At 40.0% G+C, this 288,358-nt stretch overlaps 1 protein-coding gene, 2 long non-coding RNA genes and 1 pseudogene across 11 annotated transcripts; all 4 read left to right on the top strand.

Moving 5' to 3' along the window:
* The first annotated feature begins 67,933 nt into the window (after positions 1-67,933).
* TTC39B (tetratricopeptide repeat domain 39B) lies at positions 67,934-198,950 on the top strand. 8 transcript variants are annotated; one of them, XR_007413993.1, is made up of 21 exons: positions 67,967-68,143; positions 106,057-106,091; positions 143,384-143,479; positions 147,778-147,888; positions 150,674-150,805; positions 151,917-151,993; positions 155,862-155,929; positions 158,865-158,929; positions 166,052-166,157; positions 167,497-167,562; positions 168,780-168,888; positions 169,529-169,596; positions 169,682-169,741; positions 171,400-171,561; positions 172,413-172,504; positions 176,276-176,402; positions 178,868-178,976; positions 186,764-186,881; positions 188,824-188,940; positions 192,041-195,238; positions 196,667-198,950. XR_007413993.1 is itself a non-coding variant. In XM_049116137.1 (20 exons), the coding sequence occupies exons 1-20, from the start codon at positions 68,102-68,104 to the stop codon at positions 192,129-192,131; spliced, it is 1,851 nt and encodes a 616-aa protein (XP_048972094.1). In that variant the 5' UTR covers positions 67,934-68,101; the 3' UTR covers positions 192,132-198,950. The 8 variants fall into 8 exon arrangements, 7 of the variants coding, with proteins under 7 accessions (XP_048972094.1, XP_025288050.1, XP_025288051.3 ...); XM_049116137.1 differs by having other exon boundaries at positions 67,934-68,143; positions 192,041-198,950; XM_025432265.3 differs by lacking the exon at positions 143,384-143,479 and having other exon boundaries at positions 192,041-198,950.
* Positions 139,613-143,364, top strand: LOC112649801 (small nuclear ribonucleoprotein-associated protein B'-like; annotated as a pseudogene).
* A 4,122-nt stretch (positions 198,951-203,072) lies between the features above and the next one.
* On the top strand, positions 203,073-225,964 carry LOC112650275 (uncharacterized). 2 transcript variants are annotated; one of them, XR_003130071.3, is made up of 4 exons: positions 203,073-205,689; positions 218,535-218,800; positions 219,453-219,510; positions 225,276-225,964. It is a non-coding gene; the product is annotated as an uncharacterized LOC112650275 (long non-coding RNA). The 2 variants fall into 2 exon arrangements; XR_003130070.3 differs by lacking the exon at positions 203,073-205,689 and adding an exon at positions 216,292-216,726 and having other exon boundaries at positions 225,276-225,963.
* Positions 225,965-226,886: 922 nt separating this feature from the next.
* LOC118350216 (uncharacterized) lies at positions 226,887-250,766 on the top strand. The gene is made up of 2 exons (XR_004803582.2): positions 226,887-227,065; positions 250,499-250,766. It is a non-coding gene; the product is annotated as an uncharacterized LOC118350216 (long non-coding RNA).
* The last annotated feature ends 37,592 nt before the right edge of the window (positions 250,767-288,358 follow it).

The raw sequence follows: 288,358 nt of genomic DNA, 5'->3' as shown, positions 1-288,358 counted from the left end.
TTGTTCACTTTCTTATCATTTTATGATGAGAGAGGTCTTTTCCTTCCCATTTCTTTGCCCAATATCTTTTATAAGTGCCACACTGACTTGCAGGTATATAAAATTTATACATTCATATGATACCACAGAACAAATCACCACAAGTTCATTGGTTTATTTTTGGTCTGTACTCTCTGGTTAGAAAGAAAGAGATGAGTGTTATTCCTGCTTGGGTGGCATGCAGAAATCAGTGATAGATTTGTGGAAGGGACATGGACCACAGAGCATCACCTCCAGGATTGATGTCACCCTAATCTAACTTCACCTGGTGCAGTATTTTGTTTCACTTTCCAGAGGACGATTAGTATTTTAGTCTCTGAAATTCAATTGTCAGGCATCCAGAGGTGTTTGAGTTGCAGAGTCTGACTCTCTTTGAGCAAATCCATATATATATAAACCTAACATGCCTGTTTGTTAATTAACCAATAGATCTATAATTTTCATGGGCAAATAGTTGTGTCGCTACCCAATACATTTTTGTCCTTTTTGCAAAATCTACATGGGAAGCCAGATTCCGGTAGGATTACTAGGGCGAGCATAGAATCAGCACAAGGAAGAGCAGTTGGATAACTTGAATGGCTGATGTCATGTAGGTATAATAATAAACAGCAGTGATCTGGCTGTGTCGGGTTGTCTTGGTCTACTGGGTAGGGACTAGGTCTTAGTACAACTTTCCCCTAAATTTTAGTCTTTTTCTTTTCTTTTTATTAAGTAAACCCTGTGCCTAATGTGGGGCTCAAACATATGACCCTGAAATCAAGAATCACACGCTCTATGGACTGAGCCAGCCAGGCACCCCTGAGTTTCAGGCTTCTGAGCAGAGACGTTTCTCTAAATTATTTCTGTCCTCTGCACCTCGTATCACAGGTTATTGTGGTGTTTTTCTTTCTCCCCCCAAAGGTTATTGTTTTCTAATGGCCACATCTTGGACCTACTTCCACCTCTAAAATCTAAAACTCTAACCCCATCCTTCTAGCTCTTGCTCCTTTACTTCTACAATCCCTAATCCTGTACCTCAGAGGGACTCTTAAGTACCTTAATCCCTCCACCTACCAGGCCTGGTCGCATCTCCTTTCTTTTCTAATCTATGACCTGATGGACTATCCCTTTAACGACTCTCTCACCAGGCAGCTCCAGGCTCCCGCCCTATTGTTCTTCTGCACCTGCCCTCAGCTCCCAAGGAGCCAAGCCAGCCCTGGCCTCTTTGCTTCCGCACCTGGGCAGCAGAAGGAAAAACGATCGGTAAGCCCATCAGAACCACTCTGCATTTACAATCATCAATTATAACTTTACCCATCTTTTAATGTATACATTTTTTTAACCTGGTGATGGTCGGCTCCCTTTCCATTTAGCAGTTAGAAAAGTTCATCATTCTCTGCAAAGGTGCGTAACTGACCCCTTTTATTAATACAAATTAATGACGAAACCTTTTTACAGCGGAGCCAGGAGCCAGCAGGGGGAGCTCTCTACCCCACCACGCTCGGTGAGTTGCACACCCCGCAGGAAGAGGGGTAGCTTGCAAATTGATGCTAACTTGCTACTGCCTTACTATCCCAGCTGGAGGAAGAAAGTTTTCCTCCTACCCCCACCCACAGCCCCCGCAAAGAGAGAGTATCACAACTCAGCTAAGAAGAAGCTGAGTGAACTTTGAACTTCCAGTTTACTCCCATGAACTTTTTGTTTATGACAGCCCTCCCAGCAACCTCCTCTCCTTTTTTTTTTTTTTTTTCCTCCTCTCCTTTATAAAAGAACAATTCATTGCTTTTGTTCTCCGGACTTGCCTATGGTTTTGCCGTAGCTTGCTTGTCCCAGATTGCAATTCTCTGCTATTCCAAACAAAACTATTATTAAAAAAAAAATTAAAGTAGGCTCGACACCCATGGAGTCCAACACAGGGCTTGAACTCACAACCCTGAGATCAGGAGTCCAGTGCTTAACTGGATGAGCCACCCAGGTGCCCCCCGATAGATCTATTTTTGCTGGTAAAATAACTAGCAGTTTTCTTTTTAAGGTTAACACTGAAAGCTCTGCCTCCTTCAGTTATTTATGCTTATCTACTTCATAGGTAAAATAAGAACCATCCAATAGGCATCACCAGCACTGCTCAACATAAACATTTATATACAGCTACATGGTTTTTTCCCCCCTCACTTTTTTTCTCCTCTCTCAGAGAAGCAGTTGTCTCTGCCTACGGCATTTTTAAAAAAAATGATTTTATTTATTTATGAGAGACACAGGCAGAAGGGAGGAGAAGCAGGCTCCATGCAGGAGCCCCATGTAGGACTTGAACCCAGAACTCTGGGCTCACCTCTGAGCTGAAGACAGACGCTCAACTGCTGAGCCACTTAGGCATCCCTGCCTATAGCATTTTGAAGTTAATCTTTCCACCTGGGCTCTGGCTTGGTTTTGGCTTTTTAAAATCAGCTGTTCACTTTCTAACCATGGCAACCTTTTTCTGCTAGTTCCTTCTCTTTAGCCTAAAATGTACTCGATTCTCTTTTATTTAAAAAAAGTAAAACCAAATCCCTTCATTAATTCTACTTGTTTTTCTACAGATGAATCCCTCTATCCTTTCATCCACAGTTAAGCTCCTTAGGAGTCAACACTGATTATGTTTTCATCTTACTACCATCTATCTCTTGTCCTCTAGTGATTCAGTGAAACTATTCTAGAAAATGTTATCAGTGGCTTTCTAGTTGGGGAATTTGAACTCAGTGCAGAAGTTACTACTGTTGGCCATACTTCATTAGTAAGCTTTGTTATCCTTTTGACTGACCATCACAGGACTCTCTTCTTCTGTGAATGATCTCTCTCATTTCTATGAGTCTTGGGGAGGCAGATACTACATCTCAGTTGGGGAGCTAAGAACAGTCATTATCAGCCTCCCTTGTAGGTAGAGCACTGCCTGTGACCCAGGCATGATCATTCTGATGCATCCCCAGACAATGAATCTGTAGCTGAATCCATTTCTTGGTACAAAGAATCTGAGAGAGTCAACTTCCCTTTGATAATGGAGAACATGGCCACAGCCTTCAGTTTCTTCTTGTTGGCAATACAAGCAGGGTAGTCCTCAGAGACTGCAATGTGGTGGCTTCACCCAGCCCATTCTGTCTTGTAATTTGTGGTTATGATTCTTTTTTCTTAAGATTTATTTTATTTTTATTTCTTTTTTTAAAATTTTTATTTATTTATGATAGTCACAGAGAGAGAGGCAGAGACATAGGCAGAGAGAGAAGCAGGCTCCATGCACCGGGAGCCCGACGTGGGATTCAATCCCGGGTCTCCAGGATCACGCCCTGGGCCAAAGGCAGGCGCTAAACCACTGTGCCACCCAGGGATCCCCTTTATTTTTATTTCAATTAAAAAAGAGGTTTTATTTATTTTAGAGAGAGCATGAGCAAGAGGGGCAAAAGGATAGGAAGAGAGAATCTCAAGCAGACTCCATGCCGATTGAGGAGCCTGATGTGGGTCCATTTGCATGATCCCAATGAGATCACAACCTGAGCCAAAACCAAGAGCTGGCTGCTCAACCAACTGAGCCACCCACGGACCCCAAGATTTATTTACTTATTTTAGAGACACAGAGACAGAGACTGAGAGCATGTGAGCAAGGGGAGGGGCAGAGGAAGAGGGAGATAATCTTAAGCAGACACCTAGCCAAGTGTGGAGCTCGATTCCACGAGCCTAAAATCATGACCTGAGCAGAAACCAAGTGTCATAGGTTCAGCCAACTGAGCTACCCAGATGCCCCTGTGGTTATGATTCTGAGTGCACAGATTCTGGAACCGGCAGGTGATTCAGTGAGCTGCCCAATAGCCTTACATACTTTCCCCCTTTATGTTTAAATTAACCAGAGTTGGTTTCTGCTGTTTGCAACTCAGAATTCTGACCAATACAACTTCATTTTTGAAATACTTCCTTTTTTCACTTTTGATGGGTAAATTCTCCACTCCCATTTGCTTCTTCCTCCAACCAGCAATGCTTCTTATTAACATGTATCTTTGTTTTAGTTTTAATTAATTAATTAACTTTTAAATTAATGGCCCCATGCCCATTGTGGGACTTGAACTCACAACCCCAAGATTAAGAGTTGCATGCTCTAATGATTAAGCCAGCCAGGTGCCCTTACCATGTACCTTTGAACTTGAATGTGGTCTCATATAACAAGTGGTATTTTTGTATGCATATTTTTAAATTCATGTAATTGGTATTTTGCTAGAAAACTTTCTTTTCTAACTTTAAAAAAATTCAGCCCTAAGTTTTAAAAATTTATGTTGTTGTATTTCTAGCATGTTGCCTTTAACTGATGCAGAGAGGTTGAGGTTGTTCCCACCTCAGATCCAGGGTTTATTTATTTATTTTTCTTTTTTTTTTTTTAAAGATTTTATTTATTTATTCATGAGAGACACAGAGTGAAAGAGAGGCAGAGAGACAGGCAGAGGGAGAAGTAGGCTCCATGCAGGGAGCCCGATGTGGGACTTGATCCCGGGTCTCCAGGATCATGCCCCAGGCCAAAGGCAGGCACTAAACCGCTGAGCCACCCAGGGATCCCAGATCCAGGGTTTAAAATTTGTCTCTATCACATAGACATTTCAATAAACATCTCTGTCTACATGGCCTCATGTCACCTTTGTGAGAATGTCTCTGCTATAGTTTACCAGGAGTGGGATTGCTGGGACGTAGGGAATGTATTTCTTAAATTTGATGGAGTACTATCATATTACCTCCCAGAATGATCACAGGAGTCACCAGTGTAGGGGAGGAAAAAGTTTTTCTTTACCCTCTCAGGATCCCCTGGCTGGGTCTGAAAAACAAATTGACAAATACAGATTAACAGGAGAAAAGCATACATATTTTATTGGATTTTTCATGTACATAGGAGTCTTCAAAGGAGAATTAAGAACCAAAGCAGTGATTAGAGCAGGAAGCTTTTATGCCTTTTTTTTTTTTAAGATTTTTAAAAAATTTATTTATTCATGAGACACACACACACACACACACACACACACAGGCAGAGACACAGGCAGAGGGAGAAGCAGGCTCCATGCAGGGACCCCGATGTAGGACTCGATCCTGGGACTCCAAGATTGCACCCTGGGCCGAAGGCAGGCACTAAACTGCTGAGCCATCCAGGGAATCCTGCTTTTATACGTTTTAAATAAATAAAAAAAAACAAGTTGTGAAGAATGGACAGGACAAAAAGGTTGGGGCTAGAAGGAGTAAGTCATGAAAAAGTAACTGGAAGATAAGGGTCAGTTGAACCAAGTTTGTTTGTACCTATTTCTCAGGCCCCAATTCCCTGTCTCTGGTGATGAGAATGTCCTCCTCCTGGTACAGAGAAGGCAGCTTTTACATGGGAATTTCATTGACCTGTTTCAAGGGAGAAGAGTGTGTGGTCACATTTGCCATTTTTTCCAATTCCTTATGCTTAAGATATTCAATATGCCAAGGTGCCGTGTTTTGGGGTAGCATGTCCTAAATCCCATCACTACCAACAGTATTCCCATTCCTCATCTTTGCCAATACTTATTAGCTATCATTCTAATTCTTAATGACCTGATGTATGGGATAATTTTGTTTTTAAGTGGATTCCATGCCCAGTGTGGGGCTTGAACTCACAAGCATGAGATCAAGACCTGAGCCTAGATCAAGAGTTGGATGCTTAACGGATGGAGCCACCCAGGTACCAGTGTGGGATAATTGTTTTTAAATGAAAAATACCATAGAAAACTATAGAATACTGCTACCGTAGAAAACTAACAAAAATAGTTTGTGTGTATATATATATAAATATAAAATTTTATACTTGTTTATAATTAAATATCTATTTTTGAACCCAAGTATACATTTGTGAAACCATCTGGAACATAGAGGTTGAAGGTGTTTCCCTGAGGAAGGTGGTGGGGAAGCAGTGAAAGTGGCCTGAGGCAGATTCCCTGATAGCAGAGGCTTCAACAGCAGATGTCTGAAGTGAGCCAGAGCAGAGCATGAGGGTAATAATTGATGCCAGCTTGTTTCCTGAAATAACTGGGAGACCGCAAGGACACAGTTGACATTGTGAATGTGACCTCCATTTGATTCAATTCTAGGGTGGGCTGGGCTGGGGAACCTGTCATTCCTTTCTACCTACCCCCAGGCTATATAGCCTAAGACCTATATCTTATACATGGCTGTATTTTTAGCTCTTAGAACATTTCCTGGCTAAGGGTAAGTACTCATTAAATGTTTGTTGCATGAAGAGCTACATTCTCTTGCCTTACTCTTCTTTTTTTTTTTTTAGAAATTTTATTTATTTATTTGACAGAGAGAGAGAGAGAACAAGCAGGGGGAACAGCAGAGGGAGAGGAAGAAGCTGAGCAGGGAGCCTGACACAGGGCACGATCCCAGGACCGTGAGATCATGACCTGAGCCGAAGGTAGATGCTCAACCAATCCAAACCACCCAGGCACCCTTGACTTATTCTTTTCTATCTTCAAAATGAAGAGTTTTGTCTTGTGCTGAAATATTTCTTTTGCTTTTTCCCTCAAAGTCTCAGCTAGGACTCAATTCTAAACTTCACCACCAACCTTGGCTAAAGAAATGTTCAACTCCTGATATCTCTGTTTCAATACAACCTCTACAACTTGGTCAGTCCCAATCTTCTGCATCCTTGTCTCACAGTACTTTGGAAAAGGTACCTGCAATATTTGGGCACAATATTGGAGTCACAGGCTCCTAGGCTTGGTGAGTGGTTCCTATAATGTCTTTCCGTGAATAACACCTTCCTCTATGCTGTACGCCCTGGGAATACCTTCTTGTCCTTTGAGCTCCAGGTGAGTTATCACCTCAACCAGCACAACTTCTTCAGTTACCCCTAGGCAGAGTAAGTCATCTCCTTTTTGATTTCCATAGCAAAGTATTCTCATTCTAATAGCCCTACCTTAAGATGTTTAATTTTTCTCTTAACATGTTTCTTCTGCATTGTTTCCTCAATAAGTTTATCTGGATCTTCATCAATTTAGCACAGTGCCTAGCGCACAGTAGGTGCTGGTGTTAAGTCAGGGTGCTCCGGAGAAACAGAATTAATAAGATAACTAAATAGCTGGCTAGATAGATACCTGATAGATTTATTTGAAGGGATGGACTCGGATGATCATGAGGGCTGGCAGGTCTGAAATTTGTAGGCTGGAAATTCAGGTAAGAGTGCTATTGCAGTCCTGACTCTGAAATCTGCAGGACAGGCCAGCCTGCTAGAAACTCAGGCGCTCTCCCTTGTTGCAGTCTTTTTTTTTTTTTTTTTTAAGATTTATTTATTTACTTATGATAGACAGAGAGAGAGAGAAAGGCAGAGACACAGGCAGAGGGAGAAGCAGGCTCCATACCGGGAGCCCGACGTGGGACTGGATCCTGGGACTCGATCTTGGGACTCCAGGATTGCGCCCTGGGCCAAAGGCAGGCACCAAACCGCTGAGCCACCCAGGGATCCCCCCTTGTTGCAGTCTTGAGACAGAAACCACTTCTTCAGGAAATTTCAGTCTTAGCTCTTAAGGCTCTCAAACTGATTGGATGAGGCTTTATCAAGCTAATCTGCTTTACAGAAAGCCAACTGATTATAAACGTTAATCATATCCGTAAATACCCTCACAGCAACATCTAGACAAGCCTCTGACCGTTGGGTGCAGAGGTTTGCCAAGCTGACGCATAAAGTTAACCATAAAGTTAACCACTGTGCTCAGTAAAGTTTGCAGAAATAAGGAAACGTCTAATAAGTACTCCAGAAGTTCAGAGAACAATGGGCTTCAGCATAGATTTCCAAACTTACAACTGTCTTAGCAAGAAGTAGAAAAATCACATTTTGTTCACTGAGCAGGTAACTGTAAGAACCCCAGAAAGAGAGAGGGAGAGAATTTGCGAATCAGACAAATCTAGATACATGAACACATGCAGTATATCCATCCAATTACTTTTATTGTGGGTGGGGACAGTATGGTGTTAGTAAACTTTGATCAAAATAATTTTTTTTTTAACCAATAATTGTTTTGGCACCAATGCAAACCCCTTAAGAGGAAAACAAGAAAGCTTTGAAGTAGTTCTTTGCTCAGGCTGAAGATGGTTTATTCAAGGGTGTTATTTTCAGGGTTTGGCGAAGCTGTGAGGCCAGCAGGGAGCAGGAAGGAGTGGGACCCTGGCGCGGTGGGTTGGGGTTAAAGTGGTGGGAACAAGCACTCCTGCACAGAGCCTCCCCAGGCTGGACAGTTTTCCTTCAAGTGGCATAAGAGTGGAGAGATTCAGGGCTTTTTCAGGGAAAAAGTTTCCTTATCCATAGAACAGCTGTACTAATAATGATAAACATTAGATTGAGCTATACATGAAATTATGACTCTTCAACCCCTTTGGGTTTGCAGAAATGGCATTTTCTTTCATATGATTCAGCCAAATCAGGTCAATATTAAGTTAGAAATGAACAGGATGTAAGTAGGTAGTTGCAGGTGATCAGTCGCTGCTGGCTATGATCTTTACCATCAGGTTGAGGCTTGGGCTGGAGGCTGATGCTATCCTGACCTGGAGGAGCCAAAGATAGCCCTTGGGCTTTTAACTCAGCAACCCCCTTCCACCCCCACATACCTCCCTGGCTCCCCAGACTCCCTGCACTGGTGGGCACAGAGGTCTGCTCCAACTCTGGGCTCCTGTTGGGAGTTACCTCTTTTTTTTTTCTCCCTCAGCCAATATCCTGGTTCATTATACTGAGTAAAAAAAATCTTAGAGACTTGAAAAAACTAAGAGAGCATCAATAAACGAAATGGGAGCTCATGGATAAAAAGTCCCTATTTGTTTAGTAGTCTTCCCTAATCTGCTGTTGCTGAAGTAGAAGCAAAATGGACTTTCCTACTATCATTCCACTGTCTACACACATAGATGGAGAAATGAAAGGGATAGAAGTTACCAGGTCTGACAGTAGGAGGAAAATGTGAGAAGCAAAAGGGGGGGGGGGGTACCCTATTTAATCAGCTCCTGGATTAACCACATTGAAATTAAATTACCACTAATTAAATACATGGTGAACATCTCGTTTCATTCTTCTATCACTTGGTGTGACCATTCCTGCTTTATAGAGGAGGAAGCTGAGGGGAGGAGAGCTAGATGTTTCTCTAAAATGATCCCAAATAAAGTCAAGCATGACGTCTCACCACTGCTGAAGAATGCCCTGCAGTGTGGAGATAGCTGGCTTTCAGCACATTTCTTCTTCTTCTTCTTCTTCTTTTTTTTTTTTTAATTTTAGTTTTTTATTCATGAGAGACACACAGAGAGAGGCAGAGACATAGGCAGAGGCTCCCCGTGGGGAACCTGATATGGAATTCAATCTCCAGGACCCAGGGATCACACCCTGAGCCAAAGGCAGACGCTTAATCACTGAGCCACCCAGGTGTCCCTTTCAGCACATTTCTTCTTTGGACTTAAAAAATTCTCTTGTGGTGCCTCCTGGTGGGCTCAGTCTGTGGAGCTTGAGACTCTTTATCTCAGGGTTGTAAGTTTGAGCCCCACATTGGGTGTAGAGATTACTTAAAAATAAAATCTTAAAGAGAAAAATCTCTTGTAATAAAAAATGCATGCATGGGCCATCTTACAAAAGCACAAATTTTTCCATGTTATCAAATGCTCAGTTTCTCCAGGATACCGTCTAAGAGCTACTTCTCAGACTGACTTTCATACTGTAGTTGTCAGCTGTTTCTTCCAGTCTGACTTTTTAATTGTCTGACTTAGATTATTTAGATTACATTCACATTGCCTAGAACATTCATTTTAACAAGGGTGCAAAATCGGGGAAAGCAATTCTTTGGCACTAAGGAGGTTAGAATCAAATGATCATGTTAGTGGTATTGATAAATGCTAGTGGCCGGCAAATCCATTTTGCCATCCAGGAAGGAAATAAGAGAAATGTTTAATAGTTTGAATTGGGTTGTTATAAGATACATCTGAAAGGAAGACAGATCTGCCTCTCTTTAAAAAACAAACAAACAAAAAAAAAAAAAAAATAAAAAAAAAAAAAAAAAAAAAAAAAAAAAAAAAAAAAAAAAAAAAACAAACAAACACATCTTTTTCTTTTTATAGCACACATGTAATTTCATCACGGAAACTCTGGGAAATTACAGGAAAGTATAAGGAAGAACTAACAATTCATAATGCTTCCTCCATGAGAGAGCCACTGTGAACCTTAGCATATGATCCCCTTTAGCCTGGAAAAGAGGTTTTCTTCAGGTATAAAAAAATCCAGCTGCAAAATAATTAGATCATGAAGTGATTGCCCAGAACTCAAGGGAGAAAGATAAACAGACAGGCTGGGAAATTTTTTTAATGTTTTCTACACTTGCTCTGATATAATCATTTCTTGGTAACAGAGGACAATGTGGACTTTGAGATTGCTCCAAAATGCTTTTGGGCTCTCACAGATATAACCTTTCCACTAGAGTTACTACATTAACTAGTAATACTGGGCCAATGTCAACTTTGTGTGATCTTTTTCACAATTGGGCATTCTCCTGAATTCTGTAGTTCAGGTCCTGGAATTTGGAATTTCAGAGAGTTTTGATTTAAGTGCAACTGATTTCTGTAAATGCTTCTCTTAGTGCAAACATTTTGGGATAGAAAAAAGGAAATAAAAGATGACTTTACTTTGTAATTGAAGAAGAGGTGTTTGGAGGTGTAGTGTGTGTGTGCGTGCCTGGCTCCTTGCAGTGAGTTAAGCCACTTGGAAGAGCTGATTTGTTAGAGACCCCAGGGTCTCGAGGTCCCTGGTGCTTTAGGGCCTGATGGCAGAGGATGGCACACGGTGGGGGTGGAGGCCACAGGGGTGGGGTGGTGGTGGTGATGGTGTTAGTTTTGGGATATAGTACATTCGGGGTTAGTTTTGGAGATCTTCCAAAGATGCCACTGGTGGTGGCAGTGGGGAAGGTCCTCTGGGTGATGTAACACTAGAGCTTGTGCGCAGGGGAAGACAGAAGAGAGGAAGAACCTGGAGGCAATACATTGCTGCATGTGAAACTTTCTTTTGAGGAATCCTAGAATATCAGGGAGGAGGTAGAAGGAGGATTTTGCAAGGATTAGAGATCTGGCTGAGAAAAAAGCACACAATCGGTAACCAGGTATAATCTTTAGGAATGACATTTGGCTGGTGATACAAAGACCTGCAACAAAGAACTGTAGGCAACAGTGTAGGTTCAACTGCTACATGATGTCCTCTGTGTCCTGGCTCGGTTCTCATTTCCTTTTCTACATCATGAACAGGGAGTGCGAGGGTTTTCACAGTTTTATGATGGGTCTTGCAGCTGATTCCACATGGACTTTGAGGTGGGAAGATGGAGGAAATGAGTATTTGTTTACTAGGGCTGCCCTAACAAAGCACCACAGACTTGGTGGCTTAAACAACAGAAGTTTTTTTTTTTTTTAATTTTCTAATTTTTAAGATTTATTTATTTTTTGAGGGGGGTGGCAAGGAGTAGAGGTGGAAAGAGAGAGGATCTTAAGCAGACTCCATGCTGAGCACAGAGTCTGACTCAGGGCGCAATCGCAGGACCCTGAGATCACCACCTGAGCTGAAACCAAGAATCAGATTCTTAACCAACTTTACCACCCAGGCTCCCCTCAGAAATTTATTTTATTACAGATCTGGAGGCCAGAAGTCACAGATCATGGTGTGGGCAGGGTTAATTTCTTCTGAAACTTCTTTCCTTGGCTTATAATTGACCGACTTCTCCGTCTTTCCTCACATGGTCTTCCCTCTTCATCCCTGTGTGTGTCCTAATCTCTTCTTTTTACAAAACACCAGTCATATTGGATTAGGGGCTGCCCTAATAACCCTCATTTAAACCTGAGTACCACTTTAAGATCCTATGCTCAAATATAGTCAATTTTAGGAATTAGGACTTTGACATATGAATGGGGAGGAGGGGCACAATGCAACCCATAGCAAAGGGGAGAAGGCAAAAGGGTTTGTCAGGTCTCAGCTGATCAGCCCTCTTTAATGGGCTTTCCCTGAAGCTCCAATCAACAACCACTCATACCTCATTGGTCATCCTTGGTGAAGAGGTGGGAAATGTAGTTTTCTATAGCTTGACACATGGCTGCACTTAGTAAACATGGGTGTGGTTGGTGAAGAAGAAGGGGATGTGAGCATATGAAGGATCTATCCAAAGAAGAATATTGAAGTAAATGTGTCTTTATTTGTAGTCACAGACTAGGATGGCTTATGTCTGTGAAGAAGGTACATCTTTTCACTATGGATATTTACTTACCAGGATTTTATATTGGGACCTGTGTTACAAGGCACGGACTCTGGTGGGTGGCCATCCACCAAAGCCTAGAGCATCTCTGTTGGGGTGAGAGGAGCATGTCTGCCTTTGTGAGGGCACTCAGGCTTAGGCTGGAGAGAAGAGCAGCAAAGGGAAAGCAAGAGGAAGAATAATGAAAGAATGCGTGGTAGCAGGGAATAGGATGAAGACAAGAGGAAATGATAGAACGTGAAAACAGAATGATGGGGAAAGATCAGGTCCCCTGTCCAGATACTACAGTGCCCACCCTCAGTGACGGGGCAAGTGAAGAGGGCAGCGGGGGGGGGGGGTGGTGGTGGCAGATATGCTGTGGAAGTGTTCCCCAGCAGGTGAGCAGAGAATGAAGGTGAGAAGAGAGAAATAGGTGGAATCTCAAGAGTTCTTGGACAAGCACTGAGGCAGTGTGGGGCCAGGCCCTGGGAGTGCCCCCTGGGAGTAGGCCTATAGAATGTATGTAATAAGTATTGAATAAACTGAAAGTTTTTAAAAATCACTCATATGATACTCATACATTGCTGGGAAGACAAAAAGGTACAGCCACTTTGGAAAATAGTTTGGTAGTGAAACATACACTTACTGTATGTGATGGTTAATTTCATATGTCTATTTGGCTAGGTTATGATGCCCAGTTGTTTGGTCAAATACTGGTCTAGATATTGTTGCAAATATATTTTTAAGATGTGATGAATATTTATAATCACTAGATTTTGAGTAAAGCATATTACTTTCCTTAATGTGATGGCCTTGTCTGATCATCTGTTCGGATGAAGTTCTTAAGAGCAAAGGCTAAGTTTCCTGAAACTAATTTTGCTTCAAGACTGAAACATGGAGACCCCCTGGAGTCTCTTGCCTCTTAGCATGACCCTGAAGATTTTGGACTGTAACATCGACCCTTCTATCTCTTTCTATAGAGTAAAAGAAGCCAGTTTCAAAAGTGGCTGAAAGTGAGTGAAAGAAGCCAGTTTCAAAAGTCTGTATGAATCTATTTAGTTGAAATTCTGGAAAAGGCAAATGAATGAATCTGTATGAATAGAAAACAGATCAGTGGTTGCTAGTGCCTGGAGCTGGGAGTGGGAGAGCCAATAAGGAAGCAAGAGTTAAGTTATTGGTCTGATGGAACTGCTCTATATCTTGATTGTGGTTACATGACTGTATGCATTTGTCAAAACTCATAAATCTGTATATACAATAGAGAATTTTCTGTACACAGATTATATCTTGATGAACCTGACTTAAAAAAGTCTTTTTATGGTCACTCTTGGACTCTTATCCTTTCTTTTGGTCAAGAAATTAATTCTAACATATCATTGCTTTTTCTAGGAAGACAGAAGTATTAGATAGACTACCACATAAAACAAAAATTTGAGTGGGGAGGACAAAGACTTTCTGTGAACTAGGAATTCTCAATTATTTAAGATTTGTTTATAAATTATTTTATTTTTATTTTTTATATATATATTTTTTAATTTTTTTTAATTTTTATTTATTTATGATAGTCACAGAGAGAGAGAGAGAGAGACAGAGACACAGGCAGAGGGAGAAGCAGGCTCCATGCACCGGGAGCCCGACGTGGGATTCGATCCCGGTCTCCAGGATCGCACCCTGGGCCAAAGGCAGGTGCCAAACCGCTGCGCCACCCAGGGATCCCTATAAATTATTTTAGAGTAGGAACATTTTATAACTATTGACTGTAGTGGAAAAATCAAATATAAATGTTAAGTTATTCAATTGAATTAATTGAAGTTACATTAATAAACAGTGATTTGCTTTTAAAATAGCTATTTCCTTTGACTTTGTGGTTTTCTATGTATTCTAAGAAAATAACTAGATTGGCCATTATCAAAAAGATAAAAAATAACAAGTGTTGGTGAAGATGTGGAGAAAAGGGAACACTCATACACTGTTGGTGTGAATGTAAATTTGGTACAGCTGCCATGGAAAAAAGTATGGAGGTTCCTCAAAAAATTAAACATAGAAATACCATAGGATCCAGCAATTTCACTTCTGGGTATTTATACAAAGAAAAGAAAAACACCAATTGGAAGAGATATATGCACACCTATGTTCATTGCAGCGTTATTTATAATACCCAAGATATGGAAGCAACCTAAATGCCATCAGTAGATGAATGGATAAAGAAGATGTGCAAAATATTACAATGAAATATTACTCAGTCATAAAAAAAGTAAAATCTTGCCATTTGCCACAACATGGATGAGCCTAGAGGGTACCAACCAAATGAAATGTCAGACAAAGAAAGACAAATACTGTATGATTTCCCTTATATGTGGAATCTAAAAAAATAAAACAAATGAATAAATAAACAAAAAGCCTGAAACAGACTCATAGTTAGAGGAAATGAACTGTTGATTACCAGAGGGAAGAGAGGGGTGGACAAAATAGTTGGGGGGTGGGAAACCCTGGGTGGCTCAGCAGTTCAGCACCTGCCTTTGGCCCAGGGCATGATTCTGTAGTCCCGGGATTGAGTCCCGCATCAGGTTCCCTACATGGAGCCTGCTTCTGCCTCTGCCTGTGTCTCTGCCTCTCTCTCTATGTGTATCATGAATAAATAAATAAAATCTTAAAAAAAAAGGTAGATGGAGGGGACTAAGAGGTACAAACTTCCAGCCATTACAGAAATAAGTCATGGGGTTGCAGTGTACAGCATAGGGAATATAGTCAATACTATTGTAATAACTCTGTATGTTGATAAATGGTGAATAGACTTTTGTCGGGGTCATTTTGCAATGTATAAAAACATTGATTCACTATGATATACACCTGAAACGAATAGGATATTGTATGTCAAATATACTTCAATGAAAACAGAACAATTAGACAAGAGCAAAAGGCATTCATGGAAATATTACTTGTAGTAGTGAAAAACAGGAGATCACCTAAATAATTGTCAATAGAAGATTGGTAATATAAATGATGTTGTATCCACTGAAAAGCTATAGGTCTATATTTATTAACACAGAAAGAGGGCCATGATAAATAGGCTACAAAACAGAATACATGTTATGACTTTATTTTTTAAAAATGCTGGGTGCCCGAGTGGCTTGTTAGTTTGGTGTCTACCTTCAGCTTGGGTCATGATCCCAGTCCGGAGTCAGGCTCCCAGCTCCTCAGGGAGTCTGCTTCTCCCCCTACCCTTCCTCCTGCTCATGTTCTCTCTCTCTCAAATAAATAAATAAAATCTTTAAAAACATAAAAATATGCATGCAAGAGTGTATACTTTGTGAGTATATTTATTTATTTTATTTTTTAAAATTTATTTACTCATAGAGACACAGGCAGAGGGAGAAGCAGGCACCATGCAGAGAGCCCAACGTGGGACTCAATCCCAGTTCTCCAGGACCATGCCCTAGGCTGCAGGCAGCGCTAAACCACTGCGCCACTGGGGCTGCCCTACTTTGTGAGTATATTTAGAAAAGAGCTTTAAAGCCTAGAACAACAAAATGTGAGCAGTATTAAATTATTCATGGTAGAATTATAAGAGGCAACTTTCCATATCGTCTGCATTTTAAAAATTAAAATATTTCACTTTATAATTAGAAAAAAAATTTATTTCCACTTTGTAAAAGAAAACAAAACTTGTCTACTATTCTCTACCCATCATCAAATCATTAAAAATCTGAAAATAATTATGTGGGCATCCTGTTCATGCAAAAAAAATAATAGGTTCATTCATGTTAACATAACTAATTCAGGTAGTTTAGCCTTTATAATTATGAAATGTGTGACAATGAAAGAAGAAATTGGAGAGGGGTGCAAGCTTTCATGGCGTGCAACAAAGATATGTGGAAAATAATGCAATAGTTCAGGGACAGCTCACCTTAGGAAATTCTAGCAAAAATAGACTTTCTGAAAGTAAGTACTGCAAATAGCTAGGCCAGGGAAACACAACTCATTCCATAATGAGTAACAAAAAGGGAGCTGGCATGACGCCAAAACCAAGATACTGAAATATAAAAGGTGAGAAATAGCTGCAAAACTAACTAGAGAAGATACAACAAAAAATAATGATGAAAATAGCCACCAAACATTTTGCTATCGATTTTTAAAAAATACAAGAAATCGCTTCTTTAAAAGAAGACCCAAAGCAGAAATATAAGAACTTATGAAGGAGATGGAGGAGAAAAAAGGGGGACGTGGCCAGAAAGCAGGAGAAAATGAAATATGGGCTAGAATTTATTCTAGAAATGTCAAAATTTATAATATTTTAATATATTATATTATGTTAGTTTGAGGAGAAAATGATATAATTATCTTCATAGATGCTGAAAATACATCTGACCAAATTAAAGAACTATGTTTGATAAAAATACTGAATAAAATGGATGTAAATAGATATTTCCTTAACATGGCAAAATGGATTGATCTCGACTCAAAACCCAACATCAGGGATCCCTGGGTGATGCAGCGGTTTGGCGCCTGCCTTTGGCCCAGGGCGTGATCCTGGAGACCCGGGATGGAATCCCACGTCGGGCTCCCGGCCTGCTTCTCCCTCTGCCTGTGTCTCTGCCTCTCTCTCTCTCTCTCTCTCTCTCTGTGACTATCATAAATAAATAAAAATTAAAAAAAAAACAAAAACCCAACATCATGGTTCATGGCGGAACTTAGAAACATTTCCATTAAAGTCAGGAACAAGATAAGAATGTTCATTATCACTACTATTATGTAACAGGGTGCCAGAGACTCTAGCTTAACGTAGTCAGACAAGAGAAAGACATTAGAGCTGTAAAAAGTGGAAAAGAGAAAGTAAAACCTATCACTGTTTGTGGATGTTATGATTGTAAACTTGGGAAACCCAGGATAATTGAACAGGAATCTACCCAATAAAATAAATTAGATACAAGCTAGGTAGTTTTACATATATATACCAATCATAGACAAAAGGAAGGAAAAGCACACTTAGAATAACAACAACAACAAAATTAAAATACCTCGGAATAGGGATCCCTGGGTGGCGCAGCGGTTTGGCGCCTGCCTTTGGCCCAGGGCGCGATCCTGGAGACCCGGGATCGAATCCCACGTCGGGCTCCCGGTGCATGGAGCCTGCTTCTCCCTCTGCCTGTGTCTCTGCCTCTCTCTCTCTCTCCCCTCTCTCTCTCTCTCTCTCCGTGTGACTATCATAAATAATAAATAAAATTAAAAAAAAATAAAATACCTAGGAATAAACTAAACAAACAATGTTCAAGATCCATATGAAGAGAACTTTAAAAAAGTCTTAAGGATGTAGGGATCCCTGGGTGGCTCAGCGGTTTGGCGCCTGCATTCTGCCCAGGGCGTGATCCTGATGTCCTGGGATCAAGTCCCACATCGGGCTCCCTGCATGAAGCCTGCTTCTCCCTCTGCCTGTGTCTCTGCCTCTCTCTCTCTCTGTGTCTCTCATGAATAAATAAAATCTTTAAAAAAAAATTCTTAAAGATGTAAAAGAAGACTTGGCACCATAAGTATCTTAATTCTCCCCAAGGTAATTTCTAAATTTAATTCAGGCCCAACAAACATTTCAGTAAGTTAATTTTGTTCAAAATATTTTAGTTTGGAAAATGATCCTAAATTGCATTTAAAAAATAACTGTATGGTTAATATACAGTTATAGTATTTGTTTCCATTGTACATACAGTGATTCGACACTTCCATACAACACCCATCACCCCCCTGCCCTCTCCTCTGGTAATCATCAGTTTTGAGCATTTTGAATATTAAAGGCATTTTGACAAAAAAAAAAAGACCTCAAAAAATACGAATGAAAAGATAAGTCACAAATAGGACAGAGATTTTCATGACTCACACACAACTGAGAAAGTGATAGTATCCAGAATATGAACTGAACTTCTACAAATCAATTTATAAAGGAAAAGAAATTCCCTCCTCCCCCAAAAAATAAAAAGGAAAAGGAAAAGAAACCCTATATAAAAATGGGCAAAGCATTATAAATAGGTGCTTCCTGAAAGAGGAAGTAAGAGGAGCAAATCAATGCATACAAAGAGGACCAGCCTCAGTTGTGAACAGAAAAGTGCAAATTAAAAAACAAAAACAAAAACAAAAACTGATACTGTTTCATAGGCAGCATTTTTAAAGAGGCAAAATTAGACAAAATTTTTAAAGGTTGGCAACTTGTGTTGGAATATCAAGTACTGTCAGTGCTTGTGCACATGTAAAGTTGTACGACCATTCTGGAGGATAATTTGACAATGTCTAGTGGAGTTGAAAATGTTCATATTCTGCAACACACACACACACACACACACACACACACACACACACACACACACAAATGTGTTTCTAGGTATGTATCACAGAATAAACTCTCCTTTCTGTGCCCAGGGAGACATGTACATAATCACATATAATCACAAAAACCTGGACACAATCTGTATGTATACTCATTAGCAGGAGAATGGATAAGTCACAATGCATTCATATAAGAGAATACAGAACAGTGATAAAACGAATGGCCTATAGCTACATGTATCAACATGGATAAATATTTTTTTTTGGATTTATTTATTCAAGAGAAAGTGTGTGCTTGCATGGACATCTAAATGGGAGGAGGGGCAGAGGCAGAGGGAGAGGGGGACATAGAATCTCCAGCAGACTTCCTGTTGTGCACTGGGCCCAACAAGGTGCTGGATCTCATAATCCTGAGATCATGACCTGAACCAAAATCAAGAGTCAGACACTTAACCCGCTGAGCCCCCCAGGAGGCCCAACATGGAGAAATCTCAAAACAGTGTTATGAAAAATATGTACATATGGCACATGGTATGTAAAGTTTAAAAGTTACAAAATAATACCAAATATTGTTTATGGGTAAATGTAAACAGTAAAAGAATGAGAACCTGCATCAGAAGTATAAACATCAAATTTATGATAACATTTACATTTTTAGTAGGAGTACCAAGGGGGCCTTAAAAATACCTGTAATGTATCATTTCTTAACAGTATTCGAAGCAAATATGGTATAAAGTAAATGTATGATAAATATGGGAGTTAGATTCACAGATATGTTACATTATTCCCCACACATTTTTTTTTTAAAGATTTTATTTATTATTTATTCATGAGAGACATAGAGAGAGGGAGAGGCAGAGACACAGGCAGAGGGAGCCCGACGTGGGATTCGATCCCCGGGTCTCCAGGATCGCGCCCTAGGCCAAAGGCAGGCGCCAAACCGCTGCACCACCCAGGGATCCCGATTCCCCACATTTTTTTCTGTGTTTGGAAACCTCATAAAAGGTAAGTACATAAAAAAAATTTTATTTATTTATTTATTTATTTATTTATTTATTTGAGAGAGAGAGCACACCTGAGCAGGGGGAGGGGTAGAGGGAGGGAGAGAAGCAGACTCCCTACTGAGCAGGAAGCCTCATGCAGGGCTCCATCCCAGGACCCTGGGATTCTACCGTTAATTTCTTTTTTTTTTTAAATTTTATTTATTTTATGATAGTCACAGAGAGAGAGAGAGAGGCAGAGACACAGGCAGAGGGAGAAGCAGGCTCCATGCACTGGGAGCCCGATGTGGGATTCGATCCTGGGTCTCCAGGATCGCGCCCTAGGCCAAAGGCAGGCGCCAAACCGCTGCGCCACCCAGGGATCCCGGACCCTGGGATTCTGACCTGAGGTGAAGGCAGATGCTTAACTGACTGAGCCACCCAGATGCCCAGTAAGTACATTTTTAAACTGTAAAATGTCTTCCTTCTAACCCACTGTCCGTACAAATAATCGTTCCTCCTTTTTTTCCCAACTGGGAGCCTCGGGAAAATAAGAGCTGCTTGAATAGCAGTTATTCCCGTTGATTAATGTATTATAAGTTGAAGTCTTTTTTGTACAAGGGGTTTCATACACTGTTCATTTTGAATGTATTAAATCACTTTAGTGACTCTACAGAGCATCCCATTTAGACCTGTTCCTCCCCCCCACCCCCCCATGCAGACCACTAGGGCCCGTTTATTTAAAACACTTGGAAAAACAAATATTACATTGATTGCCTTTGGTTTTGCAAAAACGACTGGTGGTTAAAATGACTTTATTTGGGGATCCCTGGGTGGCTCAGTGGTTTAGTGCCTGCCTTTGGCCCAGGGCCTGATCCTGGAGACCCGGGATCCAGTCCCACATCAGTCTCCCTGCAGGGAGCCTGCTTCTCTCTCTGCCTCTCTCTCTGTGTCTCTCATGAATAAATAAATAAATCTTAAAAAAAAATAAAATGACTTTATTCATTTATTTTTAATTTTTTATTTAAATTCTAGTTAGAAAAAAAAATAAATTCTAGTTAGTTAACATACAGGGCAATGTTGGTATCAGGAGTAGAATTCAGGGGTGCCTCGGTGGCTCAGTGGTTGAGCATCTGCCTTTGGCTCAGGTGGTGATCCTGGGCCCTGGGATGGAGTCCCATGTCAGGTTTGCTGCAGCGAGCCTGCTTCTCCCTCTGTCTAAGTCTCTGCTTCTCTCTCTGTGTCTTTCATGAATAAATAAATAAAATATTTTTTTTAAAAAAGGAGTAGAATTCAGTGATTCATCATTTACATACAACACCCAGTGCTCATCTTAACAAACGTCCTCGGGCAGCCCTGGTGGCGCAATGGTTTGGCGCCGCCTGCAGCCTGGGGTGTGATCCTGAAGACCCGGGATCGAGTCCCACATCGGGCTCCCCGCGTGGAGCCTGCTTCTCCCTCTGTCTGTGTCTCTGCCCATCTCTCTCTGTGTCTATGAATAAGTAAATAAAATCTTAAAAAAAAAAAAAGTCCTCAATACCCATTACCCACCTAGCCCCCCTCCCCCCCACCTCCTTCCATCAACCCTGAGTTGTTTTCTTTTTTTTTTTTTTCTGAGTTGTTTTCTATCTTTAGGAGTCTCTTATGTTTTGTTTGCCTCTCTCTTTCTCCCCCCTCCCATATGTTAATCTGCTGAATTCCACTTATGAGTGAAATCATATGGCATTTGTCTTTCTCTTTCTGACTTATTTCACTTAGCATAATACATTCTAGTTCCATCTATGTCATTGCAAATGACAAATAAAATGACTTTTATTTTATTTTTTATTTATTTATTTATTTTTAATTTTTTTTATTTATTTATGATAGTCACACAGAGAGAGAGAGAGGCAGAGACACAGGCAGAAGGAGAGGCAGAGACACAGGCAGAGGGAGAAGCAGGCTCCATGCACCGGGAGCCTGACGTGGGATTCGATCCCGGGTCTCCAGGATCGCGCCCTGGGCCAAAGGCAAGCGCTAAACCGCTGCGCCACCCAGGGATCCCATAAAATGACTTTTAAATGGTGGCACCACTGACCAATTTTTTTCCTTCCTAATTAAGTTAACAGCTATTCTGTTCTGTAAGTGAACTGTTTCAACTCTGGCTGCCTTTGGATAGTTACCAAAAAAAAGCCAAATCTAGTTCTAATCCAGACCAATTGAATCAGAATCTCTGAGATGGAGTCAGTTCGGGCCATTTTTCTGGGCTCGTAACAAACTCCCCTCTCTTCCTCTTCTCTTTTTCCTCATGGAGCTTAAAAAAATAAAAGTTAATAACTCACCTGAAGTTCATTATGTGGCTGTCCTATTCCTACAGAGGTAACCACTATTCTGATTTCTTTTTTTAACTTAGATTATTTTTATTTTTATTTTTTTGGTTTTATTTATTTATTCGTGTGTGTGTGTGTGTGTGTGTGTGAGAGAGAGAGAGAGAGAGAGAGAAAGAGAGAGAGGCAGAGACACAGGCAGAGGGAGAAGCAGACTCCATGCAGGGAGCCTGATGCGGGACTCGTCCCGGGACCCCAGGATCATGCCCTGAGCCAAAGGCAGAGGCCCATCTGCTGAGCCACCCAGGCGTGGTTAACTTCGATTTTTAAATAAACCTTTTGATTTACGAGACTTGTTCTTCATGTCATCCTCCAAGCACACTTATTAATGCTACCAAACAAAGAGCAGCTGCAAAGTTATTTCTTGTTTTTAACAATGTCTATGGACAAATGATCACTCTAATCAGGAGCTTTGCTTTACTACGATTCCCTTTAAAACTGATTTGCTAGATGCAAATTCAACCCAGGCTAGACTTGTAATTTTGTCCTTCACGGCTATTTTCATCCCATAACACTATGTAGTAGGAATGAAATTGAATGAAGATATTTTGAAAGTAAAAAAAGGGCTATTGAGAATTGTTTGCATAGTGTGAAATTTCCCAATTCAAGTTATATCTCTGAAGAAATAAGCTTCCAACGTGGTTTATACAAACCAAGAAGGTGTGGTCTCAGTGGGAGTAGGACACACCCTGGTTGCTCTGGGTTGTTCTAGGTCCTATGGTGAATGGACATGCATAATTGATATGAGTAATTGAGTTCCATGAGTAATTGATATTTGAATGGAGGAACATACAATTCTGTGGGAAATTAACTGCAAGACGACACTTTAGAAGTCAACTGAGAGGAAAAGCAAAGGTTTGTAGTCACGATAAATGGTTGAAAGAAAATAGGGAATTTATTTTCAAAAGCGTGATGGGAAAGATGTCTATGGCATTGTAGAAAGCTGTTTTATAAGGTTCAGTTGTTCAAATAGATGATTAATTATGAGAGTGAAAGGAATCAGAGTATGCCACCCCAAGAATGCCACCTTTGCATATTTATTTTGAGCTGAAGACAGTTGAGAACCAACAGATACTGAAAGAAGCCTTCTCAGAGCTTCCTTTTTTTTTTTTTAAGATTTTATTTATTTATTCATGAGAGACACATAGAGAGAGTGGCAGAGACACAGGCAGAGGAAGAAGCAGGCTACACGCAGGGAACCTGATGTGGGACTCGAGACTCGATCCCAGGACCCCAGGATCACGCCCTGAGCAGAAGGCAGACGCTCAACCACGAAGCCACCCAGGCATCCCTCAGAGCTTCCTTTAAGAGCATAAACTTCTGATAAATGAGGATTGCCATAAATCCCCTCTCCTGGGGATGTTTTATGGCTATTAGAAGATGGAAAGTGGGCATCAGGATGGATTTGCACACATAATTCTTATTAAAATAACCCTATCTTCCATTAGTTTCCCTGTGTATTTACCTTTCCACAATTTACTGCCCCTAGAAGCAATTAGTTTTTTTCCTTCTCTCTCTTTTTTAAAAAAATATTTTATTTATGTATTTGACAGAGAGAGAGAGAGAGAGAGAGAGCCAGAGAGAGCGCAAGCAGGGGGAGTGGCAGGCAGAGAGGAGAAGGAGAAGCAGATTCCCATGGAGCAGAGAGCCTGACACTGTCCTCCATCCCAGGACCCTGGGATCATGACCTGAGCTGAAGGCAGAAGCCTAACTGACTGAGCCACCCTATCCTTCTCTTTTTCAAAAATGTATTGATTGCCCTTTATTAAAATGGTATCCAAGTGTCCAGGGCTGGCCACCTTTTTGGAGTTTTCATGCCATTCTGCAAGACTCCTCCCCATATGTATACATAATAAATCGTTTTCTCCTGTTAATCTATTTTTTTTTTCCGTCTGATTTGCAGGGCCCCATTTACTGAACCTAAAATGTAGGAGAAAAGTTTTTTTTTTTTTTTTTTTTTGCTTCACTACAAGAGTGAACACTAAATAACTGTATTGTAAAATAAGCCATAAGAGCTAAATTTCAAGAAACTTTTTCTTTTTTGAAAAAAGAAACTTTGGGAAAATATTTCTGTGAAGATTTGGCCACTGAGTTGAGGGATACACAGAGTAACCAAGAATAGCCTTGTCTTATTTTATTTTATTTTATTTTATTTTATTTTATTTTATTTTATTTTATTTTTATTTTTTATTTTTTAGCCTTGTCTTATTTTAAAGGAAGTTGGAAAAAAGGGGACTTTTGTTCTTGCTTTTTATTTATTTTATTTTATTTATTTTATTTTATTTATTTTTTTTAAAGATTTTATTTATTTATTCATAGAGACAGAGAAAGAGAGGCAGAGACAGGCAGAGGGAGAAGTAGGCTCCATGCAGAGAGCTCGATGTGGGACTCAATCCAGGGTCTCCAGGATCACGTCCTGGGCTGAAGGCGGCACTAAACCGCTGCGCCACCAGGGCTACCCTGTTCTTGCTTTTTAAAAGAGGAAGCAGTAAGCTTGAATTTTCTGCCATGACCTGGAAAAAACACGATGAAGTCTGTGACACAACAGTGTTCCAAACTCCCAAGTGGTCAAAATCATAGGCAGAATGCATGTTGAAGAGCTTCTGTGACAATTGAGAATTCATCATGGTAACACAAATAATCAGACCAAACCATGTTGTGTAATCAACCCGCTTTTTTCATGTGTGAGTAATTCAATGTATCATTCCTTTTCCAGTAATGTTAAAAAAAAAACAAAAAACAAAAACCAAAAAACAACAGATAGGATAGTGGTGTCCTGGGTTCATACTGTGGCTTCTCTGAAACTTTTTGGGCCCTTCCAGGATCTTCTAAAATCAGCTATGAGTGACTTTTGGCTTTATCCAAACTGAATAATGCTGAGGCTATAACATAAAAGACAAAACTGAAGGAAGTTACCTGGAAGAGGAATTATTATCAAAAGTATATGTGGACCAGTGATAACATTATGAGAAATGGTTAATTGTCTCCTAAAACAAACCATTTGGCTAATATTCATTGATCATTTAAGGATGTCTACTGTATGTCACAAATTGCAAAGTTCTGGAAGAGACAGACACTCATTTGGATGTCTCTTAACCACTAGTATGTGGCAAAACTGGTCTTGGTACTAGTAGCTGCTCTGACAGGGAGCCAGGCCTAGATTCCTAGCACATTTCAGGTACACTCACTGCTGGATCTTTATCCCCAGTGCTTTTTTTTTTTTTTTTTTTTTTTTTTTTAATGATAGTCACAGAGAGAGAGAGAGAGAGAGGCAGAGACATAGGCAGAGGGAGAAGCAGGCTCCATGCACCAGGAGCCCGATGTGGGATTCGATCCCGGGTCTCCAGGATCGCGCCCTGGGCCAAAGGCAGGCGCCAAACCGCTGTGCCACCCAGGGATCCCTATCCCCAGTAGTTTTTTGACAAACATTTCTTGTCGATGCCAGTCAGCAGTCTCACCAATTGACGTATTAGTGAGAAGTCCAATTACCTCAAGGGTATTTTTCTTTTCTTCGTTTTATTTATCTGCACTTCCAGATTTTTCTGTCATGCAAGACACTGCTTTTGTAATAAGAAATAGAGTCATTTAAATTTTAAAAGCCTAATGAGAGAAGAGCAATGTTTGATTCACCAGACAGTGGTTTATAGGCTTAAAAACAACCTGGTGGCCAGTGAAGAAGCTGTGAAGGGAGACTCATTACCAAGCAGAGAACTGTGGTGTTTGTTATTTGGGTTTACTTGTTTCCATAGTAGCAGCCAGGAGCATCTGAGAACAGGTGGGTTGACTTTTCTGTTGAATATGCACCCAGTATCTTGTAAATTCAATTCTTGCACTGTTTGGCTGTATGGGACCAATGACAGAATTTGAACCAAATAAAGACTACCCAAGGAACAAAATAATCAAAGCAAAAAACATGGAAAAGTTTGTTTAAAAAAAATCTCTCTGTAAATAATTATATATCCTACACCCAAATTTGTCTAAGTGAGAAGGAGATACAAAATGTTATCACAGATATTTCCCAGAAGAGATTGTCCTATTGCATCTTGTTCTTCATGTGTTTGTGGAAGTAAAAAGTGATTTGCTAACATCTAGTGAGTTAGTTATCTTGTTAAAATTTAAAATGCTTCTCAACATTTTTAGTAAGTTAATAAAATACTGGTTCACGCTCAGCTTTTAGGGCTATTAATGAGAGAAGTAAGCATGTTGGTTAAAATAATTGGTTAAAGTAAATCTATTTAACTGGAACATGTTTATCTTTTGACTCTGCTTTTAGTATCCATATTCCTAGGGCAAGCTAAGTTTTTTTCTTCATTCACTCAGCAACTTTTAGCGGGGAGCTTCCTAAATGCAAGATTAGGTGCCTGTTGAGTACTAATAATGGAGTAAGCACCGTGTTCATTGTGCTTATAAATTTAAAGCAGGTCAGAAGGAATTTTATTCTGACTCAGTTTCCCAAACGTGTGACTAGCCAGTTTATGACTTTTCCTAGTAAAAGCGAATCAGGAACCCTTTACTTCATTTGTTAATGGTAATGAAACAGTGTCAGCTTCTAGAGAACAACTCTACAATTTACCTTTCCTTACTTCCTTTTATAGAAAATGTGTCCTTTTTTCTGCTTGTTCAAACCTGATCCCTGTACTTCTGGTCTCTCTCTCTCTCTCTTTTTTTTATTTTTAAAAAAGATTTTATTTATTTATTCATGAGAGACATAGAGAGGCAGAGACATAGGCAGAGGGAGAAGCAGGCTCCATGCAGGGAGCCCCATGCGGGACTGGATCCCGGGACCGCAGGATCACGCCCTGAGCCAAAGGCAGAAGCTAAGCACTGGGCCACCCAGGTGCCCCTACTCCTGGTCTCCAGTTCAATGGATTTTCACGTCTATGCATCACACTCCGTGTAATACACACTAAGGCCTTACATTCTCTGGTGGGCAGTAAGGTTCAAAGACCCAGGCAAACTCCACCCCCAGCAGCTCACACAGGTTTGGCAGGTGTGATGACAGACATAAACTGGAAGTCAATGGGGGGAATAGTCAATGGGGAAGAAGGGATGTCGGGGAAGGGTTCCTAGAGGAAGATCCAGCCGCTGTACATCAGGGTTTTGTACCTGATTTTTGTACAGATTTCAGGAGGGTGATAGGAAACGCTTCAAAATGAACACACCTAAAACTGTACCCATTAGCTTCCTCCCCAGATCTGGCCTCCTGTGTTTCCCCTCTGGGGACCCATCATCTCTCCCACCTCCACCCACTTAATGATCTGAGATGGGAGCCCCAGCACCACCCTGGGTTCCCTTTCTTCCTCCTCCCTGCCCTCCTTCGGGAGCTGGAGCCAGCCGGCTGGGATCACCACTGAGGGTGGCCCTGTGGGAGGGCAGCGGGTCTCTGCCTGTCCCCCCGGGACCGCAGGGCCAGGTGGAGAAAGAGATTCTGCCTAGAGAAGTCTGGTTTGCAGCGAGAAAACCAGGACTGAGCAGGGAGGCAGGAGCTCAAGGCAACCAAGACAACTGCAAACAAGGATCCTAGGATCAGGGTGGGTGGCCTGGGGTTGAAAACTCAGAGTCGAGGAGTGAACAGCAGGTGGAGAAAAGTGGATCAGAAGTGAGATGTTTTTTAAAAAAGGTTTTATTTACTTATTTATGAGACACAGAGAGAGAGAGAGAGGGAGAGAGAGAGAGAGAGAGGCAGAGACACGGGCATAGGGAGAAGCAGGCTCTATGCAGGGAGCCCGACTTGGGACTTGATCCAGAGTCTTCATGATCAGGCCCTGGGCTGAAGGTGGCGCTAAACCACTGAGCCACCCAGGAATCCCCAGAAGAGAGATTTTTTAATGAGGTTGGTGGCTCTTGGCTCTCCTCTTAAGTCAGGGTAAAGCACATTACTGATAGGTACAGCTGCATAAATGGAATCCCCACATCCTTAGCTGTGGTATTTAGAAGAAGCTCTGCACTGGTGATTGGTCTATGAACACAATGAGGTTGCCAGAATTGAGAATCATTTAAAAAAAAAAGGGGGTGGGGTGGGGGAGGATGCCTCGGGGGCTCAGCAGTAGAGCGTCTGTTTTTGGCTCAGGGCATGATCCTGGAGACCTGGGATCGAGTCCCGCCTGGGGCTCCCTGCATGGAGCCTGCTTTTTTCTCTGCCTGTGTCTCTGCCTCTCTCTGTGTCTTCCATGAATAAATAAATAAAATCTTAAAAAAAAAAAAAAAAGACAAGCACACTTTAAATATTTAAGTTAAAATGTTAATTTCTCAAACTTGTAATGTAGGTCCAAGGCCTTCCCTTTGGATTTGAGTCTGCCGTTGGAATTCCCATACACTCTCTTGCTGACTGGGGGGCACCTGGGTGGCTAAATCAGTTAATCTGTCTTCAGCTCAGGTCATGATCCCAGGGTCCTGTGATTAAGCTCCCCATCCGGCTCCCTGCTCAGTGAGGAGTAAACCTCTCCCTCTCCTTCTGCCCCTCCCCCTCTGCTCATGCTCTGTCTCTTGCTTTCTCTCAAATAAATGAATAAAATCTTAAAAACATAAAAAAGTGCTGGCTGACGTCCAAACTCCAAAATGCCACGCAAAGACCTGCAGCTGGTCAATGCTTACTGCAGGAGGACTCATACTAGTAGCACTGCTTACAGACCTGACCCACAGCAGCTGTTCATATGTCACTGTCACTGTCATATGTCATATGGTACATGCTAGTCCCTCAGTGGAAAGCCATTTCCATTGGAGAGGGCCTGGTGAATTCATCATACCCAATCCTTTAGGATCGAACACAGTTGACAGCTCTCCTTGTCTTTCTTGATTCTCCCTGGCATCAGATAGTTGTTCTGTCTTGTTCTCCTTGTTCCAAGACCACTGGGTTCTTGTTTTGCAGAAGCACTTTCCACATTCTCTCTTCTTTGATAGTCTATGTTCGTGAGGCCAGGAACCGCATACTACCCAACTTCATATTGCTAGTAGTAAACCCAACTCCTGGCACATGGTAAGTTCTTCATCAACTTTTTTTTTTTAATTTTATTTATTTATGATAGTCACAGAGAGAGCGAGAGAGAGAGAGAGAGAGGCGGAGACACAGGCAGAGGGAGAAGCAGGCTCCATGCACCGGGAGCCCGACGTGGGATTTGATCCCGGGTCTCCAGGATCACGCCCTGGGCCAAAGGCAGGCGCTAAACTGCTGCGCCACCCAGGGATCCCTTCATCAACTTTTATTGAGTAAATCCATCTTAGGATAGATTTTTAAGCATGTGTATACTTAGTGCAAGACTAAGCTTTATCTCATGTGACAATCAAGATGCTCTCTTGGTTTATTGAGTAAATACAGTGAGGGGCAGTCAGGTATTAGCTGGTCCCATTCTATATTATTATTATTATTTTTTAAAGATTTTATTTATTTATTCATGATAGTCACACAGAGAGAGACAGAGAGGCAGAGACACAGGCGGAGGGAGAAGCAGGCTCCATGCACCGGGAGCCCGACGTGGGATTCGATCCCGGGTCTCCAGGATCGCGCCCCGGGCCAAAGGCAGGCGCCAAACCGCTGCGCCACCCAGGGATCCCTATATTATTTTTTTTTCAACTTCCCTCTGTAGTTATTTCATGATGTTATATTTGGTTCTAGTCGAACTGAGATCACATGCAGGGAGACAGATTTCCCACTCTACATAATAATTTGCTAACATGGATCTCCCATTCATGTGTATAGGTAAATCAGTTATTTCAACCCTGGCTACACATTAGAGTCATCTGTAGAACTAAGCATTTTTAATGCCTGGGCTCCACATCAGACCAAATAATCAGAATCTCTGGAGTAGATTCAGCCATACACATATACACACACACTTATATTTATATATATTTTTCCAGGCATCAATCTTTATTTAAAGATTTATTAATTTATTTTGGAGAGAGATAGAGAAAGAGAGAGAGAGAGAGAGTGAGAGAGACAGAGAGGGCTGTGGGAAGGGGCAGAAGGAGAGTGCCACCAAGCATACTCCCAGTTGACAAGAGAGCCCAATGCAGGACTCGTGAAATCATCACCTGAGCTGAAACCAAGAGTCGGACACTTAACCAATTGAGCCATCCAAGCACCCCTTAGGCATCAATATTTTTAGAAAGCTTCCCAGGTGATTCTTTTTGTGACCAGGATGGCAAAGCACTGAGTTACATTCTGTTCACACCTTGTCATTATGCAGCTCAGATGTGAGTTTTTTCTTAGTTAATTGCATCCAGCACGTGATAGTGGAACATATCAACTAGCTCTTATTCCCAGCAAAGTCTAGCTGCTTCACTGGCTATTTTTTTTTTTTTTTGCATGAATAGCGGCAGTCAGAAAAAATGACAAAGTTTAGCATCTGTATGTTTAGTATCTTTGATGAAAGAAGAGTTAAGATCAAATCTGAGAAGAGTTTCAGTTTATCAAATTGACGACTGATAATCCATGTGCCTCCTACTTGCTCACCACTGCCTCAGATGCCAGGGAAATCAGACACGTAGAGATGTGGTCTTGGTGCTTTAGGGAGAGAGGTGAAAGAGGGTGGACAAAAGGTGAAAAAGGTACTCCTGTGTTCCAGGCATGATGCTAGGCACTTCCTACATGTCCTCTCATGTAAGCCTCATGAAGATCTGGCCAATTGGATGAGGCTGTCATCACTTTACATATATGAAAACCGATCCTCTTAATTCCCTCTTCTGCAACATGGGATTATTAATTGTTTTTACTTCTTTTCCTGAAGATTAAATGAGATAATACTGGAACATACTAAGCCCTCAAAAAAGTGAGCAATTATTGTTATTGCTTGAGTTCGCAAAACTAGCAAGTGGCAAGAAAGATACGATTAAATTCCAAAGCCATCTAATTCCAGAACTCATGTGTTTTTCTTTTTCTCTCTGCCTTTTAGCCTGAGTGGGGATTTAAGAATAATGCCATGATACTGCAATATGGAGTTGTAGTAGACGCAGCAGATAATGAAGTATCAAAGGCAGGTAGGGGAAAAGAGCACGAGATCTGTGCATTGGTGCTCAGCCAAGGTAGCCATTGAGTGTGGGACATGGGATGTAGGAATAAAAAGTCTGGGTGTTTGTGTGGTAGCTGCTGTTGGACTTCTGCTTTCAGTCTGTGGAGGGCAAGGCAGCTGGGACAGCACCCTGGCAGCCCATGAAGCAATGATGATGCTTATGTGCAGGCCATCCAGCATGTGGTGGTGGGAGGTGTAGGTAAGACTTGCCTTGATCAGTGACATGACCAATTGATTTTCTGCAGAATACACCCCCACTATCTTTGACTACTATTTTGCCAATGTTATGGTAGGTGGAAAATTGCCAAATCTGGGCTTGTGGATTCAGCTAAACAAGAAGATGACACATTATGCCCCCATCCTCTCCACAAACAGATGTATTCTTAATTTTCATTTTTTTTAAAAAAGATTTTATTTATTTGACAGAGTGAGAGAGAGAGAGAGGGAGTGCATAAGCAGGGTGAGCAGCAGGCAGAGGGAGAGGGAGAAGCAGGCTCCCCACGGAGTAGGGAGCCCCACTCAGAGCTTGATCCCAGGACTCTGGGATCATGACCTGAGCCGAAGGCAGATGCTTAGCCCAGTGAGCTACCCGGTTGCCCCTTAATTTGCTTTTCTTTGGTGAGTTCTGCATCTTTGGTAGACATCTGTGCAAAATGGTGTCCAAAAGTGGGACACCATTGTCTCAAGACTTTCATCATCCTAGTGGGAACTAAATGTGATCTCAGGGATGGTAAAGACATGATTGAGAAACTGAATATGAAGAGGTTGATTGCCTCTCATCCCTGAGGTTTAGCCAAGGCTGATGACATCTGTAATGTACCTGGAGTACTTGGCTCTCACACAGTGAACCTTGAGATGATGTTCGATAAAGCTCTTCCAGTGGTTCTCTCTCATCTTCTGTTAAGAGGAGGAAGAGAAATGTCTGCTGTTGTAAATGTCCAAGCCTCTCATTCCTTGTGCCATCCCCCGTGAAACCTTTGTACACTTTACTCAAAACCAGTGGAGTGGTACCTTCAATACACCATGCCAAGTTACAGATAATTTTTAAGCTTTGTTCTTTTAGAGTATGAGTTCAGACTTTCACAGTCTATTAAAGTTTAGCCCTAAAATGAAGAAAAAATCTGAATTAAAATCCTGTCTTCACCATGTGTTAGCAACCTAAAGGTTAGTTATATCAATTTCTACATTTGCATGAAGTGGTAATGCTAATAGTACCTATTTCATGTTTTTTTTTTTTTTTTTTTCAAAAATGAAATGAGATCATCTCTATGATAGGCTTCTAAGTTATTTTAGTTAGGTAGAGGAAAGAATTTGGGGCTCGGACTTAAGAAACACAGGTTCAAATGTTGGGTCTGCTATGACCTGTTGTGTCACTTTGAGCAAATTCCCTGACATCCTTGCTTTCAGTTTAACCATTCTTAAATAAGCTGGTAAGCAGGTAACAGTGTTGTGGGAGTTCAGTAAATGTTAGCACCATCTGTCTCCTTCCAGTTGCTCAGAAATGTCGTAATTGGAATGGGTTACTGCTTCACAACCGTGGCTGGGTTTCAGAATCATCTGTGGAGCTTGATAAAGAAGGAACTGATAAATCAGAACATGGGTTTTGAGAGCTATGAACTAGTTCATCTATGAGATTCCTTCATGGTTCCAATGATTGGTAATTTTTAACCTCATGAAGAAAATATGACTTGTGTTTAATTTTTTAAAAGATTTTATTTATTTTAAAGAGAGGGAGACACAGAGACAGAGAGTTCTCGAGAGAAAGAGTGAGCATGAGTGGTGGTGGGGAGGCAGCAGAGGGAGAGAGAGAAGCAGAATCCCCCCTGTGTGGGAGGCCCAACGTGGGGCTCGATCCCAGGACTCTGGGACTATGACCTGAGCCAAAGGCAGATGCTTAACCAACTGAGCGACTCAGGCACCTTGGCTAGTGTTTAATTTTAAATTATTATTTTTTTATTCTCCTTTTTTCTACAAATTATTTGAGTCTCTTAATAAGGACTGTGCTTATAATGCAGGGATGGAGTAAAATTCACGCAGTGTGTGATTGAGGTGAGGCTCAATGAACTACAGCTAAATGGATAAATGGATAAAGGGATGAATGGATCGACTGGAGCTCTCCCCAAACATCAGTTTCTAAAATGGATTTGGAGAAACATTGGACAGGTGACTGCTGTGTTCTTTAGAAAACAGGTATCTGTGTTGTTGATTGAGGGCAGCTGATGGGAGTGTGGAGTAGTGAGGGGGAAGGACTTCCCAAGAGAAGGGGACAATTTGAGCAGGAGTTCTCAGGTTGGACTTGGTGTGTCTGAGTAAGTGAGGAGCCTCATCTGAGAGATGGGGGTGTCAGGAAGTAAGGTCAGATCACAGAGGCCCTTGAAAGCAGAGTGGAGAAATGTAAATCTGGTGGTGGAGAGGGAAGTGTTGATGCTTCGGGAGCTGACTTCCAGGCTATGGACACCTCTCACATATTCATGAGAACATCTTGTACTTCCAAAGCAAATTTAAGGACATATGTGCAGGCCCAAGCTTGTTTTCCTCTGGGGAAAAGAGAGTAAAGTGGTCAGAACAGTGTTCACCTCTGACACAGTGTGTACCTCAAAAGAGCATGATGAAGATTGTCAGTTTGACGTTCCTTCTGTGAGTTCATGTTGTTGACAAGCTCTATGTCCTACTTTCAAGTGCCGCCAGGATCATGGGAGCTCATGATTCTCTACTGGATACCAGATACAGGTGCCTGCCCTCGGGCGAAAGCTATTGAGAGATTGTAGGTTATTTTAAGCCAACTATTGGGAATAATTTCAGTGTTCCATCAGGGAACCCATTGCAACTTGGGACAAACTTCCACATCGGTCTGATTGTCCTTACCTTTATTTTATTTTATTTATTTTTGGGGGAGAGGGAGAGAAACCTGAGGCAGGCTCTACTTCTAGCACGTGGGCTCAATCTCACAACTCTGAGATCATGATCTGAGTGAAATCAAGAGTTAGCCACTTAACTGACTGAGCCATCCAGGCACCCTTTTTCTACCTGTAAAATGACATCCTTTAGTTGTAGTTTGCATTGCTCCAACTACAGCTATTTCAGATTATTTATATAGTTTGTAGCCATACCAAGTGCACATTTAGGGGAGGGGCTCCTGGGCTTTTTGCCTCTCCCTTTTGCCTCTTGTATTTTCATTAGTGTTCAAGAGCCTTGAGGTCAGGGACTGAGCTTTTCTCTTCTTTCACCTGCCACTGCACTGCCACTGCACCTGCCATAACACTGGCTACCACACCTGGCCCTGACTGTGTATGTAAGGTGGATCATGGCTTCCCCTGGAAGTCTCACAGGGGGCCTGATTTTATTCAACAGAGACAAAACATACTACCTTGCCATTTTTAAAAAAGATTTTATTTATTTATCCATGAGAGACAGAGAGAGAGAGAGAGAGAGAGGCAGAGACACAGGAGGAGGGAGAAGCAGGCTCCATGCAGGGAGCCTGATGTGGGACTCGATCTGGGTCTCCAGGATCATGCCCTGGGTTGAAGGTGGCACTAAACTGCTGAGCCATCCAGGCTGCCCCTACCTTGCCATTTATAATAAGCCTGGAACTCTTTTTTTTTTAATCTTCAATTTTTTTTAAATTTTAAGTAATTTTAAGTGGATCTTGAACTCACAACCCTGAGACCAAGAGTGGCTCATTCTATTTATTGAGCCAGATAGCTCTGCCCCCTCCCCTACCACCCCAACTCTGTTTTTATTTTATTTTTTAAAAGATTTTATTTATTTATTTGAGACAGAGAGGCAGAGACACAGGCAGAGGGAGAAGCAGGCTCCATGCAGGGAGCCTGACGTGGGACTCGATCCAGGGGCCCCAGGATCACACCCCGGGCTGAAGGCAGTGCTAAACCCCTGAGCCACCTGGGCTGCCCCCAACTCTGTTTAGAGAGGGAGATTAAATTCGAGTTAGCAGCCAAATGCCTCATCCTGCAAGGTGATGGTTGTGCTTTTTCTACTTTATAAGAGATTGCTGAGAGCAATGCTCTTCCCCAACCATTCTGAATTCCACTCACAAAGCTGTATGAAAATCTATGGGCTGCAAAATGAATGAATGGGTGTTTAAGTATGTGTAAGTTGCATGGATATGTGTATAGCATTCCATGTTCCTTGGCCAAGCGTTTGTGTGTGGTATTTTGTGAGTGTGTAGGTCAGAAGGATGATCAAGACACTTAATTGAAAATACTCTTCTAGCCGTACCATGTTCGTTCTAAGCCTTAATTAGAGATATAAATTGAAGGGGCATTAAATAGTGTAAATAATATTCAGGGATTTTTTTTTCTAAAGCCTGGTCGATTTGTTTCTGATATCTTCAGGAAGAGTTCCTTTTGATAAGAAAACACAGTGTCCCTTATTATGTTACTCTTGGTCAGTTTTTGTTATTTCTAGTACAGGGAGTCTCTACTTTTGTAATAACATGCTCTTGGAAGTGTGTTTGTAGGTTGAATAGCTGAAAGTCAAGTAAGAAACTCCTATGCAATGAAGAGCATTCCATTCCCAGAGACCTAAAATGTGTCAGGTTTATGCAGGGACTTCTTTCCTTGCAAGCAGGAAACTGATCACAAGACAGAGGTTCTGGATTCACCTTGCATGGGGTGAGGATAAGGGCAGTGGGAAGGTGAAAGGGGGTGATGGGCTCAGTCGAGAAATGCTCAGATGGACTCCCCAGAGCATGGTGGGGTGGGGGGCAAGGGGAGGAGTAAGCTCCAGGGCTCTGGATGGCAGGCACTGTGAAGTCTGTCATCCTTTTAGGTAAGGTAGGGACAGCCGTGTGACCACGTTAAGACCTGGAGTAGGGGTGTCCATGCTAACCTGCATGGTGACAGCATGAGTGAAGGCAAACAACTTTCCCTGACACTTAGCCTAAGACTGATGCGCTACAGTAACAGTAGCTTACAGGTGATGTCATCATGTGAGAACTTGAAATCAAGACTACGTCTAGGCAGATGATATAGCAGTATAAGTATATTAAAGTTGAAGACAGGGATCCCTGGGTGGCGCAGCGGTTTGGCGCCTGCCTTTGGCCCAGGGCGCGATCCTGGAGACCCGGGATCGAGTCCCACGTCGGGCTCCCGGTGCATGGAGCCTGCTTCTCCCTCTGCCTGTGTCTCTGCCTCTCTCTCCCTCTCTCTGTGTGACTATCATAAATTAAAAAAAAAAAAAAGTTGAAGACAACTGAAGGCTTCCATCTTAGTCTCTTTGGACTGCTACAACAAAATACCACAGAGTGGTGGCTTATAAACAACAGAAATGTATTTCTCACAGTTCTGGGGGCTGGAAGTCTGATATCAGGGGGCCATCGTGGTTGGGTGAGGGCTATCTTCAGGTTGTTGACTTCTTGTTATATCCTCACCAGATGGAAGAGGCAAGGGAGCTCTGCAGGGTCTCTTTTATAAAAGCACAAAGCTCATTCATGAGGGCTCCACCTCTCAAAGGCAACCTCTTCATAATACCATCGCACTGGGTGCTAGGATTTCAACATATACATTTTTAGGAGATGCAAACATTCAGACTGTAGCAGCTGCCTATAGTAGAGTTGTCCGCATAATTAAACATCAGTCTTGCTACATGTAAGAAGTTTTGTTTTCCTTAAAGGTTTTACTTATTTATTCATGAGAGACAGAGAGAGAGAGAGAGAGAGAGAGAGAGGTAGAGACAGGGAGAGGGACAAGCAGGCTCCCTGCAGGGAACAGGATGTGGGACTTGATCCCAGGACCTCAGGCTCATGCCCTGAGCTGAAGGCAGATGCTCAACCACTGAGCCACCCAGGTGCCCAAAGAAAATTCTTATTTTTGTAATGGGGGTTGACTTAACTTCTTGGATCTGTGAATTTATAATTTTCACCAAATTTGGAAAAAATTTTGCCATTTCTTCAAGTATTTTTTCTATTCTCCCCTTCCTTTCCTCTCCTTTAGTGACTCCAATTATACATATTTTAAGGTGCTTGAAGTTGCCCCACAGCTCTCTAATCCTCTATGTATTATTAGCTTTTTTGATCTTTTTATTTTTGTGTTTATTCTGGATCACTTCTATTGCTGTATCTTCAAGTTTGTTAATATATTATGCAGTATCTAACCTGCTATTACTACCATTTAGAGTAGTTTTCATCTCAAACAGTGCATTTTGCATCTTTATATTTTTTAAACTTTTATTTATTTTAGAGAGAAAGAGAGTGAGAAAGCATTCGAGTGAGTACTAGTGGGGGAGAGACAATGGGAGAGGGAGACAATCCTCAAGCAGACTCTCTGCTGAGTGTGGAGCCTAGCTCTGAGATCATGACTTATGCCAAAATCAAGAGTTGGACACTTAACTGACTAAGTCATCCAAGCACCTTGCATTTTTCATCTTTAGAAGTTCAAGTTGAGTCTTTTGTTATATCTTTAATGTGTCTGTTTAATATGCTTGATCTTTCCTCTACTTTCTTGGATATATGGAATATCCTAATAACTATTTTAATATCCTTGCCTATTAATTCCATTATATATGTCATTTCTGGATCTGTTTCTATTGACTGATTTTTTTTTTCTCTTCATATGGGTCATTTTTCCTACTTTGCCTGGCCACTTTAGTCAAATGTCAAACAGTGTGACTTTAATCTTGCCGAGTGTTGTATATTTTAGTATTTTTATAAATACTATTGAGCTTTGTTCTGGGACACAGTTAAGTTACTTGGAGACATTAGTTTACTTCTGGGTCTTGCTTTTAATCTTAGTTAAAGAGGACCACAGCAGCATTTGGTCAAGGGCTAATTTTGGGCCACTTACTGAGGCAATTCCCTTCTGAATATTCCACTTGATGTCCCATGAATTATATTTTCTACTCTGTCTGGACTATTAACAATTATTGGCACAGTATGATCTCCAGGATTATTTCTAGTCACTGATGCGCTGATGATTAAGTAGCTGAGGACTGAAGGGGGATCTTCTGCAGATTTCCAGATTTCTCTCTCTCTCTGCCACTCTCCCCTCTTGAGTACTCTGCCTTGTGAACTCCTGCTACTTTGGCCTCACTGGACTTTCACTTGTTTCTTCCATTCAGGGAGACTATTGGGCTTCAGCTAATTTCTGCCACCCTAAGCTGCAGCCTGGAAACTCTTTCCAGGTAGTAAGTGTGGGCAGTGGTAGGGCTTTATTTGATTTGTTTCCTATCTCTCAGAGACTGCTATCCTGCACTGCCTAAAGTTCAATATCTGAAAAACATTGTTTCCACCCACAATTGTTGCACACATTTTTTACTCAGGCAGATGGATAAATCTGAGCCTTGTTACCCTATCTTGTTGAGAAGCAGAAGTCACTTTCTTTTTGAGGTTGGCATAGATAATGGAACTGCTCCGTTGGACCTGCAATGTGTGTGTATTTTTGTGTTTGTTGATGAATATGTGTGACAAAGGGAAGTGATGGGGTAGTTCATCGGGATCAAGGTCATTGGTTTCTTTTTTTTTTTTTTTTTTTTTTTTAATTTTGATGAGGTCCTACTTATTCATTTATTTTTCCTTTAGAGATCAAGGTTTGGTGTCATATCTAAGAACTCTTCACCAAGACCTAGGTCCCAAAGATTATTTGTTTCTTTTCCTTTATTATTATTATTTTTTTAATTTTTATTTATTTGTGATAGTCACAGAGAGAGAGAGAGAATGAGGCAGAGACACAGGCAGAGGGAGAAGCAGGCTCCATGCACCGGGAGCCCGACGTGGGATTCGATCCCGGGTCTCCAGGATCGCGCCCTGGGCCAAAGGCAGGCGCCAAACCGCTGTGCCACCCAGGGATCCCCATTGGTTTCTTTTTAAAAAATCTTCAAATGCATTTTTGAAAAGTGTTTTTTTAAGATAGAAAACTATTGTATGCCCAAGTAAATAATGTAAGTATAGCACAGACAACATAAAGTGCATGTTAAATTTCTTTCCTGACTCATAGTTCTATCATTCAGTTCCGTTGTAAACCTCAGAAAAAATCACAGCCAACAGTTTTTTGGTATATTCCTACAAAGTTGTTTCTTTGAAAATGGAAAGGGAATGTTATGTTTTTCTGAAATATAATTCAAGCATGGTATAGTATTTTTGATATAAATTATCATAAGAGATATAATTAAAATTTTTAATATTCTATCATTTCTTTAAGAACTAATATATTTATTTTTTTAATTTTTTTATTTTTTAAAAATTTTTATTTATTTATGATAGTCACACAGAGAGAGAGAGGCAGAGACACAGGCAGAGGGAGAAGCAGGCTCCATGCACCGGGAGCCCTACATGGGATTCGATCCTGGGTCTCCAGGATCGCGCCCTGGGCCAAAGGCAGGCGCCAAACCACTGTGCCACCCAGGGATCCCAAGAACTAATATATTTAAAATATAATTTTATCTTTTGCAATTTATTTTGATTACATATTTTAAGAAAAGGTGAATAAAGCTAGAGCATTTTCCAGGAATGCTCTATTGGTTAATACATTGATGAACTAAGATCTCTTTATTAATATATTAAAATATATTAAAATAGTAGCAGGTGCTCATTTTACAATTTTTAAAGATTTTATTTTTAAGTAATTTCCTTTTTAAATTTTTATTTATTTATTTTAATTTTTAATTAAAAAAATTTAAAGTAATTTTTACATCCAACATGACTCCAAGATCAAGAGTCACATATTCTACTGACTGAGCCAGCCAGGCACCCTTCATTTTACAATTTTTTAAAAATTTTATTTATTTTTTATTTATTTATGAGAGAGAGAGAGGCAGAGACACAGGCAGAGGGAGAAGCAGGCTCCATGCACCGGGAGCCCGATGTGGGACTCGATCCCGGTCCCCAGGATGGCTCCCCGGGCCAAAGGCAGGCGCCAAACTGCCGCGCCACCCAGGGATCCCCTCATTTTACAATTTTTGAAAAAGAACAAAAAACTATAAAGAAGAAAATAAAATGATTTTGAATCCTATCACGCAGAGATGACTCGATCACCCTATTTAATAATTCTTTTATTAATTAAATTAGCAGAAAACATCCTTAACCCCTGAAAATGACAAGACACAGCACACAGGGATTATTTTGGTTGTATGCAATATGTACCTAATAAGCATTTTCTCTGGTCTCTGTCTGTCTCTTTCTCTCCTCCTCGTTCTCTTAAATGAATTGCTGTTCTGATAAGGTACATTGGTAAACATATGTTGATAAATAAATTAAGTAGAACAGTTGATTTCATGTATTAATTCAAAAAATATATTTGTTGAACAAAACAATTATAGTCTCTGCCCTCATGCAACGTTTATAGTCTCAGGAGTGACTAACACTAATCGAGTGATTATATAAATAAATGTATACCTACAAACTGTGACAGATGCTCCAAAGGAAAAAGGGCATGAAAGAAGTATAACAGGGACTTGATTAAGCTAGAGAGGCCAAGAGGGTTTTTCTGGAAAAGTGATTTGTCAGTTTAAGACTCATAGTGACAAAAAATGGGGGAAGGAGTTTGTGGGCATGAGATATACAAAGGCCTGAAGGCAGATGACTCTAGGGGAATTAAGAAGGCTCAGAGAGTGGGTTGGAATAGGTTTTCAAATTAAATAGAGGCAGGAGTAGAGAGGCCACAATCAGGTTGTGGAGCTTTAACCTAAGGAGTGGTGTGAAGCGGGGCTCCTAGGTGGCTCAGTCAGTTAAGCCCCTGACTCTTGATTTCAGCTCAGGTCATGATCTCAAGTCATGAGTCTGATGTTGGGCTCTGTGCTTAGCTCAGAGTCTGCTTGGGACTCTCTCTCCCTCTTCCTCTGCTCCTACTCCCCCCTTCACTCTCTCTCTCTCTCTTTCTCCCTCTCTTTCAATTAAATAAATAAATAAATCTTAAAAAAAAAAGAACTTGTGTGAAGCCATTGAAGAACTTTCAGGAAAGAGGCATAAAAATTAGATTTATGTTATGAGTATATCCTTGGCTGCTTTGTAGAAAATGGTGGGAAGGAAGCAAAAATTAAAGCAGGGGTACCACTTAGGAGGCTGTTGAAGTAGAACAAGCAAGAGAGAACAGGGACTTTGAGCATCAGGGTAGTGGATTGAAATGGAGGTAAGGGGCACCTGGGTGGCTCAGTAAGTTAAGCATCTGCTTTCAGCTCAGGTCATGGTCTCTGGGTCATAGGATTGAGTCCTGCATCATGCTTTCTCCTCAGCAAGGAGACTGCTTCTTCCTCTCCCTCTTCTTCTGTGCTCTCTCTCTCTCTCTCCCTCTCTCTCAAATACATAAATAAAATCTTTAAAAAAAAAAAAGAAATGAAGATAAAAGGCATGGTAATGGGACAATATGTGAAAAGGAGAGGGAAGTGCTAAGGATGACACCTTGGCTTTTGGATTTCAAAAGTGTGTGGACCAATAAGGTATAATAAGAATTATACACCATAGCCAAATGAGATTTATTCCAGGCTTGTAAAGTTGGTTCTGGATTCAAAATCACTCAATGCAATCTACCATATCAACAAACTAAAGAGAAAAATCATATGATCATACCAGTTGGCATAGAAAAGCATTTGATAGCACTGAAAATCTATTCAGGGTGAGAAGTCTTAGCTAGCTAATCATGAAGGAGAATTACCTCAACTTGATAAAGAACATCTACAAAAAAGCCCGCAGCTAAGGTCATATTTCATGGTGAAAGGCTGAATACTTTCCCTGTAAGATTGGGAACAAAACAATGTATCAGCTCTCACCACTATTATTCCACATAGTACTGGAAGTTCTAGCACTGCTATTAAGCAAGAAAAACAAATGAAAGGCATACAAGATAGAAAAGAAGAAATAAGCCTGTTTCTACTTGCAGATGACATGATCATCTATATAGAAAATTCCAAGGATTCTACAAAAAAGCTCCTAGAATAGATGAGTTCAGCAAGGTCACAGGATACAAGATCAACACAGAACACTCAGAGCATTCCTGTATACTCATTTCTGTATACTCTATATTCTGTATAAGAATGAAAATGCAGAAACTGAAATTAAAAATGCAAAACCATTTACAGTTGCTCCAAGGAAAATTAAATACTCAAGTATATACTTATCAAAACATGTATAAGAGCTGTATGCTGAAAATTACAAAATATTGATTAAGAAAATCAAAGAACATTTAAAAAATGGAGAGACATACTGTGTTATAGGTTGGAAGTATCAACATGGTAAAGATGTCGATTCCTCTCAAATTGATCTATAGGGTTAATGGAATTCTATCAAAGTCCTACCAAGCTTTTTGGCAATAGAGATGAGGTTATCCCCAAATTTGTGGAAAGGTATAACTCCGCATATAGCTAAAACATTCTTGACAAAAAGATTATGGAGGATGAATCACTCTTCTTAAGGCTTACTGTGTATTTGCAGTAATCAACACAATGTGGTTTTGGTGTAGAGATAAACATACAAGTCAATGCAACAGAACACAGAACACAGATATAGACCCACACAAATGATTTGCAAAAGCAATTCAATGGAGCAAGGATAGCCTTTTTAACAAACAGGTTTGAAGCTATGGGACATCCAGAGTAAAAAAATGAAACTCTACCCAAACACAAGTTGATCTAATACAAAAATTAATTTAAAATGGGTCACGAACTTCAATGTAAAACCACAAAACTCTGGTAAAAAAATAGGAAAAAAATTCATGACCCAAGACGAGACAAGTTTTCTTAGATGATTCGTGAAACAAAAAACTGATCAATTTAAACTTATCAAAATGAAAAATTCTGTTCTGTGAACACTCATGTGAAGAGGGTGAAAAGACAGGTTATAAAATGGGAAAAACTATTTGCAAACTGCATATCGAACAAAAGTCAGCATCCAGGATACTCCTAGAACTCAAGAGTAAAGATACAAACAACCCAATTAGGAAATGGGCAAAGCCATGAACAAACATTTCACCAAATAAGGTATATAGAGGGCAAATAGAGCAATGAAAAGATGTTCAGCATCGCTAGCATTTGGAGAATGCAAGTAAACAGTACAGTGAGTTATGATTAGTGTTAAATAGCAAGAGTTCAACCAAATACATTTTAAGGATCTAATTAGCTATATTAATTGATCTATGAATCAGGCAATATCTCATCTCGCAAATAAAAGGAAGTTCCAAAAGGCTACAGAAAAGGACAGATTTTTAAATGTAGAGTTGGAGTGGAGAAAAGGAAATTATTAGCAAAGAATCCATTGTTTTAGGCAAGGTCACTTTTAAGGGTCTCTTAGTAAATTTCCTAGTGCTAACCAGGAAATTTCCATGTTGACTGGTTAAAGGTTACATTCCTAGGGTAGATGTTAAGTCTTGGTTTATTCACTTGGGTGGGGCCTTAATCTAAGTGACATTTCGGGCCTGTAGTTTTCTTTTTAATGGTACTTAACCTGTCAGAATGGCTGAAATAAAGCATGGTGACCACTCAAATACTGGTGAGGGTTTGAAAAAACTGGGTCACACGTACATTACCCATGGTAATGTAAAATGGTACACCTGCTGTCTCTTATAAAACTAAACATCCAATTACCATATGACCCAACAGTTGCACTTTTAGGGGCTGTAACCCAGAGAAATGATAACTTATTTTCATACAAAAACCTGTATATGAATGGTTATTGCCGCTTTATTTGTAATAGCCAAAACTAGATGTCCTTCAACAGAGGAATGATTGGGGTGCCTGGGTGGCTCAGTCAGTTAATTGTCTCCCTTCAGCTCAGGTCATGATCTCAGGGTGCTGAGACTGAGCCCCACTTATGCTCACTGCTCAGGGGGCAGTCTGCCTCTGCCTCTGCTCATGCTGTCTCTCAAATAAATAAATAAAATCTTAACAACAACAATAACAAAACCTCCCCAAACCCCTAGATGAATGGTTTAAAAAACTGTAGTTGACATATTCCTTGGAATACTACTTAGCAACAATAGAACAGTTGAGCCAATACACGCAGGAACGTGGATGTGTCATGAGAAAATTATGCTGAATGAAAAAGCCAACCCTCCAAAACTACTGTATAATCCTACTCATATAACATTTTTGAAGTGACACTATTTTAGAAATGGAAGACAGATTATTGGTTGTCCAGGGTTAGGGATGAAGGTTGGGGGTGATGGGGCATGGCAGGGACTGGGTGAAGGTACCAAAAGTATCTCTGTGGTGTTGGGACTGACTGCTCAGCCAACTGTGGTGGTGGACCTGCAAACCCACACACGTGACAACACTGTAGAGAACAAAATATACAGACACGCACAAGGACAAATGAAATTAGGAACATCTGAATAAGGTCAATGAATTCTACCAATGCCAATATCCTGGATGTGGTTCTGTACTCTAGTTGTGTAAAATGTTACCATTGGGGGAAACTGAGTAAAGTGCACATAGAATCTCTCTTAAGAGAAAAAAAATGACTGGATAGTAGGAGCATTACTGCAAAGAGCCATGGTCTGAGACTATAAGAATGGTCTGCATATATCAGAATAAATTCCAAAATTCATATGACAGCATTTTGCACTTTAGTATATGACCCCAATTTATATTTTTAGGTTGTCTGTCTTCCATAGCAAACTTAGGCAATCCTGATATCTCAGCCCCTCTGAACTCCTTGCCATTTCCCAAAATGCTTAGAGCATTCCAGCATACTATGTGAGGGTGTATGGCTCAGGCCATTGGTTGCCCAACCGGCTATGTGTCAGAGTCTTAGCCAGCACAGTGCAGGGATCATGATATTTGCTCGGGCCATGTAGTCATTCATCAGCTTCAAGTTCTCACCCTTAGTCTAGTAGCTTACCAAAGTATTTTTCCCAACACAGTTTTCTCCTATTCTGGTACTAGTGATTAAGATAAAAATGTCACCCTTTTGGGGCACCTGGGTGGCTCAGTAGGTTAAGCATTTGCCTTCAGCTTAGGTCATGATCCCAGGGTCCTAGGATCAAACCTTGCATTTGGCTCCCTGCTCAGCAGGGAGTCTGCTTCTCCCTCTCCCTTTGTCTGCTGCTCCCCCTGCTTGTGCTCTCTCCCTCCCTCCCTCTCTCTCTCTGTCACATAAATAAGTACAATCTTAAAAAAAAAAAAAAGAATATCACCTTTTTGTCTTTAAGTAGCTGTTCTCCTGTCTGGCATTTCCCGCCCCCAGCTCTGCTCCAGTCTCTTCTACTTCTCTTAAAGCTACTTCCTTATTAGATTCCTTGTCCATTTGGATGGATGGATTTGCTTCCTTCTTTGAAATCCCAGTGCCCTTTTGTTAGTAGGTTACACTCTCTGTGCTGTATTTTGGTTATTCATATACCAGTTTTATGCTTCTACTAGATTATGAACAATCTGGGGGCAGAGTTCATCATCCTTTAATCCTTCACACTGCTGGGTGCTGTTGAGTCAGTCAGACATCCATAAAATGTATTCCAAGTTCTGGAAGTACTCACAACCTGGTGAGGGAGATGGTTTTACCAATAAATCCCCTTATCTTCTTTCCTCAAGCTGTGGAGGAGCCAAAGATCAGTGTCTCATTTCAATTTCTCCTGAAGCCCCAGTCACAGTAAGAGGCAGGTTGAAGGGTTAATCCTCTCCACATACCACTTTATGTCTGTTACTGTTTCACTCAAGTTGCTGAAGCTGGAAACTCTCCAGAGGAGCAGCCCACCTGGGAGAAAACATGTGAAAAGTAAAATGGTTGATGTGGGAGTTTCATCCCATCTTCCAAGTTAGCAAGTCTCCAAGGCTTTTTTTTTTTTTTTTTTAAGTCTCCAAGGCTTTGATACATGAAGCAAAACAAACAAAAAATAAAATGTAAACATGCACAATTATCTGCACCTGAATGTGTACACACACAGGCTCACACATCTCAAGGACAAGAAAGGAAAGAAAACCATATACAGTGTTGCACTTCCTTTTTCCTTTTAGATTTTGCATTTACTAACATGAATAATGTAAAAGTAATCTAAAGTTGCAAAGTTTTGATTAAGAAGCCTACTGCACATGGGCCTGGTGAGTAATGGGAGTGGTATATAGCTTTTGGAATGTACTATTTTGAAACTCATAATGCACTCAGAAGAAAGTTGGTCCTTTCATGGTAAGGCATATAAGTTTCTTTTTTTTTTAATGATTTATTTATTTATTCTAGAGCAGGAAGAGGGGCAGAGGGAGAGGGAGAAAGAGAATCCTCAAGTAGACTCCTGGTTGAGTGTGGAGCTGGAAGCAGGGCTGGATCTCACAACCCTGAGAGCATGACCTCAAAATTATGACCTGAGCCAAAATCAAGAGACAGATACCAAACCAACTGAAGCACGTAGGTACCCTGGGCATATAGGTTTTTATCTCATCATCAGTATCATCTTCATAAAATTCCTTCATTGGCTACATATTTCTCCAAAATTGCCATATGGATTATATATTTTTAAAGATTTTGTTTGAGGGATGCCTAGATGGTTCAGTGGTTGAGCATCTGTCTTCCGCTCAGGGTGTGATCCTGGGATCCGGGACTGAGTCCTGTATCAGGCTCCTTGTGGGTAGCCTGCTTCTCCATCTGCCTGTGTCTCTGCCTCTCTTTCTGTCTCTCATGAATAAATAAAATCTTAAAAAAAAAAAAAGATTTTATTTGGTAGAGCGAGAGAAAATGAGAGTGAGCATGAGTGGAGGGAGGGGTGGAGGGAGAAGCAGACCCCTTATTGAGCAGTGAGCCAGATGTGAGGCTCAATCCCAGGATCCTGGGGTCATGACCTTAGCCAAAGGCAGATGCTTAACCCCGTGAGCCACCCAGGCACCCCACTATATGGATTATATTAATGTACATAGTGAGCGTGTTATTTTTTTTTCTTTTCTGTGTCAATTCACCCTTCTTTTAGTAGCATTTCATAGATTTCTCTGGGGAAACTCTACTTCTCTTAGTTCGTAAGTGCCTCCCTACTCTCTCTGTCCCCTGCCAGAATCAGGGCTCAGTACATCATGGAGAGCAGCCAATTGGAATATTGTATTTCTCTGGTTACCTTTGCTGGTTCCAGGTATTGGCGGTTATATGACTCGATCTGGTCCAATGAGAGTGAATGCTAGGACTTGACAGAACTATTGAGAGAATCATTCTTTATGGGGAAGTTACTAAGAGAGAACAGTCTAATACTGGAACTCCTGGCAGCGATTTTTCCAAAGAAAGAGGAGACTGTGCCAGAAAACATTGTTAACACACACACACATACAGGCACACACATGCCAAAAACAAAACAAAAAAACAGATCTGAGCTAGAGAGAGTAAGACTAAGTCCTCGAAACTAGCTTGAGCCTCTGTATCCAGCACATACAGTGTTTACTCCATTCTTGGACTTTTAACTCATGTAGGTTAATAAATTTCCTATTTTGTTTAAACTACCCTCATTTTTTTTTTTATCATTTTCAAGTAAATATATACAGAGAAAATAACTTTGAAAAATAAATTGAGGGAGGCCTGGGTGGCTCAGCGGTTGAGTATCTGCCTTCAGCTCAGGTCTTGATTCCTGGGGTCCTAGGATCAAGTCCCACATCAGGATCCCTGCAGGGAACCTGCTTCTCCCTCTGTCTATGTCTCTGTCTCTCTCTCTCTCTGTGTCTCTCATGAATAAATAAATAAAATCTTAAAAAAAAAAAAAGAAAAATAAATTGAAATCATAGTCATTCCTTTGTTCCCAAAGAGCTAGAACTTTTGGTGTCTGCTGGTCTATCATAAGGTGTTTTTTTTTTAAGATTAAAAAAAAAAAGATCTTAGTTCTTATTTATTTGAGAGAGAGAGAGAGAGAGAGAGAGAATGAACACAAATGGAAGGAGGGGCAGAAGGAGAGGGAAAAGCAAATTCCTGTTGAGCAGGAAGCTGGATGCAGGCTCCATCCCAGGACCCTGGGATTATGACCTGAGCTGAAGAAGACACTTAACTGAGTCACCCAGGTGCCCCTCACCATCAGGTTTGAGCAGTGGAAATGTGATATTTTATATTAATCAGTAGTGGGTTAGGCTGTTGGTGGATATTAACAACTCTCAAGTCCCCCAGATCTGAGGTGCTCACATTATATGTCCATTGCAAAGTGGTGCGGGGCTCTGCTCTATGGTCACTCAGATGGACACATAAAAATCTCATATCTAATTTTCTATATTTTGACCCATTTGCTAGAGCTAGTCACATGGCCCCATTAACTGGAAAGTGACCAGGAAGCAATCTCCCATGTACCCCAAAGTAGACAAGACCTAGATGTAATTTGTACTAGTAATTCTAGCACATGACCAAGTTAGTATTTTTAGTTCACAACTTTGACAAAAGTTATTATAATAATAGGTTAAAATGTATTAAATATATCTGTGTACTACATACTTTATGTAGATGATTTTTTACTCCTTAGAACATCTGTATGGTTTATAATTGCCTTCATTTTCTATATGAAGAAATTGAAGTTTAGTTGTATTAAGTGACTTGCTAGAAGTCACAAAGCAGGGGAGCTGAGATTCTTTTTGAACCCACGTTGGAATCTGGCTGCTTACCCTGTGCTAAGCTACCTCCAATGTGAAGGATCCATTGATGGGCTAAGGAATTGGACCCAGCAAGATCAGCTAAAAATTCAAGATAGAAATGATGAGATGCTACTACCCAGATTCTAGGTGGGTGGAAAGAAGAGGCTTACAAAGGTGAAATGACAGGACTTGGTGATTGATTAAATATGAGATTGTCAGGGGGTGCCTGGGTGGCTCAGCTGGTTAAGCATCTGACTCTTGGTTTCGGCTCAGGTCATGATCTCAGGGTTGTGAGATTGAACCCTGCATTAGATGCACTCTGCTTCTTAGGCTTCCTTACTCCTCATTCTCTTTCTTTCCAGGGAACTATAGTCTTCCATACCTCCCCTGACCCCACTGCAAGAGTTGTCATGACACTTTTCTCATTCCATGCTGTCTTCTCTCTAGAGGACCTTAATCATTTACACATTAGGCTCTGAGCTGGGCATGGAGCCTGCTTAAGATTCCCACTCTCTGCTGCCTGTCCCTGCCCTACTCTCTCCTCTTAAAAAAAAAAGGTGGGATTTTGGGACAGTAATGAGTCAACACTGACTCTTGAATGTTGTAGCAGTTTGACTGGGAAGGGTTTGACATGCCTTGAGAAGTGTGGGAGGAGATGTCAAGTTGGCTGACAAAGTACAGGTTTGGAGCTGGGGTGGAGGTCCGGCTGGAGATGCTGACGGGAATTCTACATTTAGATGACAGTTTACATGTGTAATGGTTAAGGTCCTCCAGAGAGAAGACAGCATGGAATGAGAAAAGTGTCATGACAACTTTTGCAGTGGGGTCAGGGGAGGTATGGAAGCCTATAGTTCGCAGGAAAGAAAGAGAATGAGGAGTAAGGAAGCCTAAGAAGCAGAGTGCATCTACCAGAAGGTCTCAGATCTCTGTCTCCATGACAACACAGACTTCATCAATAACAAACTCCCTTTTATAAGAGAATATTCTTCTCTGTTGGTTAGAGCATGTCCTAACTAGAATTTTACTATTACACATACTTTTTCCCCCTTTTCCCAGCCTGGATTATTAATGAGCTCTGGTGTTTAGTTTTAATCCTTTGGACTTTAAGAGCAGACATTCAACTGAAGAGATTAAAAACCATTTGGAAGCAGTGAATCTAGAACAAAAAAGAAAGAGAATATGCCATCTTTAATATCATAGGGAAGACAAAACTGGGAGGAAGATGACAATTAAGATAGTTTCAAAATGAGATTGGGGTGGTGCTTTGTAAATTCCAAAATTCTCAACTAGGCTGAAATTCTCGTTTCTCTTCCATTTTTTACTCTTCTCTTTGTTGGTTTTCTTAAGCATGAACTGCTCTAAGAAGTCCTCCCCAGCTCTAGCAAAGCCAGTTCTCCTGAAGCTCCTCTGGTACTTTGAACTTACTTTTGGAGAATTTACAAGGTGTGTGTGCCCAGAGGCAGATTAACTGTTAGTACCATGAAGCTGATGAGATTTAAACTTCTGGGCTCCTCACTTGCTCAGGCTGCTGTGAGTGCTGGGCGTTGCTGGGAGTTGTAGGGTGTTTTCAAGTGTGTGTCTGGCAGGGAGCCATTGCAACCAGAAAGCATTTCTATGAAAGCATTTCTGATAAATTGCCCAAAGAGATGTCATAAGACAGGAATCTGAATCTCTATGCCTCTACCCTTTAAACTTATTTACTTTCTCATTCTAAATACTCATATCTAATTTCATGTTTCTAGTTTTGTACCTCCAATTCTCCTTTTGTTAAATCTTTATACATTTCAGGTCCATAAAACATAGATCTGCCCTTTATGTATCATTTTTATTGTTAGTCAATAGTGAGTGAATTGTCCTGATTTAAGTTCTTTCTTACACCTGCAGGTTCAGTACAGTGCCTTGTTCAAGGTAAGCTACAATAGATGTTTGTTGAATGAATAAATGTAGCAGAATAAATCACAAGTTAAGAAAGTCCCAGGGTTTGGGAGAGGCAGTGTGGTCATGAATCGTAAGAAATGTAACAGGGTGTTGAAGTGCGCGAACAGCTCTGGGGTGAGGAAGAAGAGACCAGAAGAAGAAAAATTCTCAGGACTTTTCAATTTCATCTGGGGAAGTCAGGCTTAGTATACATGGCAGTGTTGTTTTCTTTTTTAAATCTCAGTTGTTGGATATAGCATAAGCTTCAAAAATAATTCATATGTACCTTCCCTCCACTGGCTTCAGAATGCTACAGTAAAAATTCATAAAAGGAGATTATTGTAGAGCGAGGCTCTCTAGTATATTTTACATTCTTCATTCAAGATCAGGCCAGAGAGCTTTGCTTTAAGAATTTCATGCAATAGGAGCTCACATCAAGTTTTCTATTTAAGACAGCAGGACAAAAGTTAAGATGCTTTTAGTTCTGTTTTATACTAATGTATAATGAAAGATGTAAACTTCCTTAAAAGGTAGTTCTTCAGAAATACCCAGAAAATGCTAATGTTTACATATTATTGAATATATATTAACATTGTCATAGTTGGAGGGGATGAGTCTGAGAAATGTAAATCTCTATTTTGAGTACTTATGGACAGCTAAAAACTGGATTTTCTCTTGCTATGGAGGAAGGGGAGAATGACTATAGGGGTGGTAACCACATTCTTTACCCTATATCTTTAAGCTTCAGTTTCCTTTTCTATTAAGTGGGAATCAAAACAGAATCTCCCACATAGAATCGGTCAGACAATGTAAGTGAAATGCCTGGCACATTGGGCATGCTCACCAAATGTTAGCAGTTGTTTGTGGAATACAAATATATAATCAAAACTGCAAATTGCCCCCTAGTATTAATCCCCAACTTCATCCTTTTAGTTAATATTTTATTTTAATTTTTTTTTTATTTATCTATGATAGTCACACACACACACACACAGAGGCAGAGACATAGGCAGAAGGAGAAGCAGGCTCCATGCACCGGGAGCCAGGCGTGGGATTCTATCCCGGGTCTCCAGGATCGCGCCCTGGGCCAAAGGCAGGCGCCAAACCGCTGCGCCACCCAGGGATCCCCCTTTTAGTTATACAACCCTCTGAGTTTTGCTGTGTATACTGCTACCCAGCTAGAGGCTACATCTTTCATTTTGTCTTGTATGTGACTAAATTACGGCTAATGAGAAGTGAGAACCGATGTGTACATTGTAGGTTCATATACTTAGAAGGTTACTGTTTGCTTTCTACTTCCTCTGTTCCAATCCTGCAGGCTGAAATATGTTTGATAGTGCTAATCTGGCTTTAACCGTGGACTAGAGGGAAGAACAAAATGGAAGGCACCTGGACCCCTAAGTGATCTTGAGGATCTGTGTCTCTCACATTTGCCAGACCACCTTTCAACCTTGACCTTTTGTCAGAAAGTAGTAAACCTTCCATACTATTTAATATACTGTAATTTGTACTCCGCCAAAGCTGTGGATGGGGCGCCTGGGTGGCTCAGTCGGTTAAGCCTCTGACTCTTGGTTTCATCTCAGGTCATGATATCAGGGTCCTGGGATCAAGCCCCATGTCCGGATCCATGCTCCACGTGCAGTCTGCTTGTCCACAATGAGAAAGAATACTCTATCATGCTCCGGTGCATGTGTCACCATGCACAGATGCTGCACCTGGTGTTGCCAATGCTAGTGGCAGTGAATAGATACCGACCACCTCCACTAGGACTGTGGCTACAGCTGATTCTGGAAATGGCTTGTAGTGGCTTCCACAGTCACTGCCCCTCTTCAAGATAGATTCTGAAGGATGCTGCTGGTTCATGTACAAGCTTTGAATTCAATGCCCAGTTTGGACACTCGTAATTGATGGTATCCTAGCTCTAGAGGAGGCTGGGAATGCAAGCCACTGGCATTTTAGCTTTTTAAAATAGGAGGTAAGCTTCGCCTGATGGATCGGAGTTCTCAGAAACCCAGTCAGAGTTTTACATGTTGGGTAGCTAAAAACAATGACAGATGTCTCCTCTAGAGGTTCATGCTTCCACCCACTGATCTCCAAACAGCAGAACTTCATTATAGGATTGAAGATAAACCTTGGTATGTCTTTAAGTTTATCATTCAGAGAAGGAGTGATGGTGAGAAAAGGACATTTATTAAGCACATGCTATAGGCACTCCGGGAGCTGTTGGGGCTTTAGTGGTGAATAAGGAATGGGCTCCATCTTCTAAAGCTCAGAGTCCAGTACCTGATGCAAAACTTATGTACGGGAATACAAAACACTTTTTGTATTGTAGTTTCAGATGGTGAAAATAGCTCTATAGTCAATCTGCATTATTTGTGGACTTGCTATTTTGATTGACCTACTCACTAAAATTTATTTCTAACCCTTAAATCAACACTCATGGTGCTTTTAAAGTCTCTCCTATGCTCTTTTGAATCAGCAGTACTATTCTGTTGCTTCCCTTATTAACGAACTAGTAGATTTTGAGCATGTGTTCATGATATGTTTGTATCAGAGTCAGGTTTTTAACTTTCTGACATTCTAAAATTAGAATTTTAGAATTGTTATATGTTCTAAATCATGACGTGCAAAGCAGTGGAACATTTGAGTCATCCAATGCTCACGTTCCCAGAAGATGTCAAACAAGGCAATGCTCTGCCTCCTGTTTCATTCTCCTGCTGTAAACCGTATCCTTTTTGTAGTCCATTTAGTGCCATGTTTTATTGTATTGTACTTTTTGTTGCTGAATTTACTGCTTAAAATGGTCCCCAAACCATAGTGCTGAAGTGCTGCTTAGTTCCTAAGTGCAAGAAGACTGTGATGTACCTTCCAGAGAAAATACATGTGTGGATAAGCTTTGTCTGAGCATAAGTTATAGTGCTATTGATCATGAATCAATACAATTAGTAAACAATGTATATCAAATAAATACATGTCTTTGGACAGAAAACACACATAAAACAAGATTATATATTCATCAGTTGGCAAAAATGTGTGGCCAGAGCTTGCAGGAAACTACCCCCATATTTCTCCAAGGAACAATGGTTCAGTATTTGCTAATGTGTTGTTTGTCAACTTTATAGAACACAACTACCATGAATAATGAGGATGAATTGTATTACGATTTTTTCTAATTTTAAGTCATACAAGTTCATTGTAAAATAATGTAAACAATAGAGGAATGTATGAAAAAGAAAGTAAAAAACTCTGAATCCTACCATTCAAAGAAAACCATGAATGTTACTATTTCTATAAAATTATTTCAAATATTTCTTTTTACATATTCATATGCATATATCATTTTATATAAATGTAATGATATGATTGTGATTATATAATTTCTTCAGCTTGTGAATTATAATTTTAGAATTTTCAGAAAGTTAAAAACATGACTTGTATAAACATTGGAGAGCATATGCTAAGAAAATGAATCTAATTCATTAAAAAGGGAACCAGTAGGAGAGTAACACTGGTTCAGAGGAACATAAGAAAAATGTATGTTCCTATAGCCATTGAAAGAAAGAATATAAAATAAGGTTGGTAACTGGAATGCAAAAACTGCTTAAGGTACTACAGGGCAGTAAAACTTTAGCCTTTGGGGAAAACTTTTTTTTCTGAACAGAACTTATCAAACACTTACAAGCCAACATCTAACTTTTCAGAGTCTGGGAACATATCATTACTCAAATAAGTTGAGTAAAGTCAAATAAAATAAGCCAAATTAGTCAAATAAAAGATACAGAGAGCTTAATCCTACTTTGGCATATATATTTTTTAAGATTGTATTTATTTATTCATGAGAGACACAGAGAGAGCCAGAGACACAGGCAGAGGGAGAAGCAGGCTCCCTGTGGGGAGCCTAATGCGGGACTGGATCGCAGGACCCTGGGATCACGCCCTGAGCCAAAGGCAGATGCTCAACCACTGAGCCACCCAGGTGCCCCTACTTTGGGACAGTATTAAGGGACAATACTCTAGTAAATACATTAAGTGAGAAAAATTATAATGCATTAAATATCGACCCCAACTGTCCTAAGTTTCTTAAAATGTCATCAAAACACAGTTAAACAATTTTGTTAGCCTGGAAAAGACTCCATCTCACTAAACAGTATAGCTGTGAACAATAATTGCTTAACAGGTAATGTCTCTGCATCAGCAACATCTTTGAGGAAGGACCCTGTTGTTGACACTCAGTGGACTTTACAAAAGCCTCTAAATGAGATCCTGATAGTCTACCCATTGTATTCGGAATATAACTCAAGACTTTTCCTGATAACTGAACTTATCAGAGAAATAGGTGTGTTCTGATAAGTTTGGTCAATGTATTGAGAAACAGGTGTGTTCTAATAAGTTTGGTTATTTAAAACTAAGAGATAGTCTACGAGAAAAGCAATGGAGACATTTTGGCAGGGTATCTCTAGCATATTCTGAAAATTCTTTGGTCTGCCCCTGTGGACCTAACAGTTTCTCTGCCCAGAGGCAAATAGTGTTGTTGGTTTAGGATTTTATTTATTTATTTGAGGGAGAGAGAGCATAGGGTAAGGACAAAGGGACAGTAGGGGGAGCGCAGAGGGAGAAGCAGACTCCACGCTGTGCAGGGAGCCTGAGTTGGGCTCTATCTCAGGACCCAGCCAGGATCAGGACCTGAGCCAAAGACAGATGCTTAACCCAACTGAGCCAGCCAGGAACCCCCCCCCCCCCCCCCCCCCCCCGCCCCGGAGGTAAACAACGTTACCTGTTTCTTCTGTATCCTTTCAGATTATTGTCTGCATATATAAGTAATATGTATCTAAAGGATGCTGAATGTGAAACTTGTTGCCTTTAGGCTTGGGAAGCCCCAAAGGCCTATAAAACAATGTGTGCCAAAGGCACACTTACAGGCAAGGCAGAGACTAGACCAACACTGGGGCACACACAGAAAGGAAGCAAGTTCTCCCTCTGCCCAACTCTCATAGAAGAGAAGAGGCAGCTGGGGACGGTTCCTTCTCTTCTACTCTAGCAAAGCAGTTTTCAGTTAGGACCACTCAGAAAATGTGATAGGCATCACTGGAGCTTGGGAGCATAGGCATTGTTCTCTGCCGATGCTGGGGGAGCTCTAGGTGAAGGCTGGCTGAGGACAGAGCAGGAAGGAAGGGCAAGCTGGAGGTCTTCTGACATTAGGGACAAGTGTGTATTTCTCAGATACCATTAGATAAGGCCTTCACAATGGACTGATTGTAGGTTGTCATTAATGGGACCCTTGGACATTTTCCAAGATCACCTGGAGAGGTGAAGGGTCCTGCCTCCTTACCCGCTCCATCCCCAAAAGAAGCATCTTCTGTAGGAAGCACTGGGGATGGGGAAAACTAAAACCCATACACACAGAAGTTTCTGTTTTTTGTTTTTTGTTTTTTTTTCACACAGAAGTTTCTAAAGAATCTGCAAAGGCCCTCTGTGAGAGGAAGGATCGACGTTTGCAATCTACCACACAAAGAGTACACCAGCACTAGTCAAGTAAGAGCTTTTTTAAAAAAATTTTTAAAAAGATTTTATTTATTTATTCATGAGAGACACACACACACAGAGGCAGAGACACAGGCAGAGGGAGAAGCAGGCTCCATGTAGGGAGGCTGACGTGGGACTTGATCCCGGGGCTCCAGGATCATGCCATGGGCCGAAGGCGGTGCTAAACCGCTGAGCCACCTGGGCTGCCCAAGTAAGAGCTTTTATGCTCTTTATTTCTGTTATTCCAACCCTGGAGGGTTCCCCCACCCCAATTTTAAGTTTTTACTTATTTTTATTTTTAATGGAAATGAATTTAAAATATAATATCATATACATTGAAGGTGTACAACATATTAGTTTGATACATGTATGCATTATAATATGATTGCTGTTGTAGCAGTTGATAATTAGTGCCTTACTCACGTTATATAATTATAATTTTTTTTTAGTGGTTGGAATAATTAGGTTCTAATCTCAGCAAATTTGAGGACTGCAATATAAGGTTGTTTATATTCACTACCCTGTGCATTAGCTTTCCAGGACTTACCAGTGTGCACCCTCCAACAGCTGTCCTATGAGGGTCCCAAAACCATAGCTAGTGACAGAAGTCGGGAGGAAGCATAAAACAGAGGAGAAAAAACAGGCTGTTTACTCTTTCTCTGTTGCAAAAGCTTGAAACAGGGTGGAAGGAAGTTTTAAATTGAATGACATTTGGAGTATTATGATTATCGGTTGGACTCTAGAATATCTCTGAGTGACGCAACAAGCTATGGCACCTGCCCAATTCCACCCAGGAGCAGAAAATAACATAACCAGAAAGAAGGGGCAGTTGGAGAAAGAAATAAATTGCTTCTTGCTTGTTGTTTCCTGCTAGTTTGATGTTCGGGGTCAGGACTGGATGGGGAGCCCCACCCTCCTAGCCAGTGCTACCCTCCACTTAGTGGACAGGAAGCAGACAGAGGGCGGGATTGCTGCTCTTTCCTGCTCTATTTGAGGGGCAGACATCCAAATTCTTAGTTTCCCACTGGGAAATGGGACCATGTCAGGTGACACAGGAGACTCAGAATAGAACAACAGCAGGGCACCTGGGTGGTTCAGTGGTTGAGTCTCTGCCTTTGACGGTCCTGGGATCGAGTCCCTCATTGGGCTCTCCTCAGGGACCCTGCTCCTCCCTCTACCTATGTCTCTGCCTCTCTCTCCTCTGTGTCTGTCATGAATAAATAAATAAATAAATAAATAAAAATCTTAAAAAAAAAAGAAGAATTAACAACAACAACAACAAAAGAAGGGAAGAGACGAAGAGCTGTGGCATCTGCAGAAAGTGGAAGAGAAAGGGTTAGGTGAAACCAGTGTCAGTAAGGAAAGCCTGGACCTTTGAAGTCCCTTCATACTGGTGGTACTGTTCTGGTATTGAGGTCACTTTTGGGGGTCCTTTCTATCTGTCTCTGGATCCAGAAGACAGCTGGCACCTGGCATTTGGGAGGTGGTATTTGAGAGGTAGCACAGTGCAGCAAAGAGAGCCCTCTACCTGTTCGTCTAGTACTCAGTGCAGTACAGCTTGGCACAGCCTTTCTGGAGGGCAGTTTAGCCATACCTAACAGAAGCCTTGCATGTTTATACCTGCGGAGGAGTTAGGATTAGAGTCAGCTTCACATAATATCCAAACCACAGTGGCTAGGATTTAAACAAGATGTAAGCTTATTTCTCCCTTGTGTAAAATTCCAAGAGAATGTGGTCTAGAGCTGGTACTTGCTTAAGCTCCAAGAAGGATTCAGGTTCTTTCCAGCACATTTATGAACTGGCGTGAGACAATCATGTTCCAGGCAGCAGGATGGAGTGCATCCAATGAAGGATGTGTCCGATGAAGAGAAAGGGGCAGAGCTACAGAACACTGTGCCTACGGAAGGATCCTGAAAGCTGGGAAGTAATTGTCTTATTTATAACTCATTGAGGAGACCTCAAGCACATGGCTATGCCCAGCTGCAAGGGACACTGGGAAAAACAATGGATTCCAGATGACTAAATATCTGGCTAAAAATTTTGGAAGAAGAGTGAAAGAATATTGGGGAACAATTAACACCGTTTAGTGCCTCTCTTACTTCACTGAATAATATACCTTGGAGGTGATTTTGTGTCAGTACTTACAGTACTTCCTTATTCTTATGTATTTTATTTTTTAAGGCTCAATAACACTTCATTATTTGGAAATATCACGAATTATTTAGGTAATCTGTTGATGGGTAGTTAGGTGTCAAACTTACATTATTGCAAATATTGTTGCAGTGAGTAACCTAGTACATAGGTAGTTTTAGGTATATGTGAGTGTATCTGTAAGATAAATTCCCAGATGTGGGGTTGTTGAGATTTTGTAGTTTTTGTAGGTTATTGCCAAATTATCAGAGTTGTAACATGAGAGTCCCATTATCAATAATAACCGTTTTCAACATGGCATTTTATCAAACTTTTTGATCTTTGGCAATCTGATAGTTAATAAGCGATTTTAAAATTTAAAAGCAGTGTTACGATTACAATTTTTTTCCATATATCTTTCTTTCATATATCTTTGCACTCTTACCTGCTTGTTTCTAAAAGATAAGATCCTGGAGAAGAATTATTGAATCCAAAGTTATGCAAAATTTTAAACTCTTAACCCTTGTGGCCAAACTTTTTAAGGAGGATGTGCTAATTTTGCCATTTGGTACCTACAATGCTTGAAAAGAGATCCCTTAAGCAGAGTGTAAGGAGAGAAAGTGCAGCAGCCAGGAAGATAGTTTTTGGAATCAAGTAGGCCAGAGTTTGAATTGGATTCTTTTAAATCCTCTTCAGAGGATTGAATTATTATTATTATTTAATGAAGTATAGTTGATACGCAGTATTATACTTGTTTCAGGTGTACAACATAGTGATTCAACATTTATATACATTATGAAGTGATCTCCATGGTCACTCTCTTTTAATCCGTTAACTTGGTTGAATGGAAACATAAACACTCTTTCCCCTTTGATGAGGGGCTGTTGAAATTTTATTTCGGTTCTTTTAAGCCTAGCTGAGCTGCTTCCAGTCGGCCTCCCATATACATGGCTTGGGGGTTAGTCAGAGATCTGGGCAAGAGTATATGCCCCAAGAAGTTCGAGCTTTCCCCTCTACCTCTTCCCTTTCCTGGGTATCTCTTCTCTACTTCCAGCTGTGCTGGTTACCCCGCACTCTGTCCTCAGATTCTTTGAATCAACCTAACTGCACAGAACGTCCTCTGGCTAATATCATAAAAAACAAGAAAGTCACAGAGTGAGTTAGTAAATTCTCTCTCAGCTGTGAGACCCCCAACTGTTTTCAGAATCTACTTTCTTTGGGTCTCTTTGGTGCCTTTGGACAGATTTTTTGGGTCAAGACTTGTTAGCTACAGGAGGCACTCCTTTGGACTTACTTTGACATACTTCATAGTTTGACAACTCTGATTTTTATTGATCCCTTGTGCATGAATAGCACCATCAAAACACATTTTGAGTCTCTCAAGGGTCTATGTCCTCCAAGGCCTGCAATTGCCTGCTAATGCCAAAACTAACAGCCAGTGAGGTGGCAGATAGGTGTAGAGGAGCTAACAAATTTCTGGGATATATTTGTGGTACTGGTGCAGATTTGGGGTATTTAGGTCTTTTCCAATCTGTCCAGAAATGGCCTCCAGGTGATGGTTATATCTCTTAAAAATGCCTCTTAGATGGGATGTCTGGGTGGCTCAGTGGTTGAGCATCTGCCTTTGGCTCAGGGCGTGATCCTGGGGTTCTGGGATCGAGTCTCTCATCAGGCTCCCCGTGGGGAACCTGACTCTTTTTCTGTCTATGTCTCTGCTTCTCTCTCTGTGTCTCTCATGAATAAATAAATAAAATCTTAAAACAAAAACAAAAACCTTTTGGTAAAGGGCCTTGACGAGATGTACTCAGTAGTGACTTTGGGCAAGTCATCTGAGAGCCTTGGTGTTCTCATGTGTAATGTGACCCTGCCTCCCTCACAGGGTTGTTGTGGAAGTGCTTAGGAGGCAAGAGAACAGTCCAGACATGCAGAAATAATATTGTGCTGACCCTCACCCCAGATGCACTGTTGAGCCAGTCAGAGGCCCCCATGCTGCACCTGAGGGCTGTCACCCTGGAGCCTACTTTATTTTCTTATAATTTCTTTCTTTCTTTCCTTCCTTACTTCTTCCTTTCTTCCTCTCCTTCTATCTATTTGAAGTATAGCAGACATATAATATCCTACTAGTTTCAAGTGTACCTCGTAGTGATTCAGTATTTTTTTTTAAAGATTTTGTTTATTTATTCATGACAGACACAGAGAAGGAGAGGCAGAGGCATAAGCAGAGGGAGAAGCAGGCTCCATGCAGGGAGCCTGATGTGGGACTTGATCCTGGGTCTCCAGGATTGCACCCTGGGCCGAAGGCAGACACTAAACTGCTGAGCCGCCCAGGGATCCTTGATTCAGTATTTTTTTAAAAATTTTTATTTATTTATGATAGTCACACAGAGAAAGAGAGGGAGAGAGAGAGGCAGAGACATAGGCAGAGGGAGAAGCAGGCTCCATGCCCCGGGAGCCCGACGTGGGATTCAATTCCGGGTCTCCAGGATCGCGCCCTGGGCCAAAGGCAGACGCTAAACCGCTGCGCCACCCAGGGATCCCAGTATTTTTTATATATAATGAAGTGATCCCCACTGTAAATCTAGTTACCATCTATCACCACACAAAGTTATTACAATATTATTGACTATATGAGTCTAATTTTCAATATTTATATATGTTTCCAGATAAAGCTGTCCTTTGGGAAACCAATGGGGAATTCCAAGCCAGTTGAAAGCATCAAAGAGAAGAGATGGTATAGAGGTAGTACAAAGTATATCAAATAGCAAAAATGGTTTTACCTTACAAGTCTTTTTTTTCTCTTAAGCACATTAGCTAATATGGCATTTTGGGGGAAATTACTTGAGATATCTGAGAATTTGGGAACATGAAAAATTACCTACTTGGCTATTTCCACTCATCACCCAAATGCCATCATAACTGTAAGTGAAGGAGGGTATCTTTCTTTTATTTTTAATTTTTATTTTATTCTTTTAGAGAGAGTGAGCATATGCATGTGAGGTGGCAGTTGGGGAAGGAACAGAGGGAGAGAGAGAGAGAGAAGACTCCCTGCTGAGTGCTGAGCCCAACATGTGGCTCAATCTCATGAGGCTGAGATCATGACTTGAGCTAAAATCAGGAGTTGGATGCTTAACCAACTGAGCCACCCAGGCGCCCCTAGGAGGGCTTTTATCAGCCCGACAATTAGAATCCAAGTATTTATGTACTTTAATCCTGTATTCTATGTTTGACACACCCCCAAAACGTGAAAAAATTAAAGTGCATTGTTCAAAGGTCACAAATCCAGGTTTCAAGGAGCCAGGAGGTGAGACTTTACTCCTGGTGGTCTGCCTGGAAGTCAGGCTCACTTGGAGCAGTGAAGACCTACCTTTTTTTTTTCCACATCAATCAACCAAACAAAAATTAAAATGTATGAAAATGAAACGAAGGTGGTTTTATTGAGTCATATGGAAAAATAAAGATATATTCTTACCACTTGGATTTTACTGTTGTTGAAAGAATATCAAGGAGAAAACTGTCACAGCCTTTCATTGAGATGGAATGTTCATGTGAAACCTTGTGTACTAAGTAGCAACACAAAAGCACTTATCTCGTTTCTCATCCTGAGCTCTTGGTGGGCTACATCTGGCAGGTAGGCTGCTTGTAGGTAGGAAGGACTCACGGTGCTTGCCATAATTTAGAACAGTGGTTGTTAAGGCATGGTTCTTGAATTAGCAGCTCCAGCAGCAGCCAACAGCTATAGTAACAAGTGGGTCCCACTTCATGTCTACCTAATGGGAAACTGGGGGTTGGGCCAGAAATCTGGGTTTTAACAAGCCTTCTAGATGATTCTGATGCATCCTCAAGTTTGAGAATCACCACTTTTGAGACACTTAGAGCGAGTTTTTACAAGTCAAAAGTCAAAACTGGTTTCAGAATATGGATGTTACTACCTGTAAGTCTTACCGAGAAGGTTTGTATCTATGACTCCTCCTCTAGGTGAGTGCAGTAATTGCCTGTTTAAGCCAAGGTGCCAAATCAATAGTGTTGTAAATACTGGACCTAAAGGAGGCTGTGAGAATAGAATTGAAGATGGTCAGAGATAATTATTGGTTTACTAAACCTATTCATGAAATACAGTGACAAGATCACTGAAAAAAAGATGCTAGTATCCTTTGGAATGTGGAAAATATTTGGACTTGTAAGACAAGAAAAACCTCTAGCAATGTGAAGGGATACATACCAGAAAAAAAGGCCCAGCATTGCCAGGGAAGGAGGACTTGCAGGAAATGCCCTCAGGAGAGGTATACATGGGCTGCCAGACTGCTCCAAGTCACCTATGCTAGTCCAACACTAATGGGAAGCTCTACAGAAGCTTCCGCTGGGTAAGTGGGAAGGTACGTGGAAACCCAGGACATCTAATAACACTTTGAATTAGATACGTGTATATTTAGATTTAGGTTTGTTGGCATCTAACAGAAAACTCAGTATAATGGTGGCTTAAACAAAGTAACAATTGATTTATTGTTCATGTAATATAAATATGGGATTGGTAGTCAAGTACTTGTGAGGCAGCTCCACTGTTATCAGGAATCCAGATTCCTTTTGTCTCTTTGATCCACTATTCTAGCTCATGGCTTGTATTGTCAAGGTATTAATTCATGGTCCAGTAGGATGGCAGGAGCTCCAACTATGACATCTCTTCTAGGCTGTGGGAAGGAGAAGAGGCAGAAGGGGGAAAAGGCACATGTCTTGGTGAGTCATATTTCCCTTTAAATAACTTTCCTGGAAGTCAAATATAATATATTTCATTGGCCAGAATTTCATTATATGAGCCATTCCTAGTTGTAAAGAAGTACTTGAAAATGTAGTCTTTTAGCTGGGTACCAGGCTACCTTATATAAAATCAGGTTCTGGGGCACCTGGGTGGTTCAGTCAATGGTTAAGCATCTGCCTTTGGCTCAGGTCATGATTTCAGGGTTCTGGGATAGAGCCCCAAGTCAGGGAGGGGTCCCCCTGCTCAGTGGGGCACCTGCTTCTCTCTTTCTGCCCCTACCCTGTTTGTACTCTCTCTCTCTCTGTCAGATAAATAAATAAATTCTTTAAGAAAAATTAGGTTCTCTTACTGATGGAACAAAGGGAGATTGAACAGCAGGTGGCAATGAGCAGTCTCTGCCACAGATTCTATATGTATTCTTGGTTTTAAATCTTCAACACTACTCAGAGGTCTCATTTGCCAGTTAGTCTTTGTGTTGCTTTTCTCTTCTCTGGACCTCACTTTCCTCACCTGAATAAATGAGATTAATGTAATTTAAAGAGATATAGGGAAAATAAATAGGAAGGTGACTGGAAAGATTATATATATATACATAATTTATAAACATATATTTACATACAAATATATATTTATAACAAAGAACTGACAAATAGGGCAAAATGAATGTTTCCCAGCTCCAGATGCCTAGAATAGGGATATTCTTAAGGGAGGATTTCAGCCTCCACTAAATAATGCGGTTTTTTCCCCCCTAGCATTTAAGCCTCTCTCAGAAACATGAATTAATCCCTTTTAGGTCACTGAGAGAACTCTAAGTGCTTAGCTCTTGTATAATTTTGAAAAAATGAGTTGACATTAAAGACAGTTATCAGGGGATCCCTGGGTGGCTCAGTGGTTTAGCGCCAGCCTTCGACCCAGGACGTGATTCTGGAGTCCCAGGATCGAGTCCCACATCGGGCTCCCTGCATGGAACCTGCTTCTCCCTCTGCCTGTGTCTCTGCCTCTCTCGCTCTCTGTGTTTCTCATGAATAAATAAATAAAATCTTAAAAAAGGACAGTTATTATACCTTGCACATTATCCTAAGAAAAACAGTATATACTTTTTGGGTTTCATGTAATTTGCCATCTTTATTTTTTGAAAGCTTTTATTTATTAATTCATGAGAGATACAGAGAGAGAGAGGCAGAGACATAGGCAGAGGGAAAAGCAGGCTCCCTGCAGGGATCCTGATGTGGGACTTGATCCTAGGACCCTGGGATCATGCCCTGAGCCAAAGGCAGATGCTCAACCACAGAGCCATCCAGGTGCCCAATTTGCCATCTTTAATGTCCCTCATTATTATTGGTTATCTCCTTTTAAAAAATGTACTATGCTATAGTATTGGCATTTGGTCTAAACAAAATTCTTTGTGTATTATGAACTTTTGATACTTTCATTTGTTCACTCAATAACCATTTATTAAATATCTGATAAGTTTTGGGTACTGGGGTTCTCTGTTAGAAACATGAAACACAGGGTGCCTTCCCTGATGGAGTTTACATTATAGGGTGTGTGAGGGGGTGTTGTCGAGGGAGGTAGACCATGAACATGTAAACAAATGGACAAGATGGTTCAGGTAGGAAAAAGTGCTATGAAGGCAGTAGGAGGGCATGGGAGCTTGTAATTGGGAGGGAAAGGCTATGTTGGAGAGGAAAATTCTCCTTGAGGAATGTGAGACAAAGCCATTGACAAATGCATAATTTACAATGAACACTTATTTCATGGATACAAACATCTAAAATTATTCTCTCCTAAATGGACGACCACTCTCTTTCCCACTACACAAATGATGAAGATGCAACTTTTATTTAAATCAAGCATCCACAGAAAACCCTAGGTCAACTAAGGGTAACAGGTTCTGGAATACTAAAGATAAGATTGTGAGCAATATTAGAATTATTTTGAATTCCAAACAGATCCCAGTAGGTGTGCTTTCAAAGTAAAAAAACAAATAAGATGCTCACTCTTGCTTCATCACTCTGTTAGTTACTTTTGGGAAATTAAATATTTGAGTAATCTCACTTGACTGTTAAGAGTACAATGTTATCAGCAAACTGGCAATGAATTCTGTTGCAAAAATGAATCCATTCGAATACTTTTTTGAAAAAGGTTGTATTATATTTGTGATTCATGACCCCGCAAAATCATACGTGTGCAGAGAAAGTTGGCATCTGCCAGGAGCAAAGCAAATTTGATTAGATATTCTAGTGGCTAGAATGTATTCATTCAATATTTACAATTGGCTTTCTTAGAAATAACGAGTGTTGCTGATCTAGAGTGTTGCTTTATCTAGTGACGTGAATTTAAGACATACAGATCTTCAGATTTGATATCGGATATTAAAAAAACAAAAACAAACCCTGAACTTTATAAGAATAGATTCCTGAAAAATCAGACTTCTCATTACAACATCATCATGTCACTAATTAGAGCCAACTTCTTTTGTATTTCTTCAAAATTTGAGATGAAATTTGTGAGACAGTAACAAAGCATACAGGAAAGGAAGAAGCCACCAATGAGATAGATGGTTTCACATAAAAAAGATGTGATATTAATTTAGGAACCAATGAACTTTAAAAAGCAGAATCATGTGTGAGTAATACAGAGTAGAATCTGGATCGAGACAGGAAATCTAGCCTCAGAAAGTGAAGCATAAACGGAAAAGGGAGGGAGTGGGAAGGAGGAATGGACATTTTCAGGAGTATTGGAATTAAAAGACCTTTAGTCCCCTCCTAGCCCCGTACATTTGATCCTAAGAGCATCTAAAGAAATGTGTCAACCAGTGAAAAAAATGTCCTTATTGAGATATTTTGTAGATAACCATAATATTCACCCATAAGCATACAATTCAATGATTTGTAGAAAATTCAGAGTTCTGCAACCATCACCACAATCATATTTTTTCATGTTGTATACGGGATAGAAATCATTTTATTTTTCTTTTATAAAGTTACATAATGAATTGTTAAAATCTTAGAGAAGTTTCAAAGATGCAAAGGGGACTCTTTGAAAATGTGTGTAATAGACATCTGTAGGCAGTTGGTGTACAGAAACAAATAAGAGAAGCAGAGTGGCTGGAGGCAGTACAGAACAGTGGTTACCAGGTACCCATTATGGTCGGACTGCTGGAGTTCAGATTTAGGCATCCTTATTTGATTCATAGCTGTCTGACCTGAACAAGTCACTTGAACTCTCTTAGCCTCAGCTTACTGATAATAGTACCTACTTAATGGGGTTATGAAGTATAAATGAGATAATATGGGGATCCCTGGCGCAGGGTTTAGTGCCTGTCTTTGGCCCAGGGCGCTATCCTGGAGACCCGGGATCGAATCCCACGTCGGGCTCCCGGTGCATGGAGCCTGCTTCTCCTTCCGCCTATGTCTCTGCCTCTCTCTCTTTCTCTCTGTGTGACTATCATTAAAAAAAAAAAAAAAAAAAAAAAGAGAGAGAGAGATAATATGTAGGTGGTGCTCATAGTCCTGATACGTAGTAAGTACTCAATAAATACTAGCTATTTTTATCATTATCACTAAATGGTGATTAAGTAGCTTTTCATGAGCCAGATGCAAAAGACCACATGCTCTCTGATTCAATTTATGTGAAATTCTAGAAAAGGCAAAACAATGGGGATAGAAAGTAGAAGATCAGTGGTTGTCAGAGGCAAGGGAGTGGGGGTAGGAAATTGATAGCAAAGGAGCACAGGGAACTTTTTAAGGTGCTCTATATTATGATTGGGATGGCGTTTTGTAAACATGTCATAGAATTACATACTTAAATTTGGTGAATTTTTTCATGTGTAGAATAAAGCAAACAAAATATGCCCTCAGCCGTAAAAAATACAGCTTTTAATTTTCTAGTTGGATAGTTTATTTTACATGTTAGAAGCAAGAATAAATTTCTAAGGGTGCCTGAGTGGCTCAGTCAGGTAAGTGGAGGCTCTTGATTTGAGCTTGGGTCATGACATGGAGCCCTGCCCCCATCCTGCTGGGGGTTGAGCTTGCTTAAGATTCTCTGTCTCCTACCTTCTTTCTCCCTCTCAAAAAAAAATAAAAATAAAAAAAGAATAAACTTTTCTCTTTTTAAAAATTGCATTTATTTATTTATGAGACACACAGAGAGAGGCAGAGAGACATAGGGAGAGTGAGAAGCAGGCTCCCTGTGGGGAGCCTGATGCAGGACTTGGTTCCAGGACCCCAGGATCACAACCTCAGCCAAAGGTGGCAGCTCAACCACAGAACTACCTAGATGCCCCAAGAATAAATTTCTAAATTCAGCCAACAAGTATTTGTTGAGTATCTGCTATGTGTAAGACATTGTTCTAGGTTCTGGGGACACAGCCTGGAAGAGGACAGCATCTCTACCCTCATAGAGCTTACAGTTCACGCACGAATTAGATACATGTATTTGGGGTTACAAAAGGGATCAGTGTAGGATGTTATGGGGACATAACATGATAGGGGAACGGGAGGAGAGGTAGAGGAGCTCCAAGTTGTATCAATACCTGCCTCATGGATTTTATTTTTCAAACATACACAGAAGCAAACACAGCGTGCCTCTATCTGACATAGTGTCTGGAAACGCGGTGTGACAGAAGTTTCTGGGTGACGGGGGATCGTGTCCCTCTGGTCCCCACTGCCTGGGAGCCGGGGTGTCCACTTGATGAGGGAGGCGGACTGGCATTGGCCCAAGGGCCAGGTAGACACTTCCACCCGCCTCAAGGGTAGCGGCCTTGGCCTCGACCCCGTCAGCCTGGCGTCCTCTGGGCTGCAGTCTGGCACTAGCCCCCCGCCCAGCGCAGGAAGCTGGGCCGCTCCAGTACCCGGGCGAAGAGGGGCCAAAGGCCGAAGTCACCTTCTGCGAGATGCCCCGCCCACTGAGGGCCCCGCCCCGGCGACCCCGCCCCCCGAGGGGTCCGGGGCCCGCGGACCGAGCCGCTTGGCGGGAACGTGGTTGGCTCTTCAGGTGGAGCCCGCGGGGGGGACGGGGCGAGGCCGCGGGGGGCGGGGCGAGGCCGCGGGGGGGCGGGGCGAGGCCGCGGGGGGGCGGGGCGAGGCCGCGGGGGGCGGGGCGAGGCCGCGGCGGGGCGGGGCGAGGCCGCGGGGGGGCGGGGCGAGGCCGGGCTGGCGGCTCGGCGCCCGCGGGGCGGATGGATGCTCCGCAGGTCCGCGGGCGCCGGGGGCGGGGAAAGCGCCGGCTCCGCTGCGCGCTGGCCCCGCCCGGGACCGGCCGGAGCGCGGGGCCGCCCCCTTCCTCCCTCGCCGGCGCTGGGCTGAGCCGGGAGCCCAGAAACCGAGTCGGCCCCCAGCTCCCTGTTTGGTTTTTGGGTGGCGGCGGCCTGAGGAGGAACATGGCGTTGGTGGGCAACGGAGCCGAGCTCGAGGCGGACGAGGTACCGGCTGGTGGGGCTGCAGGCGCTGCCTCCGGAGTCCGCGAGGGATGGGCGAGCCGGAGGGACAGCAGGGTCCCGCCCCCTTGGTCCCCAGTCCGGGACCGGCAACCTCCAGCCCGGAGGCGGGGGCGGGGGCGGGGGCTGCGGGGGGGGGGGGCACCGGCCTGGGCGCGGGCCCCGCGGGGTCGTGGGACGGACAGCGCGTCGGGTCCGCGCGTGGTGGGTGGGGGCGCGGGGGCGCGGGGCCCGCAGCCCTGCGCGGTTCGGAGCCGCCTGGGCGCTGCGGGCTCTGACCCTGAAGTCCCGACGCCCGCCCTCTGGGTTTTGCGGGACTCTCACTTCTATGGAAGTTTCCAGGCGGCGGGACCGAAAGGCTTCCAGGCAGTGACAGGAAGAGGACACCGGGGGAAGAAGGCGCCCCGGGGGCGTCCGCACGAGCGGGCACAGGGCGGGGGCTGCCGGGGGCCGGAGCGCTGGGGGACCCGAGCAGCAGCCCGGGAGTCGGTGCTGTCTGCTCCGTCCCCAGGGCACAGGCCTTTCCCGTCGGGTCCGCAGCTTGTGGCTTCGAGGACCGACTCCGGCCTCCCGACTTCCCGACTGCGCTCAAGTCACTGAGTCACTAGCCGCTTCCCCCGGGGGCGGGCGCGCGGGGGTCTCCGCACCCCGGGGCGCGCGCCGGACCTGCGCTTTTGCGCCCTTGCAGCGCTTGGCGGCCTCGGGGACGCGCCCCCCTCTCGCGCTGGAAGTTGAGGCCGGACAAGATGTGGGTGCTGCCGCGGCGGCGGCTACTGCTGCTACTGCTGCTGCTGCTGCTGCCATTTTACCTGACTTGAATTTTACAAGTCGCTGCCGGAGGTTTGGTTTCAAATGATGCAATAGTGGAAGATCTGGAGGAGGCAGGTTAAGGTTCCTGTGCATCTCTTGAATGTCGGGAAACTCCTGACAACGAGTGCAGTGTTTTCAATGTAGTCCTTGAAATAAAAACGAAACAAAAACCAAACTACAACTCCTTTACGCGGTTGACAGGCAATAGGGCAAGCCAGGCTGTTAAAAACCTTCCTTACAGCCAGTCCCTTGCAGCGAGGACCCCCGAGACCACAGACCAATGTACCGAAGCTTGCCAAGTTGCATCTTTTTATTGTCGGAACTTTTAAAGTACACCTAAAGGCAAATGATGAAATAGCGTATTTGTTGCTATTTCCATCCATGACAACCTTTCTTTATTTATAGCCTTAGACTGTCTTTTGGTATGACCTGGAGCCTTCTGTTTTTCTTTCCTCCTGTCTTAGTTCTTTTCTATAATCGAGGTAGTTAAATTTTCATGGTGCTTTGACTATACATACAGTCCCTTAAAAGTTTTTATGGCTGTCTATTGTATGTTAAATTAAATATTCATAAGTCTGGCACGCAAGGCCCTCTACAGTGTGATCTCAATTTCATGTTCCATCCGATCCCCAGCTACTTCCCTCTGTATAACCAGTTACTTTTGTCCGTGTTATGCTGCTATTATAAATGAGGAAAGAAGACTGGCAGTACACAGTAAATGTGGATTGAAAATTTTGAATCCCTAGTCTGCTTTGTCTAAAAAGATTTGGTACTCTTAGGGCAATAGAATTGTCAAGACCAGGGTGTTGTTGAGAGAGAAAGGAGATATTATTAATAATTAATACTTGGACAATAGGTGTAAACTGGGACTGTCCTGGGCATATAGAGACCTTTAGCCAGCCTAGCCATACCCACTTTCTACAAGATGAATTGAAGCGTTGAAATGCATTGACTAGGGAGGAGGACTCTAGTTCTGTGGAATAAGTTAGGTGTTGAACAGCAGACAGCTTGGCACACAGATTCTTGGTAAATATACATATGTTGAATGAATGAAAAAGAGCAGAGATGATGTTGCTTAATAATTTCTCAGTGTTTGCTGTATCTTTCATTTTTAAAATTCAATAATTATTAGATTCTTGTTACATGTAAGGTACTATATGGGTCCTAGGAGATGAGCAGAGTACAAACAATTTTTTTTTGTTCATGCCAAATTCACTTTTGTCCCTCACGACACATCATTTCTATTGGTAGAGATTTTGCAGAGTTTTATTGAACATTTGCTCTGTTCTCAAACTTGGTAGGTGCCTTAGAAAGAGAAGACAGTTTTAGCTCTCAAGGATTCTCTGGCTAGGTAAGGATGGATATATGACATGTGTGCAGGAACTCTAGAATAGAGCTCCAGGCAGGGTAAGCAAGTAAGAAGTATTGCGTTGTGGACTGGGTACAGTTGACTTATTTGTAAAAAGTCCCTATCTTTCAGGGGGCTGAAGCACTGTACCACAAGTGAACAAGACCCTCTTGGTCAGTTTTACTAGGCATGTGAAACTAAGGTGGTTTATTTCAGTTGGGGAGCTTTTTAAACAATATATGTTTGATAGTCTATGTGGCCATTGTTTTATCTTCTAGGGTAGTAGAAGGGGACAAAGTGGTGTAGTTGGAAAAGTAGTAGGCTAGGGATTAGAGGAACCAGGCTCTCTGTCACTAATTTGTCCAGTAGCCATTTATTCACTGTGTGTGGAAACATCTGCCTGCAGATAGAGCAGTGAGCCAGACTGATCGGGTCTCATTGTCTGTAACTAGTCTTGAGCAAGTCTTTCATTCTCTCATCTTTTTCCTCATCTGAAGAAGCAGCGCTGGATGAGTCCTAAGTGTTCTTCCACAGAAGTCTGTGCTTTTTTGGAGGGAGGCTCCTTTTTGGGAGAAGAGCTAATAATATGGGAATTCCTTTTCTTTCAAAGTTTCTAAGGAAATGATAGTAATAGAGAAGCTATCATGGTAGCTGGAAGATGGGGTGCTTTCCTGGGTGAACTGGTGTTTGTTGTTTTGTTTTTTTTCTGTTTAGTTGCTAGGAGGTTAAATGGGGGAACATAGAAGTTAGGGCTTGCAACCTCAAGGGTGGCAAAAATTATTTCTGCAGGGAGGCAGAAACATCTTAGATATTGGAGTGGTTTTGTAGCCCTTCAGAGCTTGGTCAACACTATCTTATTTTCATTAAAATTTCTCTTGGGTATTATGTTGACATCAGGTTCTTGGGAGATACACAGAATGTATGCAAGGTCAATACTATAAACCTATGGCAAATAGATGGCTAGGAGTGGAGGACTTTCTACCATTTACTTGATCTTGAAGTCATCTCTCTCTTGGTGACCTCCTCATATGTGCAGACTGCCCATTGGCTGTCTTGTGGATGTTGTTCATGTTTGGCCTTGAGTATTTTCGTGCATGACTTGGTATTTGAGGATTAAATAGGAATAGTTTATGTTTTATTATTTAATCCTACTAAAGTTATTCAGTCCACCAATAGTTGTCAAGTAATGAAAAGAGAAAATATTCAATGTATCTGAATATCTAGCAGCTACTTAAGTTAAAAATTATTTTCTCATGTAAAAAAAGTTAAGTTCACTAAAAATAGCTTTTTAAAGTTTTCATTTTTATTTATTTAAGTAATTTCTACACACCAGATGGGGCTTGAGCTCACAACCATGAGATCAAGAGTCACATGCTCTTCTGACTGAGCCAGTCAGGCATCCTAAAAAATAACTTAAAACTTTTTTTTTTTTTTTTTTAGCCCAACACAAGGCCTGAACTCATGACCCTGAGATCAAGACCTGAGCTGAGGTCAAGAGTTGGGATACTTAACCAACTGAGCTGCCCAGGTGTCCCTAAAAAATAACTTTTGAGAAGATAATTTTTCAATTGTCTTATTTTTGCTAGAGAAATAGCACTATTGAATGTCTTTTTAAAAAATTTGGTTACAAAAAATAAAAAATAAAAAAAATAAAAAATTTGGTTACATTGCTATTATGTAGAAATTGGAAATTCACATGTGTAATTTGATACATTACATTAAAAGCTACTTAGCAAATGTAGTCATAAATTTAAATGTTAGCATTAGAATTTTTTTTTTATTTTTTTATTTTTTTATTTTTTTTAATGATAGTCACAGAGAGAGAGAGAGAGAGGCAGAGACACAGGCAGAGGGAGAAGCAGGCTCCATGCACTGGGAGCCCGATGTGGGATTCGATCCCGGGTCTCCAGGATCACGCCCTGGGCCAAAGGCAGGCGCCAAACCGCTGCACCACCCAGGGATCCCAGCATTAGAATTTTTAATTTAACTTAAAATATTTATTCAGTTATTCCAAATTCATTATTGAATAAACAGAATAAACTTTATACTTGCTCTTTTTTTTAAGATTTTATTTATTTATTCATGTGAATACACAGAGAGGAGAGAGAGAGAGAGGCAGAGACACAGGCAGCGGGAGAAGCAGGCTCCATGCAGGGAGCCCGACGTGGGACTCAATCCAGGGTCTCTAGGATCACGCTCGGGGCTGAAGGTGGCGCTAAACCGCTGAGCCACCCGGGCTGCCCTATACTTGCTCTTTTAATGTATAATACATATATCAGTGCTGTTAAAAAATCATGGTGGGTATGATTAGGAAAAAATATCTAATGGCTCCTTAAGAGGGAAATAATGAAAAAAAGTTGAGAAACACTGAGTTGGAGAAAGAAAGGGCTCATGTGGCAGATGCTTTCATGGTCTGCCTTTTGGCCCAGGGTTTTAAAATTTTTTAAATTTAAATATTTTAAATTTAATTTTAAGTTTTTTTTGGCTCAGGATTCTTTTTAGATCTAATTTTTTTTTTTTTAAGATTTTATTTATTTGCGAGAGAGAGAGAGTGAGCATGTGCAAGCACACATAGTGGAGTGGGGTGGTTGGAGGGAGAGGAAGAGGGACAAGCAGACTCCCTGCTGAGTGTGGAACCTGACTTGGACTCAATCCCAGGACCCTGAGATCATGACCTGAGCTGAAATCAAAAGTCAGATCCTTAACCGACTGAGCCACCCAGGTGCTCCAGATTTAATTTTAATTTAGAAAATTTATCCATTGGAATTTTAGATGAAGTTTAGAGAAAGTTGATTGCTACAATATTTTTTAAGAATCAGATTCATTCTTTCATTCCACTAGTGCTCGTGGAGCACCTCTCGGGTCCTAACAGTCCGTAGATACTGGAAGTACACACTAAGTGCCCACTAAGATAAGACAGTATTATTGTCCTTGAGGAATAGGCACTCTAGCAAAAGACACAGTTACATGAGTAACTAGTTCTATCTTTGGCTCAAGGTAGGTTTTAGATAGAAGGGCCATGTAATTTATCATCCATAGCAAGGCAGTATGAGAGTAAATGCACGCTCTCAGTAATTACCCTAGGACAACAGGTGCAATGCAGGAATAACACCCTGGTTTAGGGGTTGGCAGGGACTTTAAGAAAGAGGTAGTATTTGAACTGGGTCATGAATGTGAGCAGGTTTGTGCTGTGCAGAGCAAGTGAACTACCAAGCCTGGTAGAAGTTGAGAGGGGCGAGAATGAGAGCACACATGGGTTTAGCAGGGCACTCAGTGTGAGGGAGGGAGAGCCGGTGAGGGCTGAGACAGGAAAGTCCAGCTTGGATCATGTGGTGCATGATCACATCATGCTAAGGAGTTTGGGCCAAATCCTCTAACAAATGGGAATCTAGAAGGTTTTTTAGCTGGGCAAGTGTAATAAGGTTATTTGTTTTAGGAAGATAAATGTGGTCAAGTTGATGCAGCCAGATTGTGGAGGTGGCAGCAGGAAGGGCGAGTGGCTCTTGCAACATTTAATGTGGGAGGAGGTGAGACCTGAATGGGAGGAGAGGCTGCAGGCTACGAGAGAAGAGGCTGTTTGAGAGGAAGAGCCTGGAGGAGGAATTGGCTTGGGGGCCTTTTCCCCAGTTTGAGGGTCAGTAAATGGGGAGAGGTGGGGAGCTGTTCAGTGATAATTCTGGGTTCCTTGTGTGCTTTTAACACAGGAGGAGTGGGTGTAGAGGATGGGGAGGATCTTACATAGAATATACTCATCTTTGTGGCTCACTGTGACTTCTCTTACCAAGGGAGCATGAACCAACCGGTTGTTTATGAGGGCATGAATTTAGGCCAGGTTAAGAAAGCATGTTTGTAAATTGGTTCTGCAGGTCAGTGGGAGGAAAAAATAGCATCAGATTATACTATCAGCCTCTAACTCCTGCTCGGGTTAACCAACAGGCAATTTTCCTGGAATGTTCAATCTCGAGTCTCTTGAAATGTCATCTCTTCTTGGAATGCCACCTTCTCAGGGAAACTTGGAGTTTCTCTTCCCCTTCCCTTCGTACTTGGATACTCCCTTCCTTCTTTTCAAGTCCAGTAGCACAGACATGTCCTCTTGAGGCAGCTGTCAGATCTTCCTGGGGTTAGCTGTTGGCTTTATCTTAGTTCCCTGCCCAAGGATGCTGTCACTAATTCTTCGCAGTGTGAATCTAATACTGCGAATTCTCTGAGGCCCAGGGTTTCCATCTAACCATCTGTTGACAACTGCCCAGCCCCAAGTCTTGGGGGCCCCAGTGGCCATCTCCAGTGGGTCTCCTGAAGTCACTTTGTGTGCACTTTTTAGAAGATGAATCCATGGAGACTGCCCTGGTGCTTGTGAGGCTTCCTGGGGAGAGCTTTCTGCTCTGTACCCCAACCGTATCAGAACTTTCTTCTTCCACTCATGTGCTTACTGGATATTGATTATACACCCTGGCCGGTTGGCTATGTTGGTTGGGTCACCATACCAAAGGAACTCCTCAAATTGTTGAATGCCTGGCAGTTCATTCATAACGCCATTAAATATGTTATGCTCTTTATTTAAAGACTGGATTTATAGTAAGTGCAAAGAAGCCGAGATCTCTGGACATGTCCCCTTAGTATTGCTGATATTATGCTGACATGTACATAAGGTCTACATATTTTTAAATATTTTAATGAAATAATGCCACATATATGTATTTGTTGGGTCTAGTTGCACCTAGTAAATAAGAATTTTTCAGTCCAATTTAATGTGTTGAATATTGCATTAGGTGCTGTAGGGGCAAACACAGCTCTGGCTCTCAGTTATGATCTAGTGGGGAACAGGAGCAGGTGCATAAACAAGCAGACGTAATACTCTGTGCTGAGAACCACAGGAGGGATGCCATGGTGCTTTGGGAACAGAGAGGGAGGCACCTCATCTGAAGGAAGAGGTGGGTCATCAAGAATGGTTACTTGGAGGAGGCTACTTCTTAGAAAATTTGGATCTTACAGGGTGAATTGGGGTTAGCGGTGTAGGAGAGAATTGGGAATGAAGGGAACTCTTGAAGTGTGTCCCAGGGAGAGGGAACAGCAGGCATAAAATAAAGAAGTGAGGGAGAGTTGGTGGTGCTCTGGGTGGCAGGGAACCAGTCTGGAAGGGTAAGAAGGGCTGTCCAAGACTTTCGTGCCAAATTGTGGATGTTATTGTATGCATTTAAGGGTTCAAGCTGAAGAGAAGTATGGAGAGACCAGCAGGTGGTTGGCGGCTTTCTCTGGCACTGCATGGAAGCTAATGGGAGGGATACAGGATCCAAGGTGGGGAAGCAGGTGATTTTTCTGGTGTTTTCTTTTGTTTGTCCAATGACTGTTACAGCCCACTGAAGGCTGACTGTATGCAGTGGTAACTGAGCACTGGGATAACATGATGGGTAGGATACAGAGTGGGTACTTAGGAATATAGACACAAACACACAGCTCTGACCTAAAGTAGTGGAGATTCCAGACAGAGTGTAAATACTCTGGTGCTCCTTAGGAAGAGGAGAGGACTTTTCACAGGGCAGCCATCAGGACATCATAGCAATGACATGCCCCCATCCATAAGTCAGCTGATTTGGTTTCCTGACTATGTCTTTGTGTGACTTAGAACTACCCAGCTGTGTGACTTAGAGGAAGACCCTTAACCCTTTTGGGCTTTGGTTTCCTCATAGGTAACAGGGAAAGAATTGACCTTGACCCTCTATTTCTAAAGTTCTTTTCAGCTTTGACATCTGCGATGTAGACAGTGGCATTTGACTTGGATGGTGAGGGGTGCATTTTAGCAGGAAACAGTGGAATGGGTCACACTTTCATTTCTTCAAGCAGAGGGAGCAGCAGAGGAAACATGCTCAGGCATGGATGAAGCATTACGGAGGCCATCGTGCTGAGGCAGAGGGTGTGCGAGGGCTATGGGCTGAGGCAGCGGAGCTGTACTGTGTGTTGTAGTAGATTCTGATAGACCTTCAGTGCTCAGCTAAGGAGCTTGGGTTTGTTTTTTTCCTAATTTATTTTTTTGACAGTGGGGAGACACATCTATTTTTCTGTATTTGGGGAAGGTCTGTCTTCCTTCCTTCCTTCCTCTTTCTCTCTTGTTCTCTCTCTCTCCCTCTCCCCCTCCCTCGCTCCCTTCCTTCCGATAAAGGAAGCAATGATGAATCTATGATTCTATTTTAGTTTCCCTTTCTTCTTTCCCAACTAGTATCTGAAATTTTATGCTAATGACTGTCAACTTCATTGCAGTGATTAAGAAGGCAGACAAGTCAGACATGCCTGAATAATTCCATAGGCTTATGTTTCATCACATAGCCTCTTACTAAGTTCCAACATGCAGAACCATATGACCCACACTCTGGTGTGGTCATCAGGACCAGTCCAGGTTTCTCTGGGGGTCCCCTTAGTCCTTTTCTCCCCCCATGCTTCCTTAGACAACTTTGTCCTAGAGTTCTGGGGTTTGTGGTCTTTTTTCAACTCATGAGCCACCGTCCTTCCATTCAGACCTAAAGGAAACAAACCTCAGATTGCCACATCATTTTTCATGCCAAATGGAGTGTGTTCTTTTCAAAAGGTGGTGAGCAAGACAGATGACAGAGTGGGAGATTCCTGAAGACGGGAATGGGGCCTGACTCCAAAACCTCTCCCAGAAGCACTCCTGTGTCATCATCTGTTCAGGATCATTGATGGAGTGCTCATTGCCAAAGAGCAGCTACTCCCTATGCAGAGTAGTATTGAGCTTCTGAAGAGGGCCAGCTTGAGCTCAGATCCTGTCTTCCCAGTTGCGACCTTGGGCATGCTATTTAACCTGCCTGATGCTCTTCATTTATAAAATGGGAATGATGATACCTACCCTATAAGGTTGTGGATGAGGATGAAATAAGAGTCTACTTAACAAAGCATTTGGCATATAGGATTACTCCAGAAATGGTGGTTCTCTTTTTCTATATACTTTTACCTTAAGATATTGCTGCTACTGTTTATTATTTTATGGGTTTGTTGAAGAATCTGCAGCAAATGTTTTAGTGTGTTCAAATTATAGTTTTACTTTATTTTTGTAGCCAACTGAGAAGGAGATTCTGTGTTAGCACGCATCTGAGAAACAGAAAGTGAGTGGCCCAGGCCTGAACTTAATTAGGCACAGATGTGGCGTTAGAAACTAAGTGCTGGGATCCCTGGGTGGCGCAGCGGGTTAGCGCCTGCCTTTGGCCCAGGGCGCGATCCTGGAGACCCGGGATCGAGTCCCGCATCGGGCTTCCTGCATGGAGCCTGCTTCTCACTCTGCCTCTCTCTCTCTCTCTCTCTCTCTCTCTCTGTGACTATCATAAATAAAAAAAAAAAAAAAAAAAAAAGAGTTTAAAAAAAAAAAAAAAAAAGAAACTAAGTGCTCTAACTTTACATTTAGTGCCCTTCCCATTAGGTCAGAGGGTGGCAGACTTTGTCAGAAGGACAAATGCACTCTGCCTTTTTCCTGCCTGTTTTTGTAAGCAAAGATTGTTTGTTTGTTTGTTTGTTTTAGAGGGAGAAAGAGAGATTCAGAGAGGGGAGAGAAAGAATGGGGAGAGGCAGAGAGAATCCTTAAGCAGACTCCCCTCTGATCTCACATCCCTGAGACTTAACCAACTGGACACTTAACCAACTAAGCTACCCAGGGGCCCCGAAAATAAAGTTTTGTTGGAACACAGCCATGCCTGATTGTTTAGGTGTTGCCTGTGATTATGTTCACACTGCAACCACAGAATTGAATAGTTGGGATAGGGACTAAATGGCCCACATGACTTAAATATTTATCAATTCTTTATGGAAAACATTTGCTGACCCCTGTACTAAGTAATTTCATGGATATGTGTAAATTTGTTTATAATATCTTACAAGCCTTATGAATTAAATTTGCCTATTACCTTAAAACTCATATAAGCATCAAAACCCAGGAAAAAATATAACTCTGTTTGACGCATCCCATGAAATGGCATGTTACAAGTAATGAAGTTAGACATGGGTTGGAATTCTTACTCTTCCATGTACAACCTTGGATGAATTAAGCTTCAGTTTCATCTGTAAAGTGAAGAGAATAGAACCTCCTTCAGTGGGTTATTGTGGGGATGAGAGCCCTGTAAAATGCTTAGCTAATGGGGTGCAAATGTTGGCACTTAGCTCTATTTATTGTTGAGACTGCACATGTGGATGCTTGACATTATTTTCCCAACCAGATGAGGAGCCGGCTGTGTGAAAGTTGGCCACTCCAGGCTCCAGTGCAACTCCTGTTCAGCAGGAGGACCCCTTTAGAATAGATGCAGTTAGCTCTCAGATTAATCCATTCAGGTGAATTATGCAAGCTTCCAGTCCTCACACTTTCCTTCCCTGAGGACCGGAGGGGAAACCACTTACCGCGAAAGAGAGTGGTAAACAGGGGCTCAGTGCAGAACCGTGTTAGTATTTGTCAGGAAGGCATTTGGCAGTAGCAGTTATATTTTGAAAATGACATTCCCCCTTGACACATAAATGGTATGTAACCTTTGGTTTTTCCAAACATTTTGCTGTGCAAGATGATCTCCTCTTTAACATTGGCAAATGTTGTAACATTCTTTATAGCTTTTTTACATAGCACCTCGATGCTAACAGGAGACTGTGACCTGTAAAAGTTGTGTTTGTGTTTCGTTACTTAGTGTAAGAGATTAAAAGGTAAAGGAAGTGACAGTATGTGTGCGCACTCTTGGACCTGGAGGGGGTTCTAGGGTTCTTGATTAACCCCAAAGCAATGCGCCATGCCAGACTGCTCTTCCTAAAGTTCAAGTCCTGTTTAAAATCTGTTCACAGCTTCTCATTGCCTTGGAGGTATTGTGCACATTAGCACGGCATATAAGGCCTTCCCTGGGACTTAGCTCACTGGTTCTCATATTTCGGTGTCCATAGATCACCAGGTTAGGGGAGTGGATGACTTGTTAAGATGCACATTCCTAGGCCTTCCACAGAACCATTCCGACTCAGTAGGTCTAGGGTGGCTCCCAGAAGTTTTCATTCCTAACGGGACTAATAGTGCTGAAGTGCTTATAGTTTCCCTTCCACCTTCCAGCTCCCAAAAGTTTAGTCCCAGCTTTTAATATGCTGTTCTCCCACCTGGCCAGTTCCTCTTCATACGTTAAGACTTGTGGGCACTTCTCCTCCAGCCCTTCTATGTATTCCCTCCCTTCCTCCCCTTCAGAAGGTGCTCAATAACTATGTAGCATTCTTGGCTGGCAGGAAGGAGAAGTATCTCTCTTTCGGCATACATGCCACCACACCTGGTGGGGATAAGACAGAGGTTCCCGTTGTTCCAAAAGGAAAGGGTGGTTTTTTCCAGGAGACAGCAGAAAAGGAACTCCCTAAACCCCTATAGGGGTTTCTAACAATGTGATATTTTTATCTACTCAACCAGGAAGGAGAATTTGCCTTTGCAATCTGTTGGCCTTATTTCAATACACTTGAAAAACAAAACAGCTTTATTGACGTGTGAATACATATCATAAAATTGATTCCTTTTAAGTGTACAGTTCAGTGATTGTTAGTAAATTTACAGAATTGTGCACAGATCACCACAATCCAGTTTTTTTTGAAATTGAGGTACGATTAACATAATACTAATACTTTATATTCGTTTTAGGTATATGACATAATGATTTGATATTTATACATATTGTAGACTGATCACCACAATGAGCATTGTTAACATTTGTCACCATACATTAGTTACATTTTTTTTCTTATGGTAAGAGAACTTTTAAGATCTACTCTTGCAATTTGCAAATGTGTAATGTATTGTTATTAGTCAACATGCTATACCTCATCTCCTCAGGACTTTTTTATTTTTTAACTGGAAGTTTGTACCTTTTGACCCCCTTCATCCATTTTGCCCACCTCTCTCTCCCCACCACAATCCAATTTAAGAACATTTCCATCACCCCATAGAGATTCCTTGTACCCATTTGCTCTCACCTCAATACACTTTTAACTCTTAAAATAATTGAACAATTTAAAATCACAAGAAGAAAATAAAATTTCTCAGGCAGATATAAAAATGAGATGCCATTATATATGATAGGGATAATACAATAGTGTTAGGCATCAAAAAACAGGACTGGACAACAAGGTGCATTTTGGTCAGTGCTTGACTTGGCTCTTACACTGTAACTTCACCAGAAGAGAGGTTCGAGGGTTGCATGAATTACCCCTGTCCAAATGAAGAATTTGTCCCGTTTGCAGGAAAGCAGACGTGTAGTGTACATGGATAAAGGGTTTTTCCTGATTTCCTAGTTCATTCCCCAAGGCAGATCCTATTTATTCAATATGTTTAGCTCCTGCTAGAGAAATAAGCATGCAATTCCATTTCTAAGCCATTAGCAGTTGAATAAAAGGGACTGTCTCCAGAGTTGAAGTCTCAAGTGGGACAGAGTCAAATGAAGTCAGCCTCTTTTTAGGTGTCCCTGAATTTCAGATTTGTTGTGTCTCTTCTTAGGAAGGCACATGAAAGAGAGGGAAAGAACATGGGTGGGCTTGCAGGCATCACCCATCAAGGTTCTGCCATTTGCTGGTAGTTACTTGGGCGAGTTACATAATCTGATTCTCTGTGAGAATCAAATGTGGGATTCTAATGCCCACCTGAGAATTCTGATTCTCTGTGAGAATCAAATGGGGATTCTAATGCCCACCTCCTAGAGGTGCTATGTGTGGTCCTGGCACCATACTGAGTGCTGGCCATACTATAAATACTTAATTGCAGCCATTAATTTGAGTAGCAACTATGTATGGATTTCATTTTTTATCAGTACTTTCGGATGGCTAGAATTTTATAGAGCAGGAGAGAATCATGGTAAGATGGTATCAAATACAGCAACTAGCTATACTGAACATCTTGATGTTAAATATTCACTTGCTGATATTAATTTGAAGGTTCAGTTTCTGGAGAGAAGGTTTTGTTTTGTTTTTATTTTAAAATGCAAACAGTGGGGGCAGCCCCGGTGGCACAGCGGTTTAGCGCTGGCTGCAGCCCAGGGTGTGATCCTGGAAACTTGGGATCGAGTCCCGCGTCAGGCTCCCTACATGGAGCCTGCTTCTCCCTCTGCCTGTGTCTCTCCCTCTCTTTCTCGCTCTCTGTGTCTCTCATGAATAAATACATAAAAAATCTTAAAAAAATAAAATGCAAACAGTGGTTAATATCCTTTTGGAGAACTGGCTCAAGCTGGGTAATCAAGGGCAAGGCACTTGGAGCCATAGTGTCCCCGCTCCCACAGTGAGCATAAGCGAGATATCGCTTGTAGTCTGGCTGGGTAGGGAGTGTTCACAAACGTAGGATGACCAAAACTTATTCATACACATAACTTATTCATACACCAGAACTTACTCTTACATTGTTTTTAGAAACTTGAGCTGTTCACATTTCTGACAATTTGCTTATTTAGTAATAATAGCATATGCGTATATATGGTATTTCTCCCAGTTTTTTCAAATAGAAGACATGGAAGAGATTCATGGAAGTCTTTTTCATCACACATAAAGCACATCTACTCCAATTTCATAAATAGTTGAGAAGACTTCACTAAAATGTGAGGCTCCATAAATCAAAATGTATTGGGGATCCCTGGGTGGCTCAGGGGTTTAGTTCCTGCTTTTGGCCCAGGGCGTGATCCTGGAGACCCAGGATCGAGTCCCATGTCGGGCTCCCTGCATGGAGCCTGCATCTCCCTCTGCCTGTGTCTCTGCCTCTCACTCTCTCTCTCTGTGTCTCTCATGAATAAATAAATAAAAATCTTAAAAAAAATGTATCTAATTATATTTGGCATTTAAAAAGTAAAGCTACTGGCCTAGAAAAAATCCTTTTCTTCTTCTAAAGGCTTTCCTGTTTTTCATCTCCCTTTGTAGTTTGCGGAGGAGGAGGTTGCATTTGAACTTAATGTCCTGCTTTCTGATCTACACAAGCCCAGTCCCAGTCAGCATTTGGGGTCTGCTTGCCTGGGAAAGCAGGTTTCACAAGACAGTAGATTAAGCTCCTCTCAGGGACATGTGACAGGCTTAAAGGAAGTCCTGCCTCTCTCTCTCTCTCTTTTTTAAGGTTTTATTCGTGAGAGACACACAGAGAGAGGCAGAGACACAGGCAGAGGAAGAAGCGGGATCCTCAGGGGGAGCCTGATGTGGGACTGAATCCCAGGACCCCAGGATCATGACCTGAGCTGAAGGCAGACACTCAACCACAGAGCCACCCAGGTGCCCAACTCCTGCCACTTTATTTAAGACCACAAAGCATTCCATTTCAGTTGTGACAATTTGGAGGCAATCGTCCTTTCTATAATTATTTCAAGAGCAAATTCAAGGCTTTGGGGAAATAATTTAAAACAGCATTGTTCAATCCAAACAGCCCTCCCTGTGCCTCCTCCAGATTCCCTGTCTCTGCTACCCTCACTCTCCCCTTCTTTTACTTCTACATTTGTGTCATCAGCTAGTCCTCTGGACTCTAGCTCCAGAGCATGGCTCCTTATTGCAGCCCGGCCCTTCTCTCCATACACACCAGTGTCTTCTCATGCCCTCACCTCTTGGACAGCATCCTAACTGGTCTGCCTGCTGCCTCTGCCTTTCTGCAGTCCACTCTAACTCTGCGGCCCACATGCTCATTCATAAACATTGTTACATGTTACTTCCCTGCTTAAAGCTTTAGTGGCTTTCTAGAGTGTTTATAATAAAATGCATGCTCCCTCCTGTGGTCTCCATGATCAGGCCTTTGCCTTCCTCTTCCTCATCTGCTGCTGCTGTTTTATACACCCTGGCTTCCAGTAGATCTCCTGAACACACCCCATTCTTTCCCGCTGTGGTGTTCTTGCACATTTCCCCAGCCTGGCAGGCTTCAGCCAGGCCTTCACGTGACCTGCTCCTTCTTAACTTTCCGCCCTCTCTGGAAAGATCAGGTTCCAAGTGTGGCTTCCCTGTGGTTCTGTCTTCAGAGCAGCCTTTCTCTTAACTCTATTATGCATCCTGTGTATTTCTTCTTTGATATGATCATAGTCTGTATTATCTTGTTTATTTTCTTCTGGGTCATCTGTCTCACTCCGTCAGGTTTTCAGCGCAGGAAGCAGAAGCTGCTGTGGGGTCTTGAAGAAATAGAAGGGAAGTAGGTGTTTACAGACTGCACAGAGCCGCTGAAGGAGCAGCTCTAGGCTGAGCCTGCAAGAATGACCTTCGGTCTCCTCTGGAGCTGACTCACTAGGGGAGGTGCTCATTCTCCTTGGCTGGCTGTTCTAGAGCTAAATGTTCATAGCTACATAATACTGTAGCTGTCATTCATGGATCAAGAAGCCAGAATCCAGGAACTTCGATTGCTACTCCTTTTTAGACACAGGAAGCTGGAAAATGGACGCTGGAGCAGCGCTTTTGAAAGTACCTCAGCTTCCAGGATGCCTGGCTGGCTCAATCAGTTGAGCATCCCATTCTTGATCTCAGCTCAAGTGTTGATCTTCGGGTCATGAGTTCAAGCCCCATATTGGGCTCCATGCTGAATGTGGAGCATACTAAAAACAAACAAACAAACAAACAAAACAACAACAACAACAAAAAAATGAAAGAAAAAAAAAAAGCATATGAAACTATCTCAGCTTCCTCGCTTTTATTTTGACAGCAGAAAAGGCCAGAAAGGGGCAGTAAAATGGCCTTCAGGCTTCTGGCTCTTGTATAGATGTATCTTAGTTGGAATAGCTTCATCTTTCCCCAGAGTCAGTTCACTTCCTCTACAGCTGCAAATCTGCAAGGCTCTCCGGAGCTTCTGTGTCTGTGAAGTGTACTGAAGTTCCTCAAATGTCTGTTATGACTTGAGTAAAACTTTATTACGATTGATTTCTCCTGTTGTCTCTAGCTGCTTCTCAGTCTCTTAATTTTGGCAGTTCTTTGTTTTCAGATTGGCTGCACATCTTTTTGCAGCTTTTACTATAAATAGCTCTCTCTTAGTTAGAAGTGATTTTTTTTTTTAAATTTTATTTATTTATTCATGAGAGACAGAGAGAGAGAGAGGCAGAGACACAGGCAGAGGGAGAAGCAGGCTCCATGCAGGGAGCCCGACGTGGGACTTGATCCCCGGTCTCCAGGATCACAGCCTGAGCTGAAGGCAGCGCTAAACCGCTGAGCCACCCGGGCTGCCCTAGAAGTGATTTAAAGAGATCTAGTTTTAGAGTTTCGAGGTCTGTTAATCTGATATAAATGCCAACGATCCTTTAAGTTCCCTTCCAGGTATTTAGAGCAATGAGTAAACAGCTAAGAATTGGTAATCAGCTTCAGGTGGCAGCAAACCAGGTAGATCTTTAATATTCTCATTGTAATAAAGTCCATTTTGTAATGTACGTTGGTGTGTAAGTCAGCGGCTATATACCTCAGTTTTTATTAGGAGAATTAGAAAAATAACTGAAGAGACACCTGGGTGGTTTAGTGGTTGAGCATCTGCCTTTGGCCCAGGGCATGCTCCTGGAGTTGCTGGATCAAGTCCCACATTGGGCTCCTTGCATGGAGCCTGCTTCTCCCTCTGCCTGTGTCTCTGCCTCTTTCTCTGTGTCGCTCATGAGTAAATAAATAAAAATCACCATAGGTGCTGAATCTAAGGGCAAATTTGGATGAGGAGAATGTTTACATTTTAAAAGAATATTTATTCATTTAAGAGAGAGAGAGTTTGCGCGCATAAGTAGGGGAAGGACAGAGGGAGGGAAGAGAGCGTATCTCAAGAAGTCACCCTGCCAAACATGGAGCCTAATGTGGGGCTCGATCTCACGACCCTGAGATCATGATCTGAGCTGAAACCAAGAGTCGGATGCTCAACCTATTTACATGATCTTACACTGTCTCAACCACAAACTCCTTATTTTACAAGACAAAAATAGTAACTGTGCAATGGAGAAGTCAGACAACACCTTGGCCAGGTGATCAAAATTAATATCACCAGTGCTGGCAGATGAACATCTGTGGCTCTGGATATAAATGACCTGACAAAGACACAGTGTCCCTTCTGAAGTAGCCTAACCTGGACCTAATCATGGGGAAACATCAGAGAAACTTTAAATAAGGAAGGTTCTGTTTACAAAAAAAAGAGAGGAGTGCTGTACTCTCTAAAAATAGTAAAGTCATAAAAGATAAAGACTGTGAGAATATTCCAGATTAAAAGGGGTAAAGAAAACATGACAGCTTGATAGACCCTGTATTGTAAGGGAAAAGTGCCAAAAAGGAAAATTGTTGGGTCAATTGACAAAATTGGAATCTGGACAGTAGTTTCAGGTAGTTAAATTTATTGAAGTGGATAACTGTATGGTGGTTACATAAGAGACTACCTTATTTTTAGGAAATACATACGAAAGTATTTACAGGCAAGGGGCCACGATATTTGTAATTTACTCTCAAATGGTTCAGAAAAAATAGTAGTAAGTAGAAAAGAAGGAGAAGGGAGGTGGGAGGGGAGAGCAAACTATAAAGCAAACAGGCAAAGTGTTGATAATAGACGAATCTGTATAAATGGCACACAGGTGTTCTTTTTACTATTCTTATTCTGGTAGCTTTTTTAAGTTTAAAATTCGGGATCCCTGGGTGGCGCAGCGCTTTGGCGCCTGCCTTTGGCCCAGGGCGCGATCCTGGAAGACCCGGGATCGAATCCCACGTCGGGCTCCCGGTGCATGGAGCCTGCTTCTCTCTCTGCCTCTCTCTCTCTCTGTGAGACTATCATATATAAATAAAAATTTATAAAAAAAAAAAGTTTAAAATTATTTCTAAATAAAAAGGTTTTTTAAAAAAGTTATCTAGAATAACATACAGAATAACACCCAGTGCCCGTTATTCTGTATGTTAGTAAATTGAACACCAATAAAAAAAAAAAAAATAAAATAAAAAAGTTATCTAGGCACTGGAAGTGCTGTTTACTTATCCTGGGCATGGAAGCAACTGGGTTATAAAACAAATTCAGCTGAAATATGTTACTTTATTGTTCAAGAGTCTTTTCTAGGTGTGTTTAATCTGCTTATCTTGAAGAAGTATTTTAACCTTTTTTTATTTTGTTCCAATTGTTCATTTTCACATTATACAAATAATACATAAAAGCATTCTTGTTATAAAAGATCTAAATGATGGTGAGGTCAAAACATGATCTTTCCCTTTACCACTCCTTCCTTTTTCCTTCTCAGAAGAAATCAACATTAAGAGTTTTTATAAATATATACTATACACCTTTACTGGGGTTAGGCTTTTCCTTTAATATATTTTACCGATATTTCCACTGTTTGCTTTATTCTTTATATAATGACTGGAGGAAATTGAGTAATGTTACTGTACCATTATTTATTTACTTTTTTTGTGTAGAAGATCATTTAGGTAGTTTCTAATTTTTTCCCAATGTAATATGCTCCATAACAGATGGACCCTGGTGCAGGTTTAAGAATATTGTAATAGCATAGAATCCTAGAAGTAGTATTGCTGTGTCAATGTATATGCATTAATTTTAAAAATAGATCCTGTAAGGCTGACCATAGCAGACCCCATAGCAAAGTTCTAAACAGACCATAGCAAAGTTATATGTTCACTTTCCAGCGTCTCTGCCAAGTGTGGATATTATCAATCTTGTACATTTTTGTCAGTCATGTTGACAAAATAATACTACTTTTTAGGTGCATTTTTTTATTTTTATTTTTATTTATTTATTTATTTTTTAGGTGCATTTTTAATTTTAAAGTAAACTCCACACCCAGCATGGCACCTAGCACAGGGCTTGAACTCATGACTCTGAAATCAAGACCTGAGCTGAAGTTAAAAGTTAGACACTTAAGTATCTGGGTCACCCAGGCACCCATTTTTAGATAACGTATTTCTGAGTTTTTGGCTATTGGGTTTCTTCTTCAGTGAACTGTATTTTCACATCTTTTATTGAGCTTTTTGACTGTCTCTTATTGCCCTGTAAGAGTTCTTTATTTCAAATGGAAAGTAATTTTTTGTCTGGTAAAGTTGCCTTAAATATTTTCTCCTAGCCATATACTTGCCCTGGAAGCTTAAAAATTTCATGTAGGCAAATCTTTCACTCTTTTCTTTATCATTTCTGGGTTTTGTCTTAGGAGGATTGTTCCTATTTCAAGATTATTAAAAAAATATTCTCTATACGCTCATCTCTTCTGTGTGTGTGCATGTGCGTATATTTAATCTATATGGAAATTTGTGTATGGGTTTAATTTTATTTTTGTCCCAACAGATTAATCAATTTCCTTGGCATCATTTATTAAATAATTTATTCTTTGTTTTCCAGTTGAAAAATTTAACTGAATCATAAAGTAAATTCCTGTATGTACAGGAATTTGTATTTATATACTTTATTGTGTTCTATTGATACATACATACATTCCCGTGCCAATTCTACAGCTTTAATTTGGCAAGGAAAGTCCCATTTTCCTTTCAGATAACTTTAGAACTACTTATCAGGTTTCTTGGCATGATGGATAGGAGCTCAGGCTATGGAGTCAGATAGGCCTGTGTGTAAACCATTTATTTGCTCTAGGATGATAATTACACTCTTAGAGAAATGCTATCTGTTTTATGTGAGGCAATATATTAAAAGACAAAGCATAATGCTAGGTGTATAAACATGCCAAATACTTTATAGACTCTCGTAGTGACAGAGATTTGATGTGTTCAATTACAGTTTTTTTTTTTTTTAAGATTTTATTTATTTATTCATGAGAGACACGGAGAGAGAGAGGCAGAGACACAGAGGGAGAAGCAGGCTCCATGCAGAGACACAGAAGGAGAAGCAGGCTCCATGCTGACATGGGACTTGATCCCGGGACTCCAGGATCATGCCCTGGCTGAAGGCAGGCGCTTAACCGCTGAGCCACCCAGGGATCCCCTCGATAACAGTTTTATAGCTTACTAATCAGAATAATCTTTTCATTGACTTAAGTAACCAGTGTGTATGTGTACACACTTGTGCAGAGCTGTTGAACAAAGTTTGTATCTACAGATGCCTGAGGTGTAATCAAATGCCTTTGTGCATTCCTGGATCTACTCATTTGTTTCTTTATTCTTTCAAGTAGTAGTTTTTGGTGCAGCTGCCTTTGGTGCTATGGAAATGCCTTGGGGAACCTGTGGCTGAGGCCTGAAAGGAACTCAGAGCTGAGATACCCTGTACCTAAGTTTGCAAGTGAGCTGTCTGGTGGGAGAAGTTGTATCTCCAAAGCTTTGGTCTCGTTTGATGAGGGTCATTTTGTCAAATAGCTCAGTTTGTTGAATCTACAAAATCTGTTTGTCAAAGGCAGTTTTAAAGGCTTTAATGGCAGTGAATAAAAGTCACAGATTCCGAAATTGAGCTTTGTGGGTTCAAATTCCAGTTCTGTCACTTAGATGCTTTGTGACCTTGGGAGACTTATTTAAACCTTCTATGTCCCAGTTTCATCATTTGTAAAGTGGAGATAATACTAAGCCATTTCAGAGGGTTGCTAAGAAGAACAAATGGGTTAACATATGCAAAGGTGCCTGGCATGTTAAAAGTATTGTGGAACTGATACCATTATTATGATGATATCCTTATGATATTGGCATCCACATTTTTAACTCTTCATATGGAAGTTTTTTTATATTAGCTTTTTCCCAAATTCTTTTTTAAAATCTTTTATTTATTTATTCATGAGAGATACACAGAGAGACAGAGGCATAGGCAGAGGGAGAAGCAGGCTCCCTGCGAGGAGCCCGATGTGGGACTCGAACCCAGGACCCTGAGATTAAAACCTGAGCTGAAGGCAGATACTCAGTCATTGAGACACCCAGGTGCTCCTTCCCAAATTAAAAAAAAAATACTCTATGGAGGTATAATCCGCATGCACTAAAATGCATCCATATTAAATGTACAGGTTAAATTTCTTAATTGTGTATACCCATTTAACCACCACTATAATTGAGATCTTGAGCATTTACATCAGCCTCAAATGCATCTGCTCCCTGGCACTCCTTTGCAGTTATTTCAAATTCCTTTTTTGAAGATTATTTATGTATTTATTTATTCATGAGAGAGACAGAGGCAGAGACATAGGCAAAAGTAGAAGCAAGCTCCTTGCGGGGAGCCTGATGCAGGAGTGGATCCCAGGACTCTGGGATCACGATCTGAGCCAAAGGCAGATGCTCAACCACTGAGCCACCCAGGCGTCCCTCAAATTCTTTTTAATGCATTAGTTTTACCAGATTTTTAGTATTTGTCTTTTACATGTTTAGAATTTTAATTTTTTTAAAGAATGTTAAATTCTTTTTTTTTCAGATAAACTAGATTTTATTTTTTATTTTTTATTTATTTTTAAATTTATTTTTAATTGGAGTTCAATTTGCCAACATATAGCATAACACGCAGTGCTCATCCCATCAAGTGCCCCCCTCAGTGCCTGTCACACAGTCACCCCCACCTCCTGCCTACCTCCCTTTCTACCACCCCTTGTTCGTTTCCCAGAGTTAGGAGACTCTCATGTTCTGTCTCCCTTTCTGATATTTCCCACTCATTTTTTCTCCTTTCCCCTTTATTCTCTCACTATTTTTTATATTCCCCAAATGAATGAGACCATATAATGTTTGTCCTTCTCTGACTGACTTATTTCACTCCGCATAATACCCTCCAGTTCCATCCACGTCGAAGCAAATGGTGGGTATTTGTTGTTTCTAATGGCTGAGTAATATTCCATTGTATACATAGACCATATCTTCTTTATCCATTCATCTTTTGATGGACAATGAGGCTCCTTCCACAGTTTGGCTATTGTGGACATTGCTGCTAGAAACATCGGGGTGCAGGTGTCCCAGCGTTTCACTGCATCTGTATCTTTGGGGTAAATCCCCAGCAGTGCAATTGCTGGGTCGTAGGGCAGGTCTATTTTTAACTCTTTGAGGAACCTCCACACAGTTTTCCAGAGTGGCTGCACCATATCCCATTCCCACCAACAGTGCAAGAGGGTTCCCCTTTCTCCACATCTTCTCCAACATCTGTTGTTTCCTGCCTTGTTAATTTTCCCCATTCTCACTGGTGTGAGTTATCTCATGGTGGTTTTGATTTGTATTTCCCTGATGGCAAGTGATGCAGAGCATTTTCTTATGTGCTTGTTGGCCATGTCTATGTCTTCCTCTTTGAGATTTCTGTTCTTGTCTTTTGCCCATTTCATGATTGGATTGTTTGTTTCTTTGCTGTTGAGTTTAATCAGTTCTTTATAGATCTTGGATACTAGCCCTTTATCTGATAGGTCATTTGCAAATACCTTCTCCCATTCTGTAGGTTGTCTTTTAGTTTTGTTGACTGTTTCTTTTGCTGTGCAAAAGCTTTGTATCTTGATGAAGTCCCAATAGTTCATTTTTGCTTTTGTTTCTCCTGCCTTCATAGATGTATCTTGCAAGAAGTTACTGTGGCCAAGTTCAAAAAGGGTGTTGCCTGTGTTATCTTCTAGAATTTTGATGGAATCTTGTCTCACAGTTAGATCTTTCATCCATTTTGAGTTTATCTTTGTGTATGGTGTAAGAGAATGGTCCAGTTTCATTCTTCTGCACATAGCTGTTCAATTTTCCCAGCACCATTTATTGAAGAGACTTTTTTTTTTTTTTGAGACTGTCTTTTTTCCAGTGGATAGTCTTTCCTCCTTTGTCGAATATTAGTTGGCCATAAAGTTGAGGGTCCACTTCTGGATTCTCTAAGTAATGTTAAATTCTTTTTTTTTTTTTTTGAATGTTAAATTCTTAAATTTTTTTTGATGTATAGTGCATATTCAAGATACTAATTATATGATCTACTATCCTAATCCCTTGTGGCAGCCTCTTCTTTCTGCTAGTTTTGAGTAAGTTTCCATATTTAACTGCTTCTTATTAGAAACCAACATGTCAGCATTTCACTTGTGATGGGATTGATACAGTTATTGTCTTACAGTATAAAGTTTATTTATCTGCATTGAATATGTAGGTAGGCATTCAGCTTCTTGCTGAAAATTTCTTGATGTTGAGAGGGAAATGGTGAGAGGGAAGGAGAATTTCTTCTTCTTCTTCTTTTTTTTTTTTTTTGAGAGAGAGAGAGAGAGAGAGAGCACAAGAGAATGCGAGCAGGGGAGAGGCAGAGGGAGAAGGAGAGAGAGAATCCCAGGCAGGCTCCACCCAGCCTGGAGGTCCATCCTGTGACCCTGAAATCATGACCTGAGCCAAAATCAGGAATCAGACACTTAACCAACTGAACCACCAGGCGCCCCTGAGGAGAATTTAGTCTTGAGAGAAATGAGTATGTTGGAGTCTTAGCCTTTTTTCCCTTAGAATAACCCAAAAGAACAGATTACTGTCTGCAACATCTTTGCTTAGCAGCTTTAATTTTCATGAGAGTAGATACCCTGAGAGGGAAGGTACTATCCGGGTGGTCCAGTATTTGGACACATAACTTTTCCCTGCAGTGTTAACAACAAAAGTAATAATTTAATAAGAGGTGACATTATTGAGTACTTATAGACCAGACAGCAAGCTAAACCTTACATACATCTTGGGTACTTCTTTCAGCCCCAGAAGTTTGATATTGTTGCCATTCCCATTTTACAATGATGAATATGAATATCAGAGACTCTTTTTTTTTTTTTTAAAGATTTTATTTATTTATTCATGAGAGACACACAGAGAGAGAGAAAGAGGCAGAGACACAGGCAGAGGGAGAAGCAGGCTCCATGCAGGGAGCCCGACGTGGGACTTGATCCCGGGTCTCCAGGATCCCACCCTGGGCTGAAGGCGTGCTAAACCACTGAGCCACCCAGCTGCCCAATATCAGAGACTCTAAGTAACTTCCGCATGGCCACATATATAAGTGATAGAGATGATGGTGGGACTCTACAGCCCATGTTCTTAGCATTATTTCCCTCTTGAATTTAAAGCTTGAAGACTCTGGGCTTTTGGTAAATAATCCTTATATTTTATAGATTTTTCACATCTATTTCTTACTCTATCCTCAAAACATCCATTGCAGTAGGGAAGAAAATTTATCCATTTGTGTAAGTATAGGCAAGCTTTTTTGGTAAAAGGCCAGAGAGTAAGTATTTTCAGCTTTGTAGATCATATGGTCTCATTTGCAACCACTCCACTATGTGGTTGTATAAGGAAAACAGCCATAGGCAATATGTAAATAAATGATTGAGTGTGGTAGTGTTCCAATAAAACTTTATTTACAAAAACAGCCAGCAGGCTGGATTTGGTGCATGGGTTTGCTGTGGTGGACTGATCTATTTGGGGACACCAGGACATGTCAGCCAGAGGGAGGCAGAACCAGGCCACTTAGTGCCAAGTGTTGTGCCTTGTTCACTCCCCAGCTGTCCAGGCTGTAGCACACAGTACCACTCACCAGTGCCTTTAGGAGATATAAGTCCCAACAATAATAGGGTAAAAGCTAATGTTTTGTACTCATTATTTGTTCTACGTGCTTTTCACTGTGTCATTTAATCCATGGACAACCCAGTGAGATGGGAAACAAGAACAGAGAAGAACAGTAGTTCACCGCAGATCACAGAGCTAGTGAGTGGTGAAACTGGGATTTGAACACACTTGAACTCAAGTCTTCCTTCTTCATCTCTCTTGACTTTTGGGTTTTCTCAGTTTGGGGTCTTCTTTGAAGCTGTACTCTACAGGAACTGCCTCTTCTGAGCACTAAGTAGCAAGATTCTGTGGTCTATTTTTAGGTCATTTACTTTGTAACAGAGTGACCAAAGGGAATGCTAACTCTGTCATTTTTCTGTAATAGTTGAAAAATTTGAGGGTCCAGCAAGATGATGCAAGAGGTTTTGTTTTGCTCATCCCTAGGCTGCACTATAGGAATGGCTATAGGAACACTTCAATGATAACAGAAAAAATTGTTTATTAGTGTCTACTATGCCAACACTGTGCTAGGTGCATTAAATACATTATCTTGGGTAAACCCCTCAATGCTATAAATTAAGTAGTATTAAAGCAATTGTACAGATGGAGAAACTGAGGCTCAGCTATAGGATCCTAGATATGCTAATTAAATCTCTGAGTCTTAGTTTCTAATTTGTACATAATAATAGTCTTATTTCATAGGGTCATTATGAAAATTAAATGAGTTAATACATGCTAAGGATTGGGACTCAGAGGTGTTACCATCACTATTATTATCAGAACATAGTAGTAGCAGAGGTGAGAATCTCACTTTTTATAATTGTCTATCAATTAGAAATAAGCATCCAAGAGTCCAGTATAGTGTCTGGATGTTGTTAAATAGCCTTTACAATAGTTTATTCATAAGAAAAGGCAACAAACTATGTTCCTTTTAATTTTAAAATACCTCTACTTGTGATGGTTTCAAAATTGGGTAGTTTAAAATGTTAGAACTCAGCCTGTTGGTTCTGTTTGTTGCTGTTTGTTCATTTTGTGTAAAATTATTCCTTTGCAAAAATGGTATGTCCTAGATATTATTGTTTATAATAGATTAGGTGGGGTTGGCACCAGAGGACTGGAGTATTTGAGATGGTAAGTGATTAGCAAGGTTCATTTTACAACTAGAAAAATAGTAGCTGAGGACTATGTAGCTGAGGTGAGTAAAATAATTCTGTCATTTATTTATTTTTAAAGATTTTATTTATTTGAGAGAGAGAACATGCATGAGTGGGGGTGGGGAAGGGCAAAGGGAAGGGAAGAGGAAGAGGGAGAAGCAGACTCTGCTGAGCAGGGAGCCCAATGCCCAGGCTGGATCCCAGGACCTTGAGGTCATGACCTGAATTTAAGGCAGATGCTTAATTGAGGCACCCAGGCACCCCTAATTTAGTCATTTGTGTTAAATTCAGTAACACACAATAGTAAAAAATGTTTTGCATATGTACTCTTAATTACATACCATATATCACTATGCACATACTATATTTGTCACCTAACCATTCCTCTATGAGATTATATCCAAAGCCATGTGTACTCTATTAAATAATGGTAATTTATGGATTTGTTCAATGTTAATTTTGACTATACACAATTTTCCTTTTAAATGCTCACTTTAGGGGCACCTGGGTGACTCAGTTGGTTAAGCATCCTACTTTTGCTTTCTGTTCTGGGCATGATCTCCCAGTCCCAGCCCCAAGCTCTGTGCTCAGTGTGTAGTCACTTCAGATTCTTTCTCCTTCTCCTTACCCCTCTCTTTCTCAAATAAATAAATAAAATCTGTAAGTGCTCACCTGAGCATAGCAGAGCTGTAGCTCAGTTCCATATTTATAGTGAAATGCAAAAAGGGAAATTCTTCTCCCCCTTTGTAAAGTTAACTTCTTTCTTTCTTTTTCTTTCTTTCTTTTCTTTTTTCTTTTCTTTTCTTTTTTCTTTTCTTTTCTTTTCTTTCTTTTTCTTTCTTTCTTTCTTTCTTTCTTTCTTTCTTTCTTTCTTTCTTTCTCTCTTCTTTTTGTATCACACTCATCTATGTTAGAAACTAAAGCAATGCTGTTTTTTGTGAGAGTGACATCTGGTGGTTTCTTCTTAATTCTCATGATTTCTCTGTGCTTGGCTAAAGTTCTCAGAAATTCCAGAGAATTATTGTGTAAGCTGCTTTGCTTGATAGTTAACACACTCACTAGCTTTTGAGGATCAAGTTAGTGCCATTGAGTTGGCTCAATCATTGAAAAGCACAGCATTCCTTTTAGATAGGGTTCCTCTGAATGCCAGCCTTCCCTGAGGGATTTTATTGTAACATGTATAATGGACAAATAGCTGCCTTATTGATGTGAGATTTTTGTTTAATTCAGAGAATTTAGGATGTTGAATAAGGGGTGGTTATCTGTGCCATCCTCTTTGCTTTACTCATGAGGAGGCTTGAACCCTGAGAGGTTGACTTTATTGGCTCAAGTCACACTGTTGGCCAAGGTCACTCTGCTTCCCAGTGAGCTGAGGTCCTGAGCTCTGTGCCTGTAAGTTATGTTTATCATGCTGGGTAAAGCACCGAATAGGAAGGTCTGGTTATTAAAGAATACAAGGTGAAGGGCATTTGAAGATGGTAGAAGTAAAGGCAGTTAACATTTTTGAGCACCTATTTGTTATAAATATTCCCATTGTAGTTTTTTGTCTCTCTTCTGAAACAGGATGAAGAATCTGTAGTGTGAAAGAGTTATGGAGGAAATCGTGAGGAATCCTGGGTCTGTCTCTATGAGTCCACTGATTTGTCCCATAGCTGAGCATTTAGTGTCCTATGGCATTGTGTTTGATTCTGTTTTGAGTCGGACTTATTGACCTGCATTATCTGGCTAGCATCCTTGCAATAATCTGGGGAGGTGATTGGAATCCCCATTCTATAGGTGGGGAAGTGGAGGATTAAAAGGGCTGAGTTTCTGACCCAGGCAGGTCTAAATATAACTTCCAGGCCTGAACTTGTGTTTTCTACTCTACTGTGGTGAAAATGTACTACATTACCACTGTAATGCTTGAGTTAATCATTTAATAAAACCTCACTCACCAACATGTAATGGTTGCTTAGTAAAAATGTGCTTAATTTATTTTTATGTTCAAAGTAATCCTTCCTATAGAACTGTTACTGTGTATCCCCAATTTTCACTATCAGATGTGTGATTTTTGGTAATGTAAAACTTAAAAAAAAAAAGGACAGAAGTTGTGGGATAATATTGGAGTACTTTCCTGGCATGAGAGGAACTAGAGAACTATATTAATGCTATATTTAGTATGTGAAATTTTCACATTTTCTATCTCAAGTGAAGAGTGTTTAAAATAACTTCTAGGGCACATTTTTTTTTTCTTCTGGCAGCTGATTATTGTTTGTATTATTACAATAAAAAAACCCTTGATTAAAAAAAAAGTTTATTTAAGTAATCTCTATACCCAGTGTAGGGCTCAAACTCATGACCTTGAGATCAAGAGTTGTATGCTCTTCCAACTGAGCCAGCCAGGTGCCTCTAAAAAACTATTTTTGAATAATGTTTGAAAACCTCCAGTTTTTTACTTTGTGTATCCCCCCAAATCAGGTTTTACAAACTTGGGCAGGTTCAGAAGATGAACTCTATCATTTTTTTTCTTTTTTATCTGCTATATTTGAGAATTATGCTCGTAGTCTGATCTTTCTAAATTTTGGGAAAGTCACATTTTTTTCACTGCAAAGACCAGATAGGAACTCGGAATATTAATGTCTAGTGTATGGGCCCTGGTTGCTTTCCTTCTCTTTGATTAAGAGCCCAGTGGGTCAGTTAAGTTTTCACAGAGAACTTGCTTTGATGTTAATCCTCTAATGGGAGTGGGAGTGGTGTTTGCACCTTTCATACCCAGGAGCTGGGATGCTGAAGCTGGGCTCTATGTTTGGCTTCAGAGAGTTTCAGGGCCTTGCTGCTCCATACAGTGTGAAATTAAAAAAAAAAAAAAGTATCATTGCATATAAGACACAGCTGGTAGAAACCCTCGGGATCCAGTTGGGGAGTTTAAATTAGCTCCAGAAGGCTGTGGGCTTCTCTTTGAGCTTGACAAAGAGATTACAGAGAAATGGGTGGCAGGTGTGGGCAGAATGAAAAATTATTCCTGAGAGATGAGCATATATTTTATTTTATTTTTAAAAAACATTTATTTATTTAAGATTCTGTTTATTTATTTGAGAGGAAGAGAGAGTGGACATGAGCAGAGGGAAGGGCATAGGGAGAAAGAGATCTTGCCCTGCTGAGCAGGGAGCCTGACCCGGGGCTCGATCCCAAGACCCTGGGATCATGACCTGAGTTGAAGGCAGACCCTTAAGCAACTGAGCCACCCAGGCACCCAGGGTGCACATAATTTTTTTTTTAAGATTTTATTTATTTATTCATAAGACACACACACACACACAGAGGGAGGGAGAGACAGGCATAGGGAGAAGCAGGCCCCCTGCAAGGAGCCTGACATGGGACCTGATCCCAGGACTCCAGGATCACGCCCTGGCCTGAAGGTAGGTGCTAAACCGCTAAGCCACCTAGGGATCCCCTGCACATAATTTTAAAAAAGTTCATTGCTCTGAAAATTACTTCATGGCCACACAATAAAGATGTATTTTGTTTTATGTTTTTAAAGATTTTATTTACTTATTCTTGAGAGACACACAGAGAAAGGCAGAGACATAGGCAGAGGGAGAAGCAGACTCCCTGCAGAGAGCCCAATGTGGGACTTGATCCCAGGACCCAGGATCATGACTTGAGCCAAAGGCAGACGCTCAACCACTGAGCCACCCAAATGACCTTAAGATGTATTTTAAATGAGTTAACCTTGATTTAGAAAAATCAGTACTTTGTTGACATTATAGTGGGGAATGATGTCACTTAAATTTATGTATTTTTCATATGATTACTCTAACTAGCAACGTGCTCTTTCTTTTTGTGTGTGAAAAGATTTTCATCTAATATCTGAAAAACTCTCCTAGTATGTCACTATGATAATGATAAACTATAACAGATGTCATTCTGGTTTCCCATTTTGAACATCTTTTTTTCTTTTTAAAGATTTTTATTTATTTATTCATTAGAGACAGAGAGAGAGAGAGAGAGGCAGAGACTCAGGCAGAGGGAGAAGCAGGCTCCATGCAGGGAACCCAACGCGGGACTCGATCCTGGGTGTCTAGGATCACGCCCTGGGCTGAAGGCCACTAAACCGCTGAGCCACCTGGACTGCCCTGAACATCTTTTTTTTTTTTTTTTAATTAAATTTTATATTAATTCCAACATAGTTAACATACAGTGTTGTATTAGATGTGCAATATAGTGGTTTGACAACTGTTTTGAGCATCTTGATTCAGCAGGGGTGAACGTCATGCAGAGGAATGTTTGCAGTCCATAGGACCCCAATATCTATGGCTATTAATCCCTGCCCTAGTCTTGGGGGAGGTTTCAGCATCCTCTTCATGTCTCATGTCCTTGGGAATGGTCCAGATGTGCCCCAGAGCCAGGATAGAATCTGACTTGTCAGAGTTCTTGGCAGCTCTAGGGTTCTTTGAGTCCATGGTACCAAACATACAGCTTCATTGGTAAGTAGAATAGAATGTTGGGTGAAAGCTCCAGCAAAGAGGGTCTGGAGCTATGGGGTGGGGGTAGAGGTCTCTCACTGAGGACCCCCATCACACCTTGTCATCTCTTCCTAAAGAACAACAATTCAATGAGAACAAGGTAGCATCAGCTAGCAGACCCAGGAAATCATCCATATGAGAGAGGGGGAAAAATGGAGGCAGAGGAGGAAGTGGAAGAAGAAGAGGAAGAGGAGGTAAAGGGAGAAAAGAAGAGTCCAAGAGAAGTGAACCAAATCAGCCTTTTGGATTTGTGGTATCTAGCTTTAATTTTCATCATGTTTCTTCCTGCTTTTTCTTGGAGTGACATTTGCCACTACTCCTTTTCCTACCGCAAAATGAAGTAAAATTCAGATGGAGAGGCTTAAAAAAGTTGTAAATCCATTGGGTCTCTTTGGAAGTTAATACAGATTATTTATTTACTTACTTATTTAAGACAGAGTGTGTGCGTGCACCTGTGGTGGGGGGAGGGACAGAGGAAGAGGAAAAGAGAAGATCCCAAGCAGGCTTCATGCTCAGTAGAGCCCAGGTGGGGCTCGATCTCATGACCCTGAGATCATGACCAGATCAAGAGTCAGATACTTAATTGATTGAGTCACCCAGGTGCTCCATTCAGAGTATTAAAATTACTACTAGTAATAGCATATTTTTCATCTTTATTCTTTGTTGTGCTCCACTAGAGATAAACAGAATGTAAACATTTTCATCATTGGTATCTTCATTGTTTAAGATTCTTTAACAGACATTTGCTAAGAATTTGCCATCACTTAAGTGCACTTGCATGCATTTGTGCCACACAGAATATGATGAATTTAACAAATTAAGATGAAAATTGCTTACAAAGCCTTAGTAGTTGATGCAATACCCCTATCCCCCTTCCTCACTTCTCTGTTTCCATGACCAGGGTTTTCCATCCATCTGGGGGCAGGGGGCAGGGTTTCAGGCTCCCCACCCAGCAGGAGCAGGCCCTGGAGTGCCCCCTTGCATCCAGAAGGTCCTCTGGGGAATCTTTCACATACAGGGTTAGCCCATTTGCTAAATTGCAAAATGAAACCGCTCAAGGTAAGGACCTTGCCTCTCAAGACAAGGGTACTCAACCAGCCAGTCAGCTGATGACTATTTGCTGAGTCTATGAAGTGCAAGTACTATGCTGGGTTATAAAGTGGATTCAAAAGGAGTATGATGGCCCTTGACTCCAGCCAAGCAGTCAAGATAGGCTCTGGAAAAAGGTGCCATTTAAAAAAAATTTTTTTTAAAATATTTTATTTATTTATCCATGAGAAACACAGAGAGGAGAGAGAGAGAGAGGCAGAGGGAGAAGCAGGCCCCATGCAGGGAGCCCGACATGGGACTCAATCCTGGGTCTCCAGGATCACGCCCTGGGCCAAAGGTGTCGCTAAACCACTGAGCTACCCGGGCTGCCCTCAGGTGCCATTTTGAGGCAATGCATGATTAGGAGCCAAGTGTGGCTCAAATCAGCGTGGGAGTGGTGGAGGCAAATGGAGCAGCCTTCCAGGAAGAAACTAAACACAGGGACTTTCCTAGGAGCACGTCATATTTGTCAGCAGCATGATATTTTCTCTCTTACTGTCATTTTTTAAAAAAAGATTTATTTATTTATTCATGAGAGAGAGGCAGAGACACAGGCAGAGAGAAGCAGGCTCCTCACAGGGAGCCCGATATGAGACTCGATCCCCAGACCCAGGATCACACCCTGAGCCAAAGACAGACACCCAGCTGCTGAGCCACCCAGACATCCCCTCTCTTACTGTCACTAAACTGGAAGGACTCTGGATGCTTCTCTGACTGTATGTGTTTCAACTGAAGTCCACATGTTGATCCTCTGTGGACCCAGGCCTGGGAAGTTTAAGGGAAACAGTTTGTGGTGATCACTGGGGAAATAAAAACCAGCACTGGAGAAGCACTGCGAAGTTAGTGAGTGGAAGGCAAAGAGACCATAGGTAGAGAAAGCTGGTTATGCTCCATGGAAATTATATGTGGGAATACTTAGTGCTGGGTGGGAGGCTGTTGACTAGCAGTCTGCTGTGGATCTAGTGCCAGACCTAGGGGTCTTGATGGGAATCCACAGAGGAATGGAGCTCCTGAGGGCAGCGGCGGGAAGAGGATAGATCTTGAGCTGGGTGTGGGAACCTAGACAAACAGAAGGAAAAGGAAGCCATTGGCCCTTGTGTATGTGCTGTGGGAGGTCTGAGCAGACGGCTCTGACTGCTGGTGTTTCTTACCCCTGGGTGGAATCCATAACAGTTTTCCCACAGATTGGGAAGCTGTATTTACAGAGACTTAGGGTGAGAGTGTGTCATTACTGTTAATGTCAAAGTGTAATTTCCACAAATTACAAATATAATTCCCATAAAGATAGAAAATGAACATGTCAAAGTTTTATTTGACCATCAGTGGTGGAAACCAGTGAGATGGTAAACTGATTCAAAGAGTATTTGAGGAACCGGGTATTTACAGGTTTAAAAAACAATGTTAGATTAAGATTGCTAGGTTATATGTAAAACTGGGTAATGTCCTACAGAGTGATAAAACCAGATTAAGGTTTTCCTGCCATTCAGAAATCTAGAAGTTAACATATAACCTCACAGTGTCTGCACTCTAATCAGAAAGTAAATAGTAAAGTCAAACACAAGGATATTCTCCTAGAGAATGAGATAATCCCTGGGAGAAGTTGTTCAACAATGCTGCTATATGACCTTGAGAAGATATGCCACCCAACTGCCTGAGTTCCAAGTTGCGGATAATTTTGACATAAAAAAAAAAATACCTGGGAGTTAAAGATCTGAAATTGAATTCCAGTTCCTTCACTTACCAGCTGTGTAATGTGGGTCGGGTAATTACGTATGATTTACCTGGATTTACTTGCTGTGAATTGGGAGGAACAAGTGAGATAACTTTTGTAAAATGCCTGGCACATGAGAGGTACTCAATCAATCTTAGTTCTTCTCTTTACCTTTCCTTTTTTTTCCCTAAGATTTTATTCATTTATTCATTTTAGAAAGAGAGCGAGAGAGCATGTGAACGGGGGAGGAGGCAGAGGCCGAGGGAGAGGGAGGGGGGAGAATTTCAAGCAGACTCCTCAATGGATGCAGAGCCTGGGGCCAGGCTCGATCCCATGACTCTGAGATCACAATTGCACCTGAAACCAAGAGACAGACACTCAACTGACTGAGCCACCAGGTACCCTGCCTTTCCTCTTTTCAAATGAAAAAAATTTCACCTTTTGTCTGGCCTTCAGAGATGAAGTTCTCTCTCTATGTCTCCCTCCTTCCATCCCTCTCTTTCTCATCTCTAGTTTATTAGAATAATATCCTAGAACTCTGGTGCATTTTCTCCATTCCTAATGGTGGTATTCTATTCAACTTTCATTTTCACCTAAATGGAAAAAAAAGACTTTTCATATTCTTTTTTTAATTAAAAAATTCCCTAGCCTCTATCTTGAGATGTAATGAATATTTAGCATTGTGTCAGTTTAATGTGTACAATGTAATGATTTGATATACATACATATTGTAATATGAGTCCCATAATAAGGTTAGCTAACACATCCATCACTTCACATAGTTACACTTTTCTCTGTGTGTGGTGAGAGCTTTTCAGATCTACTCTCTCAGCAACTTCCAGATATACAAGGCAATATTGTCAACTATGGTCACCATGTTGTACAGCATGCTTATTTAGAGAATTCTCTGCATATGACAAAATGGAGGATATTACCTAAGTGAGGATGATTTCTTATTTGATTATTTGATATACTTTAGTTTTTTATTTTCTGAGGAAGTAGTTCTTGCTGAAGAATAAAAGCCTTGGGGGCAGCCCTGGGGGCGCAGCGGTTTGTCGCCGCCTGCAGCCTGGGGTGTGATCCTGGAGACCCGGGATTGAGTCCCACATCAGGCTCCCTGCATGGAGCCTGCTTCTCCCTCTGCCTCTCTCTCTCTCTGTCTCTATGAATAAATAAATAAAATCTTAAAAAAAAAAAGAATAAAAGCCTTGGGATGCCTTGGTGGCTCAGCAGTTGAGCATCTGCCTTTGGCTCAGATCCCTGGGGTTCTGGGATCGAGACCTGCATCAGGTTCTTTGCAGGGAGCCTGCTTCTTTCTCTGCCTATGTCTCTGCCTCTCTCTGTGTCTCTCATGAATAAATAAATAAAATCTTAAAAAAAAAGAATAAAAGCCTTGTCTCCTTTTAATTAAGAGCTGGCTTCCCAAGTTATCCCTGTTGAAGGGCACTCAGTAAGTATTTCAGTGTCTCTAGTGTGCCTTGCTTTGGCTTGAGGTTTGCAAGGAGGGGAGTGATGCCCAGTAGCCTTCCTAGGGTATGATCTTTACATTCCCCTTAGTTGGTAAAGGTCAGCCCAGGTAGGGTTAATGGTGGCGCCAGGGGGACTGTGAGTTGATGTCTTGTATAGGAAGTGGATGATCACAGCCAGATTGGGGTTCCTGGAGAGCAGATTTTACTCCCTTATCCACAGCCTCTTTCAAGATAACCTGCATGCTGGCATGTGAGACATTGTGCTGTGATTCAAAATGACAAAATCTGGGATGCCTGGGTGGCTCAGCAGTTGAGCGTCTGCCTTTGGCCCAGGGCATGATCCCAGAGTCCCGGTATCGAGTCCCACATCAGGCTTCCTGCAGGGAGCCTGCTTCTCCCTCTGCCCATGTCTCTGCCTCTCTGTGTCTCTCATGAGTAAATAAATAAAATCTTTAAAAATAACAGCAACAACAAAAAATGACAAAATCTGTGATACCAACAGCCTCAACAGAGTTTTGATTTGGAAAGAAAGTCTATTTGTAATTTTTTTTTTTTTTAAAGATCAATTTATTTGAGAGAGGGAGAGGATGTGTGAGCATGCATGGAGGTGGGGCAGAGGCAGAGGCAGAGGGAGAGGGAGAGAGAGTCTTAAGCTGATCACGGAGCCCGACACAGGGCTTGATCTTATAACCATAAGATCATGACCTGAGCAGAAACTAAGAGTCAGATGCTTAACTGACGAAGCCATCCAGGTACCTCTAATTGGTCATTTTTAATAGAGGCCAGAGAAGCATCTTTTTACTTTTGGCCTAGGTACTTTTGCTTTAGGACTAGCTCATTTCTCTTCTACTAGTTGGTTTATGAACTTATACTTTTGCTGCAGGAGAGTGCAATTAAGATTTATTTTATTTTATTATTATTATTTTTTTAAGATTTTATTTATTTATTCATGAGAGACACACACAGAGAGGCAGAGACATAGGCAGAGGGAGAAGCAGGCTCCATCAGGGAGCCCAACGTGGGACTTGATCTCGGGCCTTCAGGATCACACCCTGGGCTGAAGGCAGCGCTAAACTGCTGAGCCACTGGGGCTGCCCTGCAATTAAGATTTAATTGCCCTTGGGGATCCCTGGGTGGCTCAGCGGTTTAGTGCCTGCCTTCAGCCCAGGGTGTGATCCTGGAGTCCCGGGATTGAGTCCCACATCAGGGTCCCTGTATGGAGCCTGCTTCTCCCTCTGCCTGTGTCTCTGCTTCTCTCTCTCTGTGTCCCTCATGAATAAATAAATAAAATCTTAAACAAAAAAATTGAATTGCCCTTGACTCTACCTGCCTCCCAATGTAGTAGGTTAATGGGTTAGATCCCAAAGTCTGAACTTCTAGCACTTCTTATAGTGTTGTTTCTTCTTACAGTTTATACATTTCTCCCCTTTCCTGCCTAAATACAGAGCTTGATGTAGTCTAAACATTGTTCAGTATCAATGGTCATATGAAAGAAAAGTTCTGTAGCCCTCTTTCCTCATTTCTGTATTATAGCTATAAATGATGCGATATAATCAGTGTCTTGACAGCCTCAGCTCAATTTGCTCATTCATTAGGCAACACATATTTATTGAGCAACTATTGTGCCAAGCCTTAGTGATTTTTCTGTAGGTATGATAAATAAGAACCTGCCCTGATGGAGACAGACTGTAACCAAGTAAGTAAACAAGATAGATTATAAATTTTATAAATGAAATAAATCAGATGATGAGAAACTATAGACTTCTATTCTTAGTAATTTTATTTTTTTATTTAAATATTTTATTTATTTATTCATGAGAGACACACACACAGAGAGGCAGAGACACAGGCAGAGGGAGAAGCAGGCTCCATGCAGGGAGCCTGATGTGGGACTCGATACCAGGACTCCAGGATCATGCCCTGGGCCAAAGGCAGGTGCTAAACCGCTGAGCCATCCAGGGATTCCCTTCTTAGTAATTTTATTTTTTTATTTTTATTTTATTTTATTTTATTATTTTTTTAAATTTTTATTTATTTATGATAGTCACACAGAGAGACAGAGAGAGAGAGAGAGAGAGAGGCAGAGACATAGGCAGAGGGAGAAGCAGGCTCCATGCACCGGGAGCCCGACGTGGGATTCGATCCTGGGTCTCCAGGATTGCGCCCTGGGCCAAAGGCAGGCGCTAAACCGCTGTGCCACCCAGGGATCCCCCTTCTTAGTAATTTTAATTGAGGTTATTAGAGATAGTCTCTTTCTGAGCTGGAAATGGAAGGATGAGAATAAGTCAGCCATGCATTAGAAGAGTTGAGCAAAAAAGCATTCTAGGAAGGAGGGAATGATGAAGAGAGGTGTGGGATGAGTTTGGCTTGTTCAAGGAACAGAAAGACAGACATGCACATCCAATGGAGTGAGCTAGGGTACAGGTGGATGGAGAGGTGGTCAGAGGGTGGTACAGCTGGTTAGTGCTCTGTAGATCATGGGAAGGAACGCAGGTTTATTGTATGTGCAATGGAAAGCTTGTAAAGAGGTCTAGGACAGTGGAATGGCACAAACTTATGGAAAGAAGGGAAAGAAAAGAATACAGCTGTTGTGTGAAGACTCAGATGGAGGGTGTCAAGTGTAGGAGTGGGGGAAACCAGTGAGGTCCTTGTGCTTGGGTATGGTGGTGGTGGCACATGTAGAGAGAAAGATGCTTTGAAAATTGGACTAAGTTACGATGAGTCCGAAATATATGAATGAGGAGCATGGATTTGAGTTTTGCAGTTATGGGGGAGCTTTGTGTGTATGTAAGTTTGGGCATGGATGTGTATTTGTGAATGTGTGTGTATGACTGTGAGTTTATGAGTGTGTGTTAGTATGCATCAGTGTGAGGTGCCTGTGTAGAGTGCACACATATGAGTGCGTGTGTGTGCACACACTTGGGTTTTTTTCCTGTTATTTCTTTTAAACGGGCAGACCAGTGGCACGAAGGAAAGGCCTGACTTATATGGGACTATTTAACTGGGGGAAAGTTGGTGGCAGGAAGACTAGCTAGGAGGTTAGTGGAGCTGGATGTGAAATGAAGTCCCAGAGAATGCTAACTTGGCCAGGGACCAAGAGAAGACTAAATTGGGCAAATCCAGTTGTTTTATTCTGTATATGGATGAATGAGACTGAGGAGTGAAAGATAATTCCATTAAAGAATCACACTTTTCAAATTAGCCCAGTGTGATTGCTAGATTTATCAGTCTTAATTATTAAAAAAAATAAACTTCACTAAAATTCATTTGCTTGATTTCTCAGGAAGGCAGTCCATTAGTAAGAGTTTAGTGAATCTACTACACCCAGACTGTCCCCTAACCCTTACCCCCGCACATATGTATACACACTCATTTTCTCTACATCTGGAGTTCTTAATTCTTGAGAAACTCATTGTATTTTTTGTTTCCCTCTAGGACATCTTTGAAGATGCATTGGAAAGCATCTCTATGTAAGTAGTAACATAAAAAGTATATAGTAAATAAAAATGATTCTCTTATATGAAATGTGTAAATATTTCATTCTTACTTTCTGAGAGTTGTGAATACTGCCAGAAAGAAATCACTTTTCTATAATTCAAGAATTAGGCTGTGATGATGCTTAAGCAAAGGATGTATCTAAAGTTACTAGCAAATATATTTTTGAGTATTATTTCTTACAACCTTAATTAAACTAAAATAAAAGAAGAAATGTTTTCCAACAAATTTGATATTGTTTATACCTAACCTATTACATCTTGTTTATGTGTTTTTACATGAGTAATCTCATATTGCAGAATTTTGCTTTTGTTTAATTTTATTAACAAGCATTTCCTGTAAGTCTACATAGTTTTTTTTTATTTTTTATTGGAGTTCAATTTGCCAGCATATAGCATAACACTCAGTGCTCATCCCATCAAGTGCCCCCCTCAGTGCCCGTCACCCAATCACCCCCACCCCCGCCCACCTCTCTTTCTACCACTCCTTGTTCATTTCCCAGAGTTAGGAGTCTCTCATGTTTTGTCTCCCTTTCTGATATTTCCCACTCACGTTTTCTCCTTTCCCCTTTATTCCCTTTCACTATTTTTTATATTCCCCAAATGAATGAGACCATATAATGTTTGTCCTTCTCCGATTGACTTATTTCACTCAGCATAATACCCTCCAGTTCCATCCACGTTGAAGCAAATGGTGGGTATTTGTTGTTTCTAATGGCTGAGTAATATTCCATTGTATACATAGACCACATCTTCTTTATCCATTCATCTTTCAGTGGACACCGAGGCTCCTTCCATAGTTTGGCTATTGTGGACATTGCTGCTATAAACATCGGGGTGCAGGTGTCCCGGCATTTCACTGCATCTGTATCTTTGGGGTAAATCCCCAGCAGTGCAATTTCTGGGTCGTAGGGCAGGTCTATTTTTAACTCTTTGAGGAACCTCCACACAGTTTTCCAGAGTGGCTGTACCAGTTCACATTCCCACCAACAGTGCAAGAGGGTTCCCCTTTCTCCACATCCTTTCCAACATTTGTTGTTTCCTCCTCTACATAGTTTTTGTACTGATTTTACATGCTATCCTATTAGATCAAGTGGAACACCACAATTATCTATTTCTCCTTTATTAGACATTTAGGTTCTTAACCAGTTTACTGTTAACCAGTTACCTTGAAACTAAGTAATGAGTATTTTCATGTATATAGATTTGTCATATTTTTTAATTATCTCCAAAGATTAATTTCACAGATGTAGGATTACTGGATTAAAAAGGATGGAGATTTTTATTGCTCTTTATATGATATATTTCTCTTTTAAAAAAAGATTATTTATTTGAGAGAGAAAAGAGAGAGAGAGAGAATTAGTGGGAGGGACGGAGAGAGAGGGAAAGAGAATCTGAAGCAGCCTCTACACTTTCTGAATTAGCTTGGATCATAACAAAGTTCCACAGACTGAGTAGCTTAAACAATAGAAATTTATTTTCTCATAGAGCCAAAGGCTAGATGTCTGAAATCAGGGTGCCAGCATGGACAGGTTCTGGTGAGAGCACTCTTCCGGGTTTATAGATGGCTGCCTTCTCTTAGGTCTTCACATGACGGACAGATAGACCAACAGACAGATGGGGCCTCTTCTTACAGAGGCCCAGATCCAGTCATGGGACTCCCACTCTCAGGACTTAATCTAAACCTAATTATCTCCCAGGGGCCTCATTTCCAAGCACCATCACAGAGGAGGTTAGGGCTACCACACATGAATTCTCAGGTACACAATTCAGTCCGTAGCACTTTCAAAAGAGTTTTATCAGTTTATGTGGTTACTAATCCCGTGTAAGTAAGTGGCATGTAAGTGAAATAAAGCATAGCATCACTAGGTCTATTTTTTTGTTTTTAAATTTACTTATTCATGAGAGACACAGAGAGAGAGGCAGAATCATAGGCAGAGGGAGAAGCAGGCTTCCCACAAGGAGCCCGATTTGGGACTCAATCCCGGGACCCTGAGGCCCCAGGATCATGACCTGAGCCAAGCCACCCAGGTGCCCCTACCACTAAGCCACCCAGGTGCCCCTGCCACATGGTTTTGCTACTCAAATAATAACTAATTGCTTAATTTAAAAAATTTTTTCTTTAGTACCATTGTTTACCACATTGCAGTTCCTTTTATATAAATTCTAGTCTTCTTTTACATGCTTAACTTCTACTCACTGTTTCTCTTACATACTTACAAACTTTAAAACAGTTATACAGTGTAATCTTTTGTTTGCTTCAGCTATTTTCCCTAATTGTTGTTTTTCTTTATGTTAGTTATACTTTTTTTGTGTTGTCTAGAAGTTTTAATGTTTATATTGTTGAATGTTTGTTTTTGTAATTTAAAGAGAAAAAAAACTTAATTGTGACTAGGACAAAAAAATAAGCTCTTCATTTTGGAAAAGTTTTAGATTTATAGGATTATTGCAAAGATAGTGCAGAGAGTATTTGGAAATGGACTTGAATTAGTTGTAAATGGATATTGCAAATGCTAGGGCAACCCCTAAAAAAAGGGGAAAAATATAACTGATAATGTAAAATAGGAGAGAAAATGAAATCATATAAAATACTCAATTAAAATCACAGAAGGCAGAAGGAGAGTAGAAGAGAAAAATAGGAACAAAGAACAAAGGCAACAAATAGAAAACAGTAATAAATATGGTATATATTAATCCAACTATATATTAATAATCACTGAGTATCAGCAGTCTATATGTACCAATTAAAAGACAGAGATTGTCAGCATGGATCAAAAAAACAAAACAAAACATGACCTAACCATATGTTGTCCATAAGAAACTCACATTAAATATAAAGACATATAGATTAAAAGTAAATGGATGGAGAAAAATATACCATGCTAACTCTAATCAAAAGAAAGCAGGAGTAGCTATATTAATTTCAGGGAGAACAGGCTTCAAAGTGAGGAAAGTTATCAGCGATAAAGAAGGAAAGTTATCATTAAATAACGATAGAAGGATCAATTCTCCAGGACGACATAGCAGTTCTTAATGTGTATGTGTCTAACAAGAGTGCATCAGAGTACGAGGCAAAAACTAATAGATGACTCTCTTATCATACTTGATGGCATCAACGCACTTCTCAGAAATGAACAGATCCAGTTGGCAGAAAATCAGTAAGGGCACAGTTGAACTCAAAACAAAAACCAACCAAACATAAAACCCCTGAACTTAACTCAGCTGGATTTAATTTAGATCCCTATCTCCTACCAACCCTGAAATTGCTAGTCTGCTATTCCAACACCATTTGCTGTCTGTGAAGTAAGGAAAATTTATAATGCCCCCTTTATCAAGTAATAAATTCATTAAAGTTAATGGTGCTCTGTTTTTGGGCTTTCTGTTTGTTCCTTTCATCTGTATGTCTGTTTGCATAAAAATTATTCTTTGGTCAACTGTTTTAGGTGTTTCAATGTTAGTATGACTGGTTCTTAGAAGAACAGTATCCAACAGTGACTCCTATGATGGTGATACTTTAGATTCCCTCCTATCAGACACATTTTGTGTACTTTTAAAATGTGGAATGATGTCTTGGCCTTTTTTATTCTACTGTCAAGTATGTTATAATTTTTCTCATTCTTAAAACAATAATTTTTTTAACACTACCTTACTTGGTAAATATCTAACATTTTATTTTCCATTAATTGCCTCTTTCAGCCTCTCTTCAGCTGTATGTATCTGCCAGCATTTTCTTCTTTTAATTTTTATTTCCCTGTCCTGCTCAGGTTAGCAAACCCAAAGGTTTACCCATTCTAAAATTTATCTTGCTCTTTTAGATTTCTGGTGTGCATTATTTCTTGTGTCCCTCAAGACTATCTCTTAAACAGTTTTTGTTTCCTTTTCAGTGTTGCCAAAGTGTCTCTGGTATATGTTCTTATATGTCGTAACACATTATAGTAAATATATCACCAGATACATTATAGTGATATATCACCTAAGAAAGAACCTCACCTCTTTGAAATAGAGTTCAAAGCCAGAATAGGTGGCCAAAGTAGATATCAGAGTTCATGCTCTAAAACTTTTGCCCTTTACCTGCAGTAGTGGCCTCCATCCAGAGTGTGTCTACGATTAGTTTTGACCGGATTCTAATAAACTTTGCTTTTTGGCCTAATTTTGCTGGAGTTCTGGAAGGTATGGTGAGGGGGTAGCTTTAGAGGTCAGGTCCAAAAATGGCAGTGAAGGAAGAAAGTAATTGTGACATACAGTCATGGCATTCCAAAGCACAGCCACGTGGTGTACACAATCTAGATGCTCCTTTCTGGAGAGACCAGCCTATGGATTTGACAGGCTAACTTGAGCTTCAGTCCCATTGCACCATTTACTGGCTAGGAGGCCTGGGACTAATTTCTCCAAGTCTCAGCTTCTTCATCCTTGCATAAATTTATTGGGAAGTTAGAATGAAATTTAATTTAAATGTGGTAATGGGACTAAAGCACATAGTAGGTGCTCTGTAAATATTGGTTACCTTCCTATTCCCCCCATCCCCCAAACCTTGATTGCTCTTCAGTCTCCCATGAGAAAATCATGTTCACAATTCTGTCTCTGAGACATTGGAAAAAGGTTAAATGATATCTAATATATTCTATTTAAGAAAGTAGAAACTTGGGTCACATATGTTAAGGAAATTTTAGAATAACCAGAAATGTTTTAAGATGATATTTTGAAAGTTAATAGGATACACTTCATTCACTGGGAAACCTCATTTGGATGGTTCCTTTTATTTCTTCAACACAGAGAGTGGTGTTTCTATACTTTGGTCTCCTATGTTTACTGACCCTTTTTGAAATTAAAAATATTGCAGAGGTAATCCACTATTCAATCTTTTTCTTTTAACAAATTGTTTTCCCTGTGATTACAAATACATTTAGTTGTAAACAATTATTGAATTATTTTTCTGTGTGAACTTTTAGTTTATCCTTATTTCAGCTTGTCAGTATTTTTCTCTTGTTTCCTCTTAAATCTGTGATACTGTGACATTCCTTTCATGACCGGTTAGTGCTAAGCTCAGTAGAGCTCTTTTTCCTCATGCTGATTGAACCACGCATTTTGGTTTAATGTTTCTAGTGCCGGTAGGGATATTTCAACTTCTCTGCTGCAAGAGATGGTCCCCATGCCAACCTGATGATTAATTTATTGCTGTGAATATTTCTGCCTGAATTTCTAATGAAAAGATGAAAAGCTAACAGATGAGGGAGGCCCTGAATTGTTTCCACAAAAAAACTATTTCCCATTCTCCTTTTCTGCTTAATGGATTTACCACTGCAGACATATTTCCTACTTCTGAATCTTTGTGGTAACAACTGTGTTATTTTAACTGACTATTTTTGGGAAGTTGCTAGGTTTGCAAACTGCTAGATCATATGAACATCTCTACCATTTAGAACTGAAGGGGAAAAAAGATACTTTTTCTTTTTTTTTTTTTAAGATTTTATTTATTTATTCATGGGAGACAGAGAGAGAGAGAAAGAGAGAGAGAGAGAGGCAGAGACTCAGGCAGAGGGAGAAGCAGGCTCCATGCAAGGAGCCCGATGTGGGACCCGATCCTGGAACTCCAGGATCACAACCCAGGCTGCAGGCGGCGCTAAACCACTGTGCCACCGGGGCTGCCCAAGATACTTTTTCTTTAACTGTTAGTGGCACATTGAACAGGTCCTTTTTAAAAATTAAAATCTTTGGGGCACCTGGGTGGCTCAGTGGTTGAGCATCTATCTTTGGCTCAGGGTGTGATCCTGGGGTCCTGGGATCAAGTCCCGCATCAGGCTCCCCTCAGGGGGCCCACTTCTCCCTCTGCCTATGTCTCTGCCCCTCTCTCTGTGTCTCATGAATGAATGAATGAATAAATAAATAAATAAAATCTTTAAAAAGAATTAAAATTGTTTGAGAACTTTCCTGCTCAGTATGAGGAGATGACCTTAGGGAGGGACTGTAAATTAGATCCATGCTATGATCTATAGAAATTTGACAGAGGACTAGTGGTGCCTTAGAGACTTACTTCCTGATTTAACAGTTCCTTGCTGGCATGGACTTCTTGGTTCTATGATGACCAGTATCCTTCTTTGCACAACTACCATCTCTGACAGTATAGTGGTGTGTATAAAAAGAGTCTGTTTGTAAGGGATGCCTGGGTGGCTCAGCGGTTAAGCATATTCTTTTGGCTCGGGGTGTGATTCTGGGTTCCTGGGATCAAGTCACATCGGGGTCCCTGCATGGAGCCTGCTTCTCCCTCTGCCTGTGTCTCTACCTCTCTCTCGGTGTCTCTCATGAATAAATAAATAAATAATCTTTTAAAAAGTCTGTTTATAAATTCACTGTGATATGACACACAAAGAATAAATGAAATGTTTCAGGGGTTCCAAACAAGAGGTAGGAGATAGGAGCCTGGCACTGGCTTTGGGTTTGAGGTATATGGGAATGACCTGAGACATCTGTGGACGCCGGTAAAGATAGGTCACAGAGGATCCCTGGCCTCTGTTGAGTGGAGAGCTTGGATTAACCACTTGGAATCATTGTGACTTAGTAGTTTTGTTTCGTTTCTTTCTTTCTTTCTTTCTTTTTTTTTTTTTTAAGATTTTATTTATTTATTTGGGAGAGAGAGAGAGAGCGAGCATGAGAGAGGCAGAGAGAGAGAATCTTCAAGCACACTCCTCACTGAGTGTGGAGCCTGACTTGGGGCTCAATCCCAGGACCCATGCAATCATGACCTGGGCCAAAACCAAGAGCTGGACGCTCAACTGGCTGAGCCATCTAGGCACCCCAGTGGCTTGGTAGTGTTTTTGATTAATCTCTTTCCGTAAAAACCATAGGGGGCAATGGAACAAAAATCTAATTAACTAGAGGGCCCTGGTTGGGTACTAGTTAATTAGGATTTTCTTTTTTATTCAAAGACTGTTAGAACAGATGCAGGTTTAGTATGTTGTCAGCAATGATCTCTTATATTCCATTGCATCTTATTAAGTTTTTGAATTTATCCTTACCTAGAAATGTGTATGTGTTGAGTCGAGTCCCAGGCAGTATGAATGCAGTGGGGGATGAATGTGTTTATGTGCAAAAACTACTGTGAATTTATCTTTGCTTCTAGAAATTGAAATGGGCAGACATTTTAAACCAAGTGATAAGAAGCTTATGATGGAAATAAAAATATTTTGTAGCCTAGCATTTCTTATGGGCTTTTTCCTTCTTTACACCTCTCTTTTGAACTATAAATTGTAGATTACAATGAGATAAAGTTTTTAAGGCCATTTTGTTTTTCTTATTAGTAGACAAACTAATTATAATCAACTAGTTTGCCCTCTTTTAAGGTTATTTAGGGTGAAAGTCAGTGAATGCTAGTTGGAAAACATCTAGTTAATGTTTCTCTTCATAGAGGTTAAATTATAAATAGTAACTCCAGGCAGATTTGGATTTACTTTCATTTTTCTCTGATTTTGTTTGTCCCAACTCTCCCCTCCTAGGTGATACAATTATTGCCCAAATCTAGAGAGGAACTCCTCCCCAACCCTACCTGCCTTTTCTCAACCAGGTTGACAATTATTTTATTAGATCTAACATGGCATTTATGTTTTTTAAGTTAAACAATTTTTTTTTTTTTTGAGAGAGAGAGATCATGAGCTGGGGGAGGGGAGAAAGGGAGAGGGAGAGAGAATTTTAAGCAGGCTCCGTGCTCGGTACAGAGACCCGTTTAGGGCTCTATCACAACACTCTGAGATCATGACCTGAGCTGAAATCAAGAGTCGGACGCTTAACCAACTGAGCCACCCAGGTGCCCCTGTGATGGCATTTACATCATTATCTTATAGACCACTAAGGAAAAAAAACACAAGAATTTCATAGGAGACCTTGCATAAAGGAATGAAAAATAAAACTGTCATGCAGGACATGGGGAGGAAACTTGTGTATTTCAGTCTTGGTACTAGGTAGGGAGGGGGAAAAAATCTCTCATGAGATTCTCTGCCCTGATCATTTCTTTTTAAACAGCCCTATTACAATGCTGACTTATATCCCAAACAATTCCCATTTCAAGTGTACAATTCAATTAAGTGCAGTATATTTACAGAATTATACAGCCATCACTATAATTCTAAGCATTTTATATAACCTGAAATAGACAACTTGTGCCCCTTTACTGTCACTCCCCATTCCTGTCCCCACCTCTAGGCAATCACTAATTTCTGTTTCTAGATTTGTTTCTATAGACATTTCATATAAATAGAATCACACAATATGTGTTCTTGTGTGTTTGGCTTCTGAAATTCATCCATTTTGTACCATGTATGAGTACTTCATTCTTTTTTATGGCTGAATACTATTAAAATGTATGGACATACCACATTTTCTTTATCCATTCACCAGTTGATGGACATTCAGATTGTTTCCAGTTTCCAGTTTCCATTAAGTAATAACTGAGTACAAGTCTTTTGTGGACATATGTTTGCAATTTTCTGGCATACATACCTAGGAACGCAATTGATGGGTTCTATGTTTACCTTTTTAACACTCTTAAGAATTTGAATAACAAACTGGTTTTCAGTCTGAATATTAGTTATCAGAGTGGCGCAAATAACTCCAAGCAGGTAATTTAATTTTAAGTGGGTCAGATTGGTGGTGCCCTCAGGTAGTTGGCAGAAGCAAATGTAGATCCTCTCCTTAAGAATTTTGAACTAGGCCAAAGTTGCTGTCAATTTTTTAAAAGATATTATTTATTTATTTATTTGAGTAAGAGAGAGAGAGAGAGAAGAGGGAAGGAGCAGAGGGAAGGGCAGAGGGAGAGGGAGAAGAAGACTCCCTGCTAAGCAGGGACCCTCCCTCACTCTGCTCCCCCTGCGATGTGGGCTTGATCCCCGGACTCCAGGATCATGACCTGAACTAAAGGCAGGCATTAACCTACTGAGCCACCCAGGCACCCCAGTTGCTGTCAATTTTAAGATGTATCCTGTTTTCAGGGATATTCTATGATGAAAAGTCCTGGGTCAGAGTTAATGAATATAGTAAATGGAAATAAAGTTCCCTGAAAAAGCCCAGACTGAGCAGTATCCCTAGTGCCTTCCACCTATATTATCATTACTTGAATTGTTCTTTGCATTTCCTTTTCTACTATTAGATGTCCTGTAATGATTTGTTATTGTATTGGGAGCTTCCAAAATGGGAAGTTCTTTATATAAGGTGATTGGGAGACACTATATGTATATGTATATGTATATGTATATGTATATGTATATGTATATCTCTATATCTACATTTTAATTTTTAAAAAATATTTTATTTATTTATTCATGAAAAACACACAGAGAGAAGCAAGACACAGGCAGAGGGAGAAGCAGGCTACATGCAGGGAGCCTGATGTGGGACTCGATCCTGGGACTCTAGGACCACACCCTGAGCCAAAGGCAAAAGCCCAACCACTGAGCCACCCAGGCGTCCCTACATTTTGATTTTTTAAAAGGATTTTATTTATTTATTCATGAGAGACAAGGAGAGAGAGTCAGAGACTTAGGCAGAGGAGAAGCAGGCTCCCTTCAAGGAGCCTGATGTGGGGGACTCGATCCCAGGACCCCGGGATTATGACCTGAGCAGAAGGCAGATGCTCAATGACTGAGCTATCCAGGCATCCTTGTATGTACATTTTTAGTCAAGGTATATATATTCTATAAATGCTCTCTTTTGCTCACTCTGAGGAGGACTGACAGGATTTCAGGCTTAAAGTAAGGCTTCTTAAGCATCCCTGTGGTCCAACTGTCTCGTGTTACCAAGAAGTCCTATGGATGAAGAAGACTGGTGTTACTGGTGGCAAAATGGTGAACCCCTCTGGGAATGGCCTTTACCATTGTGGTTGCCCTTTCTGTGGACTCAGGAGCCTCTCTGTTACTCAACCCCAGCTAGCAATGTCCAGGTTGTGTCTGAAAGCCAGAGGACCCTGCCCAGTGCTGAGTTCCTTACCTCCTCCACCAGTGCCCTTCTGGGCATGCCAGCTGCTCTGTGCTGCTCTGTCTGGGGCTATGTCCACAATTGTACTGAGAAACTGGCCCAGTCATTGCTTATGTGATCACTCACTTGGATGTTTCACAGACACCTTCATGTACATGTTACAGACTTGAACTCATGATATTCATCTGCCTTCTTTGTCTGGAACCTTGTCCTCTCCCGGGTTTCTGCATCTTCACTCACTTACTCAAGCCAGATAACTGGGAGACATCTTTGATTCTTTCTCTTTCCTCTACCTTCCATGATACCACGTGTGATGAAGTCTACCTCCAGAATTTATTTCCCATCTGCTCACTTTTTACTCTCCTTTCTGTTTCATTAGCTCAAAGCAGTCTCAGGTGTGCCTGAATTTCTTTGAGAGCTGCCTAGTGACTTCTTTTCTTTTTTAAACAGATTTTTAATTTATTTATTCATGAGAGACACAGAGAGAGAGGCAGAGACACAGGCTGAGGGAGAAGCAGGCTCCCTGCGGGGAGCCCGATGCGGGACTCGATCCCAGGACCCTGGGGTCAGTACTTGAGCCCAAAGGCAGACACTCAACCACTGAGCCACTCAGGCACCCCTAGTGTGTTTTCTTGTTTCCTTTGTTCTCTGTCCTTCACCTTCCCATTGGCACCCCACTCAGTCTCTACACAGCAGCCAATGTTATCTTATTTTTAAGAGAACTGAATATGAAAACTTTCAAACATGTACAAAAAGTGGAGAGGATAGTAAACTGACCTCACCTTCAACAATTGTGAACCCAAGGCCAATTTTATTTCATTTACAATCCACCCCCAGGTTATTTGGAATCCTATTCTAGATGTTACAATTTATTTCTACCTTTAAATATCTCAGTATGTACTTCCTAAAGACAAAGATGTTCTCTTACACAATTATCTTTAAGTGATTAAATCAGGAAATTAGCATTGATACAAAACTATTATCTAATCTATATGTCTTCTATGGTATCATTTAGTACACAAATGTAAAAGTTAGGTCTCTTTTTAAAAGCATCATGAGACTGTTACCACACCTAAAAAAATTTAACAATAGTCATCAAAGATACTATCAGTGTTCACATTTCCCCGGTTGTCTCATAATTTATTTTTTAACAGTGTGTTTATTTGAATTAGGACAGAGTGATCCTTTTAGAAATTAAATTGTGTGATGTCACTTCCTTACCTAGTATCTGTCCATGAGTTTATGTGTATCTGCGGATAAAGCCCCCAATCTACCATGGTCCACAAGACTTGAGGTGGCCAGGCCCCCACATGCAGGTATAAAACCTAGTCTAGGGCAACCCCCACCCTCATTCACTGCTCTCCAGCTACAAACCTACTTCAGGGTTTTGACTGAATTAGCCCTTTGCTGCCCTAGATTTGAGCTAGTGTCTGAGACTAGAGTGACTTCTTCCCACTCCTCCCAGGGCTTCTAACTGATCATCCTTACCTACCAGCTTGAATGTCTTCCTGCCTTTCTTAATGATGCCCCCCTAAATAGGTTACTCCTCTCCCACTTCCCTAGCTTGCCATCCTGTTTGTTTTTCTCACTTGATTTGTCATTTTGTACTTAGTTGTTGCTTGCTTTTGGCCATCTGTTCCTTTGTTCTCTAAATTCCATGAGGGTGGGACTGGTCTGTGCTGCTTATCATGGTGTGCCCTGCACCCAAGCACCGCGGTTGGCATATGGTAAAAATGCTCCATTCGTATTTGTCGGATTCATGAATTTTTTTTTAAGATTTTATTTATTTATTAATGAGAGGTACAGAGAGAGAGAGAGAGAGAGAGAGAGAGGGGCAGAGACACAGGCAGAGGAAGAAGCAGGCTCCATGCAGGGAGCCCGATGTGGGATTTGATCCTGGGTCTCCAGGATCATGCCCTGGGCTGAAGGTGGCGCTAAACCGCTGAGCCACCTGGGCTGCCCCGGATTCATGAATTTGTTGAATTAATGTACTAGTCGGAAAATGTAGATGAGTACTCAAAGAAGACTGCAAGGATTTTCAGTGCATTAAAAAAATCCAGGCATCATTTATTGAGAACTTATCAAGCACAGGGAACAATGATAATTGTGACTGTTCAGAAGGAAGAGTGAATAAAGGGAGCTTTTGGGGTGTGTATTTTTTTAATGATGATTAATTACAGCTGTTTGGTTACTCAACGCAAATACATAATTCGGTAATGTCCAATTGTTTGGGCGTGGTAAACACTATCCAGGATTGTTGGCATCTCTTTGCCATGTTTCTCAAATAGGGGCTGACACTCTTTTCATCTGAGAAGTATGTAAATGAGTTATCAGAATCCTTGAGGATATAGTGAGCTAGCCTACTTTTTGTTAACTTTCTACCATCTTTATCTGCCTTGTTTGGATACTTTCATCCATCTCAATAAAAATAGCAACCTAAAATGATTAATAAAACCCCCCAACAGCAGATACTTGAGAACTTTGCTTTTTGAAATGCTTCAAACATCTCCATTGCTTATGTTTTGAAAATTAATCACTCTATATGGTTCTCCCTCTGGCTACTTCTTCCCACTGTCTCCCTTTAGTGTCATTGTGTTTGTAGAACATCATGAGTAGAACTCCTCAAAGTGGGAGTAATATTTGCATTGGGTACATTTGTGTACAATGTGTAGTTTAGTATCATGTATCCTACACATTTAATAAATAGTCTGAAGACTTAGCCACTAACAAATCTAAAGGACTCTGATATTGCTTAAAATTAAAGAGCTTAAAATTAAAGAGCATTTGGGGCACCTGGCTGGTGCAATTGATTAAGCCTCAGACTCTTGGTTTTGGCTCAGGTTGTGATCTCAGGGTCGTGACCTCAGGGTTGTGAGATTGAGCCCCACACTCAGCGTGGAGTTTACTTGAGATTCTCTTTCTCCCTCTGTCCCTCCCACTTGTGTGCTCTTGCATGCTCCCTTTCTCTAATGTAAATAAATAAATCTTAAAAAAATCCCTGAAGATGTATTTGAGAATTTGTGTATGATTTTTTTATTGTGTAAAGTAATTTCTGTTATTTATTTAATTATTATTGTACAGAGTGAAAGTATTCAGGCTAGCAAGGAGTATTTTTTATTACCTGTAAGCAGGATGTTATAACTAGAGCTCAAATGTGTTACAGCTCCATGTAACTCTGATGAATTAACATTTTTAGAGGTATAGGCATAGTTTTAGTGTCCATTGTAGTCAATACAGTTATGAGCTTTTTGTTTCTATTTTGGCAGTAAGAAAATTTTCTGCAGGGGTAGCTTGACCTTACTTCTATGCAGTTAAAAAAAAAAAAAAAACAACCAAAATCTGTCTCTGTGTGTGTGTGTGTGTGTGTGTAAAGTTCTGTGTATCAGATCTCCATTGATTTAGGAGATTCTTTGCCATTTAAAAAGTTTGCCCACAATCTAAAAGAAATTAATCAATAATATATTGGTTTGCTTTGATTAAAATAATTCTGTGTACTTACTACAAGGAAATTAATTCCATGATCAACTGTTTGAAGCATATATATTTTGAAAGAACATTCTCAAGTCTCAGTACAGTTTTATTGTCTAGATAGATAGAATTATTTTCATACTGCCTCATAATGGCTACCTCAAGATATAAAAACATTTTTTTAAAAAGTAAAAAAGAAGACACTTAGTTAAATCACAAATATATGAGAGATAAGAGTAACTGTTATCCTTGGCTATTTCCCTATTTTCCCATTTCTGAGATCTGCTTCATCAGACCGTGGATAAGGTGAGCATGCCTGGCTATTATAGTTTGACAAATGTTTGCCAAACACATTCTCTCTAGTTTGCGGGGATAGGCTTGACATAGGGAATGTGGGTATGGGTGGGGATCTATAGGAAGTTTCCAGTCTTCCTCCTTGACATTTGTTCTGTGTCCAAGTTTTGGTATTGATGGTAGTCCAGGGACTGAAATGTGGAGGGATGTGGGTATGCGGATGTATAACATTAAATGGTTCTTAATAGTAAAGAAAAAAAGTTGGAGATTTTATTTTTTAAATATTAAAAGCAAGTGAAGTTAAAGAATTCTGTTCTTTGTGTTGGAAAGTTACGTTTTAACCCTGACACCAACAGGGAAAAAAAGAGTGATGGTTTTGATCAATAAACCCGATTAAAAGAGAATTAAGTGGGAATATTTTGAGCATATATGAAAGAGGGTTAATCCCAAAAAGCAAATCCAGAAAGAGAATGCTGATGGAAAGAATTGTCCTAGGGGTATGTGCAGGTAACTGAAAAAGAAGAAACATAGGTCTTTAAGGCTACTGTATTCGTTTCCTTTGATTGTTGTAACAAATTACCACAAACTTGGTAGTTTGAATAACACAGATTTATTCTCTCAGAGTTCTGGAGTTCAGAAGTCTGAAATACTTTTCACTGAATCAAAACCAAGGTGTGGTCATGACTATGCTCCCTTGAGAGACTCTAGGGGAGAATCCATTTTATTGCCTATTTCCAGCCTCTATGGCTGCATTTCTTGTATACCTTGGCTCATGGCCCTTTCCGTCAACTTTAAAGCCAGCAGCAAAGTATTTTCAAACTGCTCTGCTTCCACGGTCATAACATCTTCTTCTTTTCTAAAACAGCTTTAATTTTTAACTTTTATTTTTAAATTTTTTTAGAGAGCAAGCATGAACGGCAGGGGTGATGGTGGGAGGGTAGGGGGAGAGGGGAGAGAGAATCCCAAATAGGCTCCACATTCAGAGTGGAGCCCAATGTGGGGCTTGATCTCACAACTGAGAGTCTGTGACCTGAGCTGAAACCAAGGTGCCCCAGTCACAACATCTTCTGGCTTCTGTGTCAGATATCTCTCTGCCTCCCTCTTATAAGGAAGGACACTTGTGATTGCGTTTAGAGCATACTCAGATAACCCAGGATAATCTCTCCATCTCAAGATCCATAATTTCATTACACCTGTAGAGGCTCTTTTTTTACATAAGGTTGCATTCACAGGTTTTAGGGATTAGGACCTGGACATGTTTGGGGACCATTATTGAGTTTAACACAGCTAAAAATACCATGTATGGTAGAAAAATACACACATATACACAATTATTTTGTTTGGGATTTGTTATCTGAACATGGTAGGAGTATAGGGTATTTATAATTTCAAAAAAGCCCCTTATACCTTTTTGCATTGTCAGAATTTTTATGGAATATATTTTACTAATGATCAGAAAAAAATTAAGTTAATTTCAATTTGGGAAAGAGAATTAAAAAAAATAGATTTTATTTTTTGAACAGTTTTAGATTTTCAGAAAGTTCAAGAGGATAGTACAGTGTTTCCATATACCCTACACCCAGTTTCCTCCATTATTAACATCTTATATTAGTAACATAATTTATTATAGTCAATGAACTAATGTTAATATGTTATCACTAACTAAAATGCATACTTTATTCAGATTTACATTGTTTTTCCTTAATTAGCTATGATGGTTCTCAGGTTTTTCTTTCTTTTTGATAACCTTGAAGCTTTGGGGAGTACTAGTCAGATATTTTGTAGGATGCCCCATATTGGAATTTGTCTGATGCTTTTCTCATGGTGAGACTGGGGTTGTAGGTTTTGGAGAGGAAGGCCACAGAGATAGAGTGCCATTACTATCATATCATTTCAAGAGTACTGGCTACCAACATGATTTATCACTACTGGTATTGATCTTGATCACTTGGAACATGTATATAACTTATTTGGCTCTGCGGTGTTTTGTTTTTTCCTTCACATGTATTCACTATGGTCATGTCAGATTCATATTAAATTGTCATATTTCTCAAAGGAGTCTTTTAGCCTCTATGAGATTCTGAACATGGCTAAGTTAATTTTACATTGAAGATTTCAGGATCACGCCCTGAGCCAAAGGCAGATGCTCAACCGCTGAGCCACCCAGGCATCTCATCTCTCTCCCAAAATAAATAAATAAATTTTGGGGCACCTGGGTGGCTCAGTTGGTTAATAAGCTCCTGCCTTCGGCTCATGTCACGATCCCAGGGTTCCTAGATTGAGCCCAGAGTCTGCTTCTCCTTCTCCCTCTGCTGCTCCCCCTGGCTCATGCTTTCTTCCTTTCTCTCTCTGTCAAATGGATAAATAAAATCTTTAGAAACAATTTTTTAGAAGAAGGTAAAAAGATACTCATGTTGATGGGAAAGTGTAAGTGTGAAATACACTGTACTAATAATTGTGTATTTGGGCTTGCCATTCCTTAAGAAACCCTGACCTTCAGAAGACCAAGTCCTTAACATATTTCTAAAGGGTCTGTAGTTCTCCTTTGAACTACAGTAGGTATCACATATGCCATCATTTGCTGAATATCTGGCTTCTCGGCTGGACTGTGAGCTCTAAGAAGTGGGGGCCATGTATATTCTTGACACTAGTTTGTGACCTGTGCCTGGCACATAGTGGGCACACAGGCATATGTTGACTGACTGTCATTGCATATGCTAATTCTTTTGAGCACTTTTATTTTTTTTTTTTATTTTTTAATCTTTTAAATTTTTTTTCTTTTGAGCACTTTTAGAAATGGGTCACTTGTATGGGTAAATAGTCATAAAGCCACTTGAAAAATGTAGTATACAACATGTAAAACAGTAGTATTAAAGAAAACTGTGTATGTGTATATATATATGTATATGAAAAAGACTAGAAATAAATATCGCAAAATATTAACAATGGTTTTCTCTGGTTATGAGATTATGGCTGTGAATATTTCTTATTTTCGTTTCTCTTCAAGAAGTTTATTATTTTATAACCAGGAAATAATCAGACTACATTACCTTATACTTTTATAATCAGGTAAAATGGTGAACCCCATCATAAAAATGGTTCAGCTCTAGTATGTGGAGGAGTACTCAAAATAAGATAAGAAAGTTGCAGAGTCACTGATCATCTCTAAGCCTACTTTTAGTTTCTTCAGAATCGGTTCAAATATTGTTTTATCTAATGTTAATTTAATTCTAAAGATTTTACTTATTTATTCACGAGAGATACAGGGAGAGAGGCGGAGACACAGGCAGAGGGAGAAGCAGACTTCCTGCAGGGAGCCTGATGGGGAATTCCATCCCAGGACCCCGGGGTCGGTACTTGAGCCGAAGGCAGACGCTCAACCACTGAGCCACCCATATGCCCCTCTAATGTTAATTTTAAAGTGCCATTTAGAGCTATATTGGTGTGTCATGTCATACGTGTATTTCAGTTTGCTAATTTAACTTTTGTGCATTTAACCTGTTAGATTAAAAACCTCAGAGAACTTGATTTTCCCTTATTTTAGTATTTTAAAGAAGTCCCTGTGATATAAAAGTTAGCTCTAACCTGGGAATATCTGCCTGCTCTTACATTTCCCTTAAAATGAAAAAGAAGTCATTTTATTCCTTAGTTGGCCCTCTTTAGATGGAGATGAATCCTTGGATTAGGTGAAAAATCGCTAAGAGACCCTGGAGAATTGATAAATCCAGGCCATTTGTGTTTGTCTTGCCTGTTTCCCTAGGATATTAAACAGTGATGGATCAGAATTAGGCTGCAGCAGGGACTGGGGAAAAAAAATCTCCCGGCATCCCTTCCCGCAGAAGCGTCAGCCACGGCAGTGAGGGTAGCTGCCACTTTAACTGACATGTCTTAAATTCTGCTCTGGGAAGCTCTGGGATCCTGTCCGCAGCCTCCGCCACTTCTCTTCTTATGCCCCTTTAATTGAGAGTCTCACTGGAGACCAAGAAACAAAGCAGAAGCTGAGGATTTTTGTTGGCCTTTAAATTGAGGACTGTCTTCTTTTTGTTTGCCTTAAAAAATCTGGTGGAAGAGAGGGAAAGGCATCTCTGCAGTGAGGCTAGACTCATTCCTCCAAAGTTACAGCTGCTCTAAATCTGTGAGTATGTTGCATTTTTAAAGCTGTTCTTGAGGGTCTGATTGCAATGTTCTGTTTAGCTCTGTGAGGATTTAATTTAAGGAAAGCCATGAACATTTTAAAAATAGGAGTTAAATTTCATTGGAGACCTGCCGTGTTTGTTAGTTGACATTGTCTTTATTAAAGGCTTCATGTCAAGCTGGCCAGGGCTCTCCTCCATTCCCCCTTTTTTCAGGCTTCTTGAGGGTGAGTGCTGGAAGCCGAGAAAATAGTGAATCTTGCTGCTGCAGAGGCTGTGGTCTTCTCGGGATGCCATGGCTGGTTTACTGATGCTGCAAGGTGTGCATGGGGCTGCAGAACAATGGAAGGGTGATGACGGCTCACTGTGGATCCACTGTGTGTGTTATATGGCCTTTGCTGGCTTCATTATAGTGTGTTGTTTTGTTAGGGTGATTAAAACCTTAAAGAAAGATTAAGTGCACTGGCAGGCTCTCAGAATAGCGTGGGTTGATAGTCCTGGACTTTCCATCTCACTGTGAAGCCCTGGTTTAGCCTCTCCCGGTGTCTTTGTAGCCCCTTACAGGGAGTGGGAGTTACCAAAAAAGTGACCTTTGCATGACCACCCCTTTTCTAATTGTGCATTTGAATTGGTGTCATTTTTGTCTGATGACGTAGATTCTTTAGCCTAAACATCTGTCCTGAGTCACTGTGTCCCACTTTGCCCCTTTGAAATTCACTCAAGGCTAGAACATCCTTACTGAATTATCATTGAATCAACTTTGAACATTTTGTAAAGGTAGAGGTTTAAGTTTTGGTTCCCATCAAAACCCGGGTATGTTCTTGATTTGCCTTTGTTAAATGAAAAGTCTTAGGATTTCAGTGATTCATATCATTTGGTTACTGATCTCATCCCTTTATTGTAAAAATCACATTAGCTAAAACAATTCCTAAAAGTTGATTTGTTCAGAGATCAAGAGTCAAAATACTTGTAAATAACAATCAGAATAGTCATCTTTGTGGATGTAGAATATATCTGATTGAGGGTGACGTATGAGCTTTGTGGGTATCAGTATTTTGGTCGATTTCCTGCAGTGTGAAATAAATCAAGGATTTGAAAAAAGAAACTCTGCCACCCAGAGATCAAACATCTGCTGTTTTTATTTTTAAACATTTTGTTAGATCTAAATGTAGCAACTTTGAATTTAATTAGGAGCGATTCCTAAAAATAGGATAATCGGCCTTATCCAGACTTATAAGGGACTTACATGCATGCATGCATTCGTTCATTCACTAAATATTTATATTTGTTGCAAAGCTCTTGCCAGGCTCTGGGGCTATGATGTTGAAGAAGACATTATAGGTGCCCTCATGGAGCGATATTTTTAGCAGTTGAGGGGAGCATTCCAAAATTACCTCATTATTTCATTACAACAATGGTAATTTTTCAACCATAGAAGTACAGATAGTTTGTGGTCAGATACATGAACGGCATAGGAATACTTGCAACTAATTCTGTCCCAGATCTTCTCAAGTGCAGATCCTGGGTTTACTTGAACTGGAAAGAGATTGTGAAAATAATTAGTTCAACAAGCATGTGATAGGCACTTTATTAAGTGCTGGTTTCAGATCAGTAAATAAGAAATGGTCCCTGCTTTGGAGGAGCTCACAGTTAAGTGTAGTGGGAGGGAAAGGGAAATTGGTTATGTTAGTGTATTTTAGTGAGTGTCTGCTCTGATGTTATGGGAACCCTGTTGGCACCGGGGATGGGGTGGAGAATATGGTGGAGATGCCCTGCCCTCTGGAAACTCTTAAGGGCCGTAGTGGAGAAATGTTAGTGTGCCATGAGGAATACACGGGACAGAGGTTGAGGACTTCCCTATCACTTAGTAAACATTTTTAGTGGGCCAGCCGCTAGTTGGTATTCTGCATACCTTGGGTACCTTAATCTTCCCTTCAATTAATTGTAAATTTGAATTGGTGCATTTGAATTGAAACTGCTTAACTATCTCTGCTGTAACAAGCATGTAAACCAAAGTACAGAGAGAGGTTAAATTGCTGAAGGTCACAAGGGAAGTATGTGGAGGAATTAGAACTGGATCCCAGGTGTGACTTGATTCCAGAACTCTGCCCCATCTGGTCGTCTCCAAACCTGGCTGCTCAGCAGTTACCTGAGTTCCAGAGGGAGAACAGTGTTATTACAGGCTTCCTGGGTGACTGTGGGCAGCTAGGTTTAAGAGCCATTCTTATACTACTTCCTCAGTTTACAGACAGGTAGAGAGGGAGGACAGAGGTTACACAAGTTAAAATGGGGCCAGTTATCCAATTTCCTAGCTGCCGTTGATTTCATCATAGTGTATTAGAAGACACTAAGAAACCAAAAGCAGAATTAAAAGCAAAGAGCAGACCCAAACCAACCATCCAAATAAAACAAAACAAAGCAAAAATAACAGCAAGAGCCTTAACCTGTAAAGGTGTTTGGTTGGCCTTGGCTCTGAAGAAGAATCCCTGGCCTACCTGACCTGCCTCCCCTGGCAGCTCTGATTCAGAGGTCTTTCTGTGCTGCCTCATGATTGCTTGCAAGTGAACTAGTTGGGATATTTTCTTCTAAGATTTAGTTTATTTATTTGAGAGAGTGAACATGAGTGGGGGTGGAGGATGGGCAGAGGGAGAAGAAGAAGCAGACTCCCCACTGAGCAGGGAGCCCGACGTGGGGCTTTATCCCATGACCCTGGATCATGATCTGAGCTGAAGGCAGATGTTTAACCAACTGAGCCACCCAGGCACCCTGTGGATTTTTTTCTTTTAACAGAGAAAACTTCTTGGCCTACTAATAGTCATTTAGGCACTTAGAATTTATTGGGGGATACAGATAATAAACTGATGTTAGTAAAAAACAAAAACAAACAGTCATTGGGATGTAGTGGGATAAGTGCTGTGGTTTAGAGAAGCAAAGATGAAGGGGTGACTGACCTAACCTGGGGTGATGGGCAGGAGTCTGGGCAGAGGCTGACCTGACAGGGCTTTCTGAAAGAGGCCCTGTCTGAATTGAGGCAGTGACTGCTAGATACTGGGCATGATCGATTGGGTGTAGCAGGAGGGTTATTAAATACAAAGGCCCTGAGGTATGAGAGGCCATTGTAGGGAGAGGCAAAACTTTCTCCTCTACCCTCTTAAACTTATTTTCTAGGCTCTGTAAATTAAATGGATAAAAGACAGATTAGCAGGAAGAAAAAAATATTTAATTGCATATACACATGGGAGTTCCCCCCCCAAAAAAAACATATCTTAAGAAAGTGGTTAGAATTTGGGGTTTATATACTTTTTTTTTTTTAAGAGTGGGAGAGAGGAGGGCCAAAGGGAGAATGATAATCAGGCTCCATACCCAGCATGGAGCCTGACCCGAGGCTCGATCTAATGATCCTGAAATCATGACCTGAGCTGAAATCAAGAGTCGCAGGATAACTGAGGCACCCAGGCACCCTGCTTGTTTGTATACTATCTTAAATGAGGAATGATAAAATGTGGAGAAGCAGCTAGGCCAAAAAAGGGGTTTTAGGCTTCTGGATGAAGGTTAAATTGTAGGAAGGTAACATAGGAAATGTATGGTAAGTAAGGATTGTTTAGTAAGTTTTGTTATGCGGATAAAAGAAGAGTCCTCTCAGGTGATGATATTTATCCTTGAAGTACTTCTCTTCCTGGTGTGGGAAAGGGAAACACCTTTACAAAAAGAAATTTATTCCTTTTACACAAGAATGAGGAGGGTGAGAACTAATCAACTTCAGCTCAAAATAGTCTTTATGTCAAAGTGACATCTTTGGGGGTGACATACTCCGATCCCCTTCACCATGTTCTCTTCAGGGTTCATCAAGAAGCTTGAGAGTCCTGCAGTTGTAGTGAGGCGAGGCTGGTCAGAGGAAGAAAGATGCCAAGGGTGTCTTGCCAAGGAGCTGTGGCAAGGGCGGTGACAGACCACTGAAGTGTTTTCTTTTCTTTTAAAAAAAATTTTTTTTTTATTCATTCATGATAGTCACACACAGAGAGAGGCAGAGACACAGGCAGAGGGAGAAGCAGGCTCCATGCAGGGAGCCCGACGAGGGATTCGATCCCGGGTCTCCAGGATCGCGCCGTGGGCCAAAGGCAGGCGCCAAACCGCTGCGCCACCCAGGGATCCCTGAAATGTTTTCATTGTGAGGATTGTGTGGACTTGTGTTTAAATAAGATGACTGGGGAACGCCTGGGTGGCTCAGTGGTTGAGCATCTGCCTTTGGCTGAGGGTGTGATTCCTGTCCTGGGATTGAGTCAGATATCGGGCTCTCTGCATGGAGCCTGCTTCTCCCTCTGCCTGTGTGTCTCTCCCTCTCTCTCTCTGTGTTTTATGAATAAATAAATAAATTCTTTAAGAAATAAAAAAAAATAAATAGGATGACATTGACACAGTATAGAGACTTGGGTGGGAGGTCAAGGAGAGTGTGCTCAATCCTATATGATACCTTGCTCCTCGTTCTAATACTCTGCCCAAAGTTGTTGATAATTTAGGGCTTACTAGGCTTTTTTTTTTTTTTTTAAGATTATTTATTTATTCATGAGAGACACAGAGAGTAGAGAGAGAGAGAGACAGGCAGAGGGAGAAGCAGGCTCCATGCAGGGAGCGCCACGTGGGACTCCATCCTGGGTCTCCAAGATCACGCCCTGGGCTGAAGGTGGCGCTAAACCGCTGAGCCACCTGGGCTGTCCCTTACTAGGCTTTTATAGCTGAGGCTGAGAATTTAATATATGTGTATATATATGTACCTATGTATGTATGTATGTTTATGCACAGAAATAGAGAAATGTTAGTCATTACTTGTAAAGAAAATCTGTTTGATTCCCAATGCAGTGACTTATAAACAAACTTATAGGAAATAACCCACTAAATGTATACTTTTTAATGTCCCCTCTCCCTTTTTTGTGTGTGTCAAACTTCTCATTTGATTAGTAGAAAGCTTGAAGCCTGTCATGAAGTAGGGGATTTTGAGGCTCTGTGGTTTCTCTTTTTGCTGTGTCATCCACTAAGATTTTCATATCTTAGTGGGGAAGAAATGAACTAGGATTCTTTAAAAATGTCTGAGTCCCAGTACCCATGGTCAGTCTTTGCATTTTCAATGAAAAGTGTGCTAATTGGTCTTTCTTATAATAGATGAAAAAGATGAAGTACCCCTTGAAAAGCTGTTGTATTATGTCCATTGGCTATAGATTGTTTGGGATATAGGCAGCCCTCTGGTCATTTTTTTTTTTTTTTTTTTTTTTTAAATAAAGCTACAGTGTACTCCTGGATACATGTGTCATGAAAAATGATTTTTTTTGGGGGGGTGCTTATGCCCAGAGATCTTCCTAACCTTTTGTACTTGCTTTCCACTTTTAAAAAAATTTTTATTTACTTATTTACTAGAGGGGTGAGGGGAGGGACAAGCAGACTCTGTGAGAGCATGAAATTCCCCTCTACCAGGTTTGATTCTATGACTCTGAGATCATGACCTGAGCCGGAATCAAGAGTCAGACGCTCAACCAACTGAGCCACCCAGGCACCCCATGCTTTCCACTTTTTTATACCACATTTACGCTGATGTCTTTGGCTCATCTTAATTATTTTATTTTTTAAGTAGTCCAGCGTGGGGCTCGAACTCACAACCCCAAGATTAAGAATCACACGCTCCTCTGACTGAGACAGCCAGGCACCCCTGGCTCATTTTAAAAGGGCAGACTGCATATAGGGGCAGATTATGTGGATATGAGTTTGGTACGAATTTCTTGCATGATTTACTTTACTTTTGATATTTCATCAGTCCACAGGTGTGGAAAGTCTTTAGTGACCATGTGAGTAGTATGAATGGATTTCTTTGTTGGTGATTGTTTTTCTATCAGCGGATTATAGAATATCTTATTTCAAGTCCTTATAGATGACTGACTGTATTTTAGGAAACAGGGAAGTATGGGAACAAGACTCGAATTTCTTTTGTGCTTTGAGATTATATACCCATTGTCTTCTTGAGCACTGGACGGGCCAGAATTTGAGCCTTTCTGTGCTCCAGCAAACCGAGTCTGAATATATAGCATTTATGTGCCATTACCCCCTCCTTAATGTTAGCTTAGGGGTTTTTGTTTCTTTGTTTTTAAAGCAATAGCATCCTTGTATAGCAAAACCACTCTGTGTGCCTGCTTGCTATCATAGACTGTGCTATCATAGCACACTCTGAAAACAGCCACACGTTGAGGAGCTAAAGAAAATTAAACTTTAATTACTTGAGTACTTATATGCATCCCCTTCTGGTTTGTCTTACCTAATATTTACTGAGGGCTACTTGTTTATAAATGAAGGACTCCCATGATAACATAATCATGAGTATTTTCCATCTACATACAAGATATAAAAGGTAAGGTGTTGAGAATGTATTTGGCAGAAGGATACTAATGCAGAATTAATACAAATGTCAGGGCACCTGGGTGACTCAGTGGTTGAGCATCTACCTTTGGCTCAGGTCATGACCCCAGGATCCCAGAATCCCGGGATCGAGTCCTATATCAGGCTTCCTGCATGGAGCCTGCTTCTCCCTCTGCTTGTTTCTGCCTTTCTCTCTCTCTCTGTGTCTCTCGTGGATAATCTTTTTTTTTTTCTTTCTCGTGGATAATCTTTAAGCAAAAATACAATGTCATTTATTCATCAAAAACTCATTGAGCATCTCTGTGCTAGGACACAGAATTCCTGACCTTAAAAAGCTCATATCTACTTACCACAACTAAAAGTAAAGCGATAATCATGCTATGATGAGTTTTAAATTCTGACTAGGGAACCGATAGGAGAAACACATTATGTAACTTAAAAAAAAAAAAAAAGACTTTCAGGTAGCCTTTATTTTTTTTCTCTCCTTCATGGATGGTGAGCCAAATGTAAGGAAAACTTTTTTTCAGCATTGCTTTTTAAAAATTCCTCTTTTGGCTACTCTTTGTTGTAGTTGGTAATGTTTTAGAAGACATGATAATCACCCCTCCCTGCCCCTACCCCATGTAGTGTGACACCGAAAACCTGTGTTTACTCTGCATCTTGAAAATATCTGCATTCCTATTTTGAGAGACAAACTGAAACCATACCCAGCTGCCAAATAGCAGGAATGCAGTGGTCTGTCTAATGGGAAGTCCTTGGGCCCTATCACTTAACTCTTAACAACATCAGCACCACATTTATGTGGTACTTCAGCCAAAAAGGTTATTTTACAGAATGGAGCTCATTTCCTCCTCATAACTTCCGTGTGAGGTAGACAGGGTAGGTATGGTTACCTGTCCTCTGGCTCTTTGTCTGTGTGTGTGCTTTTTTTTTCTCCCTCCTCCCCGTTTCTTTCTATTGTGATAAAATACACCTAACATGAAAGTTACCACCTTCACCACTTTTCAGCATACGTTTTAGCAGCATTAAGTACATTCACACTGTTGTGCAACCATCACCACCGTCTGTCTCCAGAACTCTTTCATCTGGGAAAGTGGAAACTCTGGACTCATTCAGCAATAACTCCCCACTGCCCTCTCTCCCCACCCCCTGGCAACCAACTTTCTGCTTTCTATGATTTGTATCCCTTCTCTGTGTGCATGGGGACACTGAGATCCCCAGCAGTGAGTGAATGGTCTGATGTGTCACTGCTTGCAAGTGACAGGCACACCTGGGATGGAAACCCAGCCTTCTGCTTTGTGTGCCACCATGCATTCTCCGACATCATACTACAGATAGGGCAGTGAGAAAGGGTGATGAGTAGAACAGGTACAAGCTTTGTGTTGGAAATAGGAAAGCCCTTCAATAGGGAAAGGATTTTTTTTTTTAGATTAAAAACCGGCAAAACGAAATAAGAGCTGCCTCTATCTCTTGCCCATCTGACATTCCATTGTTGTTTGTTTTAAATAACGTGAAGAAGTACAATTTGCTTTGCTTAAGGAAAGAATTTGAGAAGATACAGGCTTTGGTTTTAGTTTCCAGCGCTGTCTGATTTGCTGTGTCTGTGGGCAAGAAAAACAGCATCTGTTAGGGTAGTTTCTTTTTTTTCTTTCTTTCTTTTTTTTTTTTTCTGAAGATACAGCAAGTCCTACTGTTGATTTTCTTACTGAGAAGGTTTTGAGGCATGCTTTATGTTTTATGTGAAAATGAGGTTCTGTTCTTTTCAACTGTTCTCACTTTGCTCTGGAACTCTCATCCCCAAAGATGACAGAAGAAAACATTAAGTGGTCAATAAATGATCATATCATCTGTTTACATTTCAAATAGTCTCTCTTGGAGTGACGCAGGTTTTCGTGGGAAGGGTAAGTGCCCAGTCAAGTAAAAATTTAAACTCTGTATCAGGCCTACATTTTCCTTCTCAAAGGTCACCCCAACCCTCCTTCCAACAGCACGTAGGTGCTGGAAAAAGTTCCATGGAGATGGAGCCCTCCTCTGGGAATTGCCTTCTGGTTGACAGCCTCATCTACTTGTTTTTGCATTAACTTCTGTCCTACTGTCTCTGCCACCAAAGCACTTTCGATGGCTGGATCTGTTGATGTGCCCGTGACCCCAAGGGCTTGGCATTCTCCATTGGCACTGGCTGGTCAATGGGTGCCTGAGGTCTGTGGCTGCTCTCATTTGACCTCTCTTTGCCCTTTGCTCCAGGGTCATCTAAGTTGTCTTTTAAAAACATTCTTATTTTGCAATAATTTCAAACTTAGCCAAAGGGTATAAGAATAATAGAACTTTTGTATATCTCTAATCCATTTTTAACTTTTTGTCACATTTGTTTTCTTATTCTTTCTCTGTATACACATTATTTTATGTTTTTTTGAGTCATTTGGGAGTAGGATGCTGTCTAGAGAAAGTGGTCTGGAGATGGCATTAGAACCTTCCCCAAATGAGGAAGGGAGGGAATATTTGTTCTTTCCTTTTCTCTACTTTCCTCTAACTCTCCTTTTTCCTTAGTTTCTCTGCTGTCTCGAACACTTCCTTCTGCTGAACTGGCTTTGAGTCCTTTTCGGCTCTTGTTGTTGGCTCCTAGTTGCATATCGAGTTGTTGGTGCTCTTAGAACAGCGTGGTTCTCAGATCAGGTGTGGTTGTTGGGAGCAGATGGGAGTACTGCTGACCTCCATTTGTTCCTTTGCCTATTTATTCATGCAGTCAGTGTCTCCAGCTTGCATGGCAGGTCTGCCTGGAGAATGCTTGGTGTACTGCTTGCTAACAGGCATGCAAGCTTTGGCTGGATTTTTTTACTTTTTAAGATTTATTTATTGATTTTAGAGAAAGAGAACATGTGCACATGAAGGAGAGCAGGGACAGAGGCAGAGGGAGAGAGAATCCTCAAGCAGACTCCACATTGAGCATGGAGCTCTACAGGGCCTCCATCCCAGGACCCTGAGATCATGACCTGAGCAGAAATCAAGAGTTGTATGTTCAACCAACTGAGCCACACAGGTGCCCCAGTTGGACTTTTGATCCAAATTTACAAACTTATAAGCAGGATAAAAAAAAGATGTGACTTGCGGCACCTGGGTGTTTCAGTCAGTTAAGAGTCTGCCTTGGGCTCGTGTCATGATCCTAGAGTCCTAGGATCGAGCCCCACATCAGGCTCCCTGCTCAGAGGGAAGTCTGCTTCTCCCTCTTCCACAGCCCCTCCTACCCCTACTCGTGGTCTCTTGCTTGCTCTCACAAATAAATAGAAAAAAAAAAAAAGATGTGTGGGGCACCTGGGTGGCTCAGTGGTTGAGCATCTGCCTTCAGCTCAGGTCGTGATCCTGGGGTCCTGGGATCGAGTCCCACATCGGGCTCCCTGAGGGAAGCCTGCTTTTCTCTCTGCCTATGTCTCTGCCTCTCTCTTTGTGTCACTCATGAATAAATAAATAAAATCTTAAAAAAAAAAAAAGATGTGACTTAGCAACATTGTAGTAAACAGTTGTAAGTTATTTAAAATCTATAATTTAGTCTCAGATATCATCTTTGAGATCATAAATTGTATGGCTTTATGTGTCTAACTCCTAATAGTGGCTACAGTACGGTGCTCCTAGATGTTTGTGAGTGAAAATTAAAATTTAATTTACTAAATTAACCCTTTCATTTAGTGGATTACTTTTTTAGATTGTAGTCCATCCCTTGCTACCTTTTCCAGTTTTATTTATTTACTTTTGCAGAGTTGGTTACCTTTTTAAATTTTAATCCTAATTTTTTCCTTTTTGTTTTTTAAGATTTTATTTATTTATTTGAGAGAGAGAGAGAGAGGTAGTGAGGGAGCATGAGCGAGGAGGAGAGGGAGAAGCAGGTTCCCCACCGAGCAGGCTCCCACATGGGATTCCTGGATCATGACGTGAGCCCAAGGCAGAACGCTTAACCGACTGAGCCACCCAGGTGCCCGTTAATCCCAATTTCTAATTACAATGTAGAATTAGGGTAAAAGGAAGTACCTTTCCAGTGAATCCGTTTATTTTAATGGACCTTCACTTTCCATCTTTCTTTTTTTTTTAGAAGATTTTATTTTTATTCACGAGAGGCAGAGACATAGGCAGAGGGAGAAGCAGGCTCCTCGTGGCAGCCCAATATAGAACTTGATCCCAGGACCTTGGGACCATGACCTGAGCCAAAGACAGATACTCAACCACTGAGCCACCTGGGCATCCCACTTTCCATCTTTCATATAAAGCTAAGGAAATACTTGGCATATAGCTTGCTGGACATGCACAAGGGCCCTGTGTACTGCATTTTTCAGATCCCCCAAAGATGGAAATGGGGCTGGTATCAAGAACTCATGATAGTGTCTACTGGTTTCCACCTGTGGGAGCCAATTCCTTTCAATAAAGGAATAAACCTATTTTCAGCAAATAAGTAGATATATTAAAAATCAGGTTGTGATCATAAATGTATATATAAGATAACAAGTTTGAAAACAATTCAGGATTATATTATTACAGGTATTTTAAGTTCAAAACTTAAAATAGCTTTGAAGTTTGTTGTCAGTGTAAGAAACAGAAAAGATAAAATTAGAGCAACTACAGCATTTAAATATTGCCTTTTTCAAAGTAGTGAAAATTTGGAAGAGTTCGAAAAGGTCTAAAATTACATTAGAAACGCATTATGTAGTGATGTATTCTAACTTCCTCACATGGAAAGGACTAAAAATAATACACTGTTCTTGCACGATTCCAGGGAACTATTGTAAGCTGTGTGTGTGGTGGAAGAGGGGGTAATCAGAGGGTGTTTCCTTAAATTAATATTTGAATACTCCCTTCATGAATTTGAACTTCAGTTGCTCAAAATATATATTTTTCCCTAATTACTAAAAATAGTGCACGATCATTTTTTAAGATTTGAAAAAACATAGAAAAGCACAAAGAATAGAAAATCACCCAAGCTCTACAGATGATAGGAAAGAAAGTTTATAGTTTTGGTTGAGGAAGGCTTTGTCATAAGTCTAAGCATGTATCTGACTTAATAGAATAATTATATATTTTGTTGGTGCTGTCCTTTTTTTTTTTTTTTTTTTTTTTAAGCTTTGTAGATCTCTCTCTAAAGGAACAGGACTTGAGTGAAGAAAAAGTGGTGACATTCCTTTGTTTTGATTCTATAGCACTGGTGATAGACCTAGGGTTGAGGTTGGCAGTGCAGTGTATTTGGGGGTACCTGTTGATTTCTGGGCTGTTTTTGCTCTGCAGCCATAGCAGCTGCAGCAGCCCACACCTTCCCTCTTCTTTGATCACTGAGATCAAAGTGAGAATGGCTATTTTCATCCTTTGGGTAGAATTTGTTTTGGTGAACAGTTTTCTTTAGTAAGAAACACAGCTGATCATATGGTCAACAATATTTGGCAGTAGATTTCCTAGAAACCTGGTGGTGGTGTCCACTGGAGTCTTGTGTTTATAACTCCAGTGGACACCATCCAGACTATAGATTATATAAATGGTACCTCCCAGAGTGTGACAGTTGGTCTGTTTACTTTCATGCCTTTTCTCCCCAAAAAGAGAGATTTAACTTTGATGAAAAAGCTTAAAGGATACTAAGTGTCTTTTTATTAATTTTTGAAATTTCATTTACTTTTTTTTTAAATGGTCTAGCTTTTATGTCATTGTTCAGGGAACATAGAATGTTGTGTTGGATTTACTGGGGAAATTAAATTTGTGTGTGTGTTTTTTTTTTTAAGATTTTATTTATTTACTCATGAGGGACAGAGAGAGAGAGAGGCAGAGACACAGGCAGAGGGAGAAGCAGGCTCCATGCAGGGAACCCGATGTGGGACCCAATCCTGGGCCTCCAGGATCACACCCTGGGCTGAAGGTGTCGCTAAACCTCTGAGCCACCCGGGCTGCCCGGGAAATTAAATTTGAATTGATTTTACTAATTATGATTTGAATGAGAGGAGAAAGTATTAAAAGTAGCTATAAGATTTTCGTTTGAAAATAGTTTTACCTAGTGATTTTACCTAGTTGCAGCATTATGAAACTCAATAATAAAAAGACAAATAGCCCATTTAAAAAATGGCCAAAGAACTTGGGTTAACGTTTCTCTGAAGAAGATATAAAAATGGCCATTACTACTACTGAACCAGTTGCTCAACATCCTTACTCATCAGGCAAATGGAAGTCCGAACCACAGTGTGATACCATCACACCCACTAAGAAGAAGTGCTGGTCAAGATGTTGAGAAATTGGAACCCTCCTACATTGCTGATAAGAATGTAAAATCACATAGCCACTTGGAAAAATTGTCAGCTTTTTGAAATGTCAAATATAAACTTACCATATGACTCAGCAATTACCTTCCTAGGTATATACCCAAGAGAAATGAAATATATGTCTACATAAGAACTTGTACATGAAGGTTAATAGCAACATTATTCAAAATACCCAAAAAGTGGGGGCACCTGGGTGGCTTAGAAGGTTGGCATCTGACTCTTGATTTTGACTCAGGTTATGATCTCAGGGTTGTGGGATCAAGCCCCTCTTCTGTCTCTGTGCTCAGTTAGGGAGTCTGCTTGAGAGTCTCATTCTCTCCCTCTCCTTTTGCCCCTCCCCCCATCTCTCTTTCTCTTTCTCACTCTCTCTAAAGTAAATGAATCTTTTAAAAAGTACTCAAAAAGTGGAAATAACATGTACTCATCAACGAACAAAATGGTAAACAAAATGTGTTTTATCCATACAATGGAATATTATTTAGCAATGAAAGTAGAATACTGATACATCATCATCAACTTGTTTTTTGAAGACATGCTAAGTGAAAAAGCAAGTCATGAAAGATCAAGTATTGTATAATTACACTAATATGAAATGTCCAGACTAGGAAAAATCTGTAGATACTGAAAGCAGATTAGTGGGACTAGAGGTGACAGGGAAATATGGAGTGAATGCTAATGGATGGATACAGGATTTCTTTCTTTCTTTCTTTCTTTCTTTCTTTCTTTCTTTCTTTCTTTCTTTCTTTCTTTCTTCCTTCCTTCCTTTCTTTCCTTTCTTTCCTTTCTTTCCTTTCTTTCCTTTCTTTCCTTTCTTTCCTTTCTTTCCTTTCTTTCCTTTCTTTCCTTTCTTTTCTTTCTTTTCTTTCTTTCTCTCTCTCTCTCTCTTTTTTAAAAGATTTTATTTATCTATTCATGAGAGACACAGAGACGTAGGCTAGGCATAGGCTAGGCGGAGGGAGAAGCAGGCTCCCTGTGGGGTGCTGGATGTGGAAGTCGATCTGTGGATCCTGGGATCACACCCTGAACCAAAGGCAGATGCTCAACCACTGAGCCACTCAGGCATCCCAGATATAGGGTTTCTTTTAGGTGACAAAATGTTGTAAAATTAGATAGTGGTGATAGGGGCACCTAGATGGCTCAGTTGGTTAGGTAACTGACTTTCGACTTATGCTCAGGTCATGATCTCAAGGTTGTTAGATTGAACCTTGTGTAGGGGTTCCACGCTCAGCATGGAGTCTGCTTAAGATTCTCTCTTCTTCCCCCTCTGCCCTTCCCCTCAGCTCTTTCTCTCAAATATGTAAATAAATAAATAAATACATAAATAAAATCTTAGATTGTGATGATAGTTGTGTACCTCTAAGAATATACTAATCAGCCCTTGATTGTATACTTTAAATGAGTGAATTATATAGCTTAAAATAAAATTATTTATCAATAAAACTGTTTAAATGTTTAAAATAAATCATTAAATCGGGGCAAAAGAAGAACCAATTTTTCAACATACTGATACCTGTAATTGAAATATGATGTATGTTTTTCTTAGCCTCCATCAACTCAATAACAGTATTTTTCACTAGCTGAAAATACATTTCTTCTTACTTCTGAATTTAACATCTAGGTTATATAAGCTCAGAAGTAGAACAATCAAGTCATTCTATTCAGTTAAATTTTTAATAATTGTGCTTACTTTGGTGGTACAGATTCTAAAAGTGAAGCAATCTGAGGAGCATTTTTAGCATGGAGGATATCTGAACCTCAGTGCAGTGTTCCATATATTAGGAACGTTTATTGAAGGAAATAAGATAAAACCTGAATAAATGTGTATAAACGTGAAAATGTAGTATTGTAAGTAGAGTGTTAAAAAACAAAATTCAGCCTTGTAAATTTGAAGATCTAATTGGCTTTATTAAACAATTCATGAATTAGGCAGCATGCCACCTAGCAAGTAGAGGGAGCTCTGAGGGGTTGTACTAAATGGAAGCTTTTTATAAGAAGAAAGGTGGGGCAAGGAAGTTGTTAGCAGAAGAAAAGGATCCTTTCAGGCGAGGTAGCTTTCCCTTAGGAGGAAGAGCAGCAGGTCTTATCATGCAGATGACCTCATCTTCCTTGGGGGAAGGTTGAAACTAGAATTAGATTGGTTATTAAGCCCCAGGTTGGGACTCAGCCTTAGTGACATCATTTAGGCTTGTGGTTTTCTTTTTAACATCAGAGATTTATTTATCGATGAGGAAATTAGCAAGATGGTAAGACTGGTTCTAGGAGCATTTGGGCAACTGAAGAATGTTGGAGTAAGATTTTTATATGCAAAACTTGTTAATCTCCTATAAGGCAGTATTTGTATAATTACCAGACGAAAAGAAATCTACAAGTTACATATTATTTTACATAATGTGAACCTTAATCAGTAGTAGATAGTAAATCGAAGAAAGGTATATTCCGGGATCCCTGGGTGGCGCAGCGGTTTGGCGCCTGCCTTTGCCCTGGGGCGCGATCCTGGAGACCCGGGATCGAATCCCACATCGGGCTCCCGGTGCATGGAGCCTGCTTCTCCCTCTGCCTATGTCTCTGCCTCTCTCTCTCTCACTGTGTGACTATCATAAATAAATAAATAAAAATTAAAAAAAAAAAAGAAAGGTATATTCCTTACGGAATGAAATATTCCTTGGTGGGCCCATTAATGCTCCAAGATGGCATTGAAAGGACATGGGCTCTTCTCTTTGTGTTACTTCCAATCTGTGGAGTAGCTGAAGGATGAATTATTCACTGGTGTTGGGATAATTGCATATTCATCTGGGAAACAATTACATTTAGCTCTCACTGTATACAAAAATGGATTCCAGATATATACCTGTCATTTTCACTTTGTATTTGAAACATGTATCATAAAAAAAGAAGAAAATAGATTCTTGATGAAATATTATGTAGTCTGAGTGAATTACATCTATATCAAAAAATACTGTTGAATAAAAAAATCAGTTCATAGACTGATGTACTTACTATGATATTAATATACATTTTAAAATACTATAGAATTGGCTCAGCGGTTTAGTGCTGCCTTCAGCCCAGGGCGTGATCCTGGAGTCCCAGGATCAAGTCCCAGGATTGAGTCCCACGTCAGGCTCCCTGCATGGACCCTGCTTCTCCCTCTGCCTGTGTCTCTGCCTCTCTCTCTCTTTGTCCCTAATGAATAAATAAATAAAACATTAAAAAAAATACTATAGAATTTCTGGGACTTTATGGACATGTACATAAAAGCATAAAGGGCTAGAAGGATCTAATCTAAACTTTTATGTTTCTGAAAATGTGAATAAAATCTAACATCATTTTATTAACAATTCTGAAATTCTGCTAAATTCAAGGCTGGTAAAGGTACTATAATTGTAGCTTTGAAACATGCAACATTTACCTGGCATAGCAGACTTTGTTTTAGCAGAATTTAATAAATTTTTAGCATTTTATTTATTTAAAAAATTTTATTTTATTGTTTTAGAAATTCCTTTTTATTTTTTTTTTAAGATTTTATTTATTTATTCACAAGAGACACACAGAGAGAGGTAGGGACATAGGCAGAGGGAGAAGTAGGCTCCCTGCAGGAAGCCCGATGCAGGACTCGATCCCGGGACCTCAAGATCACGACAAGAGCCAAAGGCAGACACTCAACCACTGAGCCACCTAGGTGTCCCGAATTTTAGCATTTTATATCTCTTGTGTGTCAAATCACTGGGGAAAATATGTGATCTTTTAAAAGTTATCTTGAGGAGGGCCGCAGGAAGCAGACTAGTGGCAGGTGTCTAGGCCTCTAACGAGGGCAATCTGGCAGGAATCGGAGCCATCAGAACCACCACCATGACTACGGGCAATAACAGCAAGATGCTGCAGCACATCGACTACAGGATGGAGGTGCATCCTACAAGACGGCCGGATCTTCATTGGCACCTTCAAGGCTTTTGACAATGATATAAATTTGGTCCTCTGTGACTGTGATGGGTTCAGGAAGATCAAGCCAAAGAACTCAAAACAAGCAGAAAGAAAAGAGAAGTGAGTCCTCGGTCTGGTGCTGCTTTGTGGGGAGAACCTGGTCTCAGTGACAGTAGATGGACCTCCTCCCAAAGATACTGGCATTGCCTGAGTGCCACTTGCTGGAGCTGCCGGGAGCCCAGGGATCGGCAGGGCTGCTGGTAGAGGAATTCCAGCTGGTGTTCCAATGCCCTAGACTCCTGCCGGGCTTGCAGGGCCTGTCTGAGGAGTTGGTGGGCCATTCCAGCAGGTGATGACCCCACAGGGAGGAGGCACTGTGGCTGTCGCTGTAGCTGCTGCCACTGCCAGCATTGCTGGGGCTCCGGCCCAGTACCTGTTCGGCCGTGGGGGTCCTCCCCACCTACTGGCCAAGGGACACCCCCTCCAGGCACGATGGGCCCACCACCTGGCATGAGGCTTCCCATGGGGACCCCCGATGGGGATCCCTCCTGGATGAGGAACTCTGATGGGCATGCCCCTCCTGGGGATGCAGTATGTCGTCCCCCCCCCCCCCCAATGGGCCCACCAAGGCCCTAGACTCATCTTGGCCCTCCTCATCTCCCTGCCTGTTTCCCGTCAGGCTGTGCATTTTACTTTTACTTCCTTGTAGGCTGTGAAACTAGTTTATAATAAACGCTTAAGAATTTAAAAAAATATTGGGGAAAAATAGTAAAAGAGGAAGAAAAAATATGCAGCACTCTCTTGTATCATATATTCAAATTATAACTAGATTAACAAATTGAATGTCAAAAAGTAACAGCATTGGTAAACTTGTATTATACAATCTTGGTAGAGCAAAAATTTTTCCAAGTATGACCTCATAATCAGAAATGCTAAAGGAAAGTGATTGGTTTTGATTACATAAAAATTTCAATATCGGGATAATTTTGTAACTAAAGCTGAAGGCAAATGAGAAACGAGTCATTTTTACAGTAATTTCAGAGACCATGTTTTTCTAGCACTTATAACTGAATCTGTAATAGAACATGTGGGTCAGAATGGTCCAAATGGGTAGATGGCCTTGTGAGTAGATATTTTTCTTCTTTGCTCCTGAGCAGAGGTTACCATCGCTGCTCTAGAGCCTGGTTTGTGTAAGTGCTGGGTGTTTCCTCTATTCTCCTGGTAAAAATGGTCTTGTGACAGAAAACAACCTGCCATAAACTACATTTCGTACTATGTATGGAGTTTTCTTCTCTCTCACCACCCCACACCCTACCACCTTTGTGAGAGAACCTTGATTTCCTCCTAACCTGATGCATAAAAGTTAGGGAACTTGATATATTCAAGACAAGATGAATGTTGAATCTGAAATATTATAGGGTATTGGGAAATCTGAGAGGTATGTATATAATCAAACTTCACTTAATTGAGGGCATTGCATATCTTCGAATTTAAAAAAAAGCATCACTAAAGGGAAAATCAATAACCCTTTTCTTTACATGACTTGTGTACAGTTAAGGTGAAGGGACGCAAGAGGTTGGTGATTCTATCACAATACAAGGCGGGGCTTATTCTTACCTTGTGAGTTTTCTTCTCTTGCATGGACCTGCCTCCTTATGTAGTGGAGGGAGCTCTCGGTCAGTAAAAAGGCCTGAGTCTGCAAACCGGATCAGTCTCCACCTCCTCTGTTACTTTAGCACTCTGTGGTGTATGCTTCCCACGATATTATGTATCAAATGTATTAAAAAGAATATACCTTGCAAAATATATGCGCTTTATCTCAAGAATTTATCCTCAGGAAATAATCAGGCAAGTGAGTAAAGAACTTGTAACAATATTGTTTGTAATTGCAAAACATAGGGAGCATTTTACAAGTCCCAAAATAAGGGGCGGGTAACAAATTATGTTATACTAACTATGATTAAAAACTCTATTTGTCAAGAAGAAAAGATTCAGGAAAAATTAAACATATAATGAAGGAAAATAGAATATGTCACCCCGTGATTTGACCTAAAAATCATTTTGAGCTGAAGGCAATCAAGAAGCAGTAAACACTGGAAAAGCTTTCGCTTTTTTACCTTAAAGGCAGGAAATAAATTATCCTTTTACTGGAGAAAGGCATTTGTACCAATTTAGAGAATCTGCAAACCTTTTTAAGCTAACCCTTAATTTCCTAGTTACTTCTTCATCGCTAACTACCTGGAGCCCCAACCCCTTTGTCTTGCCAATTCTTCACAAATATAAAAGCTTCCTGATTCTTGGGGAGTCTTCATTCTCTTGTGAAGGCTCCTGTGGACAGGATGAATTCAATAAAATTCAGATGCTTTATTCCTGTTAATCTTTGTGCATTTTATTTTCAGACCCAGCCAGGGACTCTAAAAGGGTCAGGGAAAACTTTTTTCTTCATATTATTTCATGTTAACAAAATATAGAAATATATGTATAAATTTACTTGGGAAAAGAACTGGAAGGATATTTATATACAGGATACAATGTTGTCTTTGTGTGGAGAACTTTGAGGTGATTTCAGTTAATTTCTTTTTGTATACTAGAATAAAAAAATAAGTTTATTTTATTGGTCTGTATTTCAGAAATGTTCACCATGTACAAGGAGATAGATTTTTGTTACTTGATTTTTAAAATTGATTAGACATAGAGGTGAGATGTACTAAATAATTGAAGGATTTATGTTGTATACTTGAATTTATGTGGACTTTTCCTGTAAGACAAAGAAATAAAAATCTCATTCTGTTTTTTTTTTTTAATTAATTAATAGGTTTTCTCGCACAGATATGGCAACAAGCAGCCATCCCTTTGCATCATTTGATACCAAACTGGCCTCTGGACGGCTCGGATCGTCTAATGTGAGCAGGTCAGGAAGAAGGTGCAGATGTTTTAGGGACATCAGGGGAGAGCCACTCCAGCCCTTTGGTGAATTGTAATATTGATGTTACTGACTACTGAAATAGGGAGGTGTAGTGTGCATTTTACAAATTAGGGAAGGAGACAAAGAGCTCCTAAGGGTCTCTGTGAATGGGTGGTGCAATTACATAAAAAGAAACAAAACTAAATTCAACATGTGGGGTACAACTCTCTTTTTGAGTCTTTTATCTTAAAATTTTTTAAATCATTAATTTTGTTTATAAGATAATATAACCACATTGCCAAGCATTAGTGACAGTGGAAGAAAGGAGGAACATCCACCATACATATGACCACTTTTTTTTTTTTTTAAAGATTTTATTTATTTATTTGAGAGAGCAGGAGCAGGGGGCAGAGGCAGAGGGAGAAGCAAACTTTTGGGGACCCCAAGATCATAACCCGAGCTGAAGACAGATGCATAACTGATGAGCCACCCAAATACCCCTAAATATGACTTCTTAAACTATATTCATTCTAGTCTTTTTCCTGGGCATGTGCTTCTACCTGATATGGATGTAGCCATAGGGTTTTTCACTGAATGTTGTAGTAAGATTATTTTTCTACCTACATTCTTCTTGTAATTTTGGCTTAAAGAGCATTTTATGAAACATTGATGGTAGAAAATTTAGGAAATAATAGAAAAGCACAGAAGAGAGATAAAAATGTATGTTACCATCACTGTCACCTTTTTTTTTTTTTTTGGGTGTGTATCCTTTCTTTTTCTCTCTCTCTATATAGAACCAATTTTTTTTTTAAATGGGATTATGTTAAATATACAATTTAGTAACCTGCTTTTTAAAAATTTTATTATTTTTTGCCCTGCTCCTCCATCCTTTTTTTGTACCTGCTTTTTAAAAGTCAATATATCATGGTATTTTTCCTTTCCATTAATATTTTTTTATAATATCACAGTTGCTAAGTAATGTTCTTTTCCTGCCCATTCTAGAATTAATATTATGAGTTATTTATTTTTGAACATGTAGGTTGTTCCTTTATAGTTATTAAAGGCAACTCTGTAAAAGCTATGTTTTAGTACCATGAGAAAGGGCTTTTTATCTATCCTTATAAGTTTATTAAACTTTATGTTATACGGATCTTTAGCATTTAGATTTTGCATTTGAAATTTTAGCTACTTGTGAGTGTGTTCATAACACTCATGGGCTTGGCAATAAGTCTTAGGACTCAGCTCTCACAGTACAAGGAAGGGGTGCAATTATTTGAGGATTGAATGAAGATGAAGTTGAAAATAACTCCTAAGGTTTTTAAGGCATTTATTTTTCACATTACGATGACACACCATATGTCTCTGCTCATGGAAATCTGAGCTTTCTTTAGAAATATGAGTCTCTCTCTCAGGGTTGACTGACCTCTAACTCATCTGATAGTTTCCTAGGTAACTACTGCATCAACATTTATAGATCTTCCTTGGTTTACAGTGGGCTTACATCCTAAATGAGCTCATCATAAGTTGAAAATGCATTTAATACATCTAACCTATCAAACATCAGAGCTTAGCTTTGCCTACCTTAAATGTGTTCAAAGCACTTATATTAGCCTGCAGTTGGGCAAAATCATCAGAACCCATTTCTGGTAGAGGAGTAACTGAAGTGGGGTTTTGTTTTTATGTTTGAAGGAATGAATTTGAAGAGGCTGGTGGCATGGAAATTTGATGTTAAGTTTTTAAAAATCATTATACTGCTCATTTACTTACTGAAATATTTTCCTATTAAAAGTTGTTATATAGGAATGCCTGGGGGGCTTAGTCCATTAAGCATAGAACATTTGATCTCAGCTCAGGTCTTGATCTCAGGGTCCTGAGTTCAAGCCCTGTGTTGGGCTTCATGCTAGGTATGGAGCCTACTTAAAAAAAAAAAATTATCCAAAACATTTTGGAGAAGGCTCTAATTTTATTTTTTTAAATTATTTATTTGTTTATTTTTGGGAGGGGGCAGAGGCAGAAGGAGAGAGAATCTTTTTTTTTTTTTTAAGATTTTATTTATTTATTCAAGAGACACATGGAGAGAGGCAGAGACATAGGCAGAGGGAGAAGCAAGCTCCCTACAAGGAGCCTGATGTGGGACTTGATCGCAGGACCCCAGGATCACGCCCTGTGCTGTAGGCAGACCCTCAATCACTGAGCCATCCAGGTGCCCCCGGGAGAGAGAATCTTAAGTAGGGTCCACGCTGGACATGAGCCTGACACAGGATTCCATCTCACAACTCTGAAATCATGACCCGAGCTGAAATCAAGACTCAAGACTTTTGCTGACTGAGTCACCAAGGCATCCTGAGGGCCCTAATTTTATTTTATTTTATTTATTTATTTTTTTAAAAATAGATTTATTCATTCAGAGAGAGAGAGAGAGGCAGAGACACAGGCAGAGGGAGAAGCAGGCTCCATGCAAGGAGCCCAACGTGGGACTCGAACCCGGGTCTCCAGGATCACACCCCGGGCTGCAGGCGGCGCTAAACCGCTGCGCCACTGGGGCTGCCCGGGCCCTAATTTTAAAGAGCAAAATTTCCATCAATCATAAATAACATAATTTTTAATTAAGGGTAAAATCATAATGATTATACAGATGTAAAAATGAAACACATGTTCAAGATTTTACTTAACTCATGAACTAAGCAGATGTTATAATAAACTCAAAGGAGAAATTGAAACAGCACAAATTTATATGGAGTAAAAGCATGTTGAAATTAATGTCCAAAGTCAGCAAAACTAGCTTCTTGTATAGTGAAGGAAAAGAGGTAATTGAACCTCTGCTAGTCTAGATAAAATTTACATGTCTATAGACAACAATTATTTTGCATTGCTATCAGTTACAATTTACAAAGTTGCAATTTAACACTAAAAAGACAAACTGATTAAAAAATGGTTGGAGGATCTGCATAGACATTTTTCCAAAAAGACTTACAGATGGCCAACAGATACATGAAAAGATGCTCAACATCACTAATCATCAGAGAAATGCAAATCAAAACCACAGAGATATCAATTATACCTGTCAGAATGCCTAAAATTAAAAAAAAAAAAAGACAAGACATAACAAATGTTGGTGAGGATGTGGAGAAAATGGAACCCTGGTGCTTTATTGTTGGAAATGTAAACTGGCACAGCTCCTGTGGAAAACAGTGGAAGTTCCTGAAAAAGTAGACATAGGAAGGCCCTATGATCCATTTTCACTACTAGGTAATTACACAAAGAAAATGAAAACACTAATTCAAAAAGATGTATGCACCCCATGTTTATTGCACATTGTTTAAGATAGCCAAGATATGGAAGATATCAACACCCAAGTGTCCATCCACAGATAACTGGATAAAGAAGATGTGGTGTATATGTACAATGGAATATCACTCAGCCATGAAAAAAGGATGAGATTTTGCCATTTGCAACAAACAGCAAAGACGGATCTAAAGGGTATTATGTTAGGTGAAATAAGTCAGACTAAGAGAGACAAATACCATGTGATTTCACTTATGTGTGGAATCTAAAACACAAAACAAATGAATAAACAAAACGCAGAATCAGACCTTTAAATATAGAAAACAAACTGATGGTTGCTAGAGGGCAGGGGGTGGGTAGATGGGCAAAATGGATGAAGAAGGGAGATTCAGGCTTCCACTTACACAATAAATAAGTCATGGGAATAAAAGGCACAGCATAGGGAATATAGTTCCTGATGTTATAATAGTGTTGTATGGCGATGGTAGCCACATTTGTGGTGAGTATAGCCAAACTAGATAAGTTGAATCACCCACCATGTTGTATACCTGAAACTAATTGTGTGTCTACTATGCTCCAATTAAAAAAGAAAGTACAATTTACAGAGTTGCAAGGCAGGTCCCATAGAATTAAAAAGCAATCCGAAGGGGTCTCTTCTACAGGTAAGACAGTAATGCATAATTTTCCACTAAAGCACATTTTCCCTCCCTACGTAATCAAACTGAAACACTTCTCCTCTATGAGTAAAGGTGGTTTCCACGCTTGTGGGCTTTGTGACTGCTATGAGCCTTATTCGTCAGTTTATTCCATCCTCACAACAGCTTCATGAAGTAGGTGGTGGTGATGGTCCCATTTTACATATGAGCAAGCCAGGCTTCAGAAGGTTAAAGCTATAGGTTCTAAGTGGTAGAGTTAGAATTCCAGCCTTTCTGTCCCCAAGTGTGCATGCAACACACCTATGCAACAACGTGATAATAGTAAAAACTATAGAAATTCTGTGTATTTTTCTTGGTCTTTAGGTCAACATCAAACAAGGTGGATCTCAAGTGTGGCCTAGAAGAATGTGCAGTGGCATTGAACTTATTTCTAAGTAACAAATTTACAGATGCCTTAGAATTGCTTCGACCATGGTAATTAACTTTATTTCTTTTGGGTAAAATATTTTTTTTCAGATGTTCCTGGGGATTCTTTCTTTGATGTCATACTTGTCAATTAATTTATCTGCATTTCCATCTGAATATTACTAAGCTAATTTGAGACCCCCTACTGCTGGTCAGTTTTAATATCCAGCTAAGAAATCTGTCTTTTCAAATTTAATCAGTAGAAAGTTTCTGATTCTTTGTCATATTTTAATTTCTATGTGTGTTCAAATATTGTCAGGTAGTTTTGTAGAGCTTCATTTTGCTTTCTTCAGTGAAATATATTTTTTTTAAAGATTTATTTATTTATGATAGACATAGAGAGAGAGAGAGAGAGAGAGAGAGGCAGAGACACAGGAGGAGGGAGAAGCAGGCTCCATTCCGGGAGCCTGATGTGGGACTCGATCCTGGGACTCCAGGATCGCGCCCTGGGCCAAAGGCAGGCGCTAAACCGCTGAGCCACCCAGGGATCCCCAGTGAAATATTTTTATAAATATTCCTCTAAAGCTTAAATATCATTGAAAAAAGTTTTCATTGAAATGGGATGGGAAGAATTAGACTATGTTAGCCTCAAATGTTAAAAAGAAATTTAAGATAATAAAAAATGTTATTGGACTCCCTATTTTTGTGATAAATAAGTTAAGCAATATAATTTCACTTAATAATACCTGTTCCTTTTTCAAATGTGGCAGCAAAACTTGGGCTCAGCCCTTATACTAGGTGTCTTCTTTACCAGAACCCCCTACAGTGTGACTGGAACTTGACAGGAATAATCTTACATTGTGCCGTCAAACACAGTCACTTACTTGGATGAAGCTTAGACCTTATATAATGATTTTTTAGAAGGTTACTTGAGGGGGTGTCTGGGTGGCTCAGTCAGTTAAGCATCTGTCTTTGGCTAAGGTCATGGTCTCAGGGTCCTGGGATCAAGCCTGGCATCAGGCTCCCTGCTCAGTGGGAAATCAGCTTTCTTCCTCTTCACCTGTCCATCCCCTCACTTGTGTTCTCTCTCTCTCTCTCCCTCTCAAATAAATAAATAAAAATCTTGAAAAAAGAAGGTTACTTGGGCACAATAGTGGGAATCTCATTTCTTTGGTCAGTAGGGTAATGTCACTCTGATCGTAGACTTTCGTTTATAGTGGTGAGCATTGAATGATGTGTAGAATTGCTGGGTCACTATGTTGTACACCTGAAACTAATACAACATTGTACGTCAACTACAAACTAAAATTAAAAGATTAAATTACCTCCTGAGAAGCTGCTGTGGTAATTCTATTAAGATGTAGAAGAGCTGTGATCAATTAGTATTTCAGAGGTTAGGAACAGATGATAAAATAGATGGTAAAACCCACGGCCTAAGGACATTGTCCAGTGTGTCTGCCCTATCTCCTGCCTCATTTCCCTCTGTCCTTCCCAGTCCCTCAGACCTCTTTCTCTCTCCATTGTCTGTCTCTCCTTCTCGGTCTTCCTCTTTTTGCCTGCCAACCTTTTTCTTTCTGTCTCTCCTCTCTCAGCCTGCCTGGCTGTCTCTGTTTTTTTTTTTTTTTATTCACACAGGACTCCTTTTTTCTCTGTCTCAGATACCCAGCTAGTCATAATGTGGAATGAAAAGAAGTGATTGAGTATTTTATTTGGTCACGTTTTATATTCCCTGCTCTTTATGCAAGTTTCACTGTTAAACATATGTTTTTCCCACTTGAGTAGCTTTTTGTTTTTTCCCTCTTGGAGCTTTCTGTTTAAAATGGAGGTTTAACCACAATAAATGATTAACTTTGGGCTGCTCTTAACTCCTTGTGGTATTTTCAACAGCCAGTGACCTCACTAGTCAGGACAAACTGCAAATTACCAAAGGATGTTTAGATTGTTTCCGTGGGGGAAAAGAATAATGTGGCTTGTATTTGTTTTGCATACCTGTGGGCTGTTGTTCATTATATTTGAATCAAAAACGAAATTGTGCATTAATATTTTAACTCTTATAAATAAAAAATTGACATAATGAGAAGTTTTGGGAAAGAGTGAGGTTTTCACAGCCTGAAATCCTGGCATGTGCCATACATTAAGACTAATTAATGCCCTTAAGAATCCAAGCAATTCTCACTGATAATTTAGTAATTGAAATTATTAAGAACTTTAGTCAGGAATTGTAGATAATGGGATTATATTAGATATGAGGTCTAAAATATACTTTTGGCTAGGCCCATTGTGGCTGACCTAATTTATTGCAAAAATCTTGCTTTTCTTTGACTTCTGACTGAGAGTGGAGAGGAGCTGGTTTTAAAGAAAGAGTCTTTATTTGAAAACATATCAGAATTTCTCTGTCACCAAATGCATTTCCAATGGCATTTCTTTTAGTACTTATATCAGAGTTAAAGATAGTAGATATATTGCCTGGTGTTCAACTGGGAAAAATTGGTTTGCTTTGAAACGTTTTTAAGGAAAAGAATCCACAGGCTGCCCCCGTGTGCTGAAACGGGGAAAAACAATTGTGATCTTCTTTTCTTTTTTTTTTTTAAAACAATTGTGGTCTTCTGACTCAACACGGAACATTCTGTGCTGCCTGTGTAGGCTTAATATGGAAAGTGCTTGATATTTGTGTTTTTCAGGACATGTCTTTCACAGTCTATATTATTTCAGTGATTATGATATAGGAATAAAAGTTATCACTATAAAAGTCACAGTATACATTTACTAGGATTTCTCCTGATTAGTATCAGACAAGAGCTGAATGCTTTCAAGTTGAATGGAAAGGTATTAATTCCCTGTGTTTTGCCTCCAGGGCTAAGGAAAGTATGTATCATGCCTTGGGCTACAGTACCATTGTGGTGTTGCAGGCGGTCATGACCTTCGAGCAACAGGACATCCAAAATGGCATTTCTGCCATGAAGGACGCATTACAAACCTGCCAAAAGTATGAATTGAGTAATTAAATACTTGAGATATGACTACAAACCTTATGTCTGTGTGATTAAGTGAGTGTGGTTTGCCTAATGGAGAGCTCTGTTTGAAGTTTGCCCCAATTATAAGGGACTGGTTCTTCAAAGCTTCCTGGCCTCAGTAGTTTTATGTAATAGAGTTAAAATTTCCTATTAGGAATTATGGTAGAGGGCAGCCTGGGTGGCTCAGCGGTTTAGCACTGCCTTCAGCCCAGAGCATGATCCTGGAGACCCCGGATCAAGTCCCACGTCGGGTTCCCTGCATGGAGCCTGCTTCTCCATCTGCCTGTGTCTCTGCCTCTCTCTGTGTGTCTCTCGTGGATAAATAAAATCTTAAAAAAAAGGGGGGGGCGGAATTATGGTAGATTCTTGTTTGGCCAAACACTTGGCATCTATACCTCTACTCTCTTTCTTTCTTTCTTTCTTTGGTAGCTTGGGCCACAGGGAAGGACTAAGGGAGATGTCTGTGGGATCAGGAGCACACATCTCTCAAGGGTCTCCCTTGGGTGGGTGAAGGGAGAACTTTATTTGTCTAAAAGGACATATTTGAACACTTCTGGTTGGAAAATGAGACAGATTTTCGGTTTTATTTTAATCTTTGCTCTGTGTGTATAGCAAGATCCCAGCAAAAGCTGTTAACTAGCATTGGTGAAGTTTAACATGGAGCTATATCCTCATGTAATTATATTGCAAACCTGCAAATGAAGAGAGTTTCCAAATACTGCACTCTAAGTGATTCTTCACCTGCTGGTACCTCTTACCACAGAAATACTGATTTCAGCCATACAGATCGGGACAGGTGCTTGGCTGGCAGGGTTAGTATTTATTGTTTTGTGTGGGTTTGTCCATTCATGTGTCTCGTAAGCATGGATTGAATGCCTACAGGATGCCAGTCCAGTGCTGGGCGCTGGGTGTGCAGTGTTGAAAAGGTGGTCTCTGCACTATCGACTTTAGGGTTTAGCATTTCTCTTTGGTTACTCTTTGGTGTGACTGGCAAAAATGAATGTCAAATGAAAATGAGCTTGGACTGATTTATTGTCATTTTTCTTTCTGTTTCTCAACTCCCTTTCTACTTACTCTCCACAGATACAGGAAAAAATGCACAGTTGTAGAATCTTTCTCAAGTCTTCTTTCTAGAGGATCATTGGAACAGCTGACTGAAGGTAAGACTCATTTAAGGATTAAATGTTTTCTGTCTTTGAAACATTAAAACATGGTCATACTCATAAGATTCAATACTTAAATTCATAATATAAAGTAAATGGAATATCTTTTTCTCTTTCTCATCATATTCACCCTGAAGAAGTAACCATTGGTAATAATTGGGTTAATGGCCCAATATTACCCGCAGAGCAGAGCAGAGTTCAAAGTTGATCTGCCTTTCTATAAGTCACAGCTCTTTCCACTGCACCCACATTTTTTCTCATAGACTTATAGAAAAGGGAACAAAATATTCATGTATGGATGAGGGAAATGCTGAACTATTCCTGTGTTAGACATCTTAAAAATAGATGGTACTGCATTCTTAACTTTAAAAAAAATATTTTATTTATTTATTTGAGAGAGAGGGGGTGAGAGTGCTTGAGATGGGGCAGAGGGAGAGGGAGAGGCAGAATCCCTGCTGAGCAGTGAACTCAATGTGGGGCTCATCACAGGACCCTGGGATCATGACCTGAGCGGAAGGTAGACATTTAATCAACTGAGCCACCCAAGTGCCCCGTGTTCCTACCTTTTTATAATGTCTTTGGAAATGGCACTTTAGAAAATCTGAAATAAGGTATAAAGTTACTAATTACTAATTATTAAAAAAGAAAACAATAATATATGACTACACACCTATTAGAATGTGCATAATCTGAAACACCAGTAACACCAAATGTTGACAAAAATGTAGAGCCGAAGGAACTCTTATTCATGGCTGGTGGGAATGCAATATTGTACAGCTGTTTGAAAGCTTATGTCCACACAAAAATCTGCATGTGGATGTTTACAGAAGCTTTATTTATAATTGCCAAAACTTGTGAGCAACCAAGATGTCATTCAATAGGTGAATGGATAAATAAACTGTGGTACATCCAGACAAATGGAATATTATTTAGCGCTAAATGAACTATCAAGCCATGAAAAGATACAGAGCAACCTTAAATGCATATTACTGAGTGAAAGACACCAAGCTGAAAAGGCATCATGCTGTGTGATTCCCAGCATATGACATTCTGGAAAAGGCAAAACTGTGGAGACAGTGACAAGATCAGTGGTTGCCCAGGGATGGGGTATAGGGATAGATTAGGGTGGAGCACTGAGGACGTTTAGGATAGTGAAAAACTTTGTATGATATCATAATGATGGATACATGTCTTTATACATTTGTCCAAACCCATGGAATGTATAACACAAGAATGGGCCATAATGTAAACTATGGACTTTGGGTAATTATGATGTGTCAACGGAAGTTCATCAGTTGTACCACACTGGCAGGGATGTTGTTGATGGAAGAGGTTGTACACACATGGAGCAAGGGATACATGTGAAATTTCTGTACCTTCCCCTCAGTTTTGCTGGGAACCTAAAACTTCTTTAAGAAATAACGTTTTAATTAGAAAATAATAAACACAAATAGCTTGTTACTATAACATATTCTGAAAAACAGATTATTTAGACTTTTATATCCAAAGGCATGCTTAGCTAACATTTTAGTCCAGGGTGAAGCTATTCCTTCAGTAGACTAAGGAATTTATAATTAAGAGATGTTCTTGTAAGATAGCTGTTCATAAATGCCAATAGCTAATTTTGAGAACTGGGAAACTGCCTGATAGAAATCAACCAGAGTGAAGGAATACAACTTTTATAAATTAAGTTGCATTTTATTCCTAATGCTTTTGGCTGTCACTGCAACCCAAACAGACTTTGTGTTCAAGGGAGCATGTCAAAACATTGTAGCTTTAGTATGTGATTTGTTTCTCCCCTTGGTAATTTTCATTTACATCCTTGAGTGGCTGGTTGTGGGCAGGAGTCAGTATATTTAATTAAACTTTTCGTGGGTTTAACATGGAACACACCCATTCTTCTCTCCTGGCTGGCATATTGCCCTGAATGGTTTTCAAATTTCCTTTAAAAATAGATATGTAAATGCAGTACTTAGGATGTGAAAGGCATTTAACATGAAGGATACTTACATATGGCATATAGAGCTCAAATTTTCTTGCCTAAATCTCTGCCTTTTTGTTATGTCCTTTAGCTGCTCTTAGGGTTGTCCATCTGTAACTTAACCCTGATGCATCCTATTCTTCTGCTCAGACCTCTGCATGGACTCAATGTTACCTATTGAAATCAAGCCCAGTTCCAGACACTTAAGATTGTCCATAATTCAGCCCCAACTTACCTTTTCAGACTCATTTCACACTCCTCACTTTACACAACTTGCACTTCACCATTGGAGCTCCACTGGCCTTCCCCGCACACACCCAAGCCAGCAAGCAATCTGTGTTACCGAGCAGGCTTTCAGAGTAATTCCAAACCATTTGTACTTCGTGGCAAATATATCTAGGAAGAGGAAACTCAGGGGACTGTGTAAAAATTGAAGACTCCACTTTTTATCCCACTGAACGCTGAGAAAATTCAGAGGTACACTTAGAGGTGATGTGTCCTGAAGCCCTGGGACCCTGACTGGCGATGGCTGCCAGACATGCACAGGCCCTAATTCCTCAAGTTTGGCCCCATCCATAGGCTGGCTGTTGAAGGATCTTCGCTGCCTGGTTGCTTCTTTGTAAATTCCACCTTTGGCATGTGAGCATGGTAGGGATTGGAACCAATTTGTGAGAACTTGTCTGTTGTGTGCTGGCTGGCGGGGATGAGAATGGGGTCTGTGTGTGTAAGTGAGAGAAATACAGCACTAGTTCTTACCCACTTTGACCCAACAGCATTCTCACAGACACAGTTCAGCGACTTAACTTCACATAAACATTTTCTGCTTTCTGAGCTTTTACCAAAAAGCCCAGCATGGATTGAGGGCAGTGATCTTAGTGAAAATAGCTAGCAAAAATCGAGTGCTTACTCTCCATAGTGAGCTCTGCTTGCAGCAACCCCATTTGAGTCTTTAGTTGTGAAGTGGAGATGTTACTAGCTGGACTTATCAAATGAGGTAGCCAGTAGAGAGAGGTGGGATACCAGTACGGCAGAGCATTTCTTCCAACCCAGGCTGTTAAATTCCCCAAGCTTCATTGACTTAAATAAAATGTCAATTTGCATCCCATGGACAAAGCAGAAATCTGCTGATTTTGTTTATGCAAAGATTTCCCTCCTACCCCAATCTCTGCAAGTATAAGGTATTGTTTAGGAAGATGGGCCATGTGTTTCGGGGCACTCCATCTGTCCCTGGGATATACAAAGCTTTACATTGTCCCTTTTATGAGTGCCTTGTTCTGTGCTAGATATCGCAATGATCAACATAGACTAAAATTGTGCTGATGCTTACTCTTTTTATATCATGTCTTCTGTGTGTGAGGAATCATGACTGGGGCATGCTCGTCCCTACTTTTTCCACAGAACTCTGGAGAATTGTTGCTTTCTCTTTAAGTTAATAGTGTGTCTAATCATTGCCATGATTATCATACCTTCATATTTTAGAAGCTAGAATTCATAAATTTAAGATAGTTTATTTCAGTCTCTATAATTGTGTTTAAGCTTATGTGTTACTGTTAAGTTAAAAAGTACTATTTTTTAAGTGCTCTTAAATTTTGGTTTTCTCTTGTGAGCTGAGTTTGGGTCTCTGGCACCAAGCACCTGACTCTTTGCAGTTATATTTGAATGGGGCCAAAGATGACTTCCTTAAATCATTTTACACATTCTAGGAAAATCTTGCCAAGGGACTGAGAACTGAGGTCCCCATTCTGCTTTTATGGAAGTACCAAAGCAACATAGATTTTTGTGTCTCTCTTGGGTTCATTGATCTACGAGTCTTTTCTGAACATCTCAGAGCAATTACTGTGGACATAGGATTTTCCTTAATGTGATTTTATTTGTTTTTAATAGAGGAAATGCATGCCGAAATCTGTTATGCCGAGTGTCTCCTACAGAAAGCAGCACTCACGTTTGTGCAGGTAATAAATGTTTGGCTTCGAATCAGTAATGCCGGGGAAGCCTGCCAGTACTACATTGAAAAAATATGGCCCATTCTAGTCAGTGCTTCAGTTCTTCTGACTTAGAGTTGTAATGGAAGATACTTGTTGTTCGGATAAACTTTGACTGAGAAAAGACCCCAGGGAGCTTTGTTCCTACTCAAATGCACTTGGAGTCTGTTTCAAATTTCAGTCTATTGGGAACCACTGCCTTGTAAAGAAACTGTTTTGCAACTACTGCATCTAATTTCTGGATGCTTCTCTGTATGAAAAGTGTGCAGTTATCCCTCATTGCATTTGCTAATGGTAGAGGGTTGCAGGCCCCGGCAAAAGAGGCATCTTTATCCTTGGCCCCATTGCCTTCTTACACCAGATGCTTCTGCAAAGCTCAGATATGCATGCATTGAGTGCCAGGCTTTTCATATATACTTCAGATTTTATTTTTCCCCTCTTTCTATTCTCATTCCCCTTTCTTGCTTTTATTTCTTCCTTTGGAAAAGCAGATTTTAAAAGTCACTAAACCAAATAATGAATACCTTCCTATAAGAGACATTTTAATTTTACCTCTAGGAACTATTAGAACAAGTACCTTGCTTAACATTATATCTTCCGACACTTCTAAAAAACATGGACCTTAACATCATGGCCCCATGGGTGGCAATGATGGATACAGTAGGGATGGAGGTAGGGTCAAGATTGTAAGGAGGCGGAAATGCAATTGTGAAACTGCAAATCTTCCTCAATCACAATTGTTTTACACTGTATTGAGAGTTGCTTTTCTTTCTTTGTTTTTTTTCCCCCCGAAGATTGACTTCTTAGCTTGATTCTGGTTTAGTAAAGTTGAATCAATCTGGTCTATAACCCCGTTTCCTAAAACCCTATGTATTATGAACCACATTCTTACTGCCTCAGTAAACATAATACTGGTCACAGAGACCCCCAAATTTTCTGATGTGTTTTCAAAATCAGGATTTGACAATCAAATCTGGGATTTAAAGTCTTATTTTATATGTGGGGACTTACAATTAAACATCTGGGAGATATCTAAGATTTATCTCTCTTCCTCATGCCTCCATATCCAGTTTAATGGTCATGCTTCTTTTACCTTTTGAAGATTTAGCCATGCCATCTCTACCTCTTCCTTCTATGAGTGTTCTAATGGGAGTGTTCATCAGCTCTTCTCTAGACTGCACAGCGACCTAGTGACCCTCTGGCTCTAATTTCTCTTACCTACAGCTCATTGTCCATTGTGCAGCTGAGCAGCCTCTCAGGGATGAGTCTCACCTTGTCATTGCTATACTTCAGTATTTAGTAACTCTCATTGACTATGGCAGTGGTTCTGTATCTGAATATCAGAAAGAAGGCAGGCTTTTTTGAACTAAACTGGTATCTTCTCCCAAATTCCCTCCTTCCCTCTTACCCATGTGCTCAGATGCTACTGGCAGGTGTGTTGCGTACCTGAGTGGCACGGGTAGAGGTAGATTTCTTACTCCTTAGTTTCGTCTTTGTAGCTTCTGCAGCAGCACTGAGTTGTGTAAGCACAGATGGCCAAGCATGCCATGATTAGTATGCTTCCTTGCCTTTTTTTCCCCTTGAGTTTTCCTTGGCTTTCAAAGGTCACATCTGCTTTGCCTTTCTTCATCTGGCCACTTCCTAATCATTTTTTGTGCTTTAAGCCCCAGTGCTTCCAGGAAGCTTCTGTGGACCTCTCCATTCCCTCCTCTCCCCTGCTCTGTGCTCTTGTGACATCCTGTTCATTATCTCCATCCATGTGCATGACTCCAGCTCTTAGCACCTTGTATTGCTTTTGTCTGATTTTGCATTCAGATGCCTGGTGTAAAATAGGCATTCAGTACATGTTTGGTGAATCATGAAACAAAATATTATTATTTGAGGCAGATTTTAATGTGATTTAAGAAATTCTTTCCTGGCCAGTCTTAGAACTTGTATAATCATAAGATTCCTTAAAATAAGAAGATAAACATTTAAGTTGCATAGCGAATTTCGTGTTTATTGATTCTTATACTAATTTAAGTGTTAAAAATTTAATAATCAATGAAATTTGTAAGCTAAAATAGGTTTTTCTCTTGCTTCAGAAGGATGCTAAAGTGCACAAGACGTAAACACCAGAGCATCTTTCCATTTTCAATAGACTAGAAAAATATCCTCCTTGGAAATGTGAAATATGGGAATGTCTCCATTAGCACTATCTGTTGGATTAACTTCTTTTAAGCAGGTTTTGATATAATTTATTGAGAGAGTTTCTTACAATCCTAGAATGGTGACCCTGTGAGAATGACATTCATTTAGACCCTCTGCTTCAATTTTATGGTTGATGAGCATCAGGCAAAGAGAAGTGAAATGATTTTTTTCCCCCAAAACAAAACTGCTTATTAGTGACAATGAATTTAGAATCCAGAACAATAATTTTTGTTCTAGTAATGTAGATGATTAAAATTTACAACGTTAAATAGACTGAATGCTGAAGGATCCTACAGAAGAAGAACCATTATCCCATTTACTGGAGTGTGATGGGCTGGATAGTTTGTCTTTAGAGCATATCCTTAAATTACCCATTGTGGATTCTTTTGAACCCAGGAGAAAATTGTGCAGTAGATGATGTTTATTGCAATAGATTTGGACTAACATATTTGGCCACTAAGTGATAAGGATTACTTCCTTAATTACTTGCTTGAAGTAATGCAAAGATTTTTAAATGTGTACTTTTTATTGCCATCTAACTTGGAAGAAAAATTACAGAAAAGCATTTCAAATGTAAAGCAAGAAGAATGTTTTAATTTAAAAACTATGTCCTCAAAAGATAGTGTTTTGTTCTAATCACACAAATACATAACTGTGAGGGCAGTATAAGGATCTTTTGCTAAGTGATCTAATTATTTAACTGAATTGTTTTCAGGATGAAAATATGATCAACTTCATCAAAGGTGGACTCAAAATTAGGACGAGTTACCAAATATATAAGTAAGTTAAAAATTAAGATGTGGTTTTTAGATGACTCTTGTACTCTGTCCACTTTGTACTTCAAAATTCTTATCAAGTACAACTAGGTTTTTTTATTTGGTGTTGGTAAAAATGCACTTGATTTTTTGGCCTACTGAGTATGTATTCAGTGTTATAGGACAACAGAATTTAAATTTAAATGCTGTCTTGAGAAAAACAGCTGGAATAAAACTATTGATGTAATTTCTAATTACATAATCTTAGTTTCTCTCTCCTAAAATCAGTATTTAAAATTACAGTTACGTCTTGGTCAGATGCTAGAGCAGTACTGCTTGATAGAATGTTCTGCAGTGATTCAAACGCTCAGTTAAGGTGGATCATAGTGTTGTCCGTATCTATCTTCCATATGCTTACTGATTTTTATTTAGTTGTTCTATCATTTGCTCATAGAGTTAAAAATCTCCAACTTTGATTCTGGGGTCACCCATTTCTCTCTTTAGTTCTGTCAGTGTTTGCGTTGTATATTTAGAGCCTCTGTTACTAGGTTTATTTTATTTTATTTTTTTTTAAATTTTTATTTATTTATGGTAGTCAGAGAGAGAGAGAGAGAGAGAGGCAGAGACACAGGCAGAGGGAGAAGCAGGCTCCATGCACCGGGAGCCCGACGTGGGATTCGATCCTGGGTCTCCAGAATCGCGCCCTGGGCCAAAGGCAGGCGCTAAACCGCTGCGTCACCCAGGGATCCCTGTTACTAGGTTTATATATATCTTAATGATTTTATCTTCCTAATGAATTAAACTTTTTATCATTATGAAATGTCTCTACTTAACTCCTTATAATATTTCTTTTTGTTTGTTTTGTTTTTGTTTTTTTTTTGTTTTTTTTTTCCTTATAATATTTCTTGTCTTGAAGTCTGTTTTGTCTGATAGTAATATAGCTACTCATGCTTTTTTATAATTAGTGTTTGCATGATATATATTCTTATACTTTAAACCTATCTTAGTTTATATATATATTTTTTATATTTAAATTGCATTTCTTAACAAATGTGTATAGTTGGGTCTTGCTTTTTAATTCAGTATAACAAACAAATGATATGTTTGCACTTGTGGCTACCATTTTTCTTGTTATCTTGTCTCATTTGGTTTTCTCACTTCTTTTTAGCCTTTTATATCCTTATTACAATTTTTAAAATATATATTTCAGTGTAATCAGTCCCTCTATTGTTTTCTTAGCTGTAGTTCTCTTTAATTTTTTTTTAAAGGTCACTCTAAGTAATTATATTTCTGAACTCATCACAGTCAACTTAGAGTTAGTATTGTACTGTTGCCCATAAATTATGAGATTTTTGTGAATATATAGTTTCATTTACTACTTGTCTTTTGTACTATTTTTATGATAGTACACCTACATATATTATAAACCCCACAATGCTTTGTCAACCTGTTTTCCGTAAAGATTTATTTATTTGATAGAGAGAGAGAGCGAGCAAGCATGTGCAGTGCACCCAAGCATGGAGAGAAAGGGGCAGAGGGAGAGAATCTTCACTCAGACTCCCCGGTGAGCATAGAGCCGGACTTGGGGCTCAGTCTCCTGACCCATCAGATCACTACCTGAGCCGGAACCAAGAGTCAGACACTTGCCAACTGAGCCATCCAGGTGGCCCAACAATAGTACTGTGGCTTTCTATATTAGTTCTATCTACCCCACATTGAGTGGATTTGAGAGTACTTTCAGCTGAAGAGCCACGTAAATGTAAAGTCCGTATGAGAATTAATTTTTCCCATCTTTCAAAGTTCAGCTCTTCTCCAGTTTCCTACTGCTTTTTGTTTTCACTTTCCAGTGCCTGAAAATACATTTTAAGTATATATTTAAATTCTGAAGTTTATTATTATTACTGTGGGAGAGTTAATCTAATATAAGCTAGTGTGTGTGTCATTATTAGAAGCAGATTTCCACTAGTGAGAACAGAACCAAGATTTAGTATTTTAAGAGATAATTTTACCCAAAGTGATTTCATAAAATTATATTGTATTTAAAATGGTAGAGATAGGGGGTGTTTTGGGAAATTGACATACTGTTTTTAGTTTTCTTCTTGAAATACTTTTGAGATGATGTAAAAGGATGGTAAAAAACTAATTGCTTTTCTAGTCACCAAAACTTAAAAATGGAATAAATTCAAGTAGTCTTAAAATGGCGCAAACATCTGTATCAGTGTGTGGATACATGTAGTTTTGTACATACATACACACAGACTCACACAGATATTTACTTGGGAATTAAAAATATAGGAAATTCCTATATATACATAGGTCTCTTTCAAAATAGTGGGAAAAATTAGATAGTTTAATAAATGGTTTTGGGAAAATTCGTTCTTCATTCTGGAAAAAGACAGTATTAAAATAAATTCCATGTAGATTTAATATGAAAATTTTTAAAAATTTTATTTATTTATTTGAGAGTTAGAAAGAGATAGCATGAACAGGAGAGGCAGAAGGAGAGGGAGAGAATATACAGCAGATTCTGTGCTGAGTGAAGCCCCATGCAGGGTTCCATCTCACGACCCTGGGATCATGACCTGAGCCAAAATCAAAAGTCGGACATTTAACTGACTGAACTACTCAGGTGCCTCTAATATTAAAATATTTTTTAAAGGAAAACGTAGGAAAGTATTTTTTTATAGTCCTAAAGCACAAAAGCCTTTAAACTTTTATTTAAAATTTTGTACTTTGAAATAACTTTATAATTTTTTTAACTTCAGAATTTTTACAAAGAATTTTTATATATTCTTCATCCAGAGTCACAAATGTTAGCATCTTACAGAATCACAGTATAATTATTAGAACCAAGAAACTAACAATGATTATCAATTACTAACAGTAATAACAGTTAATTAACAATAACTAACAGTATTATCAATTACTTCACTGATTTTACTCTGATTTCTCTAATTGTCCCACTAATGTTCTTTTTCTGGTCCAGAAATGAATCCAAGATTGGGGATGTTGCATTTAGTTGTTACGTTTCTTCAGTCCTTTTTAATCTGAAAGAATTCATCCGTCTTTCTTTATTTTTATGGCCTTGACATTTTTGAAGGATACTGGGCAGTTATTTTGTAGAATATCTCTCAGTGGGGACTTTCCAATGTTTCTTCATGATTACATCCGGATTTTGCATCTATGGCAAAAATACCATTCAAGTGATATTGTGTCTTTTGTAGTGCATCATATCAGTAGATACATGATATCAATTTTAGAAGCCTTTTTTTTTAAAGATTTATTTATTTATGATAGACAGAGAGAGAGAGAGAGAGAGAGAGAGAGAGAGAGGCAGAGACATAGGAGGAGGGAGAAGCAGGCTCCATGCCGGGAGCTTGATGTGGGACTTGATCCCGGGACTCCAGGATTGCGCCCTGGGCCAAAGGCAGGCGCCAAACCGCTGAGCCACCCAGGGATCCCCTTTAGAAGCCTTTTTAAGTGTGACATAAAATCAGGAATCATAAGAGATGGATGGCTTGACCAATTAACATTTCAGTTTCATCACGGCAAAATATACCAACTGAAAAAAAATATATACCAACTGTAGTAAAAAATACAAATGGAAATGTGATACAAATGATTTGGGGCAAATGACAGTGTGAGGAGTTCATAAGTTGGTGGAAATCTAAATTGGTAGAGTTTTCCCAAAGGATGTTTGATAATATGTATTGAAATTAAGAAAGTGTATCACCTTTGACCTCAGAAGTCCCTTTTTTAGGAATTTATCCTAAGGATAGTTGTGATAGATTAATTATAGTTTCAGTATTTGATGTAGGAAAAGTACTTGATGAATGTACAAGCACACTTTTAGCAGCATTGTTTATAATATGGAAAACATGGAAACAACATAAATATTTAACAATAGGAATTTAAATTATTCCACAGAATAGAATAATATGCACTTGTTAAAAAATAAGGTAGCTCTCATGCATTTTCATAGAAAATCATCAATATAATCTATAGAACAGTACATACTTCATGATCCCATTTGTGGTTTTTAAAGATTGCATTCTTACTAAAGCATAAAACCACCTAGAAGGCTATGTGCCAGGCTGTTAACAGTGACCATCCTCTGCAGGATAGTCATGCAGGGGCACTCACACTTTCTCCATGTTATTTGAAAATTCTGTAACAATCATCTATTATCAGAAAATAGAACATTTATGTTTTGATTTAGAAAGAAAAGAATTTTGAAAATCATTTCTACCTTTTGCCATCCTATTGAATTTTTGATGTTTGAGTTTTTATTTTTTTATTTTTAAGAAAGATTTTATTTGTTTATTCATGAGAGACACAGAGAGAGGCAGAGACATAGGAAGAGGGAGAAGCAGTCTCCCCACAGTCCTGATGTGGGGACTCAATCCCAGGATTCTGGGATCATGACCTGAGCCAAAGGCAGATGCTCAACCACTGAACCACCCAGGTGCCCCATTTGTTTGAGTTTTTAATGCATGTGTATGAGCATATATAATTATCTTTTTATATAACGAAATCATATGCTTCATGTCATTTTGAAATTTCCTTTTTCAGTTCATGTCACAAAACTTTAGGTCATTAAATATTTTTAGTTCATCACAGATTTTATTTTTTTATTTTTATTTTTTAAAAGCTTTTATCCTTTTTTTTTAAAATTTTTATTTATTTACAATAGTCACAGAGAGAGAGAGAGAGAGAGAGAGAGGCAGAGGCACAGGCAGAGGGAGAAGCAGGCTCCATGCACTGGGAGCCTGATGTGGGATTCGATCCCGGGTCTCCAGGATCGTGCCGTGGGCCAAAGGCAGGCGCCAAACCGCTGCGCCACCCAGGGATCCCCTCATCACAGATTTTAATAGCTGTATAGCATTCTATTCTGTGGTTATACCACCTGTGTGTATGTATAAATAGATATACTCATGTGACTATCCTAATTAATTTCCTCCTGTTACCTGTTTAGTTTATTTATACATTTTCATTATAAATACTAATATGGTATCTCTTATAGGTAGAATTTTGTGTTTATCCATGTAATTTCCTTAGAATAAAATTGGATTTATTGGGTCAATGGTATGCATGTGTTGAAGATTTTTGATATATAGTGCAAAGTTATCCTGAAAAATAATTGAGTTGGCAAACTTTTCTTAAAAGGCTAGATAGTAAATATGTTTGTGCTGTGGGTCATAAGATCTCTATTGCAACTACTCAACTCCATGACTGAGGAGTATAAACAGCCATTGACAACAAATGAATGGATGGACATATTTACGTTCCCATAGTTAGCCAATCTCCATACTATAACCACCTTTTACCAAAATAGATGAAAAGTCTTCCCTTTGCCAGCACTGGTTTTCCATTAAAAAAATTAAATTAATGCTTTATTATCACAAAAGTGGCATGTATATTTAGGAAAATGGGAGAATGTAGATGAGCAGATATTAACATACAAACTTCATATTCTTTTCACACAGTGATAATAGCTGTTAAACCTTAGTATATTTTCTTTCAGAATATTTCCTATTCAAATCTAAAGATACATGCATTTTTTAATGTGCATACTCTTTTATAACCTGCTTTTTTTCAGTTAATGATCTTTACTTTTCTATGGCAATTAAGTCTTCATTTCATGTAATACTTCATCTCTCTTCACATTTTCCTGGTTGGCCGCAGATTTCTTTTACTGCTGGTATGTCTATACCAGGATGCAACACAAAACTGTCTACTGCATCTAATGTTTACGTCCATTAGTTATCTTTTATTCTAGAACAGTCTCTATATTCATGATGGTTGTTGAGAAGCCTAAGTCCGTCGTCCTGCAGAATATCCCATGGATTTGTTTGTTGGCTTTCTTGAGTTTTCATTTAAACTTGTTCTTTTTCTTAGTTAGCTTAGGCTGCCATAACAAAATATCACAGACTGGGTGGCTTAAAGAACAGAATTTTATGTTCTTACAGTTCTGGAGATTGGAAGTCTAAGATCAGGGTGCCAGCATGATCAGCTTCTGGAGAGAACTCTCCTTCGGGATTGCAGACAGATGGCTATCTTCTCACTCAGCCTTTACGTGATCAAGAGAGAGATAACCTCTCTCTCTTCCTCTTTTTCTAAGGTCACTAGTCTTATCAGATTAGGGCCCCACCCTTAATTACCTCCTAAAAATCCCTATCTTCATATACTCTCACACTGGAGCTTAGAGCTTCAAGTTACAAATTTGGAGAGGGGCATAATTAATTAAGTCCATTGCATTCTTCTCACCCCTTATATTCCCTATAAGCTGGAAATTAGATCTCTAGGCTTACTGGATTCAGGTTAAATAAATTTGGCTAGAATACATCATAAATGAAGTTGTATGTTTTGTAATTATATTATACAAGGTGATACATGATATCTGGTTATTCCTTATTACCTTTAAGATATATATTTGTCAGTTTGGTAAGCACTTCCTATTCATTACCAAGCGTTATATCTTTGTCATTGTTTGAATTTGCATTTCTCTGATCAAGTATTTGCCTTTTAAAGATGTGAAGGGAAGAGGGGAAATGAATAGAAAAGAAATGAAAATGAGAAATCAGAAAGATTTCCTTGGATGGAATAAGAAAAGAAAAACAACAAATGGGTGCAGTTTGATGGAATTTGCGGTCCTTTTTCAGTCTTTCCTACTTGCAAGCTGTAATTTATTCAATCTATTTGAGATCACACTGAAATTCACATTTTTTTGGCAATAGCATCTCAGATACTCCGTGGAATGTAGGGCTGTTGAAGCGTGCACAGCAGCTGAGGGACAGAGCATACCTGGGAAGTCCTCTATGAAACATTGCTGGAAAGCTGTGAGGTCACAGCCCTGCGGTCCTGTGGCTCTGGAGTCATGTCTGCTGATACTCCAGCCCTGTCTTGCTTCCAGCCTAGAAAGATTGGTCCTGATAAAACAGTGCAGAAATGGGCATGTCAGTTTTTCCTTAATGACTATGACCAGAGTAGACTTAAGGTTAGACTCAGCACAGCCGCCTCCATTGAAAAACTGTCTAGTGTTTTGGCTAATGACATTTATTTTATAGTATGTCAGTGTGAAATTTGACTTAATGTTAATTTTCAGAGTCATGGTATACTTACACGGTAACTTTTTTCTTCGATCCAGAGAATGTCTTTCTATTCTGCATGTAATTCAGAAGAACAAAGGTGAACAGCAGTTCTTCTATGAGTTTGAAGGGGGTGTCAAGCTTGGAATAGGTGCCTTTAATTTGGTGAGTAAATAGTTATAAAGCTGCCAGAGGCTTTAGTAAAAGAACCTAAGATTTCCAGTGCCTTCTCTACTGTGTGTGAACCTCTACCTGGGTTTGGTTGACAAGTGGCTATAGTGGGATCAGTTTTTCTGTGTTGTGATCCAATGGTGACTTTGGTCAGTATGTGTTGTAAAGTTCTGCACACACTCAGAGTAGTTTTGGATTGTACAAGAGGGGAAGCATGCAGTACTCTGAATGGACTAGCAACATTTTTGGTAATAAGGAACTTGGAATCTGGTTCCATTTCCACATCTGAAATATTGGTGGCTATGGAATTGAAAATAGATGAGACAGTAATGATATAGCTTGAGGCATGATTTTGATGCTGTGAGGGAGACCAAGAGTTTGAGTAGATATTTATCAAATTGTAATATATTATTTAGAGATTTTAAAATTTATTAAAGTTTGACTGGGATTAAAGAGAAAATGAAATAATACACCTGACTGTGTACTTCACCATGGCCTCTTTGTTCATGAGTCCAGTTGGTCAGTGATGGGGTGGCTGGGGAAAGAGGATGGCTGGCTGTAGAACAGGTAGAATAATAACAATTTGATTATTCAAATCCTCCTCTGCTGAGGTCAGACTTTGGTGAACATTCACATGGAACACAAATATTTTCATGTTTTTTGTTCACTCAGAGAGGCCTGTACCCTTTCTTAAAGCTCTTTGTCATTAATTTTCCAATGATATTCCTTTCGAATCTCTGGCCATTCAGCAAACCATTGATTCCAGTCTGTGGATCTGTATAGAATTGCATACATGGTTATTTCTCCTTCCAAGCAAAGTGAACAAGCAAGTAAACAGCTTGAAGTCTTGCACTGGCTGCATCTCCCCTCCCCACTATTCCCTAGGGATGTCCTAAAAAGGAACTGTTGTGTCATGCTGTTCACTTTTGGATAGTGTCGGCATATTATGCAGAATTCAACAGACTTGCTTTCTGGAAAAGGATGTTAAAAGGAATCTTGTTTGGAATTAGGCACTGAGGGATTGCCTTCTCATCACTTCATCATTGCACGTAAAAGGATCAAGTAATCTCTAGAGCACCCTGAGAAGGCCAGGGTTTTGTTTTGTTTTTTTAATTTTTAGGTTCATTGTCTTAGCTAAATGAAATTAATTCACAGGTAATGATTATGGTATGTGCAGTATGTGCTGACTAGATATGTATAGTAATTTAAACTTGGTTTAATATTTCATATTACCGAATTATTAAAACTTTAAGTTGTTTGGAGGTTAACGTTTACCTATAGTTCAATACACTAACAAATATACTTTTTTTTTTTTTTTTTTTTTTTCTTGTAGATGCTCTCCCTTTTACCAGCACGGATCATCAGACTACTAGAATTTATAGGATTTTCAGGAAACAGGGTACAAATTTAATTTTATCTTAATTTTGACAGGAAAGATAAAACAGTATTGAATACAAGAGCAATGCAACACATCCTCATAACAAGCATGACCATTATTGGCAATTTATTTGCAGAACAGTAAAGAGTCATTGGGGTCTTGATGATGCTTTTCAGGAGCTGAGATGGTTCTTCTCTTGAAAGCTAAAATTTTTTTCTTCATTACTTAAAATTATGATTTACTAATATTGCAACTTGCTGGACTTTAGTACTCTTGTGTGGTTAAAATATGCAACCCCAGAGTGTTCTGTACAACCAGTGAATTAGGCTAGATTTCCATGTCTCACATTTTATGATTCACATGGATCAAGTATAGTTAGAGTGTTTTGGGGTTCCTTGCACTTTTACAAGTTTCATGATAAAACTAAGCAAGGAAATTTTGTTTTCCATGAATTTCATTTGTTATGTTTCTTTGTGGTTGTTTTTGTAGCATATAACATTTATTAAACATAATATTCAGTATGCTATTACCTAGATTGCCTTATTACAAAAGCTATCCATGTTAGTGAAGAGGGCAGGTTTTGAGAACTATATGAGAACAAGATTATCTGGGGGAACAGATTATCATACAGGTTCTGTGCTTTCTATTTCTGTGCTTCTGCTACTCTCTAATTTAGATGTCCTCTCTAGCCAGCAGCCTCCCAAATAATGTTCTCTTGGGAGCCTCTCCATCATTAGATTTGAGATAAATGTCAGCTATTCCTCCAACTTTCCCTTATTTTCTCCCAGTGAGATTCAAGTATTCCTGACTCAGAATCATTAAGTTATTTTTCTTATGACACTCACCTGTGTTCATGTAGTGTCTTGCCTATTTGATGGAAAGATCTTCGAAGACAAAACTCTATTTGTTCATACCCACCATAGTGTCTTGTGCTTAGATCCTCAATATGTCTTAATAAACTAATATTTTTTATCAGAGAAATAGAACATTTCTATGAAATGAGCACTACCCTTTTCCTCTCCCTAGAATCACATAATGTGAAAAAAAAATTGTGAGATTATCTTATGCCAGTTTACAATATAAAGTTTGTTTCTGGTTAGGGATTACCCCTATTCTAAGCTCTTGAAAAATAAACTTCACCTTCTTGGAGGGTGGAGATACATGAACCAGGCATCTGTAGTGTTGGAGTAATTTTTCAGTCATGTTTTCCCCTTCTGAAATGCATTTGCTTCCCATAGGAGTTGGGCCTTCTGCAGTTACAGGAAGGTGCATCAGGAAGAAGCATGAGGTCTCCACTGTGCTGCTTAACTATACTAGCTTTTCATACTTATATCTCCCTAATACTTGGTAAGGACTGGATTACATTTTATGTCATTGAAAGTTGACCTTTCATCTGAGTAAGTAAAAAATTTAGATTGTTCCCTGAAAACCAATATAACATTGTATGTTAATTATATTTCAAGTAAAACAATTGGAAAAAAATTACCAAGAGCTAGTAGTCCATATTTGTTTACTTTTTTTCTTTTTTGAGTAAAGATGAAAAATAGTGACATTTGTCATAGTAATATTTAGCAGAGGGACTGGAGGGTTTCTTTCAAAGAATATTTTTTATCTGTTCTCAGCTAAAAACATTCTGTAAACTTTAAGGTGATCTATTTTAGCATATTTGTATTGCATTTCTTTCTGAGTAGAAAATTAAATTTTTGGTTAAGATAAATTAATAATTGCTATTAAAACCAGAAAGCCCAATTAGGATTCAAAGATAACTGCTTCTATGCTTATGCATTAGTCTGTCCTAGAGGTTTCTTAGACTACAGTCATAGATGGGACTTGTCTTACTTTATTTCTCAAATGCAGAAATGCCAAATTAACAGTTTTTATCTTTTCCATGAATAGGTGTTTGCTATATTTTAATGAAATGTGGAGAACTACTTATAAGTATCACCCTGTTTTGTGAAGACTAAGGTTTTTCCTGTTGAATTTCTAGGTACAGGAGAAGTGAATGTTGTGGAAGCGGAGAACCTCCTTGCACCCTTCCTCCGGCAGTTTCCAAATGTATGCTTAGAATTTCAAGTGTGTGTTTCAATCATAACCAATCAAGCAGGGCTGGCGCTGATCTGTTTTCTTCCTTTCTCCACAGGGCTCCCTCATGTTGTTTTATCATGCCCGGATAGAGCTGCTGAAAGGGAATGTGGAAGAGGTAATTTATTTGGCGGGGGGGGGGAGTAATTGGGGAGTTGTCTGTAAGGTGGGGCTGTGTCATATTCATTCAACATAAGTAAGTTTAGCTTATATGCTAGACAGAAATAAAGACAAAATATATTATTTAAATGCTCCAATTTAATTTTGTGTGTGTATTCTATAGTAGATTTCTGAATATGGTTTGTACTTACACGTAAGTCTGTGAGGCAGCTTGGGGTAGAATATTACAAAAATATAGGTGATCGCCTTTAAGGGAATTCTTCAAAAAACTTTATGAGTTTCTGTATTATATATTGACTTTGAAATCTAGCCTCTGCATAAGATACAACTTCACTGTTTTGCACATACTCCTTATCAAGGGAAATGATTCATTAATTCTCTTGAAGAAGACGGCTATGGAGTTTTTCATATAAGTATACTAACCAATAATTTTCTTCTACACAAATGAGATCAAACCTATGTATTTTTCTTTGATTTGTTTTTTTTCTTCTTCTACTTACAATACATCTTGGATTTCTTTCCAGGTCAGTATATCTAAATCTCCCTCAGTCTTTTTGATGGCTTGATTTCATTCCATTAGATGGATGTATGATGCTTAATAAAGCATCCCACTACTGATAGACATTTGGCTACTATAAATAATGCTTTTGTAAACCTCTCGTGTATATTTCTGTGGACATGTGTATTTATATAAGATTCCGATAATCAGGATTTCTAGGTCAAAGGTGTTTGCATTTTGATAAATTTAGACAAATTGCCCTCCTAACTAAGGTTAATAACTAAGGTTATCCCATTTAAACTTCTATAAAGAAATGAGAATACTTGTTTCCAATATAGTTTGGCAACTCTGGATTTATCTTTTATTTTTGCCCATGTCATGGCCAAAATATGATAATCTATTTTTTTAAAGATTTATTTATTTTAGAGAGGGAGAGAAGATGTGCACGCAAGAGTGGGGGGAGGAGCAGAAGAGGTGGGAGAGGGACAAGTAGACTCTCTGCTGAGCATGGCACCCGACGTGGGGCTTGATCTCAGGAACCTGAGCCTGAGATCATGACCTGAGCCAAACCAAAAGTCAGACACTCAACATGCCAAGCCATCCAGGTGCCCTGAGAATCTAATTTTTAAATTTTTATTTTTCAGCGTATAGATTTCTTCATGTGTATGTTTGTCACTTGTATATCTTTTTCTCCGATTTACCAATTCATATCTTTGACAATTTTCCCATTGTCTTTTTTTTAAGGATTTTATAAAATTGTTGTATGATAAGGGTTAATTTTGGCCACTTGTGGATGTAATGATACCTTCTCCCAGCCTGCCTTTAACTTTGTTTAAGGTATATTTTAACTTACGGGAGTTCTGGCTTTTATTTTCAGTCTTTTTGTAAAGGACTTCTGCATTTTATATCTTACTTGGGAAGGGACTTCACTTCTCTCACATTATAAAGTCCCACAGCCCCCTCAAGAAGCTAAATCAAGAGGCAGAATTTAATTGTATCATTGCATGGAGGGGAAGGATCATTATATCATCACACTGAATGGTTTAATGAGTGATGCTTTTGTTCTTTTTGTACAAAGTGATTTATGTATTTTTCCATTAGGTTATTATCTCCTTGTCTATTATCTGGATGATCAGCTTTATGCAATTGACTTATAGGCACAAGAGATATTTCGAAAATGCATTTCAGTTCAAGAAGAATGGAAACAGTTTCACCATCTCTGTTACTGGGAGCTGATGTGGATTTATGTATTCCAACAAAACTGGATGAAGGCATATTATTATTCCGATCTGCTTTGCAAAGAAAGTAAATGGTCCAAGGTAAAGTGCTGTGCTTTCATTAATGTTACCTATTTGTTAATAAGTGTCCAGGATGACTTTTTTTTAGGACTGTTTATTCAGAAGTATGACATCAACACTGCTTTCTCAACTGAGGGATTCATTGAAGGAGGAAATAAGCATTAAATACCTACTGCTTATAAGTACTGCCCTCAGCTCTGAAAGCATCCACACAGTCCTTTTCAACAAAGAGGTTTCATCTCTGAGGATGAAATGCACTTACATTTTAAAGTTATTAAATATCAATAGTCGGGCAGCCCCGGTGGCACAGCAGTTTAGCGCCGCCTGCAGCCCAGGGCGTGATCCTGGAGACCCTGGATCGAGTCCCACGTCGGGCTCCCTGCATGGAGCCTGCTTCTCCCTCTGCCTGTGTCTCTGCCCCTCTCTCTGTGTCTCTCTCTCTCTGTCTCTCTCTCTGTGTCTCTATGAATGAATAAATAAAATCTTTAAAATAAATAAATAAATATCAATAGTCTTAACATTTTTTCTGGAGACTTTATGATGCCCTGATGATGAGGCGTTTCATAATAATTAAAATTAATTCTCACCTATTTGTGAGAAGTTGGGAGAAATGAGATAACGATTTCTTGTTCATTCTGTATACTCTCTTATCTGTGAACACTATTGTTATATAATAGGAAAGGGGTCAAAATTAACTGAAAAGTGTTATTCTCAATAGGACCAAGCAGTATAAGACTTCATTTTCTTTTTTTTCTTAGGTCCCTTTTAAATGTTACCTCTGGACAGTTTGTGGGTCATTCCTGACATGCAAGATAGAAATGTCATGTACCTAGAGATGTTCTGTACTCACTGCTTTTCTTCTTTTCCTCAAGGCAACATATGTGTTCTTGAAAGCTGCAATTTTGAGTATGCTTCCAGAGGAAGATGTAGTAGCAACTAAGGAGGATGTAGTAACTTTATTCAGGTAAGCAAGGTACTATTGCTATAACAAAGATCCTAAATACATCTTTCTTTTCCCCTAAGTGTTCTCCCATGCTTTACCTTCATATTTTCATTAATTTCTACTATTCAATGCAGGAATCTTTAAAAACCATACTCAGAGAAGGTCTGCTATGAACTAACCTGTTTAACTTTGTCTAGATCAGTATGTACCCATCATCTGTAATGTTGTTTTTGCGCACTTACTCTGTGAGGGGTACCGTGTTAAGTGCTGAATAAACAGGCATGGTTCCTGTCCTTGTGGAATTTATAATCTTGTAGTAGAACCAGATATCAGTAAAATTATCACATAAACAATTGCAAAATCATAATACATGACTAATTTTTTTCTTACTACTTTTCTTGCCATTCCTTCTTAGTATCTTTGTAGGCTTATCCTATTTTATCCAGCTTTTAAATATTGGTGTGTTAGAGCCTCAACCTTAGGAAATCTCGGCCAGGCCAAGTTTAAATTCCTAGTTCAGACCTGACTGAGCTCCAGACCCATAAAGCCAGCTCCCATTTGTCATCTTTACTTGGATATATGAAAGTATTTTATTTATTTTTAAAATATTTTATTTATTTTGGAGAAGATAGGTGAGGGGCAGAGGGAGAGGGAGAGAGAGTCCCAAGTAGACCTGGCGCTTGATCGCATGACCATGAGATCATGAGCTGAAACCAAGATTTGGATGCTTAACCAATTATATCACCCAGGTGCTCTGAAAGCATTTTAAACTCACCATGCTCAGTCTTCCTGAACAAACCTGATATTTTTTCCTCTCTTGGTGATTGGGATCACAATTAGCAGGCCAGAAGCTGATAATAACTTGCATCACCAAGAGTACCCACTCACTGTCCCCTCCTACCAGCATTCCCCAATGGGAGAAGTATGTATACAAATGTAGAGGCAGTAATGGTTGAGATGGTATCTGAAGGTGGAGTTGGAGCTGCTGAGGCAGCAGGGAGTTGTGCTGGTACAGTTTCAGACCAAAGAGCCTATTGCAGGAAGGAGCACTGCCCATTAAAGAACTAAATGGTGATACTTGATAGGACATCATGTTATATTTTATGTACAGCTGATGAACAACATGAGTTTGAACTGCATAGGTCCACTTACATGTAGATTTCTTTTGATAACTATAGTACGATATTGAAAATTTATTTTTCTTCCCTATGATTTTCTTAATAACATTTTCTTTTCTTTGGCTTACTTTATTTTAAGACTATGGTATTTAATACATATGATATATATGTTAATTAACTTTATGTTATCAGTAAGGCTTCTGGTCAACAACAGGCTGTTAACAGTTAAATTTGGGGGGAGTCAAAAGCTATATATGAGTTTCTGACTATGCGGGGATTGGTGTCTTTAACCCTCATTGTTCAAGGGTCAGCTGTATATAGGTCAAAAGAAAAGAAAGGTCAAGGGGCATCGAACTATGTCTCACAGAACACAGTATTCTATTTAAATATAAGACAGAGTTGACAGGGATCATTGGTAACCCTAGCAGAGGCTGATAAGGTAGTCAAGTGGAAGTGGAATTCAGACTGGGGTGGCTGAAGAAAAGAAATGCAGAGTTGATGATAAATGCATCCCCGGGTAATTCTGACTATGAAGGGGAGGGGAGAGAGAGATTGGTAGTTGGAGGGAGATGTCATGTCAGAGAATGTTTTAGTGGGAGAGTTGTGAGTATTCTCAAATACCATTAGGAAGGATCCAGTTGGTAGAAGAGAGGTTACACATAGAAGCAAGAAAATGGGATGACTGATATTTATAAGTGTCCTAGGGCAGGAGGAATTAGAATTGAAAACACTGATGGCATGGTTGGTTTTATCTAGGAGGAGGACCAGGTGCTCTGTTGTGTCACACAGGAAGAAGTCCAGAGTGGGTACAGAGGCAGGCAAACTTATGTGTTGTGGCATGAGAAGGAGGGCTCTCCATCTGCTAGCTTGTTTTTCTTTACAAAGTAGGGTCATTTACTGAGGGAGAGAGGAGTGGGCTGCCAGTGTGGGAGGATGGAAAATGTTCAAAATCATTGTCACAGAGAGTGGGACGGTGGGGTTTTGAAAGAAACACCACAGGAGGAATGACCATTTGAGGTCAGTGCTAAGGTTTACAGGGATGCCAGTCTGCTTTCACACAGACACTGAGCCTCACCCTGGATTGCAGTTTTATCAGATGAGCGTTGCAATTAGCCAGTGGACAAGGGCATTTAGGACTTAGGACAGTGTGTGCAGGAGTCAAAGGACAAAGCCATCTAAGCAGGAACATGGAGAGAGAGAGAGATGTGGATCAGGAGAAGGGCAAAGAGCAAGTAGACCAGCAGTCTTACTAGAATAGCCAATTTAGAATGAAGAGAATGGTATTCAGAGTGGTGTGCTTGAATTTGCGCTTCAAGGTAGAAAAGTTGCAGGCAATGGAAAAATGCTCTAAGATATGACTGCAGGGGCGAGAGGCTCTGGTAGCAGAGAGGAGATGACCACTGGAGAGGAGGAAGTGAAGGGGCAGAGAAGCTGTGTTACATTCTTCAAACCTAATTAATGATGAGACCTTTTACATGGAATCCTGTATTCTGTGCCCATGTTAGGAGAAATGATAGCCTCAAGACTTGTTAGGGCAAATTTGAAGGTAATACCAAGCCTTTTTTTTTTTTTATCTTCTTTTTTTTAAAGTTTTTTTTTTTTTAATTTTTATTCATTCATGATAGTCACACAGAGAGAGAGAGAGGCAGAGACACAGGCAGAGGGAGAAGCAGGCTACATGCAGGGAGCCCGACGTGGGATTCGATCCAGGGTCTCCAGGATCACGCCCTGGGCCAAAGGCAGGCGCCAAACTGCTGCGCCACCCAGGGATCCCTTTTATCTTCTTTTTAGAAGCTCTTTTTGAAAATAGGACCATGTGTACTAACTATAGAATCAACATCAGTGGATGCTGTGGTAGGATTAATGCCACCTCTTACTGGTGAAATGCATGTCCTTGTTTCACACACACAGCCGATGGAATGGAATGGGATATTCAGATATGTTGAAATCTTTTAAATCTCCATTTGTTTTCTTCCACTTCAGAATAAGTTTTCTTCATATCAAAACAATTTCCATGAAACATGTAACCAGTCTTATTTTCAGGAGAAAGCTTGAGGTCTGCTCTATGATAGCATCGAATTGTTTTGTTTCTTAAATTCCACATATGAGTGAAATCATATGGTATTTGTCTTTCTTTGACTGACTTATTTCACTTAGCATAATTTCCTCTAGTTCCATCCATGTCATTGCAAATGCCAAGATTTTATTCCTTTTGATGACTGAATAGTGTTCCATTGTGTGTGTGTTATCCATTCATCTGTTGATGGACATTTGGGCTCTTTCCATATTTTGGCTATTGTAGACACTGCTGTGATAACCATTAGGGTGCATTGCCAATTTTATATCTAGATTTTCTTGATTGTATTTGATAAAAAAAATACACTAGCTAAGTTAACTAGAGAGAAGTATGTGTTACTCAGTGGTTCTCACATTTGAGCACGCATCTGAATCACCTGGAGGGCTCACTAGACTCCAGATTGCTGGGCCCAGCTCTAGAATTACTAATATTAGGTCATTCCACCATTGGGGTGGAGTCTGAAAGTTTGTGTTTAGGACACATTTCCAGATGCTGCTGCTGTTGCTGGTGTGGGGAGTGCATTGTGAAAACTGCAAGTATCAGTAACATATGTGTTCTAATGACCTTTTTCTGGGGCTGGGGTTGGGTTCTTCACAGACAGGTGGATAGCTTGAAGCAGAGAATTGCAGGGAAATCTATCCCTACTGAGAAGTTTGCTGTAAGGAAGTCTCGACGTTACTCTGCCTCGTTGCCTGCACCAGTGAAGCTCATCGTCCCTGCCCTGGTATCTGCCTTTATTTTATTTACTGTTTGTGTTCTATAAAGAAATTGTTAAAAATAAATAAACAAATAAAAGAAATCGTCCATTCACAGCAGCAGGAAGCACACCTGTGAAGTTTATGTTTGCTGTGAAGTTTAGCTCAATTAAGAGCCATTGTAAGAGTGTTTGTAAGGTGAACATTTATAAATTATTAATAATTAAATAATCATAAAAATTATAGCTAATTTTTTGACTAGTTGGTATGTTCTAAGCATTATATTTTAAAATATATATCATTTAATATTTTTGAAAAGTTACTTAAAAAAATATTTATTTATTCATTCGTGAGGGACAGAGAGAGAGAGAGGCAGAGACAGTCAGAAGGAGAAGCAGGCTCCCTGCGGGGAGCTCAGTGCGGGACTCAATCCCAGGACCTCGGGATCAGGACCTGAGACAAAGGCAGACTCTCAACCACTGAGCCACCAGGTGCCCCTGAAAGGTTATTTTAAAAAACATATCATTTGGTTCTTACAGTAACTCTGTTGAGGATACTTTCTCTCTGTGGTCTCATTTTACAGATAAGGAAACTCAGGCAGGGATGTGAGTTGGCTTAATTAAAGTTGAGTTGAATTCTAATGCAAACCATTTATTTGATTTTATCTTTTCTAGTAGCCAGATTAAAAATTAAGAGGTCAAATACTGTAAAAAGTAAAGGAAATATTCAAATAATTTTAAGAATATATTTTGTTTAACCCAGTATATGTAAAATGTTTGTTTGAACATGTAACCAGTAAAAATTTAACGAGGTATTTCACATTCCTTTCTATTGTACTAATCATTTGAAATCTAGTGTGTATTTTACTTTTAGAGCAGATCTCAGTTTGGACTAGCCACATTTCCAACACTCAGGTGCCCTAAGTGGGTGGTCATTCAACAATGTGGTGCTCATACTTTTTTCAGTGAGAGACCATGAGCAGGAGTGGCAGAGGGAGAGGAAGAGAGAATCTTAAATTTTTATTTTAAATTTTTATTTATTTATGATAGTCACACAGAGAGAGAGAGAGAGAGAGAGAGAGAGAGAGAGAGAGAGAGGCAGAGACATAGGCAGAGGGAGAAGCAGGCTCCATGCATTGGGAGTCCGACGTGGAATTCGATCCCAGGTCTCCAGGATCGCGCCCTGGGCCAAAGGCAGGCGCCAAACCGCTGCACCACCCAGGGATCTCAGGAAGAGAGAATCTTAAGCAGACTCTGCACTCAGTGTAGAGCCTGACATGGGGCTTGATCTCAGGACCCTGAGATCTTACCTGAGCTGATACCAAGAGTCAGGGGCTTACCCACCTTGTGCCTTGTGCCATCCACGTGCCCCCCAGAGCACCACATTCTTAATTGTTAGGCTGTTTAGACAAGACTTCATGAAAAAAAGCATGATTTCCACCTAATTTGTTTTAATGAAGACTTCTTTGAAAGTACGGAATATATCAAATTATTCTGGCTCTTTGGGGTTTGATTTTGCATGGGTAGTCAGCACAGGAAAACCATGAAGTACAAGCTGACATCTGTTGTCGTCCTTTGGGGTTTCCTGACTTTTTCCTTTTCTTTCTTTTTTTCTTTTTTTTCTTTTTTGTATTCCAGAGTTTATTCAGTTATTCCCCTTTGCCATCCGTATGTATTTTCCTCATTTCCACTACCTGCCTGTAAGAAGCTGTTCAATGTCTTTATCATATTTTAAAATTCATTTATTTCCAAGAAGATACTAATTACCCTGCTTATTTCATACCCTTAAAAATATGAACTATACTACCAGGGAAGTTAGAAAAATATTTTCAAGCAAAAGCATATTTGCTTTTGGTCCAAAAAATTCTCATCTGTTAGCCTATGAGATATAATTTGCAATGAGAAATCATTAGTTTACATTTTCAGGGACTGTCATTCAGCCATATGGCTTTAAGTGAATGCATTTTCTGCATGTTGGATTGCACTGCTGGACTGTCACATGTTTTTAATGAGATAAAAGAACCATTAAAATATTTTGTATGTTCATTTCCAGTGAAGTCCTTGGAAACATTTTATGTAAACAATTGGCAGATATTTTTAAATGTTTCCCTTTACTTAAAATTAACAACAAAATTTTTATCAAATACAATTGTTCACAGGATCAGTTAAAAATACTCTATTACTATATTCGTAATCTACTATCTTCCAAAAGGATGGAATACCAATATATGTATAAGTGAATGAGTAAATTTTTCCGTAAAAAGATAATATACTATATATATTGAATCACTTCATGGTATAAAAGGCAAAAGGCATATAATAAAATGAGAAAAGGCGAAATTCTCTTCACTGCACTCCAAATGAGGAAAGTTAAGGAAAGTGATTTCTGAATGTTGTCTTGAGATCCCTAGCAACCAAGAGAATAGTTGTGTTGTTGTAAAGGATATTGGATAACCTCATATAATTGTGAATGACTTTTCATTCTTCCTCATTAGGAAATGATGTATGTCTGGAATGGTTTTCCAGTAGTGAGCAAGAGAAAAGACCTTTCTGAAAATCTGTTGGTCACTGTTGAAAAGGCTGAGGCTGCTTTACAAAATGAAAGTAAGTATGAAAAGTAAAGCCTGGAAATCTTTTTTATTACCACTCTCCTGCCCTTTCCCTGTGCACATCTGCCCATGTTCATTTGTACACATCATAAGGACAAAACACTTGGGCTTCAAGGGTCTGGATGATTGTAGTCAGAGGAGTGACATTTGGGGCAATATGGACTAGTCTTGGGGCCATGAGGCTAAGTGAAAGATGCCAGTTGCAGATGACAGCATATTGTATGATTCCATTTATGTGAAATATTTGGAACAGGTACATCTATAAAGAGAGTAGGCTAGTGATTACCTAGGGATAGAGAACTGGGGTATGTGTGTGACACCTTTTAAAGGGCATGGCATTTCTTTTTGGAATGATGAAAATGTCCTAAGACCATAGTATTGGTTGTACAACAGCAAACTGTGTGCTTCAAATGGGTGAATTGTATGGTATGTGAATTATACCCAAATAAATGTTACCGAAAAAAATGAACAATCAGAGTTCTAGGGTGCATTTCTGGTTTTTAGTTTGTGACTCTTTCCATGCCTTCTTTTGCTCTATAATGACTATTATGTTTTTGCAGACACAGAAGATTGTTTTCAAGTTGAAATTTTATTACAATTGAATTTTTTTTACTAATTACTGCTGGTTGTACTGGAGGCCCCTCTCCAGTTTCCTGGAAGCTCCATTTCCTGGAAGCATCTGGCATAGTAGAAGGAAAATCAGGCCATCTGGGCTTACCGTCCCAGCTCTAGCATGAAACTCTGGGAAATATACCTTATCATTCTAGGCCTCGAGTTTCTTTTAAAATGGGGTGATGATATCCAAAGAGACACAGATAATATCCAAAGATTTCTTTCTCTGACATTGTCTAATTCTCTATCTTAAACAGAAGATTTATCTTTTGAGAAATGATGCCATAAATGATAGCCTTTTGTAGTATTCCTTACCAACCTCCCCAACCATTTATCCTTTGGAATGTTCTAACCACAGTAGTAAAATGAAAACTTCTGTGGTAACAAACATGGCAAAAGGCATAGAAATTCAGGAAAAGGCTGGAAAAATTATAAGTTAATTCATATTTCTTAACTGGAAAATGATGAGCACTGACAGAGTGGCTAGCCTCATATTCAATATATTCTCCACATGGGAAATTAAATATTGAACATAGCTCCAGGAATGAGGACCTCATTTGTTTCATTTTTGTATTTGGAGCTATAAAATGAGGCTGAAATGCTAAATGAGATTTTTCTTTATAATTATTGTTAAAAAATTAAACACAATTATGATTGATAGATGTAGGTGAAAAAAGTTACCCATATTTTTGCTATTATAACAATTAATTCAGAATTTTTATTTGTTCCATCATAGCTTTATTTTTATAGTTATAATCAGAGTATACCTGGGCATATACTAGCCTACTTTTTTTTCACTTAATATATCATACTTTTTAAAAGTGAAGTGTGACATGTAACATTATACTTAATTGAACTGTAATTGTCATATAACATTATATTAGTTTCACGTGTTACCATAATGATTCGATATTTGTGGACTCTGTAATAATCACCACAATAAGTCTAGTTAACATTTGTTACCATACATAATTACAAAAATTTTTTTTATTGTGTTGAAAACTTTTAAGATCTGCTTTCTTACAACTTTCAAATATGCAGTACAGTATTAACTGTATCCACCATACTACATTATATCCCCATGATTTACTTATTTTATAATGGGAAGTTTATACTTTTGGCTCTCTTTACCCATTTCTCCTACCTCCCATGCCCTACTCCTGGCAACCACCAATTCATGAGCTTGGTTTTTTTTTTTTGTTTGGTTTTGTTTGTTTTAGATTCCACATATAAGTGAGATCATATGGTATTTGTCTTTGTAAGTCTGACTTATTTCACTACTAGCATAATGCTCTCAAGGTCAATCCATGTTGTTGCAAAATGGCAAGATTTTATTTTTTATGGCTGAATAAATAGTCTGTGGTATGTCTATATTACATTATCTTTATCCATTCATCCATTTGTGGCTTCCATATCTTGGCTATTGTAAATAATGTTGTGATGAACATGAGGGTGCAGATACCTTTTCAAGTTGGTGTTTTCATTTCCTTTGGATAAATAACCAGAAGTAGAATTGCTAGATCATATGGTAGTTCTATTTTTATCATAGCCTTTTAAGTTGTTGTTAAATGGCTCCTATAATAATTTCAAAAGCTTCATAGCACTCCATGGAGCTAATGTATCATAATTTAGTCAACTCTTTTAGTATTGTTGGGCATTTAGGCTGCTTTCCGTATTTGAAATAATTCTAGCTTCAGATTCACCCCCAATAAGGAAAAGAAATATAAAAGAATGAAAGTAAATCAATTGCCTTATTTGCTAATAAGGCCAAAGTTTCAGGCAGGATAGCAGAAGAAGCCAATAGAACAAAAAGCAATGATGTTCTGAGGCCACAGATGGGTACCCCCTACCCCAGTTCTCCCAAATAATCATTCTGCAAGTTAAACTGATAATCACAGGAAGAAATATAAACTGGTAATCACAGGAAGATCAGGTAAATGGGATATTCTATTTTACTATTGAAAAAAAGGTACCTGTAAAGATTATCGATTGATGGAGAGTGAGTTAATGTCACTCTCTCATGTCAAAGGCAGCATTTTTATAAAAGAACCATGGTTCCCTTTCTCTCCTTATTCCTGCCGCTTACAGAAAAGTTTTAAACTTCAGCCCTTTATGAGTTGGAACTTAGGTAGAGTAGCCAAGATATTGAGTTATTTATCTTCATGGACTCTCTGCTTTCTGGGCACCAGGGAAACGAGTGGATGAAAAGGCTCAATAAACTGTAATCCAAAAGAGAAATCCAAAGTTTTTACTATTTAACAGAGAACCGTTGGAGTGTATGTAGAAGTACAGACTTACAGACTCACTATATGGACATTTTAGACTTTCTTTGTATGTCCTAGATGTTCCGTTATTGTTACATTGTCTGCATAGTTTTTCTATGTATAGAGTTGTATTAAGCTTCTTTAATATTCTTTTTACAATTTTATCTTTTTAATTTTTAAAAGTTTTTGTATTGTATTTTTTTTAAAGATTTTATTTATTTGTTCACGAGAGACACAGAATGAGAGAAGCAGAGACATAGGCAGAGGGAGAAGCAGGCTCCATGCAGGAGGCCCAATGTGGGACTCCATCCTGGGATCTAGGATCACGCCTTGAGCTGAAGGTAGACTCTTAACCATTGAGCCACCCAGATGTCCCTACTTTTATTTTTTTAAGTAGGCTCCATGCCTAGCGTGGAGCCCAGTATGGGGCTTGAGCTCACGACCCTGAGATCAAGAACTGAGCTGAGATCAAGAGTCAGACGCTTAACCAACTGAGCCACCCTGGTGCCCTTCTTTTTAATTTTTAATTGTAGTAAAAACTATATATAACACAACATTTACCCTGTGACCCAGTTTTGACTGTACAGTTCAGTAATGTTAAGTATATTCCCATAGTTGTGCAACCAGTCTCCAGAACTTTTCCATACCCATTAAAAATAGCTATTTCCCTCTCCCCACTGCCTCTGGCAATCACAGTTCTACTTTTTGTTACTATGAATTTGACTCCTTTAGGTTGCTCATATGAGTGGAATCCTACATTATTTGTCCTTTTGGGACTGGCTTAATTCACTTCGCATAATGGCCATGGGGTATATCCATGTTGTAGCATGTGTGAGAATTTTCCCCTTTTTAAGCATAATATTCCATTGAATGTATATATCACTTTGTTGATATAAAACTTTGTTTTTCCATTTATCCACTGTTGCACATTTAAGTTTCTTCTACTTTTTGGCTATTGCAAATAATACTAATATGAACATGGGTATGTAAATATTTTTTGAAATTGCTTTCAGTTCTTATATGCTCAAAAATAGAATTCCTGGATAATGTACCATTTCTTTTTTTAATTTTTTGAGGAATTACCACAGTGTTTTCTGTAGTGGCTGCACCAGTTTACATTCTCTCCAGCAGCACACAACCTTCTAATTTCTCTATATCCTCACCAATATTTGTAATATCCTGGGGTTTTGTTGTTGTTGTTTTTTGGTAGTAGTCATCTTAATGGATATGAGATGATCTTTACTATTTTCAGCATGAAGTAATTTCAAAAAGGAAAAAGATTTCAGTTTGATTTGCATGTAAAGTCAACATAAAGTCACATCATTTTGAAATTAGATGAAATGAAACTCCATGAAAGTTCACCTGAAAAAATGAGATTTCACAAAATGCACCTTGTAAGATCCATTTGGGTTTTTAAACAAATTTTAGTATTCATTTTTGTTCAACTAATTTGGCTACATTTTATTAACTTGCTCATTTGAACATTCTTAGATTTTCTATACTAGATATAGAATTGTGATAGACTGAGAAAACATTTTTCCTGCCAGTAGCGGAATTATCTATAATTAAAACCCACGTATCCACAAACCAAATGGGAAAATGGATATGTTTTTAATAAATGGATATGTTAAAACTGGGAGGTGAAGGAAAAACTCTTTTTATTAAATAAAAACATATGTAGAGTATTTTTCCCCCCAGAAAAGTGGACCAGCTTGTTTCTTGTGTTTTCCTACAAATGTAAGGACTTTGGTTCAGTTGAATAAATTCTGAAGTTTGAATGTCTATCCTTTGTACTATAGACTAATATAACCAGAGAGTAGGGCCTTTGTATATTAAGAAGTCCTGAGGGACCTCTGGGTTTTTCTCTATTTGAGCAGGCTCTTCAGCCTTTACCTCAAAGTTTATTTTGTCCCATTATTGGTTGGGGGAAAAATGTAAAGGAGTATTATATGTATTAGATTAAGTATATACAATGCAATAGAGGTTTAGAAAACCAGAGTACTCTCTCTATTCCTTCCTTCCTATTTTACTTAAAACATTTTATTTATTTATTTATTTATTTATTTATTTATTTATTTATTTATTTGAAAGAGAGACTGAAAGAGAGAGAGAAAACAGGAGCAGAGGGAAAGGGAAAAGCAGACTCACTGCTGAGCAGGGCGCCCAATGTGGGGCTCGATTCCAGGACCCTGAGACTATGACCTGAGCTGAAAGCAGACGCTTAACTGATTGAGCCTCCCAGGTGCCCAATTCCTTCCTCTTTTAATGATCTGTTGAAATGATAGACTTAGAGATATTCAAGGAGGACTGGGGAAAGCTCAGACAGGCAGATGCACTGTACTTTGTACATTTCTAGTTTTGTATGCATTCCCTCTGGGTTTAAAAAACAAGTTTTCCTTCCTGAAGATTTTGTACATGAAATTTATGATAAAGGATCTTCTAGGTCCATTGTGTTATGCAGGAAAATTACTAGATTTCCCTCTCTGCTCCCTCCATCCCTCTCAGTAATGACCTTTTAGTATTTAAGCTCTTATTTCAGAGCAACGGGGGAAAAAATCCAAAATCTGAAAAAGTGAAATGAAGTTGTAAACCCAACGTGACTTCAACCTTCACCCCCTTTCTCCCCAGTCTTGGGAAATTGAGTTTTTGCTTCTTCTCCCCTTGGCAAATGTCTCTAAAGTAAAAGATGATAGAAGATCCAGTCAGTATTCTACTCTGACAATGTGGTTATGAAAGGCCGGTTATGGATACAAAGGGAAAGATAGTTTAATAAGAAAAGAACACTTAGTGTAATATGCCTGGAGTCAGTGTCTGCCACTAATTCCATTAATGTTCTGTTTGAAATCTAACTAAATTCAACATGTAGCCAAAAGTCAGTACAGCAGTTCTTCTCTGATTCTTTGTTGCAGTTAATTTGCTTTGTGAAATAATATAGCAAACACAATCAGGGTTACATAAAAGGGAAAATGCTACTTTATGGCTTTTCATTTTCTAAACCTGTTTTTGAATTTTTCCTTTGGTACATTTCGGCTAGTTTCTAAAAAGTTCACTGTGGGTATTTTTGTAGTTTGGGCTTCAAACTTTCTTTTTCATCAGCCTACCCTCTGTTTTATTAAGTTAAGCTGATCTTTTATGATGAAAATGTGCTTTGGCAGCATTACTGTATAATTTTCTTGGAATGTAAAATGGAAATTGTGTGTTGAAATGCGCATCTGTGAACTCACCCATGAGGTTGAGAATCATGATAAAGCACTCAGATTTTAAGGGAAAATAATCATCTGACAGAGTACTCTGCGGTCAGAGGAAATAATGGTTTTGCTAAGGTTTGGAGGAAGGTGGTATCATCGGGGCCAATTTTCCACATCCTTAACTCATGATCCAAATAAACACTAAGTGCGGCTTTACTGGTACTTTAATTTTCCATAATGCTGTGTCTGTTCCTCAGTAAAACCATCATTCACTGAGCACCAGAAGTTTATGGTAAGACTAACCTTCATAAAATGCTAATACAGAACTCATTAGAACGCACACAAATGATACTAAAACCAGCATCCAGGATGGACCCTCAGGGTTTGATTCTAGGCCTGGAAAGATGCTGCTTCTTGTGTGTATATGTCTGTGTGTGTGTGTGTGTGTGTGTGTGTGTGTGTGTATGTGTATATATACACATACATACATGTCAGCGAGTATCCATGATTAGAAGCATAGATATATTTGTGTGTGGGGGGGGGCACGGGATTGAAAAATGGTCCTTAAGTAATAGGAAACATAAGATGTTGATATCTGTGATTTTTCTTGGTGAATGAACCATCAGAGCTCAGACCAGAGAGGTGAATATCAGCTGTGTTCACCTAGAAATAAAGTGATTCCCTTCCAGTTGGTTAGGTAGCATCATTAACCTCCCATAAGCAAGCAATGTACTAACCAAAACCCCAGCATGTGTTAATGGTAATTTCTGAGGTTTGTACTGAAAGCCAGGGGGATCTCAATATGAGGACTCCCAGGCCTCATTGGTTTGGTTTACTCCCCTGCACCCCTTGTACTGTCACAGCCTGAATTGTTTAAATTATCAGTCTGTCTTGGGAATGACTTTGTTGCAGTAACTTGCACGAGCTCCCAAATTCAAGAGTGATAGATGTGAAATGGCTACCTTTGTCAGGTTGATGTCATACATAATACGGTTCCTTTCGTTTAATATTCTATAGCTTTGGGCTGGAGAAGGCAGAGTCATTTTTGAAAGGGAAAACATGGTAAAAGAAAAACCTTTACATTGGTCTCAAGCACTTGCAAATTTGTGAGGGTTTTAGGTACCTTGCATGTACTTCAGAACCATTTTGTCTAATTTTATGAAAGAATTTACCCCCAAAAGAACATAACCTGGGAAAATTGATAGGTTGTAAACAGAATGATCTGGAAAGGGTATCCTACTTCCTGAATTTTTAATGGGTAGGAAGCCATCTGCTTCTCCATATGGAAGTGTTATCCTCTCCTGCATGAAACCAGCACAGTTAGATGCCAGAACCACAGGAGGAGGAGGCAGCCTTCTTGCTTCTCGCTGCTTTACCTTTTATAGAATTAATAAAGCTCTTCCTTTCCTCAGAGTTTAGATTTCCTCTTGTTATATCTAAGGTCACGTAACTCCGAGAATGAGCACCTGAAGAGTTTTAAGTGGAGAGAGTTGAACTTCTTTAATAAAATGGTGTAGAAATGTGGTAACTCATTCTTCTTTTAACTTAAAATACTTTCATTGTGTTTTATTAAGTAAGGCTTAACAAATGCTAGAAATATTCTCCTTATTTTTCAGTGATTCCTCTGAAACCTAAATAGCTATTAGTTCTCCCTCTAACTTGGGATTTTTCAAAGTGTTTTTCCTTTTGTGTGTGCTTTCTGTTTGTTTGGTTTTAAGATATAAGTGACTACTCTGTGGATGATGAGTGCTTGGTGAAGCTGCTGAAGGGATGCTGTCTGAAGAACCTGCAGCGGCCCTTGCAAGCTGAACTCTGCTTCAATCACGTCATCCAAAGGTACCGACCAGCAAGGAAGCCCAGCTGAGTGCAGTAACTTCCCAGGGAGTTACTGTGAGAAAGTCATGTGTTTTCTCTCGCTGCTAGTGTTTGACATTACCAGGAAGAGAATCCAGTAATGCTCTCTTTGTCCTTTGAGAGCAAATTTGTAGCCTCAGTAGAACATGGCTTTATGCATTTGCACTTAGTGTTTAAGGGGAACACTGAATTCCATGAAAACTAAACACTGTTTTCCTTCTTTTTTTTTTTTTTTTTTTAGATATTTATTTATTTATAAGAGACACAGAGAGAGGCAGAGACATAGGCAGAGGGAGAAGCAGGCTCCCTGTGGGGAACCTGATGCGGGACTTGATCCCAGGGCCCTGAGATTATGACCTGAGCCAAAAGCAGATGCTCAACCACTGAGCCACCCAGGCATCCCTAAACACTATTTTCACCCTAAACACAGGTGTCCTTATAAGAGGAAAGAAACCATGTCTATTTCCCAAATTAATACCACCCTTTTTTAGTAAAAGAAGTATACATTGAGTTCAGTTTTACTGGTGTTTCTAGAAGGATCAAAAGTATGACCCATTTGTGCTATGCTGTTATGTTTATCGAATCTACAGTGAATTGTTTGCTCATGTGTTCTGTAATTTTGTTTGTTTGTTTGTTTTTTTTTTCTGTAATTTTGGATCGTGAGCTCCCCTTCAATAGGTTTTATCTTGAGACACTTTTGAGGCTAGGACTGAAGACTCTCTAAAGTGATTTTTGTTTTTATTTCTGCCATGTGCCCCCAAAGCTTTTTCAGCCCAGGCTTACTTTCATATTAATGTCATTGCTTAGAGGTCTTTGGGTCATTTGGGCCATATAAATATGAACTGCCAATTCATTTGAGGACAGGCCAATTGGTTATTAATTTCCCAAGGAATACATTTTCCCCCTTCTAACCTGGAGTGCAGGCTGAGGAGCCAACTGTCCTTGTAGTCCTCCTATGCCAATCCACCCTTTCTCTGTTGGAGAATGGCCCCAGCTTTATATAGAGGTCTCAGTCTCTGCTCTTATGTGGACTCAAGGCTTCATAAGCATGGACATTGAAATATAAAGCCCTGGTTGATTAAGGCCAAAGCAGATCCCAGGACTGCTTTGACATCATCCATATACTTAGAGTTCTGGCTTTGTTTTATTTTCAGTTTGAGAATTTTTCTTATGTTCTTGTGATCTGAGCTATGCATTTGGAAGGCATTACTTTACAAATATCTTTGATTGGGCAGCCCAGGTGGCTCAGCGGTTTAGCGCCACCTTCAGCCAAGGGCCTGATCCTGGAGACCTGGGATCAAGTCCCACATCGGGCTCCCTGGATGGAGCCTGCTTCTCCTCTGCCTGTGTCTCTGGCCCTCTCTCTCTCCCCCCCCCCCCCCCGTCTCTCACATGAATAAATAAATAAAATCTTTAAAAAAAGATTATCTAATTTAAACAAAAAACAAATATCTTTGCTTCTTGATATTTTATGGTTAGACTTCATAATATTGCTGAAAACAGAAGTGTTAATCACTTCCTTATTGACCTTTTTTTTAGCCTTATGAGACTTAACAATATAAAGTAATAGTGTTCTTATTTCTAAATGGAGTCATTTCATGAACACAGTCCTTTTTTAGGAGGATGACCATGTCCTTTCCAGGATTAATCTTTGAAGATCTGCACGCATTCATCTTCCTAAGAGGTGTAAACAATGCTCAGTGCTGAGTTTAGATTAAGGAATAAAATAGAAGATAAATTATTCAAAACATGCTATTTATTGCCATAGCTTATTAGATTCCTTGACTATATAATGACAGTTCTCTCTGATAATAGGCTTAGTGCTGTACCTGTTTCCTGAGGAATGAGGAAAGTGTATTGTTGAAAAAGAATGATTTGTTTCTTGTTCTGTTAAAACTTAGTCACTTTTTATTCACTCTTTCAGTGAAAAGCTACTGAAGTATGACCACTACCTGGTACCATTTACCCTGTTTGAATTGGCCTTTTTGTACAAAAGCCAAGGGGAAATTGATAAGGCCATAAAGACCCTAGAAACTGCAAGGTGAGTGACAATGGCAGCTTTTCCTGCTTGCTATGAAGTCAGGAACTTTGATACCAGTATAACCACAGCATTAATATTATATACTTAGAAGTTAAAACATTATTGAAAAATGAGGAATAATGTTATGCTCATGACTCTTGCTGTAGTTGTGCTATTTCCAAGCTTTTTAATGCCTGACCCTGTGACTGTGTACAAATGTTGTGATTATAGGCATCTCTATGACAGATTTCTAACCTATTCTCTTCTGTATTGGGATTAGCAAATGTTTTCTGTAAAGCGCCAGGTAGTAAGTATTTTTGGTTTTACAGTATAAGGTCTCATTGCAACTTCTAATTGTGTTGAAAGCAGCCATAGAAAACATGTTAATAAATGAGTGTATCTGGATTTGGCCAATATTTTGGTCATAATTTGCTGACCCCCTGGTGTATTCAACTATATCTCTCATTGCCTTGAAGAGCCACTGATTGGAAGAAGCCCTCTGTATCTTTCCCTGGCTCTCTTTTCTTTCTGTTCACTGTGGTAATTTCAGAGCATTTTCATTTCTACTAGGCAATGGCTCTCAGACTTGTGATCACAGCTCACTTAAACGCCATGATCTATTTGCCTTGAGTACTTCTTACAGTGGAGAAAGAATGACATAATGGCTTTAAGCCTAGTGATTCATTGGTTTGTTCATTTATTCAAATTCAGTGAGTATGCATTGAGCACTTATTATGTGCCAGACACTATTAAGGCTCCAGACAGACATCTATATATAAACAGGCAACATTTCCCCTTGCTTAATTCAAGGGAGATGTTAAATAAACAAACAAATAGGAAAACCAGCAATGGTATACGCTTTCCTGAGATTTATATAATATGATAAGAGTCCCTGGGTATTACCTTAAAATGGGTTGAATCTGGAAAGATTTCTTGAGGAGATGATCTTGTAGTTGAGATTTGCATATTTAAAATCAGTCTTGGGAAGATCAATCACAGAAGACTGGGTGGGGAGCATTCCTGGCTGAAGCCACAGCTGTGAATCTTCTAAACTGGGAGGTTGAGCCTTTAGGTGGTAAATGATGCTCTTTATCAAAATGGGGTATGCTTAGAAGAGTAGGCTCCAGGAAAGGAGAAAAAAATACTTATGTTTAGCACCATGGGATTTTGAGGTGCTTATTAGTTGTCCATGTGGAGATGATGGATTGGCAGTCAAATATACAAGCACAGAGTTCAGTGGAAACATCAAGGCTGAATGTGGACATTTCAAAGTCACCTGCACAGAGACAGTGATATTTTAAAGCCATGATACTTGATGAAATCATTCTGGGAAAATAATATAGCTAGAGAAAGAGGTCCAGTACAGAGCCTTGGGATATCCCACCATTTTAGAAATGAAACCATAAGATTAAGAAGAAGTGGCCAGTGAGTTAGGAAGACACCCAGGAAAGCCAAGTGAACAAAGTGTTTCAAAGAGAAGAGAGTGGTCATTTGTGACAATGACTGCTGAGAGGTCAGGCAAGGTGAGCCCAGGGAAGTGGCTGCTCAACTTGACAGCATGACAATCATCAATGACTTTGACCAGTGAGGGGAGGCGATGGAGTCAGCTACTTTAAGTAACTTTTCAGGATGTTTTGCTGTGAATAAAGCATAGTAACAGGAAGGAAGCTCCCTGAAGCTGCTTCATGGAGCCGAGAAAGGTGGCTGCTGCTGCTGCTTATTTTTTTTTTAAGGGTAATATCAGAGTGAGTCACTTTTAAAGCTAATTTGTTGAAAGTGAGAATGACTCATATTTCAACTGATATATATGTACCTTCATTTTTTTTTTAATTTTTTTTTAAAATTTATTCATGAGAGACACACAGAGAGAGAAAGAGGCAGACACACACAGGTAGAGGGAGAATCAGGCTCCATGCAGGGAGCCCGACGTGGGACTCGATCCCAGGTCTCCAGGATCACTCCCTGGGCTGAAGGTGGCGCTAAACCGCTGAGCCACCCGGGATGCCCTATATGTACCTTCAAATCCAGCTATTGGAAAATTAGGAACAATTGTTACTGTTGTTGGAAGTATTCATTATTTGGACCTACTTGGTGTTACCTAAGCAGTGCACAGTAAGACAAATTTATAATGATGAAAACAAAAGACTGGCAATTAACTACTAGAAAGGAAGACCATCAGTGATCACAAGTCACCACTAACTCAAGCCAGTGCTAATGAAGCCACCTTAAACAGATTTCCCAGTAATTTCAAAACTTTCAATTGTCTGTACTTTCCCTTTTGCAATTGGAGATTCACAAAGTTGCTAAAATTAGTGGCCAGACATTTAGGAAAGTGTTCAGTTACATCTTGTGAATAATAACCCTTATCCAGGTTATCAGTGAGCAGCTCTTAGAAAATGAAGAGCTATAACAAGAAGGCTTTGCTACTGCAAAGAAAGGGGTTACAGGTCATCCACGGGCCAAGGCAGTGTATGAAAGCAGGAGCCCAAAGTCAAAAGCCATTCTGTTCTGCTGATTCTTAACAATTCTAGCAGACAGAAGCGAACTTGGATGATCCAAGTAAAGTTTTTAATTAATCCATGGATTTCTGTGGCCTCTTCTGACATTGTCACACAATAATTATTGGCCAAACCATTGCTAATTTGCCTGTGAGAATTGGAGTAAGTAACTTTGATGTCACCACATAATCCTTTTCTTTGTTGTAGTTGTTGCATGAGAGTTTCAGAAAGATTTCTTTGCAGGAGGAATGGTGATTGATCATGTTAATGTGAGGCTGCCTTAAAATTCTTGGTTTAGAAAAGGAGGTCAACTATTTAGGAATAGTTTACAGAATTTGTTAAACCCTCTTCATAAGCTTCTTTCTGTTTGAGTGGTTTGGTCATTAAATAGAAAGTTGCTACTCAAAGTATGACTTTCAAATCACTGCCAGGAAGCTTCTAGAAATACAGAATATTGCCACCCTCCTTCAGTCACAGGATCGGAATCTACATTTTAACAAATCTGCTGCTTATTCACGTTTGGAAGCAAATAAGGAATAAAGATGAGAAGAAGGGGAGGTGATAGTATTACCCTTGGATACAAAACAATTTTGACATTACAATTTTATTGTTATTATCTTTAGAAACAACTACAAAGATTACTCCATGGAGTCCAGACTACACTTCCGAATTCAGGCAGCTCTTCACCTCTGGAAAAAAACTTCCTCCGATTGATCAGAATGTGAAGGATGGAGTTTTGCCTCAGTTAGCAATGGCATCTGCTATAGATTAGACCTTGTATTAAAGTGGAAAATGATCTTTTGAACGAGAGACAAAAAATTAATTTTATTGTCAATATTTTCTATTATCTGTGGTTTACTGTTGGTCTGCGTAAATGTGGGTTTTTTTTCATATGAAATGATGTTCAATGTTCAGTACTATCTAGAAAATTCTTATATTTTGCCTCTCCAAAAATAATTTCATATTAGATTTGGAGAATGAAGAAGTATTTTAAAGGACTCACAGGTACAATAAAGTCTGATTAGATTATTATTTTTTTAATGTGGAAATCAATGTTTAAGTAGCAAATGGCTTATAAGTTGGGCCATTTTTAGATTTGGCTAGTATTTGAATTTAATTAAGAGGGAAAATAAAAATCACCTACATTCAAAATAGATTAACAATAACCTGAAGTCTCCTGAATAAGACAGGTAGTGTGTGTGAATAGGGACAGGATAATGTCCTTAATGGGTTGAAGGGAACTTTATCCAGAAAAGATGATGAAATATTATTAGGTTTTGGGTTCTTTTTTTTTTATTCTTCACGTAACTTAAAGATGGTAACATTTTTGAATGACTATTCTTTTTTTGAATGTACTTAAGTCTATTATAATAACAAACTTCAAAAAAGTATCTAAAGGGAAGAAAAAGTCATATTTTAGAAATTATCCTCAACCTTAGCAATGAAAGTCTAAAATGCAAATGTTGATTATTTTTTTCTATAGGAAACAAAGTTCCTGCTGCTTTAAATGATAATGTAAAATATCAATAATTTTTATACTCATGATGCTGGTGAGATCTAGTTTTCTAATCTGTCTAGCACTGTGATAGTTCCTTCTAAATATCTGGGCTGTGCTTAGTCCTTTACCGGGGAAACACAATCAGGGCCAAATGTGGAAGCAAGCCTTGTTCTGTTACTGCTTAGCAGCCGCCGGGGTAACCTTGAGGGAGATCCCCGTTCTCTGCATCAGCATATTTTCATCATCTGTGAAATGGAAAAAAGAACAGATGACTTTTCAAGGTCTCTTTCAGTTTTATAACTGTGAGTCTGTGTAATAGGTATTTTCAGCAGTGTCCAACTGTTTAACGCAAACTATCACCACAAAGTGCGTGTGTTATTTTACAATTGTCTCTGCCTACCCCTACTCCCCCCATTTGTACATTGTTGGGGCTAATGACAGGATTGCATCCAGGGTGAAGAGAAACCATTCATGGATCCATAAATCAGCGTTTGGTCCCATTTCTATTCTATTTTGAAGAGTAACCTATCATGGAAACCTCTGCCGCTAAACAGAATAGCCTCAGATTGGGAGTCTGGAGCTCACCTCTGGTAGTCAATAGTTCCTTGATGTGGAATAAGTCATCCGTTCTTTCTGTGACTCTGTTTCCCCAGTGGGGATGGTGACATACTGCTTGGTGCTTGTGATGGCTCAGTTAGACAATGCACAGATAGCTTTTTGTAAACTGCGAAAGGCTATGTGAATATATGAGTTGCTGTAATAATTAGGGTTTTTATGCACTGATTACAATATCAACACAAAAATTTTGGCTGAGTGTGTGGTCTCTGATGTGAAATGAAAGAAGTGCAGAAATTCAAACACTTTTAAATTTATTTTTGTGTTTGGCACTGACAATAACCCAGATTATGAATTTGCTCCTTGCTGTTCATTCCCTACTACATGAGTCGGTACCCAGCAGGAATTTTGGTCTTGTTTTCTTTAAGGTACTAATTCTTGACCAATACTGAGGGTATGTTTCCAAAGGAAGATGATTAATACAACCTGAGTTAGAGAACTAGACCTTCAGACAGCATGGTGGGAGCTCTCACTATGTGCTATTAATATGAATTACGTAGCTTTATTTTAGGTCCAGACAAGAGGAAATAAAATGAACTGTTATTAAAATATCAGCAGTGAAATATGTGTCAGAACTATTTTGTATACAATTTGAGAAATAGTTTATGAATTCCTTAGAAGAGCTTTGGTAGCATTATTTTTTTAAAGTATAAACTCCCATATTGTTTTTGTGAGAAGCTGCAGGGCAGAGCAAAAGTCAGTAAAAACGTATCTTTCTGGTGAAATTTGAAAACAATATAAGCTATGGTGGTTATTTTTATATTGTTTTAAATCTGCATTACCAAACAAATATAAAGGAAATTGCTATCATAATGTTTTTTCCTTTGTTATTTTTTTCTTATTTTGTTTTCATTTTTACCTCCTAATCTTTTTATAGTTACCTGGTAATTTGGATACTCTGTCCATTGACTGTTTAATTGTTGTAATATCATTAATGCTACAAATAAGTATCTGTTTCCTGGCCTGTTCATGATACCCTGGTTGCACCAGTTTCATATGGCACCAGCTAATATTGCATTTTTGGAATTACTTTGGATTCAGGCTGCTTTGTGAAGAATGAGTGTTGAAGTGACAATATTTTATCTAATGTTTTGAGGGGCATATGTGACGGGTTTGGACTGCCAGTGTGTCTGACAGTTTGTGCAATTTGTGTAGTTTTTGGTATAATTTTTCTTTCATTCTTTTTTTTTTTAAATGGAGAGCCAGGGTTCTGATTAGTGCTGTATAAATTTAAGACTCAAGTAGAGGTTATGCTTTGTAGGATCTGTAACAAGAAAGGCACTATTTCTGCTTGATAATTAATGGAAGAATAACTACATTGACTCTTACATGGATGTATATTTTAATGTTTTTGTGCCTCTCCTGGATGCAAGAAGGCCTCAAGACAAAGGAAGCTCATTGATTCTGTTTCATCTATAAGTGGGTAGAAGCTGTAGGGAGGTGAATTTCAAATTAATCTGCGACAAGGAAGATTTTTAATCATTGAAGCAATCTAACATAACTTCCTCTTTGGCAAAGTAAGCAGGTTAGCAGAGCTATGTGATGTCATTCTTACCTGGCCTGGGAACTTACAGTTGAACTTTGAGGTCACTCTATGGGTCTTTGATAAGAGCTTCAATTTTAGTATCTGTACTACTGAAGCAAGCACTGAAGAGGGGTTCAACTCACTGGATGTGTATAAAGAAGGTTTCCCCGCTTTCAAAGACAAGTGAGTATTTCTTCTTTTGAAGCTACTGTAGACGTAGTTACATTATGATAGGCAATAATAGTCCCTTTGGCCATTATGAATCTACTTCTCATCCTTCTTTTAAAATGAATCTATTGATTCTTTGTCTATTGATATTTTCTGGTTAAAGTTTTTCTTCCTTTAACACTGAAAATAATAATTGAAAAGGTCTTTGTGACTAACTGGAAAAATTTCTGGCATTACTCTAATTCTTTGTTGATTTCCCTTTTTACATATTTCTGTTTTTCTCCTATTCTATCTTTATAAATCATAAATTCAAATACATTTAGTTAAAATGAGTTAGTGAAAACTCTAGTGATTGTTTAGATGCCCTGAGATTATGTGATTCATCGGGCCTGGAATGGATCTTGGGAAATTATCTCCTCCCCTACCCATCTTGGCTCTGGATGGTGTTTCCTCTGCAGTCCTGCTCTGTCTGGTATGGTGGCCACTGGCCACATGGGACTATCGAGCACTTGAAACATTGCTAGTGTCAGGAAGTGCTCACTTATACATGCTGCAGTTCTATTTAAAGTAAGGGCCCCTGAAAGCATGTTTCCTAGAGTTCTGGCTTTTACTTGCTGTCTACTATGATCATTCAATCACCATCGTTGCATTTTCAATTCTGGTTTAAATATGTATCTTTGAGGATTGCTTTTTCTGTTCAACTGCTCATAAACTTTCATTTCATCATTTTATTCTGCAGATGATCAAGGTCATCTTTGATTCTTCTCCACTCTCCCAGAGCTCCTTAAATACTAGACTGAGACCTTATTTTTAACATTTTTTAGTCTTATTTTATAGACATTCCTTGCTTTTCAGATGCAACAACACAAACTATTAGAGTTGTAGAGTGACTCACCTTGAGATGTTAGTAGATTTTATGATTAAAATAATATGTGTGTAATATATATATTATATATAAATATATATATATGTAGTTTCCATGCCCAACATGGGGCTTGAACTCATGACCTGAGATCAAGACCTGAGCTGAAATCAAGAGCCAGATGCTTAATTGAGCCACCCAGGTGCCCCTAAAATAATATTTTCTAAGATTAACATTATTCTGAAGAATTGGCATCCAGTGTTGAAGCATTAATGTTTCAGCTCATGAAAATTTCAGCCCATTGACATGACTCAGCTATGCCTGTATGACTATTTAAGGAATATTAGGTACTGGTTACCCACTTATAGAATAATTTGGCAGATAGTTTATTTAAAGTTATATATTTTAAGCCTTTTGCTGCCTATTACTAATATTTTTAATGTGTATGATATACTTAAGTGATATGTCTTCATGTAATTGACATTTTTATTCTCTGTAGACATCTTTAGATCAGATAGGCAGGTAGATAAAAAAACAGTTTATAAATATGAAGTAGACAATGTTTTATTTTGTTCTTTCAGAAAGAATGCAGATACTTCTCCAGATTGTCTCCCTTCCTGCAGACCAGTTATTTATATATTTTTCTTTACATATTAGATTGCTTGTTTGAAACCTTGTTCCTGCTTCCCGTTGTTGATAGCTTTGTCTTTTTTATATCTGCTATTAGATTTAGTTGTTTCAGATTGTTGAAATTGAAATGTAAGGAAGGACATATCAGAATTTATCATGGGGGAAAATACCTTCTCTGTGGAGCAATTCTTGTCTGATTTTGATGGCGTGGAAGTCCATTCCAATCTGCTTATGACTTGAAAATTGCGGAAAGAAATGATGCAAGACTGTTTAGTGGATTCAGAGGCTGAGCAGGTTCTTGGCCTGATCCATCCCAAAGGGGTAGGTGGATCCAGCTTTGGTGGAAGTCCAACCCCCATTCTGTCCAGTTTATAAATGTATCAGCACATTAATGCTGTAACATGACCTTGCATGGAAAATTCAAAACAGCCCTCTCACTGTATTTAATAAAGAATGCATACTGATGCCTACAGATCAGGTATTTAATAGGAAATCTCAAGGTACTTTGAAGTATAATACTAAGCTTTATAAAGTAAATCTTGTATATTAATATACAATACACCTTGTGTGTTAATCCAATAGTTCTTAGAAATACAATTTAAATGATGAATGTACGGGATGCTGGCATATCCCAGTGGGCACTTTTGTTTTATTGCTACTTAACATTTTCTAGTAAATTTGTTTTAATTATTGGTAGTCTGTTTGACATTATTTAGGAAAAAAAGTTGGTCTCAGTGTAACAGAACTGATAACCAGAGAAATTGGATCCAATAAATATGTTAAAGAATATTGCCTATCATTTCAGTTTTAAAGAAATTATGTTATTTTGAAATGCTGGAAGATCATCCTCAATTTGAAGGGATGACACTCCCTGCTTGGGAAATCACACAGACATTTTAATTCATTCTTATCTTTATTGGAAATAAGTTTCCAGGTTAGTAAATGCATTTAAACAATTTCCATTAATTACTTTACTTTTTACCTGAAATGATTTTATTCTTCATAGTAAACAGTTGCTTTCTATGCAGTGATTTGTTTTTTTAAAGAAATGGTTTACACAAAAAGAGAGATTACGATAAACATTATGAATCTTAGGCTATTGATTTAATGGCTGAAGAAAACAGTATGGTTGGGTATTTTGATTTGCAAAAGGAGAACACACATGTTCTACTGATATGTGCTATCCAGAAAAATTACTTCATTCTTAACCAGTATGTCACATTCTCATGTTGTCTAAGGGGAAAATTTTTAAGTAGCTTATTATTTATTATTTTTTCCCCATTGCTAACTGTTGACATCCAAACACCTGAATGAATACCAGCTGAGGCATTTATATGCTAGTGTTTTAAGTATTTATTTGCAAATATTCATAGAACTCTTGAATTTTTTGATGCAAGTTGCTAAATCAGATGTAAAGGTAAAATATATATTTAATAAGGGAGAAGTATTATTTTATTACTGAAATTTATTTCTAAAGCAAATTTATTTTGTAGATATTTCACTTGGGAAATTTTGCTTTGCCTTAAAACACAAAATAAACCTGTCTTGTGATCTGCTTACCTAAAAACCTTTAATTTTACCTTGCCAGGTAGGTGAATTTTGAAATTCTTCAAAAATGTATATTTTTCACTTTCATTTGGATGAAACAAAAATAGTTAGAGGTCATAGACTTTGTAAATCAGTGTGTGGTTTCCTGTGGAATGTACTTTATAATTCAATGTTTTATTAGTAAAAATTGCCAACATTTTATCTTCCCTCTTTCTCTTCTCATTACACTTGAAGTTAGTTTCATATCTTTTTCCATTCCCAGTGGTCACAGTTTTACAGAGCAAGACATTTTTAGAAATTTAAGATGTATGAGTTCTATGTAAGATGAATGTGTTAGTAGCATCCATCTGCTGATCAAATAGGCATTGGATCTGGTACCAGAAAGTGAAATAGATTATATCTATAAAAGCATTTTATCAATGTAAGTCAGAAAGAAAGAAGAAAACTGTGAACTTCTGATATTTTTAATATAAAAACTGTGTTCCCCATGAGTATTTGCTTGCTGATTTTGTGTTAATGTTATCACCTATGATTTGTAAGCTATTGCTGATATGACATCTACATTTTCAACATGAAGACAACAGTTCCTGTAGCATATTTTTAACATTTAAGACATTTTTGAAAACAGATGCCATCTTAGAAGTTGTATTTTTAAGTGCAAATAAAACATCCCATCTTGAAAGTCAACATGCTTTATTTTTCATTCCTCAGTATTACATTATTAGATGCCTGTTTAAGTTGCCAGGTATTCTTAGAACTCTGAATTCTAATATTGCTACAGCTCATTTACCTACAATGTGCAATTGAATTGTTAAAATGTTATTTAAGTAAATTCCACTTGATGAAATTACTCTTATTGTGGTTGGTCTACACTTAAAAGATGTACCCAACATCTCTTTTGCTGGTCTCTAACTCTAATGTGATGTGTACTTAAATTTTTGTTTCTTGGTAAGACTTTAAAACCTTTTCAGCAAATGGAAAGGTCTCTCTTTGTGTCATGTTCTTGACTGAACACTAGGAATGGAGATAAATGGGATGACAAAGTTGTCTTGAGGGAGGATCACCTTCCTTTCATCTTTTTATAACCTAGTAGTTTAGAGATTTAGATAAGTTGCTAATATGTTCAGTTTAACGTGGAATCTTTAGCATTCAGTATAACACAGTGGGAAAAAATGGGCCTCGGGGAATCAGGAAGTCTGTATTTGAGGCTGGTCTTGGCAAGGTAGTGCCCTGGAATCCTCTTCCCCAGCAACTTCTCTGAACTTTGCATAAGTCCTCTGTTGAGTGGGGATAGTTTCAGTGCCTCATCAGCTGCAGGGAGGATCAAAAGAGGAGGTATATAAGACCCACCAATGGGTAATCTAGCATAAAATGCTTTCTTCCACTCCCTTGGATGAGTTAGGTTAAGCTAACATCTGCCATAAAGCAGGTGTTCCTGCCAATGGGTGATTTCTCCTGTTGTGATGCAGCAACCCAAGTTCTTTGTCTTGTGGCTCTACTGTCTTCAGTGCCTGGCTGGTAAGGTCACACTGTCCTTTTGCATCAAGCTGCCAAAGGGGAAAAAGCATGGAGAGTTGTGTGAGGGAGGCAGTGCATATCATTTGTTCACAGTTCATTGGCTAGAGCTCAGTCATCTTGCTTCACCTAATGACAAAAGAGACAGAGAAATGTAGTCTGTGAGCTCAGGGAAAAAAGAGGAAATGGGTGTGGCCAACAATTGGCTTGTCTCTGTTACATTCCCATTTGGGCTGGATCCACGGTGATTCTCCCAGTGTGACCTATGCTTTCACATTTGTCTTTTTTTTTGTTCTTTGACATAAGGGGCTTGATAAATTTGGGATTGCATTAGTTATAAATCTTTGGGTGGTAGTAAAATCAACCTGAACTAGTTTAAAAACAAAAACTGGAGGGCAGCCCCAGTGGCTCAGAGGTTTAGCGCCGCCTTCAGCCCGGGGCGTGATCCTGGAGACCTGGGATGGAGTCCCACATCGGGCTTCCTGCATGGAGTCTGTTTCTCCCTCTGCCTGTGTCTCCGCCTCTCTCTCTCTCTCTGTGCCTCTCATGAATAAACAAATAAAATATTAAAAAAAAAAAAACTGGAGAAAGCAGTGGGAGTGTTGCTCTTTTTCATTGTTCTCTGTGGCATCTGGCTTCACCTGCTGAAAGATGCTTTGTTTTCCATGATTTCTTCGTTCACATCTCAAGTGGTTATCAGGAAAATTGCCCTCCTTAGGAAATGAGCAACTTTCTCAGAACTTTTCCTGCCTCATGACGAGCCAAATGATCATTCTGTCACGGAAAGTCCCATCTCTTTCAGGGCAGGTAGTTCTTTGGCAGTACAGTTCTCTAAAAAGTTTAGTCTATTTTTTGTCTATTTAATTCTGTATCATATAACCACACCACGGTATTTCTGAGACATCACTTTAATTCCCATGTCCAACCTCCTTTGACTTAATTGACTAAACAATATTGACTCATCAATATAACCTCTGGAATCACTTTCTGTATTAATCAAAATGGGCTAGGATATGCTTTAGTAACAGCCTCCATATCTCAGTAGCTTAAAATAACAATACTTCTAGCTCTTGTTATATATGCATGTTAGGTCAAGAGAACACCCTGTTCCACATTATGGAGGCCGTTGGAACCTCCACCATCTGGAATGATATTCATCACCATGGCAAAGGAAAAGGAATTTGGCTCCCTAACATTGTTTGTTTGTTTGTTTTAAATGCCTTATTGAGGTATAATTTAAATACCATCAAGTTTACTCCTTTTAAATATACAAGTCTTCATTTAGGGAATGCATAGTTTTGTGCAACCATAATCACAGTTGAGCTTCAGAACCACTGCACTCACCTTAGAAAGTTGCCTCTTGCCCTATTTGATGTCAATCTCCACTCTGGACTCCCTGGCCCCAGGCAAACAATGACATTTTGTCTCTATAATCTTGCCTTTAATACAAAATTTATATAAGTGGAATTATACAATACATAGTCTGTGGTTTTAGGCTTTCACTTAATGTTTTTGACATACATCCATGTTGGATATATTTGTAGTTCATTTTTATTGTTGAATTATATTCCATTGTATGAAACATACCATATGTTGGGTTACCATTCACCAGCCGATGGACTTGGATTTTTCTAGGTTTGAGCTTTCATGAATGACACCATTATGAACATTCACATTCATGTCTTTGTGTGGACATACGTTTTCATTTCTATTGGGTAGATAGATAACAAGGAGTGGAATTCCTGGGTCATAAATAAGTATATGTTTAACTTTTTAGAAAATTTCCTATCTTCCAAATGGGCAGTACCATTTTGCATTCCCACGAGCAATGTAGGCAGGCTCCCATTTCCATATCTTCCAATGCTTGGTATCATTAGTCTTTATTTTAACTGTCTTATATTGTGAAGTGGTATCTCATTGGGGTTTTTTGTATGTTGTTGTTTTAAAATTGAGATATAATTCACATAACATAAAATTCACTATGGTAAAGTGCAAAATTAAATGTATACAATTCAGTGTATTTTTTTAGTGTAGTCACTATGTCATACAGTCATCACCACTGACAAGTCCAGAACATTTTCATCACTCTAAAAGAAGTCCTGTTAAAAAGAAGAAGAAGAAGAAGAAGAAGAAGAAGAAGAAGAAGAAGAAGAATACTGTACCCATTAGCAGTCTATTCTGATTCCCTCTTCCTCCTATCCCCTAGCAACCACTAATCTAATTTCTGTCTGTGTGGATTTGACTATTCTAGATATTTCATATGAATATAATAATATAAATATATGGCCTTTGGTGACTGGCTTCTTTTATTTAGCATAATGTTTTCAAGTTCCATCCATGATGTAGCATGTATCAGTACTTTATTCCTTTTTATGGCTGAATAGCATTCTATTGTTCTAAACTTCTATTCCACATTTTCTTTGTTTACTAGCTGAGGGACATTTGGGATATTTCCACTATTAGGCTATTATGCTATTTTCACTACTAGGCTATTATGAATAATGCTGCTGGAACATTCCTGTGTGAGTTTTTGCACATACATATGGTTTCAATTTTCTTATATATGTACCTAGAAGTGGAATTGCTGGGTCATATGTAATTGTACATTTAACTTCTCTTTAATATTTTATTTATTTGAGAGAGAACACAAGAGGGGATGGAGGGACAGAGAGAAAAGCAGACTCTCTGCTGAATGGGGAGCCAGATTCATGGCTTGATCCCAGGATCTGGAGATTATGACCTGAGCTGAAGAGAGACACTTAACCAACTGAGCCACCCAGGCATCCCTATACATTTAACTTTTTGAGGAATTGCCAAACTATTTCCAAAGTATCCATACTACATTACATTTCCACAATCAACATATGAGGGTTCCAGTTTCTTTACATCTTCGCTAAGTTCTTTTTTAATTTTTGATTATAGCTATCCTGGTGGTAGCGCATCACAACTTTGATTAGCATTTCTCTAATGTCTACTGTTTTGGGGCATCCTTTCATATGTTTCCTAGCCATTTATACATCTTCTTTGGAGAGAAACATTCATTTAAATTCCTTACTCATTTTTAAAAAAAGATTTTATTTGTTTTTGAAAGAGAGAGTGCATGTGAATGGGGGGTGCAGAAGGAGAGGGAGAGAGAATCTGAAGCAGATTCCACAGGGTTCAGTCTCATGACCCGGAGATCATGATCTGAGCTGAAAGTAAGAGTTGGATGCTACACTGACTGAGCCACTCAGGCACCCCAATTCTTTACTCTTATTTATTTATTTATTCATTCATTCATTCATTCATTCATTCATTCATTTTTCTTTACTCATTTTTAAATGTCATTGTCTCTTTATTGTTTAGTTGTAAAAGTTCTTTATTTAAACTGGATAGTAGACCTTTATCAGACATAGGCATGCTTTGTTGTGCTTCGCTTTACTGCCCTTCACAGATACGATGTTTTTTACTAATTGAAGGTTTGTGGCATCAGGTAAGTCTATTGGCACCATTTTTCCAACACTATTTGCTCACTTTGTGTCTCTGTGTCACATTTTGGTGACTCAGTGGTTCAAACTTGTTCACAATTATTATTTGTCATGATGATCTATAATTAGTAATCTTTAATGTTACTGTTGTGACTGTTTTGGGGTGCCACAAACCCACCTATATAAGATAACAAACTTGATAAATGTTGTGTGTGCTCTGACTGCTCCACCTGCCAGCCATTCCCTGTCTCTCTCACTCTCTCCAGGCCTCCGTGAGGAGATACACAACAATGTTGAAATCAGGCCAATCAGTAACCCTACAATGGCCTCTAAGTGTTCAAATGAAAGGGAGAATCACATGTCTCTCACTTTAAATAAAAAACTAGAAACAAGCTTAGTGAGGAAGGCATGTCAAAAGCTGAGATATGCTGGAAGCTAGGTCTCTTAATGCCAAACAGCCAAGCTGTGAATGCAAAGGAGAAGTTCTTGAAAGAAATTAAAAGTGATACTCAAAGTGAACGCATGCATGATAAAATGAAATAGCCCTACTGCTGAGATAGAGAAGGTTTCAGTGGTCTGGAGAGAAGATTCAGCCAGCCATGACATTCCCTTATGCCAAACCCTAATCCAGAGCAAAGTCTTAACTGTCTTCAATTCTGTGAAGGCTGAGAGAGGTGAGGGAACTGCAGAAAAAAAACTTGAAGCTAGAAGAGGCTGGTTCATGAGGTTGAAGGAAAGAAGCCATCTCTATGACATATAAGTACCAAGGTGAAGCAGCAAGTACTATAGATGTAGAAGCTGCAGCACATTATCCAGAAGATCTGGCTAAGATCATTAAGAAAGGTGGCTCCACTACACGTTTTCGGTGTAGATTGAACAGCCCTCTGTTGGAAGAAGATGCCATCTAGGACGTTCATAGCTGGAGAAAAGTCACGGCCTGCCTTCAAAGTTTCAAGGGACAGGCTACTGCAGCTGGTGACTCTACATTGAAGCTATTTACTACACCAAAAAGCCTAGTGCCTTGAGGAATTATGCTAATTCTTCTCTGTCTTTACCCTCTAAGTGGAACAGCAAAGTCTGGCTGGCAGCACATCTGTTCACAACATGATTTACTATTGTCAGCCCACTTTTGAGACCTGCTGCTCAGAAAAAAAGATTCCTTTCAAAATATTACTGCTCATTAACAATCCACCGGGTCACTGAAGAGCTCTGATGGAAATGGACAATGAGGTTAATGTTTTTTCATGTCTGCTAATACAGCATCCACTCTGCAGCCTATAGATCAAGGATTCATTTGACTTTCAAATCTTACAATTTAAGAAATACATTTTGTAAAAAGGCAATAGGTGCCATAGATAATGATTGCTCTGGTGGCTCTGGGAAAGTAAATTGAAAACCTAGGAAAGAGTCACCATTCTAAATGCCATTAAGAGTATTCATGGTTCATGGAAAGAGATTAAAATATCAACATGAACAAGAGTTTGGAAGTGGACTCCAACTCTCATGGATGACTTTGACCAGCTCAAGATTTCAGAAGAGGAGGTAACTGCAGATATGGTAGAAATAGTAAGGGAACTCAAATAATTAGAAGTGGGGCCTGAAGATATCTGAATATCTGAAGATGTGACTGAACTGATGCAATTTCACGATAATTTTTTTAAAATAAATTTTTATTTATTTATGATAGTCACACAGAGAGAGAGAGGCAGAGAGAGAAGCAGGCTCCATGCACCAGGAGCCCGACGTGGGATTCAATCCCAGGTCTCCAGGATCGCGCCCTGGGCCAAAGGCAGGCGCCAAACCGCTGCGCCACCCAGGGATCCCGATAATTTTTTTTTTAAGGGAGAGAGGTGAGGGGGTGTGGAAGGGCAGAGGGAGAGGGAGAGAGCGAATCTTAAGCAGGCTCCACTCCTAGCATGTGAGCATGATGTAGGACTTGATCTCACAACCCTGAGATCATGACCTAAGCTGCAATTAAGAGTCAGAGGCTTAACCAACTGAGCCATCCAGGCGCCCCTCATTATAAAATTTTAATGGTTGAGGAGTTGCTTCCTATGGATGAGCAAATAAGGTGGTTTCTTGAGATGGAATCTACTCCTGTGAAGATGCTGTGAAGATTGTTAAAATTCCAAGAAAGAATTTAGAATATTACATAAACGTAGTTGATAAGGCAGCAGTAAGGTTTGAGAGGATTGTCTCCAATTTTGAACAAAGTTCTACTATGACTTAAATACTACAGAGAAATTGTTTATGAAAGGGAGGGTCAATCAATGAGGCAAACTTCATTGTCATCTTATTTGAAGAAATTTCCACAGCAACCATCACCCTGATCATTTAGCAGCCATCAACATCGAGGCAAGACCCTCCACCAGCAAAAAAGATTATGACTCTGAAACCCAGATGGTGGTTAGCATTTTTCAGCAAGCAAATATTTTTTAATTAAGGTATGTACATTGCTTTTTTAGACATAATGCTATTGCACACTTAATAGATTACAGTACAGTGTTAACATAACTTGTATATGCTCTGGGAACCAAAAAAATATTTGACTTGCCTTATTACAGTGGTCTGGAACTGAATCTGCAAGATCTACAGGTTTGCCTGAATATGATTTGCAAGTATTTTCTCCCATTCTAGGAGTTGTCTTTTCATTTTTTTGATAGTGTCCTTTGACACAGATGAAGTACAGTTTAACTTTTTTTTTGGCTGCTTATGATTTTTATGTCATATCTAAGAAACCATTGTCTAATTCTTTGTCACAAAGACTTCTATGTTTTCTTCTTAGAGTTTTATAATTGTAGCTCTAACATTTAGATCTTTGGTCCATATTGAGTTGATTTTTGTGTATTATGTGAAGTAGAAGTTCAACTTTATTCTTTTGCATGTGAGTGTCCAATTATCCCATCACCATTTGTTAAAAAGCACACTGGCTTTTAGGGCTTTCATTCAGATCTTTTACATGTATCATTTCCATTCATGTTTCATTGTTCTAAGCAAGTCATGTGGTTATGCCCAGTTTCAAGGGGACAGCTAAGTACATTTTTTAAAAATTTTTTATTGGTGTTCAATTTACTAACATACAGAATAACCCCCAGTGCCCGTCACCCATTCACTCCCACCCCCCGCCTTCCTCCCCTTCTACCACCCCTAGTTCGTTTCCCAGAGTTAGCAGTCTTTACGTTCTGTCTCCCTTTCTGATATTTCCCACACATTTCTTCTCCCTTCCCTTATATTCCCTTTCACTATTATTTATATTCCCCAAATGAATGAGAACATATAATGTTTGTCCTTCTCCGACTGACTTACTTCACTCAGCATAATACCCTCCAGTTCCATCCACGTTGAAGCTAAGTACATTTCTATCACATGTGTCTATAGTTTTAAACTTACATGTCCCATTTCCAGCCTTACAGAGATGACTGGCTTTCTCAGCATATGTTCCAAGGGAAGGAGGATTATCAGTATAGCTTGGGAGAGGTTCTGAACCTCCTGTCAAATAACTGTGACCAAGGAACAGGCTCATTTGGAACAAACTGGGCTGGAAAGTTTGTCCCTATTGACTCATAAGTGGGATGGATAGTTAAGGGGAAGGGATCATTATGAAGTTAGATTTACTTGACTTTGTCTATCTCAAATATTGTCTGTGAGTTCAAATATAATTCTGGTTTAGGTTATTTGAAAATTGATCTACAAGTATGTGTTCTCTGATTGTACTTTTCTTTGGTGGATAATTTCTTGGATAATTTCTTATATTTTAGTGGGATAAGGCAAACAGTAAATGTGATAACTAAATTATATAATACAGAGGTTGGCAATTTAAAGCTTACAGGCCAACTGTGTATTTTTGTAAATAAAGTGATAACTAGAACATGACCATGCCTGTTCATGTATGTATTACCTATGGCTGCTTTGCTACCACAGTGGCAAACTTGAGTAAAGATCTTCCTTGACTTACAATGGGATTATACCCAGTAAATGCATTATAAATTGGAAATATTCCAAGTTAAAAATACATTTAATATATCTAACTTACTAAAAAAAAAAATCTAACCTACTCAACATCATAACTTAGCCTAACCTACCTTAAGCATGCTAGGAGCACTTGGATTAGCCTACAGTTGGGCAGAATTAACACAAAGCCTATTTTATAATAAAGTATTGAACATCTCATGTAATACATACTGAAAGCAGAAAACAGAATGGCTATATGGGTACAGAATGGTTGTAAGTTATCAGTTGTTTACCCTCATGATCACATGACTGGCAACTGCGGATCACTGTCACTTTCCAGCATCTGCCTGGGAAGAGGTCAAAATTCAAAATTCCAAGTACAGTTTATACCGCATGCTCATTGTTTTTGCATCATTGTAAACTAAAAAAATTGTAAATCGAACTATTGTTAAATTGGGACCATCTGTAGTTGCGAGAGAGACCTTTAGGCCCATAGATTTAAAATATTTATTATCTGGCCCTCAAGAAAACATTTGCTGACCCTCCAGTATATAGAAAGTGATATGTGTGGTGAAGAAAAAGAAAAATTAGAGCCAATAAAGGGAACTGGGAATGTTGAGGAAGGAAGGAGGGTCAGTTGCAATTTTAAATGAGATAATTAGAGTCGGCCCCATTGGGAAGGTGAAATAAGAGCAGAGACTTGGCAAAGAGGAAGGAACTAACTAGATATCTGGGGGAAGGGTATTTCAGGCAGACAACAAAGGCCAGGAGAAAGGCCTTAAGAGAGGAATGTGCCAAATGTAATCAAAGAACAGCAAGTAGTGTGGCTGAGCCAAAGTGAGTGAGGGGATGATAGTAGGAGATGGGTCAGATAGGTGTTCAGGGTTGTGTAGGGGCTGAAATTTTGCTATTTGCAAGATAACAAGTTTAGCCTGCACTGTTTTGTGGATTCTGGCAGAAGGCATGAGACTTATCATTATTCATGGCACAACAAGCAGCATGACAGCAGCATATTTACATCAGTTCCCCTTGCCCTCCATGTCTCAGGGAGGCGATGTGAAGCGCCAAGTGGATGCAACATGCCCAATGGGTTTGTGCCACAGGCAGGGTACCATGAGTCTCTTATAATGGACTATAAGGAAACCTGCCTGCCCTTTGCATGGAGAGAGACATGATCTTTTTCACACTGGAGAGTAAGCAAACTGCTCTCAGCTCTGGAAGGAGATGCTCTATTTTCCAAAGCTGCTTGCTATCCAAATATTTTTGAAAAGGTTGTCTGGAACAAAGTATTTCTTCTTGCAAGATGTGCAGAAAAGCAAGAGACCCGTGGGGAATTGTCTCCCAATGGTAGGTTTATAAGGTATGTTCATGAGGTGAGGGGGCCATTTAAAGAACTTTGGCTATTACCCTGACTGAAAAGAGGGTCCACTGCAGAGTTTTCGGCAAAGGAGTGATGTGAGCTGACTTATGATTTGAAAAGATTACCCTGGGTTCCATTTTGAGGATAGAGTGAGGTGGATAAGGGCAGAAACAGAGAGACGGGGGGCCATTGTAGTGATCCAGACAAGAGATAATGGTGGCTCAGTTATGGCAACTTCTTGCTAGACACATCTCCAAAGGCAAGGGAAACAAAACCAAAAATGAACTTTTGGGACTTCATCAGAATAAAAAGCTTTTGCATACCAAAGGAAACAATCAACAAAACTAAAAGACAATCTATGGAATGGGAGAAGATACTTACAAATGACATATCAGGTAAAGGGCTAGTATCCAAAGTCTATAGAGAACTTATCAAACTCAATACCAAAAAAAACCAAAAAAATCCAGTCAAGAAATGGGCAAAAGACATAAACAGACTTTTTTCCAAAGAAGACATAGAGATGCCCAATAGACACATGAAAAATGCTCAACATCATTTTCAGGGAAATAGAAATCAAAACCACAATGTGATACCGTGTCACCCCTGTCAGAATGACTGAAATTAACAGTGCAGGAAACAACAGATGTTTGGCAGGGATGCGAAGAAAGGGGAACCCTCTTACACTGTTAGTGGGAAGGCAAACTGGAACAGTCACTCTGGGAAGCAGTATGGAGACTCCTCAAAAAGTTAAAAATAGAGAGGCCTGGGTGGCTTAGCCGTTTAGCACCTGCCTTTGGCCCATGGCGTGATCCTGGAGTCCCGGGATCGAGTCCTGCCTCAGGCTCCCTACATGGAGCCCGCTTCTTCCTCTGCCTGTGTCTCTGCCTCTCTCTCTCTCTCTCTCTCTCTCTCTCTCTCTGTGTGTGTGTGTCTCATGAATAAATAAATATAATCTTTTTTAAAAAGTTAAAAATAGAGCTGCCCTATGACCTGGCAATTTCACTACTAGGTATTTATTTATTTATTTTTAATTTATTTATTTATTTATTTATTTATTTATTTATTTATTTATTTATTTATTCATGAGAGACACTGAGAGAGAGAGGCAGAGACAAAGGTGGAGGGAGAAGTAGGCTCCATGCAGGGAGCTTGATGTGGGACTCGATCCCGGGACTCTGAGATCACACCCTGAGTTGAAGGCAGGTATTCAACCACTGAGCCACCGAGGCATCCCCACTACTAGGTATTTATCAAAGTATACAAGTATAGTAATTCAAAGGGGTATCTGCACTCCAATGTTTATAACAGTAATGTTCACAATAGCTAAACTATGGAAAGAGCACAGATGTCCATTGACAGATAAATGGATAAAGAAAATGTGGTACACACACACACACACACACACACACACACACTATGGAATATTACTCTGCCATCAGAAAGGGAGAAATCTTGCCATTTGCAATGATGTGAATGGAGCTAGAGGGTTATGCTAAGTGAAATAAGTCAGAGAAAGACAAATACCATATGGTTTCATTCATATGTGGAATTTAAGAAACAAAACAGATGAACATAGGGGAAGGGAAAATAAAGTGAAAACACAGAAGGAGACAAACCATAAGAGACTCTTAACTATAAGAAACACAGAGAAAAGGTTGCTGGAAGGGAGGTAGGTGGGAGATGAGGTAACTAGTTGATGGGCATTAAGGAGGACACTTGATATGAGCACAGGATGTTATATATAACTGATGAATCACTGAATTCTACCCCTGAAACTAATAATACTGTATATGTTGACTAAATTGAATTTAAATTAAAAAAAAAAAAAGAGGTAATGGTGATTCAGACCAGAGTGTGATGTTTTGGGTTTGGACCTGGTCGACCGGAAGGATGTAATTGCCTCTATAGAGATAGGGTAAGTGACAGATGAAACAGATTTGGGGGGATACTCAGAAATCAGACTTGGACAGAATGAACTTGAGATGTCTTGATATTGAGGGGGGCAGTTGGATAAGAGACTCTGGAATTTGGAGGAGAGGCTTGGGTTGAGGTAATAAATTGAGAGTTCTCTGCATACAGCTGGTGTCGAAAGCCATAGGACTGGAGACTTTTATAAGGAGGATTCAGGGAGTGACTGTGATATTTCATCAATAATTATGATTTGGGGTGAATTACATGCTCTACGCATTCTCAAAGCTTAATTGAGCCTATTGGGGCTCAAATAAAATTAATACAGATGAATAATATTAAGGATAAACTTAAAAATGAGCTCTTCCAGTAAAATGAGGCCTTTACCTGGCTTTTTTTTTTTTTTTTTTTTTTTTTTTTTTGCAGCCTTTTAAAGGGGCAGAATGGCATTTGAGCTAAAGGGGAGAAAAAACACCAAGCATAAAATCTGAAATTTTAATTAAGAAAATTTGACAATGTTAAACAAGAAGCAGCTGTGAGGGGGAAGATTTGTGTGCATTTTTAGCCCCTTTTGAAAGCCTCAGATTGTCTCTGGAGCAGAATGGAGCAAATTGTCACAAATCTTGTTTTCTGAGAAACCAGTTATATCAACATTATGGCATGCCACCACCACAGCCAGCATGCCAAAAATAACATGAAAAGAAATGACTGCAAATCTATTTAGGATTAAGCCAGTAATTATTGTGTTTGTGATCATTTCTAAGAATTGTTCCTACCCAAATATTAAATGGAAATTAAGAAGATCTCATTCTAGCCCTAAAAATTTCCATTTTATTTTTCTCCTTTTCTTCACTTAATGGTTCATGTTAGTAAACTATTAATAGCTTTAAACAAAACACTTCTATGTTGAGACTAAAAGTAGAGTTATTTTAATATTTTGCAGACTTTATATTTTTCTTCATTAAAAGAGGAAATGTTTTTTCTTTTCATTTTTTTGGGCTGAAGTTATTTATAGCACTAAAGCTTCTTAAAATCCATATTTAAAGTGTATGATCTTTTAAAGCCTGAGGCACCAAGTATTTTCCTTATTTCCCTCCATTATCTTCATTTGGCAAATGTTTATTTGGTGAACTGTGGGTGAACATGGAGATGAAAGTGGCAAAAATGGAATGGATGTAGGGATGGAACTAAACCCTCTGTCTCTTGTTCATAAGATAGCTTCTCTGATAAGAGAGGGAATCTTTTCAAACAAGCAGTTTTTAAAGAAATGATTGCAGCATAATTATTTTAATAATAATATGTTATACACTTAGTATATGTAAATATAATATATATCTATTATAATATATAATATGCTCAATATACTTATTAAACTTATGATAATATACTTAGCATTTTTTGCAAATACTAAGAAATCTACCTTTACTCGGTATCTGTCCATTTCTTCCACTGTTCCTGTACTCCTCCTACAAGTTAGATCCATCTGTGGATCATGTAAATATTTATAGTGCTCATTAATCTAGTAGGAAATATGTATGTTTTGACATTCCAGTGCTTTGGGAGAATCTTTTTTCCTAATATCCATTGGGGATTTTTATCCAGTAAGAGCAGGACGCATTCCTCCTCCACTGCTTCTCAATCAGGTGATCTTCCTAAGGCCAAATTGGGCAAAGTTTGACACTACAAGGGAACTTAGTGATTGTCCATCAGAAAAATGAATGCTTCATTTTATTTTATTTTATTTTATTTTATTTTATTTATTTTGTTTTGTTTTGTTTTTAAATGCTGCTTTTTAATATAGCTGCATGCTATTCCCTGTCAATGAAACTGGCTGTTGGAAAGGAATCTTCTGTTGGAACCATCTGAGGAGGTTCAGCTCACCTGGAGAACAAGGACAGTTTGGCCACCAGGTTTCATTCATTTTTCAGGACCAGAAGCTGTCCCTCAGCTAATCTGTGTACGGAGTACTGGCCATGGCATGGTTGAGTGTAGTGGTTCTGAGATTTTTGGTTGTGGAGTGGGGAGGAGGCACCCAATAAGTAGAAAGTGTGATGGTGGGGTTTGTGGGGAGGGACAGTATTTCAGATTGATGTATCTCTCTATGCCTCCAGGATGCCTTCCTCATCTTTTTAGATGAATTCTGTGTCCATAGCCTTACTTTACTCACATGCATTAAAGAACAGTAAGTGTCTAAGATTTTGATTAACAAAATCCATGTCATTGGTGGATGATATTATACAGAATTTTCAGACCAAGGGAGCACAAATTACTAGTTATTGATGTTAAAACCCCATGCCTGCTGTTGGTTATTGAGCAACAAGTCAATATCAGGTCAACAAAATCTCCTAGGCTTAGAGGCCATCTTCGTGGCTCATACTTAATAAACATCAAACCATAGGAAAGTACAAGTTCAATGACTATCTCATCTTTCCTTCTAGATAAACTCTCTTTTTTCCATATTCCTTATAGTGATTTTTCCATTAATAGTAAATGTTCAATTTTCATTTCCCCTGGAAGTCTTCCAGAATCTTAGGATGCATGAGATATTTGATTTCACCTTTTCCCTTTTCACCTGTTTCGCCATAAAGTTGATTTCTTGATTTATTTGAGCAATCTTCTGCCCTCTGAAGGAAACGTGGTTTGTAAAGCTTAGTTCAAAGGGAAAAGTCTTCCATTCCAAGACCAGCAATTTCTTTCTCCAGATGGCCTCTAGCATCTGTCCTCTCATTGCTGCCTTTTGTTGGCTCTCCCGTGAATTTTGTGAGCAATCCCTGACTCTCCAGCTGCTCTTAGCTTTTCTGGCAGTGGTCCTTCCTGGGGGAGGACCTGGAAATGAAGCTAAGGCTGCTTCCTTTCCTGTCTTTGTTGGACATGTAGCTACAGGATGACATAGATAGTTCATGAGTAGAGCTGGTGATGGCACTCCAACTGGGTTTCCAAGTTGTCTCCTGGGCTTCCTTGTTTTGCACTGTAGCATAGACTTTTATTTAGTAAGAGCCCTGAAAACAGAATTTCATAGGACTGAAGGAGATTGTTAGACCTTGCTCTGGCACTCATGTTTATGAAGGTAAGTCATGCTTCCAGTCTTTATAGGCTGCTGAATAGACAAAAAGCTGGGAACTTTCTAGGGCCTTTTGTCCTTTCCTCAAGTCCCTGGGTTTAGTTAGACTCTAACTCATGTCTAATGTAGACGGTTGATGGTTGCGGTGGCTGTTATTGTGTCATTAAACAAATGTACACTTTCTTCTCTACAATATATTTTGTTTTGTTATACTAAATCATTCAGATAATGCTGACACCTACTGAGGCAAGAAACGTTTAAAACTATAGGCAATTATGCAGCATCAAAAGAGTGAAAATGACTATTTACAAAACAAAACACAGATACCAAAATTGAAATGTTGAGAATAGAGTAGATCGTCTACATCTAGGACATCCCATCCTTTTGGGGAAAGGCCATCATGTAACATTTCCTGGCAGTTGCCCTTGGACATAGTTGTTTGCTTCTTAGTTCCAAGCCTTCCTTTCTGAGTAAGCCTGACTCCGAGAACCCAGATCATCAGATATACGTTAAATGAAACTATTTTTACCATCATCAACCTCTACTCCTTGACTCCATGAGGACTCCTGTCAGAGGAACTTTGGGCAGGTCACATAGCAGCCTGGACCACAGTGAGTCTGTTATCTCAGGATGCCCTAGGGGAAGGCTGATGGTATCCTTCTGAGTGAGAGAGACTAGCGGTCATCATGGCACTTATTTAGAGTGGCTGAGTTTTCAGAAGGGCAGACCACAGGGATACACCCAACCAGTCCTCTCAAAAACCCAGTTTTGGGGTGCTGGGTGGCTCAGCAGTTGAATGTCTGCCTTTAGTTCAGGCTGTGATCCCGGGGTCCTGGGATGGAGTATCTCATCAGGCTCCGTGCAGGAAGCCTGACTCTACCTCTTCCTGTGTCTCTGCCTCTCTCTCTTTGTCTCTCATGAATAAATAAATAAAAATCTTTTGAAAAAAAGTTTCATTCCTAATTTAACAGAATTAAACTCACTCTACTTTAATGAACTTGAGGTATCTCATCTATATCTATATCATATCATATCATATATCATATCATATCATATATGTATCTATAATTTATTTTGTATGTTAAAACCTATAGATAGACTTAAACCAATTCAGATGGCAGCCTGTTAGCCAAAGGAAAAAGTCTCCATTGCCAGGTAGCATTTGCTTGGAATTCTAAGGCTCCAGGAGATATTTTTCCCCTCTTTTATTTTTTAAAAAGTGTTATTTATTTACTTGAGAGAGAGGGAGAGGGAGAGACGGAGGGGGAGAAGCTGACTCCCTGCTGAACTGAGCCGACGTAGGGCTGGATCCCAGGATCCTGAGATCATGACCTGAGCCAAAGGCAGACTCCTGACTGAAAGAGCCTCCTAGGTGCCCCCTTATTTTCCCCTCATAAGGACCCTACCAATATAAAGTGTGTATACATGCATATATGTGTATACACACACATGGACACACACATGTAGAGTGTGTGCTTTCTGCAGAAACATTTCACTTCAAGATTAGATGGGCTGCCCTATGGCTTTCCCACATTTCCACCTGCCTTAGGCTGCATGATGTTCATCTCTTGGGAGGAGGCTGCACTGCTGAAAGTCTTCTTTTGGTTTTAGAGCTGCAGAGAGAGGCAGCAGGTTCAGGCAGACACCCAAGTCCACTTCTGCTGTACTCCATTTGGAGCAAAACACTCAAGTGCTCATTTCCTCTTTCAGAGTTAACATAGATTTGATCTGTAGGGACAATTGGATGGCTACTTCCTGGTCCCTGCCATGATTACTGTTATACCAAGAATTTGCTTTGGGGTACTTTGAGAACTTTTGTAATCTCTTACAAACAGCCTTGGCAAAGCATGGGCATTTAATATGTAGAATACATAGAAGAGCCAGAGAAGAGAAGAGAAGCTTGGAGGCTCCTTCAGGTTTGATAGATGACTAAGTCTGAGCGTAGACAAGGAGAGGTAGGCAATTTCCTCTCTAGGACAGTAATCCTTGCAAAATAGACCTACTAGCCTAGTGAATAGGTGGTGTGGGATTGCCGAGGAGATAACTCCCTTGCTGATTCTCTTATGGTTGCTTGTTGCTCTTTGAATATCAGATGGGGTCCAACAGAAAGCGTTCTAGGTACTTTTATTTAACATAGAAGTGTTTTTATTTAAAATTTTAAATTATTTTTAAAGTTTCTATTTCACCTCACATTAGTTAATATATAGTGTTACATTAATTTCAGGTATTCAAATAGTGATCCAACAATTCCATACATCATTCATGCTCATCATGACAAGTGCACTCCTTAATCCCCATCACCTGTTTTACCCCACTGCACCTGTCACCCCTCTGGTAACCATCAGCTTGTTCTCTATAATTATGAGTCTATTTCTTGGTTTCTCTCTCTCAGCACTCTAGGTACTTTTTTTTTTTTAACCCTTATTTATTCATGAGAGACCCAGAGAGAGAGAGAGAGAGAGAGGCAGAGACATAGGCAGAGGGAAAGACAGGCTCCCTGCAAGGAGCTCAATGCAGGCCTTGATTCCAGGACCCTGGGATCACGAGCCTTGAGCCGAAGGCAGATGCTCAACCGCTGAGCCACTCAGGCGTCCCAGCATTCTAGGTACTTTAAGAAGAATAAGACATTGTCCAGGAAACCAGGTGCTTATGAAATGACTGGAATGGTTGGACAAGTAGGTTCCAGGCTGGGCATCCAGAAATGACTCCAGAAGACAAAAAGAAGCGACTCAGCAGGAGTCAGGAAGGTGACTTCAGGAAGTGGAGAATTAAGGTGGAGAAGGTGGAGAATTAAGAGGCTACCACATTTAACCTTGAGTTAAAAATCATGCTGTGTAGCTGTAATCCTGGTATCAGGAAGTCACCTGCCCTTTAGATATGGTACACACAACCCTGCTGCAGAAAAATCCTTGTCTCTACGACTCACTTGCCAGGGGAAACAGCCCCCAATTACAGGAAGATGGGTCTGCCTCACTTCTGCCTTCAAGTTCCTGTTAGGGTGTCCAACTGAATTCGTGCCTGGATCTGTAGCTGCAAGGATATCTGGGAAATGTAGTTTTTAGCTTTCAGGCTTCTTCAGTTCAGGAAGGCCTACTAGAAGGCGGTTAGGATGCATCTGAATAACAATTCTCTAGAATTTGAAACAGATTAAACTGTGGAGAGGCCTGCTTAGCCTGGCAGCAGCTTCAGCTTCTTTGCCAGGTGAGAGGACGGGAGCGCGGTGGTACTTCCTGTGCTTGTGTGCCTGCTGTGGTTTACAGTTGGGGAAACAGCAAGGAATGAGGTCAAGGCTATAACTGCTGTGAAGATGGCAGCTTCCAGCTGGATAAGAGGCCACGACAAACCCCTGAGGGCTTGTGGGTGATTTCAGTGACTTCTGGGTCATTTCTATGTATGGAAACCCTCATCTTGCAATGCTCTTTCTGGTAGCAGCTTTTTTTTTTTTTTAAGATTTATTTATTTATTCATGATAGACAGAGAGAGAGCGAGAGAGAGAGAGAGAGGAGGAGGGAGAAGCAGGCTCCATGCCGGGAGCCCGACGTGGGACTCGATCCCGGGACTCCAGGATCACGCCCTGGGCCAAAGGCAGGCGCTAAACTGCTGAGCCACCCAGGGATCCCCTCTGGTAGCAGCTTTGAGGGAGAAGCATAAATAAGTAGTTGGGGAACGGTATTTGCTGACAGCTTTTTTCCAGAAGTGTTGGTGGCTACTATCCTCATGTGGGCTTTTTCAGAGATGTTTGAGTGGGCAGAGGGGTGATGGGTACTCCTGGGATCTGAACTTCCCTTTGGTGGTACTGGTGGCTTCAGTACCAGCCTCCAGCATAAGTGTACGAGCAGTTTGGTGGCCTGTGGGTGGTGAGAGGGGTTAGTGGTCCTGAGAAGCCCACTCAGAAAAGGTGAGTGTTTATGGACCAGCTTCTCCCCACACCCAGGTATTTCCTGTGGCTCTTCAGTCTTGGCGCTGGCCACATAGAGAGAGTCGCTTCCGAACTGGACTAGGGCACCAGCTGCCTTTATTCTAGATCATGTCAATGCATGGTTTATTTTTTTTTAGTTTTTTAAAAAGATTTTATTTATTTATTCATGAGAGAGAGACAGCGACACAGGCAGAGGGACAAGCAGGCTCCATGCAGGGAGCCTGAAATGGGACTCGATCCCAGGTCTCCAGGATCAGGCCCTGGGCTGAAGGCGGCGCTAAACCGCTGAGCCACCTGGGCTGCCCTCAATGCATGGTTTAAAATCTCTCATGACTTCCTATTTGTGTGAGGCACAAGTCCACATTCCTTACATGACCACGGAGGCCTTATTTACTCTGGGATCTGCCTAAGTCTGACTTCTTTTCTTCTTTTTTTTCTTGCTCACTTTGTCCTGGCTGTCCTCACCTTCTCTCCGTTCTTCCCATGTGCTAACTTGTGTTTCCCCAGAGCCTTTGCCCTCACCATTTGCTGTGCCTAGAGTGATCTTCCTTCAGGTCCACCATGCTTGGCTAACTTCCTCTCATCAACTAAGTCCTACTGACACTTACTCAGAGATTAGAGTTATCCGGGTTATTTCCTTCATAGGAAATGGGTGAGCCCTATGTGAGGGAAGCCACAACATTTTAATTGGAGATACGGTAGAGAAAATAAAAGAAAAGAGATACCATGTTTGGTGGGTAGAAAAATGAGATATTGTGAAGGATATCGATCAGTTTTCCCAAATTGACTCCCCATTCCCAATTAAGTAGCAAGGCAAATGATGGTAAAGTGGGCAGGGAAGAGTAAGAAGGCAATGATAGTGGAGAAATTAAGAAAGGAAAAATTAAAAGTGACCTGCTCTATGAGCTAATAACACATAAGGCTATTAAAATGGAAAATGCGTAGTATTTACAAAAGGAATGACAGGACAGTGGAAAAGATTAATGCTGAAACCGATCCTTATATAGATAGGAATTTAAATGTAAGAACAAAAATAAAAAATTTGTGGGAAAGACATCATGAAACAAAAATATTGTGCTTTTATTCCTAGGTATATGTCTAAGGGAATTAAAAGCATATGGCCACGCATAAATCTGTACATAGCAGCATTAGATAGTGAAAAAGTAGGAAGAACTCAAATGTCCTTCCAGTGCTGAATGGATTAAATGTGGATACATTGAAATATTACTTAAAAAAGGAATGAAGTACTGAGACATAGATAAATCTTAAAAAAATCATACTAAGTGAAAGAAGCCCAACGCAAAAGCCACATACGACATGATTCTACTCTGAAGAAATGTCCAGAATACACAGAAGGTAGGTTGGTCTCCAGAGGCTGGAGGAAAGGTGGATTGGGGAGTGTCTCTGAAGGAAGATAGGATGTCTTTTTGGGGCTGAAGATATTTTGCAAGTAGATGGTGTTGATAGTTGTACAACTTTGTGAATCTACTAAAAACCACTGAATTATACACTTTAAAATGGTGAATTTAAAAATGGTAAATAGTTCTAAGAAAAATTCTGAGACACTCACAGAAGAATAAATGCACAGACAATACGGAGGAAGAAATAAAAGTCATCAATGACATGTGAAAAGTGCAAGGCAAAACTTAAGCTACGAGGTACTTTTTTCTTTTACCACATTAACAGTGCCTCTCTTTCTCAGCTAAAGTGATGTTTCTCTTATCCCCAGCATCGGAAGCAAAATGTGAGTCAAATTTACAACGAAGTTGTGAAACAGGAGATAAACCTGCATAGATGCTGTGTGGGTGTGCAACATACTCCTTGTTAAAAAAAAAAAAATCCACTCTGCGTATTTCCTATCTTTTAGATTGAGTTATTAAAATTTGACTTGATAGAAACTTGAGATTTATTTTTAAAAATCCTCACACCTTATCCTTTTTTCATAAAATTTAATACACTTATTCTCCTCTTGCATGGTTTCACTTTCTGAGGTTTCCGTTACCCACAGCCAACCCTGGGCTGGAAGCAGACGATCCTCCTCCCGACATATCACATATGGTCAGAAGGTCAGTGGTAGCCTGATGCTGTGTCCTGGTGCCCATGTCCTTGCCCTCACCTCATCTCATCCCTTGGGCATCTTGTCATCTCACTGCGTCATCTCACAAGAAGGCAGAGTACAGTGCAGTAAGATATCTTAAGAGAGAGAGATCACATTCATATAAATTTCATTACAGTATATTATTATCGTTCTCCTTTAATATTAGTCATTATTGTTGATCTATCTCTTGCTGTGTCTAATTTTATGGATAAAATTTTATCATCGGTATGTACATGTAGGAAAACACATCACGTGTGTGGGGTTTGGTACTCCATGGTTTCAGGCATCCACTGGAAGGACTCTTGTGTTAACAAGACTTTATTGTAACTTAATTGATTATAATACTTACGTATTATTTTCTCATAAAATCAGAGAATCACTTATCAGAAATGCAAAAACTTGACAGTTGCCTCAATATTTTAGGGCTTCTATTTTTTTCTTTTTTGCGTATGTCAGCAGTCGACTATCCATACAGACATATTTTTAACAGAGACAACAAAGAGGCAAAGTCCCCGTTTTCAGTCATCTTCAGGCTCAGTCGGAGTGGGGGGCCAGGGTTGGAATTAGTAATGCAGAATTTCAAGCTAAGAGAGATGTACTGCCCTGCTTTCTCCCTGCTTGCCTCCCTCTGATAGATTCACCTCCAGTTGTGTCCACCCCTCCTCAGACAAGTTCGTTTCAGACCCAGAAAAATTGGGGGATAATTCTACACTGTCTTAAAAGCAGCCCAGGAAAATACAATTTCTTTCACGACACAGGAGACATTCAATAATGCATACATGTTCTATTATTTGATTTGAACACTGTCTCGTGAATGGCCTGTGCGTTTCTCTGTAAAAGCAGGGATTCCCTGCCACAAATGAAATTCCAGAGTTCAGCCTGACCTGCCTGATTTAGAGAAAGTGGTTCTGGGAAGATGTTGTGAACATCAACACAAAGTTGGGGAAAAGCAAGAGCGGCCTTTTGTCTGTTCCCTATCCTTGCTGCCTGGCTGAGGCTGCATCAGGATAATAGGGCCGTTCTATCAGAAAACTGCACTAATTAGTTGCAATTTCTCAACATCTTTGGACTGCTTCTGAAAACTAATTACTGGGAACCAGGGAGTGTAAGAGAATACACACCCTGCGGATATGTAGTTAACACACACACACCTCTCACAGGCGCTGATGGGACAGGCTGCTTAATTTCCCCAAAGAGGATGCACTGGGTTTCCCCTCCCCATCTTTTAAGTTTTTCTTTTTTAACAGCTTTGTTAATTTAGGTTAAGTGGTTTGGTTGTCATGGAAACCAGTATTCCTCTCAGGCTGATTGTGTCAAAGGCATCATTAATCTGTTTTCTCAAATGCCTCTTCCTCATCCATCTAATTGCAGGCGCTGCCCCCCCCCCCTTGGATGACATCATTTTGGACATTTTTAGGGCACCATATGTGAGATTCAGCACAATTTATTTTGTATTCAAATTCCATATCACTTTGTTAATTGTCGTATGCTCACCCCAGGGGAGGAAGATGGCTTCCTTACCTGGCGGACATAGCGTCTCCAGAGGTGAGGCCAAAAGTCACTTGATTTAGTTTACCTCAGACTCAATGTAGCATCTCAAATAAAGACTTTTGACACTGCCTCTCCCTCCTTCTCTTCTGGATTATTTTCGAATGATTCTAAGTCACTGTCTTTGATGTCCTGGGAACTGTGATGTTTGCAAGAGTAAAGAAACTGTACTGCTAGCAAGTTCTGGGAAGAGTCTACAATGACTTAGGTATCAGTACGGCCAACATCCTCCTACGATGGCCTTGACCTGACGAGAAAACATGGGGCATAGTATATTGTCTGTTCCTCTCAGAAAATGGTCTTGGTGTGAAAATGCTGTGTTGTTTGTCTCCTTTTGCCATGGTATCCATTTTGACAACCCTGACCAACAAGGAAAATACAGTGTGACAGTGCTTATTTGCTTCCTACAGCTCTGATCCACGGAAAAATTCTTCAGTGATTCACTGATTTGTTCTGTTCTATCTTGGTCAGTGGGCAAGATTGTTCCTGCACACCTCTGTCTCTACACAAGGCTTCCAGATACTCTGTCCATTATCATGAGCATATGAACATCGAGGACATTTTGACTGAGGGTGGGGCACAGGTCAGTGGAGGACAGCACCTGAGGACAGGTCAGCACATGGACTACCCACTCTGCTTCCAGGTCCTCTCATTGAGAGAACTTAGAGAATTGTTGGCCTTACCACCTTCCCATTGGGAAAGCCAAATCTCATTTCCCCCCTATTTTGTGACTGTTTTTATGGGAGGGTACTGACTAGCTGGGAAATAATGTTTATTTACATTTTATATGCAGTCAGTCACACATCAGATAAATCATGTATTAGGATTTATTTCACATACATCATGTATTAGGATCATTTTTTTTTCCTTCTTACTTCGGGAAGGAAAGGCCCAAATTACAACAGGCCCAAATTATATTCCTAACACTTTTTTGTGTTACCCTCTCAATTCTAAACATTAATATTCTTTTCTCATCTCTGTTCTTTAGGTAGAAGTCATTGTTTCTTCCTGTGTTACCTGGTATTTTTCATCCAGACATTTATTATAGCATGCCAACCATCGAATTGTAGTTTATTTGAAAGTATGTCTCTTTAAAATAAGGTGTTTGATTCATATTTGTTATCTGTATACCCAGCGGAGTGCCTGATGTGTATTATTTAGTCACATTATATGTTGGATAAATAAACGTTGACTTAAGGCCAGAACAATTTTGATTTAGAGCTATATCAGTTTACAATAGGAAAAATGCCCGTTGGTCTTGACTGTCAACAATGGTGGTAGAACTGATTAGGTTTTTGTGTTAACTATCTAAGAAGCATTCCTGTTGTAGGTCAAGCGAATGAAGCATTAGGTAAGAAGACTACACAAAGCAAGTTGGTGGCTGTCATAGTCTATTGGGACTGCTATACCAGAATATTCTAGACAGAGTGGCTTCTAAACAACAGAAATTCATTTCCCATAGTTCTGGAGGCTGGGAAGTCAAAGATCCAGATGTTTGCGATTGTAGTGAGGGTCTTCCTGGTTCATAGACAGCCCTCATAGGGAGGGACAAGCAAACTCTTTGGCGTCTTTTTATAAGGGCACTAATCATGTTCTTGAGGATTCCACTCTCATGACCTAAGAACCTGCCAGTGACGCTATCTCCAAATACAAACACATTGGAGATTAGGCTTCAACATATTAATTTTGGGGGGGACACAAACAGTCTAGAGGAGTGGCTAAGATTTATGGTTTTGCAATTCTGAGTTAAACACATTTGGTAACCCCAGAACAGATGTAGGGCAGGAGAGAGGATCTAGAATGAGTCCTAGCTTTCTGGCTTGGGTGCTGGGGAGGAAGTTGGCAATATGGGGGAGAATGGGTCTTGAGGGCAAGACAGGGAAGATGGGTGAGTGGATTTGAATGTGTTCAGTTTGACTCTAAACAAGCACCGGAGCAGAACTGATTTGGGCCTTTCTGAGTTACAGAGAAATCCTTAGGTTGTATTTTTCTCAGATGGCTGAGTCTTTAATGCAACTACATGGAAGCAAAGTGTCCAATCTTGTTTCAATTGAAAAGCCCTTTCTATCAGCCCTGGTGAGCACTGAAGATAAATAAGGAAAATAGGCAACAAGAGTACTGAGGAATTAGTGCAGGATGAAAAGCAATTCAGATTTGTAAGAAAGACTTGATATTTTAATTAAGAGATCCAGGCCTCCTTTTGTGCCTTGGAAATCACTCAAGTTACCTCTGTGACTTTTTTTTTTCTTTCTCTAATTAAAGAAAAATTAGACTCGGGGCACCTGGGTGGCTTAGTCGGTTACTCATCTGACTCTTGGTTTTAGCTCAGGTCATGATCTTGGGGTCATGGGATAGAGCCTCACGTGGGGCTCCTACTCAGCTCAGTCTGCTTCTCCCTCTCCCTCTGCTCCTCCCCTCCCTCATGGGCACACACTCTCTCTCTCAAATAAATAAATAAATGAAATTTTTAAAAAATGAGGCTCAGGGAAGGGCAGAAACCAAGGGGAGCTGCTTCTGTCTGTCTCTCCCTCCATTGATTTACTGCTTCATTATTCTCTTTGCACGCTGTTTACATTCTTTGTCTGTATCTACTTAGGCCCTGATTCCTCAAAACCTTGTCACATACTGCGCCCTTTTTGCCTACCTACCTCGTGGGATGCTCTATCTTCATCTCTCCAGATAAATGATGTTTTATTTATTTATTTATTTATTATTTATTTATTTATTTATTTATTTTTTATTTTTTATTTTTATTATCCCAGTTCCTCAGTTCTCAGGAGAGAATGCATGTTGTCCATTTCATTTCTAAAGTCTCGGTGCATGGGCAGGGTCACCTGGCTGCCACTCATTTAGCAGGTGTGTGGGTGAGGGGTATTTTGGAGCAGATCATGGAAAACAAATCTCACTTAAAATATCACTTGCAGACAGACTGTACCCCTTGCAAAATAATTGGATATTTCCCTGGCTACGTCCCCTGTAGGGACAAGGACTTATATCACAATAGTTCTTTTGTTATAATTTTTAATATAGTGAGTAGCATAAGCATAAGCTTTGAGTGGAAGTTGTTAAATCTTAACATTTCTGAATTTCTTTTCCAGAATCTATGTAATAAATTTATATTGTCACCAAATATCAGTTGCTTATAGTCTAGGCCCTATTTCCTGCCTTAAGGGGATGCAGTAGGACATAGCAGCCACCAGGTGTCACTGTTGCAGGCAACATTTCAAATTCCTTGGTAGCATCTGATACAGGGCGATATGAATATTTTAGTAACAGTGGACAGGCGCCAAGAAATCACCTAGACTGTCCCTCCTGCCAGGAAGCCTCAGTGAAAAGGTGAGTTGGTGGTTTACCTTTAATGCTCTTCAGATAAAGAACAGTGTTCACACACACCCATTTCTGAGGGTCACTTGCCTAGACAGTGGCCTCTGAGGTCCTCCTGAACACTGCACAGCTATGAATCTGAGAGCCTAGAGCCAAATGGATAGTGAGGGACATTAAGAAGACATCACAGGGATGGTAAAGGTTTGTTGAGTATGTAGATGACTTCCCTTGCTCAGGAGGCTCAGGCTGAGAGGCTGAGGACTTAGGGAAAAGGCTACCTTCAGGCCATTGGTCAGCTGCTCCTGCGGGGACACCCTCTTTTTAATGGCTTCAGTTGAACTCAACTCTGGGACCACCATGTTACTGTGGAAAGTGGGTGTTTTGTTTTGTTTTTCTTAAAGATTTTATTTATTTATTCATGAGAGACCCAGAGAGAGAGAGAGAGAGAGAGACAGAAACACAGGCAGAGGGAGAAGCAGGCTCCATGCAGGGAGCCCAATGCAGAACTCCATCCCAGGACTCGATCCCAGGTACTCGATACCAGGACTCCAGGATCACTCCCTGGGCCGAAGGCAGTGCTAAACCATTGAGCCACCCAGGGAGCCCTTAAAGTGGGTGTTAATTGTTTGTGATTTCACCTCCCTTCTCACCAGATATTCCTTCTTATTATGTTGTCTTTTCCTTTTTTCTCTTCTTCTCCTGGGTTGTCCTCAGTTTCTCTTGTCTCAATTATCCTTTCATCTTTGCCATAGTTCCCAATGCCTCCGAAGGCATTTCTTAAGCCACCTCAACAGAAACTGGTACTCAAGAAGTGACAATTCTGGAACACTCAGTTTCTTGTCTCTTCTCTTTATATTCTAGACCACAAGCAGAAGAGTCCCAGCTACTACAAATGGATGGCCAATTAGGAAAACAGAACCTAAAGACTGCCACTGGAGGTGTAGGTGGAGAGGCACGGCTCACCTTGGCCAGTGCTTCCCAAAGTGGGTTCAGGAAAACATCGGTTCTCGAGATGTATCATGAAAAAGCAACTCCCTGCCCAAGGAATCTGAGAAATGCCACAGCCCGGATCCTCTCTGGGGGAGGCTTACAGTGTACCTAGGGCAGTGTAAAGATTCCAATATGTATCCCAGCAAAGAAACTGGTTGAAACGTTCTCAGCCACTCTCATCTGCCACAGAACCCATTCAAGGGCATTGCTGATTGTGCACACCACCTAGGAGGGTCCCTTAGAACAGGTAATCTGCAGGATGTGCTTTGGGGACTATTCTTGCTGCGGGAAAGCTTGACAAGTCCCCCCTTAGCAAGGAAGTCAAATTGAATGCTGATCCTAGAATAGGCTCAGGCTTTGATTTTCGTATTCTGAGATGGCATATTTAAAGCAAATAGAATAATATACTCTAGGGGATAGAACTTTTCTATGATGTCATTTACACTGCTAAAAATAAATACTGAATTACTGCCAGAATTGTAGGACTTTCTTCTCTTTGGAGGAATTTTCGCTGCTTGAATTCATTCTAGCTTGAGATCATTTAGTTTAAGATTTATTGAGTGCTCACTGTAAGCCCGGTACCATCTCACAGACGCAGAGACAAATAAGACCTAGTTCTTGCTCCAAAGGAAATCTAGGGAGAATTATATAGTCTTATGCTACTTGACTCATACTCTGCTGGTTTTGATACTTAGTGTATGAGATATCACTCATGATATGCTTACCCGTGTGCTTAGAATAATCCAAGCTTTAAGTAAATAATGGTAGGTATGATTAGCTATTTAGTTAGATGCTTTGAGTTGAAGAGAATGTTATGGATAATTCATAATTTAAAATTTCTTTTCCTTGTTGCCTAGGAACACTAAACAAAACTCAAATAGGTGGCTTTCGATCTTGTGGGTCGGTTCTCTTTAGAATGTGTAACATTGTGTTACAGGAAGCAGTCCTTCACATGCCCTGTAGGGAAGACCTGTAGGAAGCAGCCCTTCACACGCCCAATTCCATCTTCTCCAAATTCAGTCAATACACCTACTTTTTGGGGGGATTACTATGATCCATAGTTCCCATTGACATTGAGACCAAGTAGTAGTTTGATTTTACTGTGGGAGATGGGTTGGTGGAGTGACCCAAGTAGATCACAGCCTCTATCTCTTGGGTTCACCATGTCTCCAAGGTAATTAGCTGTGTTTTCTCAGGTTTTGCTTGAGTTCAAGATCCAGGATATGCCATTTCACAAGTATACTGCCATTTTGCAGTCACAGTGGATAGGGGTTCCCTTCATTTGTACTTACATTAGGCATTAAAAATGACTTCCTCCTCTTGCTTCTCTCATGGTTGTGCTCTCAAGGCGAGAAGCAGAGGAGTGTGGGAGTGAGGGTCCTCAAAGACAGTGACTGGGGCCTGTACCAAACCTCCCACACTGGTCCACTCTGGTAGTTTTTAAAAAAAATTTTTTTCCCACTCTGGTAATTAATCACAGCATACACCTGGCAGCTATGGCTCAGGATTCCTAGTCTTTTCACAAGATAGTCCTCCATGTCAGTCTTGTTGGAACCAACGGCGATCACTGTTTTCTTCCTACTACTTGCTCAAAAGTCAGAGAAAGCCTGATAAACGCTTATTAAATTAACTGACCTGCTGGTGTTGCCCCTCAAAATATGGTGAGTAACTTTTTAGAAAGTCTTTTCTTGGAGAAGAAACATCTGTATGATGTTGGCAATTTCTTTCCAGATAGATCTATGATTCTAAAAAGGAATATTCCCACTTGGGACAAAAGCCAACTTCAATATCAGTTAGTTTTTAGCTCATGCATGGGATTGAACAAATTCTACATATAAGAAAAATTCTTTTCAAAGCTTCTCCTTTATTTATGGACCTTATAAATATGACCACTGGAAGATTGCTTGCAGGATTATGGGACTTATTTTGTGTGTTTGCCATGAGGATGAAATAGAGTTTTGGAGTTATTGAGGCCAGACGCAAAGGGAAATTAAATAAGCCTTATGGATGAAAAGAAATTTTTTAAAAGTGCCCTATAAGACATATCAGGTAATAAAGCACCAGGGCCAGATGGATACACAGCTGTATTGTACAAAACATTCAGTCATAAATTACTTCCAATTTTAGAAGAGGTTTATAAACATGCTCCAGGAACCAAAGAAACTTCTTCTTCTTTCAATTTTACTGGCAAGAAAAAAGAAATGTATGGGCTATAAAATTAATTTTATTCCTTAACTCTAACTAAAAAGCTATGGCTGTTAGATTTATAAAGCTATTAAGCAGTATGTTTGCCTGGATCAAGTGGATTTATTCTATGGAAAATTTCTGGAAAATGATATTTACTACTTAGTTAATCTTACAAATCCAGTACCAGATAATTGAAAAAAAATAGGTATGGCTAAAGGCCTTTACCTAGTGAATTGAAGAGCTGAGTAAAAGCACTCATTTCAAAGAAATAGTCATAGAAGGTTTTCTGTAGAAATTTCAGGACTATCCTGAATCCAGGCAGGATAGAAATGGCTTTCTCATTTTTAGGAATATATCCTTGGAATAATCATGTGTATATTAAACTGTTTAGTATCATACTTGTTTCTTAGGGTGTGGTTCAAAATAGTAGAAAAACTGGAAAAAACCTTTATGCCCAACACCAGGTTTAGTAAATTATGGTATATTCACCCCATGGATATTATGTAGTTTATTGCAATTAATATAGAATATTTAATACCAGAGAGATGGCCATCATATTTTAAGTGGTAAAAACAGGCAAAGCAAGCCTTTGTGGTATGATTTGCTTTATGTAAAGTAATAGAAAAAAGTTTGTGTGTCTTCAGGGTCCAGCAGGGGGTCTTGTTAGAGCCAACTAAACATTGAAAGCCTAGACAGCCAGGAATGCCCTTGGCCCAGGCTGCTTGGGGGGTGTTGGTCAGGAGCCCCAGCTCATCTGCAAGGCAGTATCAGGCATTCCTCTCTGGTGGGAGACCTTGCAGCTCCTCTGCTCTGGGGGAGGACAGAAGAGCCACACCAGGCAAGGCCAGAGCTGCCATTTGCTTGGATGTCTCATATCTGACAGTGGCTAATTTTTTTTTTTTTTTTAAATAACAACTCGATAAGCTTTTAGGTCTCTAAAGGACATTCCACTAACAAGAATCACCATACTCAAGGGAATCTACACCTCCCTTTCTGATTTAAAGCTCATTTACAGAGGCCTCTGGGTGGCTCAATCACATGGGTATCTGCCTTTAGCTTGGGTTATGATCCCAGGGTCCTAGGATCAAGCCCCGTGTTGTTGGGCTCCCTGCTCAGTGCGGGGCTTTCGATGGTGGGGGATGTCTGCTTCTCCCTCTCCCTCCAACCTTACCCCCTGCTCATTTTCTCCCTGGCTCTTTCACTCTCTCAACTGAATAAATTTTAAAAATATTAAAAAAATAAAGCTCATTTACAGCCTTCCCCAACCCAGATGAAATTTACCAGCCAAGGCTCATCTGAATCACTAAACAACATCGCTTATCGCTATACACGGAATAGCTGTGTCCCTCCCCCCAAATTCTTAGGTTGAAATCCCTGCCCCCAAGATTAGGGTAGGGGATGATGCCATGGGGGAGGTGATTAGGTTATGAAGGCAGAGCCCTCATGCATGGAATTAGTTCCCTTATAAAAGAAGACTGACAAAGCTCCCTTGCTCCTCTGCCTTATGAGGTTACAGCAGGTGGTCTAGGAAGTGAGCCCTCATCAGACTCTGCCAGTACTTCGATCTTGGACTTTCCAGCCTCCAGAACTGTGAGAAATAAGTTTCTGTTGTTTATAAGCCACCCAGTCCTTGGTATCTTTGTTACAGATGCCCAAATGGATGGACGCTTAGTGTCATAATTCACATTCCACCTGTTGAGGAATCAGGTGTTTTGGTGGTCAGTTTAAGACAGGAGCCAGGCTGGGGTGACAGTCCAGCCTTTATTCATTCAGTGCAAGAGGCCAGAAGAGGCACCTCCCACCTGGTGTTGTATTTGCCTTGTGGAGTCAGACCCCTTACCTTTATCACGTCTCCAGAACATAGAGCTAGAATGTCAACTGAAGGGCCAGTTTTCATAGATCAGGGCTTTTAACCCTTTACAGGTAGTATTTGTTACCTTAACCCTCTTTACTTACTCTCTGCTTCTTTTCTTTTGTCCCTTTGGATTTAAGTTACTTTCATGTGTCATTTCCTTTTTAGTTGTTTGGTGACTTGGCTAAAAGTTTCCGTGCTCCAGGGTAAAGCGTCTGGTGTTGTATAGCCCTGGGCATGCCCATAGTCCCTGTGGGATGACAGGAGCTTTAGCAGGGCTGGCCTGGGCTATCTCTCCCCTCATCTTCCTGTTAGCCTGTCCCCTCTGCTGGTTATACACCCAGCTAATAGTCTTCACTCATATCCAGCTGGATGCTCTCTTGTTTGGAACACTCTGCTGGGATCTGAATTGGTCTACAGTCTTATCTAACTAAATTTGAGTCCTTCCTCAGGGGTAAATGTCTTTGAGGTCAGGATTTGAGGTTTTGTTTTGATCCAAGAGGGTTATTTTTAGCTGTCTTTTCCCTTCGTTCTCTCTGTTTAACTTCCACTACCATTTAGCTTATTATTCTTATAAAGTTACCAGCCTTCTCTTAACTGCTTACCATGAAAATCTCCACTGCTCCCACAGTGTCCCGGGGTTGAAACTTCCCCATACCATGTTCCAAATAAAATCATTCCTTCGGGGAGAGATTCTAAGCTCTCTGTTCTTACAGCTTGTCTCTGGGCAAGGTCTATGTTCAACTGCTGTAGAGCTTGGGGCAGGGACATGGTCTATGCCCCTCTGAAGGACGCCCCTGCTTGCTGAGCTGGGTGCTGCTTGGGGGAGTAGCCTGTGGTCTTCTCAGCTTGCCTCTCCTGCTCTGCCTGGGATGGAGCTTCTGTCTAAATGCTTTGAGGGTGATGGAAAGTAGCCCTGGACCTCTCAGCTATTCTTGCCTGGGATAGAACTTCCGCAACATAAACCAAGTTGGGGGGGGATAAATGCCGGTGGCCTGGTTCTCCCAGAGATACTGGGGCCCCACACTGAGAGCTGGGGCACTTGGACACCCCATATGCTAGGCTGCACCGGCTGAGTTAGTGTCTCCATCATGTTGGGCTGGAGGGAAGGGAAATGCCACCACTTCTTGCTATTCTAACTGAGATCTAGTTGATTTTCTTGAGTAAATATTTCTCTAAAGGCTCTTAAAGTGTTGTATGCTCTTAGGAGAATTTCTAGAGGCATAAAATTCTTTAAAAAATAATAATTTTGACTAGTTACAGTTGTTTCATTGGGGAGGTTTGCAGAGCTTTTTTCACTGCTCTTCTAGAAATCTATCCCCCTCCCCGTCTTGTTTATAATTTATATGTGTCTCAAGGACCATTAGCCTGATGTCATTTCATTAATACTACACATTTATTAAAAAGATGGAAAAAATATCTCACAGTCTCTTAATGGTTATCCAGAGGGATGAGGAATTATGTTGATTTAAGTACTTTAAACATTTAAAAATTATTTTATTATCTGTATTTTTTTGCCTCAATTTTTTTTTTTTTTGAAATGAGAAAGAAAAGCTTTTAATAAAAGAAGCAAATAAATACAGATTGTTTTTCTCTTGACGGCTGGGAAGGTGGCACAGGCATGCAACCCAGTCTCCCTCTTCCTGAGAGACTCCCTGGCAAGAAAGATGTCTTGGTCAAATGTCTTTATAAACATATTAATGACAGACTTCTTGGCAGCCGCCCTAATGGCTTTCTAAGATGAGAGTCTTAATTGTGGAATATTTTTAGCATAGCAGAATGTACCTGGTCTGTCTAGAATTGATTATGGTAAACAGACCAGGATCTATGGATTTATGGGGCCTGGCTTCCTGGAAAAAGTCACATAAGCTATGGTTGGGGGAGATCATCGAGAGGACACCACTGCTGGTTGACCCTCCAGCTGGACTCCAGCGATCCGAGGCTCGTGACCCCTTCCCCTGTCCTCCCCTGTCCTCTCCTGTCCTGGGAGTGTACGTTCGGCCCAGCATTCCTGTGGCTGGAGCTGTTTTAAGGACATAGCCTGGAGAGAGCAATGTGTTATTGAGATCATCTGGACTGAATATGTAACTGAAACCCAGTTGAGACCTCTGAATAAACTGTAAAGACTGGCAGCCGGGTGTGGAGATGGACTCGTCTCACGGCCACCCAAGACAAGCCTTGTAAGTTAAGTTCCCTTGATTATTAGACCTGCCAGCCATCCATCTAGGGTGCTCGGCCTCTCTCCCCAGTCTCTCCCTGCCTCCCGTGGGCTGGGGCCAGTGTGACAGCCACAGCTATGTAACTATAGGAATAAAAAAGATATTTGATGCCAGAGATAGCTTTTTTGGTGTAAGTGATGATTGCATATCTTAGATATTGACAAACAACATAAGAAAGGACTTGGGAAGCTGAATCAGGGGTCCTGGGCCTCTCCCTGCTGTTTATAACACCTAAGGGCAAAAAAAATCCTTTATTCTGGTGAGCCTGATCTGAGTATCCAATCCTTTGTCTTGTTTTAACATCTAAGTAAGAAAAAGAGCTTCTTTCTCAGGAGCACTTGTGAGTGTCAACACTTTACGGAAACAGTCTTAGAAATCACTGAACTCTTTCCTGGTAAATGATAAGCAGTTAAATTCAGGAGAAGCACGGAGCGTCCACTCACTGTCAGCACTGCTATTTATAACATGAATCGCGTATATTTTATCCAACAATTGGATAAAGCAGCTTTAGGTCCTTTTATTTTTTCCTGAAAACTAATTTGCTCTAATTTGGCGATTCACTGAAATAGTTTTCTGGGAATTGATTTTTAGTGAATTGGACTGCTTCCAGATGATATGATTAAAAAATAAAAATATTTACCCCAGTTCCTTTGGCATTTCCATGGTGCCTGAGTATAAAGAGAAATTACTGAGAGTTGTGGAAAGTGAGTATCCTTTTCCTCAGTTATGAGAAATCTCATGTTTTGGGTCTGTTTTATGCCTTTTTTTTTTCTGTCTCATGTAGTAAAAGGCTTTCTTTTTTATGTTAAATTGATACACCCCTTGGAGAAAATATGAAAAATAGAGAAAACACATATTTTTAAAGTTTTAATTTTAATTCCAGTTAGTTAACATACAGTGTAATATTAGTTTCAGGAGTACAATGTAGTGATTCAACAATTCTATACATTACTCAGCGCTCATCACAACCAGTGCACTCCTTAATCTCCCATCACCTATCACTCATACTCCGCCCACCTCCCCTCTGGTAACCATTAGTTTGTTCTCTGTGGTTAAGAGTCTATTTCTTGGTTTGCCCCTCTCTTTTTCCCCCTATGCTCTTTTGTTCTGTTTCTTAAATTCCACATATATTCCATAAATCCTATGATTTTTTTTCTTTCTCTGATTAACTTATTTTGTTCTTTTTTATGGCTGAATAATATTCCATTACATGTATATATCCATTCATCAGATAATGGACCCTTGGACTCCTTCCATAGCTTGGCTACTGTATATAATGCTTCTGTAACAGTGTGTGTGTGGGGGCATGTATCCCTTTGAATTAGTGTCTTTGTATTCTTTGGATTAATACTTAGTAGTGCAATTGCTGGATCATGGGGTAGTTCTATTTTTAACTTTTTGAGGAACCTCCATCCATACTGTGGTTTTCTACAGTGGCTGCACCAGTTTGCATTCCCACCAGTGGTATAAAAGGATTCCTTTTTCTTTACATCTTCACCAACATGTGTTTCTTGTGTTTTTGTTTTTAGCCATTCTGACAGATGTGAGGAGATACTGCATCCAGGTTGTTTTGTTTTTGTTTGTATTTTTTTTTATTGGCTGCTTGGAGTTTATTTTCCACTAGGTATTAAGTACACAGTTACAGGGTTTCATGAAGGTTTGCGTGTGGCTTGGATAGTACAGAGTGGGGTTCTCTCAACTTCCTTCTTGGTGTTTTGCTGTTTTGATATAAAAGAACCCAAGCATTACTGCTTGCTGCAGCCTATCTTAGTCTATAGGAGGGGAAGGGGGACTCTGATGAGCCTAGAGCCTCTTGAAGCCTGGTGATGGCCCACTCAGGATTGAGGCTTGCTGTTGGCTTTGCCAAGCTGGCCATAGGATTGCTTCCTCATGGCTTCCAGAGCCAAGTCACAGATGATTGTACAGCTGGAGGCCTGAGAAGACTTTGAGCATTCTGGGGACTCCAGCACTGTAGCCATGAATGGGGATTTCTAAAGAAGAAGCTTGCCCACCAGTGACCCTGATTGGCCATGGGGAGACTGGGGTGGTGAGGGGCAGGTTCTCCAGGTGCTTCCCCAGGAACTGTTACTGGAAGTAGAACCCAAGTAGTGCTGGTAGTAATCGTGAGTGGCCATGAGCTAGCTGCTGGAGGGGATGTCTGCCATGCTGTTGTTTGTAGGCTAGTAGAAATCCTGGGTGGCAACCCCTCTCAGGCCTCTGCTGGCAATCACGGTGGGCAAGGGGTCGGGCCATTAGGGTGTGGAACTCATTCGCAGAGGAGAAGGCTGAAGGCAGCTCCTGAATCCAGGAGTGGGTAGGGTCTACGCTGTAGTTTTGATTTGCATTTCCATGATGATGGGTGATGTTGAGCATCTTTTTATGTGAGAAATATCTAGAAAAAAGTTGCTATAGCCAATGTCAGAGAAAGTTACTTCCTGTGCTCTTCCAGGATACTTATGGCTTCAGGGCCTCTTATTTAGGTCTTATTTAGGTATTTACATTTGAATTTATTTTTATATATGCTATAAGAAAGTGGTCCAGTTTCATTCCTTTGTGTGTAGTTATCCAGTTTTCACATGCCATTTGTTAAAGAGACTATCCTTTTCCCATGGGATATTCATTCCTCCTTTGTAAAAAAACACATTTTTAAAAAGATTTTATTTATTTATTCATGAGAGACAGAGAGGCAGAGACATAGGCAGAGGGAAAAGCAGGCTCCACGCAGGGAGCCTGATGTGGGACTCGATCCCAGAACTCCAGGATCACACCCTGAGCTGAAGACAGATGCTCAACTGCTGAGCCTCCCAGGTGTCCCAAAAAACCATTTTTTAAAAAGATTTTATTTATTTATTTATTCATGAGAGACAGAGAGGCAGAGACATAGGCTGAGGGAGAAGCAGGCTCTTGCAAGGAGCCCGATGTAGGACTCCATCCCAGGACCCTGGGATCATGCCCTGAGCCGAAGGCAGACCCTCAACCACTGAGCCACCCAAGTGCCCCTCCTTTGTCAAAAATTAATTGACCATATAATTGCGAGTTAATTTCTGAGTTTTCTATTCTGTTCCATTGATCTATGTGTCTATTTTTGTGCCAAGACCAAACCGTTTTGATTACAAAGCTTTGTAATACAATTTGAAGTCCGGAATTGTGATGCCTTCAGGTTTTGCTTTTCTTTTTCAAGATTGCTTTAGTTATGTGGGGTCTTCTGTGGTTCCACTCAGATTTTAGGATTATTTGTTCTAGCTCTGTGAAAAATGCTGTTGGTATTTTGATAGGGATTGAGCTGAATGTATAGATTACTTTGGGTGGTATAGACATTTTTACAATATTTGTTCTTGCAGGCCATGAGCATGGAATGTCTTTCCATTTCTTTGTGTCATCTTCACAGGAAATGAATCACTTTTTATACATTTTAATACATTTTTCCCCATCTTTTCTTTATGGTATAGGTTTCTCTCACATGTTTGTAAATCGTTCTGAAAGAGTTAAAACATTTTAACATCCTAGACTTCATTTTAGGTAGGATATTCACTTAAGTTTACTCAAAGAAATTAGCCAGACATCTCTCTGAATTATCCAATTATTCAAATGTACTGAGTCATCAGAGCTCACCAAATTGCTTGTTTTTGTTTCTTCCTGACATACACTGGTCCTGTGAACATAACAATAGGCTTAGAAGAGAGAAAACATCCCCTTTAGATAGGGGCAGCACTTCAATAAGATGTAAGGAAGGAAACTGATGAAGAGACTTTAGCCTTCAGGTGCATTTACCTGTCCCTGGGTAAGTCATGTAACTTCCATGACAATTTCCCAGGTGTGATGAGGGACTGGACAGGGTATTACTGTGGTCCTTTCCAGGTGGAATAGCCAACAGCCATGGAAAGGCATTAGGCCATGTTTCAGGGACTTTCCATTGTATGTAAAACATTGCTCTCACCTATAGAATTCTTCTGTCACCAAAATACAAATGCATTGTATTTAAAAGGATTTTTTGGTTAATTCAGCTTGGATTGAAACACATTTTCTGGGCAGCCCAGGTGGCTCAGTGGTTTAGCGTCTGCCTTCCGCCCAGGGCCTGATCCTGGAGACTGGGGATTGAGTCCCATGTCGGGCTCCCTGCATGGAGCCTGGGTCTCTGCCTCTCTCTCTCTGTATGTCTCTCATGAATAAATAAAATCTAAAAAAAAAATAAAAAATAAAAAATAAAAAATAAAAAAAAGAAACATTTTCCCACATAAATAATGTTAAACATAATGGTTCAATTTCCAGCTAGATGGCTAACAGAGAGTTCTAATAGTATCATTGGTTTTTATTTGCTTCTGTGTCATAATGGATCCTATGTTCTATCTGGAATTTATAAGTTCAGTAACATATCACATATAAATAGCATACAGCCACGCTAGTCTTTAAATGCAAATCTTCTCTTTTCCTCTTCTTCCTCACTGTCCACACTCCAACAGGAAAGCAGAGAGTAATACCAAAAATAACATCAGCTAATATTTACTGTAGGTATACTATGTTCTAGTCATTGCATATTCTGTATATTTTATAATTTAATTCCCATTACTTTCCCCATTTCATACATGAGCAAACTGAGACTAAGAATTCAAGTGACCTGTCCAGAGAAATAGAGCTGTTAAAATGTGAAACCAGGTCTGAGGCCTCCGAACCCTGTGCTCTTGCCTGCCCCCTTGTGGCAGCAGTGCTCCTGAAGGCCCGGTCCGCCCCCCTCCCTCTCCCACCCCAAGTAGCGGTAACCAGTGCCTGTTGCCCAAATGTTTCCGTAGTTAGAATCCCCTTACATGCCTTCCTCCGCCCTCGGACTAGCTCAGTTGCCCCTCATTAGGCTCTCACAGCCTTGAATTTACAGTACTCATGACTTTCATACTAGCATCTGTGCAATAACTTAATTACTGTCTCCATGCTTCACTAGACGTAAGCTCCGTGGGGGAAAGGACCCTCTCTGTCTTCACCTTTGTTCCCCCACCAGGAGCGTTGTTGGGTCCCCGTTCATATATTTAGAACAGATGAGTGGGAGCTCTGCTTTTATGGGAGCAGAGAGAGAGGTGCATTTGTGGGAAGAATCCGGACCTCAGTGTCTTGGGGGCAAGGTTGGGGCTCCCATATGGACGGATCTGGGGGGCAGCCACAGGTGTGTAGCTCCTAGGATGGCATTAGGATCACTCTTCTGTCAGGTCATTGCATTGATCTTCAAGTAGTTTCCTTTGAGACAGTTTCCAAAGAGTCAAGAGGTCTACCATCTGCACAGTAATTTCTCACAGAGCTCTGTTTCCATAATCCTTTGGTTCTTTACATTTTTTGGTTATTTATTAATTTTACATTTCCCCCAGCTTTATCGAAGTATCATCAACAAATAGCATCACGTGAATTTAAGTGTACAGCTTGAAGACTTGGTCCACATATGTACTCTGAAATGAGTACCCCAGTGTTCTTAATTGAGGCTCCTCTGCAGAGGCCTCGGTAAATATTTGGGGGTTTCTTTTTTGCTTTGGGGAAGAAGCCTAACGCACTAAGCCCAAGGCCCTCAGCATCTCATCTCATTTCCTGCAAGTGTCCAGTGTAAAGGCTCCTCTAGGGCCAGTCTCCCCGGACTCTGTCCTCATTGTGGCCTCTCTTCCCTCTATCTGCCTTCAAACTACTTCCACTTCACGCTCTCCTCCTTTGCTAAACCCTAGTGGCACCGTAAGGCCCAGTATCTATCTACCTTCTCCGTACAAAGCCTTTCAAGGCTGACCCTCTTTTTTTTTTTTTTTTTTGACTTAGGTTTTTATTTTTTATTTATTTATTTTTATTGGAGTTCAATTTGCCAACATATAGCATAACACCCAGTGCTCATGACTTCAAGTGCCCCCCTCAGTGCCCGTCACCCAGTCACCCCCACCCTGCGCCCACCTCTCCTTCCAGCACCCCTCGTTCGTTTCCCAGAGTTAGGAGTCTCTCATGTTCTGTCTCCCTTTCTGATATTTCCCACTCATTTTTTCTCCTTTCCCCTTTATTCCCTTCCACTATTTTTTATATTGCCCAAACGAATGAGACCATATAATGTTTGTCCTTCTCCGACTGACTTACTTCACTCAGCCTAATACCCTCCCGTTCCATCCACGTTGAAGCAAATGGTGGGTATCTGTCGTTTCTAATGGCTGAGTAATATTCCATTGTATCCCTAGACCACGTCTTCTTTATCCATTCATCTTTCGATGGACACCGAGGCTCCTTCCACAGTTTGGCTACTGTGGACATTGCTGCTAGAAACCTCGGGGTGCAGGTGTCCTTGCGTTTCACTGCATCTGTATCTTTGGGCTGACCCTCCTGCACCCAGAGCTGCACCTGCCCAGCCAGTGCCACCCCCACCCCCCGTCCTGCCTTCTCTCGGCGCAGAGCCTCCCCGGGTGGGGTGGGGTCGCAGGGTCGCCTGCCTTGCCCCCCTCCCCGACCGTCCCGCCGCGCTCGGCCCTGGAAGCGGCTGTAGTACCGCGCGTCCTTCGGCAGGTGGCAGCCTTCACAAACGGAATTCAGGCATTTGGTGGTTTTGCTCTACAGGATAGTGTCCCTAATGAGAGGCGCAGATGCCCCGAGCAGCTACCTCAGCTGATCTTGTTCACTAATTAGAAACATTCGCTTCCTCGGAGTCACAAAAATGTTCCCACTATTATTCTGTTTTGTGAAGGGAAACAGTCTGAGTTGTCATTTAAGTGATTCCATTTCCAGCTCTCATGTGTTTGGAAGATCAGAAGATACCAAAACAAAGCTCTTCTTTTATTATTATTATTATTTTCCCAGAGAATGAGGGAGGAATCATGATCCTTTTTTTTTTTTTTTTTTCAATTTTGGTATGCAGTTTTTCTTTTCACAAAACGATGAAGATATTAAAGTTGTATGTAGGGATCTTTATCATTAAAAGCAAGAAGAAGGGGAGAATGTTTTTAAAGACAACGGTAGACGGCTAATTGACAACAACATAAAAAACGGGACATATCATTTAGGATTCGTTCGGTCTTTAACAAGAATGTTTGAGAATTGGTTGCTTTATGAGATGGAGAAGTTTGGTACCTGACACTGGCACATTAGGTACCCGGAGCCTTCTGGAAACTTGACATAGGCATTGCACTTGATAAAGATCACTCCCTCTCTCAGTTCATACCTTGACTGTGGCTACTCACTAAGGCATCTTGCTTGAACGATAGGTGCACTTCCTTTTCTTGTAGTATCCCTCCAGGGCTTTGGTTCCCTACTGTAAATTTTACTTCCTGTGTTGTTTTCTCTCAGATCATCCAACCCCTAGAATCACTTTACCTCAAACTATCTTCATTTATGTGTGCAAAACAAGTACAGTAAATAGGAATTGAGATAGAAATTTAGCAAGCAAATGGAAATGTGTACTTCTACATATATGTTGTGCTCTTCAGAGAAACAATGTGGAAGGGCCATATATTTATTTTAGCAATGAATCAGTGTCTTAAAACATTTTAAAACTTCTCTTTGGGTTTTATTTCAGAGCCTGTTGTGGTGGGATAAGCTCGGGTCTGAGGTCATTCCATGGATCATTAGGTCTTAATTCTGCACACCCCTTAGCATTCTTGTGCTCTCCAGATGGTATTTATCTTCTGAGCTTTGTATCACCCTAGGAGTAACAAATGCACTAATATCTCCTCTAATCTCTCAGGGCCGGCTTCGAACATTCTCTCATTTGCAATTTGGGTATAGAAGACTTTACTCCTTAGAGTCTTGGTGTCTGACCTGAGAAATGAGGAACTTCAATGGTCTCTACACCACTTGTGGGTGGATCTTTAATTTCCGTTGGACTCCCACATCTCTGAGGTCAGACATCTTTAGGATTGAAAACATATTTTCTAATTTACAGAAAAATATACATAAATATATCCCTATACTCTGTCCGTTTTAATTTTTTCATTCTTCATAAAGTCTTGCCATGCTTTCTTAGAGAGTGTTTTGCCTAAATATGAATTATGATACAGAATTTAGGTTAATCTCAATCTTTTTATAATTTCCTATATCCCAAACCTATTTTAGTTATTGTAGTTACTCCCAACACCTCTTATATTTTTTGAAGATTTATTTATTTATTTATTTATTTATTTATTTATTTATTTATTTATTTTTAAAGATTTTATTTATTTATTCTTGAGAGACACAGAGAGAGAGAGAGAGAGGCAGAGACACAGGCAGAGGGAGAAGCAGGCTCCATGCAGGGAGCCCGATGTGGGACTCGATCCCGGGACTCCAGGATCACGCCCTGGGCCAAAGGTGGATGCTCAACTGCCGAGCCACCCAGGCATCCCTATTTATTTACTTTAGAGAGAGAGAGAATCCTTAAACAGATTCCCCAATGAATGCAGAGCCCATCAAGGGTCTTGATCCCACAACCCCGAGATCATGACTGGAGCCAAAATCCAGTTGGCTGCTTAACCAACTGAGCCACCCAGACGTCCCTCAGCACCTCATATATTAATTACATTTCATCTGTATCAATTGCTTAGGGGTGATCAGTTCAGTGAAATCTCTTGTTTGAATATCAGTTTGTAAGGGATGGCACAAGCTCATAGGAATATACCGTTTGCAAATATATTCACTCATTTATTAATCAGTAATCGGCTAGTATGTTCATTTATTCATGTATTCATTCACTCAGCTGCCATCGACTGAGCATATACTCAGTGCAGCCATTTATTACTGCATTGGTGACAACAGCAGGAAACAAGACCCTTGAGCTAATTCAGTCCCAGGGGAGCTTGCTGTCTGGTAGGTTGCCACTTTTGTAAGGGAATTGAAAGTAAAATACTGTTCAGGGAGCACCTGCTGTGTTACTTTCACTTTCAGCTCCTTTCACTGATGGAATGTCATTTAATCCTCACAACATTTTTCAGGTTGGGTATTACTAGAGTAATTTCTATTTTATTCCAGTGGTAAAATTGGGGGAGGTGGGATTTGGACCCAGAGATCCAGCCCCCCTGGGCACCCCAATGTGGACATGACCATCTTGGCCTCAAAGTTTGGTTGTCTGCACCATATTCAGTTCCCTTTCATTAATCTGCCATATTTTAGCTTAGACTTTACGGTAACAAAAATATAAGCTGAGAATAGTAGTGAGAGACAATCCTCATGTAGTTTTTATTCTGTGCAGGGCACTATTCTAAGTGCTATATATGTATTCATTTAATTTTCACAAAATCCTGTGAAAGAGATATCATTTTATTTTATAGGTGAGGGATCAGAAGCACAGAGACATCAAGTAGGTGGCTGGGTTGGGATTTGAGTCCAGATTGAGTGTCAGGGTTCGTGGCATGAATCACCATGCTATCCTGACACTAAATAGTTGAACCCCCACTATGTAACCATCCACATGATAACTCCCTCCTTCCACACTATTTATTTATTTATTTTTCCTTCCACGCTATTTAGCCAGATATAGCTAAGTACTTCCTGTCCATGTGTCAACATGCATGTGCCTATTCATGGAGCAACTGCGCATGAGGTACAGGCTTTGTTGGGGTTGTTCTAGAGTTATTCATGCTTGGCCTTTCACAGTCTGCTGGCAAGAAGTGACTGAAATGGCTTCTCAGGGCCACGGGAATTTCAAAGTCACCTGGAATATTAGTCATGGTGGACAGGCCTTGGTAATGACTATTGCAAAATGGTCTTTTTTGTAACTATGAAAGGAAGGATTTTAGAGGCCTCCTTGGTTTTAGATTTTAAAAATGCTTACAAGTCCCCCAGTTTACTTAGAAATACCTCCCTCTGTGTTTACCAGCTTACTGCCTGTTTTCTTTCCAGCCAGGGTTTGCTGGAGACTTAGTATGGGCCCACATGCTGGGTTTGCCATTAGATTTTTTTTAAAACTGTATTGCCTTTGGGTTACACAAGCAACTCTTTGAACATAATTTGATTTTTAAAAAAAGCAACTGTATTATTTTTAAACAAAGCTTTATTTTTTTAAAGTCATAGTTTATTTTATGAACTATATATGGCAGACCTTCAAGCTTGGTGGGCTGTTTTAAATAATGAATATATGTTTATGAAGATGTAGCTGTACAGCAATAACATAGAGTCTTAGCTGTAAGAAGTCTCCAATATATCCACATCCTTTGAAATCAGAACAATTTTCTGGAATGGTTAAATTGCTTTTGTGGTCAGTTATGGCATTATCATAATCTGTTGTTCCAAGTCACGCTATGGACTAGGACATTCTGTGTTTTTGCTCAGCTCACGCAACGCAATTTGCACTTCATCATTCTACTTAAGATAAAAGTGAATGTTCAATTAAGAAGTCATGCAACTACTGAGTAAAAGAGTCAGAAGACAACAATTAAAAAAAAAAATCCCTAAAAAAAAAAAAAAAAAAAAAAAAAAAAAAAAAATCCCTCCCAAGAACACACACACACGAACATACACTGTGTGTGTGTGTGTTTGTATGGTTAAAACAGAGTCAATTCATATTAGCATTCTGTCAGAGGAACTCTCCTTGAACTCGTCCATTGGTTCTGGCCAGTGCAGGTGTCCACCTATGACATGCCCGAAAGGCTCTTGACCTCAGGACTTATTGAGGATGAGGAGCACATTTGTTGAGTGTGGTTGCATCTACACGGGGGAAGAGAACCAAACACATGTTTTTACATGGGAGTAAGCAGATGTGCAGGACACTAAAACAACATCTGGTTTTAGGGTTCTCTGGTCTCCTCACAAAAGGATCGATAAAAATCTCTGAGCCAGTTGGGTCTAGAAAATGGTCTCTGTTCTGTCTTGCCTTTATTACCTTTTCTCTGGCTCTTCTTACTCTAGGTGACTGAGGGACGTCACTCCCTTGCATCACAGCCCTTATTACTATATTTGGGGGGAAATTCTCTTTCTTTTTATCTATCTTGGCTCTGAGCTCTTTATTTAGTTTTACTAGTTTTGACTTTATCAGTAAGTCTTGTATCAAAGTAATACTTGTACATACGTAAACATAATGGAACAGGACTAAGGACTTCTAAAGCCCCCGTCCCATTCCTCCCACCCTTCAACCCAGCCCTCCCTGAAAGTGATGGCGTTAAACTCTTTTAGTTGTTTCTTTTAGTATTTTTTATAGTATTTCTAACTGATATGCCTATGCTGATAGTTTGTATCTGTTCCCAATTTTAGACATTATTCTTTTATTGTGGATGAGGCTTTGGCTCTCTTTCTCTCTCCCCCATCTTCATTGCTTAGTCTGTTCCGGTCTCCTTTCTCATATTCTAGATGCACCCACAGTTTTGGTTAAACCATCGCTCAGCATTTCCATTATTATGACCATATAAGTTGTTCACTGCAGAAGCAAGTAATGTTTGGAAATTGTGTTTCCTTTCTCGTATAACTTTTTAATCTCGATGTTAATAATTGCTTTATTTTTTCATTTGCCTTGTTTGCTATGTATGCATTAATAGATTGTTTTCCAGGTGCCCGAACAGATTTGTCAAGCATCTTTCAATACTTTTTTTTAAACATGTAAACAATTGAAAAAAAAATCTGTGGATTCCTTCATTTCCATCTTCCCCATCTTCATCTGGCTCCTCACTCAACCTGGAGACTTTTCTTTCTGGGCCTGTAGCACTTATTTTCTGGATTCCTTGTCTTTCTTGTCCATATATTGATTTTCTGAAGCATTAACTTGCTTGAGAAGTGTGTTTTTGAATTCTTGGGCAGTTGGAAAATGTCTTTATTGTACACCACACCTTGATTAATTAATAGTGTTGCCTGGGTCCAGGTGGCTCAGTGGTTTAGCGCCACCTTAAGCCCAGGGCCTGATCCTGGAGACCTGGAATCAAGTCCCATGTCAGGCTCCCTGCGTGGAGCCTGCTTCTCCCTCTGCCTGTGTCTCTGCCTTTCTCTCTCTCTCTCTGTCTCTCTCTCTGTGTGTGTCTCTCATGAATAAATAAATAAAATCTTTAAAAAAAAAATAGTGTTTCCTGGTATGGAATTCTGTTCACATCTGCCAGGATTTTGAAGGCCTTGCTTACTGTGTTTCATAAGTTAGGTATTTTTTTTCTCCCTCCAACTTTATTGAGGTACAACTGATAAAATTGCAAGATACTTAAAGTGATGGGTTTTTTCATCAGGGAGACCCATGCCCTTTGCTTTTAGAAAAATTTTTAACTTTATTTCTTTAGCAATTTCTTTCCTCCTTTCTGCTGTCTCTGCCTGGATCTTCTGTTAATTGGATCATAGGTGTCAAGCCTAATTTTGAGTTAGAATTAGGAGTCAGTCCTGATTTTCTTTTATTCTATATGAGTCTTGGCTTTTCATTGTACTCTTCCAACCCTCATATTGAGTTTTAAAAAATTTTAGCCTAGACATTTTTCAATTTCAAAGAGCTCTTTATTTTTGATTTTTTAAAAAGATTTTATTTATTTATTTATTTATTTATTTATTTATTTATTTATTTAGAGTTGGGCAAAGAGAGAATCTTAAGCAGGCTCCATGCCCAGCTTGGAGCCCAATGTGGGGCTCGATCCCATGACCCTAAGATCACCACCCAAACCAAAATCAAGAGTTGGATACTCAACTAACTGAGCCACCCAGTGCCCTGAAGATTTTATTTTTAAATAATCTCTACATCCGTTGTGAGGCTTGAACTCACAACCTTGAGCTCAAGAGTTGCACACTCCACTGATTGAGCTAGTGAGGTGCTCTGGTTTTTAATGTTGCATTGTTTTCTTTCTTGTTTCATGGATGCAGGATCCGCCATTAACTTTTAGGATATTAAGGATGGTATGATAGTGATCTTCTGTGTTCTGTATTCTACCATCAGAGAATGCATTTTGAATACCTCCTAGGAGTCTGGCATTATTTCATACTAGAGATAGAGTAGTGCATGAAACATGGTCCCTGCTCTCACAGAATGTTTATCCAAGATTTTTGGGGCCTGAGCTATTTGCTGAGAATCAGAATGGCATGGGTACTTGGAGGAGAGAGATTAGGAGTTTAGTTTAGGAACTGTATTTGTTTCCTGTGGCTGCTATAACACATGACCACATAATACTTAGTGGCTTAAAACAAACAAAAATTTATTCTCTTACGGTTCTGGAGGTTGCAAGTCCAAAATCTGTTTCACTGAGACTGAATCAAGGAGTAGGCAAGGCTACATGTGCTTTCTATAGAGGCTCTAAAGGGGCATCTGTTTCCTTGACTTTTCCAGCTTCTAGAACTTTATTCTTTCCATCCTTTGACTTGCAGCCCTTTCTATCATCTTCAAAACCAGCAATCTTGTGTCTCACTTTAGCCATCATTAGTCAATATATCTTTGCTTTCTTTTATAGTCAAGTCTCCTTCTATTTCTCTCTTATAAGGACATTTGTGATTATATTTAGAGCCAATTGGGATAATCCAGGATAATCTCCCCATATCAAGATCCTTAACATACAAGGTTAAGATTTACTGGTGCCAAGAATTAGGACCTGGATATCTATGCAGGTCCATTATTCAGCCTCCTACTGGCATTTTAAGTCTGAGACACTTTTTAGACATTCAAGTAGAATGTCAAGTGGCAGCTGGTATGTCAGCCTTGGGAACCGTCAGCTTACATGTAATATTTAAAGTCAGGGGTTAAATGAGATCACCTAGCAAATGAGTGTAGAGAAAAAATAGAGGATTTCTAAGTCTGGGGAAGTTCCAAGTAGATGTTGGAAAGCTGAGGAAGAACCAGTAAAGTTGACTAATGGGTAACAGCTAGTGAAGTAGGAAGAGAACCAAAAAAGAAAGAACGTTGACTTTCACAGTGGGCTCAGAAGCAATAGCCCTTCTGAGAGTGTGGCTGTCAAGGAGCAGAGTAGTGGAAGGAAAAGATAGTATCAGAGATTTTTTTTTAAAAAATCAACTTTATTAAGGTATAATTTCCGTATAATAAAATAATTTCCCATATACAAATATATAGTTTGATGAGTTTTGTACACCTGGGTAACCAGCACTGCAAGCCAGATTTATAACATTTCCATCATCTCTGAAACTCCCGCAGACTCCTTTGCAGTCAATCTGCCCCTGTTCCAGGCAAACATTGATTTTCTTTGTCACAGATTTGTTTTGCCTGTTCTAGAGCTTCATATAAATGGAATCATCCATGATGTAGTCCAATTTCTTTTGTTCACCATAATGTTTTTGAGATTCATCCATATTGTATCTACATCTGTTACTTTTTATTGCTGAGTGGTATATGGATATATCACCTTTGATTATCCCTTTATCCATGGACATTTGGGTTATAGGGACATTCTAGATTGGAGGTATTATGAACAGAACTGTAATAAAATTCATATACAAGTTTATGTATAGTTGTATGTTTTACTTAATCTTGAAATATTTAGGAGAGCAGTTGCTGGGTTATGTATGGCATTTTATGGTTAATTAGAAAAAGTATACGGTCAATTGGCAAGTGGTTGTACCACTTTACAATCCTGCCAGTAATGTATGAGCATTCTAGTTGCTCTGCATCTTTGTCAGCACTTGGTATTGTTACTTTTTAAAATTGTAGCTACTCTGGTGAGTATGTAGTAATATCTCATTGAGATTAACTTGAAATTCCTTAATGACTAAGGACATTCAAAATATTTTCCTGTGCCTCTTTGTCATTTGTTTAGCTTCCTTTGTGAGTTGTCAAAGTATTTTGCTAATTTAAAACAATGGGTTATTTGTCTTCTTATTGAGAACTAAGAGTTCTTTTCTGGGTACAAATCTTTTGCATATTTTCACCCAAATTGTGTGGCTGACCTTTTCATTTTTTTTTAACATGACTTTCAAAAAAATTTAAAAAATTTCATCTTAAAACATGTTATCAGTTTAAGTTTTTTAAAAAATGATTTTGTGTATGAAAAATCTTTGCCAATCCGTGATAGTGAGAAATTTTTCCTACGTTTTATTCTTGAAGCTTTGTGGTTTTAGCTCTTATGTGTTAATTCTATGCACACAATGAAGTTAATTTTGTTTATATGGATATCCTTCTTTTATTCTTTTCTCAGACTTATCAAGTTTGAGCCTTATTGAGTTTGTCAAAAATCAACAGACAGTATTTATAGGACTCCATTTCTGTTTCATTATTCTATAGGTTTATCCTATGTGAACATTACTGCAACTTATCCTAGGTCTTGAAATGCGTTAGTGAAAGGCTACCAACTTTGCTTGGGGGTGAGAAGATCCTTGTCTATCTTCTCATTAAAACAAAAATCACTACTGGATAATTGGAATCACTGTTATTTATTGGAATCTAGAGGAAGAGTACATGGGCTTAGGGCTGTGATCTAACATTTTTCACTGAGAGAATCCCATTATCAATGTCGAGTTTTCTCCCCTTTCATGCTGTTCAGTTTCTATCAGTATATGTTACTGTCTCCTACAGGCTACATGGCTCCCAGCAGCAGGGCAAGGGGATGCAGACCCAATGTTTACTATGAAGGCCTTTCTTCATCTCCAAAGCTATGTGCTTCAGCCCTACTCTCCACTACCTGATAATTTTGAGTCCTTCTGGTCTATATTTTTCAGACATGAAATTTCCAGTCTCCTAAGCAAAGGGAAGAAGGCCAGGGCCAGGCTGCAGGGAACTGAAGAAAGGAAAAGGGCCCTTGGTGTTGATCATTCCTTACTTTGTATACAGATTTTTCTTCCTCGATCTCATTTCATTTCCTGGTTCCTGGTGCGTCTACCTCTGAGCCTTTTCGCAGTACCATGGGTGATCTGACTTTGTTTTTTAAAATCATTGTTCTCTGTCTTAGATACTGGATTTCTCCCCTTTGTTAGAGCTGCTAACACTCCCCTGTCTGCTTTCCATTGTTGAAAATTTGTTGATCTCACTCCTTGGCAGTGGTCTCCTCCCCAATTTTTGTCTTTGTGCATTTGTACATTTTTAATTCCTGTAATTTATTTTAGTGGCATTTCAAAAGGTAGTAGATAATATCCTTTCTTCATTCTACTTGTTATGTCAGATGTACCCTTTAAGGTAATAAATAAATAATAAAGATTTCAGGAATGCTATTCCTAAGGAGGTTTATTACCCCTTCAAGGATGCTCTGTAAAATAAATGTCTGTTGCTGACTACCTGATTATGACTTATTTTTCTACTTGCTGATTGTCATAGTCTTGCTCTCCAACCTCTGCTTTCTGGGCTGGGCGCCTTCAGGCCCTATCCTGGGTTCGAGTTCTTCTCACATTGTACTAATGGCATTGCATGGTGGTCACACAGGTTCCAGGAGGATTTCTATTTCTTTTGGTATCAAGAGTATCTTCATAGCTAGAAATGATTTTTCTAGAAGCATAGACAACATTAAACATCACCTTGGACTAAAGGATTTTTTCCTACTTTCGTGGAGTCTTCATGTGGCCTATTCCAAATTTTAAACAATGTGTGTAACTGTCATATCAACTAGAGATCTTCCTTTAATTTCCAATACTTTATTCTAGTGCCTTGAAGCTGTGGCCTGTAGAAATCCATCCCCAGTAAGATTTCTGAAAATTTACAAGGAACTCACATTTGGATGGTCTTCTCTGACAACTGCATGTGTGTTTTAATTTGAGCTACACTGCTACAGCCTGCATGTGAATTCAGACCTCTTCAAATTCCAAAAAACCACCCTCACTCAAAGCATCTGTCAGTATCAAATTGAGAGGGGTCTTTACTGAGTAGAGATTGAGGGGAGAAGAATTTGATTCGGGTAGAGGTTGAGTGGAGAAAAGTTTGAATTATATACAGATTGAGTTTTTTTGTTTTGTTTTGTTTTTTGTTTTTTTAGAGATTGAGTTTTATTAAGAGTGAGTTATACAGAGGTTTAATTGAATGGCATGGTGGCAGATTTGGGGACCTATGGAGTAGGGGTCATATTTCACATAGTAGAATAAACAAACAGAAGTCCATAACAAATTCCCCAACATCCTTTTGGGGTCATCTTTTGTCTCTTTCCAAAGGGAAAAGGGAGAAGGACTTTATCACAAGGCAGTGTCCTTGCTCCACTCTTTCCCCTTCTTTTTCTCCTCGGCCTCCCCCACTCATTCTAAAACAACAAATTCCTTTCCTTGTTTCCCTCAGAGCAATTTCAAGCTCTTCTTGGATAGCCAGATCCCTACTGTTTCAGTTTACACTCCAAGTGCTCATCAAAATGTTTCTCAGAGACTATTCCATTCCTAGGAGGGTATGATAAAATTGCTAAAATGATGCATTTTTTCCCTACCTTGCTTGTTACATCAAATTTAACTAATGATAAATTACAAAATACTGTTTCTTTCTCTTCTTTCTTTTTGGAGTTCATTGAATAGAATGCCAGGAGTATATTTGTCAATACTGACATGGAGAACTAAAAGGAAAGCTCAATGCACTCTCCTTGGGGAACACTGACATAGATATTTGTATATGAGCCCATATTGGGATACTCCTCTCTGGTTCTAATAAATGAATTGGTCAAAATGGCAATGGTAGTTTTTTTTACTTTAAATGGAAACATGTCAAGTTGACTATAATGAAAGATGCTGCTCTACTTCACTGTTGCCGTATCATAATGTAAATCTCTGCATATGTATTTATGTAGTTATGAAATCCCACTGGGTGAGCCTACAAGTAGCTGAAGTGCCAGTTCCCACATTAGATCTGAAATTCCAACTTACAGTAACAGGCGATGCACGTTTACCAGGTACTTAGCACTGTGCTAGATAGAAAAGATGTGTGAGTCACAGTTCTTCCCTTGAGGGATTTTGAGAAATCTTATTAGCAAAATAAGACATAAGCAGAAATAATTTCTCGATGATATGCAAGAGCATAAACTTAAAGGTGGGAGTAAAGCTCTATGTTTTGGGACTTGAGAGAAAGGAAGGCTGTTGTAGTTTCGCCAGACAGAAAGCCTGTGGGAGGAAAATGAGGCTTCATTCCTAGCAAGAGGTGGTGCGCGGGAGAGGACAGGATTTGGACAAAGCTAGGGTTAAGGGAATGGATGAAAGAGAGATAGAAGAAGATGAAAGGAGTATTTCTTGGGGAATGCTAACAGTTGAGGTCAGCTGGGTCTGGTGGGCATTGACTGGGTTCTAGGGCAAAGAGACTGCTTTGTCGCACAGAGAGGAAGAAGCCACCACCATGTGACTATACATGAAGAACAAAGAATGATGGAAATGGCTATGAGTACATTTCAGTGTTGCACAAGTCTGTGTTTGCTTGCATAGTGCTTCCAGGTCTTTCTCAGCAGAAAGAAGGAGAACAAATGTTTCCTTCTCAATGAGAACGTTGTGAAGGGAAAACATTTTGGTAAGAACTTCAAGTTAATGTTTTGCATAATGTGGATGAGAAGAAAAAAACTGCTGTTGACGCCGTACCATGTGTGCCTGCCTTTGTCTGTTGACTTGCCAGCCCACTTTGAAATGAAACCCAGTTATTTATTTATTTATTTCTTAAAAAGATTTTTGTTTACTTATTCATGAGAGACACACAGAGAGAGGTAGAGACATAGGCAGAGGGAGAAGCAGGCTCCCTACAGGGTGCCTGATGTGGGACTTGATCCCAGGACCCCGGGGAAGCACGACCTGAGCCGAAGGTAGATGCTCAATCGCTGAGCCACCCAGGTGCCCAAAAATGAAACCCTTTAAAAACATATTTTCTCCTCAAGAGGAGCAGACTCGTGAAGCTTATTATGTGAGAGTTGATGAAGTCTCCATGGAGGTGCTTGTGCCATCAAAGATCACCGCCAATTATTCTATCAGAGTGAGGAAGGTTCTCCTGCTTACTGCGTTCTTTTGGGTATATTCAAACATTTTCTAACAGAACTTTTTTATTCCTAAAGCACCGAAGTGTACCTACAATTGCATTTCTGTCTTTTCAGACAAATCTGGCAGACAAGGAAGCTGGAGATGGTCTGAGGAACCAGGCTGTGGGGAGAAATGGTCAATTTTGACCCTCAGAGGCTCTCAGAGCTCTTTGAAGAACCCATCTCATATCATTCTAACACATGAAAATGCACCATGTTCTAGGATAAACTTCCTTAATGTGGAAATATCATTTGAGCTGATGTAATTTTACATTTGGTAAACATTTTAGTTGAATATTTCTTCATGTTAATTTTGCAGGAGTTAAAAAAAAATTGGAACAAATACTTTTTTTTTGTCTGCATAAGACTCAGTATTTTCAGAGGCTATTGATCAAACAGCCGGAAGGCCGTGGGCACTGTGTCTCTAGCGCCTAGCGCCTAAAAGCCCTGGAGGGAGGGCTCCCTGGGAGTTTCCCGCGGAGGAGGAGGGGACTGTCATCCAGTGCAGACTCTAGCAGTGGGCATGAGGACTCTGGGGCTGGCGCTTGTGCCCACCCCACCCCAGCTCCACTTCTCTGAGTTCTCACGGGCACCCCAGGGAGAAAGGGGAGAAGTGGCTGCCTTGTGTGTTCCCCGAAAAACCTGTTTCAGCTCTCTGACCCTCTAGCCCACCTCCATCCTCAGCCCCCACCCACTCCCTAGTGTCATATGTGGGGCCAAGGGAGCCTGCTTCCCCAGTCTCACTTTTCTGGGGACTCAGGCTGCTTACCTTAGGCCCGAATCGAGAGTTTGCGCTGGGCAAATCCCGGGGGGATCTGGACCCGGGTGGGGGGGGCTGCTGAGGCAGGGGTATCACACCAGAAGGGGGCTTAGATTAGCAAGGACAAAGAGAGGTGGTGGTCAGCACTGACCTGAGCGCAGGTGAGAGCCGCTCCCGAAAACTGCAGACATAATTCAGAGGAACTTTGCAAAGGATTGGATTCCTGCCTGAGCGGCCGGATAGGCTCCTTGCTCTCCATGCTCAGGTATTAAGGTTGGTGAGGTCTCCTACGCAGCCAGAGGCTGGCGAGGCTGGGGCACATTCAAGCACGTGTGCACTGGCCCGCCTTCCCGACTTCTTTCCTTCTAACACCTAGGGCTCCTTCATTCACTGAGTTAGATGCATAGATGAATAGTCTACATGCCTCCCTTTTAAATTTTTCTTCTTTTTAAAATATTTTATTTATTTATTCATGAGAGACCCAGAGAGAGAAAGAGGCAGAGACACAGGCAGAGGGAGAAGCAGGCTCCCTGCAGGCAGCCCGATGCAGACTCGATCCCAGGACCCCGGGATCACGACCTGAGCCCAAGGCAGATGCTCAACCACTGAACCACCCAAGCATCCTGCTTTTTAATTATTCTTGAATTCACAGGAAGGGGTCTAGGTATGTAAAACTCCCCCTGCTTGGGGAGTGCTGGCTGAGTAGCTTCTAGCACTGTCTGGGGCAGGGAAGAAAGGCTTGCAAGAGGCATTTTGGGTTGGGTCTTAGTGGAAGGATAGGAGCTCAAAGTTCCTGGGTGGGAAAGGAGATACCCAGGAGCACAGTTTCATTTCAACAGTAGCCATAGTCACAAGCATGTATTGAAAATTTGGTACGTGCCTGAGATTTTACTAAACCCTTTACAGACATTATCTCATTTAATCTATCAGAATCCATAGATTGGAAGGTGCTTTACAATAAGTTGTTGAGTGGAACTATGTTTAGGTATTTTCTCTAACTTTTGTCTTTTGAACCCTTTTATATGGCTTAAATAAGGCATTGCTTTTTCTGTCATCTGCTTATAACATGGCATTTTATACTTCTTGGCACCAACATACTTACACATCTGTGTTTTATCCATTACCGTCTAGCCCTCTCCATTGGCAATTAACCACCGTCTCTCTTGGCACCTCTCTTGGATGATGGGATTTGTCAAGTATATGTCTTTTCCCTGCGATAAGACTATAGGCCCCCTCCTTGGTTCCCCATGACCCTAACTCAGAGTCACACTCAAAGGAGGCACTTTTTTTTTTTTTTTAAGGACTTCTTACCATTTTGTCAAATTTCATCTAAAAATTGTAAAGCAAAGGAGTGTGATTTTTTTTTTTTTTTTAAGGCACGGAACAAAAACTTCACATGTCTTCCACGGCAGCCATGTGGTGTACATCCAGTGCCCAGTTTACAAACTCTAATATAGAACATATTTGAAAAGACTCCCAGCTAATCCACACTGAGAATATCTATGCGCTTTTAGGGGGATTTTGGCATGGGTGTTTCTTTTCCGGAACAGGTGGTGAAGCTAAATTTGTTTGGTGTGCTTGACATACTTGGAGCCTGATATTAAAAGATTTCAGTGGCTGTAATGAACAGTTCTTCCCTTCTTTGTTTACAGGGAATTGGGACTTTCTCTGGGGTGTTGGGTTTCTGTTTCTGCCCGTGGGCTGGCTGGAAACCATTCTCGGCCTCCATCCTTCCACAGGGACAAACAGCTGGGCTGATTTGGTTTGGAAGCCTTGTTGCTTGGCTGTGACATGCGGTTCTTAGTTCTGACATTTGGGTCAGAATCGATTTTCCTGATTCCCTCAGGTCCTGAGAAACAAAAGGAATGTCTATAATTTCTTCAAGATCCCCCTGTTTATATTAAAGCCTTCCCTCACGGGGTCTCAGTGTCACGGGGTGGCAGGGAAGGGGTGAGGGTGCTCGGGGGCGAGGCGCCCATATAAAGACATGGGAAGAGTGCCTCCTTGCCGGATTTGAAAGTCTGTCAGGTCTAAGAGCAGGTCACTCAGTGTTTGTTGGTTTGTTTCGGCCACACCAATGGATGCCTCGAAAGAAATTTTTTTCTTTTTAAAGATTTTATTTATTTATTCATTAGAGAGAGAGAGAGAGAGAGAGAGGCAGAGACACAGGCAGAGGGAGAAGCAGGCTCCATGCAGGGAGCCCGACGTGGGACTCGATCCCGGGACTCCAGGATCACACCCTGGGCCAAAGGCAGGCACCAAACCTCTGAGCCATCCAGGGATCCCCTCAAATCACCTTTGTGATGAAGAGTGAGGCCTTCCTGCTGACAGGAGTGCTCGGGTGCTTGAAACCAGCCGAGCTTGGTTCTGTCAAAGTGGAGACTTTGGACTGACTACTTTCCAGTGTCAGGCCCCAGGGTGCCCCTGGGAGCTGGGTGGTAGCCATGCCTTTGGTGAGCAGGCTGAGGGGGAGCCACAGCCAGAGTAACTTGGCGCTGCCACCTGGGACTTCAGCGGGGAAGTGTCACTGACACAGTATTATTCCCTCTACAGGGTGTTTACAGTGCTTGATTCCCACAGCAAACCTGAACTCTTATCTGTAACTATCAGAGTTGTTGGGGTTTATGGCATGCTTCTCTGACCTTCTAGCTGTGGACCGGTTTATCATCCAAGATCAGGGGGGCCTGAGCAAGCTTTCAATGTGATGTGCCACAAGCTTGTTTTAGGCATTGACTGGGTGAAAATGAGTTTGCACTTAGCACTCTCTGGGTGCCAGCTTGCCCTCCTTCTGATATACTTTCTCTTTTTGGTTTCTGCAGGCAGCATTGTACAGTCAGTAAGAAACTGGGCTTTAGAGCCATACAGATTTGGATTCAAATGACTGACTCTGTTATTTATTCATGGTATGACCCAGATAATGAATTAGTTACGATACACGTTCAGCTGTTGTAGCAAAGGATGCAGCAAAGTGGCTTCAATAGAAGCTTCTATCTCTTATACATAACAGAGTACATGCTTTAGGATTGATGAGACAACTTTACGGTATCTAGTTTCTTGTTGTTCTACTAGCTTCTGTTCTGTGGTCCGAGACAGTTGCTCCAACTCCTGCTGCCAAATCTGCACCCCAAACAGTGGAAAGAGTAGACTGGTTGTGAATTTCAGAGTCAGGAAATGGATGCCAGAGCATATAAAGAAGAAGGCAGCTCCTGGAATCCTATGAGCGGTATCGTGGCCTTCAGCAGCCAGTGATGGACACTGACATTTGGTAGATGGTAAAGCTAGAAGTCTCCTATTTTGGAGTTGCTCTGATTTTTAAAGCAAACTAATTAGCTGAATCTGCGAGCTTGATGTGAAATCATGCCTCTTTCCTGAGGACTTTCATCATTTCAGTTGGTTATGGTTGCCATCCATTCTCACTGCGTTAAGTTTTACCTTTGACGATTGAATATTTATTCTCATCGGATGGCCTAGAATCACAAGCCAGACTGTGACACTAGTACAGGTTACCAAATAAGCCTGGATCTGTGGTCTAAGGAAACCAGGGCACAGCAGTGAGACCACAGAGGGTGGAAGCATACTCCACAGACTTGCCTACATGGGAAGGGGTAGTGGAAGGCCAAGGAAGGTCTCCCCAGTTCCTGAAAGATACGGAAGCTGATGGCCTCTGACGCTGTCGTGCAGCTGGTGGCCTGTTCTGATTCTGCTTTACTGACTTTTTTTCCAAACCTTATATGGTGAGATAATTTGGTGAGTTGTGATGAACACTCTTTAAAAATTGAAATAGAAAACACCAGAGTGCATCATAATAAGAGAAGTGTGCAGTATTTATACGTTTGTGTGTGATGAGTCATGATGTAAATGTTTTTCTTATGGTGGGTCATGGTCAAAAAAGAGTTGGAAAGCTATTGTTGTAGCATAAGATGTGCCACGTTATCACTGCAGAGCTTTTTTCCTGTGGTTTGTTTTCATTTTTCCCGGGTCCAGATAACACTGTGGTGATGGGGAGGTAGGCATTTCTGGGTTTTGTCATCTGTATCTGCCTCTTTCACAAGATGGGCTGATATCACCATAAAGGCTGGATAGCATAATAGGCTGCATTCCACAAATAATTGTTGAGCAGGAGCTGCATACAGACACTGTGCTCGGAGGTGTGGGAGGTATGTAAAACTGCTGCCCTCCAGAGACTCTTAGACTAGTGATGGTGCAGTAGGTGATTCAAGCCACTATTTGATCACGAGACCAATCAAAGTAGGAAACACAGTTAATGTTGATCTAAGCGTCATGAATTCACTTTCACATTTTGGTGTAGGTAATTAAAACTTTAATTTCAGTAATTAAATACTCTTATTACCAAGATATCGATTATTTGTATGAGGTACTCTTTCAATTGCAAGTTTGGTGTGAGAAGAGGTTTGGTAAGGTGGGTACTAATATGGGTACTAACACATTGCTGATGGGAATATAAGCTGGTATTGTCTTTTTTGGAAAGCAATCAATGGACAGTAATTGGCTTAAAAATACATTCTTTGCTGCATTGTTTCTAGTTATCCATCTGTTAAAAAATCAGAGATTAGGATAAAAATTAATTCATAAGGATGTTTATTGCAGCTTTATTTTTTTACAGGAAAAAATTAAAAACAACTAATGATTCATAGATAAAATCTATGTAAGGGGATACCATATATTGCTAAAGTCACATTTTCAAAAAATGGTGTTTACATATAATATAAATGAAAAAAAGTATAATCAAATACAAAATAGGCAGTATGATCACAATTCTGAAACAAAAACAAAAGAAACTCTTTTTGCGCATGGGAAAAAAACTAGAAAGAAACCCATTGATATGTTAGGTGTTTCATCACCACAAATTGAAGGATTTGGGTGATTTCAGTTATAGAATTTGGGTGATTTCTGTTATTTTCCTTCAAAGTTTAATGTATTTTATGCAATATGCGTTTTTTTTTGTTCTATAATCATAAATAACAAATACTATTTCACAAAAACTACAAAATCACATTAATGTTGACATGCTGAGTTGAGTATATTAATTTTACAAGAGCCTTCCAAGGACTATGACTCCATCTTTTTGGACTTCATGGTTAGTCCTCCTTCCTTCACTTGGCCATTGGAGAAGATGGCAAGAGAAATGATTAGGACAGTCACTTATTTCCCTTTCTAAATTTAGCTTTTAAGAAGAATAGAATGTGAAATGTCTGCTAAGCAGTTGGCCCCATCTGTATACCTATTTACGTTTTCTGGAGTCCACTGGACTTAGGTGGCAACATCAGGACTAACTAGAAGAAGGTCACACTCTGTCATGTGACAAAAAGGAGTGCTTGGACTAAATTACAGATTATTTATTTAATTCATCCATGTTATCCTTAATTACTCTCCACCCAGGGCAACTTTGTTATATATACAGTGAACTTTATGAATATAGTTCAACTATATTCACTTGAATTATTTCATTTAATTATTTCATTTAATTCTCACAGTAAGCCCATGATGTAGTTCCTATTATTATCCCTGTTTCATGTACAATGCACTTGATATCTAAAGAGGCTAAGTAACTTGTTCTGAGTCCTATCAATAGTAGTGCCAGAGCCAGGCCCAGACCCATGGGGGGCCAGACTCCAAGTCCTCAGACTCTTTGCTGTTCAGCATTCCTGTGTGTTTCCTCTCATGTCCACTGAGACCCACGGTGACATTTGTGTATGGGCTAGGTAATCATTTTTAAGAATTCCAATGTCAGAAGAGACTTTCTATCGTGAGACGATTGCCATTATGCCTAAATTATTCGGAATTGATTAGGAATGCCAGATGCCTTCAGGTTCATTCTATTAAAATTAGCTTTGCAGATTTCTGCCCTACACTCAGTGAAACTCAGGTTTTAATCTCCTTGCAAATCCAGAAAGGAGGAAAAAAAAAAAAGCAAACTCATTTTATTGCCAGCAAAAATCTTCTAGGTTTAGTCAAAGCAAGTTATAATTTCTGGTGCTCCTGGGCTCATTAGTTCTTCCAGATGGTGCATGAAAACATGGCAGGGGCTGCAAATTGTGTGGAGGCCGAAATGTAAATCAAGAAATAAGTATTCATTATAATTTGTATGACAAATGGAAAGGCTATAAAGCGAAACAGTGCATTGCTCGATGAATTTCATCCTATTACTTTTGGGATCCCCCAGAGACTCTTTTTAGAAATGGACTTCCCTGATTTTGTCAAGGTCAATTGTCATTACAATGTTTAGAGGAGTCCCCAGCATAGTTCAGATATATTTGGGCTATTGTAGTTGCCTTTTTTCTTCTCTTGATGGTCCATGGGCTGATGGTAGTTGTTTGAGAAAGGAGAAAGGAAGAGAGAAATACGTTGGTACCTTAACACTTTGAGGGTTATTTGAAAAGGAAGGGGAGGCTAGTTGCAGGTGTTCCGAAGCCCACTGTAGTAGGAGTGATGGTGCCCTGCCCAGGATCCCTGCTCTCGAGGACAGAGGTACTGATTCCACTGTCCTGCTGGGAGTATTGATGGCTGGTAGCTTTCAGCTGAGGCCCTGCAGAGGCCCTCCTGGCCCAAGGTCATATGTCTTCTAGGCAGTGCACTTCTCTTGACTGGTCGATGTGGGAAGATAAGGGCCTAGGATATCCATCTCACCCTCCATCCCTGCTTAAAGTTAGGACAACTCTGAGTGGCCACCCTGGTTCCTTAGTTCCTTGCAGGATTGGCAGAGGCCTTTGTTGCAACTGAATCAGTTCCATTATCTGCCCAATTTTTAATAACAGTTTAGCCTCCAACATAAGCAGCAACATGAGGAGGTAGAAAGAGCCCCAAGCCAGAAATCAGGAGACCCAAAGTATAATGCAAGTTTTGCCACTACTAAGCATTAAGATCTTGGACAAGTGTTTGTCTTTTATATTCCTTATTTTTCCTTCTCTCTTAAGGGTAAAGCTTGGCCTGTCAGCATTCTCACCCATGAGATTTCCTCCAGTTGGTGTCCTTTGACTCTGAAATTTTACATGTAAGGTCTATGTGTTTTTTATGACAAGAGGGACCATTATTTTCATCTGCTTCTCAAAGGGCTCCACAGAAATTTAAGAACCAAAGCATTAGGTGATTATCGAATTATCTCTGACTCTAGCTGAGGACTGTTGCCTCTGTGAATATGATACTAATTAAGATGGAAATTATTCAGCATCGGTGTTTCTGGGTAGAATCTGTAGTGAAGAGAAAGCTTTACTGGCTTTGGCTCCGAGAGAGAAGGACTAAATAAGTAGATAAGAAATTTCAGTCTGAGGTGCCTGGGTGGCTCAGTCATTTAAGCGTCTGCCTTTGGCTCAGGTCATGATCTCAGGGTCCTGGGATTGAGCCTTGAGTCACACTCTCTGCTTAGAAAGGAGTCTACTTCTCCCTCTGACCTTCTTCCTGCTTGTGTTCTCTCTTTTCTCTCAGTCTCTCATAAATAAATAAATAAATAAATAAATAAATAAATAAATAAATAAATAAAATCTTAAAGAAAAATTCAGTCTAGGAGAAGTTGGAGCAGCTGTAGAAATGGGCTGCTTTTTGCACTTCATGGGGAAGGAGATTTGTAGAGAAAGCTGCAGAGAACTCTGGTTCTTGTGATCCTTGGGAAGTGGGGATTTTGAGGGATCTGCTTCAACAATCTAAGCATATCAGTCTGAGTGTATCCAAAATTATAGCTGTGATTGAGTGCACGCTGACCTCATGCTAGGGGAGATTTAAAGAGTACCTCTTTACTTGGTGGCTTATTGGAGAAAATAAACATTCATCAGAAAGTAGTATCTAAAGTGATAGAAGTTGTTCTACAAACAGGAAGATATGAAAGCAAGCATAGAGTATAGTTATAGCATAAATGGGACTGTTTCCCATCTTCAGAAGTCAGAAGCAGAAGCAGAGAAATCACTGGAGAGGGATGTGGGAGGGATTTCTGCCCTAGAAGAAGGATTGGACAAGGCTGTCTTATGTTGTCTGCATCTGGGGTTTTCTGAACCTGGAGAAGGATTCTGATCCGTGTTTATTGCATGTGGAAGCTAAAACATGCATGTAAAAGGTCTACAACATTTAAATGCCATGCAATGATGGAAAAGAGATAATGAAGCCAAACAAGAAATCATATCCAGTTTCCCGAGGTGGAAAAATCTGTCTGTGTCTGTCTGACACGAATCTGATGGATCCAGCCACAACAGAGTTTTTCTGTTCATTTGCTTTTTGTAATATGTCAATACGTTGTGAAGTAAAGCTTCAGTTTATGAGGGATCGCTCTTCACACCCAGAAGGTAGTTGACAATATCTTACTGAATTAATAGAGGATGCATGGGGCAAAACAGATGAGAAGAAGAGCTTTGGAGGTTTTTTCCTATATAAGTCGCATCGAATTCTCTATGCTGACAATCAAGCACCAAGGTGCAGATGTCTGGGTTTATGTTAAAGAAATGTTTCCTGAGGCACCTGAGCATCTGCCTTTGGCTCAGGTCATGGTCCCAGGGTGCTGGGAAGGAGCCCCACTTCCAGCTTTCTGCTCAGTGGGGAGCCTGCTTCTTCCCCTCCCTCTGCCACTCCCCCCAGCTCATGCTCTCTCTCTTGCTCTGCTGTCTCTGTTTCTCTCAAATAAAATAAATAAATAAATAAATAAATAAATAAATAAATAAATAAATAAATATCTTTAAAAAAAAAGATAAAAAAAAAAAAAGAAATATTTCCTGTCAATATGTACCATGCTGTAGTGTTCGTGAGTCCCACCAGGCTCAGGGTGCCTTCTTCACTTACCTTGAACAAATCAGTGAGCTTACTGAGCTTGTAGGAACTTGTTATTTAAAACTGGAGATTTGATCTGAGGGGTCCCCTTACTGATGTTATCTCCTTGGTGTGTTTGGGGTCTCTCTGAGTCATTGTATTAGACTTTCTAATTATGTCAAACATGCATAATTGCTGTGTTTCTCTGAAATCAAACCATCTTTTTCTTTTGACGAATTTCCAACACTGCTGTCCGTTAATTTTCTGTTCGCAAATCCATCTAAGGGCAGGCACAAATGGTTTTCCTTTCCAACTTTTTGAAATGAGATCTACGAGAATCTCATTTATTTCCACTAAACTTGATTCTTTTTATCCCTGGATATTACCTTACAGTAGCTTAATTTAGTGAAACTATCTTTAAAACAACTATTCATCAATAGAATGCTTTCCTTCTAAATTATGAAGTCATTACTAATATCACACGGCTGGATATAATGAGATGATCTTGTTGGCGGATTTGGAAAGAAGTTTCTTCCTGAAATATTCATTAGATCAATTCCGTTTTAGTAGCTCTTTTTGCAGGATACTTCAAAATGCATCAGGCAATACTGGAAGAATAAATGGCTGGAGCACTGCTTGCAGAACCAAAGACACCAAAGTACAGCTGTTATAAGTCAAGTTCTCTTTTACACTGACCCTGCACCCTGGTGGCTGCGGAGGCGTGTTCTGTGTGTCGCCACTCACTGGAGTCTCACAACTTCCTCCTGAGTATTTTCCCTGTTTTAGGTACAGTAAGCATTACATGAACATTTGCGTAAATCTATCGATTCTTTTCTCTTTCTCCATTAATCTCCTCCCGGACACCTCCCCCCATCCCCCACACCCCGGCCGGTGTCTGTCTCTTATCGCCTCCTCACTGTCCTCACTGCCTCAGTCTGGCCTTCATTATTTCTCACCTGCATTACTGACATGGCCTCGGAGATGGTGTCCTATTTTCTACCTCGCAGCCGGCTTGCCTTTTCTGTCCTACAGTCATGCATCCTATTTTAGGGTTTTTTGTTTGCAGGTGAGTGAAACTTAACTCAAACTATACTAAGAAAATCAGGAAATGTATTAGCCCACGTCAGTGGGAAATCTAGAGAAGAGAATTTGATTATAGGCCCAGCTTGACATAGAGTTTCAAAGATACTGCTGGGTATATTGGTCACTGGCAGGCCAGGACTCAGATTCTACTAGCCGCACAATCCAGAAGAAACAGAACATCTTCCCATGTGGTTTTGGCAGAATGGGCCCAAGGAAAATCATAGACTGGTCCGTGAATCAATTGCTCATGCTCCAGTCATGAAGGCCTTTCTTTGGGCTGACCCGGGTTATACAATCATCCCCTGTGGCTTGGAGGATGGAGTCAGCCCCACCCAAACCTCACGGATGGGTGCTGTTGTTAGCTAATGAGGGGAAGGGAGCCTTGGCAGGCAAACGCAACAGATGTACATGACATTCCATGTTTAACGTCTTGCAACAGCTCCCAAATGTCTTTGGATAATCACCAAACTCCTTAGCATATTATATATGCCTTGTCTACCTGGACAGTTTTTTTTAAAGATTTTATTTATTCTTTATTTGAGAGAGAGAGAGAGAGAGAGAGAACACACTCCTGTGTGCATGCAGGATTCAAATTTAGTAGAGAATTCTCTGCTCTGGAGCTTCCACTATACCTTCCACCAGCCCTACTCTAGTTCAAGCCCATTGGATTCTTTGGGGTGGGGAACAGGGGCCTGTTGGTCTGCCTATCTACATATCTCACTCTTCTTAATCTCTTCAGGTAAGTGTGAGATACAACTAGGCTTGAGAACCACTGAGTCGTATCATTAATGTTCCATTTAGATCTAACGTTCTGTGATGGTAACCCAAGATTTGATAAGACTGGCTCCTCCTCTTTCCTGTCTCTATTTTTGACAATTGAGCATAGAGAAGTCAAGGCCATAGTTCTATTGAAAAATCAAAACAAAACAGTTTCATCTTAATCTAAATTTACCTTAGGGACTTCTTGACTGGCTCAGTGACACAGAAATTATGGGAGTTGTTCAAGAATGAGCTACTTTGTTGCCTCTTTGTCCTCACTCAGCCCAGCCTCTGCTTGCATGGGGCCAGTTCTGGAGCTTTGCCTATGGGTCCTTTATAATTATGTCTCAATAGCATGACCAGTCAGGCCGACAGTGAACAGAGCCATTCAAGGCGCTTCCTGTAATGTTTCAAACTGTTGTGTTGTTGACATTCAGTGCATGTGTGTGTCATTGACACGTAGGCTCCCATTCCAGCTGGAAAGCCTTGCCTTTCATGTAGAAGCTGTTTAAAGGAAATGTTCCTACTTATCTCAAAGCCAGAGAGAGTGGATGGGAGGGAGGAGTTTGTTTGCCCACATCTTCAAACATACTGCATTTTGGGGATGCCAACAGGACTGTTTTAATTTGCTCCCCACAAAGGCAGACTTCTGCTGCTTTTCCGGAGATCCTGACAGAAGACTGTTTGTGTTCCGTGTCACAAGGCGAGATGGTGCAGCTGTGTTTCTGGTGGGAGTTACCTGTAATTTATGTTCGAACTATAATGTTTAAGATTAGTTGTTTCCCTTCATTTCAAGACTTGAATTCGTTTTCTCTTTTCTCTTCTTTTCTTTTCTTTCTATTTTCTTCTCTTATTCTCTTCTCTTCTCTTCTCTTCTCTTCTCTTCTCTTCTCTTCTCTTCTCTTCTCCTCTTTCTCTTCTCTTCTTCCTGAAGCTCAACACTCCTATGAATTTTTAACCACCAGGAAGATGGTTAGAAAATCAGGACCTCTGTTCTCTGGTTCAAATTGTTAAAATGGTAGCATTTCAGAAGGTAAACATATGTGTAGTTTCAATCTAGGAAAGTGTAAGCAAATGAGGCAAAGCTAACCAAACTATCTGTCTAAATGAGGGCAGGACATTTCTTAGGCGGTTTATGAGACCCAAGCTCATCATATCATGTGCCTCTTTCTCATTAACTGTTCAGCTTCCTTACTATTTTGTTATAGTTCAGATCATAGTAAAATTTATTATCCTGAAAAATTGGCTTCCAAGGATGTTAGAGAAAGTGAGCTGGGCTGACACCATTCAGGTACAAGGATTGGGAAGAGGAGTGCAGAGTGTAGTGATTATGGACTGATTGACTATACTGGAACCCCAAGTGCTTTTTCTTAAAAAGATTGATTGATTGATTGATGACAGAGAGACAGAGCGAGAGCATGAGCCTGGGTGGGGGAGAGGCAGAGGGAGAGGGATAAGCAGACTCCTCACTCAGCAGGGAGCCTGATGCGGGGCTCCATCCCAGGACACTGAGATCATAACCTGAGTTGAAGGCAGATGCTTAACTGACCGAGCCACCCAGGTGCTCCCCCCTAAAGTGTATGTTTTATAAGCACTAATAGATTCCTTCCCTCATCTGGCCCAGTGAAATATGTTGTTGTTTTTTTTTCTCATGTAGGAACTAGAAAGGAAAACTCTATTTCCTCCTCCAGTGCTAAAGGAAATCAGAGCCCTTTGTTCACATTCATTTTTTTAGGACCTTTTCTCTAAAACTAATCTTCCATTGAAGAGTTTACTAGAATCACCAGCAAAAATTAAAAAGTAGCATCATTTCTGCTCATCAATTCAGTAAGCATTTATTGAGTACCTGCTATATGTAGACATTATGCAAAGAATAGAAAAATGAGAGTGGGATACATCAACACAATTACATTTAATAAATTATGATAAGTGCTTTAATCAACTAGTTGCTACTTAAATAATCAATTGCTGCTGGTTAAAGACAAAGTACTCAAAAAAGACAAAGTACTTTGATGAGATCTAGATTTACTGTGTCTATGATAGTTTCTTGTTCTATGAGTTTTGAGGCCCTTTGACAAAAGTCAGAGAGGTTAATCTGGCCTGACTCATTTTTGTGAACCTATTCACAATGTGATGCTGTTTTCTTCTCTTCTCTTTTCTTTTCTTTTTTTTTTTTTTAAGATTTTATTTATTTATTTGAGACAGAGATAATGTGAGTGGGGGGTGAGGAGCAGAGGGGGAGGGAGAGAGAGAATCTCAAGCAGACTCCCCACTGAGTGCAGAGTTTCACACATCTGGATCTCACCACCCTGAGCTCATGACCTGAGCTGAAATCAAGAGTCAGATGCTTAACTGGCTGAGTCATCCAGGAACACTGTGATGCTATTTTCTTTAATAAAATTTTCTAAATTCTTAGTAATAGTCAATTCTAGAATTTTCCTGGTCAGGGATTATTGATTTCACTGGTTTGTATGATTCAGAATTTTTATCTGAATACTGTTTGATCATTTATATTTCTCCAACTTTCCTCTATGGGCAGCACCATCCACAGTGGATGGAGGGTCAGTATTACTATTTTATAACTAAGTCGTCAGCAGTATGGGGGCTCACAGCCCTAATTAGCCTGGTCAAAATCAATATGACCATTGAGTTTCTGAGCATGCACCTAAGTACACTTTGTCCACACCCACCCCACGAAAAAGTTCCAGAATTGGTAAACAAGTTCCCCTTGGCCACTTGGAAAATTCTAACCGCAATTTCTAGGTTTCTAGGTTTTCTAGGTTCTAGAAGTTTAGTTTGAATTTGTTTCAGAGTTATTATAAAGATCTCTTTGTGCTCTTAAACAAATTTTTGATAAGTCTAAAATTATTTCAAAATAAAAAGTTAAATTTATTAAACTACTCACTACTGTTGGACATTTAGATTTTTTAAAATAAGATTTTATTTATTTATTGGAAAGAGAGAGAGAGCGCACATGAGCAAGGGAAGGGGTAGAGGGAGAGGGAGGATCAGACTCCTCACTGAGCAAGGAGCCTGATATGGGACTTGATCCCAGGACCTTGGGATCATGACCTGAGCTGAAGGCAGATGCTTAACTGATTGAGCCACCCAGATGCCCCATTTAGATTATTTCTAAATTTTCTTTTTAAAAATAACTTTATATTGAATATTTTTGTCACGAATTTTTGTATATATGCTTATTAATTTCCTTATAATACATTCCTAGAAGTTAAAATATTGAGTCAAAGTGTATGCATATTTTGATGCCTATTATCAAACTATTCTGTGAAGTTTCCCTAATACTACCATTGGTTATTAGAATTTTTAAGGTATTTTTCTATTTGATAGAAAATAATGGTAGTTCATTGTTGTTTTCATTTATATTTCTTCTATTACTGAGGTGAATCCTAATCTTCTTACATTTATCACACATTTGTGCTTTTTCTGTGTTTGTAAATTACCTGTTCATGACTTCTACATGTTTTACTTTGGGGAGTGTTCTCATCTATCTTAGTGATTTCTATCAAGTCATTGATGTAGTTCCAACTTTTGCCCTTATATTAAGAATCTCAGTTGACAACCTTGGAGATTTTATGTTTGATATGTTAAGAGAATGTGAGAGTTTTGTTTGTCTTTAAAAAAATTAACATCTACTCTTCAAGAATTGAAAGAATAACAAATATGAGCAACAGCATCCAAGTAACATCCAAAATTGACTTTCTCCACTGGTAATCACACTTTATCCTTGGATTTAGCTCAGGCACTTTACTCTTTTTGATCAGAAGAGAGTTTCTGGTCAATACTGGTCTCTCAGGGAGTGGTGGGACATGAGAATGAAACATGCAATCTATGATCTACCAGCTGATGTCCCCCCTCAAAATCCAACACAGCATTCTTCTCTCTTGCCAAGCCCCTCTTTCTCTCACCTGTGGTGTTCTGGGAATTCAAATAAGACCTGTTATCTTGCTTCACATCAGTCTTTCTCATAGCATGGACACCCCTTGTAAGTCAGGCCTCTTTTTATCATTTTATCACTGAATCTTTTCCTTTTTCTTTTGAGAGAGAGAGAGAGAGAGTGAGCACACATGTGTGTGTGGGGGGGGGAGGGGGCTTAAGGGGCAGAGGGAGAGGGAGAGAGAGAATCATAAGCAGGCTCCACTCTCAGCATGGAGCCTGACTTGAGGCTCGATCTCACAAACCTGAGATCATGACCTGAGCTGAAGTCAAGAGTTGGATGCTTAACCATCTGAGCCACCCAGGCATGCCTCCCTGAATCTTTTCTTTAAGAACTTTGTGTCATTTTCCCTGCCTTTAGTTAGTTTGTCCAGAAAAGTCTTTTCTGCTCCCAGCCTGACTTCTCCTTTTAGTGAGTTCTTACCATCCTTAGGACTTAAACTAAAAGCTCAAATGTAGGCGTGATGAGAGGTGATTTGATTGCCAGGGGAGCACACAGATATGGTACTAGTAAGTTTTATGTATCTTATAAAAAGAAGTGTGACTTACAGCCCATAGTACATGCAGCTGATTTTGTTACTTTTTACATTTCTGTCATATTATAGTTATAATCTATTTTTTCTTGGGAGAGATTATGGGGAAGTGTTTCTTGATCCCTGTGACTCAGACTCCTATCCTTTTCAGTGTGAATTCTTCTCTTGCTTCCTGGGCAGGTTCACAGTCTCTAGTGGACTTATAAGACATTGTGTACATGTCTCTCTTAAAATATTCCTTGGTTGCCTTGATAGTTCTCCCTTTATACTTTTTTTTTTTTACCTATTATAATGTAAGTCCTGTCAGAACTTGTTCTGTCTTTTCATTTTTATGTTTTCCTCAACCTGAATGGTGCCTGATAAAAGGATTATGTTTGATAAAAGTTTAGCATTGTTAGCATCGTGCCTATCTCTATAAAAGTTGTTATATTTGTAGCATGCAACAGTTGAGAAGTATGGATTTTATTTTATATTCAATAGTTTGTTAATCACACAATACATATATATTGTAAACTAGAAAATGCTGTTAAATAAAAAAGAAAAAGAAAAGGAGAGTCGTCTGTAATTATGCTTTCTAGAGATTACCATTGTTAATATTTGGGCATCTATTCCCCTAGAATTTGAAGAAGAAGGAAGAAGGATAAGGAAGAAGATGGAAGGAGGAGGAGGAGGAGAAGGAGATGAAGAAAAGAAGGAGAGGAGGAAGAAGAAGGACATTTATTGAGTATTACTGTGTGCCAGATATTATCTGGATTTTCTCACTCAATCCACATGTTAACAATATGTGCTAGGTCAACTACTGTTGGCTGCATTTCAGAATGGAAGACACAGAGGCTTAGGGAGGTTAGCGAAATTGCTCAAGATCACATGACTGACAAGTAGCTTATCCTGGATTTGAACTCACACTATGTGAGCCTAAGCACTCGCGAGTCAAAACCACATGTTGATCAATGTGCACTTCTCCAGAGCTGAACTTCCTGGGTTTAAATCCCAGTTCCTTCACTAACAAGCTGTGTGATTTAAGGCAAGCTAATTAATCTCTCCTCAATCCCCATTCTCTCATTTTAAAAATGGGGTTAATAAGATATTAACCCCAAAGTTGGCACAAAGTTGGAATGAAGATAAGAGAAAATAATTTATGTGAAGTATTAATTTTTTTTTTAGGATTTTATTTCTTTATTTGAGAGAGAGAGAGAAAGCATGAGCAGGGGGAGAGGAGAGGGCGAAGCAGACTTCCTGCTGAGCAGGGAGCCCAATGTGGGGCTCAACCCCAGAACCCAGGGATCATGACCTGAGCCCAAGGCATACACTTCATTGACTGAGCCACACAGGTGCCCCTATGTGAAGCATTTAGAACACTGCTACTTATAGTAAAACTTGGATAATTTTTTGTAACCAAAACTTTAAGCCAAAGTATTCTCACAAATAATGACTCTTCTATTATTGTATATATTAAATAGAAATTATCACACTGCAATCCTCTTTGTTATCTGCTTCACTTACTATACTATGAACATCATTTTAGTTGATAAATATACTTGTGCCACACATTAATAGGACCTTAGAATATTCTACTCTTTGAATAGAGCATAATTTATATAACCAATTTTATCTTCCTCTAGGATGGGAGCTTCATGCGATGGGAACTATTCCAAGTCCTGACCTGTGATTTTCCTGTGATTAGAACAGTGCTAGTAAAAGGTAAGGGCTCGACAAATATTCATTGAATGAATGAATGGATATTATTGAAGCTGCTTTCAATTTTTCACTAATAATACTATTTTTAAAAAATTATTTACTTCTAGGAGGTTTTGATATTTTAAAATTTTCTTGTGTAGCAATAAACAAGCTTCTAGTCATTGCTTAAGAACCAAACTGTAATTCCTACACTGATATAAAAACATGTTGTGTCTAAGGATACCCCTTTGGTTGAAGAGAAAAAATATTGCAGCTAAAGTAAAGATGTATGGTTATGTTTAAAATAATAACTTTAAAAAGTCTCTTTCATGAGATTGTTTTCAGAGTGTTTTGCCATGTGGGTAAATTTTAACAAAAATTGCTCAAATTAACTCCAAGTACAATGACATGCATAATGCTTTGATTACACATATGAAATTCATTTAGTCAAAAGAGACTCTGAGTAGGAAAAATGCAACTTGGTAAGAAAAAAAAATCCCCATTACTATAATGATAGAGTAGCTCCCCCAAGATCTAATCACATGCACATTTAGAAGAAAGCGTTTTATATTCTCTGTAACAGTAACATCTGGTGACTTTCTGACTGTTCCAAGGCAGCTCTACACTACTTTCAGAATTCTATTTTGTGTTATACAAATCTGTAAAGTTGACTGCAGAGAAGTAGGGAAGTTGGAAAATTTTCAATTTAACTTAAAAAATATGTGCTACTATTCCTCAATATCTTGAGCTGGGGTGGAACATAGCAATGAGTGGGAAGCCAAGATGAGTGAGGCCAGGAAAGCCACTTCCTGTACTGTTATGATGTAGTTAACACCTTGGAGAATTGCTTTAAGGAGGTGATGAGACTGGCCAACAGAACTTAGAGCAAAAGGAAGTTAAATAGTCCATGACTGGCTTCAGGAACAGATGTAGGAAAGGGAGGAAATCTAGAATCCAGCTCAGGGTGTACTTTTTGGTGGCAAATACTTCATAATTATATTAGGTTTTCTGATCGCTTTCACTTCATTTTATTTCTTGGCGTTGAAATGAAGTGTAAGCCATGTGGTCCAGTTTGCTTCCTCAGATAGCCTTAAAGTGGCTTCAGACTTGGTCAATTTGTCTTTCATTTTGATTTTGTTCAGTGTGAAAGTGATAGTTCTCAGCTCCCTGCAAGTGGCCTGAACAATCGCTTTTCCAAATAGCCACTGTAGTTACATCAGTTGGAGCCAAGACTCTGAAAACTTAATAAGAGACATTAGAGACTTGTGAACAATAGTGAAGCAGTTAACAAACCATCGTAGAGGCAAATAACCCCTTGATATTTTGTCCTAAAGTTCACTTACAACCTAACTGAATAGCAGAGTGTGGAGTAAAAATGATCTTCCAGGATTTCCTTTCCTTAGGCTTCTCTTTTGATTTGTTTGCTTCCCAGTTTTTCTCCTGCTCTTCCTTCTGATTCTCTTCTTTTCTCCCCTTTAAATCTTTCTCCTTTATTTTCATATTCTCCTTACTCCTTCCTCCCCACTGCTGCCCCCTTGCCTTTCTCTTACTCTTCCTTTTTTTAAATTTATTTTTTATTTTTTTAAGATTTTATTTATTTATTCATGAGAGAGCACAAAGAGAGGCAGAGACACAGGCAGAGGGAGAAGCAAGCTCCCTGCAGGAGCCCGATGTGGAACTCGATCCCAGGACCCCGGGATCAGGCCCTGAGCCACCCAGGTGCCTCTCATTCTTTTCCTTTTCTTCACTCTCGCCTCCACCAATTTTTTAACTGCCCACAGAGCTAAAGAATTAGTGAAACGGAGTTTTATTATTTGTAATTTTAAAAGAGTTTGAGGAGAACCTTTGTTTTTTCCAAGGAAAAAATTGTGCTTGACTTTTTGTTTTTGTTTATTAGAGAGAGTGCACAAGAAGTGTGTGTGTGTGTGTGTGTGTGTGTGTGTGTGTGTGTGTGTGTGTGGTTTCAGGGTAGTAGACCAGGCAGAGGGAGAGAGAGAGAGAATCTCAAGCAGTTTCCATGCTCAGCACCCAACCTGACTCAGGGCTTGATCTCACAACCCTGATACCATGACCTGAGCTGAAACCAAGAGTTGGATGCTCAACTGACTGAGCCACCCGAGCACCTCCTCACTTGTTCTGATCTTAGTTTTATTACCTAATTTAAAGCACTTGAATAAAGTCGAGCACAGAAATATCAGTACATTAGAACTTTGCAATTAGTGTTCCCTTGATTCTGTTTTTCTCTTTGGATCACTTGACCTTGAAAGAAAAAAGATTTCCTGTGTTTTCTCTACACAACTGAAGATGGGCAGTTGCTGTTGCCCTTACAGGTGCTCTTAAAGATGAAGTGACCACCCATTTCCCAGCTCCCTGTTTCAGTGGATCATTATCAACTTGTCTACCCCAATTTTTTTCAGTGTAATGTACGCTCATATTCTTTCGTTTTAGTTTTAGTGGAAAGAACAAATGGGCAATGTCCTCCCTGAGGTAATGGTTCAAGTTCTAAAAAATGGCCCTTAGGGTTATCTTTGTAGATGAACGAAAGACAAAGATAAACGAAAGATCCAAGATACAAAAGTGGACCTTTTATAGTATAGTCCATGGACAGAGCATGAGCTTTGGAGCCTGACACTTGGGTCTCTGGGAAAGGCTTTGCACCCTCTCAGCATCTGATTCCTCCACTATTAGAGAGCATTCAGAGGATGGTTGTGATAATTAAAAGAATTTATTTATTTATTTATTTATTTTTTTAATTAAAAGAATTTAAACTGACGAAACACTTAGCACAGCGCCCTCATGTGGTGAGATCCTGGTAAATGGCACTGTAAGTTCCTGGAACCACCAGGGTAGAAGGTTCTTCCCATGGGAATGCTACTGATTCTCCTTCCTACCTCTCCATGAGCCATAAATAATGAGTGTGCTCTAGGAATATTAAAATCAGAGATCAAAGAGCATTAGATATTGAGAGAAAGGGAGAAATAGAGACAGACAATCAGCCTTCACACTTTGTGCCTCTTTGGCAGCCATGTGACTAAACTTGAGAGCTTCCCCATATAGACACAGGAGAAATAGTGGAGCTATCACTTGCTGATTTAACTTCTTTCCAAAACATTGTGGAAGAAAGCCTACCCCAGGGGGTTGCTTTCCCTCCCCGCCCCCCCCCCCCCCCATAGGCATCGCACAAGTATCTGGTTGGTGGAAAAGCCAAGCAAATGTGATAAGCTGTCTCTCTTTCAGGTGTAAGACTTACTTGAGACAATGTCTTGCATTTCTGTGTTTGTGTGTGGGGGTGTGTGTTTGTTAGAAGCTAATAGAATCAAATCCTTCTCTTAGCAATACTTGAAATACTTCTAAAGCTTAAAAAAAAAAGAAAAATCTCAGCTACAGGTTTTTAGTACTTTCTCCAAATTCACCTTAAAATGCTGAGACTCAAGCCAATCCAGTCAGGCAATGTGTTCACAGACATTTATATTGGCAATACTCTGAAGCTTTCAATAGGTCTTAATCGCAGGTCAGCATTTACCACTGTGAGCTGGGGTGTGAACTGCTTCATAGTAACATCATTAGTCGTTAAAGTGGGCAAGCTTGCAAGCGATTTACTTTCTAACCAAATAAATGAAGACGAAATAAAAAATGTCTCTACAATGACATCACTTTTACCTGATTTTATTATGCTTTCCCAGGTGACAAAAGGAGAATGGGGTGATGGCTGGTGGGTAGGAATCCTCCCTGACCTGAGATGTAGACATTATTGGTCATGGCTCTTGTGAAGAGTTTGTGTGAAGATAAAACTGGCAGAAAATGGGATGTGTTGAGCCAGTAATGGTTCTTTTTTTTTTTTTTTTTTTTTAAGATTTTATTTATTTATCATGAGAGACAGAGAGAGAGAAAGGCAGAAACACAGGCTGAGGGAGAAACAAGCTCCCTGTGGGGAACCTGATGCGGAACTCGATCCCAGGACCCCAGGATCATGACCTGAGCTGAAGGCAGACACTCAACCACTAAGCCACCCAGGTGCCCGGCCAGTAATGATTTTGAAGTAGAACCATGATGCTTTATTAAGTTGATGTGTTGTTTACTGAAATTCATTCTTCTCAGAAATGCCTATGGATACAGGGTCTCAATGATGGACAGAGTATGAAAATGGATCCTTAGGGGATCCAAATATGGTGTAGTGTAAGATAGTTCTAGTGCTGTTGAGACAATAAGGAGATGGAAGTTAGACACCAGAAGGGGTGCAGGTTAAAACTGCAGACGGCTAGTCTTTGAGGAAACCAAGAGAACGAAGAACAGCCACTTCGCCTCTTGAGGGATCGCAGAAGAGGATGACACTGATTTCTCAAAATCTGAAATGGTGTAAGAAACTAAATTTGAGGGGTTCTCTTCAGGCCGCAGACCTTCAAGATTCGATGAGCAAGGCTGTGGGAAGGGTCTGAGTCCATTCGCTGCAGTTTCCTTTTCTTCACATTTCAGGAGAGAAAGGGGAATCAGGGAAGAGAATGGGATAGTGACAGAAAATCATGGGAGAGACAGTCTTCCATTGGTGTCCTGTGTTCCTACATGTCTTGCTAAGTAGCCCAAGAAAACAAGGCCAAGATCGCTTGACACCCAGACCATGTTTCAGGGCTGGGTTTGCAGTGAGCAGCTTCGAGGGACAAAGTAAGATTTGCCTCTGGGACAAAGTGGAGGCTTGCTTCCAATGGAATGATGAGTTCCCCAAGCTCCACCTTCCTTGCCAATCATGCCACCACTGTGTGCAGGCAGCCCTCTGGGTCCTCTGTTCCTCTGAAGAGTTTGGAGGGCAAGTGACTGATGCCAAATACTAATGCTCATGCTGTGTGCTTTTCCATGAGTAAAGTCCTCTGAGTCTAACCCAGAGATCTTTCTGCCAGCATCCATGAAATAGTAACGAGCTGATTTATTAGTTTGTAGCTAGGTTAAAATCAAACCGCAGACCTAAAGGTTAAAATCAAACCACAGACCTAAAGGTTAAAATTAAACTGCAGACCTAAAAGAAACTCATGTTCTTTCTAAGCATTATTTGTAGAAATGTTTAGAAAGAACGTGAGTCTTCACCAATGCATTTTCTGTTCCTCTGTCTCTCATGAAGTTGTTCATCTTTAAAAACCATTCATAAACTCTGAGGTTTTTGGCAATGCTATAGATAGAATTCTTGGACTCCTTAACTTTGACCTCTAAAATCAGTGAACTTCCTGAATTCTTCTGAGGCACATGAAAGATTTGATGAGAGTGCTGATGTGTTTGATACCAGACTGTTTGGGGTCTTGGAGGTGGTCCAGCCATTCTTGCCTTTAGGCTATACTTAAATCAGGCTGGTTTTCAAATATCTTCACAGGATGAGTGAGTTAGCTACATTCCCTCAGGAGTCTGTTTCATTTTTTTCCCCTGTTAGGTCATTTCTCTGCTTTATAATTTAAATAGAATAAAAAAAGAATGAATGGCTTATCATTTAAAAAATTTCCTTTTGTGGCCTTCTGTGGGTATTTAGAAATGGATCATACCCTGAGGGGAAACCTTGAAGTTTACTGTCATTGTCTTTTCTCAAGGCTGAAAGGTGTTCCAATTTTCTTTAAAATCTTTCACTGTGAATCAAATTCCTGTAACTATTTTCTGTTTGTTTCATCCTGGAAAGCTGGAAAAGAATGGCAGAGTCCAAAGCCATTCCTGTGGAATGATTCTGATGTCTCTCATTTGGCTACTCTCTTGATTCCTGACCATTTTTTCAGTTTTATTTTTTAATCTTCATGTTGATTCTATGAGCTGATAGCTTTCCAGTAAATAACTTTTCTGCTTAAGTAGTTCCTACTGTTTGCAACCATGAGCTCTAACTTTGTAAAATGAGAGTTAGGCTAAAAATGTATAGATCTCTACATGATAATCTCATCTTTTTTTTTTATTATTTTTTTTTACCACTTGATTGTTATGCTGCTTCTGTTTCATCAGTGTATGTGCTGTAGTGAAGTTTTTATTTTTCTTAAGAAATAAAAGCAGTGTGTTATATTAAGCTTAAGTTTCTAGTTTTTCTTGGGATTGTCTTTTGAGAAGATAAGTGTAAAGAGCAGAGAACTAAGTATCAGTATGATATTTAACAGCCACAGAACTATTTTTGGGTGTTTAAAGTTTATTTTATGAACTAAAACTCAATTGAGTGATTTATCATAAAGTTAATGGAGTGGTTTTCCTTCTGTCCCTTCCTGTTCTGGGTATTAATGATCACAGAGGCAAAATATAAAAATTGCCACATGTGAACAAGAAAAAAGGAAGGTTTTGTTGCTATCGTTGTTGTTATATGGTTATATACTATTAGCCCAGTTCAACACGTGGTAACTGAAGGATCTGATGTTTGCTGGTCTTTCTCAGTCTTGAAGACAGCAGGAAGGATCTGGAATGGATCGAAATTGATCTGGTAAAAACAGGAGAGAGATACAGGGAGGCTCAGAGGAAAGATCCACAGTTAGGTGCTGCAACCTGAGGAGACTTGAAGTTTACATGGGGAAGGATAGAGAGATGACCCTTTGAATGGTAGTTCAAGAGGAATTTGGGGAAAATGGAGATGTGTAATGGGGATTTTTGAAGAGAAATACTTTGTGTGCGATAGAAAACATCTCCATCTCCCCCGAGACATCATAAAATCCATATTGCTTACTGACACCTCTGGGCTACATAGTCTTTTCATTGTTCAGGAGGTGAAGTGTAGGGTGAAAACAGAGACAGCGTGTAAAGGCAGTCAACACTTGGGTTACATAAATCATTTTTGTAAAACCCCATAAATGTCATTTTTACTGTCCTTAACTGGGGCTCAGTTGGAGCCGTAGTAAGTAAGATTCATGTCCAAAGGCTCTTCTCTTATGTTAGATCTATTTTCACACAGATTTGGCCTCTTTCCACCAAGGGGGAACTAACATTTCCTGAGGACCTACCACGCACCAGCCACTAAGCCAATTACATACCATGGTGGTGGAGTGGCACAGTGAGAGTTGCCCGCCCCGGCGGAAGAAGTATTCAATAACTGGGTTCATTTAGAATCATCTGTGGGTTGTAATAACAAGAAACAAGTAAACTTCTAGTGGATCTTATTATTGTTTTTAAATTCTCTCTGGTAATGTACCAACTTTTTGCCTGCACCTGGGTGAATGCCTCTCGGGACCCAGCCTGATGTGCCACTGCTTTGAACTTTTCATATATTATCTTTTTTACCACTTAGAATAATCCTACAAGGATTTTTAAAAAAGATTTTATTTATTAAAAAAAGATTTTATTTATTTATTATTTATTTTTATTTATTCATGAGAGACACACAGAGAGAGGCAGAGACATAGGCAGAGGGAGAAGCAGGTTCCCTTTGGAAAGCCCAATGCGGGACTTGATCCCAGGACCTCACGATCACACCCTGAACCAAAGGCAGATGCTCAACACTGAGCCAGCCAGGTGTCCTCACCCTATAAGGATTATAGATGAGCCTAGAAGGACACTCCAGGCTCACTCAAGGACATTGTGGGCAAGGAACTGAGAGTCACAATTTCAGGCTAGTACAGCAGGTGTGCACTGGTCCTGTCCCCATACATTGTCCTGGCTCCTGAAGGCAGCATGGAAAATACATCAGGATGCCGGAATTTTTGTTTTTGTTTTTGTTTTTGTTTTTGTTTTTCTGTTCTAGGATTTGGCAGATTATCTCTGCTCTCTCATCAGCTTCTCCCCTCATGGAGGGTAGAGTATGACTTCGGGCCATGGGTAAGTACCTATTCTGTCCCTAGTGACAAAAATACTTTGGTTGTCTTTGGTCCATCAAGGTCTTATGATGTTAGCTTTGATTATGAAAAGAACCATACACAAGCATCGACTATGTTTAGACCTACAGGACAGTACAGCTGTCCTACTTCCCTGATGTGCTTGGCTCATTCCCAAGAAATAAACATAAATAACCTTGTTGTAGCTGCTTTGTGATTAAAGGCAAGTCTCTTGCATGAAAAAAAATTTATCTCTTACAAAGTAGCTGAAAGTAATCTATCATGACGAAGTATCAAAACTAATTTACTCTTAATTAAAATGTGCCCTTTTTATATGCCCACAGTAAAAAGATGTGTGCACAAGAGCAGTAAATGAGGAGTTCAAAGCAGTTGAGAATGTTTGCTTTGGACCAAATGAAAGATTAAGCAGCTCTAGAAGAATCATTCTGGACTGCTTTTGAGTTGCAACATTCCATTTCCTATTTTCAGCCCCCTGTCTTTAATTCTGAATATCTACTGTGAAAATGTTTACCAAAGGTAGATTAATTCCTCTTTGCTGTTTTCATGGTAAAAGGTTTTTCTTGCTTATAAATTAACACTAAAAACATTTTTGACACAAGTCTAAACAGGACAAATGTATGAATTAGATTTGTTTTGAGATAAACATGGCTTTAAGGTTTGTCTGTGGTAGTGGTAGCACAGGGCGAGGGGGAGAAAAAGGAGTTTTGGCCTTTTGTGTAATATCCAAACACTTAGAAATATTTTTAGGGCGGTCTCCCCCAGCAGTACAGATGTCCTCGTTCTTTGAACAATGCTGCCATTCAACCAGAATCCTATGACTCTTGTGAGTTTGGGGAGCTGGTGAACATCTTCCTGTTTGTTTTCCATCTCTCTTTCTCTCTCTAGCCCCCTGTATTTTAGGACTTAGGTTGACGATGGGCTATCAACCTCTTTTTTGCCAATTAAATCATGCTGTTGTCCTTAGTTTCATTTTTGTCCAAGTTTGGGACATAGGCCACCTGCATCAAAACAACCCAAGGTGCTTGTTAGAAGTGCAGAGTTCCAAGGGTGTCTGGGTGGTGCAATCGGTTAAGCATCTGACTCTTGGTTTCAGCTCAGGTCGTGATCTCAGGGTCGTGAGATCGAGCCCCGAGTCAGGCTCCGTGCTCAGTGCAGAGTCTGCTTGAGATTCTCTCTCCCACTCCCTCTGCCCCTTCTGCTTGTTCTCATTCTCTCTCTCTCAAAGATATAGATAATTCTTAAAAAAGAAATGTAGAGTCTCAGGTTCCACACCAGTCCTATGAATGCGTATCTTCATGGGTGGAGCTCGGGGATCTGCACCTTAATGAGATTCCAAAGCATACAGAAGTTTGAGGTCTTTTGTAATCACTTGGTACTAACTAAAGGTTTAGCCATATTAAACTCTGAGGTTATGATATCCTAGAATTATATGTAGATAATAACAATTTTAAGATTGCTTAAAGTTTCAGTTCCACTAGGATTTATTGATCCCCTACAGTGGCACCAGGTTTTTTCATGTACATTCTTTCACAGAACAATAAATTTTCTGGTGAAGTAAGGATTTTTTCCCACAGTAAAGATAAAGGAAACACTCTCCCAGATATTAGGTGACTTGCCCACTCAAGCTTACACAAATAGGTAATGGTGAAACTAGGATTTGGATCAGGTTTCTAAATCCATAACCCAACCTCTTACAGTCTGGTTGGTTAAATTGCAGATGTTTATGGAGCTTCTGCTATGGGCCAGGCACTGTTCTGAGTGAAAGGAGACAAGAATGCTGCTTCCCAGACCCCATCTGAATGGGAAAAGATAGGCAATAAAGAATTCAAATGCAGCTGAGAGCACCCACCCTAGAGAAAATCCAAGAAATGATGATTCAAAACCAGAAAAATGGTGTTCTTATAATCTTTATTGTCACATGAACCTAAGTCATTATTAGTCTAAGGGCTAACCAAATCCTTAGTTATTATATCTAGCAGAATGTGAGAATTGCCCATACAATATTAATTAATAAGGATTGTTACAGGGAAATACATCATCTGGAAATTCACTTTCTCATAAATAATCTTAGCTATGATCCACTGGTCAGACTGGAAAGAATTGTCAAGTTACTTAAGCACTTACCCACGTGACACATGAGGGAAACATTCTTCACCCATCACCTTGAGCATCTCAGCCTCCAGAAAAATGAATGGATTCGAAAGAGAACTGAAGCAACCATCTCCCCTCTTGGCTTGGATCATGGGGCTATATGGGCCTCATACTTGTTATATTTTGAAACAAGCTTGAACAAATGTCTCTCTAGCGTTCACCAGAGAGCACCTTTATTTATTTTTCTTTGATTATGGTTTTGCCACTTCCCGAAAGCAGAATTAAAATGAGTGACCCATGTGAAAGAGAGAGAGCCCAAGGCTTCTACGTCCCCCTTGTCTTTCCTCCAATCCACTGAGCTTACCTGAAAACAGTATGCTTCAGTTGCCTTCACCTACTTCCCTGCCGAAGTGCCCCCTTGAGCTTCACTTCTCAGGGCTTTGGAGTTCAGATGTTACTACTTCCAGAACGCCCCCTCTTACTCCTGACCCCCTTCTGAGGAGCTTGATCATTCTGTTTCCCTTACCCAACCTCAGCATCTCGAACATATCTTCCATGGCTGAGTTTTTCACTCTTCCCTGTCTGCTGCTTTGGAGATACCCTGAGTGATCATGAAGATAATACTCATGACTTAGCCATCTCTTAGCCCTTGGCATTTGTCACAGCAGGAGCACGTATAACGTTTTTTTGTATCCAGTCAAAACTGGTGTAGGTTTGAGATTAGTTACAGGAGTATGATGAATAGAACTGAACCTTTAATCTTGAAAAGGAGTTGTTCTGATAATTGAAAGATTCCAGGAAGGTATGGAATCTGTCCTAGATGTCACTAAGTGAAAAGGGGGGCTCAACAGAATCAGCAGCCATCTGCTGAAAGATATTAATCTCTTTCCTGCTTATACTACTAGAGCTTTAAAACCTCTTTTGGTAGTTGGCATGGTGATAGTTGGGATGGTGGTAGTTGGGATGGGCAGGTATAAGGACTGTCTTTGCAATTGCAGCCCAGCATCCATTCTCCCTTCTCCTGGTAACAGGTTCCTGAATTGCTTTGGAGAGTTATCTCTCCCTTATCATATGTTCCTGAGGGAAAGGTATCTGGAGCTTAACTGTTTCACTTTACCCTAGTTTCCCCTTCTAGTCCTTCAACAAGGAAAGGCAGGCATTTCTGGGCCTCTCCTCCCTCACTGGCTGGACTGTCTCTGTCATTTCCTCTTCCTTCCCAGCCTCATGGCTTATTTAACCTTTGTGATAAAAAGGAATCAATAAACAGTCAGTGAAGGCACCAACTCTGTAGCCAGTTAGCCAAAAAGGGGGTATGTGGTGTAAGGCCAGAAGGCCAGTCTGTCTTGGGAAATTTAAGAAGAAAGACCCCAAACTTAAAAGCATGGAGGTCCTTCATGGGTGGGTCCTACCCTGAAGATACTGTCCCTTAATTTCTGTTCTAGATCCTGAGTGGCTTATGTTCCTATCTCTCCTGAAGCCTGATGCATTTAGTCATTCATCATCTAATCAGTAAATATTTATTGTATATTATTTAAGGTCCTGTGGATCTGGGGCTAAGTAAGATAGGTAAGTCGCTACTTTCATGGGGCTGACATTCTATGCTGGTTCTTCAGCTCTTCTTCACTCTTGGAGCTAGCCCATATCCTTCTAATAAATTCCTTCTCTGTTTATCTTAGCCAAGCTGATTTCTGTTGATGGCAGTCACAACCCTAGCTGACCCAATGTTCGCATCAACCCTCCTTATCTCCTGGATCAGATCCAGCCCATTATTATCTCACCACATTGCCAGACACACCCAAAAGCCTGATGATACCAAATTGTAGTAGACCCTTGGCATTTGTTGGTTGTTTTCAGATTTGACTATTTGACAAGGACACAATGGAATCCAAGTCACAAGTATTTTGCCGGGATACAGCTTAGGGCACTTTCTCGTGCCTTTGTGTTCTCTCATAGTGGAATGTTCTTCTCTTTCTACAATTGCTTGCCCAACAAAAGTATATCCTTTAGGATTTAGTTCAAACATTGGTGGCATCTCCAACCTTTACCTTGCAAGGTTATTCTGTAACAAAGGCAAGAGCATGGGGTTCAGAACCAGTCTGACTTACTCACTAGTTCTGCCTCCTTGGGCAAATGACTTACACTCTCTGGGACTCAATCTTCTCATGTGTAAAATGGGAAGAATAATAGCTGCTTCATTGGGCTCTTATGAAGATGGAATGAGATGACATATGTAACATGCCTAGCTCAGTGCTTGATACAGAGGCACTGCTTACAATATTTTAGTTCCTGGGCCACTTGGGTGGTTTAGTCGATTGTGGGTGTGACTCTTGGTTTCAGCTCAGGTCATGATCTCGTGGTTCTGGGATTGAACCCTGCATTGGGATCTGTACTCAGCATGGAGTCTGCTTCAGATTCTCTCTCTTTCTCAAATAAATAAAATCTTTAAAAAAAATTTTAGTTTCCTTTCATATTGGTTAGGTCCTGGCAGAAGCAGTTGACACACTGAAATTAGGATAATTTACAAAGCTGGGCAGCACATAAGAGAAGTACAAAGAGCAGAGTGGTCTGGGGCCAGTAACAGTGGAGAGGCAGCTGATTCTAGGCCAGATAGGATGAGGGGAGGGAGAGGTTTCATAGCAGAGAGTCTTGGGGAGAATGTGGGAGGACCAGTGACCCATGGTGGAGGGACACAGCTAAGTGACCTTGCAGGGAGGGATATGGAAATAAATACTGTCAACTCAGGGTCCTCCCTTCTCTGTTCCCTCCCAAGCTACAGGGCCAAGGAGCCTGTGGATAAAGCCCACAGAGGTCAGCTTTGCAGGCTACAGAACAGGAGGAGAAGGAAGGAGGTGGGTTGGGAGATGGGGGCCAACGATCTCCTCCATGCATGTCCTTTCTGTAGCAAGGTTGATCATTTAATATTACTATACTCATGTACAAGGATCTGAAATGTAGTTTAACTAATCTCATGTTTCTTATGAACCCCTGCTCCATGTTTTCTGGTCGAGCCATACAAATTGTTGGCTCGTTGATCAAAATGTGTTGAATATCAATACTTTCTCATGGTCAACCCAGTAGTAAATTCATCCAGGTATGATCATTTAAACAGTCTCTTTATGCTTGGGTCTGCTTATAAGCTCCGACTGAGACCCCAGCCCAGCCCCTCTTTTTCCTACACTAAGTTGAATATTATGCATAGTTGAAGCCGAAGGTTTACCTCTGGATGTACATTAAATCCAGACTTCCCCAATATAATGCTTGAATAAAATGGGCCACCAGCTCCAATGTTCTGGATGTTTCTGAATTCACCGCATCTTTGAGGTTAGCTGGTGGAAGAGGGAAAGGTATCTGGAGCTTAACTGTTTCACTTTACCCTAGTTTCCCCTTCTAGTCCTTCAACAAGGAAAGGCAGGCATTTCTGGGCCTCTCCTCCCTCACTGGCTGGACTGTCTCTGTCATTTCCTCTTCCTTCCCAGCCTCATGGCTTATTTAACCTTTGTGATAAAAAGGAATCAGGAAGAAAAACTAGTTTCTCCATTAAGGAACAAAATTAGGAGGAAATTAGAAGTGTTTGCTATATCTGTCCCTGCTTGTATATGAGGTAGGAGCCCCTGGAATAGGTAGCGTATCGAGTCACATCATTAATTTTCACTTTAATGGGAACAAACAGGCAAGAATCCTTATTTTTGAGAGTTGTTTTTGATGAAAGGAGGGGAAAAGAAACCTCGAAGTCAAAACTATCTCTGATCAAGAAGAGTGCAAGGGCACCTGGGTGGCTCAGTGGTTGAATGTCTGCCTTTGGCTCAGGTCGTAATCCTGGGGTCCAAGTCCTCCTCACTGGGAGCCTGCTTCTCCCTCTGCCTGTGTCTCTGCTTCTCTTTCTTTTCTGTCATGAATAAATAAATAAAATCTTAAAAAAAAAAGAAGAGTGCAAGTGAGAGGTTGGGGGGATAAACTTCACCACTTCTTATGGAAGATACAGAAGATACATACTGGTAAAACCCTTGTTTTCACCTTTAGATTAAGGCACAGTGCGGGACCAGCCTTATTCATTTATCTATGTGTGACAGTGCTCTATCCTGGTATTTGGAGCTAAGTCAGGAGTTTTTATTCATCCCCTCACATTTCATTGATAAGAACACTCTATTTTCCTGACACTGGTTTTTATAGACATTTCCATTCTGTGCATTGCCTGGTCTGGCTTTTGTCAAGAATAGACAGCTCATTCCAGCTCTTGTCAAATGTAAGATAACAATGGCTGGACTTCTTTATGCTCCTGGGAGGTACCACTTGAAGAAGAACTCGTGGGGGGGGGCATGGGGTTTGTGTGTGTGTGTGTGTGTGTGTGTGTGTGCGTGTAAGACAAATGTGCAGTTATATGAGGTCTTCGGTTTCTCCATTCTTTAAATTTCATTTTAATACTTTCATTGGGGAACAAGTGTGGGAATTACCTGGCCATCCACAGAAAGAGTGAGGAGGCTAGAAAAGTAGTCTTCACATGTTTGGGAATAAATGAAGTCCTGACAGCTCTTCATGCACTTGGCGGTGGGTTATTTTTTCTGATCAAGAACACCACTACTGGTGGAAAAAGCCACCTTTTGTCTCACCAGAGGTAAAAGCCATCTTTCTCTGGGAGTGAAAGGGAATAGTGAATTGCTTTGAAAAATGTGGGGTCACAGCTATTACTTCTCAGATGAGAAAGGCATAGTCTTGGGGATCAGACTTGGATTTCAATCCAGGCTCCACTTTACACTAGCTGAATGATTTGAGGCAAGTAACTCACCTCCTCTGAGCTTTAATTTCTTCATGAGTGCAGAAGCAAAAATAATACAGACCTCACAGAGTTGTAAAAGAGGGCTAATTATAGAGCCTAGTACCTAGAAGGGGTTCAGTGAACTCCTTTCTGCTATAGGTGTGGCTTTTCTTTGCAAAAATGAAGGGTCAAATCCAGAAAATTAGTAAAGATAATGCACAAGAGCTGATTTTTCTCTTACTAATTGCCCACAGTAAATGTCAGGTGACTATTTTCTCGAAGCAGGGAGCTTCATTTTATGAACTCCCCACCTAAATAACCTTAAAGTCTCTCCAAAAATTTTGGTGAGACACTTCATATCTCATTGAAGCTAGTTTTAGCAAAATGCAAGTTGCAGCTTGTGTTAGAAAAGAAGGAAAAGAGAAACAACGGGCATATATGTAAAAACGGTGTCTTGATTCAGACTGCTATAACAAGGCACCATAAACTGGATGGCGTAGAGACAGCAGAAATTATTTTCTCACAGTTTTGAAGCTCGGAATCTGTGATCGGGGTGCCAGCATGGTTGGGTAGTGGTGAGACCCCTTTGTGGCAGACTTCCATTTTCTGGTTCTACCCTTTTTTTTTTTTTTTTAAGATTTTATTTATTATTTGAGAGAGAGAGTGCATAAGCAGGGGGAGGGGCAGAGGGAGAGGGAGAAGCAGACTGCCCACTGAGCAGGGAGCCCAATGTGGGCCTCGATCCCAGGACCCGAGATCATGAAGGCAGACGCTTAAGCAACTGAGCCATGCAGGTGCCCTTTCTGGTTGTATCTTTACATGATAGAAACAGCGGAAGAGCTCTCTGAGGCACCTTTCCTAAGCGCATGAATCCCATTCGTGAAGGCTCTGCCTTCATGACCTGGTTACCTCCCAAAGGCTCTCCCTCCTGGTACAGCCACATTGGGGGTTAGGATTTCAATAATGATTTTGGGGGTGGGGCACAAACATTCAGCCCATAACAAATGGTGATTTCATAACAAATTTGTCCAAATATAGTAGTTTCTCCTTGGAAAGGAAAATCACCAATAGCAGAGCATCTACTACGTGCTACATATTTTCATAATCTCTCTAATCTATATGAAATATGTACAAGAATTGTTTTTAAACTTTGCTTGTGATCCTTAGCAAGAACTACATTTCAATTATGTGTATGTATGCATGTATTTGTAATGTATGTATGTAACATAATTAGACATATATGAACGGGGAAGAAAAATTTCGTGAAACAATACTTACTTTATGAAACATATAATGCACCCTCAATGCGTTTTATTCTATATTCTTTCATTTTGTTAAAATGTCAAGTGCACCTCAAAATAACGTTTTGATCTGCTAACGTATAGCAGCTTGCGTTTTGAAAACTTCTGCCCTATATTCTGGATACTAGGATCTACATTTTGTGTTTTACATCAGAATTGGACATTCAAAGAGCATGGGACATGTGCCCATGGCCACATAGCCAGGAAGTGTCAGGTTATGGATTTGAACATAGAGTTTTGATTTTGAAATCTGTGGTGCTTCCGGCACATTATGTGGTCTTTTGTGGAACTTTCCTATCTTCTTTTTGTGTGTCATCTGTGTCCCAAACATTCTTAGCTGTTCAGAGGCCATGAAGCCATTTGTTAAGCCAATCCTGGGAGCAATTAAAATAATTGCACTAGACATGAAAGGCATTGCCTCTAGAACTCTCTTCTTTGCTGGCTTCTCACTGAGTGTGCTCTACAGACAGAAAACCTGGTCTCAGATGTTTTAAAATAATAGTTTTGCTTTTCTTTTTCAAGGGATGCACATGCTGCTAGTTGAAACTGAGGGAAAAAATAATATATATTTGGTGTTTGCCTTTCCGTTTTACACCCATATGGCTTGGAGAATGAACAAAATCAAGGCAACATGAAGAAGGCAATGTTTTATCCCTGGATTCATTTCGATGATTTTTCACTAGTACCTTAAAGCAGACCAGAGAATTCGACACAACCACATTTTATTGTCTATTGTGTTTTTCCAGTGACATGTTGCTTTCTGGAATTCTTAAAAATAATAAGCTTTGCAAATCCAACATAAAAAATACATCGTGTGTTTATTTTAAAAAATATTTTATTCAAAGAGTCTGGAAAGACTGTTATGTGGCCTTGCCTCCACTTGTAATTAAATGGAGGGACTTACCTTATCTGGGAGATTTTTCACTGAAAAGCTCCAAGATTCTGACAAGCTAAAGCCTGCCAATGCCTCCCAGACAGTACCCCTTAGCAGTTCATTATGTCCAGCCCAGAGGTAAGCCTGGTTAAGCCAGGCATATATTTTGACATTCTAATACTAACTCTTCTTATTCAAATTGCCAGAATATATAAGTGATTACTGCAAAATTCTGTAGTTTTTTGTTTTCTAAAAAAACCCCAACAACAACAAAAAGAAATGAAGAAAGAGATTGCAGGCTTTGATATAACTCAACAGCCACTAAGTATTGGACAACTGCCCAGAAGACCAGAAAAATCTCCATTTTGACAAGTCACATATTCAATCAATCAGTAAATATCAGGTATGTACTGTGCGCTGGTTACAAAGGCAAGTTGTTGGCCCTATTCTCGAAAAGTGTACTCATTGCAAAATTAATTTCCTTATACTTCCTCTGTTCCAGAGAGCATTTGGGTACCTGGGAGCTTCCTCTGGGCCAAGTTTCTGGTTCTGATACACTATGCAATGGCATCTCATGGAAGGTCACCAGAGGCAGAGTTGTGGGTATGGCAGATGTGGAGTTGAGCCGTCTTGTGGTATTTTGTTTAATGGATAGTTCTTGGGGTATGGACATGTACACCTAGTTCCCTTCTCGAAAGCCCCTGAGAACAGTGGCTGTTGAAATTTACTTCATTCAGTAGAGTAAGAGCCCTTTTCTTAGACTTTTAGAGCCCAGAGAGGGTTTGGAATTATGGTCATAAACTAAAGGGGATCCTAGTTACTTACAACCCTTAGGGTGTGTGTGTGTGTGTGTGTGTGTGTGTGTGTGTTCATTAATTTATTTTTTTAAATTTTTAAAAAAGATTTTATTTATTCATGAGAGACACACAGAGAGAGGGAGAGACATAGGCAGAGGGAGAAGCAGGCTCCCTACAGGGAGCTGCATGCAGGACTCAGTCCCTGGACTCTGGGATCACACCCTGTGCCAAAGGCAGCCACTCAACCACTGAGCCACCCAGGTACCCCTCAATTTTTTTTAAGATAAAACTAAAAACCAAACCCAACATCCTTGCTTTTAGTGAACATTTGTTCACTTTTGACAGAGTAGTACCTAATCCAGTGGCTATGTTCCTTGGGAAAACTTTTTTGTGGGCTTTTTACAGATTTGGTTTCTTTGGAATGAAGGATCCCAGGAAACTGTGGGCTATGTAAAAGAGACCATCAGGACTTTTTTTTTTAAAAAAGATTTTATTTATTTATTCATGAGAGACACAGAGAGAGAAGCAGAGACATAGACGGAGAAGCAGGCTCCTCACAGGAAGCCTAATGTGGGACTCGATCCCGGAACCCCAGGATCACACCCTGAGCCTTTGGCAGATGCTCAACTGCTGAGCCACTCAGGTGTCCCCCATCAGGACTTTTTAAAGGTCCACTGGACTAGCCATTGTATTGCAACTGAATTGTAGGGCCAGGATCGAGAGCTCTTTTTTTCTTTTTACGATTTTATTTATTTATTTGAGAGAGATAGAGAGAAGAGAGAGCACAAGTGGGAGGACAGCGGGGAGGGAGAAGGAAAAGCAGACTACAGGAGCCTGATATGGGGCTCCATCTCAGGACCCCAAGATCATGACCTGAGCCAAAGGCAGACGCTTAATCGACAGCCACCCAGAGACCCCAAGAGCTCTTCTTTAAAATGAAAAAAAAATTTTAAGCACTTGTTTTGTCTGAAATAGACACCACAAGAGCATAGTTCCTGGAATCTAATAGAAGTCCAATGAATATCTTTTGAAAAAAATGCAGGGATGGTCCCAATCTCAATAAAACTTGAAATCTAGTGTTGTAAATAGACACTGACTTTCAGTGAATCATTTATTCAACAAATATTTATTAAGTGTCTGTTCCTGACAGGCACCTTCCTGGCTTCTAGGCAACAAGACTATGGTAACAGTGAGAAAAGCATTGCCAACTTGAAACCTCAGTGTCATAGTAATGCTAGTAATAGAGAACTACTGTTCAGTGTTCATGATGTACCAGCCACCATGCTAAGTGTTTTAACATAATTATCTTATTGAATCCCCATGACACTCCTGGTTGCCATTGTTATACTATTTTTATTATTACTTTATTTGAGAAAACCAAGGCTTGAAGAGGTGAAGTCACTAGCCCAGAGTCATAAAGCACAGAAGCCATAAAGCCAGTATTTCGGTGTTTGTGGGACTCTCATTCCTAATGGTATTTAACTGAAGGTTCAGAATAACCTTTGTAATTAAAAAGCAGCCCAATATTCTTTCACTGAAATAATTTTGTAGGAAGAATGAGCAACACATCAGTTGATGGTTGATCTTGCTCAGGCTTATGAATCTGGGATTCTTGGTCTTGCTGGTGGTCACATCCAGAGACCTTGGGTAATACTGTATGTTTTCCCAATGATGGCTCTTGAGTTAAACCTTAGAGGTCCATGTAGATCGCACCCTGAGTGAGACTGAGACTTGTTTTGAAATATTCCTTGTGTTTTCAAGTACTTAAAGGCTTTTCCTGCCAAACCTAGAGCTTTTAATTAAAAGTGCTGTGCCGGGAAAAGATGAATGATCTCCTGGGGCACTGCTCAGACCCACTGTTTACCCTCTGGGTGGAGCAGAGGGTAGCCAGGCAGTTGTAACAGGAGTCAGTGGTGGCCAGAGAGAAGTGGCTTTTGTCTTCTTCACTTTCTACTCCTCCAGTTCTCAAGCACACCAGTCCCACTGCTGTGGTGGCTGCAAAATGCTGCTGGGGTCGAATTTACTAGATGGTGAGAGGCTGGTGAGGGAGGCTGGTCAGACCATAGGGACAGTATTTGGGACCTGCAGTGGTCTTGGTTCTTGAGAAACAGAGGGAGGGGGTTATTAGTATTTATTATCTGCTGGGCAGAGAATAATTTCCTTGGGTTAAACTCTCTGAGGCCATTTACTCTACCTCAAGACTTCTCTCCTTACTGAAGGTCAGAAAAAGAAAGATCCAGTTGAGTTTTCATTTGGGATGGGTCAGGGTGGCACAGCAGCCTCTACTTCTTGTCTTCATCTTCTACCTCACTTTCTTTGCTGGTTATTCCATGGGCCTCTTTCCTCCATTCAATTAGAGCAAAATCTTTCTTTGTCCGGTGCTCAAATGTCTTGTCTGTGTAAACATCGACCTCATGCAGCTGCCATGAGAATGAAATGAAATAAATTAAATAATCAAAGGACTTAATACAAGCTCTGCAGGCTTCCGTCTCAGGACTGAGGTTGTGTGTGTATGACCTGGGCCTTTGCACAGGGATTCAGGCTTCGAAGAGCCGATACTTGATTTAATACACTGCTGTCACTCGGGAAATTCTTAATAATTCCTGAACACGGGCCCCTCATTTTTGTTTTGCACTGAGGCCCACATAACCCATCTTGGCTCCTGTTTGGCTGTAAAGAGGCCAGACAGACCATGCTCTTCCCTTAGTACCATCCTTTAACGCAATCTTTGTTGCTGAGGATAACACGACACTTCATATTCTAAACCTTTGCCTTTGTGAAGGTGTTAGGACACCAGCCTTTCTTTCCCTCTGTTGCCACTCTAAGAAGGCTAAAA

This window comes from Canis lupus, chromosome 11 (genome assembly GCF_003254725.2).
Source record: "Canis lupus dingo isolate Sandy chromosome 11, ASM325472v2, whole genome shotgun sequence".
Taxonomy (NCBI): Eukaryota; Metazoa; Chordata; class Mammalia; order Carnivora; family Canidae; genus Canis; species Canis lupus.
This window is presented reverse-complemented; position numbering and strand designations above follow the sequence as displayed.

Coding starts and splice junctions, on each gene's coding strand:
- TTC39B (XM_049116137.1), top strand. CDS start 68,102: ATGGCGTTGGTGGGCAACGGAGCCGAGCTCGAGGCGGACGAG. Junction 171,562..172,412: donor AAGAAAGTAAATGGTCCAAG/GTAAAGTGCTGT, acceptor CTTTTCCTCAAG/GCAACATATGTGTTCTTGAA. Junction 178,977..186,763: donor GGCTGCTTTACAAAATGAAA/GTAAGTATGAAA, acceptor TTTGGTTTTAAG/ATATAAGTGACTACTCTGTG.